The sequence below is a fragment of the Filicampus tigris genome, chromosome 18 (genome assembly GCF_054856515.1).
Source record: "Filicampus tigris isolate MCC_2025a chromosome 18, RoL_Ftig_1.0, whole genome shotgun sequence".
Classification (NCBI taxonomy): domain Eukaryota; kingdom Metazoa; phylum Chordata; class Actinopteri; order Syngnathiformes; family Syngnathidae; genus Filicampus; species Filicampus tigris.
Genome location: NC_141234.1, coordinates 8,642,424 through 8,886,216, shown reverse-complemented (window position 1 = coordinate 8,886,216; position 243,793 = coordinate 8,642,424). Strand labels below are relative to the sequence as shown.

General features: G+C 42.4%; 14 protein-coding genes and 1 long non-coding RNA gene across 66 annotated transcripts in view; 8 read left to right on the top strand and 7 right to left on the bottom strand.

Annotated features, from left to right (window-relative positions):
* Nucleotides 1-267: 267 nt before the first annotated feature.
* On the bottom strand, nucleotides 268-3,349 carry LOC147132339 (uncharacterized). Its single transcript, XR_015082044.1, has 3 exons — nucleotides 3,180-3,349; nucleotides 2,390-2,578; nucleotides 268-807 (listed from the first exon to the last, which is right to left on the bottom strand). It is a non-coding gene; the product is annotated as an uncharacterized LOC147132339 (long non-coding RNA).
* col1a2 (collagen, type I, alpha 2) lies at nucleotides 1,523-17,448 on the top strand. Its single transcript, XM_086014339.1, has 49 exons — nucleotides 1,523-1,724; nucleotides 4,215-4,276; nucleotides 4,627-4,710; nucleotides 5,135-5,182; nucleotides 5,354-5,398; nucleotides 5,496-5,549; nucleotides 5,629-5,682; nucleotides 5,777-5,830; nucleotides 5,923-5,976; nucleotides 6,435-6,488; nucleotides 6,616-6,660; nucleotides 6,844-6,942; nucleotides 7,056-7,109; nucleotides 7,335-7,433; nucleotides 7,574-7,618; nucleotides 7,719-7,817; nucleotides 7,913-7,966; nucleotides 8,072-8,179; nucleotides 8,261-8,314; nucleotides 8,395-8,493; nucleotides 8,629-8,682; nucleotides 8,770-8,868; nucleotides 8,974-9,027; nucleotides 9,136-9,189; nucleotides 9,300-9,353; nucleotides 9,722-9,775; nucleotides 9,864-9,908; nucleotides 10,028-10,126; nucleotides 10,315-10,422; nucleotides 10,507-10,560; nucleotides 10,669-10,722; nucleotides 11,002-11,055; nucleotides 11,170-11,223; nucleotides 11,334-11,441; nucleotides 11,622-11,675; nucleotides 12,717-12,770; nucleotides 12,853-13,014; nucleotides 13,103-13,210; nucleotides 13,472-13,579; nucleotides 13,689-13,742; nucleotides 13,831-13,938; nucleotides 14,040-14,093; nucleotides 14,263-14,370; nucleotides 14,513-14,566; nucleotides 14,795-14,902; nucleotides 14,998-15,241; nucleotides 15,323-15,507; nucleotides 15,597-15,839; nucleotides 16,412-17,448. The coding sequence occupies exons 1-49, from the start codon at nucleotides 1,655-1,657 to the stop codon at nucleotides 16,556-16,558; spliced, it is 4,071 nt and encodes a 1,356-aa protein (XP_085870465.1). The 5' UTR covers nucleotides 1,523-1,654; the 3' UTR covers nucleotides 16,559-17,448.
* Nucleotides 17,449-19,348: 1,900 nt separating this feature from the next.
* Nucleotides 19,349-25,516, top strand: LOC147132337 (uncharacterized). Of its 23 annotated transcripts, none has more exons than XR_015082233.1 (10): nucleotides 19,374-19,498; nucleotides 19,619-19,859; nucleotides 19,924-20,807; nucleotides 20,908-21,047; nucleotides 21,239-21,327; nucleotides 21,471-22,269; nucleotides 22,338-22,437; nucleotides 24,529-25,008; nucleotides 25,074-25,139; nucleotides 25,207-25,516. XR_015082233.1 is itself a non-coding variant. In XM_086015327.1 (9 exons), exons 1-3 carry the CDS (start codon nucleotides 22,830-22,832, stop codon nucleotides 23,522-23,524), a joined length of 540 nt encoding a protein of 179 aa, XP_085871453.1. In that variant the 5' UTR covers nucleotides 22,479-22,829; the 3' UTR covers nucleotides 23,525-24,030; nucleotides 24,100-24,194; nucleotides 24,529-24,592; nucleotides 24,700-24,757; nucleotides 24,872-25,008; nucleotides 25,074-25,139; nucleotides 25,207-25,516. The 23 variants fall into 23 exon arrangements, 16 of the variants coding, with proteins under 16 accessions (XP_085871453.1, XP_085871452.1, XP_085871450.1 ...); XR_015082234.1 differs by having other exon boundaries at nucleotides 21,239-22,111; nucleotides 22,182-22,269; XR_015082235.1 differs by having other exon boundaries at nucleotides 19,349-19,554; nucleotides 21,239-22,269.
* A 4,189-nt stretch (nucleotides 25,517-29,705) lies between these two features.
* On the bottom strand, nucleotides 29,706-34,802 carry LOC147132336 (uncharacterized). 7 transcript variants are annotated; one of them, XM_086015492.1, is made up of 13 exons: nucleotides 34,629-34,771; nucleotides 34,494-34,584; nucleotides 34,193-34,429; nucleotides 33,429-34,130; nucleotides 33,120-33,159; nucleotides 32,985-33,019; nucleotides 32,701-32,789; nucleotides 31,760-32,561; nucleotides 31,156-31,691; nucleotides 30,947-31,060; nucleotides 30,284-30,867; nucleotides 30,067-30,142; nucleotides 29,706-29,954 (listed from the first exon to the last, which is right to left on the bottom strand). In XM_086015492.1, exons 4-8 carry the CDS (start codon nucleotides 33,478-33,480, stop codon nucleotides 32,448-32,450), a joined length of 330 nt encoding a protein of 109 aa, XP_085871618.1. In that variant the 5' UTR covers nucleotides 33,481-34,130; nucleotides 34,193-34,429; nucleotides 34,494-34,584; nucleotides 34,629-34,771; the 3' UTR covers nucleotides 29,706-29,954; nucleotides 30,067-30,142; nucleotides 30,284-30,867; nucleotides 30,947-31,060; nucleotides 31,156-31,691; nucleotides 31,760-32,447. The 7 variants fall into 7 exon arrangements, 6 of the variants coding, with proteins under 6 accessions (XP_085871618.1, XP_085871617.1, XP_085871619.1 ...); XM_086015491.1 differs by having other exon boundaries at nucleotides 29,706-30,142; nucleotides 31,760-31,847; nucleotides 31,918-32,561; XM_086015493.1 differs by having other exon boundaries at nucleotides 29,706-30,142; nucleotides 34,188-34,429; nucleotides 34,629-34,787.
* A 2,784-nt stretch (nucleotides 34,803-37,586) lies between these two features.
* casd1 (CAS1 domain sialic acid O acetyltransferase 1) lies at nucleotides 37,587-48,400 on the top strand. Its single transcript, XM_086014431.1, has 18 exons — nucleotides 37,587-37,846; nucleotides 40,001-40,097; nucleotides 40,213-40,333; nucleotides 41,093-41,137; nucleotides 41,230-41,292; nucleotides 41,372-41,416; nucleotides 41,502-41,625; nucleotides 41,929-42,143; nucleotides 42,342-42,761; nucleotides 42,844-42,933; nucleotides 43,026-43,145; nucleotides 43,257-43,413; nucleotides 43,522-43,601; nucleotides 43,935-44,036; nucleotides 44,112-44,252; nucleotides 44,695-44,772; nucleotides 44,859-44,951; nucleotides 45,482-48,400. Exons 1-18 carry the CDS (start codon nucleotides 37,630-37,632, stop codon nucleotides 45,749-45,751), a joined length of 2,478 nt encoding a protein of 825 aa, XP_085870557.1. The 5' UTR covers nucleotides 37,587-37,629; the 3' UTR covers nucleotides 45,752-48,400.
* Nucleotides 46,018-59,297, bottom strand: sgce (sarcoglycan, epsilon). Its single transcript, XM_086014435.1, has 12 exons — nucleotides 58,858-59,297; nucleotides 53,693-53,815; nucleotides 53,296-53,453; nucleotides 52,223-52,295; nucleotides 51,240-51,438; nucleotides 50,417-50,579; nucleotides 49,605-49,819; nucleotides 48,938-48,964; nucleotides 48,152-48,340; nucleotides 47,932-47,975; nucleotides 47,575-47,612; nucleotides 46,018-47,437 (listed from the first exon to the last, which is right to left on the bottom strand). The coding sequence occupies exons 1-12, from the start codon at nucleotides 58,892-58,894 to the stop codon at nucleotides 47,387-47,389; spliced, it is 1,317 nt and encodes a 438-aa protein (XP_085870561.1). The 5' UTR covers nucleotides 58,895-59,297; the 3' UTR covers nucleotides 46,018-47,386.
* Nucleotides 56,758-93,466, top strand: ppp1r9a (protein phosphatase 1, regulatory subunit 9A). 7 transcript variants are annotated; one of them, XM_086014428.1, is made up of 20 exons: nucleotides 58,679-58,913; nucleotides 60,740-61,351; nucleotides 62,428-63,932; nucleotides 74,288-74,420; nucleotides 75,261-75,381; nucleotides 77,258-77,362; nucleotides 78,510-78,645; nucleotides 81,340-81,489; nucleotides 82,779-82,832; nucleotides 83,524-83,753; nucleotides 86,123-86,219; nucleotides 87,052-87,187; nucleotides 88,240-88,319; nucleotides 88,826-88,919; nucleotides 89,233-89,296; nucleotides 89,432-89,489; nucleotides 89,725-89,844; nucleotides 90,018-90,041; nucleotides 90,176-90,361; nucleotides 90,515-93,466. In XM_086014428.1, the coding sequence occupies exons 3-20, from the start codon at nucleotides 62,574-62,576 to the stop codon at nucleotides 90,677-90,679; spliced, it is 3,312 nt and encodes a 1,103-aa protein (XP_085870554.1). In that variant the 5' UTR covers nucleotides 58,679-58,913; nucleotides 60,740-61,351; nucleotides 62,428-62,573; the 3' UTR covers nucleotides 90,680-93,466. The 7 variants fall into 7 exon arrangements, with proteins under 7 accessions (XP_085870552.1, XP_085870554.1, XP_085870555.1 ...); XM_086014429.1 differs by having other exon boundaries at nucleotides 81,337-81,489; nucleotides 87,052-87,181; XM_086014427.1 differs by having other exon boundaries at nucleotides 58,680-58,913; nucleotides 81,337-81,489; nucleotides 90,179-90,361.
* Nucleotides 76,549-104,733, bottom strand: pdk4 (pyruvate dehydrogenase kinase, isozyme 4). Of its 2 annotated transcripts, XR_015082067.1 has the most exons (16): nucleotides 104,417-104,733; nucleotides 103,946-104,087; nucleotides 102,417-102,488; nucleotides 101,686-101,870; nucleotides 101,410-101,499; nucleotides 100,988-101,065; nucleotides 100,741-100,817; nucleotides 100,539-100,637; nucleotides 100,335-100,448; nucleotides 100,039-100,152; nucleotides 99,523-99,682; nucleotides 88,806-88,929; nucleotides 88,267-88,305; nucleotides 78,270-78,340; nucleotides 76,843-77,376; nucleotides 76,549-76,695 (listed from the first exon to the last, which is right to left on the bottom strand). XR_015082067.1 is itself a non-coding variant. In XM_086014436.1 (11 exons), exons 1-11 carry the CDS (start codon nucleotides 104,532-104,534, stop codon nucleotides 99,536-99,538), a joined length of 1,236 nt encoding a protein of 411 aa, XP_085870562.1. In that variant the 5' UTR covers nucleotides 104,535-104,733; the 3' UTR covers nucleotides 97,631-99,535. The 2 variants fall into 2 exon arrangements, 1 of the variants encoding a protein (XP_085870562.1); XM_086014436.1 differs by lacking the exons at nucleotides 76,549-76,695; nucleotides 76,843-77,376; nucleotides 78,270-78,340; nucleotides 88,267-88,305; nucleotides 88,806-88,929 and having other exon boundaries at nucleotides 97,631-99,682.
* asb4 (ankyrin repeat and SOCS box containing 4) lies at nucleotides 93,804-99,168 on the top strand. Of its 2 annotated transcripts, XM_086014434.1 has the most exons (8): nucleotides 93,808-93,863; nucleotides 94,259-94,294; nucleotides 94,397-94,603; nucleotides 94,895-95,194; nucleotides 95,329-95,568; nucleotides 95,659-95,906; nucleotides 96,035-96,148; nucleotides 96,229-99,168. In XM_086014434.1, the coding sequence occupies exons 3-8, from the start codon at nucleotides 94,426-94,428 to the stop codon at nucleotides 96,415-96,417; spliced, it is 1,269 nt and encodes a 422-aa protein (XP_085870560.1). In that variant the 5' UTR covers nucleotides 93,808-93,863; nucleotides 94,259-94,294; nucleotides 94,397-94,425; the 3' UTR covers nucleotides 96,418-99,168. The 2 variants fall into 2 exon arrangements, with proteins under 2 accessions (XP_085870559.1, XP_085870560.1); XM_086014433.1 differs by having other exon boundaries at nucleotides 93,804-94,603; nucleotides 96,229-99,167.
* A 610-nt stretch (nucleotides 104,734-105,343) lies between the features above and the next one.
* Nucleotides 105,344-140,216, top strand: dync1i1a (dynein cytoplasmic 1 intermediate chain 1a). 11 transcript variants are annotated; one of them, XM_086014699.1, is made up of 19 exons: nucleotides 105,344-105,499; nucleotides 105,574-105,658; nucleotides 106,055-106,177; nucleotides 106,262-106,376; nucleotides 106,776-106,863; nucleotides 107,575-107,616; nucleotides 108,609-108,668; nucleotides 108,855-108,970; nucleotides 121,313-121,405; nucleotides 123,690-123,864; nucleotides 123,941-124,040; nucleotides 124,123-124,248; nucleotides 131,137-131,283; nucleotides 132,021-132,134; nucleotides 132,237-132,370; nucleotides 132,609-132,753; nucleotides 136,005-136,145; nucleotides 137,763-137,888; nucleotides 139,544-140,216. In XM_086014699.1, the coding sequence occupies exons 3-19, from the start codon at nucleotides 106,070-106,072 to the stop codon at nucleotides 139,652-139,654; spliced, it is 1,941 nt and encodes a 646-aa protein (XP_085870825.1). In that variant the 5' UTR covers nucleotides 105,344-105,499; nucleotides 105,574-105,658; nucleotides 106,055-106,069; the 3' UTR covers nucleotides 139,655-140,216. The 11 variants fall into 11 exon arrangements, with proteins under 11 accessions (XP_085870825.1, XP_085870824.1, XP_085870822.1 ...); XM_086014698.1 differs by having other exon boundaries at nucleotides 105,346-105,499; nucleotides 106,055-106,189; nucleotides 121,316-121,405; nucleotides 123,693-123,864; XM_086014696.1 differs by having other exon boundaries at nucleotides 105,346-105,499; nucleotides 106,055-106,189; nucleotides 121,316-121,405.
* Nucleotides 108,280-187,658, bottom strand: LOC147132329 (uncharacterized). 5 transcript variants are annotated; one of them, XR_015082106.1, is made up of 7 exons: nucleotides 140,965-141,312; nucleotides 140,617-140,714; nucleotides 123,687-123,847; nucleotides 119,423-119,509; nucleotides 118,568-118,671; nucleotides 112,187-112,278; nucleotides 108,280-108,677 (listed from the first exon to the last, which is right to left on the bottom strand). XR_015082106.1 is itself a non-coding variant. In XM_086014703.1 (5 exons), the coding sequence occupies exons 2-5, from the start codon at nucleotides 182,826-182,828 to the stop codon at nucleotides 140,691-140,693; spliced, it is 327 nt and encodes a 108-aa protein (XP_085870829.1). In that variant the 5' UTR covers nucleotides 182,829-182,889; nucleotides 187,344-187,658; the 3' UTR covers nucleotides 140,517-140,690. The 5 variants fall into 5 exon arrangements, 1 of the variants encoding a protein (XP_085870829.1); XM_086014703.1 differs by lacking the exons at nucleotides 108,280-108,677; nucleotides 112,187-112,278; nucleotides 118,568-118,671; ... (1 more) ...; nucleotides 123,687-123,847; nucleotides 140,965-141,312 and adding exons at nucleotides 160,206-160,324; nucleotides 163,920-164,020; nucleotides 182,746-182,889; nucleotides 187,344-187,658 and having other exon boundaries at nucleotides 140,517-140,714; XR_015082104.1 differs by lacking the exons at nucleotides 108,280-108,677; nucleotides 112,187-112,278; nucleotides 118,568-118,671; ... (2 more) ...; nucleotides 140,617-140,714; nucleotides 140,965-141,312 and adding exons at nucleotides 158,615-158,762; nucleotides 160,206-160,324; nucleotides 163,920-164,020; nucleotides 182,746-182,889; nucleotides 187,344-187,658.
* A 704-nt stretch (nucleotides 187,659-188,362) lies between these two features.
* On the bottom strand, nucleotides 188,363-191,471 carry sem1 (SEM1 26S proteasome subunit). The gene is made up of 3 exons (XM_086015457.1): nucleotides 191,302-191,471; nucleotides 190,749-190,842; nucleotides 188,363-188,556 (listed from the first exon to the last, which is right to left on the bottom strand). Exons 1-3 carry the CDS (start codon nucleotides 191,375-191,377, stop codon nucleotides 188,514-188,516), a joined length of 213 nt encoding a protein of 70 aa, XP_085871583.1. The 5' UTR covers nucleotides 191,378-191,471; the 3' UTR covers nucleotides 188,363-188,513.
* Nucleotides 191,472-221,130: 29,659 nt separating this feature from the next.
* Nucleotides 221,131-223,936, top strand: dlx6a (distal-less homeobox 6a). Its single transcript, XM_086014444.1, has 3 exons — nucleotides 221,131-221,985; nucleotides 222,381-222,574; nucleotides 222,672-223,936. The coding sequence occupies exons 1-3, from the start codon at nucleotides 221,679-221,681 to the stop codon at nucleotides 222,909-222,911; spliced, it is 741 nt and encodes a 246-aa protein (XP_085870570.1). The 5' UTR covers nucleotides 221,131-221,678; the 3' UTR covers nucleotides 222,912-223,936.
* Nucleotides 223,937-226,142: 2,206 nt separating this feature from the next.
* On the bottom strand, nucleotides 226,143-228,457 carry dlx5a (distal-less homeobox 5a). Its single transcript, XM_086014473.1, has 3 exons — nucleotides 227,191-228,457; nucleotides 226,861-227,045; nucleotides 226,143-226,676 (listed from the first exon to the last, which is right to left on the bottom strand). Exons 1-3 carry the CDS (start codon nucleotides 227,540-227,542, stop codon nucleotides 226,359-226,361), a joined length of 855 nt encoding a protein of 284 aa, XP_085870599.1. The 5' UTR covers nucleotides 227,543-228,457; the 3' UTR covers nucleotides 226,143-226,358.
* Nucleotides 228,458-229,127: 670 nt separating this feature from the next.
* ago2 (argonaute RISC catalytic component 2) overlaps nucleotides 229,128-243,793 on the top strand; it is an 18,198-nt gene continuing 3,532 nt past the window's right edge. The window contains exons 1-20 of one of the 2 annotated variants that reach the window (XM_086014439.1): nucleotides 229,128-229,372; nucleotides 230,304-230,351; nucleotides 232,068-232,248; nucleotides 232,344-232,464; nucleotides 232,527-232,708; nucleotides 232,947-233,083; nucleotides 233,170-233,304; nucleotides 233,403-233,490; nucleotides 233,739-233,886; nucleotides 233,965-234,084; nucleotides 235,392-235,514; nucleotides 235,605-235,738; nucleotides 235,831-236,015; nucleotides 236,094-236,253; nucleotides 237,159-237,249; nucleotides 237,324-237,518; nucleotides 237,605-237,739; nucleotides 237,834-237,935; nucleotides 238,755-238,954; nucleotides 239,056-243,793. The exon at nucleotides 239,056-243,793 is cut by the window's right edge and continues 3,532 nt beyond it. In XM_086014439.1, the coding sequence (XP_085870565.1) occupies nucleotides 229,354-229,372; nucleotides 230,304-230,351; nucleotides 232,068-232,248; nucleotides 232,344-232,464; nucleotides 232,527-232,708; nucleotides 232,947-233,083; nucleotides 233,170-233,304; nucleotides 233,403-233,490; nucleotides 233,739-233,886; nucleotides 233,965-234,084; nucleotides 235,392-235,514; nucleotides 235,605-235,738; nucleotides 235,831-236,015; nucleotides 236,094-236,253; nucleotides 237,159-237,249; nucleotides 237,324-237,518; nucleotides 237,605-237,739; nucleotides 237,834-237,935; nucleotides 238,755-238,954; nucleotides 239,056-239,164 (2,613 nt within the window). In that variant the 5' untranslated portion in view covers nucleotides 229,128-229,353 and the 3' untranslated portion in view covers nucleotides 239,165-243,793. Of the gene's footprint in view, nucleotides 229,373-230,303; nucleotides 230,352-232,067; nucleotides 232,249-232,343; nucleotides 232,465-232,526; nucleotides 232,709-232,946; nucleotides 233,084-233,169; nucleotides 233,305-233,402; nucleotides 233,491-233,738; nucleotides 233,887-233,964; nucleotides 234,085-235,391; nucleotides 235,533-235,604; nucleotides 235,739-235,830; nucleotides 236,016-236,093; nucleotides 236,254-237,158; nucleotides 237,250-237,323; nucleotides 237,519-237,604; nucleotides 237,740-237,833; nucleotides 237,936-238,754; nucleotides 238,955-239,055 lie in introns of both variants that reach the window. The other variant, XM_086014438.1, reaches the window with a different exon arrangement.

The window sequence follows — 243,793 nt, the reverse complement described above, 5'->3', positions numbered from 1 at the left end:
AAGTGTGTTTCTTTGTTGTAGGAAGAATTTATGTCGTGTGTGTGTGTGAGAGTGTTTTTCCAGTTTATTCTTATTCTTATTATTATACACTTTTCAAGTGTTTCAAGTGCTTGTGTATGAGTGATATATTTTACTGCGTGTGACAGGATTTCACTCGTGTATGTAAGTGTTTCACATGTGTATGTGAGCAAAAAAACCTCACATTTGTATGAGAGCATTTCATTAGTGTTTGTGTGCGAGATAATCCAGAATTATGTCCCTGTCGGCTTCTCGTTCGTGTCGGTGTTTCATGAACGTGACACTTTCAAGGCTGATGATGTGGAGCTTCGCCGACATCTTTGCTCTCCTGCGTCTGGTTCTTTTTTTTCTCCCCCCCCCGAGCCGCTTCAAGCAAACATGAGAATGTAACTCTGCACTGAGTGGGAGCTCGGCCATCTTTAAAACACATTTCATCTCGCTCGCCCCTCCTACTGCCTCCTGCTTCTTTTCTCCACGCACATCTCCGTCCTTTGACTGAGCGAAATGAATTTTGAGGTGAATTTGGGAGTGTTCACTAGTTGGACAGAGGGGGGGGGGGGGGGGCGAATGAAAGTACACTTTTGTCCATGCAGTAGATCCATGATACAATCCCCGACAATATCTCTGAGTGATCATCTTCTCAAGAGAGTATGTTCATATTGAAGCAGTTAGCACTGTATTGAATGAAGTTGTGCTTTCTGTCTGTATGCATGCATTTGCCTTCCGTGTGATGAAAGACAGTATGGCTGTTCTGAGTTGATGGCATGTCTGGTCATGTGGACAGGTGAGCTGCAAAGAGAGAGAGAGAGAGAGAGCTGAGCGAGAGACTATAGTTTAAATGTGCTTTTATTTTATGTGCATTCCATGAATGGGCTTTTGCTTGTGACGTGGAATTGTTGGGAAGATGCATTAAAACACATGGTCCCCATATGGAAATGGAGAAAGAATTTTCACGAATGTGGCATAAACTGGAATACTGAGGAAAAACACGTTTAGGACCTTAAGTTAAATTCCGATTCAAAAGTGTTTCGTCCTTCCCGAAACACCGCACGGGACTTTTTCTCAATCCAAACGCGAGTTATTTCGCCTTTGCGCACGCTGGGTACTTTTTACGCACGAACGCGCAGTCAAAAGCGCGCCCTGTTGACCGTCGAACTTCGACGCGCCGCGCAAAGGAGAGAGAAACGTGGGCCTCCCTCTCCCCTTTTAAACGTCCACGCTGTCCACGTCCTCAAAAAGAATGGATCTAATTAAATCGATGCACTCGTCATCACGGGCTGGATTTTTTTTCTTCTTCTTTTCCTTTTTTTTTTTTTTTTTTTTTGCCAAACAGGCTCCGGTGGCGGCGGAGAGGAGGCTGGGAGATGCAGGACCACATGACTAGGCGAGGGAGAGAGGGATGGGAGTCAGGTTGGGTTTCTCGTCTCTCATTGGCCGGTGGGCTGACTTTTGACACGCAGACCCGGGACCCTCCTGCCGTATAAATAGGCCTGATAGAACTTTATTATTCTAGCATCACGGCTGCAGGCTTCTGCTCAGTTTGGAGTTACTCGCGTCACCTCAACTGTATGCCTGCTTGAAGGTGGTTTAAAAAGAGGGGCACAGCAGCACAAGGAGTCTGCATGTCTGTTTAGACATGCTCAGCTTTGTGGATACCCGGATTCTGTTGCTGCTTGCAGTAACTTCATACCTAGCAACATGTCAATGTAAGTTTTACAATATCTGCTCTTTTCTCTCCTGGATATTTCCACCCACGCTGCTTGAGGATCTTTTTTTTTTGGCTTTTGGTTTGGAACTTACTTCATCGTGAAGACAGACAGCTCATATCACTGCTGCTTTAAAAACTCAACGGAATGAGTTCGTGCAGAGGAATCTTCTTTTTTTTTGCCAAGGATACAATAATTATCATAGGAGTAGTTGCACTCCTGAGAGAGAGAGAGAGAGAGAGAGAGAGAGAAAAAGTTTGACTTTTGAACGAGACGTCGAAAGTAATATTATTTAAAACGTTTTTGTCCTAAAGTTAAGGGAAGAAAAGATTTGGGGCGTTGTACTTAATGTTCCATCCAGACATCCAAGGATGATTAATTGGAGGGGAAATACAAGAGTGTCTCCTGGTGGCCAAAGGTGCGAACTACACCTTGGACCCAATTTGATTGAGTTTAACTTTAGATCAGTTAATGAAAAGTCGAAATTACACAGAACAGTATCACGATACATTTTTTATTTATCACATCTATTCCATTTATCCTATATTTGACTATAACCCAATTGAAACTACAAATTGAGTCGTATATTATTTAACTGCAAATGCATTCCATTAATGATATGCATGACTTGTGCTTTTAAACAGAAACGTTCAACATTGAAATACCTTAAAATCTTGAGATGAACTTTCTCTCATCACTTAGTGTGCCCATCTGCGCCACCTTGTGGTCTAGTTTGGACACGTCGCTTTAGAGTTCAAGGGGAGGTCCTGCGGAGCCAAAAACCAAGCAGTACTAGCTGGTCCATTTTCACAGATGCTTCTGGTGTCCCATTTGTGCTAAAGCACATTGTAGCACTGTGAGATATAAACATTTGATAAGCAAAATGAGCATTTTAACAACTTGAAAGCAAAATCTTGCTATACACATTTGACTAACAAAGCAAATTATAAAGTACATTCAATGATACCATGAATTTATCAATTGAAGTTACATAATCCAAATGACAATTGCTGTTGTTTTTTGGGGGGTTTTTTATCTTGTTTGCGATGACTGGCTTTACTTGTTCTAAAGGCATAACGTGTCCAGGCCTGTTCGGCTTCATAGACTTAATACCAGCCTGGAATGCTTTGATTGACATTGCTGTTGAAAGACATTTAAAGTGGGCTGTGACCAATGTCAGCTTTAACTACAAGCACATGTCTAGCAAAGAAATAGCCACATTTTTTTCATAGAGAGAGAGAATTTAATATGATTTTAAGGTAGCAATGACAGTTTATTTTGCAGGTGTTTTGCTTCTGTTCTAACGGTGTATTCCCTTTTCTCTCCCCCACCCTCCTCCTCTCCCTCTGCCTCCTCTTCATCTGTCATCTGTGCAACGCTGCAGTCTTGGTTAGTACACACATGCATGCATACATGAACATATCAAAACAACATGACGTTAACAGTGTTTGTTACCTTGTCAGGTTTTGGGGTTTTTTTTTGCCTTCCAAAAAACACGTACATATCCCATCTCAAGATGCCTCTCGTAAGGTCCAGTGCGATTTGAGCAATCTCAACCGCAGTTTAGGATTTATCAAATTGTGCCCCCTCGACAGAGTTATTCTCCCTTCCTGTCCTCGGGTAGGCGAGGGTCCGACTGGCTGAAGACTGTGTCAAGGAAAGCTTAAACCGCCAGGCACCCTCAGGGGCCTGCATGGCACAAAGGATCCTTTCTAAGGGCTGCAGCAAGGGGCAGCGGCCTTCTTTTGCCTCCTCATCACTGCGGCCAATGATTACGTTTAAGGGGACATGTCTGATCTCAAATCTTGAACATTTCAAGCATTTTGAATTCAAATCTGCAGCCCATTCCTGGTGATTCTGCATTCAAACATGCCAACTCAGCAATGAGATTGCCCAAGACATAAGTTGGTAACACATTCAGCAGCATCATTTATATTTGACCGTCTGCTATATGTCTCATTATCATACGAAAGCACTTTTTTATATGGACATCATCCTCTTGGTGCTGAATTTGCTCAGTCTTGCTGTTGCTCAGCTACACCTGTGCATTGCTGTGCTTTACCTGAACGGGACCGATCGCGTCTATACACAAACGCCTCAACCTCAATGCTTTTGCAAGCAAAGCAGAGAGGATGACGCTTTATGACGATGTTCATCAGCTTAGTGGAAGATGAAACTTAGATGTATCTATCTTCTTTTCGCACATAATGTTTGTCTTATGCGTGGTTTAACACCTGACGGCATGGCACACCCGAGCAAGAGAGTTTTAGCGTAGAGGCGCTCAAAGGGCAACGTTTGTCCTGTCCCGTCTCAGAAAATGTCTCCTACCTTGCTTGTCCCGTGTCTGGAAGGTCAAGTTTGTTTACATGCACATTTGATTACCGTACTGCACCTGCTCTGCATCTAGTGCTTTATTTAGGGTAGCTTAGAGAGAAAAGGGCGGACGCTTTGAAGCAGTTGAGTCGCGAGACATCTGGTCTGTGTTTGAAGCTGACTGGCTTATTTTCCTGCCGCAGGGCCCCCGAGGAGACAAAGGACCTCGAGGTGACAGGGTAAGCTGAAATGGGAATTGCATCGTTTTGAACAATGTTTCACGTCTGATTGTTGTGGGTTTTTTTTAATTTTTTTTATAAGGAATGTTGGACGTAGACATTTGTTGACATGGTTTGACCTGCTAACCTTACTAGGCCACATCCCAGTTTGCATGACCCCATGTCAACATAGTAGCAATGCTATTGTTTTGTAATGTTTTTACTTCATTCAGCTAATAACCATGATATTTCTACCAATATTTTAGCAGTATTAGTTATGTTTAATGGAAACAATAAGAATGCATAGAAACAATAAGAATAATAAAGGAAGCTTGACAGCTGACCTCATGGCACATGTCTCTGTCGTGTAGGGTCCCCAGGGACCTGATGGAAAAGATGGAAAACCCGGACTTCCCGGCCCCGCTGGCCCCCCTGGACCCCCTGGACTTGGTGGAGTAAGTTCCCTTTTTTTTTTTTTTAAATTATTTGTGAAAAGTCAAACAACCTACAAAGAATTAAGTGATACTGTGTTGACTTTGGTGCACGTGTGTCTCTTCACACGTGTAACGATGCATGATTGAGCGATGCACCTAAATAGCATGTTGATGTGATCACATCGGTCGCACTCAGAGGTCAGCTGTGCGTCACACTGTCACTCTTATAATTGTGGCACTCAACTGATATGAGTTTGATAACATCACTTCCTCTTAAATTGGCACGAATCTGATTTGCAATGCTAATGTCGATGCTGTCAATCTTGTTTGCTGGCACAATGTTCTCCAAATCAATATTTTTGCGACATTAGCTTGTTTGCATGCACGGACTTCAACTATGTGATTTTTTTGGGTGAATAATGGTCTCTATTTTTGTCTTTTGCAGAACTTTGCTGCTCAGTATTCTAAGCCCCCAGATCCAGTTTCACCCATGGTGAGGGCCCGTGCCTTGTCACACACTCATGCACCAGTGCTGCATTTCAGCCACACGCCATTGAACTCAACGTGCAGGAGTTTTGTTTCAGTTCCAACACATTAGATGATTTTTTTTTTTTTCATTTATTGATTTTTGTTCATATCAAACCTGATTGTTTTTTCCCCTTAGGGTATGATGGGCAACAGAGGCCCTCCCGGACCCCCTGGACCCCCTGTAAGTTGAAATTTGGGCTCGGATCGCAATCTGGTGTTACATTTGTGCCGCTGGCATAGTTGTGACTGAAAGCTGCATTTATTATTTGCCCTAACAGGGACCTCAGGGACACACCGGACACCCTGGTGAGCCCGGCGAGCCTGGACAAACTGTAAGCTCATCCTTTAAAATGCTCTCATTCTAAATGTGAGGAGAACTCTTGTCATAAACACTCTTGTTTTACATCAAAGGGCGCCGTTGGTCCCCGTGGCCCCCCTGGACCTCCTGGCAAAGCTGGAGAGGACGTAAGTAAACAATGGCGTCAGCACAGATGCTAAGTGCTCTTTGTTGTTGTTGTTGTTTTCTTGGGATTAAATTGAGCCACTTTTCCACTTTCAGGGTAATAATGGCAGACCTGGCAAGCCCGGAGACAGAGGTGGCCCCGGCCCTCAGGTAAGCGTCTGGCCTGACTACTACTGACTTTCATTTTATGGAGCAATGCCAATTTGTCTGAATAACATTGCGTTGCTTGTTTTGAACTACAGGGTGCTCGTGGATTCCCCGGAACCCCTGGACTTCCCGGAATGAAGGGACACAGAGTAAGTATCACACTTGGCATGAGGCAGTCTGCACAAAAATGGCGGCACAAGAAACTAAAATTGCAGAAAAGTGGATTATTATTAATTTTTTTTTATATGGTTCAACCAAGAGATAACTACAGATGGCCTTTTATATTTATATTTTTATATATATATATATATATATATATATATATATATATATATATATATATACACACACCAAGCGATAACACATATAAAGTAAAATATTTGCTCTTGTATATCTGAAGCTGCATGATAATAGTTTTTTTTAACTGCATATATTCTTAACAAAAAATTTACATTTAAAACAACCACTCAATTTGAGGACATATAACAAACACAACACCATTCATTGCCATCTGTACATTTCCCTTTTGAATCCACCACATCTTCATGGCACCATTTTATTTATCCATTATACGATATCAACTGTAATGACCTTTTCTGTGTTTCAGGGTTACAATGGCTTGGATGGACGCAAAGGAGAGCCTGGTGCCGCTGGAATCAAGGTGAGAAAGTGGTCAACAGACTAGAACTAAGAAAATTCTCTTGCATATTACAGATGAATAAGCACATGTAGCAAAACAGTGAGACACCTTGCTCACGTTTATCCACCTTCTCCTCCTTTAAATGTAGGGTGAGGCTGGCGCACACGGAGCTGCCGGAAGACCAGGACTTGTTGTAAGTGCTGCTCGCCACTCAACTTTTTTTTTTTTTTTTTTTTTTTTTTTTTATGATATACTTTGATCAGTCAGCGAAAACTGGATCCTTGCCTTTTCATTCGTCGTGACTTTCTTACTACTTGTACTCCATTAGCGGATCTTTATTCAGTGAATGAACACGTCCGTGCTTTCCTCCATTCAGGGACCTCGCGGTCTGTCTGGCGAGAGAGGTCGTGCTGGCCCTGCCGGCCCTGTTGGTGCTCGTGGTGCTGATGGCAACACCGGACCTGCCGGTGCTGCTGTAAGTACCCGTCTCTGGGCTAAAGCTGTTTGCCACACACCCCAAAATAGCCCACGTCATACTTTATATGTGAGGCGATCTATTCTGACTGCGCCCGCTTTGGCTCTCCTCAGGGACCCGTTGGTGCTGCTGGTGCCCCAGGTTTCCCCGGTGGCCCTGGACCCAAGGTAGGCCTCATGTCACAGCCACCTCTGCACTCTACCTTTAGAATTTTTCATCCGTCTGATCAGCACTCTTGACTTCTCCATCTTCTGCTTCGTTCATGATTGTGCTCTCTGTGCAACTGTTCACGCAGCATATCCTCGAGTCTTACATTCCAAACTTGAAACCTTTCCAAAGCACAGATAAGCTAAGCTTTCGTGCGTTGATTGGATGTTTTCGGCCATTCACAGGGAGAGGTTGGAGCTGTTGGTGCTACTGGTCCCTCTGGACCTCAGGGTGCTAGAGGAGAGCCCGGTCCCAATGGTGCTGTTGGCCCCGTTGGTCCCGTTGTAAGTACACTACTGTTGCTCACTTTTTTTGGTCATTTTTTTTTGTTGTGGTTGATTCATCACTTGTGTTAGATATTTAGTGTGATTTTTTTTTTCCCCAGTCTTTCTGTTGTTTATGTATTGGTTATGTTCTCTCTTAGGGTAACCCTGGTGCTAATGGCCTGAACGGAGCCAAGGGAGTCACTGTAAGTGTTTGAATAATCGATATTATATTAATCATACATGGAATAATACCCAAAAGGTTGCTCGGTGGTACTGAAGTGTTACTAATGGCTGTGATTTTAGGGTGCTGCTGGCGTTGCTGGAGCTCCTGGATTCCCCGGACCCAGAGGAGGACCTGGACCTCAGGGACCTCAGGGTGCCGCTGGTCCCAGAGGCCTGGCTGTAAGCTCACATTCACATCATAAAACAAGAGCAAAAAAAAGTTGCACAGGTTCATGCGTATGAATGATGTTTTATTGTTGTTGCACATATTTTAGGGAGATCCCGGCGTTCAGGGTGTTAAGGGAGATGTCGGTGCCAAGGGTGAGCCTGTAAGTTTGAAAGACTTCCCACGCATTTTTTTTTTTACTCTTTTTTTTTTCTTTAATGCTGACGACTGGTTAATTACATTGTCCTCCATTTGCTGCCTTCTGCAGGGTAGCGCTGGACCTCAGGGAGCCCCCGGATCTCAGGGTGAGGAGGGCAAACGAGGACCTACTGGCGAGATTGGTGCCACCGGCCCCGTTGGTAGCCGCGGATCCAGAGTGAGTGAATACTGGCGGTCGTCGTCTCGGGCGCCATCTTGCTTTGGGGATCACCTGACAGCCCTTGTGTGTTTCCTCTAGGGCGCTCCCGGAAGCCGTGGAATGCCCGGTAGCGAGGGAAGAGTTGGCCCACTTGTAAGTCAAGCTTTACACATGAGGTTTGAGACTCCTCCGTGTTGCTGCTGCTTTTTCACCTCGTGGTCTCTGTCACGTAGGGTATGCCCGGTGCTCGTGGAGCCACCGGCTCTGCTGGAGCTCGTGGAGCCCCCGGAGATGCTGGTCGTGCTGGTGAGCCTGGTGCTGTTGGTCTCAGGGTGGGTATTGATTCCTCCATCAGTTTCCAAAACGAGCTGTAGCACAGACACGTGATATATGTCATTGGTATTATGTTAGCAACCCAATCCTGATGTAAAACAACAACACATTTAACCAGAACATGTTTTCAACAGGGTGTCCAGGGAAGCCCTGGAAGCTCTGGACCCCCAGGAAAGGAGGGACCTTCTGTGAGTAACCTTCTACACAAAATATAAGGCACAAAAAATAGCTTCCGTGCTCTGGTTGTGCTAATTGTCATGGTTTCCCTCCTGTAGGGTCCTGCTGGACAAGATGGCCGTACTGGTGCTCCCGGCCCAACTGGACCTAGAGGCCAGCCTGGAAACATTGGCTTCCCTGGACCCAAGGGACCCGCTGTAAGTAGAAACAAGATGGATGGCAATAGGACCAATATGAGGGAATCGATCAAGTATCTTAAATGCGCAACGCCATCCTAACTTGTTGAATCGAATGTTTTCTAGGGTGAGCCTGGCAAACCCGGAGAGAAGGGAGCTACCGGAACCACTGGACTGAGAGTAAGTCACATGACATACAACGCCTTAATGATGATAATAACGTACAATATCATTGAGCATTTTCTCAGTAGTCTGTTGTTCTAATCGTATAAACGTCTCTGTGTGTAGGGACCTGCTGGCCCTGATGGTAACAATGGCGCCACTGGCCCCATGGGAGTTTCTGTAAGTATCCGTGTGCCATTTAACAACTTAAAGACGTTATTTATTTATATATATATTTTTTTTTATCATAGCATGTTACTGTAACCTTGCTTTCCTCTTTCCTGTCATAGGGCGGTCCTGGTGAGAAGGGAGAGCAGGGACCTGCTGGATCTCCTGGTTTCCAGGTTTGAATCCATGATTTGCTACTAATAATGTAGGACGGTGATTCCCCCCCCAAAAAAATCCAATTATCCAGGTTAATTTCTGCCTTATTGAGGAAGCGCACTTAAATGATCCGCCTGCCACGATATGTCACTGGCATATAAAGATGAACAAAGATAACATCATTTGCAAACCAATTAAGTGCAATTGGATAACTTCCCATGCCACGCCCGATGATCTCTTACAGCACACTGGCTGGGGATCACTGGTTTAGGAGTATCATTCTACAAAATTCATTACTTTCTGCTTTGCAGTCAGACACGTATTAATTACAACCAACTCAGCCTACATACAGTATATTGTCATACTCTGTGTTTTTATACTTTTTCAGGGTCTGCCTGGACCCGCTGGTTCTGCTGGAGAGGCTGGCAAGCCCGGAGACAGAGTAAGTACACAGAAACACACACAGAATGATACTATTGCATGTGCATTTAACGCATACCAAGCTTAAACAACACCCGTGTCCCTAACAGGGTATCCCAGGAGACCAGGGCGTCGCTGGACCTGCTGGTGTCAAGGTATGAACTTTGTTTCCCCGGATTCCACGCAGCTGATAATAACCGTTGTTTGTTATTTGTGAAGTCTTATGCACATTACTACGAGACTTCCCACTGATAGCCTCCGTGTCCTACTACAGGGTGAGCGTGGAAACCCCGGTGCTGCTGGATCTGCTGGACCTCAGGGACCTATGGGACCCCGTGGAGCTTCTGGAGCTCCTGGCGTTGATGGTGCAAAGGTAAGATGTTTTGCTATGGAGGACCGGTCAGGCCAAGGGTGCGCGTGACCCTCAATGCGTTTGTACAGGAGTGCGCTCACAGAACTTTGTAAATAATACCAAAGAGGAATAACCGTAAAAATGAAAGGGTCCATCTCATTTGCGCTTCACAGCCAAAATGAAACCTAGCTTTTCCGATTGACTTCCAGGGAGAGCCTGGCATTGCTGGAGTTCTTGGTGCTCCTGGACATCAAGGAGCTAGCGGCATGCCCGGAGAGCGTGGAGCTGCTGGTCCCTCTGGAGTCAAGGGAGAGAAGGTCCGCAGCAAACGTCATGACAAGTCTATTCACGTGTATCAGTCGTAGGTCCGACTCAAACTCTCGCTCTTTTTTTTCCTACAGGGAGAGCTTGGACACAAAGGACCCGACGGCAACCCTGGAAGAGATGGTGCCCGTGTACGTGCCGATCTGATCCTCAATCTCTTCGCCCTCAAATCGTCGACATTGCTTACAATTTCCAAAGCAGAGACATGCTCTTCACCATCTTCTCTTATTGACTTGTAGGGTCTCCCCGGAGCTGGTGGACCCCCTGGACCCACAGGAGCCAATGGCGACAAGGCAAGTATTTGACAAAAGTAGCTAGAATGTCTTGGTCGTATCGCCACTTGACATTGTCTTTAATATTCAACCTCACTTGGTGGGGATTTTCAATTGCAACTACAAATAAGGTGTCATCATCAAACGTACAAGAATGACATGACATGGCTTCGATCAGAAGCCAAGAAGTAGCATTCATATCAACATACGTTCACGCCATCAGAAGATGATTCCACATGCATGTGCGGCCATATAAATACGGTGTGCTCTTCATACTTACACAGCAGCTGTCTTTTGTAGGGTGAGAGTGGATCTTTCGGACCCGCTGGACCTCCTGGAGTCCGTGGTGCCTCTGTAAGTTTTGAGAAATACCAATATCAGTATTTGTATTGATCCCAAATGTGGGCAATACGTTTGATTGAATAGGCATTATTTTGCTGAGTGCGGCTATCTTTATATTCAACATAGGGTGAGCGTGGAGAGGTTGGACCCGCTGGAGCCCCTGGATTCGCTGGACCCCCTGTAAGCTAACATCCTCACACCTACAACATATGATTTGTGATGAAACACTGAGGCCATGCAGAACAGAATTAGACACCATAGCCAAATTCTGTTGTTTCGTCACCCAACAGGGCGCTAACGGACAGGCCGGAGTAAGAGGAGAGCGTGGACCCGCTGGAGGAAAGGGAGATGCTGGCCCCTCTGGCCCTGCTGGACCCGCTGGACAAGCCGGACCTGCTGTGAGTATAACATTCATTCTGAACCAATGCATGTTGCTTTGTCATTTCAGGTCACAGCACTTGAAAGAGCTCATTTATCAGTCATTCACATGTTGATGCGTTCGAAATGACGGCTATGATTCGTAATCATCGGTCGACACTGGCGTGGAATTCAGTCTGACCATTTACCATGCATTTCAGGGTCCTTCCGGCCCTGCTGGACCTACTGGTGCCCGTGGAGACAATGGCCCTCAGGTGAATATTGAAAAAATGTCCATCATTTATTCCTCAGCACACTTATTACACTCACAAAAGTGTAACTAAATATTCACTTGGACTCACAAAGTGCTTCACATAAAATACATTGACAAATAACCCGGAATCACAACATTTTGCTGTTAATACACGAAAACCCCAAAAATCAAATCCGAATAAATGTACTCTTACCGTACAAGCTGCCTAAACAAATGTTTTAACTGCTTTTCGAAAACATCCACTCAAGAGGCAGCTAATTTTCATTGAGCCAGGGCACCCATTCAAAAAAATCTCACGGCATTCACACCACCAGACAAAAATGTCCCCAAAAGTATGATTACTGAATTACTGAAGATCTCATTTCACTTCGCTCACAATCTGGGCCAGATGAATTGAACGCAAAGTTGATGTACTCACAGGAAGCCGTGACTTATTCTGTGGATACACACTGTAGCTTAATTGTGTCTTGCGCCCCCTAGTGGAAGGGCATTTAATTTTTCTGCCTCTCACTATACTGTACATCGCTGGCATAGATGAATGAACACAAATATAGTTGTAATTGATAACTTTCATCAAATGAAGTGAAATTGGAGCATTCCTCGCAGCATGACCACGACTGCGCCGCAGCACCCAAGTAGGAATCAATGACCTAGGACCGCCAAATGTTTATATTTATCAATGTAAAAGACTCTTGTCCACGGGACCACATGTTGTTCGAATTGGATAATCCCTGGCTCTCCAAACGCAGCGGCCAAGGAGTAGTTATTTCTGAAAAAGTTTCTTTCAATGTGCAACAAAACTCCAATTTGTTGAACTGTCCCCGATGGATCATTTTTGTTAAAACCGTTCAACTGCCCCCCCCCCCCCCCCCCTTTCTTCACGCTATTATTTCCAACACATTTATTAGTGTCTAAAACTTGAGTGGTTAACATTTCATCTTCGGTGAGTCAGTGCAGTCAAATTTTCCATTTGAGATTCTTTATTGGATTTTTTTTTTTTTTTTTACTATGGCGCTATGATTGACCTATTTTTGTATGATAGGGTCTGACTGGTTTCCCTGGAGCTTCTGGCAGAATGGGCCCCGCCGGTCCTGCTGTAAGTACATTTTATCTTAGTTTGGGTCATTGAGAGCCCCCCAAAATATATACCCCAATTTCAAATATTCTCCTCCTCTCAGGGTATTGTCGGACCCGCTGGCCCTGCTGGTCCCGCTGGTAAAGATGGTCCCCGTGGTATGCGTGGAGACTCTGGTCCCGCTGGCCCCGCTGGAGAGCAGGGTATGGTTGGACCTCCTGGCCCCGTTGGAGAGAAGGGACCTTCCGGAGAGTCTGGACCTGCTGTAAGTTGAAAGTGCCCGAGCCAGATGCACATACATCCCCTCTAATAGTCATCATTCATTCATTTCATGATGTCGTGCTTTGGCTTAGGGTGCTCCTGGTGCTTCTGGAGTTTCTGGACCTCTTGGTCTTCAAGGATTTGTTGGTCTTCCCGGCGCTAGAGGCGATCGCGGTACTCCTGGTGGTCCCGGTGCTGTCGTGAGTATTGCATTTTTCCGACGAAAAGATTTCTTTGCAGCACATCTGATGACATCACTGAGTGTTTTTAGATTTCAAGAACATGCAGAGTACAAATAGTGAAGCCATGTACTTAACGTTATAATGTAATGCCACTTGACGCTTGCTCTTAACGCGCGACTCCAACCACAAGCTCATTGAATCGTTTAGTGTAACTGAAAGGGATTTGACAAATGTGCAATTTTGCCATGGTTAGTCATTGTTGACTTTGTCACATCCTAGGGAGAGCCTGGTAGACTTGGACCCGCTGGTCCCGCTGGTGCCCGTGGCCCCGCTGGCAACATTGGTATGCCTGGTATGACCGGACCTCAGGGAGAAGCTGGCCGTGAGGTACTATTATCGAGTATATAACACCATCTAATGCTTACATGTTCAAAAACAAATACGAGTGATGCGAAAGTACAAGGTCTTGGGTTTTAAACTTGAAATCACATTACAGGGTAACTCTGGTAACGATGGTCCTCCCGGCCGTCCTGGTGCTGCTGGAATCAAGGTACCCTACTCGTCCTATATCCATAAAGACGATGCGCAGACCAGAAGTATTCATATTTCCCGTTCTGATCATCACCTGCCGCGCTTAGGGAGACCGTGGTGACCCCGGTCCCGCTGGTGCTTTGGGACTTGCTGGCGCTCCCGGACCTGCTGGCCCCAGCGGCTCCGTTGGAAGACCTGGAAACCGTGGAGACTCTGTACGTTTCCACGGCCCGGCTTGCATATTACAAACGCCACCCAGCTTTTACCGACATTTCTTTGTGACAAACATTTATTGACCGTGATGTCAACACCACAGGGCTTTACCGGACCTTCTGGACCCGCTGGACCCGCTGGAGCTAGAGGTGCCGCTGTAAGTAGAGCCTCCATCTCGACAGAAGACTACCACGCAGATTCTTGGGAATAAAAATGCAACTGCTGTCATGATCTTATATGTTGTAGTAGCATAGCCATACTATAACGTTCAACACCTGTGATTAAATTCCTGTTCAAATGACACAGTGCGCTTGTATGTTTTCTAGGGACCCGCTGGAGTCCGTGGCGAGAAGGGAGTTGCTGGAGACAAAGGAGAGTTTGGAATGAAGGGTCTTCGTGGACATCCTGGTCTCCAGGGAATGCCAGGACCTTCTGTGAGTGAAGCATACCACCATGATACATTTAAAAAAACAAAAAAAAACATTATCCTTATAGCAGGATGATGGATCATTTATGACATCTTTGCATATAGATATATTGCAGACCAATGTCATTGAAAGGCATCTCTCCCTTCAGGGTGCCCCCGGTGACACCGGACCTGCTGGTGCTCATGGACCCGCTGGACCCAGAGTAAGCGAAACGATTTTTTTCCCCCCTCTTAGATCCGGGTCCATTGTAACCACTGCTTGGGCAGGTACGAGAGTGCAATATGATTGGATGCACTCAAGAAGGCTGTACTTTACTGTTCCCTTGCGTACCGGATTTTGTTTTCGTTACTCGAACATAGCACGAAGCAAAATGTAGTTACTGTAGATGTGATGAATCCAAATCTGACCAAGATGTTTCCCCCCTCTTCAGGGTCCCTCCGGACCCCACGGACCTCCTGGTAAGGATGGTAGAGCTGGTGCCCATGGCACTATTGGCACCGCCGGTGCTCGTGGAGCCCCTGGACACATCGGCCCTGTTGTAAGTACACGGCACAGTGAACTTTTCGAAAGACGGATGATGACCTCTGTTACATTGCGCGGATGCTCATCAAAGCTGGCTCTTATCTCTTTTAGGGTCCCCCTGGACCTCCCGGTCTGCCTGGACCTCCCGGCGCTGCTGGTGGCGGCTATGATCTGTCTGGATACGATGAGTACAGAGCTGACCAGCCCGCCATGAGAGCTAAGGATTACGAGGTTGACGCCACCATCAAGTCCCTCAACACTCAGATTGAGAACCTGCTCACCCCCGAGGGATCCAGGAAGAACCCCGCCCGCACATGCCGTGACATCAAGCTCGGACACCCCGAATGGACCAGCGGTAAGTGGGACATCTTGGAGGGATCGCGGCCGACATCAAAGCACGCGGCGAAACCAATCGCAAACCGTTCTGGTTCCGCAGGATTCTACTGGATCGACCCCAACCAGGGTTGCATCAATGACGCCATCAGGGTCTTCTGCGACTTCGCCACCCGCGAGACTTGCATCCATGCCCACCCCGAGAGCATTGCCAAGAAGAACTGGTTCAGAAGCACCGAGAACAAGAAGCACGTCTGGTTTGGAGAGACCATCAACGGCGGAACCGAGGTGAGCCGCTGCCGAGAGGCCGGACGACGGGAACGCGTTTGTCGTCGGAGCTCGAGAACAAACGCGGACTTGCGTTGCGTCTTTTGCAGTTCACCTACAACGACGAGACCATCAGCTCCCAGAGCATGGCCACCCAGCTGGCCTTCATGCGCCTGCTGTCCAACCAGGCTAGCCAGAACATCACCTACCACTGCAAGAACAGCGTTGCCTACATGGATGCTGAGAGCGGCAGCCTGAAGAAGGCTATGGTGCTCGGCGGCTCCAACGATGTGGAGCTGAGGGCTGAGGGCAACAGCCGTTTCACCTTCTCTGTGGTGGAGGACGGTTGCACTGTGAGTAGCTCTTTTTTTTTTTTTTTTCCCGTCACCATTATGCATAGCGACTGGGAGAGCCAGTGCAAGTTTTCGCTACAATATCAGCTCAGGGTTAGAATTGTTTGGGGCTTTTCGTTATATTGGTTTTTTTTTTTTTATTCAGTTAGCTTTCAGAGCGGGTTTGTTAGTTTTTATTCGTTTTTAGCACTAGCTTTTGTTTAGTGAGTGCAATTTTTTATTTTTTTTAACCACTGAGTACAATTCCCAAAACTACTGTGGGACCTTTTCTGTTCCGCAGTAAGACCGAAATAAATACAGTTAAATACATTTAAAATGTACTCCAAAAGCTCATGTATGGTATTAATTGACAACGATGAAAAGAGGATATTTTTGCTGTTATTACAGTTAGTTTTAGTTTCATTCATGTAAAATGTACTTTCAGTTAGCTACGGTTTCACTTTAGCACTCATGTCATTTTATTTCATTCATGAAAATATTTTTATTGTATTATTTCATTATGTCTGAGCCATGCGTCTTGGTTAGTAGCGCCGTTCTGATATTGTTTCTCTTTTGCCCGTCTACTTCCGCAGAGACACACTGGTGAGTGGAGCAAGACAGTGATTGAGTACAGAACAAATAAACCATCTCGCCTGCCCATCCTCGACATTGCACCTATGGACATTGGTGGAGCTGATCAGGAGTTTGGTTTGGACATTGGCCCAGTCTGTTTCAAATAAATAGACTCATGATAAATTAACACCCCAAAAGAGAGAAAGAACGAAAAAACAAAATCTCTGCCCTTCTTTCTGTGTTGTTTTTTTTTTTTAAAAAAATGCTGATTTCTCACTGCGCAACCACTTGCTTAAGATGGGCAACTATCGGAGAGGACTGAACGGACTGAACGGAGCGATTGTGCAATGCAAATTAATACAGCAACCCAAAGGAACGCGGGAAAACACCTTGTTGTGGGACATCATGTCATCCTTTTGTAAAAAATAAAAGAAGTGTAATAAAAACGCTGAAAGTAAGCATCACTTTGTGGTCTTTGTATATCTTCCAAAGAGGAGGTTTAAAACCACAATTTCCATGAAAATAAGGTTTAAACTACCTCATGCATGTACTTAAATAGGCAAAACCCGAGTCCACAACAGAGATGTTTGGGCTTCTAATGCTTCGAGCGTTGTCTCATATCAGAAGGTGCTCGGTAACTTGAAGCGGAGATCAATGGTGCTAATATGCAGCTGTGGACAAAACCACTTTTATCTGTATTATTTTGTATTGATCTTTCAGGAGTCTTGCATTAGTCCTCTGATACGCTCCCACTTTAAGCAGGTGGAATACCCCTAAACCTGATGTCTAGTATTTGTTTCATGTTTTTTTTTTTTGTTTGTCTTGAAATTTTTAGTTTGTTTTGGGTTTTTGCTCAGGCTTTTTACCCTTCAAATCACACATCCAGAGTTCATACTGACATCCCATTCTCAACCAATTCTGAATGGATTTTAGGCGGCCTATCTCTCTCCAGAATGACATCGCAAAGTCTATTGTACCTATTTTGTATATGTGAGATGTTTAAATAAATTGTGAAAAGTTCTGAAATAAAGCATGTCCAATGTTCCAAAACACACTACTCATTGACTTAAGTGCTTTCATGTTGACACAAAATTCAGTGTCACTTGTGTTGTCAGTAGTTTAGTTGATGACTTTGTCGTCGTTCACTTCAACTTTTCTATCACCGAAGCACAATCGGAGCGTGTTTTCTTTGCCCCGTTGTTTTTCCCCCATCAGCAACTTTCCATTTTCATTGACAGTCAAAACATGTTCACTCTGTTCTTGCCAATGTGTGATTACTAACATGTCTTTTCTTGTACATATGCATCCTTTTATGTTGCTTTCTCATGGCATAATACAAACTTGGCGTCCAAATAAATGACTACGATTTGGATCACCGTATAATCGCAGTGGTACGTGAATGTGCTCAACTTTGATGACATCTAGAATAACAACTTCAGACTTTTAGAAATGAGCAGAGCTAAAAATGACATCACACTATGGTGCAAGCAGCTACAGTGCCGCAGTAAAAATCTCAGCTGCAATACTTCTTGGACCTCGAGAGGGCAGGGTATACCCTTTTTCGGTTGTGTACTGCTCATGCCGACATGATTTGAATAACAATTCAAAGTTGCTGATCTGTAATTGATAGTGTGAGTTAGTCTCAGTTCATATGAACAAGATAACTACGAGACACAGACCGCAGGTCTCCAGCAAAGGTGTGCGGCATTTGCCAACCCGGATGTCAAAGTCGGTCATGTGAATCTAACCCACAAATGAGTATTTTGTGCACCCATTATATGTGACTATTTCATGGTCACACATTAGCATTTTATGTCCATGGTATTATAATGTTGTGGCCACATATAATGAAAAAAAACCCCATCTCATGTAATGTTTGGATCTCCATTGATGTTAGTGGATCTTGGAGCTCTTTTTATTTTATTTGAAATGAAATGAACAACTGAGGGAATCCTGATGTGACAAGGTGGTCCACCTCACATCCGCAGCGTAGCATTGCCAGCCAATCACAGGGCACACAGAGACAAACATTCACATTCAATCACACCTAGGGTAAATTTAGTGTGTCCAATTAACCTACCATGCATGTTTTTGGAATGTGGGAGGAAACGAAGTACCCGGAGAAAACCGACGATGGCACGCTGAGAACATGCAAACTCCACACAGGAAGGCCGTGGTCAGATTCAAACCCATGACCTCTGCACTGTGAGGATAACAAGTCGACCACCGCCCATTTATTTATTTATGTATGTAATGGAGCTTAAGTATCACCCAGGTGGGAATGTTGGTCTTTCTCCATGGTTGTAGTGGAGTATGTGTACCCCAAAATGTTGACCAACTGACTGCTTACAAGTTGGAAGAAATTTGTGATGCTAATTCGTCACATTGGTTGAACATGTCCCTATATGGGAAAATTATTTTCAATGTTTTCTTGGAGTACCACCATTTTTGTTTCATGAGTTTATGATTTTTAAATAAAGCTGCTCAACCGCAATTCAAAAGCTATTTCTGATTCTCATTACAATACAATACAAGTTAATTTTCATTAAAAACAATTCTGACTACTTTTCTTGTTTATTGTCTTTTTCATCCTCTTCAATTTTCTTCACGTTACAATACAGTTTGCAATATCGTCTTCAGGCGCTACGCCGTCGCCATCTCCTGGTCAAAATACGGCCTGGTATATTTGTTTTAGATTCCAAGCAGTTGTCACCAACATTTCTCAAACTGACCAGGAGATGGCGACAATGTAGCGCCCGTAGACGATGAGGTGTTAAATAGCCTGGTTGCAGTACTTTATGGCGTGTGATTCACTTTCATATTTGTGGCGTGGAATTGTGAGCATCATAGTCATCATGACTGGCCACTGGGTGGCGCTAGTGTGCAAAACGCCGTTGAAAAAAAAACAGGCTTGGATTGTCGGACGTGACGTCAGGCCTACCGGTGATTTGGCGGCAGGTGTGCACGAGTTGAATCATTGCATGCAGTTCACAGGTACGGCAAGATGGCGGCCGACCAGGTAAGTGAACACACGAGAAAATGTTTGTCGTCATTGCTTCAGCGTTTGAAGTTTGAACACTGCACGCCACTGCGCGGCCTCTTCTCGGGTAAGTGAACACACGAGTAAATGTTTGTCGCACGCCACTGCGCGGCCTCTTCTCGGGTAAGTGAACACACGAGTAAATGTTTGTCGTGGATTTCTCACGATGACATTTTGTTTGTTGCAGGATTTGCACACTTAAGGGATGCTACAGCGCTTGATGTTTGAAACTCAGCACGCCACAATTCACTTCTCTTTGCGTGATTTAGCAGCGCCATTGAACAAGCAAATTAAAAAAAATTTGGCTTGGACAGGCGCATGCGACGTCAGGCCTGCAATTCAATTGGCGACAGGCGTGCACGACTGGAATCATCACGTGCAGTGCACAGGTGCGGCAAGATGGCGACAGACCGCGTAGCATTTTGCAGGTAAGGTGAGCACACGAGCAAATGTTTGTCGGCATTTCTTTCGTTGGCATTTTGTTTGTTGCAGGATTTGCACACTTGAGGGAAGCCACAGCGTTTGAGCACAGCACAAAATTCACGTTACTTCGTTTGATTTAGCACATTGTGCTCTTTTTGTTTGTTTTTTTGCCACAATTTCAAATGTTTTTGGTTTGTTTGTTTTAAAGCTGGCCAGCTTTTCTTTTTTTTTTTTTTTTCTTTTTTTTTTTTTTTAATGGCACCTAATGGCTTTGTATTTGGCAATTGAACTGTCAGGTTTTTTGTTTGACTAACGTTGAGTGTTTATTAATGTGCTGGGTTATTCACCAATGTGCAATGTACTTTCTTTAGTGTTTGGTTGTAAACTTGTGAATGTGGTAATGTCTAACACTTCACGCAGATTGTCACAAATAAACGCTTTCCGCTCCAAATAGTCCAAAATTGCAACTATATTCTTCGACTGCCGGTTAAAATAAAAAAAGACCAACGCGCTCCGAGGAACCTTTTGCAAGCATTCATTTCATTTCTCTGGTTTCCGATTGGATTGGACACTTAATCCTATTTGGACGCTGCGCTGCCATTTTTGGACTGAAACTTGGATTACCTGCCCGCTTTACGGTAAATTGTGTTGAAATGAAAATATGAATGCTCTTATGTACCTGTATAACTAACATAAGGCAGAGTGCCAATAAGTATTTTTCAAGTAATTTCGCGGATTCTGTTTAATGCTAATTCAACCACAATGGTGTATTTCCAGCTGTGGCTTTCAATGCTCGCATGCTTTTTTTTTGTCAGAAACTGACTAGTTGTTACCAGTAATTATTACAAAAATAACATGTTGAGTTCTAAATGTAATTTCTGTCCATTGTTTGTCGAACTAAAAACCAATGCAGGATCCTTCAATACAAAGCAAGCAGGAGGACCTCAGACCAGGTGAAAAAAAGTGTACACTTTCAGTTCGTTTGTCATTTATGGATGGAACTGTGTAAACGTTGATTCTATCTTGTCTAAATTGATTTCTTTTTTGTCTTAGTTCCATTGAAGGGCCGGACTGTACAAATGTGCAACGTTTATCAGTGCCTCAACAAACTGTTTTGTGAATTCCACAAGTGAGCTGAAGTGACATGCTCACTGTCTACACCGAAAAGTCGCTCAAACTGAGTGGGAGGAAAGGTAAGGTTTTTTTTTAATGAAAGCGTAGTAATCAAGAAGCTCAGTCAGTGATCAACACAATGTTTTATTCTGAACGGTACGACCGTTTATACGTCTTGATACATCGGATGTTTTGTTGTTTTAGTGGGTGCTTTAACCTGTCACTGTTGTACTTGTTCTTTTCCCCTCCCCTCACTGTGTTGATGATGCAGGTTGTTGTCTGGCGCCAGTGGAGCGGGACGGTCCGAAGGCCACCAAGAACCGCTGGACGAGGGTTAGCGTTCCACATGCGCACAATGAAGTGAGCAAGCACACAATTGCACGTTTTGGAGGGTGGCCAGGGAGCCGGATGGGAGGAAAGGATGGATGGATGGACGGACGGGCGAGGAAAACCAGCCAAGTAGACTCTCCGGTCAAATTAGTGACACTCCATATTACTCTTAGATGTTTTTGCTGTGCGGATTCTGCACCGAGCGACCGGGATGAGATCTGGGGCGAACCGCTTCCCGGGGGCGTCGTCTTTGGGATTCTGCACCGATTGACAGAGGAAGAAGCGCTTCTCTGAAGGAGTCCACCTGCAGCCATTTGATTCATGAAATAAAGTCTCGTGTTGTTTTTCTTAACATTCTACAACACTGCGTTAATTGTTGCCCACTCAGCCTCCGTAGCAGCCTGGTCATCCTGGAAGCGGATTGGTCCCTCGATCTGCGGTCCTTTCTCCAGGTTTCTTCAGCGAAGCCCGCCCAAGAGGGGTTTGGAGTTTGTTTTGTTTTTTTTCCTCCCTTACCCGGCTTGGGCTTTACATTTGGTCGGCTGTTGACATGCTTTTGTAAATAGACGGCTATACAAATGCACTTGACTTACTGCAGGTCGGAGAAGCAGCTGGAGCCCAGGGTGTCAAACGACAGCAGCGCAACAATTACAAGCACACTTAAATTGTGCTTGTTTTGTAGGTGTGAAGGGAAAGGTGACAAAAAGTGTTTTGGTTGAACATTGTACTCTACTCGCACGAAAATCTTAAATCAGTCTAAGATGCAAATGTACTTGTACTTGGGGCGAGAGGCACCAAGATCCACCAGATGAGGGTAATGACGCCGACCGATCTGGAAATGGAAGAAATGCACAACTCCAGTTTGGTTTTTGTTTTTATTGCAGGGTGAAGAAGCCGCTTGAGACGGGTGACACCAAAGGCAACTAGAGCAAGATTAGAAAAGCACCAAAGCAGATTTGTGGGGTGGCAGAGGTAGCAAAGCACATGGCAATTTGATATGCAAGGGGCATATCATTATTTTATGTATTTTTTGGTTGCAGGTCTCAGATGGCGCTGGATGGACTGAGGAAAAGGAGCGGTTGAAAAATGAAGAATCAAGCGTCACACGAGTATAATCCGCCTGAGGGGCGTCTGTAAATGGTGAACAGGAGGGGGCAGAGTAGTGAGCTTTGTGGTATGCCTTGGTCGCGCGCAGGTTGTTGTCGTTGTAGAAAAGATCTGATAAGGGTAGGCTGGACAGTGTGTTTTTGTTTTGTTTTCCTCAAGCCATGGTTGGACACATTTGTCAGGTTGAGTGCTCTTTGGTTGTTGTAGTTGGTCAGCTGGTTGTTTGGCTTGCCTGGATCCAGACTCAGAGCAACTTTTTGTTGTTTGAGGATGTCAGTTTGAAAGCTGGTGTGTGGGTAACAGTTCAGGCAGGCCTTGTAGAATTCTGTCACATTTAGTGAACAACACTCAACGTTTTTCAGTGTATTTCACAGTTGTAGAGGCACCTGACCGGACAAGTGTTGGAGAGGAACTGCACCAGGGTAATGAGTACATGGACAAATATGACGTCCGACGGTTCAAAAGTCAGGTAAGGGAAGTGGACAAATGCCAATAAATGAGACTATCGGGCTCGGCAATGTGGCCCAAACATGGCGATTTGTTGTTTTTGCCTGAACAGCAGAGCTTCGACCTTGGCCGGAGTGATGGTGGCAAATGTTGAGCTCTTGGAACAGGCGGAGATAACCAGCATGCTGCGTCTGTCTCTTCATCAGATCTTCGGCCATGATGAGCCACGGCACGGCCTAGTCCTTTTTTGTTTGTGGTATGGTTAATGTTTTTCCCCCCCCGTTTTCTTCCTTCGTTGATGACTGGCGGGCTGTGTTACAGGGCGGCCGTGGAGCGGGACGGCCCAAGAGGCGGCAAGACCGGCCGGACGAGGGTCATCATGAGCACACGAAGTGGGCAGCACACAACTCGTTTTGCAGGCTCGACGGTGAGTCGGATGGGACAAAAGGACGGACAGGCGAGTGGAACCATGAAAGTAGACGCTCCAATCAAGTTGCTGAGTGGATTCAGCAGCCGCAGACCGGGACGACCTCTGAGGTGGACCACTTCCTCGAGAGGCGTCACTCTGGAGGATTCTGCATCAATCGATCGAGCGAGCCACGTCCTGTGGAAGAACCGCTTCCCTGAAGGCGTCTTGACTGTCATGTTGAACTCTAAAATGAAATACTGTTAGAGTTGACATTGCGCAGCAGCGCATTGCGTGAAATGTTGCGGGAAGGGGTTCCGTCCGCCGTCCGTGCTCACTTCGCAGGTGCTGATCGGGGTGTGGCTAAGCTTTGTCCACTGTGGGTTTGCTTGAAGGGCTCCATGAACGCACATGACTTGTCGTTGCAGGATGGCGAAGGAGCCGCTCGGGACTGAGCCGGTCGCGTCCAACCACAGCAGCGTGACAAAAGCAAATGTGTGGCAATATCATGGCAATGGCCAAAGGTGTCATGGTGTGCTGTGTTGATGCTTGTTTTGCAGGATGGAAGAGGAGCCGCATGAAAGGAAAGGCCCATGCCAGGTAACAACACACCTGGCAACTCAAACAGGTGGCACAACCGCAATTGTTGTTGTTGCAGAGCTCAGACGGAGCGATTCCACCCATCAAATGAAGGTGGCACAGCCAGTTCCCAGTGTATAATCTGTCTGCAAGAGCGTGTGAGGAGCTGGATGAATCGAAAGGCTGGGCAGAGGGTAACAAAACATGGCAAATGAAGATACAAGGGACACAAACTACAATTTGTATTTGTTTTTTGATTGCAGGGCTCGGATGGAGCTGGACGGGACGAGGAGCAGTTTCACAAAGGAAGAATCGAGCGGCAAACGAGTAGAATCCCTCTGAAGGGCGTCTGTAAATGGTGAACAGGAGGGGGCAGAGTAGTGAGCTTTGTGGTATGCCTTGGTTGCGCATAGGTTGTTGTCGTCGTAGAAAAGATTTGATAAGGGTAGGTGTGGACAGTGTTTTTTTTTTTGTTTTTTCAAGCCGATGGTTGGACACGTTTGTCAGGTTGAGTGCTCTTTGGTTTAGCTTGTCTGGATCCAGAGCAGCTTGATGCGGTTTTAGGATGTTGGTGTATGCTGTTGAGGAAGGCGTCAGTCATATTGATCAACACAAAGCATGTTTCAGAGTTTTGGAGGCTCCGGACCGGACGAGCAGTAGCAAGAGACAACTAGCGGTGTTTGTTTTTGCAGTTTCGCATGGCGGAGAAGGAGCCAGATGGGTCAAAAGTCAGCTGGATGTGACAGTCTCACATCGGTGAGCCTGCAGTCGACATGAACCTTCATACGATTTTAGGCCATGATTAGTTTTTTAGTATGATTCATATTTCCTCTTCTGCTTCACTGGCTATTACTCGGCAGCAGTGGAGTGGGATGGCGTAAAGAACCACCAGTTGGAAGTATCATTCAAGCAGCCCATCGGGTGACAAACGCCCACCTGGTTCTACCGAATATTTTGCAGGATGACCAATGAGCCGGGTGGGGCTAACCGGCAATGAAACGAGCTCGTGACATACAACTCTATCCTCTGTTGCAGCAGCAGCGTGGAGAAGCCGCAATGGTACGAGAGTCACCTGCGAGAACCAGAACAGGGCCAGAAGTGTAAATGCATGCGTCCAAATCCAAGTGACAGTCCCAAAAGTCGGCAGGGTGGAAGAGGTGCCGGATGCAAGGGTAACAAAACGCATGGCAAATATGGAAGCAAGCGACACACAATGAAAATGTTGTTCTTGTCGCAGAAGGCCATCGACGTGATGAAAAAGAGGAAGGACGGCTCCAAGATGAACAGCTTCTCGGCTCTCGAGGTGAGCGTCAAAGTCGTGCGCGTTGACATGGATGTCGAGGCCTGTTACGAGTCCTTCTTTTTCGTAGCGTTCCCCAACGAGAGGGGCGGGCGCTCGGACAGCAAAGCGCCAACTTGAAAGGGAGAGTATGTTTTTCTTGTTTCGTGTTTGTCTCCTCTCTGTCACTAACTCACCGGGTGTGCACTGACTAACACTGACAGCATGATGAGCATTTTGTGCCCAGCTGTGCGTCAAGGCAACAATGCTTTGTTGGAATAAGTTGTTCTCTGAAATGTTGGTTTGACATGTTTGTATTTTGTTTTGTCTGAAGGGATGTGAAGCTTCCTTTTGGATGTTCCAAACATGCCTGTGTACTTGAATTAAAATTGTCAAATGTTTTCAAGTGGTCTTTTTTTTTTTTTTTTTACTTTGGCCAGGGAGTACATGTAGCCGTGTTTTATAAAAAATTATGTGCAGAGTGGCATTTTCCGAAACATTCCATAAGGCATTTTTTAAAAATGGCCTAAGGCTTACAACATGACTAAAATATAGTCAAACAAGGAACTGTTCAATATTTACTATACACATGCCTTTACAATATACATGGTAGTTTTTTGGGGAAATATGACCATGTATTCTGTAAAAAAAAAAAAAAAAAATTGTATGTAGTAAGGTGTTTTGTGGGGAAAACTAGGAATCATAACTAGTATATATATACTGTACATGTGTGTATGCAGTGGGTGTTAAATTTGAAGTTTCATTAGAAATGTCACTGAAGTGCATTCAATTTGCTGATACCTGCGGAAACCCTGAAAAATTATTTTGTAGAGAAAATTTGTTATTCCTCATTACATTGCGCACACTTATGTGCATTGTAAAGTGCAATACACACTGGACAGTTACACAGTTGGGGTTAAAATAGGTGGAAGGTGTCCGATAATTGTTTTCCCAGTGAAGGGACAGTAATGGTGAAAAAGAAATGAACACATCCCGCATAGTCCAACCTTCAATTACTGCATCAAAATATACTTTATATATACATTACACACGTAGTAGAGGGATAGGCATACACATGGCACGTTACGGCGGGGCTCGAACCGTTGACCTCACGTGTTTACCGCCTCCCGTCCATTCATCGTTGACAGGCGAACGTCTCGAGCCGCGGGCGCGACATTCGGCTCGTCAAGTCAAAAGTGTGACGGGGGTAATGGTTTCCCGACACCGGCTGTGATCATGGATGAAAGATCAAATCCGCATACCTGCTGCGCAAAACAAGCGAACCTTTATAGCAATTTTAATTTTAAAAATGTAATTATTATTGTGTGATACTGGCATATGTTTTTGAGCTACAAAAAAACCCCGTACCCCGTGGACTTGCAAAAAGCTAACATTAAATCGCACAGGGCGGAGTTTCAGCGTGGGTCTTAGCACACATTTGTACGGGTGAACGGTTAGGATTCTTTGCACATATCGCACGGTTAGGGTTAGTTACATACATGGCACAGACATTTATACATTGCACGGTTAGTTACATACATGGCACAGACATTTATACATTGCACGGTTAGGGTTAGTTACATACATTACACAAACATTTGTGCATGACACGGTATGGGGGGGTTCGTACCCTGGACCTCAGGTGTACGAACCTTAGACGCAATCCTCTCGCCTAGCGAGGACCTGAGGATGAAGGTCGCACCTCGTTCATTCATCCTCAACAATTGAACGCGGGCGCCGCTCGGAGTTCGACAAAGGTAAAGTTTTCCAGCGACCTGACAACTGCCAGAGCCACCGTGGTCGAGTGGTTAACATAACACTGCGGCAGACCCTCGGACTCTGGTACGAACCTCACGTACAGACTGTGAGACAGTAAACATTGACAGGCATTCAAATGTGTCCATGTGTTTGAACACAAATTAAATGTTGCAGTTGTTCTTTTTTCATGTTGGTTAGAACGCTGTGGGCGGGACCAGGTGGGGCGTGGCCTCAACCAGCCCCGCCTACCTCGGGACCCCGCCCACGAGGGATAGACCAGCAGACACTGGAAATAGACTAGAAGGTATTTTTTTCTTAATGACACCAGAGGGACACCAACAGACACTAAATAAGAGACTATTAAGAAACACCAACAGACACTAAGTAAGAGACTATTAAGCCTTAAGAAGGACACTAGTAGGGTAGGGGCCGGCCGAAGGCCGGCCCCTACCCTACTAGGTAGGAGACCAGAATGACACTACCAAGGTAGGGGCCGGCCTTTGGCCGGCCCCTACCCCTCTAGTGTCTTTCTTAAGGATGATAGGGGGACACCAGTGGACACTAGAAGGACACTAGAAGGGTAGGGGCCGGCCGAAGGCCGGCCCCTACCCTTCTAGTGTCCTTCTTAATGATACTAGAAGGATGCCAGTACACAACAGAAAGACACTTGTAGTGTCTTTCTTGATGATGATAGTGGGATGCCAACAGACACTAGAGGGATGTTAGTAGGGTAGGGGCTTGCCTTCATCTACTAGCATCCTTCTAGTATTGTTAAGAAAGACAGTAGGCCGGCTCCTACCCTACTACTGTCCTTCTAGTCTCTTTTCGGTGTCTACTGGTATCATTGCCGGATGCTGGTGGGCGGGGTCCCGGGGTGGGCGCGGCTGGTTGAGGCCGCGTCCCACCGGGTCCCCCCCACAGCATTCTAATCAACATAATAAAAGAACAACTGTAAAATTTAAATAGTGGTTAAATACTTGCCGTGCAACCCATGCACGGATTCGAATGCCTGTTAATGTCTACTGCCTCACAGTCTGTTGTGGAGGTACGGGGATTCGTAATCGAGTCCGAGGCTTTGCCGCAGTGTTACGTTAACCACTCGACCACGGTGGCTGTGGCGGTTGACCGGTCGCTGCACACTTTTACCTTTGTCGAGCTCCAAGTGGCGCCCGCTTTCAATTGTTGAAGATGGATGTCCGAGGAGCGGCTGTCGTCTCCAGCTCCTCGCTAGCCGAGAGGAATGCGTCTGGGGTTCGTACACCTGAGGTCCAGGGTGCGAGCCCCGCCATACCACGTCATGTGTAAATGTCTGTGCAATATATGTAACTAACCCTAACCGTGCGAAGGTATAAATGTCTGTGCAATGTATATAACTAACCCTAACCGTGCGATATATGCAACTAACTCTAACCATTGACCTGTACAATGTATGCTACGAATCCTAATTCTAACACTAAAATTCTTTCCAATGCAATTAATAACTGCAAACTAACTTTCTCTACTTTGACTGTGTAATATTTAATGTTAGCCTTTTGCATGTACACAAGTACGTTTTTTTTGTATAATTACATTTCAAAATTAAAATCGCTATAAAGGCTTGCTTTCTTTGCGCAGCAGGTAGGCAGATTTGATCTCTCATCCAACATGATCGCAGCCGGTGTCACTAACCACCCGACCACGGCGGACACGGGATATTACCCCCGTCACACTTTTGACTTGAGCCGAATGTGGCGCCCGCGGCTCGAGACGTTCGCCTGTCGAAGATGAATGGACGGGAGGCGGTAATCACATCAGACCTGCGCTGGCCGAGAGGAGTCACCCGGGAATTGTTCCCGTGAGGTCAACGGTTCGAGCCCCGCCGTAACGTGCCATGTGTCTGTGCGATGCGTGCAACCGACCCTAAGCGCGTATCTCTCTCCAACGTGTGTACTTTGTCTATATAAAGTACCTTTTGACTGTGTGGGCATCACAATCCCTTAGCAATTAGCAGACAAAAGAAACCTTTCACCTATTTTAACTCCAACCGTATAACTCTCCAGTGTGTATTGCACTTTACAATGCACATAAGTGTGCGCAATGTAATGAGGAACTAATTCTCTCAACGAAATAATTTTTCAGGGTTTCCGCAGGTATCAGCAAATTGAACGCACTTCAGTGACATTTCTACTGCAACTTCAAATTTAACACCCACTGCATATACACACATGTACTGTATATATACTAATTTTGTCTAGCCCCCCCCCCCCACAAAAAAAACACCTAACAAAAACACCTTACGTATAAAACACATTTTTCCAATTACACGCAAACAGTTTTGAAAGACACATGCACCCTCTAAAAATCCTAACTGAGGTTACGGAAGCGACGTCTGTTGGGCACAATGAATTAAGGTGAGAAACTTAGTTATATAAAATGTGAATAACGTGTGTTAAGCCTAGTTTAGCAATATTCTGATGTATATCGCAACTTTTTGTAACATTGCCCGCAATCCGAGCAGGCCTACTAAATGAGCCGTCCGCCATTTTGTCTCCAGCGCCATAGTGTGTGAATATATATATACTTTTTTTTTTTTTAAAGCAGCATTTGAGCAATTCTGCTCCAACCAAGAGGAATGTGTATACGATGGAAATGAAGCCAGCGATCATCAACAGGTCGGAGAAAGGCAAGCTGCAGACGAATATTGGCCATTTAGACATTTAGATGGTGTTAAAGGGTTAATTCCGCCTTAAGTGGAAATTCGGGCCACGTCACCAGCGTAGGAACGGATCTGGTTCATAACCCGAGGACCTCTTGTTTTGTCACTTGTACTCTCAAACCAAAGGACCACTCCAAACCACTTTACAATTTTAATTCGAGTACAAAGACACATTTGGAACAAAATTAAATAGAAACATGTCAAAACACTTTTGCAGCATTGTTGCCTTAACGCACAGCTCAGTCCAAAATCCCCATGAAGCAGTCAGTGTTGGTTAGTGCACACCCAGTGAATTAGTGACAGAGGCGACGAACAAACCAAGTGGAAGAACAAAGACATATACTCTCCCTGTTACGTTGACCCTTCGCTCTCCAAGCGCCGCCACACTGCAACATCAAAAATTGAATTATTTTGTTCCAAGTCACTCATTTTCTTGCCGTTTCTACTTTACCCGTCTCATTGTTCATCGTGCAAAACATTCAGTTGTGCGTTTGTCACCCGATTGTGTGCTTGGGTGATTACTCATCTGGTGGTTCTTTGGCCATCCCACTCCACTGCCGTCCAGTAACACAGCCTGTAAGTCATCAACAAGGCAGGGAAGAACGGGAGGGAGAGAAGAAGAAGCAGGGGGGGGGGGAAATCGAAGCAAACAGGACATGACATGACTCATCACGGCCGAAGATCTCATGAAGGTTCAAGTAGAGCGCAGGCTCACTCATGGCCGATCAGGCGTGTGCGAGACGGGCACAGTCGGCCGCAGCGGTTCCGTGCTGGTGATTTAGTGGCCATGTGGTTCGGGACGTGGGTCGGGCTCCTTCTCCAGCCTGCAACAAGTCAAGTGCGTTCGTGGAGCCCTTCAAGCAAACCCACGGTGGACAAAGCTTAGCCACACCCCCTGATGAGCACCACGTGAAGTGAGCACGGACGGCGGACAGAACCCCTTCCCGCAACATTTCACGCAATGTCAACTCAAACAGCATTTCATTTTAGAGTTCAACATGACAGGCAGAAGCGGTTCTTCCACAGGACGTGGCTCGGTCTGTCTGTCGATGCAGAACCCTCCAGGACAACATCTCTCAGGGAAGTGGTCCGCCTCAGAGCTCGTCCCGGTCTGCTGAATCCACACAGCAACTTGATTGGAGTGTCTACTTTCACGGTTTCGCCCGTCCGTCCGTCCTTTTGTCCCATCCGACACACCGTCCAGCCTGCAAAGCGTGCAACCCGCTTCATCGTGCGCTCATGATGACCCTCGTCCGGCCGGTCTTGCCGCCTCTTGGGCCGTCCCGCTCCACGGCCGCCCTGTAACACAGCCCGCAAGTCATCAACGAGGAGGGAAAAACATGAACCATACCACAAGCAAAAAAGGACAAAGCCGTGCCGTGAGTCATCATGGCCGAAGATTTGACGAAGAGACGGACGCAGCATGCTGGTCATCTACGCCTGTCCCAAGAGCTCAACATTTGCCACCATCACTCCGGCCAAGGTCGATGCTCTGCTGGTCAGCCAAAAACATAAACCGCCATGTTTGGGCCACATTGCTGAGCCCGACAATCGTCTCATTTATTGGCATTTGTCCACTCTCCTTACCTGACTTTTGAACCGTCGGACGTCATATTTATCCATGTACTCATTACCCTGGTGCAGTTCCTCTCCAACACTTGTCCGGTCAGGTGCCTCTACAACTGTGAAATACACTGAAAAACGTTGAGTGTTGTTCACTAAATGTGACAGAATTCTACAAGGCCTGCCTGAACTGTTACCCACACACCAGCTTTCAAACTGACATCCTCAAACAACAAAAAGTTGCTCTGAGTCTGGATCCAGGCAAGCCAAACAACCAGCTGACCAACTACAACAACCAAAGAGCACTCAACCTGACAAATGTGTCCAACCATGGCTTGAGGAAAACAAAACAAAAACACACTGTCCAGCCTACCCTTATCAGATCTTTTCTACAACGACAACGACCTGCGCGCGACCAAGGCAAACCACAAAGCTCACTACTCTGCCCCCTCCTGTTCACCATTTACAGACGCCCCTCAGGCGGATTATACTCGTGTGACGCTTGATTCTTCATTTTTCAACCGCTCCTTTTCCTCAGTCCATCCAGCGCCATCTGAGACCTGCAACCAAAAAATACATAAAATAATGATATGCCCCTTGCATATCAAATTGCCATGTGCTTTGCTACCTCTGCCACCCCACAAATCTGCTTTGGTGCTTTTCTAATCTTGCTCTAGTTGCCTTTGGTGTCACCCGTCTCAAGCGGCTTCTTCACCCTGCAATAAAAACAAAAACCAAACTGGAGTTGTGCATTTCTTCCATTTCCAGATCGGTCGGCGTCATTACCCTCATCTGGTGGATCTTGGTGCCTCTCGCCCCAAGTACAAGTACATTTGCATCTTAGACTGATTTAAGATTTTCGTGCGAGTAGAGTACAATGTTCAACCAAAACACTTTTTGTCACCTTTCCTTTCACACCTACAAAACAAGCACAAATTAAGTTTGCTTGTAATTGTTGCGCTGCTGTCGTTTGACACGCTGGGCTCCAGCTGCTTCTCCGACCTGCAGTAAGTCAAGTGCATTTGTATAGCCCTTTATTTAGAAAAGCATCTCAACAGCCAAATGTAAAGCCCAATCCGGGCAAGGGGGGGAAAAAAACGAAAACCAAAACCCTCTTGGGCGGGCTTCGCAGAAGAAACCTGGAGAAAGGACCGCAGATCGAGGGACCAATCTGCTTCCAGGATGACCAGGCTGCTACGGAGGCTGAGTGGGCAACAATTAACGCAGTGTTGTAGAATGTTAACAAAAACAACATGAGACTCCATTTCATGAATCAAATGGCTGCAGGTGGACTCCTTCAGAGAAGCGCTTCTTCCTCACGACCTGCTCCTGTCAATCGGCGCAGAATCCCAAAGGCGACGCCCCCGGGAAGCGGTTCGCCCCAGACCTCGTCCCGGTAGCTCGGTGCAGAATCCGCACAGCAAAAACATCTAAGAGTAATATGGAGTGTCACTAATTTCACTGGAGCGTCTACTTGGCTGGTTTTCCTCGCCCGTCCGTCCATCCATCCTTTCCTCCCATCCGGCTCCTTGGCCACCCTCCAAAACGCGCAATTGTGTGCTTGCTCACTTCATTGTGCGCATGTGGAACGCTAACCCTCGTCCGGCGGTTCTTGGCGGCCTTCGGACCGTCCCGCTCCACTGGCACCAGACAACAACCTGCATCATCAACACAGTGAGGGGAGGGGAAAAGAACAAGTACAACAGTGACAGTTTAAAGCACCCACTAAAACAACAAAATATCCGATGTATCAAGACGTATGAACGGTCGCACCGTTCAGAATAAAACACATTTGTGTTGATCACTGACTGAGCTTCTTGATTACTACGCTTTCATCAAAAAAAAAACCTTACCTTTCCTCCCACTACAGTCCGGCCTTTCAATGGAACTAAGACAAAAAAGAAATCAATTTAGACAATATGGAATCAACGTTTACACAGTTCCATCCATAAATGACAAACGAACTGAAAGTGTACCCTTATTTTCACCTGGTCTGAGATCCTCCTGCTTGCTTTGTATTGAAGGATCCTGCATTGGTTTTTAGTTCGACAATCGACAGAAATTACATTTAGAACTCAACGTGTTATTTTTGTAATAATTACTGGTAACAACTAGTCAGTTTCCGACAAAAAAAAAGCATGCGAGCATTGAAAGCCACAGCTGGAAATACACCATTGTGGTTGAATTAGCATTAAACAGAATCCGCGAAATTACTTGAAATACTTATTGGCACTCCGCCTTATGTTAGTAATACAGGTACATAAGAGCATTCACATTTTCATTTCAGCACAATTTACCTTGAAGCGGACAGGTAATCCAAGTTTCAGTCCAAAAATGGCAGCGCAGCATCCAAATAGGATGAAGTGTCCAATCCGACCGGAAACGAAATGAATTCTTGCAAAAGGTTCCTCGGAGCGCGTTGGTCTTTTTTTTTTTTAACCGGCAGTAGAAGAATATAGTTGCAATTTTGGACTATTTGGAGCGGAAAGGGTTTAAATGCAAATCGTGACAATCGGCATAAAGTGTTGGACAAAACCACATTCACAAGTTCGCAAAACAACAAACAACCAAATAATATACATTGCACATTGAAGAATAACCCACCACAATACAAATACATATGAGGGGAGAGTTACACATAGGCAAGGTGACACACCCAAAAAAATAAAAATTAAATACATCTTTGACCCTGACAGTAAACTTCATAAAACCAGGAAATTAGGGGGAAAAAAAATCCAGAATAAAAATGGATGAATAACCCACCACATTAATACAAACACTCAAAGTTAGTCAACAAAACAACCTGACAATTCAATTGCCAAGTACAAAGTGATTAGGTGTCATTAAAAAAAATAAAAAGCTGGCCAGCTTTAAAAACAAACCAAAAACATTTGAATTTGTAACAAAATAATTCTAGGGCACAATGTGCTAAATCAAACAAAATAAAGTGAATTCTGTGCTATGATCAAACGCTGTAGCTTCCCTCAAGTATGCAAATGCTGGAACAAACAAAATGTCATTGTGAGAAACGCAACAAACGACAAACATTTGCTCACCTTACCTGCAAATGCTACGCGGTCGGTCGCCATCTTGCCGCACCTGTGCACTGCACGTGATGATTCCAGTCGTGCACACCTGACGCCAATTGACTTGCAGGCCTGACTCACGTGCGCCAGTCCAAGCTATTTTTTTTCTTTTGCTTGTTCAATGGCGCTGCTAAATCACGCAAAGAGAAGTGAATTGTGGCGTGCTGAGTTTAAAACATCAAGCGCTGTTGCATCCCTCAAGTGTGCAAATCCTGCAACAAACAAAATGTCATCGTGAGAAATTCACGACAAACATTTTCTCGTGTGTTCGCTTACCCGAGAAGAGGCCGCGCAGTGGCGTGCTGTGTTCAAACCTCAAACGCTGACGGGCCCCTCAAGTGTACAAATCCTGCAACAAACAAAATGCCTACGAAAGAAATGACGACAAACACTGCTCGTGTGTTCACTTACCTGGTCGGCCGCCATCTTACCGTACCTGTGAACTACATGTAATGATTCAACTTGTGCACACCTGCCGCCAAATCACCAATAGGCCTGACGTCACGTCCGCCAATCCAAGCCTGTTTTTTTTTTTTTGATTATTTAACGGCGTTTTGCACACTAGCGTCACCCAGTGGCCTGTCATGATAACTGCTTTGGCTTCCCGTGGAAATTGTTGCTTCAATTTCGCGCCACAAATATGAACGTGAATCACACGCCATCAAGTACGGTAACTCTGCTACCATTGCACAACACTACATTGTCTTCGGGCGCCACGTTGTCGCCATCTCCTGGTCAGTTTGAGAAATGCTGTCGGTGACAACTCCCTGGAATCTAAAACAGATATATCAGGCCATATTTCGACCAGGAGATGACGACAGCGTCGCGTCTGAAGACGATATCGTGAACTATATTGAAACATGGAGAAAATTGTTGGTATCCTCTGTTGAATAAATAATAATAATAATAATAATATTAATAATAATAATATAATAATTATTAATAATAATAATGATAATAATAATAATAATAATAATAATAATTATTATTATTATAATTATTAATAATAATTAATTATTATTATTATTATTATTAGCTGGATAATAATAATAATAATAAAATAAAATAATAATAATAAAATAAAATAAGAAAGTAGTTATATAAAAAAAAAAGAAAATTAACTAATGAAAATCAGAAATAGCTTTTGAATTGTGGTTGAACAGCTTCATTTTAAAATCATAAACTCGTGAAACAGACAAAAATGGTGGTACCCCGTGAAAAAAATGAAAATAATTTGACCATAGGGACATGTTCAACCAATGTGTTGACGAATTAACTCCTATTGGTTGATCGATGTGTTTGTGCAGTGAGCACCATCAACCTACCCAATAAGGGGAATAGTTCAACCCAAGCGATAGTCAGGACAGTCCCCTTATTTGAATTACATTTCCTTCTGCATTTCTTGCTGGCATGAAGAAATGTTATTCGGAAGTGGTCGAAACTGCCATCTGACGTTCATTCTGGGTGAACGCAGCGTTGTAGAGCCATGAAAGCTTGTAAAGCGTGTTCAGAGGCCCTGAAAATGAAGGCAGTTGATGTTGATCCTGAGTGTCTCGGCCACTGGGTTCAAAAATTGTGTTCGAAAGACGTCCTCCACTTCCAAAAATGAGTGGGATGTGTTGTACTACATTCCCCCAGCAGAGAGCGCACTCCCTGTATGGTTGAGGTTAATACAGTATTTGGGTTTAGTTTGTCATTTTCAATGTGAAATTACGTGTTACTTTTAACAAAAGTAACCTCATTAGATTGTGCATGATTAAAGCCGCCAAGAAAATAGTTTAATACAAAACCAAAAGTAAAAGAAGGCACTTATGTCAAGCGTAGTCAAACGTTTAGGTTGAGACACGCCTCGAACTACGCTCTGGAGCCAGCCCTAAAAAATACTTTGTGCTTCAAGTACCACCATGACTAACATTAAGATACAGTGGTGTAGTATGTTTAATCCATTGATATTATTGTTAGCCACTTTAACATTATGCAGTTTGAACAGTAGTACTGCACTAAAAATAACTAATATACTTCGATAATGAATAAAGACCCTGTAAAATGAATCCAGAGATTTGTTTCTACGTGCAAAGAATCAACTACAGTCCCCTCCAAAAGAATTACTTTGTTTTTGTTGTGTATTGAAGATATTTGGGTTTCAGATCATAAGAAAAGATTAATATGAGACAAAAGTTCAGAGTACCAGCTTTTATTTGATTGTACGGGGTGATTTTAGTCCGATAAATTGCCACAAGAGGGCAGGAGTGGCCAGATTTTCACAATGGCCAGGTCAAGTCAGGTCCGCCCATGAGAGAGCCCACTTCGTATATGCAGCGCTTGAGTGTATGTGTATGATCTAAGGTATCACATATGCAAAAACAAACAAAAAAAAACATCGAAGTGAAAATTCTGTTTGAAATACCTCGTATCACAAAAAGCTGCGGAAACGAGTATTTTCAAACTTACCAATGTTCAAATGCTGTTTACTAAAGAATGGTAAAGTGTAGAAACATACTTTTTTTCTGCTGAAAGAAACTTTCGTTTGGTAGGTTCCATGCTTATATAGCTATAGAACTCAATCCGTGGGCCTTCAAAAATGAGTCAAAATGGTAAAAAAATGACTGGCACCGGCAGGTCCATTTTTTTTTAACATAGTCTGGCATTTAATGAGTTAAAATCACACTAGAATGATTGTAAATGTACTATTACATGTTTTCACATGCTCCTAACAACATTCACAAATCGTTTTGAAAATGTTATATATTTCCCACCTGTAGTTATTTCACAGTACAGACTGATTATGTAATATTACATTTTATCAAGGCACGCAGTTGGGGAAAAACGTCTAAAAGTGCTAAAAGTTTTTGCTTTCTTGTCAGATCTGTGAAGCTATCAACATACTACTGTCTGTTAGTGACCACACAGCTATGAGAAGATCCCCAAGAAAGTAATCAATGGAGGAGCCATTCGGGCTTATCATCTTAAAAAAAAACGGGGAAAACAATAGATGCAGTCTATCAAGAAGAAGCACTGAGAAGCCACATTAAGAAAAAGATGTTGCCATCATATTTGATTGAACTTAGATGCAGAGAGGAGATTTGTGCTAAATATCCTTTTTCATTAAAGAATATACACATTGGTAAATATCTGTTGCTTTTTCAAACATCTTTTGTAAAAAATACACTTAAAATTTGTAGAAAATATTTGCTTGATTGTTAATAAATGAGGTTTTGAGCAAAAAGAAATTGCAACTTTTATCACAACCTTTATTCCAACTTTGAGAAAAAATTGCCCGCGAAATCAGGCATTTTCGACCGCAACAATCATAAAGAAGTGCCCACGGAGTGCAGGAGGGACTGCTTTCATTTAGCAGTAAGTGTCATCGTGCAGGGGTCACAGATTGTGTATTGACACCCAGTAGCAAAGTATGGAAATGGGAGGAGAAAACGACGAGGAGGAGGGTCGGAGACGCTCCTGTGGAGAGTTCACAGCTGCTTGTTGTCATGGAGGAGCGAAGATGGCGGTCCTGGGCCTGGGCAAGCGTGAAATAAACCAACATTTCACCATCAGGAACGCCAAGTTGATATCGCTCGTGCTGGTTGTTTCACTCGTCATATTCCACACGGCTTCACGCTATTTCGGAGGTAAGTGGCTCAGCAGTCGCTTCGGAATGGGAACATTTGACACATGCTAGTTGCTAACGCTAGCTGGCTTTTCGTCTCGTTACGCGCACTCTACTTCGAAGGTGTTTGCCCAAAACTAAGACGCATAACAGTTTGGCAACATAGCCGGTCTCGCGTAGCGGTAGTAAGGATTTTGGCTCGGCAAAGTCTGGCCAGCCGACGCCGCGTTGAGTTAGCGGTGTTTACATGCACTGGCACCATGCTTGAGTGAAAACCCTGAAATCCCTTTGAGCAGGATATCCAGTTTAAGGTCCATTTTCTACTGCACTCTTTGTCCTCATCAGTAGAACCAGTTTGTCATATTAGAAACGCTTTCTCTGCTACTGTATTAACATTTGTGACATTTATAGAGCGATAATAATAATAAACTACAACCAGTTATCCAAAACTGTGCACGACTAGTCATGCTAGTTAACACTAGACGTTATCTAGTTATCTAGAATTTTCTGTCACCATACTAGTGGCACACAGTTACACAGTAGCAACACGAAGTTGTCCGACTATATTGTAATATGCCAAAGTTGACCTCGTGTGTAGAAATGTCATGCATGTTACAGAAAACGTCCTACTAGTTGCATGTAATTACATACTAGTAAACACACCGGTAGCAGAGTGAAAGCCTTTGGACATTTATTCAATATCATTATGTAACGGCCAGGGAAACAAAAACTTGGAAGTACTTGTTCTACATCATAATTACACCACCTGACGTGTTCTTTTAACCAAAGGATTCTATTATTGTCCTTCATAAACCAAAGGATGGAACAAACATTTTTACGTGTTCGCCTACTTTAATAATTATTGTGGAACTGCCTCTTAAGTTGTGCTCCCCTTTTTCTGTCGATGTCCATGGGGAGGGGCACGTTGCATCGCCACATTTGATGGAACGCGGTTGCAATTTGTACATACTAGTACCCACTTAGAACAATATTACTATTTGCTTTGCACTGCTTTCCACTCGTTGTATGACTTTTTTTGTGCAATAGATAATTGATAGAATGTTTGCAGCTATCAGTACTAACCGTATTTCAAAATCGTTTTTTGTGTTTGTTTTGTATCTGGGATCTCGTTATCCATGCTTTTATCCCAGTTGCTCAAAGCAACGTTGGATATAGTCAGTTTGATCAGGGTCAAAACATTTTAAGATATTACCAAATCTGGATGATGGGTGCTCTAAATAAGAATTCATATCACACTGAAGGCTACTTTAGTGTATAAAAAAAAAAGGTCTGGCGGCTAGCCAACATGGGGTCACTCAAAGTGTCTTTTTCATTTGATGAGAAAAAGCATAGAAAATATAAATGCTGCCCCACAAATCCAATCACAAAAATCACATATGCGTTACATGTGCTTCAGATTCAAACTGAAAATTTCAAACTTGAAAGTAACAAAATTAAAAAAAAAAAAAGTAGTTCAGAGGCTTTGTGTGCCTCCACGACTTGCGAGTGCAACATAACACTTGTATTGTCGTGCACAAAGGGTGAGGTCAATGATGTACCTAATCCAGCTAAAAGGAAGACATACTGTACCTCCCGACTATCCCTCATGTTGAGAGTGCACTGGAACTGAAGTAACAATGATTTTTGAATGTGTCTGTAAATATTACGTTTCCAATTAGCAGCTTTACAGCTTTTGAGACGGGGGAAAAAAAAGTCCTACTGCGCATTAGTTGCCTCAACAGTTTGAGCAATTATTTATTACGATATGTTCCACAAGCAATTACATGATAAGTGATGCCAATAATATTTGTAAATGGTTTAAAAGTGGCTGGTGACTGACAATGTATCCTATGAATGGGAGTGTCGTTTACACACAGGCAGCAGCTGCAGTCGCTCACAATGACACGAAAAGGATATGTCTTTCCGCCAGCCGGTACAGTAAGTCACCGAAGTGAAAACAAGAAAATGTCCCAAGTGTCCATCATTATGAAAATAAGTCGAAAGTGTCATCGTTGTCCATCGTCACAAAAGCGAGACGAGCAGGTTGCGGTTCTTGACTAAGAGCAGCAAATGAGTGACTCTCTGATGGCCTCCTTTATTTTGCTCTGTAGATGGCGACTGTTTTGTGCTTGGTATTTATTTACCAGTAGCTTCTTTGTGCTTTGACCCCCCTTAGGCGGAGATTCATGTGAATGGCTGCTGTCCAGCGGACGTTACTTGGGGGAGAATGTTTGGCAGCCTTATGGCTGCATGATGCACAAGTACAAAAGCATGTGAGTCACACAGATTGTGTTGTGTTATGCGTGCGTGCGTGCAAAGCAAATAACCAAGAGTAGATCTACAGCCGCATGCTATGCATGGTTGACAATGGTTGTCTTTGTGTGACAGTGAAGCCAAAACCTGCCTTTCTCAAAAGCGAGTGGCCTTTGTCGGAGACTCACGGATCCGGCAGCTGTTTTACTCCTTCATCAAAATTATTGAGCCCGGCCGAAGAGAAGATGGGAAGAAGGTATGCTTGGGACGACGTCATCTCAACAAAAGTTGACAACAGTTTGAGAACGTTTGCTTAAAGCGGAAGTCAACGCAAACATATTTTTTTCAAGAATATGTTTTATGCAAGCCCACTAGTTGAAACGGGGCATTCTGAGAAATATTGCGTTTGTGGAATAAGTGTTAATCCACTCGTTTTTAGCCACCTTGTCTTCTGCGGACTGAAAATGACATCACGACTGCTCACAACGACCAATCACGGCTCAGATTCAGAGAACAGGTCAGCCGTGATTGGTCGTTGTAAGCAGTTGTGATGTCATTTTCAGTCGACAGAAGACAAAATGGCCACCCCCGGAGATGGCTAAAAACAAGTGCATTTTGCTACTTAATTTATATTCCACAAATACAAAATTAATCAGAATGCCGTGTTTCAACTAGTGGGCCTGCTGGGAACATATTCTTGAAAAAAATATGCTTGGGTTGACTTCTGCTTTGATATTATGTTAAGGCGGGGGGAAAATATCCTTGACATTAGAACAACTTGGAAGTCAGCTAGTGTCACAGGATGGCATGTGTTGCACTTTATAGATCTACCAAATTAAAATATATAGCACAAACAATGCATGTTTTAAATAGTTTATTTTTTTTTTCTGAGTGATAAAAGAAAAACGATTGGTTGTTTTTCTTATTTTCCCTTTCACATTCACAATTGCTCTTTAACCAAGCAAACATAACATTCCAGACAAGAATCTCTTTTGTGTTTCATGTCTAATGGAAGCATGCGGACATTGCCTTTCAAGAAAAGAGCTCCTCTCTTTATGTGGTGAGCTGCTTTTTTGTGGAGTGTATTTTTTAATCAGCTGTGCCATCATCTGACAGGAAGTGATAAACATCTGCCTTTCTTTGCGTGTGCAGGACTTCCTGTGGTATCCAGAGGCCAATAACTCAATGAAGGAGCGTTTGGCATCATGGACACGCGTAAGTGACGACGCTCTACCCTTGTGGAAAGTCCGTTAGCCACAGCATTTTGTAATGTATGCAATATAATGCATTGCAGGAAGGCTCAGCAAAACCCGATGTTGTCATCCTGGGTGCTGCAACGGTACGTTGGTCGAAAACAAAGGCGGCGCGGCGCGGCGCGCTCGCGCGTTGGGTCTTCATCCTCTCTGTGTCTCCATTCGCCACAGTGGTCCATTAAACTGCGCGGTGGCAGCAGTGAGACTTTAAGGCAGTACAAAGTCAATGTGACCGCCTTGGCCGTTTACCTGGAGAGGCTGGCCCAGCACGGAGAGGTCTACTGGGTCCTACAAGGTCAGCTTGGAACACAACGCAAGCCTTGAAATATGACCGCTGGCTTGTCGCTTCACCACAGTGATGAATTTGACATCTGTTGCTGAGTTAATAGTCACTGAGCACTTGAGGTTTTCATTTAATTACGATTGGGCTCAGAGTTTAGAATTGCCGATGTTATACGGGGCAGCCTTCTGTTTAATATGGCGACAAGTTGGGAACATAACCCGAATTTGTCGGAAAGTGCTGTAGTCTTACCGCAAGCCTACGCCAAAAGAGAATAGAGGGCAGGCTACATAGAGTTTGGTGTATTTTCCCCTCCAGAACCAGTCAACGAGGAGGTGTTGCGCAAGGACCGGAAGGTGATCACCAATCACCAGTTGGAGCTCTACAACAAAGCGGCGGTGGACGCACTCGATGCCGCCAAGCGTAACAACAGGTCGCTGGTGAAGCTGCTGGCCGCCTCGCGCGAGGCGGCACTGGAGACCATCGGCCAATCGGACGACGGACTGCACATACCCGAAGGCGCCAGAGATATTGTAAGTTATCACGGGCGTCTTCAAACGTGTCAGTCGGTCCTATTTAAAGGACGTGACAAGTTGTCACTTTGCTTTTTTTTTTGATGAGATGGTGGGTACCACACTATTAGTGGACCAGAGGAAGCGGAGAAGATTAGACAAGCCTTGCGACTCTCGCCCCAAAGTCAACTAAAATGGACTATTGCTGCATTGTTTTAGGGGGCCATGGTGCTGATGAACGCCGTGTGCAACAAGCTTCACAGACCCATCGACGGCTCCTGCTGCCAAACGGTGCCGTCGCCCAACCTCCTCCAGAAACTGGCCGCGTGCCTCTTGGTGGCCTCCGCCCTCATCCTCTCGGGCTTTTACCTCCTTGGCAACAACCGCCACCACCGGCCCGTGCCGCCGGACATGGAGAGCCTGGAAGAGAAGAAGCCGGCGAGCGCCGTGGCCCCGCCGGGAATCAAGGCGCCGTTGCAGGCCGTGTGCAGAATGGGCGTCATCATGACCTACTTTTACCTCTGCGATCGAGCCGACCTGTTCATGAAGGAGCAGAAGTTCTACACACACTTGACGTTTTTTATCCCACTCATCTACATATTTGTACTGGGAGTTTTCTACAGTGACAACAGCAAAGAGGTCAGTCTCTGTCCTTATGGTGAAATCCGTGGCCGACTTTTTGACTTTTATTTTTGACTGAGTTCAAGTTGTCCCCACACAGACCAGATTGCTGAATCGTGAGCAAACCGACGAGTGGAAGGGCTGGATGCAGCTCGTTATCCTCATCTATCACATATCTGGAGCCAGCGCTGTGAGTTCCTCACGTCTTTTTTTCTTTTTTTTTTCCAGCACACATCGCATGTCATTTCAAAGACCTCAATAAATTCGCCTTGTTCCTTTCAGTTCATTCCTGTGTACATGCACGTGCGGGTGCTGGTGGCCGCTTACCTTTTTCAGACTGGCTACGGGCACTTTTCCTTTTTTTGGCTCAAAGGAGACTTTGGACTGTATAGAGTGTGTCAGGTGAGACGACACAGGGTGCAAGTAGTCACAACACTAAATTCCCCGTTAAAAAAAACAAATGGAACGTCCATTTGTCATTGTTGTTTTCTTAATGAATCCTTCCCCCCGCAGGTGCTTTTTCGTCTGAACTTCCTGGTGTTGGTGTTGTGTGTGGTGATGGACAGGCCCTACCAGTTCTACTACTTCGTCCCACTGGTCACCTTTTGGTTCGTCGTCATCTATGGCATGATGGCCTTGTGGCCTCAAATCCTGCAGAAGCGGGCCAACGGTAAGCATCGAGACGTCCAGTTGAATTTGATGAACTGTTGAGGAAAATTTCGGATACTCCGAAATGTGTGGCAATTTGAAGCTTACGGTGGTCCGGTGTCTTGCGCAGCCAGCGGCCTGTGGCATCTTGGTGTCCTCGTCAAGTTCCTGGTCCTTCTGTTGTTCATCTGCGTCTTGGCTTACTCACAGGTGAGCCTCACGTTCCCGAATTCTAATTTCATTCCAAGCATCAATATAAACCTCATCAACATACTTAAGGTTGGCAGCTTAATGGCCATTTGAGCGAATTGACGTGGATGCGGTTCACTTCGAAAAACGTTTTGTCAGCCATGCATGCCATTTACTTGCTGATAGTGATTGGTATCGGCGGCCTTTGCTTTTTACTCCTCGATACTGGCCATCCCTAATTCACCGCCATTGTCATTAAGAGTGAAACGGCATTTGCAAATCCACCAGCGATCAAAGTGCTACACTGGCTCGGAAATATGTTGAAGCCATTCATTTTTGTCTTTGTGTTCACAGGATTTTTTTAACACCGTCTTCTCCTTTTGGCCCTTCTCCAAGCTCTTTCAAGTGAACGGAAGCGTCTACGAGTGGGGCTTCAGATGGAAACTGGACAGATTTGTACGCTTTCCGTCACGACTTACTTTAAGGTTTGCGAGCGTGATGTCATACTTACTTGGATGTGTCGCGTGGCAGGCGGTGATCTACGGCATGCTCTTCGCCTTCATCTACCTGGTGCTGCAGAAGCGGCAGGTGCTGTCCGAAGGCAAAGGAGAAGCGCTGTTGTCCGCCTGGATCTCCAACCCGCTCTTCTTCCTCTCCATCATCACCTTCGTCGTAAGGGCGCTCGCCGCTTTGTACATTTTCCTGCCGGCAGCATCCTGCAAACGTCAATGAGGGCCAATGCTAGAACTGTGTCAGGAATTCTGAGTTATCTGATTGTAGGTAACCATACTAGAAGAATATACAACATTGCAAACTGCAATCACGATAAACAATGAATACAGCTTTTGTAGTGTCAGTCAAAACATCAAATTATTAACATAAAAGTAATGTGAATGAGTTGTCTTAAATTTGGCTTCCTAAACGGGCCTCATAGCTTCATTTACTGCTCTGACGTAGAGAAAAAAAAAAGAAATGTTTTTTTTTCCCACAGAAGTCTTGTGTACACAGAAACTCTCAACAGAAACTATCCCCAGTAAATCTTTTCACCTGACTTGTAAAACAAATTGATGAAAACGTCAAGCACGTCAACACTTGTCTCCTCCCATCATTCCAGACATATTCCGTGTGGGCCAGCAGTTGCAAAAATAAATCCGAGTGCAACGAGATGCATCCGTACATTTCTGTAGCGCAGGTATTTAATTGTCTCTGCTTCTTTTTTGGTCATACAATGCGAACTTCAATGGAAGGCATTCAATCTTTACTCATACACACACACAGATCTTGGCCTTCATTCTAATCCGGAACATTCCTGGCTACGCCCGCTCCATCTATAGCTCCTTCTTTGCCTGGTTTGGAAAGATCTCCTTGGAGGTGAGACACTTACAGTGAGAGAAAAAAAAACCCCTGATAAAAACAGCACAAAACTGTCATAGCCAAATGCAAATATTTTGTGATAATAAAAAATTTGCCCGAGATAAATCATTTCAAAACTTTTTCAAATAAAGTTCATATGTTCCAGTAGGCCTTTCCTGAAGGGTTTGTGTTTGCACCAAACATACCGGTAACTTTATGGAATCGTGGCATAAAAGTTCAACCAAGTCAATGGTTGCAAACAGATGTGGGAATATGTCAAATTTATGTTGTAATAAGTTTTGAAATGATTTATCTTGGTCTGTTTTTTTTAATCACAAATATCTGGCATTTGAATCGGGGTGTGTGAACGTGTCTGTGTCTGTTAAAAGATTCCACATGTACATACCTCTGAATGTCTAATCAGATAATCTTTACATACTGTGTGAAAGAAGATCCTCCATTTTGATAGCGTGTACGAAACAGTACGACTGATTACCAAACCGTTCAGTCCCTCCCACTTACTTGCTGAATCCTTTTGCCTCCCCCAGCTGTTCATCTGCCAGTACCACATCTGGTTGGCCGCAGACACCAAGGGCATCTTGATCCTGATCCCGGGCAGCCCGTCACTCAACATCCTGGTCAGCACGTTCATCTTTGTGTGTGTCGCCCACGAGATCTCGCTCATCACCAACGACCTGGCCCAGGTGGTCATCCCCAAGGACACCGCGGCGCTCCTCAAGAGGCTGGGGGGGGTGCTGGGCGTGGCCGTGCTCACCCTTTTCTTTACTAGAGACCGCCAGAGCATGCCCGGGAACTGAGTCTTGCTCGAGACTGCCGACACAAGGCGTGTCGTTCATCGAACACTTTTTGACTGCTGATAGTCGCACACTGAAGAACAATGTCAATGTCCCGCTCATTTAAAAAAAAAAAAAAAAAAAAAGAAAAAGGCATTTTTTTCCTCCTCTCAAAGTGAGCAAAAGGAAAACTGTTTTACAATTTACATTGCAAAGAGGGAGGGGTGGTACATTCTTAATAATACTAACAACAAAAAAGGTCCTATTGTTTGAGAATTTGAGCACTGAAGCGGTCTCGCAACTCGCCGTCCACATCGACCGAACTAAAGAAAAAAAAAAAGCATTCTGCTTTCTATTTTGACAATGGTGTTGTACAGTATTTTAATTGAAATATGGACCAACAAGTAGCTCTTCAGATCAAAACTCTGACTACCCCTTTTGTTTTTTTGTTTTTTTGGTGAGTAATCCTGTGCTAAAAAGTACTGTACTGTGGTCACCTGCTGTAGCTCTGAAACTTTATGTGATATGTACAGTATTTAATTATTTAAAATTAAGCGTATATTTTCTACTCTTATTTTATACTTTTCTTGCGCACCCGCCAAGTGAAGAAAGTAGTTGATTTGATTGATGACACAGTTTTTTTTTTTTTTTTTTTTTTTTTAAATCTGCCTCTTTGATCTGTGGTAGAACATGCACTGGTTGGCCAGCACAACAACTAACATCTTGCTCCAAACGGACTCTATTCGACATGCAACTTTGAGCTTTCCCCCACTGACTCCATACACGCAAGTAGCCACCCAACATGCACTGACTGGGCTAAAAAGACGAATTGCTGATATTTTATATTTACGCGTTTATTTTTTGTCGCCCTCTGCTACGCAGGATTTAGCACTTTTATTTAATGACACTCATTGCTGACAATGAGGCCACGTGCAGCTAATTCTCTGCACTGAAGCAGGTTTCTATCGAGAAAAGCAAAATATTTTGTCACGGTATGAACGTGTGATGTACGAGCTTTACTGCAAATGATTTTGGAAGTTGCATTTTGTATTTGTAATGAGGAGGCGTGATTCCAGTATCAGTCATTGCATTCATCTCCAATAATTGTTGAACCTTGATCTCATTGTGGAGTCCACAATCAAGATTTTAACACGGCGTTTTCGTGACTGCGGTACTTTGGCACTCCGGCCTTAATTGTTCCATTTTGGTATAGTGTAACAGGAACAACTATTTATACTCTTTGAAATATGTTACACATAATTTTTGTCATGTCTTAAAATGTGAAATGTATCCATATTTATAAATGAGTTTATTCAGCTGTACATGAAAATGATAACTTCATAAAATGTGCAGTTTTGGCTTCCGTTGTCTGAAATGGGTGGTTTATATTTCCTATTTGACCAGAAAGAAGAAATCATTTCTTTGAATGAATTTATTGATGTGGCCCCTTACATTTAATGTAAAACTCCTTCAAGAGGGCCCATGTGCAACTAAAGTACAAATACATTTGACAATTACTCCAAAATATTGAAACGTGACATTTCCACAGTGATGTGAGAAAAGTGTTAAGAATCCTTGAAAATGTGTGGGACATGCAGATTGGCACAAATTTAAGTGGGCGGGGGGTGGTTGGGTTGGAGAAAGCTACCTCAAGTCAGATCACAAATTCAGTGCTTCAGCCACCTTCCGCTCCTCAGGAATACCATTTACCTACAAAGAGTGAGAGAAAAGATGGTTAAATTCAAGCTTTTTGTACTACTAGTCCATAGCTACAAGAGCACTCATCAATTATGAATCATTTTGACTCCCAAATCCAATAGTCCACTTAAGGCGATAACATTGCCTACCTCCAACCTTCGAAATGTAGACATGACATAACTATCTCCTTTGTTAGCAGTGAAAAAGAAAAGGAGATTAGTAGACCATGCACACTGCAGCGGGCGCTCTGATACTACCCTTATCTCTCAATGGTTTTCAATCTTTTTATGCTGAATCATTAGTTTTCTTCACAAACAAGATGGAGGCTTGATTCTTAAAAATACATATATAAATACCATTAGAGGGGGCCACCACACTTTGAGTATAATTGCCATACATTAATCAGACATGTATTTTATTCTTTAAGAAGCAAATGGTAGCTTTAGTTATGTAACACTGCTGCCTGCCAATGTATGCACTTGATGCTGGACAAAGGTAACACAAACCTGATGGTTGTTGTTGTGGTATGGTAATCTGGTTTTGCAGGTTCCTGAAAACAAAGACATTTGGTGAGTGGGATTCGCACGCACACACACACACGAGCCTTAAATTGCCTGAGCTCCAAACCCATTACGGACAAATCACTTGACAGCTCGAAGCCCTTAAGCCGCGCTTGTATGTTTAAACCGGAAAAAGAAAAATCAAGATGAAGTTTCCTGTACTCACGTCTGTGTCTGCATGAGGGGCATGCTGGTGGTCTCGTAGTTGTCCGGGTGGATGGGCGGCACCACCTCGCCGCTGACCGGATTGAAAACAGGCAGCGTGGAGAGCGGCCAAGAGATTTCCCGGTTCTTAGACATGCTGCGCATCTCTTTGGTGGACTTCTGGATGGAGCTGTGGTGGACCAATTGGATGCTGGAGAGGCCAAAATTCAACACACAACAGTCTGTTATTGTTGTCTACCTCTTTTTATAGGTCTGTATTTATCTAAAAAAAATAAAAAATAAGATGAAATAGTTCTCTTGTATAGGTCTGTATTTATCAAAAAAATAATAAATACGAAGAAATAGTTCTAATTATTAGTGTATTTAGTCAGATGTGCACTCAATCTATAATCTATATATTGCATCTTTGTACCAGGGAGCTTTGTGGAAGTGATTAAAGAAGCGCAATTTAAACAAAAGTAGCGCATTGACACCATCTTGTGGTAAACTGGTGTAGAGGAACTGTTGATGTGGGGTGAAAAGTAGAGCTTTATCGCCATCTTGTGGCATGTACAGGCAAATCTAGACAGGGCTCAGTCGCTATGCACCGTGAATAGCTGAGATATAATTTTTTTTTTTAAAAAAGCCTTTACACACTGAAGTCATCTAATATTCTGCCTACATTTTGGAGCAGCCCCCTTGAATGAAAGGATGCTGACACACTGATGAGTATATGAATGGTGATGAAAAAGGAACAAGGAGGACAGAGGAAGGGAGGGGAAAAACACAGGAGAGGTAAAACACTTACGGTGATGTGTGCATGTTTCTTTTTTTCCTAGAAACAAAACAAAGATGGAATGAATTACATGCTAATAGCAGTCCTACCAGACACAACTACACTCAAATGGACACATTGGTGAGGTGACAATGGGACGGAGGCTCCCAAGCCAGTAAAAGGTGACATGGCATACAGTAGATGAGCGGTCGTCGCCGTGGCAACAGATGGACGGTGATGAAAAGCTGCCGTTCCGATCCAGATTAGCGCTAGTGTGTATGTCTGCACTTACAGGTACAGTCAACCAACAAATACTCGCAGTTCAGACCTCAGGCCAAAGCGTAAAAGTATTACTTTGGTGCCACCTTGTGGCATCTTGATATCAAGGAACTATGTTGAAGTGAGTTGAGGCGTTTCACTTCAGGCTAAAATATTGTTTTGCCGCCATCACGTGGTGTCAAGGGACTATGCTGAAGTGAGTCGCGGGATATCATTCAGACAAAACAGTGCTTTGGCACCATCTTGTGCTATCAAGGAACTACATTGAAGTGTGAGTTGAGGAGTTTCATTTTGACAAAATAGTGCTATGCATCCATCAATATGCAACTATAATATTCCCTTTTAGAGGATCAATCCCTGAGAGATTTTCCATATTTTCAGCAGGGCTCAGTTCACTGTATTTGAAGACCAAGCCACTTACACCCCTTCCCTTCGGCAGCACATGGTATAGCCCAGCATGAAGAGGAGAGCAAGCGCCACCGCCGAAGGAACGGCCAGCGTCACGATGAAGTCCGTGAAGTAGTCCCGGCTCTTCAGAGACTCCGACGGGGGGTTGTACTCCCCGATTTCAGGCAGCACCCCTGGACCCGGCTGTGGGCGTGACACGTATACCGGGACTACTTTGTTGATGTCAACCTAAATCGAAAAAACAAAAAAAAACCAAGTGTGTAAGTGTTTTAAAATTCATTTGAAGACATATTTTTAGTCTTCGGCTTTTGACTCAACATGAAACTGACACTGTTCTAGTGTTTTCTGCTGTCTACGTGAGTTTCATTAATTTGTGTTTTAATTTACTGCTTTCACTGTCTCTGTTGTTGTATTATTGCTATTTTGTTATTTGTAAAGTGTTTCGTTACAGCGGCAGCTGATGTGAAATGTGCTATATCAATAAAGTCGTACTGTATTGTATAAGTACAAAGTATTTGTTTACAAAACTTTCTTGTAATACGGAACACGATGTGAAAATTATTCCAGTCGTGTTGTCTGCCTCTTAGACTTAAATCTGCCAGTCGCTTTTTAAATTCATTTTTATTTTTACAAAAGTTTTTTGTGAACCAGCCCCTCTGTTCACGGAAATGTTGTCAGTGAATGTAGTGAACAGCTAGCGATGATGGATAAATATTGACTCCCAATTCAAGTGATGTGGTTGCTTTTAATCAAACAGGTCACGAATAGTTAGATTAAATTAAGTTTCCCTGCAAAATGTCTGAGAATCAGAACGTGCCACCTTACCAGAGAGATTTTACACCAGTCGATGTGAAACTGCGCTCGGAACTTCTTGTCACAGCTGATGACGGGCTCCATCTCCTGACTGCAGCGCAGTTGGTTGTGGGGGCTCTCCACTTCACGCAGGCATGACGAGAAAGGGACGTCAGCGCCCACCATCACGTACACGCTACGGATAGCAACAAAAGACGACAAAAAAAAAAAAAAACATTCATTGTTTAAAAAATTGCAGCAATTAATCTTTGATGTGAGCTCACTGGACGTTTCTTTGGAACTAATTTGCAAGCAGCAATGAAAGGGCCCTTGCAACTTTTTTTCATGGCAAATCCTCAAAATGATCAAACTTTGACATCACACTGACCAATAGATAGTGTGGGCAAATTTATGCCGTCCATCTGTTGAGGAGAGTCACTCTCACCACTGTGACACGATTCATTCGTGGGCCATGACAGATCATCAGATGTGTCGAGAGAAAATCATCCAATTACATTTTAATTGACGTATTAACGTATCTTTGTTCATCTATTCCACCAAAGTATAGTGAGAACAATTAAAGGCTCTTCCACTAGATGGCAGGAGGTACAATACATTTTTTGCCATTCATAAAATGTGTGAATACTGTTACATACTCTAATTTACAGTGTGACAAAGTGTACTTTCTTCAGTGTTGTCCCATCAAAAGATGGTAAATTAATACTCTGCTGAGAGTGTTGATCTAAATAAATATTGAGCATATTTACTCCAGCAGAATATTTGTCATCTGTTTTATTGCATCGCATACTCTGCTGTGTAATATTTTTGTCAATGTTCTTTCTTCCTACATCCTCACCCTTCCTTCAGGTTATTAATAGGCAGTGGTACACGTCCTCCGCGGTCTAACGCTGAGGTGATGTTGATGGCGTTGAGGCGCTCGGGCTGCCACACGTTCTTCACAGCTCCCAGGAAGTCTCCCAGCACCTCGCTGGCCAGCATCTCCTCAACGTTCATGTTTTTGATGTAAAACTCGGCCTGGTAGGGCAACGGGAACTCTACGGCGGGATGAAGAGAGCAGTGAAGGGAATGAGGGCAGATGTTAATCCATAAAGCTGCGCTGGCTCGGCTATCATCATTAGTCCTGGCTAGGAGATCTCTTCGCATGCTGCTGTCTGATTCCCTTTGCTCCAGATGGTTGATGACATCACTATACAGGAAGAGTGATAATAATTCTTTTTTTTTTTTTAATAATATCTTTATTCAGTAAATGTCAAATATAACAACAAATTGGTACATGCACTGTGAGTGATCAATGACGCGCTTAACCGTGTGTGTAATCTGATTGGATGTTAGCAAAATACAGTATTTAGTTATACTGTATGTATTGCATGTTTTCAAAGCAACTTACTTTTGATTATGTTTGTCGTCAACATTGTTCTTTGGAGAACTTAAAAGCACTTTCTGAACACATTGTAACCATATTGCAACACAGTGAAATGTACGGTGAACAGACCAATCTGCAATATAGCGCAGGATTGCTTCATACCTGAAATGACGCAGTAAATTGTCTGCGTGAAAGTGGATCTTGCCGAGCTGAAGTGACTTCAATTATGATATAAAACATTTTGAATAACCTTATCCAAAAGCCTTCTTGAATGTAAATGTATAATATATTGATAGGGTGGGGTGTTTTTACTTCATGAATTATTGATTATGACATAACTTTTTTTTTCCCTTTAAGAGGTGCCCATTAGACCATTCCAGAAGTGATTTAGCCCTCAGGATTTAATCGGGGATCTGCTGTGCGTGTGCGCGCTAAGCTCTCACACTGGTGCTTACCCTCAGTGGCCATGATGTTTATGACCAAGTTGTTCCGTGCTGTCTCGAAAGTGCGTCGGTTATAGGCGGTAATCTGCAACACACAGGGGTGAGGCTTTAAACTCAGATCATCAGTGCAGCTTATACGGCAACTCTCTGACGCGGGCTGAGCTCCGGAGGCCGGCACACCGAGCCGGAACGCTGCGCGGAGGCACATGCTGGGAGCGCTAAGCCTTTTGGGAGAAGAATTTCGACAGTAGCTTACAAATAAAGCATAAATAACATAATGGAATTAGGCTTGGTGACTAAAACCATAACATTGTACCATGCTGCTAATTAAAGACAAAACTACTCAACTGCAGAGGTGTTTACTAGGGGGAGCTCATGAGTTTTTGAGTTTTGAGTTTACACTTGTATAATAAAAGTAGATAATATATGATTTGTTATAAAATGTCTTTATAACATTTATCACGGGCCAACCCACAATAGGTGAAAATCCGTGATACAAACACCTGAAAAAAAAAAATAAAAAAAAATACTCTTACACATGCTTTAAAGCGGAAGTCAACCCAAACATATTTTTTTCAAGAATATGTTCCCAGCAGGCCCACTAGTTGAGACACGGCATTCTGATTAATTTTGCGTTTGTGGAATATAAATTAAGCAGCAAAACGCACTCCTTTTTAGCCATCTTTGGGGGCGGCCATTTTGTCTTCTGTCAACTGAATGTCAACAAAATGACATCACAACTGCTCACAAGGACCAATCGCGGCTGACCTGTTTTCTGAATCAGAGCCGTGATTGGTCGTTGTGAGCAGTTGTGATGTCATTTTCAGTCGACAGAAGACAAAATGGCCGCCCCCAGAGATGGCTAAAAACGAGTGGATTAACACTTGTTCCACAAACGCAATATTTACCAGAATGCCTTTTTTTCCCAACTAGTGGGCCTGCTGGGAACATATTCTTGAAAAAAATATGTTTGGGTTGACTTCCGCTTTAAATACATTTTAAGTAAAGTCAAGGTAGCACTCTATAAAACATAAACACAACATTTATCATTCTTATAATTCTCCTATTGTGCCCATTTCGCACACCTCTATGATGGTGGCCTTGCCCACATGCTCAGCGGTGGGGGATCCGTAGAGCACTCCGTCACTATTGGGAGTTCTCTGGATGTAGCGCAGCCAGCCGGGCCGGTCTGGGTACCCCTGGAGGTTGGTGTTAAAAGTGATGGGGTCATTGGCGGCGTCACCTGCAGGCAAAGTCGCTTTCGTGAGATACACTCCAATGTTCTGACAGGGCTCAACACCACCTCAATAACGCTCGTTTAGATCTACAGCACTAAATGTGAAGTGTTGCCAGCAAAGCACTTTCCGCCGCTGGAATACGATGAATGCAAATTTTGCATTCGTAGCGCGTGACTTTTAACGACGTGCACAAACCCAGAAAATATCTCAGCGCACTAAATCACCATATTTGCCAGCGTTGTACCTGATTTTGGGTAGAGAGGAAACTCCCCTTTGAAGTACTCTCTCTCTAGGACGTGGACGAACAGCACGCCTGCAGATGGGTAGACGTTACGCTCCGCGTGCGACCTCGACAAGATGGTGATCACTGAAACAGAGTTTGCATGTGTTACAAAACATAACGTATTTAACTAGTGCCTTGAAAGGGTTTCAAAAACATCTTGTCAGTGTACTGGATGAACATGTCTCTGCCATTAAAATAACCACATCAGATTAACTATTAGTAGTTGACGATAATTGATGGATCAGACGTGCCCCCCTCTCATGTTGTTAGCATTAGCTCTATACTACCAGTACTTTTCAGAGCGTGTGTGGAACGCTAACCTCCATTTACGTTCATCGCCTTGACTTTTTTAGCTGCTGACCGTTCCTTTTCTTGTTGCTAGTATATGTCACCACTTTATAACTTTTGGTAGAACAAAAAAAAAAAAAAGATGATTTTGAAATAACACTCAAAGTGAAGTATTAAATAGTGTTAGAACATATTCATGTTTAATCCTTCTCACAAGTTCAAATGGGTAACATTTATTACACCCTCATCAATCGTCATACAATTATAGCATTTTTACTGTTGTAACATTCAATATTACAGTGGTAACTTATTTTTTGACAGGAATAATAAAACAATACTCAATACATTGCGTAATAATTCTGTTTGAACAACTAGAAGAAGGGCATGCGTTTTTTTTCATGCTCTTGTGTTTCACCCACTCAATTTTAAATGCAAACATAACATAACAAGTGTACACAATTCAATACTGGAGGATATTTGCAGCTTTTTTTTTTTTTCAAGCTGGCCCCTCTCTGCCCTCTCCAAGGCCCACCCCTTCCCCCTTCCCCCTTCCTGGTCTCTTGCCCACTTATCTTCCTCCGTTATTATTTTCCTCTTTTTCTGCCCTTTTCTCTCTCCCGCAGTGGGTGGGCACTCTTTCTTTAATCGCCATGGGAGATTGAGTGCACAAGGAAAGATGAAAAAAATAAACAGGAGTGGGAAGAGAAAACGTTTGCCTGTGGACACAGCGCAGCACACATACAGTAGAATATGTGTGTGTGGGTGTGTGTGTGTGTGTGTGTGCTTTCCCACTGGCACTGTTATTTTTTTAAATTATATCTTCATCCACTTCCATCAGTGTCAATCTGACATTGCTAACTTAAGTGCCACTATCACACATAAATTAATGAGAATCTAATGAAGAAAGTAATATTGGATTTATCTTTTAATCCACGGCCACGAAAGAGGAAATCTTCCATTCTTAAGAGAGGTTAAACCAAAAATAAAGATTAGGGCTCACTGTTATAATTTGGATGATTGAAGAGGGTCACGCTGACATGTGGCTCAAGTGTCTCACATATGAGGAGCTGTCAGAAATCCAAAGACTAAACGTGCATGTTAAATGGGGCAACATCTGACACAGACGTTGACCCGGCCATATGTCTGAAGTCCCTGAGGGCTCAGTCACAGCTGGCTACGATCAATGGCCTTTCAGTCGACACTTGACATGGTGTTGCTTATATATATATATATATATATATATATATATATATATATAAAATGCCTATTTTGACATACCACACTCTTTGAGGGTCAATACAAAACAGTTTATACAAAGACAATAATGCTCTGTTTTGGTTTACAGTTGACACCGAGATATTGTAAACGCTAAATATAATGAACAGCTCTGAGTCTAATGCAGTGCACTTTAACACCACTAAAAGTACCAGCACAATAATATTGTTAAATTAATACCGAAATGACAACCGACGACGTTAATATTATTACTACTGCACAGGTGTAACTAATGCCACGGCCGGTGATCGTATCACTCCAAGGACGGCTGGGGTGAACAGAGCGAGACAAATCCTCTTATGACGGCAACAAAGGCCCCCCTGACATTACAATCGGGACCAAGAATTAAAAACTCGCACAGTGGTTGGTGCCCTCGACAAAGCGCACACATTCTGTTCTATTATCGTCCCTTTTGGGCCTCAGCGCTTCTTTACCACACAAAAGGATGAAAGGCCTCCAGCTAGCACTCATGGTCAAGTGCTAGCTATTCTGCGTGGCCGAACCATTTAGTGGCACATCCATACAATACGTACAAGTGAGAACAAATGGTAGATAGTATTGTGTAAGATGAAAGATAGGGAAAGATATGGACTAGGTACCAAGCTTAGTCTTGTGCATTCAGGGCAGTATGTTGGACTATCACAGGCTAATTTACCTTGAGGCTCTGCTAATAGCATCAAATCTGCTTAGCTGTGGCATTCCGACTCTTGGCCTAGCCCTCTCGAGATGATGACCTACAGTTCCTACTGTACGTAATACATCACCCATTCTCGGTTAATGCATAACCGGCCAATGCAGACTGAGCTGTCTGCTTAAGAGCAAGGCTAATGCATCGAAAGGTACAAGTTTTGGGATGAGCACAAAATCTCAGTTCCACACCTCACGTACACACCGTTGCCCATTATTCTAATTAAATGTCCTAAATCAACCATTATTCACTGCCACTGACAAGGATACTAGTTGGCAATTACGTTTTTCCAACAGGGATGGGCTGGGGAGCATCTGATGCTACACCAATGGGAATTTTAAACTTGGAAACAACTTTACTGATGCACAACCACCAGTAGATGACATTGATGCCCCATTTTAGATATGACATCAGTACAGTTTGTGAGTCCATTGAGAGAAAGGGCTGCATTTTGTGCAACCTTCTTTTTTTTCTAATGCAGATTAAAAAAAAAACAAAAAAAACCATAAAAGTCAGAACCAAACTATTTTTCCCTTTCCTAGTTTGGTCTATATACAATCAGGCATCACAATATCCTTTGGGTCCTGAAAACGTTAAAATGCTCTAAAATGTCTGGCAGTGAATGAGTTAAAACTTATGTCCATAAATGACTAACAAGCCTCAGGGGGATTTTGGAAATAGGTAACTTGGTCTTACGCTTTCCTGGCCCAACATTGTTCAAGCTCAAGTCTCAGGCGTGAGGCCCCAGTCAAAAATCCCAGCGGTAACCCAAAGTAGCAGATGGGCCTCTAGCTAGCTGAAGTAGAGAAAAGAGAGGGATAGCCTTCAGCTTCATGTGTGCATGGCGCTCCAGTCAGGAGGAATGCATGTGCTTCTTTGGTGTGCAGCTGGGGAGCATAGGAAAACAACGATGGCTACTGTTCAGACGAACTCTTTGGCACTCTGCCTGTGCTGATTGCTTGCGAGCACACAACCTGGAAGTGAAAGTCGCTGGCGTCTCCGTGAGCAGACGTCGATGGCAGAAGACAAGAAGGACAACAGTTTAACCTACAAGAGCTTAGACTTTCCTTGGAAAAGGTAAGCTGAAACAATGTCGTGAATATTCCCCAACAGTGCGGAGTCGGAATAGTAGAAATGGTTTGCTGTGTCACTTCAACAGTAAAACGTATTTCTACAAGGGCAAGTTGAACTGAGTGAAGCACTGTTAGAGCAAGAACACCAACGCGTTGGGACGGCAAACAAGTGACAACATTCATGCCAGTATTAATGGGGGATCCAGTTGAGCATGACATTGTGTTATGACAGCGAGGAGGGGGAAGCGGGGGGGACAGCGGGTCAACACATGAAGTGCACCACTGCACACACCCACTCACCATCGCTGTACATGGCTGGTCTCTGCTTCCAGCCAATGGTTCTCTCCTTGTGGACATTTCCCTCATTCAAAGCCATGTGTCTGGCGTTGCTGCCATACACAATGTAAACTAGAGGATGAATGGATGAAAGCACCAGTGGATCAAGAGTGTCGTTCAGTGTCCATTTTTGGGAATCACACACACCATTATTATTGACACACCAATCTAGCGCAGCTAGTAACTGGCATATTTCTGTACAACCATTACATTTACATATGACCTATCAAAATAAAAACTGCATCCCAGCTACTATGTATTTCAAGCAAACAATGATTAGTTTAAGAGTTATTTTCTGTTTGTTTTGTGTGTTTCTATTAATATGTGGGTCATATTGGAAGAGCAGCAGTAAATGACATTCAACATTTCAAAGAATTATATCCTCTGAACTTTGATACTGTCTGGTTTACAACTTAAGTATGACAACAACACGTTTTGAAAGTGTTTACATTCACCTTATGGGCTAAATGTGCCTCAATTTAGGATGTGTAACTAGAAACTTTTACTGCTGAAGCTACAAAATGAGGTTAATGTATACCATTGATTCCCATTTGTGTCATGATTGATCAGGTGTGCCGCGGGAAATTTGCCAGTTCAAAAATGACTATTAACTCCAATTTTCCTTTATTCGTCGATCTATCTTTCTATGACAGCGAAGCAAAGTTGACAGGCATAACAATTAGATGCTCTTCAACTACCACTAAACCTCCGCACTTCAGTGAACCCTCACATGTTGGCAGTTCAGCTTTCAGATTATTTTTTTTAACTTTACCTTTATTTACTGACAAACTCCCCATTTGGCTGTTTTTGTAGTTGAGGCACCATCCATGCTACTATGTGAACATGAGTTGAGGAGGTTCATTTACTTTGTCACGATATAGTGGCATGTATAGGCAAAACCCTTTTGGATTGTTTTTAGCAGAAAGGCTTGGTCCCTATCCCATTGATTTACAGCACTGTACACGTTTATTGTGACATTTTAGTTTCGTAGTGTGACAAGATTTTTTTTTCTCATGTCAAATGTGTTGACAACTAGTGTACTGTACTTTAAGAATAATTGATAAGCTTGCTGACAGTATGTGTTGCACTGACATTATTTTATAAAAAGCCTATGGGTACTATAAATAAATTTTGTACGAAAAAAAAAAATCCAAACAAGAGCATGGCATCAATCAAAACAAAGCACGTCAGCATACATGAGCACTAATGGCAACTTAAGATGAATTAACGTGACGCAAACAGCAACGCTTAATACTCCATGTTGAAGACACACGTTAAACACTGCTTTGAAGGCTTAGGCGTTTAAGGCACTCCACCCGAAAAGCGCTATTATAAATAGCGGTTTTTTTTTCCATGACTCAATTCACTGCGGCTACACGCAAGGCTAACTAAGCAGCTAGCTCGCTAGCTAACTGTCATGGAGACGCATCAAACGTCAGATATTTGCAGGCTTCATCGTTACATACCCGTGGCGAGCCACACCGCGACCATCGCGGCGGACATGGTGCTTGTCGTCCTTCGTGTAAGTATCACATGAAGCTAGATGTTTGTGTCCGAGTCACCAGTAGGTTTGACAGCCATGATTCTAAAAAGCATCCTGCAGCATTCCTTCCTCCTCCGCCTCCTTCCTTGGCTGGAGCACACAGCAGGACTTCTCACTGGCTCAACATCTGCGTGGAAAAAGATGGTTGTCTCCTAAAAGGCAAATGAAATTCTATCCGCCACTCCTTCAACAAATGTGGGGAGACTCTTACAGTATTTAACTAAATCGCTGTCTTACTCCGTGTTTTAAAGGTATGTTATAATGGCCATTTATTATTAATTTAACCTAAAACAAAGTCAAAGCAATGTTATACACACGTGAGCTATTTATTTTTATTCCCACACTCCAAATAAGGAATGTGTTCTGGAAATTTGCATTTATTTCGCAAGATGAAAACAGACATCTAATCAATGATTATGATGTCATGGCATCACTGGAACATCACAAAGTAGTCCTTAAACCTCCAATTTGGTGTTCTTTCTGCCATGTCATGAAATGCTCACATCCTTCAGGCACAGGGTCTGCCCACAATTTTGTCTTCATGTTCAAAATTAGCCATACAATTATGAAAGCTGAATGCACGGGGCTATTATGCAAGATGGTGGGGTGATTTGAATTCCCATAGAGACTAGAGTACTTGTTAACACTTTTGTACTCCTAATATTTTTATGCCTCGGGCTCTTGCCGCAGACTTAGGGCCTGATTTACTGAGTATTAAAAAGTAATGAGTGATAGCCCAATTCACTGACTATACACGAGCATATCGGCAACAGAGACTCCACATTTTGCTTTCTCGCCACAGGTACATATGAAATTATAAATATAAAACACAATATACATATATAGGCTTGACTCTATATACTGTATTGGTACAGCTTGGCAGTCTTGCTTACACATTTCTTTTTGTTAAAGCTCATGTACATGGTGATGTGATTTATTATTTTTTTTTAACTTGGTAGTCATGTCCGTGTACCCTCAGTGGTTAGACCCCTTAAATGCAGCGGTATTGAGACCTGGTCAACAACAATCTGTTCAGACCCCCTGCAGTGAATGACCCAGCAGACAGATGGTCATGTTTTGGCCCCAAGGCTCCCTGTCGGAGCTTCAGGGGCCCTTCATTCAGCCCCCATGCAGTTAATTACCGCAACATGAACGATTTGATCCAGCTAACATATACATACGGCACACACTTCACACTTTCTCACCAGGCTGATTCACATCCACTGGCAGTGTGTTGCCGTTCTGTTCTCTCACTCTCAGGATTATTTTTAAGTTGCTAAGCAACATCTTCACACCAGCAACCATCATTTAGGCTGTACTGTATATGGATGTGCCACAACAGTCATTATATAGGTCAAAGCACCCACGAGGATGTGAAGAACTTGTAATAAGGGGCTTGATTAGGATTTTTTTTTTATAATGTTGCCCTACCCCCCCCCCCCCCCCCCCCCCCCCCCAGCCACATTAACAGTCTAGTGTTTTGCCTCACAGGCGAGAGGTCCTGGGTTGGAATCTCGGCTTGAGCCCTCTGTGTGGAATTTCCATGTTCTTCCTCTCACATCAACAAAACATGCATGCCAGGTTCAATGAAGACTCTCAAATTGTCAATAGTGAGTGTAGATGGTTGTGACATGTTTGTTAATATGTGCGCTGTGTAGCCCTCCTCTTGCCCAAAGTCAGCGTGGATAGGTTTTAGCTCATCAACCTTAATGAGGACCTAAATGAGCTAAATAAAAATGGATGCATGGTAAAAAATGTAACTTGATGGATCTTTGCCTTTGATTTGCATGGCCATCCTGCTTAAGTCACTGTTCTGGAGAACATTAGGGAAACCTTCAATTGTCCCTACTTAGCCCTGGTGGTCCTTGACCCGGTTTACCCCACCCACTCATGATGATATACAGCAGGCAGCGTGTGAAGTTGCAGAAGCTGCGTGCTGCTATTTGTGCCAGACTGCAGCCCACCACCACGCAGCAGCGTATCGGACCAAACCATTCCAGCTCTCCAGGTTCTAACACCTGCCACACCGGCCGTTTACATGACAAAAAAAGGCTTTTGTTGTAAGATAGGACGTGTGCTCACTTTGCTTTACTGCCGAAGGATTTGGGACGCTGCCACCCCGTGGACGCTGCAGCCGAGAGGCTCCGGTGAGATGCGCGCCCAAGCTGCGCCGGTGCTCCCGTCGTGAAAACGGCAGCATCCCCCGCCGCCTGCGATATAGCGCCGTAGCCGCTCGAGTCAGTGTGCATCCTCACACGGCTCCGCGGTGGCCATTCCGTCCGGGACTCTCCGAACAAGCGTGGGATCGAAATGCGCCCGTCGAAAGGGTCTGCAGCGAGAGCGTCGGTGTTTTGTTTTAGCTTACTCTGAGCGTGGGTTTCACTTCTTGTGCATCAAACGAAGACGAAGCCACGAATGTAAGTGAGACTCTCTTGTTTTTTTTGTTGTTTTTTTTTGCTCCGAAGCGTTGTTTATTCGTTCAACTTATTTTGATGTGCTCAGTGTTGTGGTTATCTCCCTCCGCTATAACAGACACAGAAAGGTAACCCGAGCTGGCTTATTGTAGCTATGCGGTGTGGCTGATGTGCACCACACCGCCTGTTTGTCTTATCGAAAATGATCGAATGTAGCAACTTCACTCAATGCCCTAGACCAGGTGTGTTATTTACATTTAAACAGGATCCACTTTTTGCACTCAGTATTGCATGTAGCAGAGTTCAGCATGGTAAATCCATCCAATGAATATTATATCAGCACATTTAGATTTCAGACCACGCCGCTGCACGCCTTAGCCCAGTCTATGCATTGTAGGCTGTGTATTATATGTTTACCCCCTGGAATGCAATGCAAAGCCGGATTGAACATTAATGGTTGGTGGTATGGAATATTTAACTACACTTCCCTTCCAACCGTGCTGTACAGAAAATATGTGGTGGTATTTTGTGTGCTTGGTAATATATATGTACACATTATGAATTTGCTTATGTGTAAATATTTAAGACAGTGGTAATATGAGATAAACAATGCTGTAATTGTAAATCGACAATAACATCCAAATGTTTTAACATTAAATAGATCTTCAATCTACTTCAAACACGGTAATATCTTCAAAAACTTCACAACATCTTATACGGGTTTTAACGTCCTCTAGGACAATACTAAATGTACGAAAAAGGATGATGTAATAATCGAACAACTATTAGTTGTTCTACTGTACATTATAATGATTTGTGGTTTAATGATGAGGCGTTTTATTAACGGTTCCTCTGAGGTTTTATCCGTTTTTAGGATTGCATGGTAGACTAGATCAATAATCTAGTAATGCCTCATGCTGTATGTTCCCCAACGCTGTTTTCCAGAAGGAAAACAGTCATTGTTACGAGCTTCACCTCACGGCAGTGTCACGTCAATTTTTTGTATCCAGTTTGCCACGATATGGCTGGAATGTCTTCCATAAAAGAGGTAGCCTTACGGAATTTCTCTGTCTCTGCAGGTATAAACAGGCCTGAAAGGATTCTAAAACGGCATCGATTGGACCAGATTTGGCAGCGCTGCAGTCGGTCAAACCGAATGCTCAGTCCCGAGTTCTAATGAGGCCAGGGCGATGCTGACACCCCCGCTGAATCCAAAGACATCACAATGCTGAAGACGGAGGCCACGGGGGAGAGGACCAGCCTCCGGAGTGCCTCCCCGCACCGCAATGCCTACCGGGCTGAGTTTCAGGCCCTCAAGAAGGCCTTCGACCAGCCTCAAACAGATGGAAGCTCCAAGCCCAAGGACCTTGAACGGGGGAAACAACCAAGAGGTCGTCAGTATGGCACACACGTCAGCCGCATTAAAGACATGTTCATGCAGATGGGCTCAGAAAGTGCATCTGTCAAGTCAAGGGGTCAAGATGATACCTCACCCCAAAAGCTGGTCAAGCCAACCAACTTCATTAACAAGGCCGACGGATCGGTGATCAAACTCCAGCATTCCTCGTCGACTGAAAGGGTAGGCGCTGCGGGAGCAAAGTTCTCGGAAACCAGGAAGCTGTTTGAACAGCATTCGCGTGACCAGTCGCAATCACCAGTTTACCCCTACGGACGTGATAAAAGGGGATCCCACGAGCACCTTGACGACTGGCGAGGCACCAGGTCCAACAGAGGCAGCACGGACTCGCTGGACTCTTTGTGCTCCAGAACGGAGGCGTCTTCGCCAACCGTTAGCCAACTGAGTGCTGTTTTTGAAAATGCCGACCAACACAACCAGGGTATGTCCTTCAGAGGAGTCAGCAGACGGGCTTTGTACTCACCGGATGGATTCCATCGCCAAGGAGGGGATCTCAGTGAGGACGATGCGCGACAATCTCCAATTCGTGGAACTTACCGCAACAGGATAGGGGGGAAGTTCCCTTCATCTTTGTCCGCTGATGACCTTCTGAGTCAGAGTCCCGGGCCCGAGATTGCGGAGCGCAAGCTAATCCTACGAGACAAGGAAGCCCAAGATAAAGCTGATAAGAGGCAACTATCGAACGCCACGACAAATGGAAGTCAGGTCAACGGCTCATGTGATGAGGATGAGAAAAACTCGGCAACGAGACAATATATCGAGGAAGATAATAATAGGTCAACAACAAATGATGATGCTATTACCAATAAAACTTTTGAGGATGCAACTCCTGAGCCACCGACGGCACAAACTGCTCCGGCTGAAGAAAGCCAGGAAGATCCAACCAGAGAAGACACGTCTCCAGACTCTCCGGACAAAGACCAGGTGGTCGAACCTGAAGAGGAATACAGCGGGAATGAGCGGGTGATTTTCAACGCAGATGGGGATGCGTGTTACCAGGGTTGGGGGGAAAGCTGCACTGACCCCGAGGATGAGCTGTATGGAGACGATGAAGATATCGTCTACGACCCCGGCTCCGATATGACCGAGATTCCCGGTCTGCCGGAGGAAAACAAAGAGGACATCCCTGCAGTGAGGAAGATTCGCTTCAGCACTGCTCCTATTACGGTAAGTTGGGCGCTGATCAAAAGCCTAAACTCCTTTTAGATCATTCCAAAAGCAGATTAGAAATCAAATATTGCAGTCAAAGCTGCCCGATTACGAGCTCATGTTGAGCTAGTACTGTTAGCCTTTTCCCTTACAGTGCATCTTTACGAACCTCGTCCTTGTTAGACCTCTATACACGGGTCCATTATAATACTCGATAAAGCAGCAAATGATCATGTATCTTCATTCAATCTGTTGCTCTTAGGCGGCGAGGGCTGTAGCTATTTTATGATGCAAAGCTTGAGGGTGAAAGCATCTGCCCCCCTGGGAAATTGTGCTCACGAGCAGAACATCTGCGCCGGGTGGTGCGCCTACACATTTTTCACACATTCTAGTGTTTGTATTCTCAAGGCACTTTTGTCGCGTCACTTCAAATCACATCTGGTTGTAATCAGGGTTTAACCAAGCATATCCAGGCATCTTGTGTCTGTCATTTAATTTCAATCAATTTTTCCTTTTCCACAGGATAATAATAGCAGTGGTGGTTATGCACTATTTGCAGTAGCTGTTATTTACATATATTGCGCGTCGTAGTAGAGGTTGCGTCATCTGACTTGAGTTTTGTGCGTATGCTGCACATGTTGAACACAATGAGGCGAGTGTAGTTTGTGGATTGTGGAAATGGATTTGGAAGATTACGGGAAATATTTGCTGCTCGTAATCCTCAAGCTCTTAGAATCAATAAGCTTAGCATGTGTGGTAGTAAACATCATATTTTAGGAAGCCTTCTGGACGGTATTCGTGTTTTGACTGTGAAATTGTGTTTTCGGTCATTTGGTCGGATTGGGTGTGGTGACTGGGGGATAGCAATTGACTGTATTGATACAGCTGTCCATATTCTGCTTCCTGTATTGATTGTCTGTATGGAAAAAGTAGGCCTGCACAGATTTCCAATGTCGGGACCATTGTTTTTTTTTATTTATCTGACCACAATGTAGAACAAAGCATGCTTGTAATACACTTAAACTAAATTCTTATTTAGTTATATTTCATGATCTAGTGCACTTGTGCAATACGAGAAGATATGCCATATCTTTACAGACATTACAATTATGAACTGCGTGCTTAGCTCTTCCACGATTTCTCATTATGAATTCATACATGCTCCAAGCATGTACAATCATGACAATTGTTTTAATTACATTTTTTCCTCAATTTCAAACAATTCCTAAGTGTCATAACATGCCTGTGAAATGCGGTCGTCAAAATACCTAAAGGATCAAGAATTTCAGATCACGTTACGCACCACATTAGGTCCTGTCTCATGCAGGTGAGATACTGTAAACCCTGCCCCCCTCTACTGCTGGGCCAGTGCTAAGTAAGGACTTTGTTACTATGACAACAAGGGGGGAGAGAGGGGCAGCTGCATGTTAAACCCCAAGTAAAAAAAAACAAAAAACAAATGCAAACTGTGAAGCACATGCAAGCTCTCACAAATACAGGACGGATTGGGTTTTCCCTCATGGAGTCAGCACTTCATCACCAAATTGCTGAATTTTAATAGTCAATTAATGTAGTGGATTCATGGTCGTGGCGCATGCAGCAGACACGTAACAAAACACAAATACCCTAATCGTGTCGACATCACCGAGCATGGCACCAAGTATTTGCCACTTATAAGAAGCTAATGCTAATCTGTGCGGCCAACAAAACTCAATGCAGCTCTGCTTACCTTTTGGCTTGGATACAGTGTTTCAGACAGGTTAGTCTGACCGTGTCTGGAACGTTGCGGCTTGTAGCAGCCAATTGCGTCGTCAGAAATTTGCACCTAAAAAAAAAAGATATGCCTGGTTGTTTAATTCTATACTTGATGCATGCGCAGGCACTCCAGAGCCTCAGCCACTTGTATGAGAGAATTAAAAAAAATAAATTTTCCATATTAAGTCCCTTTTTAAATAATGCGACTTAGTTATAAAAGAAAACGGCCCAAAACATTTTTTTTTGCCCAACAGGCCAAGACATATTGGTGTAATTCACAAGAGCTACAACTTAACACTTAATGTCAGTCGTAGTTTTGGGAGGTAACACAAACCTGTCACAGGTCGAGGATCAATCCTATTAACATGCGCTAAGGACAATTAGGCCTGCTCTTCTTACAGAGAAAAGGTTGTTTCGCTAATTGCCTCGTACTAGCTCTTCCAATCATGTAGCATTTGGCTCCTCCCCCTCAGGACTCACCACACACAGTGAAATATAGTCAGTCCAAAAATATATTTCATTCGATTTTGTTGTGGAATACCATGTAACACATCAAGGTCAAAACAATAGATTTAAAAAAGAAAAACACATTCCTATTGGTGTCTTTTTTTTTTTTTTAAATGGCTTGCGTTCTGTATGAAAGCCACTGACGCTCATTCATCATATGGAATATTTAAGACAAGCACTGCCCACCTTTTACACGCTGAGCCTCACAATCAGACAGTCGCCCCCCTCCCTCACCTCCATTATGCAACCCCCTCCCCTATGCACACAAATACGGTCGTGTCTTTTGTTCGTCCATATAGCGAGGGAGACAAAGACGTGTTCTCAAGCCCTGCACGAGGCCAGCCTGACCCCAGAGGGGAGGAGAACGCAGGGCCGATCTTGGCACAGGGAAAAGAAAAACCTCCCCATCTTTTAATCTTAACAGTTCTTGTAATATTTCTTAGTGCTGCTCCCTAAAGCGGATAAATCATTTTAACATCCGAGCTTTGCCGCCTTAATTGATTTAGAAATCAGGCAGGCCGCCGCTAAGACGAGAGAGTGCGCAACCAGCGTTTTGGCAACAGTTTTGTGAGCAGCGTGCTCACTTCTGGTTGAGAAGTCCCTTTTGGAAATATCCATTAAAATCTAACATATGAGTACTTATAAGGTGTCGAAATGCTAGTACAGCTTAGCATTATAGGTACACTTGTACAGTGACGTTTCAGTACAAGAACTGCATCAAAATAAAATACTGAAAAATAAAAACTATTCGGATTTGCTAAACAAGTATGCTTTTTATAAAAATATGAACCATCCATTTATGTTATGTGCGGTCCCACAGGGCGGCATCGTGCCACAAAATTACAGCAGGTGTTCCTAATGGAGTGTCCAGTGAGCCTATCTGCCGCCTGCATTCATTCAAGCCATGTTCCCTCAAACGTCCTTTCACTGGGCCGCAACATTCTGACCCAGTGAGGAAGTGACTTTAGTGGGCTATGCGAGGGAAAAGGCACCGCGCCTTCCCGACGGCACTGACCTACAGAAAAGAATCCCATCACATGCTCGTTCAAGCAACTGGTTTTTATCGCCGGCGTGCGTGTCTCTGGGTCGCCTGCTCACTTCTCGGACTGACGTGGCGCTGCCCAAGTCACGCTTTCGATGCCCTATTTCCACACCGCACTGCTTTTACGGCCATTAAGAAGCAGTGAGAATAGAGCGTATCACACTCATCTCCTTCCACTTTCTCCTGTGTGGTTGTCAGTGTGTGAAACATGTCCGCCCTGATCAAACATCCATCTCACATTGAGGCAGAGTTTTTTTTTTTTTTTTTTTTTTTCATTGTTTACTTCCTCTCTTTGATCGGATCACGCCACAGGAGTTTGACAGGGGAGGGCCTCTGTGTGCAGTGTCTGGCCTTCACTTTTGTTCTTACTCCTCCATTTGAACTCCATTCATGCAGGGCATTTCCTCTCTTGTGGTATTTTCATGAAAAAAGTGAAGCTTTGGTTAAATTGGAGCATTAAGGGCTCCTCTAGTTTGTGCGCTGTCTATCCCCGCTGCATTTGTGTATTATTAGACTGGGCTGCTGCTCCATTCGGGGACTGCTGAGTAGCCTCATCAATTTGATAGATGTGTGTCAGCCTTCTTCCCCGTGGCAATGCGTCTGGCAACACGAGTCTGGACTACATTATTTAACTGGCGTGGTTAGTCATAAAACCGCACCAGGTCATTCTTCTACTGAATAAACGTGCCATTTGTTGATGAATGTTTTACACTTGGATATTGAACTGGAAGGTGGCGCGATACTCACAGGGGGAATTTGAGGTCATCTTCCTCAGATTAGCACTGTATTGCACAACACAGGCTTTTAGATTCGAAACCGCTGCAGACATTCACTGGCAAATCAACCTTCTGAATCTCTGCAGTGCAACGTTTGACATCATGTACTTTAGTGGAGCATGAAGGAATACAAAGAGTTGCTCGAGTCTTGTTGCTGATGCTGAGAAACGGAGAAAATGGAGACTAACAACCTGCCTGTGGCATTTCCCGCTTGCTTTGGAAAGTTATGTCGTGACGATCTGCCCCCTTCATCCCGAACACGTCATTTAAAAGCCATGGTAACCATATCGACACATCCTTTTGCCTGATGCTTAATTTTATATACATTGACGTTATCTCTTTATCCGCACCATCTCATACTGCGTGTTTGTGAGTTCCCAACTGAAATGAGATGGGCTCCCAGCCAAGAACTTTGCTTTCAGACCGTGCTCTGATGGAGAGGATTACTCCACTTTAGCGGCGTCTCTCTTTTGGCCGACGATACGTTAACCACTGTATGATCAAAAAATAAATACAACAAAACTAAAATAAAGTACTCCGCCTTTAGTGAAATGTGATGGATAGAGGTTTGCTGAATGTGAATCAACCACATGCAATAAATTGTGTACTCACCATTAAAGCCACAGACTTTATGGTGTCCGTTCCGTTCTTATTTTACGATTGACTTGTTATTCACCCATTTTCTGCAGTGCTCATCCTGTTCAGGGTTATGTGGAGCTGGAACCTATCCCATCGGCTTTGGAGAAAAAGACACTTAAGACATTAATTTAGTTGAACAGGGACGTGTGTCACTTTTGTGGGCCGTTTGGTACTGGTATTGATGAGTTGTATTTGTTTTTATTTGTTTCTATGCCTGAATATTGCTTGATTTTAAACAGGTCGGCGGCACAAAAAAGGTTGGAGTATAGTTGTAAGAACGCAGCTGATTTATTAAATTAAGTCTCTTAATCATCCTTTCTGTCTTGTTTCTTTTCTATGACTTATTTTACCCATTTCCCCTTTAAGCTGTGTCAACTTGGCTATCCCGTCCTAATGATGGAATCTATAGCTTACTGTCATGGGAGAGAACTGTATCAAACAGCGACACGTATAACAGTTGACAGTTTGCTTATGAGATCAGAAAAGGGGCAGTTGGTATTAAACTGCATTTCGTCTAAGCTTCTTTTCAAGCGAACTAAATCAAAGTATTTCACTAACTCCTTCAAAAGGATCAAGCTGTGTACAACTTGTGCGCCTTTATACATGAGTTTGTCTTTAATGTGAACATGTGAGTCGGTTGGCCCAACTTTTCTTGTAGTAGTTCTTTTCATCATCCTTGACAGGTGTAACAATTCCAAGCCCTGGTTGGATATGCGCGTGTATGGTTACTGCATTATTCATGCCGGGACGTTTTTGTTTGCTTGTGTCTGTGCCACCTGATGATCCCACGGGGATGCAATTTTAATGATCAAGAGAAAGGCGAGACATGCCTTTTTTAATCCTGCATGGTCAGTTTCCACCTCATACTGTGTCATAGACCTATCATTTATCACCACACTTTTATTTCCGCCTGTACTTTGGTCCCCTCAGCATGAGATCATCATTATACTGCCAATGCTTTGTATCTTTATCTCTGCGACGCTATATTCTCCGTTTATAAGTAATGTCCAAGTCATTTTATCGGTGTGGAAATCTTTTTGGGGATTGATGAATTAGGTTTATCGAGGCTTTAGTCCAACCTCACTGGGGGGTTGTTTTGAAATGTGTAATCCTGAACACTTGGCAGGTTATGCCACTCGGCTCAGGGTGGTTGCTTTTCCACTTTAAAATAGTAGTGCAGAAACTGGAAAAAAAAAAAAAAAAACCGCCACCATCCTGAATCCATCAGTCAATGTTCTGTTCTGTTATTTTTTTTTATTTTTTATCATGTAGTTGTTGGCAACATTGTATTGGAGGGGACTGTGGAGTGTAAAATTTGAAGTGCCGGGCTGTGCATGGACTATCGCATAGCAATTATGGCAATCACCAATACTATACAGACAGCATGCAAGTGTGCCAAGTACCTCATCTGGAGCCGTTCAGAGTCAATATTTATCAAGTAACAAGATAGAAACACTTAAAAAAAAACAAAAAACTCCATCATATGGCGGCCTATTAAGTGGCCATGCGGTGTAACAGTGTTGTTGTGGTACTTGTGATCACCGCCATAATAAAGACAGGACATAGCAAGGCATTGTCCGCTCTCATTGAATTGTTCTTGTTTACTATTCTCTGCTCTGATTTAGTCCCCCAACCCCCCATGTCCTTTGTCCACTCACTGACCTAGTAGGAGCAGCGAATGGGACTGGCATCTACTTGTATCCAAATGTGTGTTGTTACACCATCTCAGCCATATCTTGTAAGATAAATGTGACTTCCTTTTGTATGCACAGTCTACATGTGGGCTTAAAAAAAAAAAAAAAAAAAGACGATGCTGACTAAGCCGTTGGCGTTCCCCGACATGTCAGATGTCAGTGTCACTTCCTCACATGCAGGATGATGCATGGTGAGATGACAGGAAGTTTGGCCTTGAACTGGACCGTTCACTCTCGTCGGTCACTTCTCTTTTACATAAGACTGTGCTGTGAGTGTTTCTCCTGGCTGGCTTCTTTTTCACACCTCCTTTATGCCTGTCAAGGTCAGTCGCAATCCCCGCGAGACATACATTCCTTCGCCTCCTCATCCCTACAGTGGATGAGGCTTAGTGGTGTGTGTGCGCAAGGATGGGTGGTCACAGGTAGAACTAATGGAATGCAAATGTGCTGAGCTGTCGTAGCACAGGGGACACATTCTAATGAGATTCAATGAACGACTTGCATAAAACAATCTGTCTCTGCAACAATAATAAAGCCCAGTTTTGATTGGCACTCTCATGAGAGGTATTCATTTTGCAGTATTTATGTGGCTGGGGAAAACAAAATATCGAACTAGAGTGATAGAATTTATTAGGATTTTCCATGAAAAGTATGACCTTCTGTAATTAGTAGTTACTCAAATGTGTACACATTTGTATTTTGTTTGATTATATATATATATATAAACGTGATATATAACACAACTATACGTAAATGCTTCATTATGAATATGAATAGAATTTCCTAAATTTACATTATAATACCGACGTATATTTTACAGTTACTCCCACACGAGCCATTTTTACATTTCTAAATGAGGCCAGCGCGTCTGATGCTTTACAATAATAAACATTATAAACATTAAATGAACGCATATGGCTTGCGCTTATTATACCGTGTAGGTGTATTAGAGCGAGTTTATGCATTCTGAGCGCATACATTGTGAGGCTTGTGCCCCTGTGACTCCTTCTCGTGGCGCAAGGCTCCACCCATCGTGATAAAGATCTCCGCGAGGGTGATGGAACACCTTGGCACAAGGCTTAATACCGCCACACCTGACTCCCAGTTTTTCCCCAGCCCCCAACTTTTCCGTCTTCATTTCCTTCTACTGACTGTCCACCTCCTCAATCGCATGGCTTTGTGACTCTACTCTCAGCCCCTGAATCATCCGAGTCACTTTGTTACTTTCTCTCGCTGGATATTACCTCCTCTCCCCCGTGAACTGGACTTTGTTTAGCACCGCTACCCCTTCATTTTCTCGTCATCCTTTTATACACTTGACACTTGGCTTTATTTGCACTTCAACCTCCTCCACATGGGCTCCGCCCTTTTTTTTTTCTCCTTCCCCGTGGGGCTCTGCTCTTTCCTCTCATTGGGAATGGGACTGACATTTTCATTTTCGTGCTAAGATGTGAGTCCTCAGCGCACAAGCGTGTACAGACACGCACCTGCAAGGAAGCCAGTTGCACACAGGCACACGCACGCTATACCCACATGCATACTTTCTTTCCCTACTGTTGCCACCAGAATGCCTGGCATGCATTCTCTGGACACACTCGCATCATCTCAAAGGTCCATATACAAACACAGGGAAGCACAAATAAATCAAATAAATCGGTGTCGTTTTAGAATCTACTATTAGGAAAGCATAATGTACCGGTAATATAATGTGCAATGTGTTTAATTTCTGTGTTTTTATTCCTGTACTTGCCATTGTGAGAGTGCTTAAGAGTGAGCTCTACATTTTGACTGATTTGATTTATCCTAAATCAGTCATTACAACTTACAAATTCAACAGGAATCAAATGATTATTTCTTCCCAGTCATACCCATTTAACATTGGCTTCCATTTGCTCCCTTTTCCCATAAGGTAACACGTCCTAAATGCTTTCTTCACGCGTCCTCTCAAAGATTGACCCTCATCTGTCCTCAATCCCGCTTGCTGAACCCCCCCCCCTCTCTCCTCCCGCGTTCCACATGCTAATGTGTTTGTCGTCCCGGCCTTCGGTGACTGAGAGGTGCCATTAGCGATAGCACTGGCTGCCAAAGGTAGCATCTGGTCCAGGGTATTTGTGCAGCTATGAGAAACCCCCAGAAGTAGTCAATCAGCCACTGGCATCTCAAACTGCCTGTAGAGGAACAGTCTCGGCGTTATGATTTGGATTGAGGCAAATTGTTATGTTTTGAGTTTTGTCAGTTCTGAATGCGTCATTAACACCGTCGACCACGATATTTTAATGGGTAGACTTAAGGCGCTGTTTGTTACACTGCAGTAGTATTTTTTTTTGTTATTGTTGCCGCTAGCTGATTATAAAATATTAATGAATACATTATTAAGTGCACGTTTGTATTGTTTCATAATGAAGCACGCCGAGTCCATTTTGAAAACTTCCTCGAGGGCTACAGCATATTTTAGTGTCATTTGCCTGTATGGTTTCTCCACAGGATCGCATTTTTAAGTTTGAAAACATTTAGAACTCTATGTAGTCTTAAATCTTACTTACTTACTGCTCTAATCCCCCCCCCCCCAAAAGACATATTTATAATTCTACTTTACCTCAAATGTTTTATATGACCACTCACATCATTTTTGTGGCTTCAACTCATCTATGATTAATGATTGTGTCCTGATTTAATAGTTCACCATAAAATCAATGTTGCTTTTGCAGAGCTGTGCAAAAAAAAAAGGAATACAGATATACTGTTTGCGTATCTGTGCGTGTTACAGTGTAAATAATGCAAAGTTGCTGATCACACTGAATGATTGATGACAGAAAGGTCACGGAGAGGAAAGAATAGGAAAACTGTGCAAGCTGTAAAGCGTGTGCATCGTGTCACGCATCCATTCCTGTTCTGCATCGTTCACTTGAAAACAAGAAGAGTCAGAACAAAAATGCATTGACTGACGTATCCATTCATTTTTTATGTCTTGACCTTGCGTTTTGTCACTGGTGAAATATTGATGAAGACGCATTGCGTTGCTCTTGGCCTATGGCACAACCTCACCTAGCTGCAAAATGGATTGTTTTTTGGGCCATATTGTCAAATTTGCACTTCATATTATTTTTATTTATTTATTTATTTATTTATTTATTTTATTTTTTTTACATGCCCGGATTTGCACACTTTTCATCGACACGTAATCTCCCGCCCAGACTTTGACACACCCACCAGTTGTTGCTGGCGTCGAAGATACTTCTGTGCTGGCATACTGGCGTGGCCTCGCCATCCCCTTTTTACTCAGCACCTGCAGCTGGCCTTTTGCACCGTACATGTGACGAGACAGCTCGCTTGCCGGCGACAGCTTGTGCGGCGCTCTCAGCTAGCTCTCTTCTCTCCGCTGCATGCAGGGAGCCGTGAGGGCATCCTGCTGCCTGGGATGAGATGTGAAGTGACAGCTGACTATTGCAGAGGAGGAGAAAGACCTCCTGTGTTGTTCGGAGGAAGAGGGGGGAAAAGAAAAAACATCTCTGTATGATTCTCTGATAAACAGATTGTTGTCAGTAAATATTTGTGTTGGTCGTTTTTAGGGGGAATTTATTTTTAGGTGGTCCAGATTGAAGTGTCAGGAATAATTTGCTTGGATGATGAAATTAATTTGGTGTCACATCCAGAAACTCACAGCCCAGCTACACGAATGAGACACTTTCTGCCTTGCAGAAGTAAATGTTCTCATAAGCCGGCTCGAGATAAAAAAAAAAAAAGTGAATCAAAATATGTATTTGTATCAGAACACACAATAATAAACATTTTTTAAATGAATACCTCATTGACTGTCAATCAGAATTGAGCATGAGCTGAATTTGGACGTTTTTATTCTGGATTGTATTCGCAGGTGAAAATTCCAGGAAATACATTATGTCCCCAATCGTTCTTTTTTTTTTTTTAGCTATATTCATAATATTTATGTTACCTCTCCAGGTATTCAACACTTACTCCAACGAGGACTATGACCGCCGTAACGAGGAAGTGGATCCGGTGGCCTCGTCCGCAGAATATGAGCTGGAGAAACGGGTGGAGAAGCTCGAGCTTTTTCCCGTGGAGCTGGAGAAAGGTGGGAAGGAAAATCTCATGACAAATTTGGCAGAATCGCCCACCCAATCGTGTGAGGTGTTATATTTCCCAAAGGTGTACAAACAAGTGCTTTCCTATGCATTTGATCTGTCTTAATAAACATAGTAATAATCTTCCACATGCTGCGACAATCCAGCCACAAGTATTATGCAAAGCAAATGTTCTCACAATTTGTCCCCAGCTTCCTACTTTTGCCCCCGATCTAAAATAGAGCGCTGTGTGTTGTTATCACCTTCCAGTCACTCTTATGTAACCCTAAGCTCTTATGAATAATGAATAGAGGATGGAAACGGGAGGAATAGAACACTGGAAAGGAACTTCCCATCCAGAACAATAATGCCGCACGAGCGAAGGTCAGCGTACGCTTTGGGGATGTCTCTTCTCTTGTTTTCATTAGTAAAGCACTATTTGTACACATTTATTTATAGTCCTCCATCTGCTTGCTTTTCTCTCTTGTCATTTTGGAATTGTTGACGTATTCGTTCGAAACACTGTAGCACAGTTATTTGCAGACATATTTATAATAGATTGGGACTTTTTCATTTTGGATGAAATTTTAGAGCAGGTTATTTGATTTAGTATTAGTTTTGGGCACTAAAAAAAGGGCACTAAGTATTGTATAATAGAGTAACTTAGTAAGCCAAATTCTCAAATGACTGTTTGGCCTTCCTTCATCGCTGAAATAAATACAAAAATTTGTTTTAAAGAATTTTTGTTTTTATTTTTATGCACACATTTAGTTTGAGTTATTTTGTGAGTTTTCATTTGCTATAATGACCTTGGCATGACGCGTAGAAAACTGTATTGTGCCTGTGTTCAGATGAGGACGGCTTGGGGATCAGCATCATCGGGATGGGTGTTGGCGCTGATGCGGGCCTGGAGAAACTGGGCATCTTCGTCAAGACCGTCATTGAAGGCGGAGCGGCCGAAAGGGACGGCAGGTGCGTTTTTTCCCATCCTGTTCACAATTAAGGGCAACAACACCACTGTGTAATCTGTAATATGTACAAAAAAAAAAAAAAAAAAATCATATTGTGAGCTTTCTGCACCACGCACACCAAACCCACACGCAGTTCCTGTCAGATTTAGCAGTAGGGGTTGAGATTAGATCCATAGAGGGAGGCGGACTCTGCTGTGTCTCACGCAGAGCTGCACATGTGATGGAATATGCAGCACAATGTTTCTTGGTTGTTAGCATGTTTTTTTGCCCTATCCTAATCGTGCCTTTGGATGTGAGCATCCTTTTATAAAGTGTGAACAGTGCACAACAAGGGCCATTGTTGTAGTGCAGGATAATTTTTCATGTACAGTAGCTGACGCAAGCAACTCAAAAGTGTAGCTCCAGCTCCCCCTGCAACACCGAACAGGATTAAGTGGTATGGAAAATGGATGCAACAGTGCAGAGTAAGGTTTCAGCTGAGGGAGGAGTGGAATTTTTTTTTTTTTTTTTTAGCAGTGGTTTTCTGAATATGAAAGGCCAGTTTCCACCAAATGGAGTTCTTCATGTTTCCATCATCCCAAATTGAACCAAAGTTACTATTACGCCACTTTTTGGCGCCCTTTATTTACCCGCTGATGCAGCTTTCGCCATCCAGCCCAATTCCTACACACCCAAATCTTGTACAAAGGTTGCAACTCTATATTTGCTTCTTTAGTTGCTTCCTGTATCAGTCTAAAGAGCAGGTGACTCAATACTTTTGTTTGTGGGTAAAAGTAATGCAAAAGCCATCTCCCTCTTTCCCTGAATGCACCGCCACCTCTTAACAAAAACAAATCCCCTTAAAAACTTTTTTTTTTTTTTTTTTTAATCTGTGCATCAAATTTGAGTCAGTTTGACCTTTGATTGTATTTGCTAGTGCCCTTCACACGGAGCATAGCAGGATATACGTAACTGCTGTAAAGCTTTTTTGTTGTTGCTGCAATGTTGTTATTCCACATGCGTGCTCGCACCTCATATCCTTCAGTTATTACCTCGGTGCGTGCGTGCGTGCGTCCGTGCGTGCGTGTCGGCCTTTTGCAGAGTCAGGTTTAATGGTCTGAGGCACACAATGGCAGGCAGACAGATCGATGGACTCGACTGATGCTCACCGTTATGTGCGGTTCTGATGACCTGCGGAGATATCGCGTTCCTCCGTCGCCACTTTATCTTTTCTTAATTCCCTCTCGGCTCGGGAATGTTCCTGTCAAGCCAAGATGGAGGCGCGGAGCCGGATTAAGATGTCAGATGATGTGGGTCACAGAAACTGAAGTCTGAGCTGGTGCCCGACACACAAGCAACAAGTTTAGACTGGAATTACATTTTGAAAACTATCCGCAAAACTGAGTAATTCCCTTTGTCTGTTTTTTAAGCAGATGATCAAAACAGATCTTCATAATTATCAATTAAAAGGGATTTTACTCACAGTCTGTGGGTGGTTGTCAGGAGTACAACAATTCGTCTGCTGTGTTTTATTGCTCCGGGCAAAAAGGCAAGCTGGCCTCTGTGTCCTTATTAGACCTCCATGTTTTTTTTGGGGGGGGGGCTCGTTTTGTCTCATGGTTAGTCTGCAGCCATGGGAGGGAAACGTTTGCCTCAGTGCAGTCTTCCAATCTTAAAAATGAAATGCATGATTGGCCAAGCTGATGTCTTTTGCTTCTCATGCATTAGCACCACCGTGTAATTTTGACATTTATTTTCCGCTGCAGTCATTTTCAAGAGGCACATGGCGAACTACGAGCTGCTTCAATTAGCGTTTAAGACATTGACATTCATTCCCTGACCCTCAAGTGTTAAATGATGTCCTCATTTTTTGCGGGCACGTGTCTTGTGTGTATTAGGATCAAAGTGAACGACCAGTTAGTGGAGGTGGACGGGACCAGCTTGGTTGGTGTCACGCAGAGTTTTGCAGCCTCTGTCCTCAGGAACACATCAGGAGTTGTACGGTAAGATGCACTCCCTGTAAAAAGGAATACAAAAAAAAAAAGGCAGTGGAGCAGATAAGATCATATCAGCAGGAAGTGTCACATTGACCCAACTCAGAGGCCTTTTAAGTCATCTTTGACTTAAATGGTGTTGAAATTTAAGATTATTCTTTTTTTTTTTCAATGTATTATTTGTATTGAGCAATTGGTAAAATAGTAACCTGAGTTTTCACTTTTCAATCTCATCATTCTTCCTCTCTCGCTTTTTCCATCCTCCTCCATCATGTCCCCACCCACTTAGTGCCCTCCTCCTCCTTGGTAAATCCTTCCCTCTCTGAGGTTTTAAGGCCAGCTGTCCTACATTAGACATTTTATCTATATTTAACCTTTTACATGCATGTTTTAAACTCAAGTCACAGCCACTTGCAATCACTGTGAAGGAGTTTCCATATCTGAAACTCCACAATGGGCTGGAAATAATAACAAGGGGACGTCCCATGAATGAGGAGAAGGTCAGCTATTCCTCAGTTCTCCATGCTGCCCAAACTTTTTTTTTTCTTTGTTTTTTTTCTTAAATATTACTTCTTTGTTCACCCCAGTTGTTCCTTCACTTATAGATCAAATAATAATAGGCGCTTCTCTGTTGGAGCGTAAGGCCCTGTCTGCATTGCCGTCACTCTAGAAAGCTTTTTTTTCTCCAGCTCAGTTGAACACAAATAGGGCACAGGAACACCACGCTCACACACACTCATAGCCCAGCTTTTGGTTATTTAAGAGAATACCTTGGAAATTATGAGATGAATTAGTTTTGAATCAGGACCATTTTTACACAGATTAAAAGAGGGAGGGACATTGTTACCTGGTAACGATCAGCCAATGGGCCTAATACACATAACAAACTTAAGAGATGAGTGAAGAAAATGCTTACATTTCCTTAACTGGATTCGTGTGTATTTCAAGCGGTTCTCGTCACACTTTGAGAACCATGGACACTGAAATCTGCACACAGAGCACATAAAGAAAACACTTCAGTAATGTACATATTCAAACAAAATAACTTCTCTATTTGAATAAAGCATCATCGTGGTGTAGCGGTTCATTGGCCTGACGTCCATGCAGGCAGCGTGGATTCATTTCCCAGACTGCGAATGACCATCTCTGTATGCAGGTTTGTCATTGGCCGAGAGCGACCGGGTCAGCAGAGCGAGGTGGCCACGCTCATCCAGCAGACCCTGGAGCAGGAGAAGAGACAGCGAGAGCTCCTGGAGCAGCAGTACGCTCAGTATGACGCTGATGATGATGAGGTAATGACCATCATTGGGATGATTCAGTGTCGGGCAGGAGGGTGGGCGTCACCCGTAAGAGGAGGCAGTGCTTGTAAATAGCCAGCCACTTCATTCAAATTCCACAATCGTATTAAAAAGATGCAGAATGTATTGCTCATCTGCAACCCCGCCTCTTGTGTGATAGAAGGGAGTGAGAAAATGCATCTTTAATACCCCCCCCTCACACACACACACACCCACCCCCCCCCACACACACACACACACACACCTCCACCCAACAGCATCACTCAGCATTTCCGCCTGTGATTTGTCAACACACTGAAGAATGCCTGTAAAAGCTGTTACAAGTGGAAAAAAAAATACTATTTGTATGCAGATTTTCTTTCTGCCAAAATAAAAAGAACAAATCCATTTAGTAAGAAATTTGATTTGCTTTTGTGGGTCACAAAATTACCCCCCCCCCAGGTTGCCACTCTGACACGTGATCCACATGAATCGATACATTGTGGCTGACCGCTAACAACACCGCAGGCTCACGCTCATCACGCATGCCTCGTCTCCCGTCGGCGCGGCGGACAGTTCGGCGGGAGTTGTCATGCATAAGAAACGGTTCTCCAGGCCATGGAGGCTTATCCCAAGCGCTGTCAGAATCCCGAGCGCACACGCGCACATACACACGCATGAAACACTGCCTGTTCTAATTAAAGTCCTGGAGAGAATTGGCACTGCAAGAGTGGGACGCCATGTACAGAACAGTCACTTTTAGACATGCAAGGAACCTGCCTCCCTTTATCCTCCCACTGCCTAACATCGCCACAAGGATAACAGCGCGACGAGACAGCACCACTTTTTGATCTGGGGAGGGGAAATACAATAGTTCCGTCTCGACTCAAACTGTAATAGAAAACCTAAAAGAAGTCTTCCACGGAGCATCCGCCGATAGTCCATATAAAGATTGCAAACTGCTTCCGAAAACACTTTGCGTTAATTCATAGCTTTGGAGGATTAAACCGTAACAAATCCATTATCAAGATCTAAGGGGCAATAAGCAGAACTCATCAATATTAATATGGCTATAAATTTTCCAGCGATTCCCTCCCCGGGTGGGCCGGGATGAAGGCGCAGTAGCCTGATGTGACTGACGGCTTGATCCCAAGGGAAACAGATAATAAATGACACGCGCACTCTTTTGCATGGAATTATTTGCATTCAAACATCCAAGCTTGCCCATCTGTCAATTAAATAGAGACATGCATACATGATACACACCCGTGCATTTTTTTTTTTTTAACACTCAAGGCAATGCCAAGCATCCCCTCCGGAATCTAAAATGGTCCAGCAGCCCCCATTAGGACTACTTGAGGTGTCTGCTTGGTTCATGAGAGCATTTTGGTAACATACAGTGTCGGGACCTGCAAGGATATTGCTTACGAGAAGCATTTACTTTGCTTATTCAAGCACTTTTGGCAACGCTCAGGAAACTCCACTTGAAAGTGTTGAGAAGTGCAGCCATCACTGTGACGCTCTAAACGACAACCAGTTGCATTTTTGTTGCCGTTCCGCCCATGGATTCCCCCGTCTATGCATGTGGCGTCGGGTGATTCATCACGCTGTAATATTTAACTGCCCGACTATGTATTGTGTTGCTCCCCCTTCACTGAATGGGACCTTAATATAGGAGGCTGCAACCATGGCAACAGACGGGCCTATTATAGCAAAGGGGACTCGAGCCTGTTATTTGAGTCGAGAGCTACACGAACTAGGATGTATAATTTGCACAAAAAAAACAACAACAACAACAAGCATATATATTATAATACATTGAGTGTTAGGATGGAAGCGATGACCTAATTTAGAGAGGTAAAAATGGTTCAAGTGTAGGAGTTACGATAAAATGTGTGGGTGCGAGGTAGAATCGGTTTCTTACATTGGTGTTCTACTCTCAGGACACTTCATTAGTTACACATGCACAATCTTATATAAGTTGTTTGACAGATTCTGCCTTTAGAAAGGTAATATCACGCCCTCAAGTTGCACAATAATATTCACTGGACGTATGAGGCACTGTTGGTCGCGGGCCAAATCAATTAATTGATTAATGCACTCAGATTCAAAGGCAAATGGATGGCGCCTCTCTTCATCCAGTTTGACGTAACACACTCAGGAATAAGCGCAACCTCGCGGACTTGTAACGAGTCACGACGTGTCGGAAATGCGTTCAGTCAGGAAAAAACATGTCCGAAAAATAACAAAATTCTCATAATGTATTTCTTATACAAATGACATTTACAGCTCAACAAGCCGTCCGAGCAATTCATATCTGACAAGATTTGTGGAACATTAGATGGGTTATCTAGATTTTGCATGATCGCATTAAAGTTGCATTACTTATGCAAAGTCGCAAATGAATAAGAGGATGTCTGAGGGAGATGAAAAGCAAATTTTGGAAGAGCTTTGCCACGCGGCTCTGACACATGTAGACGAACAAGAAAAGCTTTTGGACACACGGAGCGAAATATTTCGTTGCTTTTTTTTTTTTACATATTAATGATTGTAGTTTACAGCTACAAAAAAAAGCCCAAAGACATGAAATGAAAATATTTTAAGTTATTGAGACTGGCCTCTATAAGGTTGACATTTCTAGAAGACATTGCCAGCCGAAATTGAGACGCTTAACTCTTACTGACATTGCACTTTATGTTCTTCAAGCAGACAGGTGAGTACGCCACAGATGAGGAGGAGGCGGGGCCAGCCGCAGCAAGTGAGGGGAAGAACATCGAAGTGTTCGACCTGCCCGAGAACGAAGACGTCTTGTCGCCCTCGGATTTAGATGCCACTAAACTGTATCAGAAATTCAGAGAGGTAATTTTCACCTGCTATATTGCTACAGATTATGTAAAACAACAACAAAAACGGAGGACTCCGCTAATGATTTATCTACTCCACTGCATTATATAACACAACGGACTTTCTCTGCAAACAAAGATTTAATTACATTGCATGCGCCAGTGGAGAAGCAAACTGAAACAATGTAAGTTTTAAACGTCACTGTCTACGACGCTTATAAAATACAGCAGATGATATTAGTGTAATACGTATTTGATTATGCGGCATTTTCCTCCCGTTTGTGCAAATGCATTCACATTTATCAGTTTCATGCTTCGCTGACCCAGAAAGATGGCAATTGCTCCAACTTGCTGCTGAGTTTTACATTTTAATCAGGACAAGATGGGCTCAAAGAGCAAATATGTACTCCAGAGCTCTGAGGAGATGTGTCTGGAATAATCCCATTTTATGATATGTTTCCTCTGGATTACGTGGACGATTTTTTGGAAACATTTGCCCACTTGCGCAGCAACTTTTCTTTTGCGTATGTTTTACATAAATCAACACGCACAAGTTAATCTTGGCTGAACATACATAATCGTGTTTTGAACAAATAAAGTTGTGTGGAAGATTAAACCTTTTTTTTTTTTTTTTTTTTACTATTTAGCGGATCATTATACATATTTGCAACATTCAATTCAACGCACTCCAAACGGTGTTCTTTTACCTTGGTTGTTAAGTCATTTGTACAAAAATGAAGCCCATTACTGTATTATTTCTTAAGATGTTAAATGTACTTGCAGTACTGAGTAGAACAAATATTTTTCATGGTAGAATGTTTCATTTGTGACTGAGAAGACCAATGACCCGGCACAAACGTGCTCATAAACAGATTTAGTCCGTTTGAAATTCTGCATCCCTATCTACTGATAAAATGTCTGATGCTACATGGTCTCAGAGACAATTAGGTAGTGGTGGACTTATATTTTACAATTGTTTAGCAACATAGAATATATCAACTATAATGCAAAGATAATGCTCAGTTTTGATAAACTTTTTTTTCTATTTTTGTGGTTGTATTTTACAGTGGTGAAAACGAAAATCATGCTTATTTGGATTCGATCTTCTTCCTAGCTCAAAACCTCACGTCACATTATTATTTTTTTTTTGCTTCCGAGCGAGCACGTCATCACTGGTGCTGCAATCGGACCGGGTCGTCCGCCTCGGTCCGTCACACTGTATCGAGCCTGCGCAGCCACGCGTTTGATTATCTGACCGTCCTCTCACTCGCTCGCTTCTCTTCTGTCCTCTCTTTTCGCCAACAGCTCCAGATCAAACACACAGTGACTGAGGCCGAGATCCAGAAGCTTAAAAACAAGGTAAGTCAACAGGACTGTCAGTGGTACTTGAGGTGAATGTTGGCGGCAAGGACAAGTTTTTAAATGCATGGTAGGTCTGTGTTAGAGCAACAGGTTGTGCGGGCGCTGGAGGTTGTGGGTAAGATTAAAATAACATATGAGACATGTAATGCAGATACATTTCTAATTTTTTTTTTTTTTTTAAGTCTCAATGTATCTGCTGTTTGTCGCAATGTTTTGTCACCGGGATCAGATGATGGAATTACATATTGTATGTTGGTAAGCTTTTTTTAAGGTTGCACACCTACCCCAGCATTCGGTAAATCTAACGTAATGACATCCACAACAAAAATTCAAAAATTATGCCCTTACTAAAAGATGTCCAGTTTTGATTGACACCAACAGTGAGGTATGAATTCAACAATTATTATTACTGCTGTAGTTGGCAGTGTTGACAAACTAATATCTCTTATAAAATGCATAACCGAAATGGTGTTTTTAAATACAGTCCTCACTATGATGCAGGGAAAAAAAAAAAAAAACATTACCGGTCATTTTTGATACGGCTGTTGTGTAAGGTAGCTCTCCCGCAGTATTAATCAACTGAGCATTTGAATGTTTCATTGATGTACTGTCTTATTATTATTACAATCATGTCTGCTGTAATCCACGTTGTGTATTACCCTTGTATGGTCTTTTTATCTCCTTGCAGTTGGCCTCTGTGGAGAGGGAAAAGCAGCGCTGGGAGAAGGAAAAGAGCCAGCTGAAGGCCAGCATTGAGGAGAACAAGGAAAGGATGCTGAAGCTGGAGAGCTACTGGATCGAGGCGCAGACCCTGTGCCACACGGTCAACGAACACCTCAAAGAGGCCCAGGCGCAGTATCAGACTTTGGAGAAAAAGTACAACAAAGCCAAGAAACTCATTAAAGACTTCCAGCAAAAGTGAGTGGCACTCATGGTACCTAGACGATCGTGTTTTCAATGTAAATAATCAATCATTTAGGCTCCGTTTTGTGTGTACAGTATAGTGTAAAAATACCAACATTTGACACTTACTGTAGACTACTTTGACACAATCCTACACATCTCTTAATATTAAATATAGGGGATCCATGGAGATTGAGTTACATAAAATATATTTTTTAGAATGGCTTTTTTTTTTATTAATAATGAAAAGACATTGTCAGTATGATAGAATAAAATCCATCCATCCATTTTGTATAGCCCAATTTCACATTTTTGTTTTAACTAATGAATTTATTTTTTACAAATCTATACTAATGGTCAGGTCCCATGTGGGTTAAAAAAAATAGCAATACTGGATACTGTTCATTAATCCATTTTCAAACCATGAAATGTAGGGATGCACCAATATCCATACTGTAAATCTGTATTATGCTCTGATACTAGAATACCGATACTACTTTACCAGCCGGCCATACACCTTACGGCGTCCTTCAAATGGAAATAATGCTTTGCAAAATGGATGATGAATTTCAGAGGCTACCTTGTTGAGCCTGCCAGTAGTCTATATGCTTGTCTAAGAGATTAAGCCCCTGGCTTTAAAAAATAAAATAAAATAAAAAATAGTTCAGAGTAAACAGAGGTAAGCGATGGTATGGCGTATCGCTTGAATTGTCCAGACACACTTTTATTTCAGAGCTAAAATGCTTGTGTCACAGCCTACATTTAAGCGGAATGTGTGGCTGTTAGAAAAGGTGCAGTTGGAGGTTCAAATGTCACTAGACAAGTTGTTGCTTTCAAACAAAAATTGAGTGAAACATTTCAAGAAAACTTTGTTTTTGTACAATATTTCATTCAATAAATCACAATTGCAAGATAATAATTGGCTTTCTCAAGTACCGGTAACAGTACTTGGTGTCAACGAGTAATGTATTTATTTGACATTTTTATTATCAGAGCCTTTTTGTGTAGTGATAGTAAATAAGACATACAACAATGCTCTGTTTTGATGTATACGTCAACAAGAATAGTTGTTTTTGTGGTTGTACGGTAGTTTGTTGTCGTGTACTGAGAGTTTCCAATATTCTGCCCTCCACCCGTAACTGAATAAGATCGTGTTTCGAACCAGTGCTGCTCCCTTGCTAATAATTTGATATTTTTAGATCATGCAGGTGTTCCAAATGCAGTCAGTTTATCGCAGAGCAATATAATTGCTCCTACGCTTCTATTACACCTACACATGTATTATAACTCCCGCACATCATATTTCGAAATGAGGCCATTGCTTCCATCTTGACACTTAGTGTAGTCGGATGAATAATGTCTGATGAATTCATTTGACTGCAATCCTCGCTTGCATCATCTATCAGAGAATGTGAATATCTTCTGCACTCCCATCTGTCAGGGAAATTTGCTTTTTTTTTTTTTTTTTCTTCACACACAAGATCTTATCCCATTTCAGCACCAAGAGCAGGCTTCCCACTCCCATGCGGCACAACTTGTCTTTCTTTCATGCGAGGCCCTTCACCACCTCGACCGCCCGGCTTCAATCTGACTGCCTCTAATTGGCTCTGGCCCTGCAGGCCAAAGCGAGGCTGACGTTAGAAACGAGCAAACTGCTCGGCAGCAAAGATGTCTGCACGGGAGAGGCGTGCACGTTTACAAAGAGAGGAATGCCTGCCCTCAAAACTATATACAGTATATGTGTGTGTGTTTTACACTTAAGTGTGGTCAATTTTCCCCTCACTGTTGTCGGTGAAATACTCATTATTTTATTTTATTTCTTTTCAACAGATATGTGAGCAAAATGTGAAAATATGTCAAATATGTTCTATGCAGGGATTCCCTGATAAAAAAAAAAAATTCCGACCAAGTACTTACATTTCAGTACTCGTTGATACCCGAGTACGATACTTGATAATGCCATAATGTCTTAAAATGATTTTTTTTTAAAATTTCAATCCAATACCATTCAGACTTTTCTTGAATATGACATACGTTTCATTCAAATATAACACCTTATATAGTATTACTAACGTTTTCACATTCAACTGCATGTTCTTTAAATGTGTTTAAATTAATTTGAGTGACGTGTTGTATCTGGTGTTATCACCGCATTCCTCGTACCTCTACCTGACTCCATTAACAGAATGACTCCCATATTACAAAAACAAAATAAATATTAATTATAAGGATTAATGATTGTGTAAGATTCATACATATTGAGGAGGTGGGTATCTGTGAAGGCGTATACATTGGTGCCGATCCAAATTGTAGCCTTAGTGGAGGTCGTTTAGTCCAATTGGCTTGCTCCCCCGCTTCAACCCTTTTTCAATCTCCTCCTCCAGGGAGGTGGAGTTCATCCAGAAGGAGGATGCCGAAAGGAGACGACTGGAGGAGGCGGAGAAAGCTCACCTGGCTGAGATCCAGGGACTGCAAGTCAGGGTAAAGACCATATTCTGTGCTTATGTATGACTCTCCATGCAGTTGTTCTAAATACGTCTTGTCAAATTCAGCTAAGAAGTCTCCAAAGGACACAGTAAAATCTCTGAAGATGCCGAGATGAAAAACAGATTAAAACCCTCGTCCTTCTAAGAGTTCACGGTGCATTTTAGTTCAACAATCTGCATCCCTGCCAGAAAAGCTTTTTGCAAGACTGTCCCCCACAGTTCACGATGACAGTAGGGTGTCCCCGTGGCCTGTGGTCAGCTCTGTGGTCAAACGTCAAGTTGATTTATTTTATTCTATTTTGCTCTGCCCGCAACATAACGTGACAGAAGCGTTAGTGTCTGCTCAACTGGATCGCAAGTGCAGCCGAATGTGCGCTATTGTTATTCCGCACACGTCATCCGGCAACTGCACTGCATTAAAACGGGACAGGCAAGAGTGAGGGCAAAACTTTTAAACGATTAAACCGAATAGTCGGTACTGTACGTGCACTGTATATGTCAATAGCGCATATACCGTATCCTACCATTTCTATTTGCTTCCAACTATTTGGGGAAAATGCCATTTGTTTCCCAGTGCAGCAACATCCTTTAAGGCATGCTGGATGAATTTAAGAAGAAATTGAGAACCTTGACCTCAAACCCATGAAAGACCTCCGGGATGAATCAAAACGAAATATCTTCCCGAACGTTGGAAGCTTTTGTAGCTGCAACGAGAAATTGGGGCTGTTATTTTGTTTCCCCGGGTAGCCGTCATCCGGAACGCTTTTGTTCTGACAGCAGCGTACGCACAGCTGATTAACATTGATCCCCTTTCCTCCTCTCAACAGATTGCAACACTGGAGTCGGAGCTGATGCAGCTGATGAAGCAGAACAACATTCAGGTCAACAACAACAACAGTAACAGTGCCGAGAGGCTGCACGCTCTGCAGCACAGCCCCAACAGAGCTGCGGCACAAGGTAGAGGTCAGTGCATCCCTGGATTTTTACCTTAATGCAGTGGTTTTCAAACTTTTTACCCCCAGAAAAAAAAAAAAAAAAAACATACTTTAAATATTATTTAACTATTATATTGTGCTTGATAATTTTATGGTAGTTAAAAGTTAAATACAACTGAACTGTGCTTAACAGATGTACTGTCCTGGATTAAAAAGATGTTCAAGTCATTTTAACAGGCACAGTTTGAACATTTATTTGTGTGATTATGCACCACACTTTGAAGATAGCTGCTTGACTGGATCAAGTTGCAGATTATGTCCACTTACGGTCTGTCTGAACAACACATTTGAAGCCCTGATATCTGCTTTATGCTCTCCCCTTGAGCTAAGCCAGGCTTTAGTTCCCCCTCGACGGGATCAGAACGCGTGACAGTGCCGACGGGGTAACGGCGAGACTGGATGTGGACTGATCTGAATGACGCAGCCCATTACGCAACATTAAAAGTGAGGCGGCAGAGGAGACAGCTGGGACGTGCGAGAAACGGGAGCATGTGGGAGGAGAAGAGAGAAATCTGTGGATAGCATCGCTTACAAATTTGAATGGTTTAGTCTAATGTGACAGTCTGTCCTTGTAATCTTAGGAAATTGTGATTGCCTAATGATCGCATTGTTTAATCAGGACATTTTTATTGAGAACGTGTACTAAGAGGCTAAAATAACTGCGAAACTGTTTCCTACGTCTAAAGCAAAAGAGAATTTATGACACACAAATGATGCATAAATGAAAACGCTCACAGATTCTGCCTTTTTAAACCGCAATAAAAATGAAATATTTGAAATTGCAAAAATGCAATTCTACACCACGATAGACATCAGTCTTGCAATTTAACAGTACAAATACTTTCGGAATCTACTTACGTAGATTTTTCACATATACAGTACGTACTCAACATTATATCACATCTCCGATACATTTCCCCAAACGCAGCAACAAATGGAAGATACTTTTTTTTTTGTATACTATGTGCAACACATTAGATACCATTGATTTCATGCTGTTGTTTTTGTGTGCGTGTGCAGAACTGAAAAAGGGCTCACCCTACTCACCCAGCGAAGCAAAAGGCTCCCGAGCGGACAGCGTCAGCTCTACAGAGGGAGAGGTTTGTAATTTAACACACACACACACATTTTCAACAACGCTTAGTTACTCCAACATACAACATGTCTCGAAACGTGTCATTTGTCATGAAAGCAACCATTATCCCCAACCTTAATATACCACAAAGGTCAGCAAATTGTGTTTCATTAGACCGAGTGTCTGAGCTCCAGCCATTCCATTTTGTTAATGGATTAATTGCCGCATGTTGCTCGGCAGCACTAATTGAGTGTATGGCGCTGTCACAATTTGTTTTCGCTCTGTGTTGAAACACGGCTTGAGTTGAGAAGTTCACATTGGATAAACAACTTGAGAATCCCAATTGGCAGCGAGGCCGAAACAAGGCAATGTGCAAGTGTAAAAGAGTTGGAAATGGGAGAGGTTCGATGAGTTTGGCTCAGTCTCCCCTCAACATCACATCACGTTTTTCTCTCTTTTTATACATTTTCCGTCTGCTTTCTCTATCAATGAATCTGACTTTCCATCTCACCTCTTGCTGTCCATCCTCAGGTCCCAGAGGGGCGCAGCAGTCCAGGTCATAGTCGCTCTGGCTCCATTCGTAGTCTGGCCAGTGCAGAAGGATCCCCCGGACGAATAAACGAAGGTTCGAACGCCTATAACAGACAACATCCCACGGATTAGATCAATCCGAGTGCTACTTTAGCACTGCAAAGCATTTGGTACTAGTGCCGTTACCTGACTTAATCTGTGGGCCAGTTAGCAGGCCCTGTGAGACAAATTTCAAATCTGACTATGATTATAGGGATGCTACTCTGGTTAAAGAAAATTGAAATGACATTGTCCTGCATTACTGATTCTGAAGGCCCTGGGCAGATTAAGTTGACAAGGCCAGGATTTAGAGATGAAAATCTGACATTGACGCTTGTTAGAAATATAAATGTCGGTGTTTCTGGCAGGTTCTCACGCAACACCGAGCTCCTCTCAACGAGTGGAGGAGCATATACAAGCACCTGAGTCTGGGTAAGATGCTGACGAGGAATATTGTTGTGCAGGGGGGGATAACTTCTACAATGATGAACAAAGACCAAATGAAGTGCCATTTTTTTTAGGTTGTGGTACAATAGTCAAGTAACATCCCGATCAACTCTCTTTCAGTTGCGCTGAGACATCGGTAGAGGACAGCCATCGGAAAGTCAAGGCAAAATTTCAAGAGGTTTGCAGACAAATTAATGACTTGGATATATTGTAAACCGTCCATCCAATACATGTTTTTTTTTTAAAACAGCCCACAGCCTTGATTACATTTGCAAGCTTAACATACTAACCAATAACATTCCAAGAAAAGGTCAATATAACTGCGGTCTATCGTCCAATTAAGCGCATTCAGCCTCCCGCTGCTCACAGATCGGATCCCGTTGTGACTTGATAATTGTGTTTCTGGTTTCCAGGGACCCGCTTTGAGCGAGGACCTGAGTGCCAGCAGCAACAGCTCGGTTGAGATCAGCGGGCTGGCCGGCGAAGCCAAAACGTCGGCAGATGCCGACAACTTAGCGCTTTCTTCTGATGAGGTACATTAGCTTAGAAATTGCTGCACATGAGCCTTATTTCAATGGCGCGCCCTAAACTCACATGGACACAAATGATCCGGAACTGGAACTGAATTTAAGGTGCTGCCGTTCTCTTTTTTTGCATTGTTTACAACCCCCTCCGTTTGGTTTATTTCCTTTGCTGCCACATGCAGAGTCTGGATATGGTAGACGATGAGGTGAGACTGGCAATTGGAACCGTTTACCTTGTGTACGACTGAATTTAGTCTTCAAATCATGATCGAACGCAGAGAGGCAGCCCTGAAAATCTTTGTAATCACGTGACTTTGTTTCCTCTTGGACTTTTGGTCAGCAGATCCTAGAAGAAGGGTGGATTACCAAGCAGCAGCAGTGGCAGAACTGCAGCGTATCAGAGTGGACTTCTCAGCAAGTGGCCGGCTTGCTTATGGGCCTCAGTTTGGAACAATATATTCCAGAATTCACTGCCAAAAACATAAATGGAGAAAAACTGCTACAACTGGACAGCGCTGAGCTCAAGGTAAAGCTAATTGTAGAATGTCCAGATTTATAAGGAAGATAGGTGCTTGAATATATGGATGCTCATTCATATTCTCCGTATTGTTTGTAAAGTGCTTTGTTACAGCTGCTGCTGTCGTGAAATATAAATAAAATTGTGTTGTTGTTATTTCAGTCGCTTGGAGTAACTTCTTCCCAGGACCGATCCTTGATCAAGAAAAAGATTAAAGACCTTAAAGTTCGGATGGAGAAGGCCAAGAGGAACCATGAAAAAATGGAGAAACAACGTGAGAAGCTCAGAAAAAGAGAGATGGAACAACAGCAGAAAGAAGCGCGATAAAGCAGCCCAAGTGACCTGATCCTGTATGACTCTTTGGAATTTGGGTTCCTGCAAAGACGAATTGCAAAGGCTCCAAGATTGAACCCTGCAGGACGCCTTTCCTACAGGGTGGTTTGGGCTCCAGCGTTTTGGGGAACCTTTTCCACCACCAAGCAAGTTAAACCAAAACAAACAGTCGGATTACAGGATTCTGCCCTTTCATTTTGCCTCATTTTACACCAATCATGTGTTTTTGGGCTTTTAAGAAATTATTTTCTATTTATTTGGATGTTTTTTGCTGTAAATCGGTTTTATTTATTCATCTCCAGAGTAAATATGTGACATAGTCAATGCATATTTAACCTATATCCTCTCCAGAGCTAACTGTGCTACCCCTTTTTCGGTATGGAAACATGTTTTGAGCATTTATTCACTGCTATCCAGCCTAAGATTTATGTACCAGTCTCCTCTTTGCCCTCACTAGTCAGACAATTCCGCACAATAGTAGAATGACTAGGGTGCTCTAGTACAGTGACTGTGTCTTACCAGTATTTTTTTTTCCCCAGTCCTAGTATCACTTTTGGCTTAACAGTAGTATGCAAATGAACCTTACCAGAAAAACTGTTGTACTACACTAGTTACATTCCTAGGCCTAAATAGTAGGCACGTGGCACGCACGAGTAGCCTCCTTATCAAGGTCATCAAATAAATGCTTACTTAATTGATATCCGTGATATCCATCTTAATGGCTATGTACTAGTGTGCTTTTTGTTCATGACTAAGAATTCAGTGCACTCGTAGAACTACTAGAGCACACTAGGACAATGACCACGGAAGTGCTTTCCACCACTAGTGCCACTTTTGGCCCATTAGTGTACAATTAAACCTTAGTAATAAACGACTATGCTGTACTAGTAACTACTACTAGGAGGCGTGTCACACTATTAGCCTCCTAAATGCTCAAACCGCAGCATTAATTCAATATCCTTCATTTCCAGCTCTTATGTTAATGTACTGATTTGCTCTTTTTCATTTTAGTTGACTATATTGTTACTAGTGAGGCAATACTGTGCAATAGTCAGGAGACATCTGAGCATTACAACTACTACCAGTAGTAGTGAGGCACTGGGTGATAACTAGTAAAATTCTACAATATTACTAGTAGTACTAGTTGTGCACGGTTGTCAACTAGGGCACAATTTTGCCAAAGTTGTCTTACTAGTGAGGGCACAGAGCATACCAGTACATGGACCACATCAAGGATATAAAATAAAACAAAGCGGCTTTCCGTATTTCAGGACCTTTCACTATATCAACCTGTGCAGTGATTACTGATACAAATGCGTCTAATGTGCCATTTTAATAGACTCATATTTATGCTACTCTCTTTTAAGAACGATCACTGGACACGAATCATTTGATGGAAACTTGGCTATATGAGGCCATATTCATATAATGACCACTAGGTGTCACCAGGCCGCTTAGTTTTGCTGTTGAAGGAAAACACTGGAAATTTCTAATATGACTAAACTTACCAGAACACTGGAAGTGCAAACACTGTTAACCTTTGCACTGGCACGCGCAATGTTCCTCGCAGTGTGAATGCACTGGTGTACAATACTAGAAATGAAGCAGGTCTTAAAAGTGGATGTACTTTATGACTGCTTCTAATGGAGACAACTGGGGAAATGTAAATGACCAAACCTATTCCATTTAAAAATAATAATAATACATCGAACTTCTTGCTGATATATACAGTATACTGTTGCTTGTAACCTGCTTTGACCTCTTTTTGTATTCCTTTTAAATAACTGATAATACCCAACTGCTGCCTTTAGAAATTTTAGAGAATTTTCCTGAAATAACTCACGAAAAACACATTACATGTTTTTTTTTTCCCTGCCAAAAAAAACCAAAAAAAAAAACATGACAAGTGATACTGAGGAAGGCAGTTAGCCATATGATGACATAAAAGGTTCACGTCTGTGCTCAGACGTGGTTCAAATTCACAATTTATACTTTGATGTTACACCGGAAAGGACATGCAATTTATTTGAAAGATGTTCTGCGTTACTTCCTAATCAGTACTGTGAACAGTTCTATAGGCTTACAAATAATAGACTGTTGTCACCATGATAGAACTGGTGTTTATTTATTGTAAACGGGGGCAATACCTGAATATGGAACTTTGATTTGATTGCACTCGCAATACAGGTAGTTATAATATCCACGCTCTTGTTTATTTCTGTATATAAGAAGTCAACTGATCACATAAATTACAATGAACTAATAATGATTTATCCAGAATTGTAACCTTATATATTCTTTTCCGCATAAATTATTTGATTTACTGATTGAAAGTGAATTGCAATGTGCTAAAAGGCGATGGCTTTTAAGAACAAAGTGTCCCATTCTACTTGTTTTCCTCTCATCAATCCATATGCTGCCACAATAAAGTCCTCATAATGCATTCCTTTAATGTTTATATCCCAATACATTTTCCGTTTCATTCACTGTGAGAATGTGTGCAGTTTGCAGATTTAACTTATCTTACCTGGTGTGATGAATATGATGTATGGATGAGACACTGGTGCTCCCAGCAGGCCAAAACAATCAGTTTGAGTCGTGTCCACAAGGGCTCATTTGACATTTGTCTTTCAGATTATTGCCATAATGTGCTTTTGTTCCCCCTCTCAGCCGGCCACCCTCAGTCCTCGCCCTTATTTTGATCTATTTTTTTTGCATTATGAAAAGTTTGGAAGGGCAGCTATAATCCCTGTCACACTAAATAAAATCTGCTGTCACTGACGCGTGTTTGCTTTCATCATGTACAGCATTTTGCACTTTTGCATTTGCAATTTTGGTCATTAAGATCAAAACTTGTAAAGTGGTACCTTGAGATACGAGTTTAATTTGTTCTGTGACTCGTAACTAAAAAAAAAATGCATATCAAATCATCTTCGTCCATCAAAATGAATGAAAATGCCAATAATCTGGTCCTGCCTCTCATGTAATACTGTACTTCATAAAAATGTACTGTAATGATAATAGAATGTAAAGAATTAGTTTATGCCACATCATTGGCTTCAATTTACTGGGCATTTAATAGACATGCAGACCTAGTGTACATGGAGAGGGTCACAGCTTCTCAGGAAGCGGCTGTAATATTAAGACGTTCTGTGCGGACGATAAAGAATAAGCACTCGTGAGTATTGTTATATTATACTTGCTTAGGGGTATTACATCACATTACCAATACTATTCATTATATTGTTTTGTTAGCCTTAAGCTACTAGTAGACTATGCAAAGCTATGTGGTTGTTTTAAATACACCCCGTGGAAGTTTATTTGTTTTATATTTAGTTTGACAGAAAACGTCAACTGGTGGTGACAATGAATAACTAGAAATCTCTTTTTTGAAAAAAAAAAAAAAAAAAAAATGCGTTTGACCATGTGACAGACTCAGTAGCCCAAATTCAGAGACCGAGAGCTCAAGTTCTTCAGTCCCTCCCACTGCTCTATTTATAATTCACTCTCCTGCCATTTCCCCCTCCGTCACTTGTTGCTCCTGATCTTTTGTTGTTGTTTTTTGTCATGCAGCCCCCAAATAGGAACTTTGAAGGCCTTCCAATGTGGGTATGCATGAATCTTTCATGATCATTTACACATTCATTTACAATCTACGCCATGCTGTGCGGAGACTGTTTTTGCCCGAGCCAGCTGGTGTGGCTAATGTAGGGCGAGGGCCCTCTTGTCAAGAGGTGTTCATGGAGAACTTGAGCCCGACACAACTCGCCGTCAAGCAGCTGAAGCAACGGTACCTGCAGGCCTTGGAGACTAACAATGCCGAGGAGGTACTTTGGATCCTCCGCATTAAGAAACTCGACATTGACACTGTTCTGGAGGTGGATGACCCCAGCATGGTCCTGGCTTCTTATAAACAAGGTAAGGGATGAGAAATCCAGATGATGCAACCAAGTTAAAGTATATGAAATATGGAGAAAAAAAATCTGTGATAGTGTTGTACACGATCAATGAAAGGTGATATAGTGGGGGAACACTTCAAAGTGGGTTTAACACAAAAGCTTATTCACTATATGTCGATGAGGCTCCAGGAATAAGACTAACAGAAACATTGGATAAATTACAGCACATGCTTTTCTCAGATTGATCGCATTCCAGATATCATTCGGCCAAGAAAGAGGTTCATCGGTTCCTATGTCTGATTTGTGACAGGGTATTGGCTGCCAGGCTACAAACTGGAGAAGTCCTGGGCGATGGGCCTTCATGTTTGTGTGATGTACAACGCTGCGGAAACCGCATTGGTGCTCCTTCAGGAAGGCGCGGCCGTCAACCGCATGCCCAACGGGAAAACGCCGCTGCACGTGGCCTGCGAGGTGTCCAATGCCGATTGTGTGGGTCTGCTGCTAGCCCACGGTGCAAAAGTCAACAGCTTGTCCCTGAGTGGACACACGCCACTGCACTACTGCATCACCAAAGAGTCAGTGGACTGCGCCAAGTTGCTCGTCCTCAAAGGTAAGCATGTATTCTACAAGTTAGGATCGGTGGAGGTCGACTGATTGTGTATTTGGACCCTAAACGCTTCGAAGGGATAGGGATGAAGCAAGCCCTGCCTTGAATAGCGAAAATGTCTTATTTTTCTCCCGGAGGTGCGAATGTAAGCCTACCCAGTCACAATGAGGAGGACACACCATTACACACTGCAGCCAGATTTGGGGTTCCGGAACTGGCGGCACTCTATTTGGCTCATGGAGCACCTGTGGATTTAGTCAACTCTTTCCGAGAGACCCCGCTGATGACTGCCGCCTTTTGGGCTTTTGACACCAAAGAGCAAACCTACAGTCAAGAACACCATCTTGTCTGTCGCATACTGTTGGACCACAGAGCAGGTCTGAATTGAGTGTCCTTGTGTGTGTGTGTGTGTGTGTGTATATAATACAGTATGGGAGTTTGTATCACTGTGGCATTCTCTTTTAAAGATGTCAACCTTCAAGAGGAGGACAATAAAACGGCTCTTCACAAGGCTGCCTGGAACTGCGATCACATCCTGATGCAGATGTTGCTGGAAGCCGGAGCGGACACGCGAGCCATGGACATCAACGGCTGCTCTCCCATCCAGTATCTCCTCAAAGTTACCGACGTAAGGCACACGGCCTTACATGAAAACTGCTATCAGTTGCTGCTCAACTACAACGCGGCCAGGATCTACCCACCCCAGTTTCATAAGGTACGGAGACACAGTGAAGTGAAGCCGTAGCACGAATCAAGCGGTTCACCGTCCAAACCGCCATCCTGTGGACTGTTGCCAGCTAGAACTTAGAGCTTGGCTTGTGCCATATCTCCTGTCCTGTTCAGGTGTTGCAGTCCTGTCATGACTTCCCTAAAGTTGTTGAGATCATGGTCAACTCGTATGAACATTTAAAGCCTACAAGGAAGTGGAGAACTGCCATTCCAGATGACTGCTACAAGGTAGTGCCGAAACTCCCAAGTTAACGCTTGTTCAAGCCCTCCTGTCGTTGAAGTTTCTGTTTTGTCCCGTCTTATCTCAGCGACATGAGGAATTCTACGACTCCGTGTTCGCTGTTTGCGCTAACAGCCCTCGCAGCTTGCTGCACCTGACCAGATGTGCCATCAGAGGCAATATGAAAGGCCCCTGCCAAAGAGGAGTAGCGCCACTACCTTTACCATCAAGCATTAAGAACTACTTATTACTTACACCAGAGGGGATACTCTATTGATCTGTGTACATATCAGATGGTTTCAACAGAGAACATTCAATATCTGTTGAGAGGCTGTCAAGACCATCCATACCATGAACATTTTTAAATCACCCTGGCAACCAGTCTAAATACTGTCAAGAGGCTAATGTCTGACCGCGGAGGACGTTTGTAAAACAAACACTTGACAAGTCACTCCTCCACATGCTTTTTTTTTTTTTTTGGATGGACCCTCCAATGTATGTGTAAATCCTCATGTGTGATATTTTTAAACTGAACTGCTTTCCCTCCTGGATTCTACACCTGCAATCTATTTTCACAGCCACTGTAGATTGCTTTCAAAGGTTTCCAGAGATTTAAGAACTACTTGGTCGTTCATGCTAGTCACAACAGCACACATCTCAGTGGTGATTTACATAGGCAGATAAAAAAGACATCGAATAGCATTGTTTTTATCATTGTCATTAACTTATGTCAACCGATTTACAAGTTAACAAATTACGAATAAATACATTTAAAAAAAGAAATACAATGTTAATACCCTTACCACAAAATGCTAAAAATCATCCAAATAAGTGAATCAATAATAATAGTAATAAATGATATGATATTTGATATGTTGATGGCCCACCATTTGCAGAAGCTGGTGTGAAATATCTCAAAAATAGTTTTTTGGCATTGTCATGTGTGGTAATATTAATTCGGCATTGCTTTACATTTGAATCTATGTTAGCATTCCCATAATATAATCAGGTCTTGTTGACTTTGGGATCAAATTATGAAGCAATGCTTGTTGGAGACTGGTGGCCTGATACGTGAATTTATGGTGTATGTGTAGCAGCTGCAACGTAAAGATCCACAAACGCAGTTAAACAGTATCCCATCCCAAGTGCCTGCAGTAAACCGATTTGTGCAATTTTCACGACTGTACAGAATAATAATGTGTTTTTGGAGTGTTTGAGATGCACCTGATAAGTATGAGTCAAGACATGAGGTCATTCGAATGTAGGTTCAAACAGAGCTGCTGGCTCTCAAAACTCGACTGGCAGGTAGCCACAAACAGAAACTGGGTCAACTGCATGCTTCCTCAAACAACGCGGACGGTCGGGAGGACCCAAAGTGCTGACACTGTCATGGCACGTAGCGTTTCGTTCCATGTTTGTTTCCTATCTTGTTGAAACCGGTCTGCGGATGAATTTGTCAAAGGACAAACAAAGAATTACGCTTTGAACAATGACGTGACATTTTTGTATTGTCTTTTTCTTTCCTTCATTTTTTTTTTGTTTTTTTTTGTGGTTGACGGTGAACCACAACATTTGAAATGGAAATATACTAAATTTCAGACATTCGGTGAAGAGGAAATGTACAGTACATATACACACTTTTAAAATCACTTCATATTGCTACAAATAGACGAACAGTATGTTATGCAGAGGTGTGCCGTCACAAGAATTTAGTCGGAAAAAGTGTTTCGTTACAAGGCAGACAAATGCGGACACTAAATGTGCTAAAAACCTGGCCTTAGTTATTGAGGTAAGATGATTTTTTTTTTCATACATGAATTCATTATACAAATGAACTTCAGTACCACAACCCGAGAAAACGTGGCAGTTTTCTACAAATGACACATTTTGTGTGAAATCCTACCAAATCCTTGTGAAAAGTTGATGCACTCAATGTTTTAAAGATATTAAAGCAAAGCCTAAAATCACTACAGCCTGTGTCATATTGAACATGAAATATACATCAGCATGTTTGCCATTAGTTAGTATAAAGGCCATTTGTCATCAGAAAGCACTTGTTGCTAAAGTAGGAAAGTGTACATGCAAAGGCAATATAATCCTTCACTTTCATTTGCAACTGTGCTAACAAGTGACTTCACATACATTACAGTACTCATTTCAAAACAAGCGCATCTAGGTCTTCCTTATGGAAATGAACATTCGTCAGCATATTCATGCTTAATCCATTTTGTATTCAGCGGGAAAAACACCTCAGCTAGCTGGGTCCTTGTGTGCTGGTATTCTATTCCCAAAAATCACACTTTACTGCAGAGATTAAAATACTAAAATATGCCACAAGTTTACATTCAAAGATGTCTGAAATATTCCAGGAGTTTTATGTTCTTAAATGGGCTTGAAAGGAGCTACAATGCTTTTTGATAATGGAAATTTCTTGACTATCATACCGCGGACGGCCCCTTTCGGATTGTTGATTGGTTGGCCACCGTGTGAATTTGAAATGGCTCACAAACACATGACAACACGGCTCGCTGGTGAATAACTGAGCAGATCAACAGTCATTCACCAAAATTGTGTTTGAACAGTGCGTTTATCTGCACGGCTCAAACACACCAAGTGGACTGAACCACTGTAATATACTTTTGGGAGGAGGCTCTGTTTGGAATAGGCTTTTTGGTGTTTACATTCATATGACCTTTTCAGGAGGAGGTCTTTTTTTTTTTTCAGTGTTAAATATTTTGAAATTAAATTAAAAAGGTTTTACCATCTCACGCAAGAAATGTGGATGCTGCGTGCTAGCTAATAAGTGAGCCATGTTAGCTTACACACAATACAGTATGTTAAAGATGCTAAATGTAAAAAGCAAGGTAGTTGGTCCCGTCACGCGCTATATGCCTTAACACAGGTCTCGGTGCAAAACTGACAGAAAGCTGTCACTGTAAAACACACGTTAGCTATTATTATATGAACAATTATGATGTGCCGAACGAAAACAATTACTAAATGTAGAGAAAAGTCAATGGCTTTTACAAAGAGCACCTTTAACACATTGTTGTTTGTAAAACTCACTTCCACAGAATCACAGTTCCAAAAAAGTCACCCCAAATCTAAACACTTACCTAAGATCTTTACCACAGCCAACGTTCAGAAACATTGTTCTGTGGATTTTTGTGGAAATACAAGCTGGCATTTGTAAATGTAGCACAGCTTATTTATGGGGTAAATGTGTTATTTTAACAAAATAATTGAACGTAGCAAAACTGGGATTTAAATAATCTGCAGTGTCATGGTCTCAAGATAAATAATAAAATTCAGTCATAATCTGATCAGAACTGGCCAAATTGTTTTCTCTGCCACTCCTACAACTCCATTATTTCTCCACTACCTCCTCCGGTCCATCATGAGTGAGTCCTCTCGCTCCTGCCCAGTTTCTTCGGCTCCTTGCTGGGCATGCACCAGTCGTCGGCCTCGGTGCTGGACTGGTAGTGGCGCAGGGCTGACTTGTTGAACACGGGGAGCCTCTCCACCGACTCTGAGGACAGGGCCTGTGAAATGGTCCCAACATATGAGGACTCTTTATGCCAATACCATCAAACTTGTCATCTTTCATTTCATACTCATAATGTATTATGACTTTGTTGAAGCTGTGTTAAGACTGACGGAATGTATTCGTTCTACACTACATTGGCACTCATGCTGCTGCGTCATTAACGTAATATAATGCCTCACCCTTCGCACAATTTCCGACAAGCATCTTGTGAGAACACATAGCTTACAAAAGGGCACATCTGTGATCAGCTGAGAAGGGTCTTGTGTTACACTACTCTAACATCAGCCAAGGTTGTGTACGTGATCAGCGGATGGTTATTTTGGATAGGATGATCACTTGTGCTGTTGTCACCTTTAAGTATATGACAGCTGAAGTTCCGTAGCCCTCCATAGAGTAGAGCTGCAGGTCTCCCTGGAAATACTTGGCATAGAGACGGGAGATAGGAAGGCCATAGCCAAAACCAGCCTGGACGGGGATGGTTAAAGATATGAATAACATTATCACAGTAGCACATCAGTTCAAGCTGCTGCTGATGAGTTAAGTATTGCCCTAGAAAGGGGACTTGCAGTCGCAGTGGTTACATCTTGCCAAGTGCACGTGCATACTTTTAGAAGCTAATTTACAAGCAGCGCGCACTTTAGCCTCACCAGGGGAGCGTTACGAGAGTTGTCTATATGTACAGGACTGGGAGCTGTGGAGTACATATAGCTGAAGAGCCGCTCGATTTTCCTCAGCGGGACTCCACCTCCTCTGTCTGACATCTAAAAATAGGGCAAGGGAATAACGACGGTCCGTCAAGAAGCAAGGCGGGTTTGGCTCTGCGCCAGTAACTGCCGCGTGAACTCATTTACCTTGATCGTCAGGTCCTCAGTGCCCAGTGAGACGCGCACTTTGATGGCAGGCAACGACGGGCTCGTCTCGTGGGTTTCGACTGTCGCTCGCATTGCATTCTGACGGGGAATGTTGAAGACAGTTAGCAGTATGGCAAAAAAAGAAAAAAAAGAAAAAAAAAAAACAGTGTTAAGTTTGTTTTTGCTTGGCTGCTAACTGTACCTTGAAGAGCTCAAATAGCATATGGTAAAGATGCGATGGCACATAAACGATGTGGAGGGGCTGGTCTGGACTTTTGGCTGTGCAACGTTCATGATTTGAAAAGAAAAGAAAAAAAAAAAAAGAAGAAATGTTAAGTCAGATGTTTTAATGCGGCCTGAAACCTGTGGCAAACTGGAACGGATTACAAAATGCAGTAAAATATTTTCAATTCAATATTGCATGGAACAAATGGTTGTTTCAGACTTACAGTTTACTTGTGTGACTTCCATATCTGGTGAGGTCAGGTAATACTGCTCACACAGCATCTTTGATGTTTCATAGGCATCTTTATGTGGAAAACAGTACAAGCAACTTCATAACCATCATATCGCTGATATTTTAAAGAGAGAAAAGGGAAATTATAGCGGGACAACAGACAGAAAATGACAGGTGCATTCATAGTATAATATGCTTTCAGTTTTAAGTGAACCGGTTAACCCAACACACAGACCTCATCAATCTCAGCCATAAATCTAACGATAACATGTTTTGACACTCCACCCTTTATACAGACCATTAAAATGTGATGAAACTCAAACAATGATCTGTGCTAGCATCGCGCATTGGAAAACAGATGAAAAATGCAGTGCACGTGTGTGTAAAATAGACCCGAGGACCATCATTCATTACCTTTTACGACCTCCACGACGTCACAGGTTGGATCAATGCTGCCGATATGCTTGGGGTGTGCCGGGTTCACGCTGCCGTCGAAGATTAATGCTGCATAACACAATGCAGAAAACATTGACAAACAGTCATACGCATGCACTGTTCTTTACCTCATCTCTAATCATACACTGCAGAGCTTTCATGCTATGAAAATACAACCATCACTTGAATTTTGCACCTGAACATAAGCTAAGTGTGAGGATGAACTCGCTGATAATCACCAAGTGCTATACTGACTGTGCTGGTTCATGAGCATGCGTGTGGAGATGCGGCTCATGTAGAAGCGGTCCAGAAAGTACTGCACGTTCTGGTTGGTGACGGGATCCACGCCAAAGGCCTCCTTGAACTCCACCACACCCTGAGCCATTGTGGGCACCACGTTGTTGTGCCGATTGCGGATTTTAATCAGAGTTTGAGTGAAGCTGAGAACAAAAACATGATGGATGCAGGGTAATAGCATTGTGTGAGTATGTAAGCTACACTGAGAAAACAATTGCTAGCCATCTTAAATAAACATTCAGTGTAAACAGTGTGAAAACTGCAGACGTAGATTTTTTTTTCTTTAATCATTGTGAAGGCTGCTATATATGGTAATGCTATATTGTGTTTGGTGCCCATTTTTGTTTTTCTGTAAATACATTCAGGTTAGACTGTGGAACACTTGGTAACACTAAGAAAGCGTAAAGCATTGAAAATGATAATAAACAGGCCAATATAAGTGCATAGCCAAAGCGACTGAAAGTTGAAAAATGCAAAAATAAGGACATTTTCTGATGGGGCTGAAGTTATTTGGGTCGATAGAGTTAAAAAAAAAAAAAAAAAGAAAGGGCTGCATGTTCCTGCCACAATTATCACATTTTTACAGCGTAATATAAAAACAATTGCAGTATTTGTGATACCAGTTCAATGTGCAACAGCAACAAACTGGACTGTTTTGCGTGCGTGTTTGTTTCGTGTAAATGCCTTACTCTGTCAGGATGTCCTTATCATCTGGATCTTTCTCTAAAAACTCTACAAGCTCCAACAAACTCTGTGAATACCTAGGGAAAGCAAAAATAAACAACACTCAAGATGGATTCAGATTGTTACCACTTTTAAAGGTGCAAAAACACTGAAAATAAAGTTTGTGACATTGTAAGCATTTACAGTAAATGATAGGCCAGTCAATGAAGAAGACCACATATACGTAACGCAGCTTGCAGAGTCACACACTTGAGCGCTGAGAAAGTAGGTGAAAGGTGAACAATGCAATAATGTCTCTCTTTGGCTGCCCATCAAATGACCCTCACTTTATTTCCTGTCAGGGAAACATCTGCTGACCTAGAAACATTCTCATACAATGAACAAAACCACAAAACGCGCCTTGGTTGAACTCCTCATCTACAGTGCATCAACATGGGACAGTACGTACTGCACAAAAGAGAACGCCACAGTGAAAGCAGGCACGTGGGCCAAATATACGTACATACTAGACATGGCATGAAGCGGGGGTGGGGGAGGGGATGCGTGGGCTGACCTTTTCTTGTTGAAATGACTTCACATGCAGATCACGTGACTCATGCAGAACCGCGTAACAGATAGTGATGACAAAATAACAGTCAGACTAGAGCAAAGTCTCTTGTGGAGGATTTGCTCTCTAATGTGTCATTGTTATTTCCTGGCACATTATTAGGATATCGGACAAAAACGTAAGCACTAGTTTAGAAACATGACCATGCTCATGCTAAATTTACTTTTATTAGTAGTAGTTCTATTGGTACAAGGTACAGGTTAGTGGATAACGTTTTTATAAAATCTTATTTTATGTACCAAAAATACTGTACATTAATTTTCTATTTACTAGAAACATTCCCGCTAAAACTGTAAATGGGCTGGAGGCAGTGTATCAAATATAGCGCTGAATCTTATGATGCTAAATTAAGGACTATGATTGTTGTGAAGTCAATGCAATTAATGCACTCGGCCAGGATGAGAAAGGAGGAGAATACTCAATGAGTCACAAGCTAAAATTAGAAAATTAAATAAGACTGGCTGAACATTATGTTTGTGTACTCCCTAAATGTTCGTTACCAAGGCCGTACGCTTCAGTACACCTTGATACGGGCGCGACTTAAACAGACAGGTATAAACTTGCCTGTCTGAAGGTTATGGTCACTATCACCAAAACACCACATTTGAGGCACAAGTAAACATGAGGTGTACTGTATATAAGACAACACTGTCTCGTACCGTGCGTCAGTATTAAACGAACCGTGTGTCAGGATTATCTAATTTGACAAAGATCACGAGGCCTCTCTCATATGATTGTAATGGCATGGAACTAAAGTGCTCTTATAAAGCATCCTGACTGTCTTAAACTTCTTTCAGCAATGTAAACAGTACATCACAACCAGGTTGAACAGAGTGCTTTTGACCTTGGAGCTGGGAATTTGGGCTCCTTCTCAGACTCAGATTGATGCATTTGGCATAAAAGGAGAACATATGTAGTGTATCCTACCAACTGGTGAGGAGCTTTAGAGAAGGAGTGCCGAGGAGCTTGTCCGGGAGGAAATCAATTTCCTTCATGATGTTAGCCAGCCTGACAGGGAGCTCCTGCCTCAGGAACACAAAAGAGGTCTTCTCACACGCATTGGCAGAGCCTGCAGTCACATGGATGACACAAAACAACTTAGCAAACAAACTTTGACCCAATTCTGACAAATGACGATGGAGCTCCTGTTCCAGAAGACCATAGATTGAAGAATTGTGCAACTTCTACTGGTTGTCAAGCAACAAGACGAGCCAACTTCTTTTAAAGCTTTTTAACAAGTGTTAAACAATATAGTCTAAGTAATAATTTTCTTTCATGTATAATGCTCTGAATTAGAACTGAATTGACACAGACATTTTCATTGGTGCCAGAAAGCACAGCTGCCCTTGAGAGGTTGCAAGACCCTCTGCAAAATTCGACTGCCCTAGAAACGCTTACCGAAGTCAATGAATTGCTTCATCGACAAAGGCGACGGTGAGAACTTGGAAAACCTCTCCACTTGCTTCGGTATTCCGACCATTGAGCTGTTCTTCAACAAAAACTGAGTGAACTTCATTGTTGCTGTCCTTCAAGAGCCCAGTTGTCATGAACTCTCCTTCCCTTAACACACTCCAGTTTTGCCGCTTTTTGCCTAGCAAATGCACAGCGAAAGACGGCTCTTGGTTAACATTGCGTATTAGGTAGTTATGATAGTAAAATATTCATTTCTCCGCAGCAGGGCGTCCGCCTAGCATTTTTTGACTCTCCAAAAATGATGTTTGGACTGTACTGTTGTTGGGCGGAGTCGACGATAGATTGACATTGAATCGCACCAATGGCCGTCATGCTTGATGGGCTTGGGCGGGGCGGAGGGGAGTCGGGGGATAAACTACAGCCGAGAGCAAACCAGCAGACCACACCACAGCTTCCCCCACTGGTAGAATGCTTCAAGTGCAGACGATAGTTATCTTTTTTAAAAATGTATTATTTTCAGTAAAACACCAAGAGCGGAGCTCTAGTTAACGTTGGTGTTCATCGCCCAGAGACCGATTTACCTGCAGTCAGTGAAATAAATCAATGCGCGCCTCTAATTGATTCCGTTTTGTACTCTGCAGACTGTTGAAACAGAGAAACAGATGCATTCAGTACCGTGTCCAATAAGAGTGTAAAGAGGGCCGAACCTAAATGTAAACAACTACAGAAAGCCAATGCGCCGACAAATATTAAGCCAGAATGTTTTTCAAATATCCTAAGAAAATATGCCTTGAAAAATATTACTTCAATTGCGTTCTTCGGGTGTCCAGGAGATGGTAGTGTAGCAAACACTAATACAAAAAGCACAGTCATTAACTTCTTCAAGAGTCCAGAAGATGGCAGTGTAGCAAAAGTCATAACAATAGGACCGTTCTTGTCTGTGGAGGTGGGATTTCCTCGTCCTCTTTCTCAGCATCATCCTTTTCCTCCGCTTCTGGACCTGCACCTGCATCATGTCTTACTAGGGTCATTGCCATCTGAAATGCACTGTGTCAGCCGCTGCCATCTGTAAGCCTCGCCGAACGATTCACAAGACCAGTTTGGTGGCTTATTGAACCCCCCGCTGTTTAAATGTCATTTAGATCAAGGATGTGTTGAAACCATCGGGCGTAGCAGTGAGACAGCATCTTTTCCCGTGACACATCATTATCAACACGAGTGGACAAGGTATGAACGGCATGTTTTCACGGACGTGTTTGTAACTGCAATGCATGCAGATCATTAAAATTCTAACGTGACGTTTAAGTGATAAATGTTTGAGCTGCCTAACAGCTGCATTCTGCTGGCGTTGCGTGGTAAATTGCTATTGTATAATTATCCTATTCAGATCATGTATTTAGTACTGTATGCTGTCAGGTAGCATTTGATGCATGATCACTTGTTAACTGCAGAGTGAAATTATAAGCAGTTTCTTTATGCACGTGTAATCTAATATTATAAGCACCCCAATCTATCTATCTAGACGTAGTTGTTTCGGGGGGGGGGGGGGGGGGTGGGGGGGGGGGGAGTCTCATTCTGACCAACATTACGAATCAATAAATAACAGTGTTATATCTCCAAAAGCCCCAGTAGAAGATCATGTCGGACAAAAGTGACCTAAAAGCAGAGCTGGAGCGCAAGAAGCAGCGCCTCGCCCAGATCAGGGAGGAGAAAAAGAGAAAAGAAGAGGAGAGGAAGAAGAAAGAGGTAACCAAAAAAGTAAGTCGACAGCACTGCATTGAAGTCAACACACCTGGATATCTGAATCTATTTTGGGATCCTCCTGTGCAGGCAGAGACCCAACAGAAGACGGAGGCGACCTCGGAGGACTCAGACTTGGACCGCAAGCGCAGAGAGACCGAGGCCTTACTGCAGAGTATCGGCATTTCACCCGAACCTCCTTTAGGTCTATACCTCCTTAATAGACTTAATATTAAGAGGATGCTGTAAAGATGCAGTATTTTATCCGTACAGTATTACATCTGACTCACAAGTCTATACTTAGAAGTGTATCATCTTCCTGTGCTCATTTCCAATAGATTAGTTGGACTCCCTGGAGTGTCTTTCACTTCCAGTTGGCTTTCAGAAATGCTGTTCTCTTGTGGTCTTAAACTGTAACAACGCCTCGTAATTGGGAAGCCATCTTAGAAGCTGAGCTACAGTATTTTAACACCACTTTTAAAACAGCTGGGCATTAACAAGCCGGTTGATGCCCTAATGGTTTTGTATTGTTACTTTTTTTTTTTTTTTTTTTAATGTATCTTGTAATGCGAAACTTGCCTTTTCATTTTTTTTTTTTTTTTAGTGCCAAATACATTATCCCCATCCAAATCAATGAGCACACCGAGTGAAACAGAGAGCCAGGATTCAGCTGATAGCGGAGCAGCAGGAAGGTATGGCAAAAGATACATCGCCGATGTCACAAAGTTATTTAAGAATTAGGACCCATCTTTCTTAAGAACATATTTTCTTTCCGTTTAAAAGCATCCTGCGCCTCAAGACTGAGCTATCAAAGTGTTTTGGATTGGGAATAATTTTGCCACATATTCTCTCTGTGTTGTTTGTTAATTGCATCAAAGATTTCGGTAAGAGTGTGTGTAACGTGGTGAAGTTGTGGTGTTTTGCCTGTGATGACGTCATTGTGTCATTTGATGACCACTGAGCACATGTAATCACCTCAGCAGCTATTGATTTTGTCAAAATTCAGTTGTTCAGTTTTCTGTGCACCGCATTGTGCCTCAATTAAGTCCATGCTTTAATTTGAGTTATCTTTAAAAGTTAAAGAACATTTTTGAAAAGCGTCTAACTTCAGAATAGGGCTGGGAAAAAAAAAAGTTGACTGACCACACTGGCAGCTAACTGTTGAGGTCAATGTGTGAGTGATACTACTAATGACTCGGCACACTGGTGTTGCCAGGGGTGGAATTGGGGTCAAAAATCACGTTTCCGGCATGCATGAAAGAAATAGTTCAGCTTTTCACAAGTCAATTTGCCAAATTCAGTGAGCTACCTCCAGTCCCACAAACTCCCCCTGGACAATAGTGTGTCATTTTCGAGCATCTCCATTCGTGGCTGTGTGTGTTTGTGTGTGTTTCACTTCATAGGTCAGGTTTGTCAAAAAGCAAGTCGGAGATACAAAGCTCAAGGTAAGCAAATCTCCTGACAACCATAGGAACCGTGTTCTCCCCAGAGAGGCACCTATTGTGTCGCCATCCTGATTTATCGGATCAAAACACAGCGGTGACAGTTCCCCTTTCGTTCCTTTGCACTCTGCTGGTGATTTTTTCCTGAGCCTGGCCATCTCCCTCAATTTGTAAAGCTCGCCGTGGCCTGAGCAGAAATTGTCAATCTGTGTCTTTGCGGTTACTGTAAAAACAGTCATTCTGGCAGGTTAATCAAATAGCACAGGCTGAGGGTGTGATGGGTGCACTCAGGGGCCCTGAAAGGTATCATCAAAACGGGAAGTCTGATTGGAAGTGTTACATTTCTCAAATGGTAGACCTCGGCGCCTGCTTGCCATCACACACTTTTTTTTTTTCTACTATTTTTATTTCCCTCTGTATAAAAGACTCCTCGGCAGCTTTTTCTCCTGATCGCATGATCATCATACATGGCAGGTGCGTCACCATGTATGTCAAACATGTTCACGCTCATCCAAGATGTCCATTTTATGAGCTGGATTTGATGATGAAGATTAAAGCGTAGAAATAAACGTCAGAGCGGGTATAAAAGTCTTCACACCTCTTTTCAATTGCCAGGTTTTTGTCATATGAAAGATGATGCCGAGAAGATAAATCCTTTCTGCGGACCAGGCTTGTGCTATAAGATGTGACAACAGAAATGTCTGAAAAAAAGGCATCTAAATTCTATTTGGAGTTCATCAAATCCTCAAAATGCAGCCAGTCATAAAAGGGCGTACAACCACTTTATCTCGGTTGTTTATTTTCACTTCCACTCCCCCAAAGTTATAGGTCACAATGATGCTGGATTTTTTTTTTTTTAAAGATTTATCCAGGGCTTTTTATAAATATCACAAAAACCTGAATTTGGACAGTGATGTGTTGACTTTTTATATGCTCCATTCTATAGTTTGTTGATGACATGTATGGTCTTTTACCCCCTCTGTTGGTGATGTCAGGACCCTGCAGTGGGACACAGACCCCTCTGTGCTGCAGCTGCAAGCAGATTCTGAGCTTGGGTACGTCATCTAAAAACAAAACAAAACATGACACCACGGAAAAGCACATTTTTATCCATTTTTGATACGTTTGGAGAAAAACACAATGACGCGATTCAATTTGACAACCACTAATGAAATGAAAGTTGTTGTTTTTTTTCGAGTTTCTCATGAATTCTAAGAAGAGCACCTTTCTCTGTGAACCAGGCGGAGGATGCAGAAGCTGGGGGCCTCTAAGATCACGCAAGTTGACTTCCAACCAAAAGAGTTGGTCTTGTACAGCAAGGAGACACAAACGCCACTCACTGCCCATCTATCTGAAGGTGAACATTTGTGCGCGCAATGACGAACGTGAAACATTTTTCTGACGGACTCCCTCGAGTCTAAGGTTCAACCTAACTTTTTGGGGAGTTGCAATTTCGATATTCACAGGGTTTAGTGGCGCACCAAGAGTTAAAGGCGGAGGTTTCATGTTGCAGTAAAACTGTCGACTTTGGGTGGCTGAATTTGATACTCCTTTGGTTAGCCAAGTTCACAGCCCGTAAACCTGGAGCGACTTAAAGATCTCACAAAAACAAGAGAGGAGGGCACAGAGACAATGTCGGCCTGTCAATTGTTGTGTCTCCAAACATCGCACATAATGGTTCTGACTCCTGGTCATAAGTAGAACCAGAATGATGGATTGAAAACTGACACAAAAATGATTCCCCACGGTATCTTGGAGCTTTTCGGTGTATGTGTGTTGTAGGCAAACTGAGAATTATATTTCTGTTAACCGTGTTTACATTTTCATTGAGGCGTGTGAGGTTTTGTGTGTGCCTGCACGTCAAGACGCGTGCGCACTATTTTGCAATGTAGAGTCTAAACACATCCATATGGTCAACATAAAGGTTTGGTGTTGCAAAGGATTTTGCAAAGTGAGCACTGGAGCAGTGCATGGACTTATTTTACAACCCTATTTTAAAAAAATAAAAAAATAAAAAATGGATGATGGTAATGAAGTGACAGGTGAAGGACAAATATATGTTGATCGTCCTCATTACAACTCCAACATGTTCATGGTGCATGAAGATCAGTGGTTCTCTAAGTGTACTTCACCGGCGCCCTCAAGTGGTAGGCAAGAGAATCACTACCCAAGTACAGTTCAGTTGTGTTTAACTTTTAATCATCTAATCCATTAGAACTATTTGGGTTTTTTTAATTTAACTTTTAACAATACATTTTAATTCAGTACAGTTATTTTATTTTCCTATACCTATCCACGGTTGTTAATGTTCAAAGTGTGTATAATGTTAAAGTGGCTTATACTATTTAATATACCAGTGAGGAATATATCTGTCTCGTTTTGATGAACACTTAGACCTACTATGCTGCTATATTTTAATGTTGGTCATGATGGTGGTACTTAGAGAGCTAAGATTTTTTTTTTGGGGGGGGGGGGGGAATACTCTCCTAGACCTTGGCGCAGTACAAAAAAACGTTTAGGATTATCACAAAATTTTATAGTCCTATTTTACTAACCCAGCTCTGGTACAGGATCCTATTTATCATGATTGTGCAGATGTACCTAATATTGTGGCCAATGAAATTACACACAGTATATTGTCGGCCTTTGGACACATTGTATTCACATGTTATTAAGTGCCTCTGCATGTGGCGATGATCTATTCCTAGATCTGTCAAGGAAATAGGAGGGGCAAATGCGGGACGCTGATGAGGACAGGCGTGCGTGTGAGCATGTAAGTGTGTGTGCGTGCGTGCGTGCGTGCTTGCTGGTAGAGGGGGCACTGGAATCCACACCAGACCATCTATTATAATGACAGGAAGCAGGAAGTACAACCCCTACAGTCACATGGCTGCCAGCTGTCTTAGCAACTCGAGGGAGGAAGATAGAGATGATATGGAGTGACTGAGCGTGCGTGTGGGTGTGTGTGCGTGAATGTGTGTGTGTTTAAGAGAACATCTGGGAGCCAGAACTGGGCCGCACAGGTCTACGGTGTTTCGACCCTGGCCTTAGGAGACCTTTCTTTGCGGATGACTACAAAGCGAGTGTGTGTGGAGAAAAGATGAAAAAAAAAAAAACCTGACGCTGCCACCTGTCTGTGTTTCTGGCTGTCTGGCCGTGTGTTTGTTTTAGTCCAGATTTTGTCGATTGCAAAACTGACTCGTAACAAACAACGCTTTTAGCTTGTTGCGGCATTCTAGGGAACATGAATGGTAGATGTTACAATCAAATGTATAACTTTCAGACCTTCCATATATAGTATGTTATGAATCATTCAATAAAAAATAAAATAAAAAAATATATATATAAAGTGAGAGAGAGAGAGAGAGAGAGAGAGAGAGAGAGAGAGAGAGAGAGAGAGAGAGAGAGAGAGAGAGAGAGAGAGAGAGATATTTCCATACTTAAAATACCGTGTAGGCTTTAAAAAGAATTGTCTAAAAAACACATTTAAGAAAATTGTGGAAATAGTGGCACTGTATTGTATTTTGTATTTTTACAATAACGAGAGAAGGTGGTGTTTGGTAGGAGGGGCTGATCGGAAGAATGATCCAGTGTGGGAGAAAACCATCTGGTCTCCTGAAAGAGTAGTTTAATGATGGTGGTGCGACCAAGAGGGTGGTTCCCTTGGTTTGATAACTTGCTCTGTGTGTATGTCCACACTTAAGTGTAGCCATAGCATACTTGTGATGACTGGTGTCAACTTCTGACCTATGTCTATAATACTAGCTTGAGTGTGACCTCTACTAAATGTTATTTAGGCCCAAATTCCCCTGATCTTAATGGCATTAAAGTAAAACCTCAATATTGACACCGTGTGTAGCTCATCATAATAGACTTAAAGTGCTGATGGTTGACTCGCAGATTCTCATGGCTTCATCTCCCCATGAATTTTGACCTCTTGCACTTGTCGTTTGTCCGCGTTTGCAAATTTGTGTTTGGGCCTGAATGGTGAGTTTTGTAGACGTGTGTTCTTCCATGCATGGCTTTTAAGCGTGTACAATATGTGTCCTGAGTTTCACATTTGGGTTTGCGTGTGCATGAGACTTTCTCTGAAACCATTAAATGAGACTTTTCACTTCCGAGACCAATTGGATTCTTTATAATCATGATGAGTAGCTGTCTATGTGTGCTTCTTTTCCCAATCGCTGCTCAGCCATCGGTCTGTCCCGAGTGTCCATTGTGTTGGTCAATAGGATTAGTCCCAGTCACGGTTAGCTCCATTTATTTACTGTTTTCTTAATGGATTTGAATGGGCATGCTTGTCGTAAGGGAAGGGCGCTAGCCTTGGGACATAGCAGAAAAATAAAGTAGGGCCTAACATGGTGTGTGATAGTAACCTAATAAATGGAGGTCAAACACAGTGTGAGTGAATGGTGGTGTGTACTTACTGAACGTTTTTTTTTTGATCATTTGAAATGGTTTGTTTTCCATTAGAAGCTCACATTGCTTTTGTCACTGCCTTGTACATGACGTGATTCATCTATTTCTGTATTTTAATGCAAATACAGCTTCCCTAAAAATGGCAAGGTCATACCTTTCTACTCATCCTCAAGATCGATAGAGAAATTGGAATGGCGCACGGTGTTCAGACTGCTTCCAAAGTGGAAATAACCAGATTCTGGATACCTGAAAAAAAAAAAAAAAAAACATTTCAATAAGTCCTTTAACTGTGTGTTACGTGAATTAAACATCGAACAGTGGTCTACTCTACTCGAAGCCTAGTTGCCTTTGTGGCAGTAACAAAGTGATGCAATGTCATGTCAAGATAGTGTACAGACTATTAGTGATATTTGTTATTGAAAATACATTATTTAGGTTTTATGGAAAAATAACCATAAATGACACACAATGGTCCACTTATTGCTACAGATATTTGTGCTCGTCATTTTTTTTTAATTTTTTTTTTTATATAAAGGTTTTTGCCTGGCTGCTTCACAGGTTCCCAGAATACAAAGCCACTATTGTTATGTTGTTACAAGCAGGTACTTGGCACTTTCTCAATCTCTAACAAAGTGCATTAAATAAAGACCACCTCCTTAAAAAAAGTGCAGTCATAATGTCCAAGAGCCAATTGTGATTCCTGTGTTCACCTGCCACGTTTCAAGCCATACTTTAAGTCTGGTTACAATTAAATGGCCATTAGTTCAGAACAAAGCTTTGTATAATGCGCCATGAACAATCACAGCAATTCTGTATTTTTAGATGTATTTTTTTTTTCAGTAGCATATCTGTAATTTAAACAAAACGTTTGTAATGTTTAATGCATTTTGACACGTGCGCCGACCGAGAGTTGACGTAATTAAACCACAATGCGGCCAACATTTCAATATAACAAAGACTTGTTTCTCTCCTCAAACCTTCTTTGGACCAGCCAGTCCCCACTTGGCCCTGAGCACAGTTAACGCCACTACTTCAAATCAAGCGATCCCAGTCTGGAGATAACTATCTGTGTGGGTACTTATACTTGGGATGTTGGCAGTAGATGGAAAGGTCAAGGTAATTGAGGGCTCCTTGTGCATGCATGCAGTTGTGCACGTAGCCATGTGTGCAGGTCAGTGTGGGTGCGGTATGAACGTGGCCCTTGTAAATTGGTTCTGCTCAGTGGTGCCTTAAAAGACCCGTAATAGGCCACAATGGTGGCCACGAAAATAAGAAGAAAAGCAAAAGTAAGAGACTGAAAAAAAAAAAAAATGACTGCAGTGTACATTCTATTATTTTTCTGTTAACGTCCAACTTTAGAGTGTTGTCTCTTTATGAATGATGAATTTGTCCTGAAATGTCAGCGCACTATTGGTTGTGCTGTTTTGAATAAAACTGCAAAATAGACTTCCTGAAAAGCTCATATACACAGAGGCCAGGCTTGGAGTCACTTTCCCGCCTGAGGACCGCCGGACTTTCGGTACGCTGGCGGAAACCCCGAGTTATGATTCCATCAGTAATTGTTTGCAGTGAACCACAGGCAGGCCATCAGCAAAACAGCTCTCTGTGTGTTCTAATGTGATATTGCAAGTTTGGAAAAACCCCTCTTTGGGTTAAAAGTTCACAGGGTCTGCAGACATGTTTTTGTATCTGTCTGTATGACTCTCTCTCTCTCGCTCTTATCGGGTTTTCTGGACCATTAGTTTTCACCGTCTGTACAACTTCAGTATATAGTTGGTCAGTAATTCGCTTCTGAAGTATATTCACATCAAGAAGAGGCTTGACAGGCAGTGGACTGGTTATTGCCTCCTGCAAGAGGGGAACGAGTGTTTCTAATACCTAACCTGTGAGGACACTGTCAACACAATCACTGTTAAAAGAATTGAATTTCATCAATGGAAAGTTAAATATGTGGACAAGAGCACAAAACTGGCAAGTCATATACAAGCACACCAACACATGCTGACAAACCGACCACCCACATCCTGAGCTCCACTGTAATGGATCAGTCCAACAAGCAAAATGGCAAATGTCTGAAGTGATCCCAAACACTGGCAGCAGATTGGCCTGATTATGTTTTCCTTTCTTTTTTTTGTTGTTTTTTTTTTTACAGAGGGAACCCTTATGATGTGAAAGCCGGCCTATAACAATTTAAAGTGAAACCGCTATGTTACAATTGTAGTTTGGAACAGTGAAAAATTGGAAGTGAACTGATATTTGAAGAAAAATTTGAAAATAAGTTAACTACTGTTAACATTAAGACATAAAAGCAATAAAAGGATCACTGCCCAAGTACAGTTTTTAACATAAGTTAAATAAGTTCACATTATGTTTAAGGATTTTTTGTTTTTAAAAATGTATTAGGGTAACATTTTGTAATTAACTTTACATGCAATACATTTTAACGGAATCATTTTGGTACATTTCCCCTATCTTGAAGTGCGGTGTTATTGATTCTAATGTGCATAACGCTACCGTGGTATTATTTTATTCAATATACTTTTTTGGAATGAAACATCTGTCTTGTTTTTGATATTTCAATATTGGTCATGATGGTGGTACTTGGAGAGCTAAGCATTTGTTTCTTTAAGGCGGTGCCAGGTGTAAAAAGCTTGAGAACCACTGGTCTAAATAATGTACGTTGCACCCGTAGATGTATAAGTCAGTGCATGTTGCGTGTCAATCACAATTACTTTAACTTGGACAGATTTTGAGGGATTACAGTTGTCAAAACAAGATGAACCCGGGGTCATCTTCTCTGTCGGCACCCCGCTCGGCTCAATTTTACAACCAATTTTCGTCTTCTTTCCCGTTCAAAATATGTTTTGATTTGAAATTATATCCCGCAAAAGTTGCGCCGTTGGCAAAATAAACGTATCACTTTAGAGGGACTACATTCTATTGACAACAAGAGTTTATCCTGCTGTTTCATTACTGACGTTGACTGTTGGCAAAGTCGTCGTTCAAATGCACGTCCATGAAAACAATTGATTTCATCTGGTGCTTTTGTCCAAGGCATGATCAGGAGGGAAAGTCTGCCTTGTGCCAAACACTCACAAGGTTGCTGCGCTTAAAACTCACAGCGCCAATGTATCCACCGTGTCCAGTGCACTGACGATGCGTTCAAATCAAAGTGAATGTAACACACGCCCTGTCAATATGAAACAGACATGTGGGCTTTGTGGCCACTTTTCAAGGTTCTGCAAAGAGGAGTGCGGTTTCATGAGTTTTGTATGGTTAGGTAGTTACTGTATATGTTTCACTATCTGGGTGTATGCAGCCACATATGGAAGCAGTTCTCTCTTACATTGTTGTTGTTCCAGCCAGGCGGCTACAACAGGCCGCACGCATGTACGTGCGTGTGTGTACTTGTGTTTTCTGAAGGCAAAATTCACATGGAGGGTAACCACAGTGAGTGTACCCAGAGGAAACCGAACAAAATGTACTCTGTTGTTGCACTACAAATTCGCTGTACTGAAAGCACATGTAGAGGCTGTCGCTTAGCGTTTAAGGACTGTCTGACTTTTGGTAGACTGGGAGTGTATCCTCCTGCAGTGGTCGAAACAAGAAAGTTCAGACATGAGAGAAAAGTCATGTCTTTTTGTGAGTCACAGATGATTGCAATTTGTTCCCTTCCAGCACCATATAAGGTGCACGATCACCGTCTTCATCGTTGTCACTCTCCAGTTTGCTCTGGCAACATCATCCTTAATCATATTTGCCATCTGATGAGATGAAATTTGGAGGGATACGATTCTGCGCTCCCCCCCGTTTGCAGTTTACTCTCTTTTTTTAAAATTGGCTTGAATTTGACTTTTTCACATGTGTGCTATCCTTTCCTATTACCTGTTTGTGTGTAAAACAACAACAGCGGGCCCAGGACGTGTGCCTGGGTGGTCGCACTTGCACTACAAGTTCACTTCAACTCTCCAGAGGTTTTTATTTAAGAGGGTTGGAGGTTCACTACCCGCAGCCCATGGCCAGTTTGAATGTTTACTAAACCTTTGTTTGACCGGCTCGTGGCTTTATTTTTACACTTTTCGCTTGGGAAATGATGCCTAAGTCGGTGAATTAATGTTAAAAAAAATTAACAGCTTTAACCACCAACGCTGGCAACGAAAACAATCTGTCTGTGGTTTTTTTGGGAAAAACATTAGAAATGTAATATGCATTGAAATGAACTGTTCGAGCTGCATCGGATCCAGGGCTTAATTTCCAAATCATCATCATGGTTTATGGCCTGCCACTTGAGCGCAAAGAAATGTGATGACTGTGCTTCTTCATTAGGTGGATTGACTTGAACGTGACATTCCGAAACTCCCCAGTAGGGGGCACTCTTGCCATAAAAAGCACAGTTAATCGACTGAGACGGTTACAAACTCAAGTGTCAAATGTTTTTACAAATATGATTAAATTTAACCAGTCATTTTGCATTTAAAACGTGGTGTTGATAATCAAAACGTATGAATACAATTGTGCATCGATACAGAATGATAACTACTGTTTATGTGATGAATATTATCCTTGTTAGGCTCAAGCTTGCAAAGTTGTCGCTTGGCCTTTTGCCCTTTTAGTGCCCACACACCTATCATTGAAAATAGTATGAAATAATGGCCAATTATCATAAGACGCACTACGATGCAAATTCCCGTTTTTCCCGAGTGGCACAAAACGCCTGCCTGGCATTGAGTCGATGCCACGGTTGAGATTTTATGCGAGGCCTTTCTGTTTCTCCTTCTCTCTCGCCCTGTTTGACAGTTTGGAAAGTTTGAAGTCATGGGTTTTAATCAGGGCCTTGCGGCTGGGCTCAGAGCATGCCGTGGTGTGGTATGATGGCTCAGTTTAAAGATGTGGGTCTGGGCCCGGGCCAAGCCTGGGTGCCACTGCTTTCGAGAGAGCGGGAGGGAGGGAGAGAGAGAATAGTGGGGCAGAGAGAGAAAGAGGAAAAAGATAGGAGGAAGAATCACTTGGCCCCCGCAGCATACACAGCAGCGTCATCCACAGACCACCAAAGGGCTGAATAGCCCGCTTAAATGGAATCGGATTATGTGCGGGCATGCGCGTGTGCATGCAACGGAGGGACGCACAAACTTGCACACTGTACACACACGCGCTCGATTGTTCTGATCAATGTGAAGAAATGTGGCGGCGAGATTAACTAAATCATCGCGCGGGTTTTGCGGGTCTCAGCAGATTTGCATCAGGTCCCGCTGCTCGTGTGTATGTGCGAACAACTTTGGATGCTTCTCTGGCAATACTGACTTGATGTACCGCACTATTCTCTAATAAACATATGGAAGGCATTGAGAATCAACAACTATTTTAGTGATTAAGTGCTAGGATTAAAAAAAAAAAGTGACATTTTTAATGCATTTTCTAGCATGTTTTTCAGTTTAGCTGCATATTACATATACATATACAGTATATACACATTTATACACACACATACAGGTATACATATATATATACATATATATATATACATATACATATACATATATATATACATATACATATATACATATATACATATACATATATATATACATATACATATATACATATATACATATATACATATATACATATACATATATACATATATACATATATACATATACATATATATATACATATATATACATATATATATACATATATATACATATATATATACATATATATATACATATATATATACATATATATACATATATATATATACATATATATACATATATATATATATACATATATATATATATATATATATATATATATATATATATATATATATATACTGTAAATACATATAATATTTAAATGAGCATTTTCCTGCATTATTTGAGTGATAGCATAGTTAAATTCATGTGACATTTCGGGAATTGGTACTCGTATTTCAAGGATTAAATTGCATTCGATTGAATGAATAAAAGTAAAACAATCACCCGGTTGCACGAGGTTATAAGTAACATGTTTCGGTGCAGAGGATGGCGTGCATATGTCTCTTCAACAATAAGACTTGTTCTCATTGAGGTTATTGTGCGTGTATGTGTGCGTGTGTGCGTGTCGTGCCATGGCCACATTAGAGAACTCTTTCAAGTCGCCGTGGCTGCCTCCTACTCCTTCGCGTCGTGCTTGTGTTGTGGTCTGTTGAGCAGCCAACCTCCCAGGACCCCTGCGAACTGTTTATGTGTGCGTGCCTTCATGAATGCATCTCTCATCTTGTCCCCAAAAATCCCCCCCAAAATCAATCTGCCCTATTTCCGCCACCAACTTCCTTCACACGGCCATTTTTTATTGGGATTAAGGCATTTGAGATCTGTAGAGATTTTGAGGGCTGCAGAATCCTTAAATCCAATTGTCGCCTGAGTAGTGACACATTATTGCTTCTGTTATGTTAAGTCCACTAGCACCCTATGGAATCACTTCGAAACAAAAAAATCAACCTTACAACTATCCATCCATTCAATCATTTTCGATACTGGTTGCCCACCTGAGAGTTTTTCTCCGTGCTCTATAATTGACTGCCAGTTTGTCCCAGATGAACCACCGCCTCATCCAACATCATGTGGGTTTGCCTCGACCTCCTCCATGGCTCTGCACACAACAGGCAGTATGATGAAATCAAAGTACATGAGAGGATCGAATTCCACATGTGCGCGTTTTGAGTATGCACGTGTCATGTATGAGGAAATGTAACTGAAGTCAAAACCTGATCTGACATATTACAATACATGTCTACAGAATGTCATGGCATGAACGGACACACTAACAGCAAAAGCAGTATGGGCATTGGGAACAAAGAGGTTAACAAAACTGATGTGCAGGTGGTGGTATGCATGGTGAGCAGAGAGGCGGCATTTGAAGCTGATCTATAGACTGTAGTACATCTCGGCAATGTGTCAAAGTGGTTCGCTTTCCCCTTACTTTCATCATTTATCGCCAGTTTCTCAGTGTCACTGGTCCCAGTTCAGCACACATGAATGTATGTTTCCATCCAAAAGAAATAGCTCTGATATTTTCGGTGCGGGATTGTGACAGACGAACTTGATGTATGGCAAATGGCAGCAACATCAACAATTTCTTCATGGGAGAACTGGACTGTCAAGCCATTAGTGAGGTAACCCGTCGGCCATGAATCACGCCGCCTTGCACCAGAGGCCTGTGGTCCTGAGCTTTGACAGTTTGATCGCCCCTCAATGCGGTCGCTCTCTCTTCTCTTCTCGCTCCTCCCATCTTCCTCACCGACGCATTCCAAACCACTGGTCTGGACATGACAGGATCAAGAAAATAGGACAGACATAACACAAGAAGAAGGAAAGGATACCACTAAAAGGACTTTGCTTACATTACTTTCCACAGTCGGTGCGCCGTTTCCGTGAACTTGTGAAGTTTGCAGATTAGTCACTGACCAATGCAAACTGGGACGCTGGCACTGGAGAGCACATTTATAACATCTTAGTCATCCGCTAAGCGCACACTGAATGGAAATGACAAAGAACAGTGGAACCTCAAGTTATGAATGTCCCTTTTGAGAACAACCCGGGTTACGCACTAAATGTTCATAGATTCCTAATATAAGTCAGAAAACCATTTCATTTTTGTCAAAGAAATAAGAAATAAAATACCATTCACGGTGTGTACGTTGTTTATTGAAACGTAACGTCGCTTTCATTCAGACTACGAACGGTTCATGTTGGCGTAATCCCGTCGAAATAGCCGTCAGCGCCTGTTGTCAATCACTGATGCCAGAAGCAGCCGCGTTTTATGAACGAATGGGAAAGTAGGGCCCGTGTCGACATTTTGAACTTTTGCCAAACAAATATATAAAGTGCGAAACAGTCATCATGGCTCCTAAGAAAATGGATGATTATGAGAATGATCAAAATACATTTGTAGTGAATCACTGTAATCTTAAATGGCAACGTGACAACCCATTTACAGAAAAACTGGAACGTACAACTCACTGAGCCAATTAAATTCACAACTCGAGGTTCAGCTGTATAGCCGAGTATTTGCTCAGAGGTGAATTTCAACGCGAAATGTGAGACGACTCGTTCTTTTTTCATGCGCAATAACAATGAAGAATGAGATTTGTCGCCTTGAATAGCAGTGCCAGAGAGGTCATTATCAGCTTAAGCGTGTCCGAGTGCTAAACTGCAGCAGGGGCAAGCTTTAAGCGAGTGGTTTAACATCGCCCTAGGCCGTCCTCCAGCTGAGTAAAACACACCCTGACATTGTGTGCGTGTGTGTGTGTGCGTGTGTGTGTGTGTGTGTGTGCGTGTGCCCGCGTAGATGCAGGGAGGATCTCACGTCTGAGAGTGCGATGGAGTCACTTCCTTCCACTGGACTAAGCGCCTGTTGTCAGTTTGACCCGGCGCCAGTTAACCCCTCACCACCCCTGGCACTGTGGGCAAGGGGGGTGTGCGTGTGTGTGTGTGTGTTGGCAGACCACAGGTGTCTGGCCACAGTGTCAGAGCAATCTTCAGAGAACCCCCCCCCCCCCCCAACTCTCAGCATCTGTTTCAGAGGGAGGCCGCAAGAGAAAAGAGGAGGGGAAGTTGGCAAGGGTTACCAATACACTGCCAGAGGGGAGTCGTGGGGGGGGGGGTGTAGGTTTCGGGGGTCAGTAGCTGACAAGCAGGTGTCTGTGTTGACAGTAACCTTTCATGCTTGAACTCCCACCTCCTTCCAAACACACACGCCGCACACACTGAAAAAAAAATCCTGGATAGTCAAGTGTAATTGCCGAGCCTGATTGGAGGGAATGTAAAGGGAATCCCCTTTTACGCATACATACCAGTGCGAGGGGTCAAAGGTGACAGAAAGACGGGAAGAGGGAGTGAACACAACTATTGCTATTTCCTGCTGTGTGTGTGTGTGTGTGTGTGTGTGTGTGTGTTTTACATTCATATGTGAACATTTTCTAATCGCAAGGAAACAAACTGTTTTGTTTTACGCGTACTGCAAGCTATATATGCGTTCGTGTTTTCTTGAAAAAAAAAAACAGGCTCATTCACATCTGCTTGTTTGTAAATGACCCGTTTGGACTTAATTTTCCAAAAGTCAGGTGTACTTGTACGTGTCTGGCAATGATTATTTTGGTAAGAAGGGGTTGAGAAGGAGGTGCACAGTGGGAGGTCAGAGAAAATTGGAACAGCTGTTGATTAACACAAGTGCTCTCTCACTCTCTTGCTTTTGTTTGTTTTTTTTTTTGTTTTTTTTAACTGTCTTCCAGTAGAAGAGGAAGAGGAGGATGAAGAGCTGATGGAAACGAAGCCAGGCCCTGAGTTAGAGCCGCAGGATGAAGATGACAAGGAAAATAAAGAAGGTAAAAAAAAATGGCTGCATGCACAGACAGCAACAGTGTGTTTCAATTACATACATGCCCAACATTTAATTATTGTAATACTTAGAGGAAGTCAAACCAAACATTTTTTTTTTCAAGAATATGACCCCAGCGGGCCCACTAGTTGAGACACGGCATTCTGAATAATTTTGCATTTGTGCAATAAGTGTTAATCCACTTGTTTTAGCCATCTCAGGGGGCGGCCATTTTGTCTTCTGTCGACTGAAAATGACATCACAACTGCTCACAAGGACCAATCACGGCTCAGATTCAGAAAACAAGTCAGCCGTGATTGGCCGTTGTGAGCAGTTGTGATGTCATTTTCAGTCGACAGAAGACAAAATGGCCGCCCCCGGAGATGGCTAAAAACGAGTGCATGTTGCTGCTTAACTTATATTCCACAAACGCAACATTAATCACAATGCCGTGTTTCAACTAGTGGGCCTGCTGGGAACATATTCTTGAAAAAAATATGCTTGGGTTGACTTCCGCTTTAACTACTGTAATACTAATACTGCACTCTAAAGTCAAGTCATTTGTTGTCTAAAATGGTTGCTATCACAAAATATGTATTAACTGTACAGGTATTTTTGTTTTGTTTTGTTTACAGGGAGTCCTCATTTTACGAACGAGTTCCGTTCATGTTTTGCCAGGTTAGCATATAACATTGCGCGACTCGGTAGCTACAATCCCTTGTACGCTTCAGTCCCTTGACTTCTCACATGTAGTTGGCCAAGCTGTCACCAAACACGGCTCCCTTGTGCGCCGCCGTATCAGTGGGTGTATCGGATGGAAGACTGCGGCTAGGTTACGCACGGGGTTAAGACTCGTCCACCCTATCGGTTCGCCGGCATGTCGAGGTCAGCAATGATTAAAAACCCTTCCACGTGACCCCGCCGGGCCATACTTCAAAGCAAAGAGCAACAGAGTGTGTGCGGATGTTAGTAGGGTCCACGGCGATGGGAATAGACGGCGGCTGCACCCAAACGCAACACATAAAGGACTTGATGAGAGATGCCCGTATTCAAACGCAACACATGCATAATCATCAGCGTGCCGCGCGTGACTGGAACACGCACACGTGCAGTCATAAACCCACAGCCATCCGTCTCCTCTCCATCGCGGCCTGTTAGAAGGTCTGTCCTTTGATGTGTTCCACTCAATTCAGTCTTTTCTGACAAGTCGTGATGGAGGGGGATCAAAGTCAAAAGGCAGGGTAAAGGTCCGCATTTGTATGTGTGCGCACGCCATGCCGCAAAATGGCGTGTGTGAGCTCGGGGACAGTGACTTCAATAAGCGGACCCCATGCTGTGAGACCATTTTGTTCAAAGGGAGGCAGTATTGTTTGTGTCTTGTTTGTGAAGTTCTTCACTGTAGTATTTTATGAAACATTCATTAGGACCTGTTTGTAGTTTATTAGATCCTGCATGCTGCTCTGGTTCTGATCGAGATTGAGTGACTTAATCTGTCGCGAGAACAAAATGTAGTTGATGTTGACGTGTTCTTCACGTGTCATATTGTCGAATCGCAGCCAACCTTAATCGAGCCAAGGCGCATATTTTACATTAAAAAAAAGCGGGTGGTACGCCGCCAAACGATTGTTTACACACAAATCCGGGCCTGTTTTGTTGAACACAAAGCTAATACAGGTGCATTCACAGGTTAATCGAACCTCCTGCCATCAAGTAGAAGAGCATTCAATTGATCTGCCGGTCATTATAAGTCACTGGCATCGATAGATTAACATGATCCATTATTCGGAATAAATAAATATTTTTTGATAATGAAGTGATATTGGATAATTTACCTCGGAACACCTGATGATGTTGGGAATGACTGGCCTAATGTGACCATGCACAAACTGGATTTTAGCCGTTGTATTTACAAATTGCAGCCAAGAAAGGAATCCTATTACTAACTAGTACTGCAGCTATCTTTTGTCTATTTTATTACAGTGTAAAAATTTTAGATAGTCGATGAAACGTTGATTTCAGATACTTATCGGGTTCATTTCATGCCAACTACTCTACTAAGGACAAATTACACATGGATACCGCCAACAAACACTCTTGACTCGTGGCTTTAGTTGCATTTTATGTGATGAGTCAGAAGTCATAATTATTAAGAAAACACGAAAAATGTGTTCAGGGCTTGATATTGAGAATTTTTTTCATGCTGCCATAAAAAGTTGTGTTAGTTGACTAATTTGGTTAAAAATCGAGTTCATTAATATTCAATATAATGGAACTGAAATGATTCCTACCAGCAGGCCCTTTCCCTGTGCTGCGGGAGCTGACAGAAGAAGAGAGGCAGCAAATACTCCACTCGTCTGAGTTTCAGAATTTCTTCGACTGCAGTATCCGGGTGATGGAGAGAGCTCTGGCGGAAAGCGGCGACATCTTCTTCGACTACGGCGGTCGAACCCTGGAGGACAAGGAGGGGTGAGCTCGATTAGTTCGTATTTATGCATGACTGAGTTGTCCTCAAGGGACTTTATCTCATGTCGTATGCTCCCAGTGACCTGGCCGGAGGCTCCAGTTTGTCCTTCACTAGACTTTTCTATGATGATCATTGGTCAAAACATCGCGTTGTTACGTGCCTTGACTGGTCCCCTCAGGTGAGCGCTTCATCTTATGTTTTTTTAAAAAAATAAAATAAAAATAATGCCGGCTATTCATCTTTGGAGCTTTTCATCTTAGTATCCCGAGTTGCTCGTGGCCTCCTACAACAACAACGAAGACGCCCCCCATGAACCAGATGGTGTTGCCCTGGTATGGAACATCAAATTCAAAAAGGCAACGCCAGAGTACATCTTTCACTGTCAGGTAAGTCTCAGGTCTATTGTAGCCCATAATTGGGCAATGAATCATATTGGGCAATTACCTCATTATATTGCTAGCATAATTATATCATTTGTTCCGGCCAACCAACAAAGAAGCGATGATAGTGAAAACACAATGACAGGTACATCAACTATATGATTATCACATGTGGTCAACAAGTTACACATTTATGAAATTGTGTGTGTGTGTGTGTGTGTGGGGGTGTGTGGGGGTGTGTGTGTGTGTAACAATAATTTTATGGGGTTAAAATGTATAATAATTGAGGGCTCAGTTTGGAATATGTGTTTTCTACTACTTTTAACTAGTACTACCACCAGAGCTGTAGGTTATGAATATATTTATTAAAAAAAAAAAAAAAAAAGTAAGCACAGACAAACCCCAGTGGAAGGCAGTTTTAAAGAGGAAACTTTTCTTTCTGGTGGGAAAGTAAGTCATTGACAGGTATGATGCTAATAGCAAGTGACCGTGAGAAAACGGGAGACGCTTGGTTGATGAGTGGGTGTTGGGGGCTTCGCTTCTCCCTGGAGACAGGCGAAACCTTCCAGAAATTCTCGGTAGTAAAACGATGTGGCCTACCACTTCCTAATCCGACGCCACCACATATGTGTGAGTGTTGGCCCACCCACACTGATGCTGGGTCGATGTGAGCGTTGCTGTGTTTCCCAATTAAGACGCTTGCCTCAACTACAGCAGCGTCAATATGGAAATAATCTGTGAAAGCATCATTGTCACAGCCACTGATCTCATTGCTTCAAAAATATTACAAAATGCACGCACGTATTCACATTTTTCTTCATTTTTCCCCCCCCCCCACGGACTGCTTGTCCGCAAGTGTTTCACAATGAAGTTGCCCGGTCTACTCCCACCCGTCATTAAAGATTTCATTGTTTCACTGCTTGGTAATTTATAGTGCTGCTATAATCCATGTGGCTTTTTGGATGGACGACGGGCCTGCGTCTTGTTCCATTCGGATTTATATACAAATATGTTTTGTATTTTGAAAGTTGTCAACAGCGCACTTTGTGAGTCCATTTAGATTTGACAGACATTCTCAAACTATGTGTCCGGGCATCTGACCTGTGCATGATATAAGGCTCTTTATGTACAAGTAGATGAAACAAAAGTTGAGCTGCATGATAATGCTATCCGGACAACATTTTTTTGGTGTTATAAAAGTACGTTTAATTGCATTAGGTTCAAAGTAGGGCTGAATGATTTTGAAATATCACATTGCATTTTTTTAGGGTTATATTTACGAACAACCACAAGCAATAAATTAATCTGTGTTACAATGAACACTATAAGATTTATTATACATAAATGTTTGGGTCTCACATCACCTCATGAAGTGCCGGGTCTTATACTGCCCTATACGACAACAAGAGTAGGCCTAATTTTTTAGTGGGCGGATTTGGAATGATATGCAGGACAAACATCGCTCCTCAATAATAACATTTTGAGTGAGTTGATATTTTTTGTGGAAAAAAATGCACAAAATGAGTTATTACACTTAATGTTGGTTTGCTGTGCAGCATTTTTGTGCAGACTCTCCTTTACCCTAACATTTGAAAAATGTAAAAAATATTTTTTTTAAAATTCAACTGAATAAGTTTCAATATACCAAAAATATTTTTACATTAATTTAGCGTGACCCCTGGTGACTTCCTAAATAAATGAAATGGCAACTGGCAGGTAAACGGTTGCCCAGGCTTTCGCTAAAACTGTACATGAATTTTTTTTTTTTTTTAATGTGCGAGTATGTTCTGCCATTTAATCCCCCACCCAAAACCGCAGGGTGCTCCGAAGACTTCCCTCTCTCTACGTTCTCCTCTTCGTCTATTTGCACTCCACATCCCCTCTGTAACTAAAAGGAAGCGAGGAACACATCTCTCACAAGCATCCCTGATCAAACGAGCCGAATGTTTACTGTATGCATGCGCTCCGCGCAGACGCGTACGCATGGCTTCGTCTGGCAGGCCCTCTCTGTTGGCCTTGGCAAGCCCAGAGAGGACTTTTAGTAGTATTGCGGCCATTTTTGTTTACCCAGGCTTGCCTACAAAAGGATTTCTCATCTGGTGGAAGGATAGGTAGATGGTTGAAATCTAGAAATGTGCGTTCGTCGAGAGGTTGATACAACAGAAGGACAGTGCTGAGCCGCTTGGGTTTGTGGTTGAGGTCTGGTGCAGTTGGGGGCTTTATTGTTTTAGGCTTACAGATGGTTTAATGTTTCAGATGAGGTTTTGGTGAGGTCAGTCTTCTATATTTCCCGCGCAGGTAGTGAATGGGCACACACATGCGAAAGCAGTCCAGCCTGCTTCTGTTTTGTGCTAAAATCGTTGCTCGGTTTTGGTGCAATTTAGTGTACATCTCTTAGTGGTCTGATGTTGAAGTGCTGATCTCATTTAGTGCTGTATTTTAGGAACGTTAGACTAAGAGATTTCTAGAACTATTTTCTGAGACTTCTCATCCTCAAGTGGTTACTATCAAATGCATTGTTGAGGCTGCCACTTACTGGCTGTAGCATGCCGTCAAATCCATTCACGGTCCGATTTTAACACGACTACAATCTCACTTCAATCTTCGGTAAGTTGACACCAGTCCGTAAAGTGAGCAAAGTCACTCCACATTAAAGGCTCCGTTTGACTTAAAACCAGTTCTGAACTTGCACACCAAACCCACATCACTCCCTGTAACAACCCCCATAGCAACTGTCATAGCCTATCAAATTCAGTCATTTTTTTTTTTTATTAATGCCGACATGCCTCACATCTTTCCCAAGCGTCTTTTAGCATGTCCATAACATTTAAGTGGTGATGAGGAGAAAGCATGGAGGAAAAGAAATAGACCACACAGTAGGGTGCTACGGCACCCTGAATGTGAATCTTTGTTTTTTTTTAGGAATTAAACATGTCTATTCTAAAGACAATCAATTCAATTTCAACATCAATGTGAAACCTCCGACGTCACAATTAAGTCAGTTTCACATTTTTTCACTAATCCATATAATTGGGCAGTCCATACAAATTATTGACACATATAAAATGTTGAAAGTGCTCCGCTATAAATACACAATAAATGCACCCGACACCAACGATAAGCTTGCGGGTGACTAGCACATGTCATTTTTTAGCCTATGTACAGTTACGACTGAGCCCGATTAATTCTGCCGATAACAAGTGGCCGCACGAGCATACGATGTGACCAGGCAAAATAATCTGAAGTCTGTTCATCTACAGTTTATTGCTCGACAAAATAACCGCTTGTACCATTTGTGCGGATATTGCAGGAGAGGACGCGGACTTTCAAAAGCACATCAGATAGTAAAGTCTGTAACCTACCGCCCCCCCAATATAAAAATGCCATTGATCTGTATCTTTTAAATAGTAGTGTGTGGCAACAAACAAACAAAAAAAAAACGGAGGCAAAGGAACCCTTGGAGAGAAGCCTTTTTCAGCTTGTATTCTCCTCCTGGTGAAATAGAGACTGTGGTTGCTATTTTCTCTTTACTTGGCGAAAAACCGCAGAGTGACAAAATCTGTGGGGTGTCATAAACGAGTGAAGTCGGGGGTAGGGTGGGACGGGGGGGGATTCAGAAGAAGACGAATCCATCTGGTCCTGATAAGGCAGAGTGGAAACCAGATGAGTGTGGTAAGAAGGGAGGTGTGGATCTATCTACTGTCTGCACCCCCACCCGCCCACTTCCCTCCCCTCTATTCTCATCATGGCACTCCGGCTTCATCTCTGCCTCTGCAATGTGACTTCAGAGGCAGTTTGTTACCCGAGGATAGGAGGCAACAAAAGAAGGGGGGATCCATTCTCACCAGCTTCCTTTTCACTCCATCTTGGGTGCCATCTTTCATCATAGCCTGCCACTTCCCGTGAATATAATGCCAGAAGCACTTGTGAGCCCGAGTGGCAGGTAGCTGATACACTATTGGGTGTGTAAGACTTACACAAGTCTCCAAGAGAGTTTTTTTTTTTTTCCCCTTGCAGTCTTCCAGTAAAATATTTACAATTCCTCTCAAGTTTAATATATAGGACCATGACTTTTGCCGCTACCCCTGCAACCTGTCACCCTCCCCTCACCCTTCACATCCGGTCTGTCAAATGTTGATGTTGGATGGGTGGTGGGGGGGGGGGGGGGTAGCCGTGCTGCACGTGAGATGAGAATCACCCATGAGGGCCACATGGTGTTTGAGGGGGAAAAAAAAAATGTCAGGCTTGAATTTGGCCATGCAATCACATGTGAGAGTTGTTAAGGTGTTATTTAGACAGATGTGCTTCTGGGGTGTCCAGATGCATGAAAAGAAGTGTACGGAAGAGTTGAAGGTGAAGGATTTGCTTATTTTAAAACAACACACTGTAAAATACAGGGATGCTAATCCATGCAAAGTATGTATTCAAACCATTACTGGGGGGGGGAAAAAGGTCGTAAAATGAAAGGAAGTAGAAGGCGATATAAACATAAAGATCTAAACTTCAGTCATTCATCATTTCCTACATGGCAATGGTGGGATTGTGAACCCACTTTAAAGCGTCATCCGACATTTAAATCACAAACGGCTAAGCATGTGGGGACGAATGGATTTTTTTCACATGCAGGACATATTAAGAGGGTACAACTCCAAAATGAATGGGGTGATGTGAGATATGGTTTGAAGCTTAAAAGGGAGAATGTTTATTCGTGTCAACTTTTAGTTGTGATTCTTCTAAACTTTGGGAGAAACGACGAAACGCACAGATTTTTTTTTTCAGATTTTGGATAAAGTTAAATTAAATTAACATATGGAGCAAAAACAAAAAGGTAGAGTAATTTGTTTGAGCTTTTTTGTCGCTAGTCGTGTTCATCTTTCCCTCTAAAATCTCCATCTTCTAATTTGCGGCAGATTTTCTATGTCACATCTGTTTAGGAGTGAAATCTCAATAACTCTTTAATCATCCTACTGATAAAAAATGATAACTGATATATTAGTTAGTGGGCTACTGGCGCATGAGATGAATCAGTGGTCCCTTTTAGCCTTCGAAAAACGGGTCACAGTCTTTTAAACAAAGACAATGATTGTTGCGGTGGCGACTTTGTCTCCATGGGGAAGACTTGACTTGATGATGCAGTCACTGCAGACATCAAACAGCGACCAGTCGGACAACCGCAACTTATCTCAAATCGAGACGTTACGAAGCGTAAATGCTGAGGAAGGAATCGCCCGCGAACAGCATACACTGTATATCAGCAATTCTTGAAGTGGGGTTCTATTTTGCATCCGTGCGATGTTAACTGTTATTGCACTTGCTGTGTAAAGCCGCGACAGTAGCGGGAACATTTATAACATTCCCATTTCAATAATAGCTTGCGACTGGTTGTACTCTGGTTGTGCCGTCAATATAGCCATATCCCTCTTTATTGAACTGTATAAATAAACGTTTTCGGAGAGGGCCTCCTTGCCGGCTTATGAGCAACTTTATTTTCACCACAGAAGTTGAGTTTATTTTGAGTCTTGACATCTGAAGCGACTCCCGCGCCATTCCTCTGGAAGCCAGGACTCTTCAGAAGAAACCATAAAAAGAGAAAGAGTGTTTGCTTTCCTTCTGGTTTCTTTTCCAGTCTCCTTTACAAAATGTACTTGGGTTTGGAGTCGGCTGGTTTGCACATGGCTCAGTGGTCGGGACAGAGAGAGAGAGACAGTGGGAAAGGCCGGATGAATATAGCCGACATTTGATGCTGTTTTTTGGCTTTGAAACTGGAATTTAACTACAGAAAACCTGATCAACATAATGCCGATAGGAATATTTCCCTCTTGCATTTTTTATGTTCATTCCATTGAGGCAATATCATATTATACGACTAAAAGTCATTTAAGACTTTCAGTCATTAATGCGTGCATTGAAGATGAGTGTTCTTTGAGAGCGTTTTTGCATGGAATCCTTTAGATTTATTGGCAACTGCTTTGTTAGGAAATTCTGGTATTTCCAGTTTGCCGGCTCTTTATTATTCCTTGAATATGTTGGATTACGGGATGGAGGGATGAACGCGTAACCGTAAGATGCTGCGTTGTTTTTTTCCGAAGAGTCCTAAGAATAGATACTACAGTGGCTATGGGTCAGGGAGTGCTGGCTAGAAGCCTGAAGGGGAAAAGCAGTCAAGAGGAACCCGGACGCAATACACACAGCATTGGGAGGGCGTGTGTGTGTGTGTGCGTGTGTGTCTTTGAGGGGAGTGGGGGTTAAAGGGTGCGCTTGTCATGATGGAGGCTACAGTGAGCGCTCCAGTGGCTGCTGGGGTTTTGATGCTGTAATGTGAAACGGCTGAGGGGAAAGAGGACTACAATCCCCCCTTTGTCCGGTCGACGTCCCAGTGTCACCCCTTCCCTCCTCTCCTCGGCGTACACTCGCCCTGGCCAAACTCATCATCTCCCTCGCCGTCTTGTCCGGTCATGTCTGCCACCCAGCGCCAAGACTTTATCACTCGCGCTACAAGTTGCGCTACACTCCTGCGGTTCATATCTGTCCTCACTGGCAGGCTCTCCCTGGTGGTACTGAATTGAATATGAAATATTAGATAAAAAACACCTAAAACATGAAATGCAATTAACTCATTCACTACCAGACATTTTGAGACGCTCTTTTACCCTAATGTTTGAAAAAAATTGCAAAAAATCTAAATAAGTCCCTGTGATTTGAATGGCTGGACTGTGAAAAGACACATTTGTGACTGTCAGTGAATGAGTTCAACAAATTACAGTGAATGAAAATTTCATATCAACCAGCGGGAAGAAAATCAAGAGCACGATGCGTTCGACACAACACTAAATGTACTTTTTCGGAATAAAACACACTCGCATGCTGTTATCTCCCCCTCCTGTCTATCCACAGTCTCCAGTGGTGTCTGTGGGTTTCGCCAGGTTTCATCCCAACCTCGTGGTGGGGGGGACCTACTCGGGGCAGATCGTCCTGTGGGACAACCGCAGTCACAGACGGACCCCGGTCCAGAGGACTCCCCTGTCGGCCGCTGCGCACACCGTGAGCCTTATTATTATGTCATTAAATGAATAGTTGTTAAATTTAGCGTCACATTGGATGGTGTTTGGCACGACCCTAAGGAGGATAAGTTGTCGAGAAAATGAATGGATGGATCAGAGATTCTACCCCAAAACGTCCATTACATTCTCCGAGCCTCGCCGAAGGACTCGGCCATATGCCGTACAGTCCACTGGCTACATCGTAGGGACAAGAGTCATACATAACCACAGCTACACACGCGCACCGAGTGCCAACCACGCTGTTGGCTTAAAGTGGCTGCGAAATAATGAGGCCTTCGCTCATGTCCTCTACGTTCAGCGAGAGCCGGGCAGCTTAGCATGGTGCTGATTGCTGAAAGCATTCTTTGTGTGGCCCAGGACACAAATCAATTACTAGCCAGTAATGGCATTATGGTTTCACACACTCCTGTGGATTTGCACAGCAGAACATGTAACCAGATGCACAATCCATTTAAAGGGAACGCTGCACCAAAAAAAGACGTCATGACAATAAGGGTAGAAATGTAGGGTCAGGAAAGTATATCGTTTTAAGGTTATTTTATAAGGGCTGTTGAGCATGAACATGAAGATTATTAGTACAGTACGGAGAATTACGTCAATGCAACCCGATAATGTAAAAAGCAACCCGCGAACAATTTGTTTCGTGAAGAGATAAGGTATGACGGAGTGACGAATAAGGATAAGGAGAGTCATTTTGTGTCTGTTCCTTGCGCGTAGCACCCCGTGTACTGTGTCAACGTGGTTGGTACCCAGAATGCCAACAACCTGATCACCGTGTCTACGGACGGAAGGATGTGCTCCTGGAGCCTGGACATGCTGTCTCAGCCTCAGGTTCACAACACGGCATCCCGTATTGTCAAATATCCTCCCTGATCGGCTTTAATGTCTACAATATGTGTGTGTGTGCTTACATGTATGCATGTGTTTGTGTAGGAAAGCATGGAACTGGTGTACAATAAATCCAAACCGGTGGCAGTGACCGGCATGGCCTTCCCTACGGGAGATGTTAACAACTATGTAGTCGGTAGTGAGGAGGGCACTGTGTACACTGCTTCCAGACACGGCAGGTTGGTGGACACACTCCGGCACGGTCGCTTGGCAAATTTGGGATGTTTGAAAAAAGGAGAAGCGCTCACTAACACTGATTTAGACAGATCTGTTTAGAGAAACTGGCCTTTTATGTACATGGACAATGTATTATATCTTTATGGTCGGTTGATGGAAAAAAAAAAAAACCAATTCCTTTGCACATCAGCCCACTATACCCCAAAAGGTAGCGTAAGCGCTGTTCTGTTCTGATTTTAGCAAGGCAGGGATCTGTGAGATGTTCGAGGGCCACCAGGGCCCCGTGACAGGGATCAGCTGTCACAACGCCGTGGGCACTGTGGATTTTTCCCACCTCTTCATCACTTCCTCCTTCGACTGGACCGTCAAACTCTGGAGCACGAAGGTGAGCGTTTGTGTGTTGGAGCTGCCGAATCGCTGTCAAATTCTATCGAAGCACAACCAGTCTGATGGTTCGGCTCCAACTTCAATCTTAAAGTGAAACTTTCAGCGACGCAAGTCAAGAGCGGGCAATGAGGTTACCGGTACTTCCTGTGGAGCAAGACAAAAAGGAGCGCACGTAAATGGGGTGGGTCTCAGGTTTTGGGAATTCCATTTCCTTTGAGGGGCACCACAGGAATTCATTTTTGCCTCTTATCCCTATCCATATTTGTATGTGGGCACGCGGGATACCTAAGTGTAAGTACGTGTGTCTGTTTGTGTGCAAACAGATACTTTTACATACCTCAAGCAGGCTGCCTCTGCTTACCTAAGACCCCCCTCGGGGTTTACCTTCCACCCACCAATCATAGCCTTCACAAACTGGAGTATGACACGCGACCGCACATTCAGGTCCACCGTCTCGATCGCGCTCAAGTTCAAGAGGGCCTTCAAAAAGCAGCCGGGCTAATGTCTTTACATTGCGCAGTTCGAATACTGCGGTTCGTAAAAACATTTGGAGTTTGAAATAGTCGCGGCAGCTGACAGTGAGCGAGGGTTTACATGAACTCTTTTGGTCAACGTCTTCAGTCGGTAAAGGGATTGATGACAGGTTATTGTGCCACTTATGCGCTTCTCGAAACTTCCTATCGATGAGGTGATCTTGACTGAGGGGTTGATGGAAAAGACATCCAGTCTTAAAAAAGAGGATTTCTACTTCAAAGATTCAAAGTGATGCATATTTATGAAACTTTTAAAAGACGCATTAAATGATTAATACAGAAGAGGTGGTTGCTTCACAAGTGGCACCAGATGTCTTGGGCAGCATTTTAAGATTGCGGTAGTTGTTTTGATCTGTTAAATGAGGTTTGCAGTCTGACTCCAAATCATCTTTAACGCTTTATTTTAGGAGGAAAAACAAATGTTTTTTTTTCTTTTTCACTTTTCTTTTTTTAATAGTAAAGAGACATGTATCAACAAAATCCAGAAAACTGCTGACTGTTCTTGCAAGCTCACCTGAGATGGAATTTAGGGAATGTGCAAAGCTGTGCTGATGAGTTCATATTTCATGTCATTCTGTGGAAATTATGGATGCAATCTTTTAGGGGCTAAAGGGGAAAAGTGGGAGGGATATTAGTTGACCCAAAAATTATGACCAGTCTATTTTTTTTTATTAGAATAGCTGCTAAATTATGACGGTGCTATTATTAATTTTCGGCCTTAACAGAAGTTTGTATGGAATGCTCTTGCTACTATTATTTCATTTTCTGCTGTTTGGCTCTTAGATACCAAGCTACAGTACATTTCCCCCAAGTGGCATGCTTCATCTCGATTCGACACGGTACAGTTCAAGCCAATAAATTCTAATCAGGCTTGCACTTTCACTGCGGGATATCCATAACTGCATCTGCTGCAAATAGTGTCAAATCATAGCACCGAGAGACTAAAAGTAATTTGCTAATTCATTTAGCAAGGAAGATAAAGGTGTAAGACAGCACAGTGCCGCACGCTATCGTTATATGTAAACAAGTCAAACAAACAGCATGATATCCTCTTCCAGTAGTAATCCACAATTAGAAGTGACAATTCTCCCTCAACTAGTAAGCAGACAGCAACGTGTACTCTACTAATATAACTGGTATCCCTAAAAAAAACAAAAAAAAAAAACTGAATTGTGGGGATGGTACATTGGATATTTTGGGACTCTCAATAGAAGCTCTACATATACAAACTACGCCGAACCAAACAGCCACACCCACTTAGGTAACATAATGGCGTAAAATCAAAGGTGTTACATACAATACAGTAAACATGCCCGTGCCCTTGGATCATTAACATCGGATTTTCCAAAATGGTCTAAATGACACTTGAACATTACATCTGCCATTGAAAGGTCTTAAAAGTACTACAGATGCCATGAAAGAGATTGCTTTTTTTTTTTAAACATCTTTGTAAAGAAGAAAAATGGTCAATGTTTCATTTTGCAGAATGTACATAAATGTAGGTCATTGGTTCTCAAACGGGAGACTATGGGTGTCTATGAGCCATGACTCAGCATATTTTGCTAAAAATGATTATGTCGTATTATTTCATAAAAGAGGGACCGACCGGCACATCAATAAAACAAACATACAAAGCCAATTACTCTTCTGTACTTAAACTTTGGGTCGACCTGCACACAAGGTGACCTCGGCGAAATTTGTATGGCTTTGAAACACATACTCTGGGTCAAAAATCTAAAAGATGTGGGTAAATTGCTGATTTTTCCAAGTATAAAAAGATCTGTGACTGCCTTACACCAGGCTCCTTTCCTGTCATACGGAAAACAACGTAAAAATGAAGTGGTTTGTTTCTTAAAAGGGATTTAAGCCGCAAGTGGATTTTGGGGGAAAAATAGTCGCTCGAGGGGACGAATAATAGGTAAGTTGGCAACACTGACTCTGCTTTTATAAACTAGCTGCTCTCGGTTTGTAGCCATGCTGTTAGTGTAAGCAACGCACATTAGCTAGCGATGAAATAAAAATATTGAAATGAATTTAATTGAACTTGGTTAGGTTCCTTTCCATTGAACACGTCATGAATATTTAGGTTGAAAACTTGAAGAAAAAAAGTTGAAAAACCCCAGGTTTAATTCTGTCCTGCAAACGGTACCGTGGTCATGCTGTATTTAGCGAATAAAAGATCCTAAATTTGATTATTAAAACTTTCGTTTGCCTTCCTGCAGAGTGTGCCACGATCATCTTTGCACTTAGGAATACAATAGTAGGAATTTCAAATATGTTGCATTTATCTGCAGCCTCTTAACCGTTTGGGTCGAGTCTGTTTCACGGGATGCATATTTTTCCCTTCCCATCCGCCATCTCTTTCCATCGCTGTTGCAGACAGCTGTTGTGCTGAGGTTACAGTACACCTTGTGGAGGGGCCCTCCCTTTCATCTCTCCCAGCGGTTTTATGGTGCTGTGTGAATGTGCGAGGCTTTTTAATTAGGCTGTGCACCCAGACAGGCCCCAAGGCTGAGGCAGCGCCACTCTGTCTGAAGCTCGCTCACTCCCTCTCTGCGTTCTCTCTCGCGTTCTTTTTTTTTTTTTTTTTTTTTCGCCCCGTCTCTAGTCAGTCAAATGTTCTCATCCCGAATGTTCACTTTTTTTTAAAATTTTTTTTTTTTACCCTCTCTACAGCTGTTTCGCACCGTCATAAACATCTTCTGATCTCTTTCAGCAAAACAAGCCTCTGTACTCTTTTGAGGACAACGCTGACTATGTCTATGATGTCATGTGGTCGCCCGTGCACCCTGCAATCTTCGCCTCCGTGGACGGCATGGGCCGCCTCGACCTGTGGAACCTCAACAACGACACGGAGGTGTGTGTGTGTGTGTGTGTGTGTGTGTGTGTGTGCTTCCCGTGATGGATGGCTGACTGAAGGTCATCGCGGGTGTGTTTTCGCTCTGTTGACGTGTGTCCCGAGGGCCCGTTGCTACGCCTCGACCTGAACCACACAACCAAACACCCCAGCGTTCCCCACCCTCGTCGCCCCGTGGGCGTTTCCCACAGCCCTCGCTTTAAATCACGCCGGGTGACATCCACTCGTCCCGGCTCCCTCCCAACATTCCTACAAACCTCTGTACAATATTCCTCCAACTTCAACACCCTGCCACCCTCTTCCCATCCATCTTGCATCCTCAAACTATGAACCAAATGCAGTAATAGTTCGTTAACTGAAGTAGCAGCAGGTGACGTGTCACCATGTCCGGTCGTGTCTGATTTATGATTGAGTCGCAAAAAGAGAATAGCTGAAATGGATAGGCGAAGTGAATTACTGCTATTTTGCGGGACTTACTTTTGAGTCGTCAATATTTGGAAAGTGAAGTTGACGTTTGCACGTCAATTTATTTCCTGGCTATTTCATCCATGGTTGTTGCTTATGCTATGTTAATACTTTAATCTTTTTCCCGCCCCTATTTCATCTCGAAAGCAGAGATGAGGATGTGGTAAAACTTGTTGGTGAATAATCCAATAGGAACAAAATTGCCATCATTCTAATCTCCTAGCAAAAAAAAACATCCTTTGTCAGAGCAGTGTGGATTACTCCGCTAAAAGCAGAGATAAAAGAGTCTTCCTTTCTCTTGGTTGCCATAGAAACAACACCCACAGTGTCCTCAACAACTTTCTCTCTCGGAACATTTGGTTTTCCATGTAGCCCCTACATTCACTACTCCAAAATGGGGAAAAAAAAGGGTGTCTCATGTCCCGTCCCTTATCGATTCAAACTGGGCACGCGCGATGACGTGATCACGATCGCTGGGTGTTCGTCTGCAGAAGGCGCACAGATGACGGCGTTCCCATGGTTCCCTCAACGGGGGCCTTTCTTCGACAGAGGAAGAGTTCATTACAGGCGGCCTAACTGGTCTAACAATGTGCTTTATGAGGAACATTTGCTCACACACACACACACACACAAACGGATGTACAGGAGGTACACTCACACAAAAACACACATTCTAAGAGCAACAGACTTCCATTGTTAGCATCGCATTAAAACACACACAGTCATAACAACATTAAGAAAGAAGTGCGGAGCGCCTGGTTCTCATTTCCAGTATATATTCACACACTCTCACGCACGCACGCACATTTATATACAGTCAATTGAAAGTGCTCTGTTCCAATCCGGTTGGGCGGAGCTGTGGACTCGAGCGGGCTAATGGCAGCCGCTCTGTGGTTAGCGCCGCTTTTAAATACTCGGCAGCAGTGGCAGCTGAGTGTGTGTGAGGCGACTCGATGCCAAGGCCTCTGTCTCCACTGGTGACATGTCAGACTTGCCTGCCATACGTCAGGAACACTTTAGATGGAAAGCCATCAGATGTTTTCCTGGCATCTTAAAGATGCAATCCAAGTGCTCTTTCCAAAAAGGGACGCGCACGCGTAATCATCGCCAACATTACATTGTGGCCTACTATCATTTCATGTTGTCTGCTAGGTACCAACGGCCAGCGTGACGATCGAAGGTGCGTCGGCCCTCAACAGAGTTCGCTGGTCATCTGGAGGGAAGGAAGTGGCTGTTGGAGACTCGGAGGGACGAGTGTGGGTCTACGATACTGGGGAGGTATTCAACATCATGTCCTATATGGACAAAACTCTTTGTACACGCCTCCTTATTAATCTCTTCTGTTCCCTGGCAAGGTTATTTTAGTTGATAAAAAAATAAAAAAATAACGAAAGCCGAAACTGCCCAAAAAAAAAAGTGTTCGTTAATGAAATCAAATAAAAGCGAAAATGCTTTCAACGAAATCGAAACTACATTTTACGTTTGCAAAACGAACTAAACTATATATATGAGCCAAAACAGCTAATCAGACTGATTAAGTGTCAATCATTCTCATGAGCTTGCAAATACGGTATCTATAAATGAGCTCTGACCTCAAATGTTTTTCGACAACAATTCCAGAAAAAAAAAAAAAAAAAACTTGCATAATTCTTCCCAGAAGAGGGAAAGCTGTCCTCTCCCTGTAGCCAGATTTGATGTCCCAATTCTTTCGTGTATAGAAGTTCTAGTGGTAAAATGTAAATTGCTCTATGTTAAATGACACATCACGATGCCAACATATGGTGAGAGACAAAGTGGTAAATTGTATATAAGTGACTTCATGGCGCTTTTGCTGAGTGTTTGCTGTCCACACTGGACTTTTGCGATGTTTCATGTATGTTTGGTCTTCTGGTGAAAGACATGCGCAATGAACTAAAAATATAAAGTGCTTTATGCTACAGTAAAAACCTCCACAAACACCGCAAGGGATCATTTTCAGTCTGTTAGCCCTGCACGTTTACCCAAATGTCAGAACTGTTATGGATTTGTGCGTTTGATCCCGCTTCTCCTTCCTTTTCTTCGTGTCCTTGTAAAATAGCCTCAACATGACGTGGCCATTGCCGCAAAGCGCGCGAGCACCCCACCTGCAATGTTAGCAGGCGGGAATTTTAAGCTCAAGGCACGTGTTGGCACGTTAGCTCGACTAATTTTACAAGGGCTAATTTTAGCATCTATTTGTTGTGAGGTATGACAAGGTAAAAAATAATGGCATTTAGTTGTTGTCATTTGAAAATGAATGGATGAATGGGATAGACAGTCACATTAGGCCAAGTGGGCTAAGCTTGACCAATTTTTTTTATGCCACATTGGCCAAATTTAAGGCCTCCGCTTCATTAAATAGGACCATGACGTGTTCGTGGGATGGAGTTGGAATTTTCCACAATTGGAAGGAATTTTGTATTGTTATTATTTTAATTTTACTAGTGTAACCTCGACTTACAAATTTAATTCATTTCTTGACCAAGCTCAAATCAAAATCTAAAATTTCCACCGATTACGTCAACATAGCTCCTTGGCAAGATGGTGCCAAAGCAATATTTTTGTTACAATTGGACATAACTAGAATGAAAAATAAAATGTAAAGTACCCCCATTTCATTGCACGTTGTGCAGTGAAAATTAAGATCTGGCAATCTTACAGATGATTAAGGAAACCATGTGAAACTTTTTAAGGATCCACAGACACCCTGGAGAGCTGTATTGATTTCCAAATGCCTTTAAAAAAAATAATGCACATATAGACTGAAAATGACATTAAACATTTAATTTAGCTATATGATTGGAATATTTATTCTATAATTCTATAAATAAAGTTCTTGAATTGCATCCACATCAGTTGGAAACATTCGATTCGATTTCATGTAATGAATTCCATTTTACGACATTTCCACCCAGCTGTCGGTGGCCCACAGTGACGACTGGACGCGCTTCGCCCGCACGCTGATGGAGATCCGTGCCAACCGCGCGGACGGCGAGGAGGAAGGGCCTATGGAGCTGGCTTCATAGAGCGCCACATCAAACCAAATTGGAGCCTCGGTGTGCTTTTCTCAGTGTCAACCGTAGCATGTGCTTCTTACTCATGTTTGTGTTGGTTCGCCGCCATCGTGTACACTGGACTGTGCTATTATTGGTCTTGTATGTTCTGATTCTGCTCCCCCTGCACATGCAGGTGGATCGTCGGGTTATGCGTGGTTAACAATTTCCGATAGCGGCTCTCCTCTTAGCCTTATGATGTGTGTTCTACAAACGCTTTGCACTAGCGTTTAAAAAAAAAAAAAAAAACTCGAGCAGGGTCTCTAGACTCACTGTTTACAAATGTCATGTTCACTTCACATTGCGCTTCTTGCATGCGGCATTCCATGCGTATTCCGGAGATTATATGGTGTGGTTGTCACATATGGGCCTTTTTGGCTTGACGTTCTATCATGAACTACAACAGTTGAATATATGGCAGTTGAGAAAGCTTTTTGTGTTTTTGTTTCCTCATCAGGTTTTTTCTTAAATGTTGCTCACAAGAAACATTTGTACACTGAGACTTCTGAAATAAAATGCACAAGTAGACATTTCATTCAGAGGGAAAAAGACAATCTGTGTCTACTTTACATGCACATGTGCACTGCAGCTTTGAAGAAATGTTTTTTCTCACATTGTGTAATCCGGTCGATGACATTCTAGGTCACTTATTGGGTCATGTATTTTGCGAACAGTATCCCAACTGAGATTGTTATGAACAAGCAAAGTGATTCCAGAGATTGGGCCACTGGATTTGGTGAGACGACAAATGCAATCCATTAGGAGCTATCTGTCCTGATGAACTGATGATAACAGCTCATGTCCAAGTGGCATCTCAAGCTCTGCTCTGGGGGCGAAAAGGAGCTTCTACAAGTGTAGCTTGTAACTCCTCTGTATCAGTAAACAATCCAGTTTACCGTATGAAAGGTCTAAGGAGGCAGAATGCAAAAATGTACCTTTGCTTTCTGCCATGCAGTCTACTGGAGGCGTTCTGGCCTCCAGCCTGAGGTCTGGACTGCAGCAGCCAGGATCACCACAGCGCCTGCTGGCATCCCTGTGGAGACGCAATCAAGAGTGTACTCAATACACTCAGAAATGTTTCTAAAAGGATCACTTATTTCAAATCAGACTTGGCATCGGCGATCGAATAAAATCTCGAATGTAATCGTAACCGCATCGAGTGAAGGGTCGAATTATTCTTTTTCTCCCCGGTTTAAGAAACGGGTGGTCAAGGTGGTTAACCGTGAAGCGGGATCTCCGCCACACACAATGAACAGTACACAAGCGCGTCCGCATCACATTACCTAAAAAGCGAGGTCGTTATTTCATCACTAGCCTTTTGTCCTCCTCCTCCTCAGACAATGGATGGTAATGAGAGCAATGCACACTGTCAAAGTGACTGGTGGACTGAGGGCAGTGACGACATTGCGCCCCGACCAACCACTTGTCCATGAATGGCCTCAATCATCCGTGGCGCCGTCATTACCATCAACTGCACCTTTGGACGCTTTACTCCTTGCGACTTTTGGGGTTTTGTGCCAACCAAATGAGCTAGTCAGGAGGTCAGCGGCGGCCGCCGGGGGGAGCCTGACCACCTGGAGGAAAGCACGAAATTACAAGCTGTGTGGCCCTCACATAATACATGCAGAAAAATCACATTTATGGTTAATTATTTGACATTGGTTTTCTGTACTCTTGCTATTGTTGAGGTGATGTTCATGCAGAAAACTGTCTGTATGACTGTATGACCAGACGGTAGAATATTAATAAAATCTTACGCTTCTGATTTCATTTTTGATTATTATTTTGTAACATATTATGGCATGAATACAACTAACCAATCAAAGACTGATGCGCCAATCATTTAGCTCACGCAAATTGGCACACACAGAGGCTCTGCAAAGGTGACCATTATAGTTCTTGGGCGGTTAATTAAGTCCGGTGGTAAAAAAAGTTACAAAGACGTAATGGGAAAGCTCTGTTCGACATTACAAGGGACGTAATGTTGGTTTTTGGGGGTGTGGACGGCTACATACGGCTGAAAACCACTGGCACCGAAGTGACCATTTCTATTGAATCATCAGGTACGGTGATTATACAATCCCAAAAAATAAAACAAACCGGTAACATTTCGTTTTTGGCAATACTCCATCAGGAATAAGTCATGCTGGGAATTTAGCTGCATGAGTGCGCTGGGGGCATTTTGGGGGGCAGGGACGGGGCGGGAGAGAGGAGTGAAGTGGTACTAGATTCCAGGAAAATAATTGACCGAGTCACTCGGGCTGTTTTAGTTTGGTATGGACCATTTTCAAGGGTACAAAAACCAAGTGGATGTTAGAAAACCGGGTCAAAATTTCAACCCCCCCAAAAAATGTAAAAAAAAAAAACAATCATAATTTTTTTTTTAGGTTCATTCTGAAATGTCATCCCAGACATTTAGTGAGTAGCCTTACTAGCAATCTGCCCGCATGCATGCTTGGTTCGTTTACCTATATATGCCTTGTGATTGGCTGACTACCAGTCCAGGATGCACCTGGCATAGAAAATGAATGAATGGATGGATATTCCATGTAACTTATCGTGGCCAAAAAGTGAATTGAAATGTAACATGAAAGCTGCATTCAATTCAGTTTCAATGGCCAACGGCCAACGACGTTTTTCACAGACACAGCGACAAACCGAGCAAGTAATTCAATTTCCTGCGTTGACCGTGAAACACTAATTGGCAGAATGCTGAAACCGCTGATAAATAAATGAGAAAAACGGAGGATAAAAGTGTGGCAGTGACAAAAAGCAGACAGAAATCATGGCTCTCGTTTCAGCCCCGGAGTCTGTGGCTTCCAGTCTTGTGGTGGGAACGCGAAGAAAAATTATGATTATGAATTATGATTTTTTTCCAAGTTCTGCTGTGCCTTGACACTCAAAAGAGCGCTGCTGACATCAAGTTTAAAACAAATATGTCTCTTCACGCAAATGTTTTCTCAAAAACGCCTTTGATCATGTATGTGACTGTGCTGAGATGTAATTCATATTCAGACAATGACATGCGACATCAACATATACAGTATATATATGGATATGACATACTACAGACCAGATTCTCAATGAAATAAAAATACTGGGCCATGTTTTGGACTTGACAGTGGTGGCAAATCAAGTACAAATACGTTGAGAGTGCCTTGAGATGCAAGTTGAATTTGTTCTGTGACCGTGTTGGTAAAACACTTGTTTTCTCCAATCATTTTTTCCATATTGAAATAAATGGAACAAGACAATCTGTTCCAGCCTTCCAAAAAGAACAACTAAAATGTTTGTAATGTGTTTTTAATGGGGAAAAAAAATGGAACAGTCTATAATATTTTACTTAACTCATTCACTGCCAGACACTTTCAGTCCCAATTTTACCGTAAGGTTTGGAAAAAAACTGGAAAAAAATAAATAATACCAGTCTATTTTTACACAAGTACAACAGAGTACTTTTGCCACCCCTGCTTGCTTACTTTGTACAACATTACACATGCAGACAAGCCTGGCCGTTTGTGTGTGTGTGTGTGTGTGTGTTCACGAACAACGCATTAGGGTTGCAAGGCCACCCCGCCGGCATGGTTGGCAGGCATGCGAGTCGCTTCCCTGCCGCAGGGCTCCAAAAGCCGGTCCCCAATCAGCCAGCAGCGCTCTAATTAGCAGCGACCGGCGTGGAGCCTGCGGTCAGAGGCCGCCTGGCTCAAACATGGAGCTCTCAAAAACTCCGTGCGCCATGTGGAGGTCTGAGGGGGAACGCAGCGTGACTCACACGCCCTACTTTTTGCTCGACTCCTAAAACATGGGAGATTTGACTACTGTAAAAGGGAGACATCATATTGTTCAATGATAACATTTTCCAATTCTATTTTTGTTACTTTATTCTATAGTTATGATCATGTTTCACCAATAAATAAAAAGCGTCATAAACACACACATAGTTAGCTTAATTTATTTTCTAACTTACTGAAATTTTGTTTAGCTGCCAGAGCTCTGGCCGACAGCATGTGTAATCCAGTCCTACTCGGGATACCGGAAAGCAGACTTGGAAGCCACAGAGAGAAGGAAAAAATAATAATCAAATTGCTTTAGCTTGCTATATTTGATTCAGATTTGGATCTGCACTGAATCTATGGAGAACTATTGGGAGGAAAAAAAAATCTCGACCGGCAGCATTAAAAGGAGCAGGTGCACAAGTGACTTTTGATACCACTTTACAATAACGATGCCCACTATAAAGTGATGTTAATAATGATCTGATAAGCTATTCTGTTAACCTAATAGAAAAATTGACAAGATCGTTTAACTTACTCGCAAAGTATCCATACAATTCTCAATGTGCTTGCTAAAAATGTAGATTGTCTTTATATCTGTGTAGATTCTCAGTCATCCTGGTCATCCGCAAAATTTGCAAAGTTTGAAATGAGGCAACTGGCCTCGTATGTTGAATTTGATGTGTTTTTTCAAAAATGTTCAAAAATGACTCGAGCAATTACGCTACCAGGCTCAGAATTTGTAAGTCATCAATTAAAAAAAACTAGAAAATGGGTGGGGTGACTCCTTGGCAAACCACTGATGCACTTGAGAGTGTAGCATTGTTTTGAAAATCTGATTGTCATCTACTGTATTTTAAAGTTGCCCTTCCATACGGCACAAAATGTTACATTTTTTTTTAAAAGGACATTTAAAGGAGAATTTTCTACACTTTTAAAATGTGCTCGCGACAAATTTCCTGTGAAGAAGAATTACAGCTGAACTACCCTGTTTGAGAGGGCAACTTTGTCTCATGCAAGTAACAAAACAAAATACACCTTACGCACCACCAGACAGATTTTTAAATGCATTCATTAAATGTGTCTTTCCAGTTGAACTTGTAAGAAACTTTGCTCTGACCAACCAATCAGAGGACTGACAAATGCTGACAACACATGGCCAGCCGATGACAAACTTGAAATCTGACTGTTTCGTGAAACTGTCCCATTGCCAATACAGTTCAATTTATATCGGCCGGATTCTAAAAACCCTGAGCAGATTAGATGACATGTCAACACAGAAATCTGGACAAAATAATCAACATACACGTACTGGCAGCAGTGTAGCCAAGAGAAACACTGCAAAAAGAGAAGAACAGACTCTTGGGAGTAGATTAATGCAATGTCATTTTACTAATATGATTTAGGTTGGAAAAGTGGGAAGGGCCTCAGGTATGACACGACACACGCACACTTGCATCATGTTGCTAAACGCACAACGTTCCCCCAGCGGCGAATGGTGGCGCTAGAGCGTCGGCCAACACTGAAGCTCCAGTCAAGAGGAGACTGAGCGTCAGGATAATTATGCTGACAAAGGCCGCTCTGTGCCTGGGTGCAGCCCCAGCGGAGCCAGGCCGTCTGGGGCTAGCAGGCTGGAGCTCGTCTCGTCCCCACCTCCTCCGTGCCGCTTTCTCAATACACTTTGTCTCCCGGCGCACGCACGGTGTGCGCGCGCAAACATGTCAACACACACTCGTGCAGGTAACCTTCAGATCATGTTGAATGTAGACAACGGTTGTATTGACACACACGCACACACACCCGCACACATGCTGGAATTGTCATAAAATGCAGGCAGGTTGGGTAGACAAGAGGAGGCTCCACATACTTTTACGGCCTTGTTAAAAGAGCTAAAAGATTTACGGAGACACACACACACACACACACAACTATCTCTCCTATTCTTTACGCCCACTTGATGTGACTGCGATGGACATCAGGCTTGTTCCGACTCCTATCGGCCAGACAGCAAGGGAATTTCCCAATATGCGCAATGGGAAGCACTCCTAGACATCATGAAAAAGCCAAGTTTGCACACAAACAACCAAAGTCGTCCTGAATCCTCGTTTTGTTATGTGCCTATAGGCAGAGTGTATTGGGAATTTCCCATCAAATTCGCTCGTGCCATTGCCATCCCTTTACACTCGACAAACCGCTGGGTCAAAAGTCACACTAATTGAAATGGCTAAAAAGACAGAGCAAATGCTGGGTTACGCGTAGCAAGTGCAATGGGTTGAGGATGTGACCCAGTACGTTGGGTCAACACTTTGAGGGCCAAGCTGCCAGGCAAGCAAACCATTTGGTTTACATTTTCTAAGAAGAGGCAACTTTCCTCTGTCAGGGTCACCACAGTAATCCATTTGCATATTTGGCACAGTTTTGACAGCGGATGCCCTCCATGCACCCGTCCAGACTCCAAAGTCAGCCGTCCAGTCATCCACTGAGAGCATCGGATGTGTTTGTATCGAACTTTCGTGGATGATTTTGGAATTGGAACGTGATAAAAAAAAAAGTAGTTGGTTTAATATTCTGGACTTCAATGTCTCTCAATCGTTTGTCATCAAATACAAAATTACTTTTAACTCCCAAATTTTACACAGTGCCCCTCATGTTCAGAATGATAAATCATGAGTGGAATGCCTTGCGTTACAGGCAACACTTTGGTCAAATATGTAGCAAGACTATTACAAAAGCATGCAGTAGAATGTTAACATGTCAGTAATGATATGGTGTCACTCTAAAAAGTGTGAGATATGAGGGAACCTTATGCTATCTTCAAGGTGTGTTTTCGAAAAATATTTCATGAACATAAAACACATTCGGATCAAATTCAAGACGTAATGCCATTATCAAGTAATTGAAATCTGAGTACTGGTATCTAATCCTTTTTTTAAAAAAATGGCATGTATTACAATTTAGCACTATGACCTAAAACAAAATTATTATTTTTTTCTAATGTTTGATGGTACGTACTGATGTAAGGAGCGAAGTCACCCAGGGTGCATTTGTTCCCCCCCACGTGAACAAGGTCATAATATTTAGATGAAAATGATCATGGAATTATACACTACAACTGTACTATATTTGTGTATATCATAATTGTTCATCACCGTAATAACCGTTCTGGTCAAAAATACCAATTATTGCAATTAGGCTTAAAGACAGCTTTTAGCGTAAATTGTGTGTTGCAGGCTTCTTGAATGGATGACCATGTGGAAATGTTGGTATGAATGACAGCTAATAGTGTAATATGTATGCTTTCTTGACAATTTTCATCATGTGTTACATACCCTGGAAGAATTTGTGAAATACTGGCAATTTTGGGGGAAACAATGAACGACGACCGAAAGGGGAAAATCGTATTATTCGCTTTATTGCTATGTTTTACGTCCTGTGTAAGTTTTTACGGTGCAATTTGGAGAGCCAAAACTAGGCCAATTTTCATCCATTTTTTTAGATGAAATGTCCACATTAGGATTAGGAAGCCGATCGCAGTTGACTCGGGATGAGTTGAAACAAATGATAGGCTAAGTTGAAATTGCAGGTTTTTAAATGCAAATAGACTTTTCAAGTCATGTTGAAAAATTCATTTGTAAGGCGTGTCACTGAAGAGCAAACAATGATGTACTTTTACAATAGTGGCCTGTCAGCAGCTGATGGCTTGGACCGTGTCAGCTGTTTGTCTCATTGGCGAATCCGCCCCGACAGGGAGCGGGACTTGGCTTCATAATCTCGTTCGTTTCCCAAAAGCTCGATTTTACAAGGGAGGGCAGCGACGTGTTCAGACTGGCTTCTTTTTCGTTCGCCGACCACGCTTTGAGGGAAAAGAGCTAGCTGCTGTTGCGACGAGACGATAATGTTTAACTTGTCGGGAATCTTGACAGCGCGGTTTTCAATGCTTTGAGCATTTTGGGGACCCCCCCACCACCCTACCCCCGACTGTACGCGTTTGTTTATTCTCCTCCCTTGCTGTCTCCTCTCATCTTATTTTGTCCATTCCCTTCCAGTTGCTAATGGTTACAGTAGCTATGAGCAAAAAAGCGACAGGACACCAAACTGTAAACCTCACCTTGGTTGCACTGGCACCACTTCGTTGTCATTTTGTTATTCCCCTTCTTTCCGTCCTACCTTCATTTACTTTATTGTAAATGTTTTTTTTTTCTTGTTAGGTCTCAGCTTAAAGCATCAATAAGCAGGAAAGTGGTCATACAAGTAGCTCTCTTACTGCCATGACTCTATTAAATCTATGAAAACGGTTTGAAAACTATGAACAAAGTTAAGATTTTCCAAAGGTTAGTTTCAATGCAAGTCTGCCATTTTCTACTGTTTCAGACACCACAGTGTGAGCTGCGATATCTTAACCCATTATGGATCTTTCTTTTATTGCCTTGTATAGCTTCTAATCATCTCAGTTAAAACGTGTAAATCCGACTCACAAAATTGCTTGAAATTCAGTTAACCAGCAGTCATTTAAGGTGATGGTACAAAAGATTGCTTTAAAAAAAACAAAAACAAAAAAAACAAAAAACGATCCTGGCTACTTTTTAACAGCCACCGGCGTGCACGCCAGTAACTGGCGTTGAGCCGTGGCTCCAACACTGCTACTTTCACGGCTAACTCTTTATGACTTGTTTTATGGAAATAAGCTGGCTGATTACGTGCTGGCTAATAGCACGAGTATTAAGAGGCTACTGCTGCTGGTCTCCAGCAGTGTTGGCCACTTGCACTGGATACTAAATTGACTGGAGACCTTGTTGGGAATAAACAACAACATTGTTTTGGGAGATGAGCTGGCAATTAGGGATAACACGGAACGTAACAAGGAAAATAAATACGCTTTTACAAGTGGTTTCTGCGGAGCGTGACCAGAGAAATATAAGCAAACTGAGCATGAGACGAATAGAGGAAAGAGAGGTCTGTGCAGTGCAATCTGGAGCACCGAGATCATTACATCACTAAATTGCAGTAGCTAAAATGCAGAGCTGGGCAGTCCGTCCCTGGGCCGGACCGGTCGGACCCTCCGGCCCGGCCGGATGCCCATTTTTGGGGCGGGGGCTGGGGGATGACAAATTTTTTAAAAAGGGCCGGACTAAGCATGGAAGTGGATTTTAGTCCGGCCCACTAATCGGCCTTCATGCGTGTGACGTGCTCGCGAGGTGGCCAAATTTCATCTCAGCCTTCTCGGTGAAAGACTTCTTTTTAGACCGACAATGTTTATGAATATGGCCGGAGGGTCGCGGATGGAAGGGTAGCCAGGTCAAGGGTGGAGGGTCGCGGCCGGACCGGCAAAAAAGGGTCAACTGCCCAGCTCTGCGAAAAAGACTGTGGCTTGTTCAGGGAGTCATGTAAACATTCCTGATTAGAAGTTTGGATCCAAATGAATTACGATAAAGATCTCAATTGCTAGCCTTCCACTACAATCTGCCAAGTATTTTGTCTGTTGTGTGACAGCCACTATGATATCTTTTGTCGAAGAAAGTTTTTATGCACTCAACGGATGGTTGTATCTCAAATTCTCTTTCTCCGTTGTGATAATGATTCATTTGGCTTAGGAATGATCAAGGAAATGTAACCAACAGGTATAGCTGTTGAGTAAATAATAGGAAAATGAAAAAAAAAAAAAAAAAATCATTGTTTGTCCAAAGTCGGAGGAGTGAATGAAGCAGAAAGCCAATGAAATTGGGAAAGTGAGACAAAACAAGGCAGAGGGGAAGTCAAAGCAAGAGAAGTGAGGGAAGGTCGAGTCTGACGGAGATGAAGGTTGTGATTATGGAGTGACGGTGCTGGCGGCTCTCTGATGATTCTCAGGTAATTACAAGGCATGATGCTCCATGGAGACCTCGCGTGTTGGCGCTGAATGCACCCCCCACACTTGTGCGTGTGTATGTGTGTGCATATGTGATGTGGAATCTTTGATTATGTAAATTTCTTTGATATCAATTCATTTATCTAATTATTTTAACATAAGCCTGACCAATCTATAATAAATCTGATACTGGCTAATACATTTATTTATTGCTTGTCATTTTTTTGTTTTTTTAAGACATACATGGGAAGAGGACAAAAAAAAAAAAATGCATATTACATCGCAATCACAATCTGTATCGCAATTGGATTTTTTTTTTTAAAGCCGTTCAGTCCTACTTGAGAGTTGCTCTACATTTGAGGTTCCGCTGTATGTTCTGCGGGGATTTCCTCCCTCCAGTGTAGGTTGGCTCTTAGTCTGACACTGTGGTCCAACCCTTTTCACAGCTACCAAAGGACACAACCGGATTTCATGTATGGCGGCTTCACACTTGCATGTGTGTTTGGGCTGCGTGTGTCAGGTATAAAGTGGCAGGCAGAGAGCGGTGCCAGCACTAACACGGGGGCCTGAGCCAGGATGAAAGGAGCTGTCATGACATCTCGGGGGGGAATAGAGGAAAAATCCATCTATCGACACTCCTCTCCTCTCCATTTCCACTCTCCCTTCTGCTACTGTTCTGGGTTCTGACCCAAAATGGGATGTCTCATAATGACGTGTTTTTTCTCACACCGCATAAAGTGCTCTAATCTGTTTTAACACAAAGCAAATTGGTATTCAGGACAGTATTATGCATCTATTGATAAAATCTCATTAATAAAGTCGGACAAATGAACACAAATATGTAAAAAACGTTTGCTTTAGTGCGCCACATCAAAGGCGACTTGACTCAAAGACCTCCTTTCATCGAAGTAACCAGCCTTGGCCGACGCGTAGTGTGCATGTTTGTGTGTCTGTAATCCTCTTATTATGAGCGAATAAATCTGAACCTATGTGCAGAAAGCCAGCCCCTAAAACTTGAAATCTGACATCTTTGGTTCATAAGATGCTTTTAATGTTTTAAGTAAGGATAGGAATAAATTACGCGTGCAGGTCGGTGTGTGTATTTGTGTTGGGGGAGACTTTGACAGGTCAGTGATCAAAACCTATGATGGAAGGGAGAGCAGGTAGCAGACAGGGGTGAGGGGGCGGGAGTCTCAGGTAGCAAACCCTTGTCAATCAGTGCGTGTGTGTGTGTGAGAGAGAGTGTGCTTGTGAATCTATATGGCCCTCTGCATTTCACACACCAGCATCATCATGAAAACACGCACAGTTTGCAGCTCATTGGCTCTTTTTTATGTGCAATCTACATTCCGTCAATAAACACCGACAGAACCGCTCAGTCTGTGTGTGTCCGACTGTCAAAGAGGCGTCGCTTCGAAACATACACACCGTCTGTGTATTCTAGCCCAAAGCATGTCATCACTGCGAACTTTGAAGCGCCGACACCATGAAGACAGAGGACATAACTGACTAAAATGAATCAGGTTTCCTACACATGCGCAAGGCTGCAAAAACATTTCTGCGTCACGGCTACACGGAATTAAAGCAAAAACTCAACAATGAAGGCTGCGCTCCGCACAAAAGACAAATTGCACAACGCAGGTAAAAATGAGCGGTGATTTCTGTCCATTGGTCACACTAACAATATGTGCAGAAACGTGTGGAAGTGGAAGAAGTGACGTTTGTCCGCATGATAGCGCACGTTACATTACGTCCCTGCACTGACACGGTGCCTTACTGCCAGCTTTATGACCTGCTCGGGTGTCACACCCAGTAGCTGCGGCACCAGCCCTATCATTAAGAAAACGGCGACGAGATGATTAGAATCAAAGTCCCCCACACACATCCACGTACCATTTCTACAGGCTCCACATGAAACTGCGTGTGTGCGACCCGGCAAGGCGCTGATGAAGTCGACTGATGTGGAGCGAGGCGACATCAGAACGGAGACGAAAAGGTGTAAGGAAAGAGAGAGGAGGGGGGCTGATTCCCAGAATAGAAAAAAAAAAAAAAAGTACAGTAACCAAAAAAGTTTATGCAGACCTTAATTACAAGCAAGCCGAAGCCGGATGCAAATAAACAAAATAATTACAAGAGAACACAATGAATGTCGGGCCCCCCCACCAAGCCTCGAGGACAGCAACAGCAACACAGGAAATAAACACAGATGGAAGTCTTATCTTAGTCAAAACGTGACTGAAAGGTGGACGTACAGCAATCACTTTTAGAAGTTAAACAATGTTGTCTTCTAAGCAGAAGTCAACTGTTACCCGAGTCCCGAGCCACTGTGATGTCGTTTTTAGTCGACAGAAGTGACAAAATGGCCGCCCCCTGAGATGGCTAAAAACGGGAGGATTTTGATGCTTAACTCATATTCCGCAAATGTAATATTAATTAGAATGCCGTGATTAGACTAGTGAAGTCACATACAACATATTATTGCAAATATTTTGGGGGGGTTGACTTCCCCTTTGAATGTAAATTAATTGCTTTGATGACATTGTGAGCTTTGTAGGAACATGTTACTTTAATTTGCTATACCCTCTAACAAGATGACTTAAATATTGGCTTGTCAAAGAGAGACATTATTAGGTGGATTGGGAACTTGTAATTTTGTCCACCATTAAATACACAAATACAGTATGACACTGCATAGTGATGGTTGCAAAAATGTTGCCACACGTTTCTGGTGCTAAATAAAATCTACCGTAATAATAGTTATTTGCAGTGTGGTTTTAGGAATTATGTTGGCGTGAAATTGTTTTTATTGCTAGTGGAAAAAACTCAATTGTGTTTGTATTGGACAGCTAAAATGTTATTTTTTTTGTAGCGAGTTGTAGCTTATCCCAGCTGACTTTGATGTTATGGCGAAATTACCATCACCAGTCAATAAAGCTCAATTTCAGGTTCACGTACAACAGGAAATGTAAATGTTTAAAAGCTACCGTTGTTTTCATTGTGTACGTATACACCGCTATCGACAGTAGCGGTATTTGATTGACAGTTAACAGTTCAGAAGGGGCGTGGCTTCAGCGCATTCAATGATATAATTTTGAAGCCTAGTTTTATTTATATACTTTTAATATTACGAAGCATTCAAATTTGCCGGGGTTAACAACACCCTGTCGTGTGTCAAATTTACAAGACATTTATTTTAGCTTTACAGAGTCACAGTACAGACTGTGAGTACTTTGCCACCTCTGATAATAGACATGTTGATAATTGCTTGTTTAGACAACAGTTTTGACAGCACACAGAGAATACATCATATTATTATTTTCTTAATCAGGCTACATTGATATGAGCCCTTGAAAACTCACTGTGACTATTTAGTGATGGCACGTCCACATTCTTTCCTCTTTCTGACAGCGAAGGCGGTTCCGACTTATGTTACATAACTGCAGTTCGGCACTCAAGAGACCAGTATGGCCATCTCTGCGGAGCCAGACTTTCCCTCCTCTGTGTCACCGTGGCCTTTCTATTCTGCGTGCCCTTTGTGTTTCCGACAGAAACTCAAGCATTCAACCTTCCTCCCGGGAGCTCGGTGCTGTCAATCAAAACACAGAGATTTTTTTTTCTTTTCTTTCTTTTTTTTTTTAAAAGAGGCCCTCCATCGATTCACAAGAGCTGCTCTTTCAGTTCTCCAGAACAATAAAGACTCACACACACCAACCCCCATTCTAGAATACCGGGCAGGTAGTCATTAGGGATTTTGTGGTATGTGTCTACCTGCAAGTCCAAGTAGCCGCCTGCATACTTGTGTCTGCTCAGAGTCTATATATGTGTGTGTGTGCGTGAGTGTGTAAGCGCACACATCACCATATGGTGACACAGGCCGAAAAGCATGCGGCGTCGCATGTGATCTTTATTGTCCTGTGCTGAAAGTCCCCAAGCAGACAGGTAATCGCTTCAAAAGGAAGCAGGTCAGCACAGAGGTGAAGTCCCGCCTCCGCCCCCGCCTGACATTTTTCTTCACATCCCTCTTCCCTGCCTTCTCTTCTGCTGTCACCACAAATCCATTCTTCCTTGAGTCCTTCTCTTAAAAATTTGAGAACCTGGTTTTGGTTTGAGGTCTGAGTTTTGGCCAGGCGGAATTGTGAATTGTGAACTGTGTTGTATACCGTACTAGTCTCCAGCATGATCCCATCACCGTGGTAACATTGATGTGGGATATCAACAGGATCTCGTACCAGTGGGACTCGGGTTCAAGCTGAGGCTATATATACAGTATCTCAGCAGTGTTTAAGAGACACATATGTAGACGCTTTTCAACCCAAATAAGAGTTGTAATTATAAAATGCAATTAACCATGTTATCCATGAGATTTCAAATGGACTGTTTAACATGGTAAAACACTGAGAGCTCACTAAAAATTAAAGCACTTCATGATCTTGGATGATCTCTTCTGGTTTTTATGACAAGTGGTACAAATGGAAAGTGAGAAAAAAAAGTGAGTTTCAATTAAGCAAAAAAAGGGCAAAAACTGTTTTTTTCTTTAAGTTGGAAGAACTTTAAAACATAAATTACTGACATTTATGGCAACAATTTAGACAACGGTGAACTGATTCCTAATGAAATTCAAGTTTTCAATTCAATCAAGTGTTTGAAAAAGCAACATACGAAGGGTTGCAAAACATTTCTCCTTCTGTAAGGTTCTATGATTGTGCTCATCTCAGCAAAAGCCAACGGTCCAACATCTAATCTGTCATTTCATTCTCCGGCCCAAACGGTCTACAACTGTGGTCGCCACAGTTTATTTTCCAACTGCTCTGTAGGAGTAAAGTGACCCTTTCAGTTGATGTATATCTGTGAGGGATTTTGTTAACAAAGACGTCAAAGCGTTTTTAGCAGCGTGTCAAACGGACACAAACATGAAGCGACTCAAGGCGACGGACTTAATTAGAGAGAGAAGGAGGGATGGCAAAACCATACCTCCTTATTATACTGTCTCCATTGAGATGAAGGAAGGGTGGAAGAGGAGGAAAAACAGCGGGGTGTCTCGAGTCCAACAAAAGGTGGGGGGGGGGGGACCACCCTTTGCCCCCTGCACTTATTCTCCCTCTTCTGATCTCTCACACAGGTAGACAACAGTTTTCACGTGGCACCCAAAGAGCCAAGAAAGAGAGGAAAGAAGGAAAGATAGCGAGAACAAGAAAGAGATTGAGAGCTTCTCTCTAAACTGTTGCTCCTCCAGGCTAAGGGGAGGGCAATAGAGGGACCATTGTCTTCCGTCTCCCAATCTTTTCTCGTGACAGGCAGGTCGGCTGTCGGGATGAAGATATGCGGTGAACCCAACGGGCCGTGACCTTTACCTCCTCTCAATGAGACAATGGCGAGTGCCCGCTACGTAACGACCAAGCGGCCTATTGGACAACAGTTTGTGAAAAGTCAACACCAGATGACAAGAGGCACCTGCAAAATTTTATTTTCAATGGCGTGACACACAGTTTACTGCATTTCAATTCAGGTTAATTCAGTTATTTCAAAGCAGTGGACAGTCAAACATGAGACGAAGTGAAAACCGCAAGGAGTATGGAGGAGACTGACATTCGCCGGCCCGACTTAGGCTCCTGATGTCGTAAGAGTAGGCCACGCCCCTCAAAGGCACATCAAAAGGTTGAAGTGGGATGCTAATACGGACCCTCGCCAACGCCATGAGGATGGATGGAGAAAAATATTCAAATGTATTTCCAAAGTATCGCGTAGGATATAATCAATGAAGATGATTGAGTCCTGATGGATTTATGCACATTGTATACTCTAGAAGCTGTATTATCGGGAGAGATGTTTTGCATTTTGCCAAATAAGAGAAGATTTTGGGATTGTGATGATGTAACTTGTACCCAGAAATGTTGCAGAAAGAGGAAACTTTACTTCACTCCCACCCCTCCACCTGCAGTACCTGCCTGGTCCCCCTAGCGCTGACCTCTTCACCCTGGGGGAGCAACAGGGAGGGTTTGTGTGTGTGTGTGTGCGTGTGTGTAAGTGTGGTGGGGAGGGGGGAGGGCGGTCCAGAACAGGTCCATCTGTCAGGATTAACTCTGAGGTTTCTCCCCCCCCCCGCCCCGATACTTCCCTCTTTGAAATCACTCCCACTTCTACCATCCCGCTCCTCCATGACAGATGATTCGCGGCAAGGAGCATTAAGGGAGACCAAATGCAAAGTCCAAAATATTTTTCAAAAAGCAGAATGTTCGAGAAATAGGAGAGGGGAGTCAAGAGAACAGGCAGCAAGATGGAGGGAGCTGCAGCTAGCTGGCAGCCAGCCTCTGAGGCCTAACCACAAGGGCCTAAAGTGGCTCATTGTGGTGGGACTGGCGTCTGTGTAGACTTGGGTCCCTTTACTTTCTCCCCTTTGGCCCAAGACTGATCCACTATGTCCAGGCCAGGCCCTCGCTGGAGAGCTGGAACACACCAGGGAACAAAGCTCAGCCCGCTAAAGAAATCCTTCCTGCACTCTTCTGACTGCCCATATGTCTCTCTTCATCATCTTTGTATGTAAAGTGTTTAATTCCATGGATTGAAGTATTTTTTCTTCAAGACGGAACAAATGCCAAGGAGAGGATTTGCGGCCTCTCACTATAGGCTATGAGATGTAACTTGGCACACAACTTGGCCTCAACATTCGTATTTTTATTTATCTATTTTTAAATGGCGGGGGTGGGAGCAGCCAAACATTAGCCGACTTAACGAAATTCACTTAACGAAATATTAGAAAGGCCAACCAGTATAATGCAATGCCCTTTCACACCACTGCAAAGTGCACATACCTGGGCCCGACCGATATGGATTTTTTTTTAGGCTGATGCTGCTTCTGATATTTGGCAGAGTATAATTCCGATAAAAGATTAATTGGCCGATTAAATTGTTTGTAAATGAATAATGAATAAAATAACTTCTATTTTGGTTACTTACGGCCTACAACAATAAATGTATAAATTGCAGGCAGAAGTTTTGACCATGTTCACTTTAAAATGCTTCATTTGTATAAGAGTCAAATCTGCATATCAGCTGTTTTTTTTGCCGATTTTGGGGTAGGCAGGGGAATGTTTGAACGTCATTGTCTCATGTTGTAATAAGTAATGTGTGAGAAAAATAAAATAAAATCCAATCTCTGCCGATTTAAAAAGATAATATTGGCCGAATTAAACGGTTGGGCCCTACTAAATTCTAACACTAAAATATTACAATAATGACAGCACTTTGATAACATTGAAATTTCTGTCATTAATTGCAGTGTATTTACCCAAATCATGAACTTCTACTGTATAGACTTTTAAAAAAGATTTTCACCCAATTGACAAGAAGGAATCGTGTATGCTTCCAGTGACTGAGTACATAACTAAATTCAATATAGCCTATTTGTTTTTCTTTCTGTTTATAGTTCCCGAACCACACATTGAATTGCTGTTCTGTATTGATTTGTGTCAGGAAACGTGAACAGTAAGATTTTTAGTCATGAATGTTGAACTTGGCAAGAAACAAGGAATTAAATGGGGGGGAAAAGGAGTTTCAAGGATGGAAGATCAAGTCAAAGACATCCAAAAAAGTGTCTGTCAAGAACAGATTTTACCCAAAAATATCAACTAAATCAGAGAAAGTCAAAGATGTCAAGTATTGACCTCTGTAACATTTCTGTGGAGTAACCTTTCCAGGAAAAGCTTGTCATTCTGAGGTTTCTTCATGATTAAAGACACTTTGCCAATATGAAACTATTTTTACTTATGACTTAGAGTGCCAACTGATCTAAAGGAGCTGTTCGTTTATACTCTTCTCCAAGAAAAACAAAGATATCCAATACATGGAATGGGAACTGTATAGTGTTTCTGAATCTTTTCATCGTCTCTGTGACGGTCCTTGACTTCCCAAACTGAGGGAATGGGGAACAAAAACCCCTTGCCATTTTTGCTTCGCTGAATATTGAGGCGATTATCTCTCACATCGTCAATCGAGGGCAGCAGAGAAGGCTATTATAGTATCCCCTTGCCCAGGAATAACAATCTGAGGCTGGGGCTAGAAAGTTTGGAGCGCACTAGTCCTAAGTCATGAGGGATCGTGAGACGGCTTGAGTTCTATTTTAATAATCAATGCACCTAAATGCACATAAATGTTCCAGGACTACTTAGCGGAGCGTAAACCTTTCAACTTGGGATCATCGGAGTACTACTGTGTCAGGGAGGGAGAGCAATTTCAAACCTTTACATACTGAATGCAATACCGGTTAAGATGCAGGTAAGCATGAACCAACAGCAAAGACTTCAAATTCGTAGCGTGCGTCGACTACAAGTCACTTTGGGAGCAGACAGAGGGCGTGAAGTCGTACCGCATCGCGAGCACAACTGTACTAACAGACAAAAAAACAAGCACCGGAGTCAGTCAGCAAAGCAAAACAGAGAAAGTCCACTGATGTGCGACTTTGAAGGCACTTTTTGTGTGCAGACTGTAACATAAGTGCCAAGCTATTGTTAGAAGCAATAATGAGCAGGTTGACTTACAGTGGAGGAGTCAGGGTTGTTTGACCTGCACTCTTCAATAAGCGGCAGAATGATGTTGTGTCACTTGTCTGTGCTCACCTAATGGCTCAGTTTACCACTGAGGGTTCCCCTCTAAATCACGCACTGTACATACTGTATACCTGGGAAAATGCACACGATGTTTAGCCCAATTGGATGGATGGTTTGGTTATGTTTTGGGGCTGTTTTGCTTCATCTACTACAATGAAGACTCAAGACTATTAAGGCATTCTTCAACAAAGCGTTCTGCCCTAGTTTCACTGGTTATAATTCTTCAAACTGCATAAATTCCCAAAAAACACAGCTAAAAACATCCAAAAATGGCTTAGGAGAAAAAAACAACCACACAGGACTATTCTGAAGTGGCCTTCTATGGTCCTTGATGGAAATGATCCTCGACAGAAGGAATTGCAACATGCAGTCTGGAGAAGGAATTACCAGTCGACAGGTGCACGAGTCTCATTGAGAGCGACCGAAAATGTTATCTGATGGCAGCAACAAATCTGGCAAAAAGTTGAGAGCTCTCTATATATCCCCATGGACCCCGGTGTGCCCCTAGCCAGACCAGTCTGGGGAGTGTCGGGGCCTTGGTCTGGCTACTTTCCACACCCTCGATAAGGCCTCAGATAGCATCAGGAGGCCATGCTTGTCGCCCGGAGCTATGAGAAGAGAGGGCCAATTGGTTTATGAAAAATGTTTTGTTTTTTTCCCAGACATACTTCACCATCTCTTTATCGAGAAACAACATCGGTATGGATTGAGTGGGCTAATCGGATCAGTGCCAGGATGGTCCCATCGGAGAGCGGGGATGGAAGACGTGAGCTGGGTCAGGTCCGGCGTGGCCACTTAAATGCCCCACAGAAGCCAAAGAAAAACAAGTTGCCGCCCTTCTTTCAAGAAAAATGCATTATCTGCACAGAAAAGAATCAGGGCACACTCAGGAGTCCAAGTATGTGCATGCATGTTGAATTTGGAGCTTCTTGTTGATTTTTAATTTGATTGCATGCACAACATGCTAAAACAAGACACACAGCAACATACTTTGAAGGGACAACCAAATTGTTTTTTGCCTCAACTTTTTCCACCAACGCAAAATAACCCAGTACCCTAAATGAAGTGTCTTTATGAGGTGGAGGAAACTGTAAACACATTAAAAAAATAGAGGGGAAAAAAAAAAAAAAAAAGGTTGAAAATTCAAAATAGAACGTGAAGAGCATTCCAGACTAACCACAAATTGTTGAGTCTGAGAGTTGCATGTCACGTCTTATCAAATCAGGTTCTGAATTGTCTTACGCTGAAAGTATATAGAGAGCACATCCTCTGCATCTATTTTGGATCGATTTGAAAACTCGTGGCCATGGAGGCTTTTCCATCTCCAATCTGTTTGATGTGGATCAAGGAGCAAGAGGAGCCCTTTCACTAGATGGCACTCTTTGCTTTGCAGAGGAAAGGCTGCTCACAGTTGGTTTAAAAAGAAAAAAAAGGGGGGGGGGGTATGAGCGGCTGGGGGAGCCTAAAAACTCTTCCAAACAAGAGAAACACTATTTGTTTATGCTTTGTCTCCAAATGGAAAGACCTCCGAATACAATAAAACACCAAGTCTTTCACAGCAGGGGAACTAAAATATTTGAGTGTGACGCTTATCAATTATCATGTTTGGTGAAGGAATTAAAGGGTGTTGTTACACTGTTACGACCTTCTCTAACACTGCTTTGATGCACATTCTGTGTTTATGGGCTTTTTTAACTGTGTGTGTACGTGCAAGGAGTTCATGCGCACCAAGATGACTGGCCAGTGAGGTAAACACGGCAGAGAAAATGACAGAGTCAACAAGGTGTTTATGAAATGGGGGGGGGAAGACACCGACACGAGCACGAGGCAACACACGCGCAGCAACAATACGACCGCGCAAAATACACACAAGCACATAAAAAAAAAAAAAAAAAAAAAAGAACTAAGAGGATGGACTGCAAAGCGCCCCCCCCCCCCCCCCCCCCACACACACACACACCACCATCTATCTATCTCCGTCTCTATGGGCCCATTTAGCTGGTCTGCTTGGCTTTGACGCTGCCACAGAGGTTAGACTTAATGACACGTTGGGAAAGAGACCGGGACGTGAGGGGAGGGAGCGAGCCGCTGCAAGAGGGGCAGCTGAAAGGAAAGCGAGACGGGGAAAGAAAAGGGGATGGATGCGAGGTGCACGAGGAAAGAAGGGAATACATAACGGCTTGGCTGACACACGACCGTATGCGAAATTCAACTGATGCAAGAAAACAAAGCGCCGAAAATAAACGTGATCCTCACATTTAGATGAGCAACCGATTAAAAAGTAGAAAGGAGCAAAAACTCACCAGAGTGAAGCATTCCTCCACAGCCGATGATGACGATGAGCTCCGACCACATTGGCTTTGCTTTATTGGATATTTTGCTGCATGTTCAAGATGCAGAATGTGACTGTTGGATGATGTCCCTAAAAAGGCCAACGGGGATATTCGAAGCGCCGCTCAGTATGATGCGGCGCTGCCATTTTGGAAACAAGCTCAACAATAAACATATTGTCAGATAAATGCCTCCCCGACGGCGTCAACTCATCTGTAAATGTTTAGATCACACATCAGCATGTCATACTGGTAGTTTATGTGTACTGAAGCTGATGATGTGCTGCATTTTCTGGCTTGCATTATTCAAAGTTATGAATGGTGACATTTGCTGCAGTACAGAGGCCCTAAAGGGATATAAATGGGGGGGAAGTGGTATACAAGATAAAACATGTGCGTAGCAAGCTAAGTTGCTTCCTGTCCCTGTATGTAATTTTCACTGGTGCATATAGCGTTTCCTTCTGTTGGCTTATTAAGAGTTGTTAAAATGATTACTCTGACAACACATAACAGTAATAACTTAGCTTGTCATCCCTTAGTGTTGTCAAACTCATTTTTGACACGCACCACATCCACAACGCATATAAACGTCATCATATTATTTCCTCTGAATTATGCTGTTACAATGTATACATTTTTTTTTTTTAAGTACAAGAAATCAGAAGTAATAGAAAACAGTGGGGAGCAAATATTTATGTGGACAACTATTGTCCGATTTATATTTGGGATTTGGTGACAAGAAAGTCTTGTAAATACCCTGTGTGCGTTTTGAGGCTCTGTACACTATTGCTTTTTTACTGAACAATAGTGTACCAATTGATCGGCCCATTAACTGACTGAACCCTGTGATTTCAGAGACTCTCCACGCTTTGCTTTCCAGCCAACATAAAATTACAGACATAGTTGAGTATTATTGTAAAACACAATCAGTCATTTTGTGACTGTGAGCATTTGAGAGGAACAGGAAGTAAAACAATGCATCCAGAAAAATGTAGCTAGTTTTGCTTATAAAAACATAATCCAATAAAGTCATCAGGTACACAGGCATAATTCGTCTTAAACCAATTCTTGCAATGGATCTCATTAGATTGTGCAGGTGTACCTAATGATGTATACCCAGTGAGTGTCATACAATTAAACACACATTATTTCACTCTCATGTGCAACTTTAAATCCCAGAGCTGCCTCTCGGGATGCGGTGCTAAAGCAGATGTCAAAGTGGCGTGCCATCCCTGAGCGCCGGTCTGCCTTTGTGGGACGGCAATTTCGCACCCTCCTGAATTAAAGTCACTTGAGGAGGAACTAGAGGGAAATGTGCATGCACACGCACCAAAAGAAAGACAGACATGCACGTACAGGCAAGAAGGCAAATCACCTAACTGCTCGGTTTGTCATTTACACACCCAAGGTCAGCAGGGACATTTCTCATCAGGCCTTTGAAATTAGCAGCCATTATCAGTACCTGCAAGACTGCAAAGAGATGCTGTAAAAACCACTCACTTGAACTGAAATGCAAAGAATTTGCAAAATAGGATGAACTTTTTTTTTTTCTAGTCTCTGAAGTATAGTGGCAAAATGCTAAAGTTCCTAATATCCAAGCTACTATATTTAATTAAGCCCTAAGCTCACTGAATCATACACTCACCCGTGCCTTAAGAGCCTTTCTTCTGTATTAATTTCATTATAACAGTGAACGTGAACCCCTCACTCATTTCAATTAGCCGACTCACAGCAAATTAAAATTTTAAAAAGTTAAACAATAACCCTACTTTTGAAATGTTGCTCTTAGCTGATTGTTGGTCATCAGTGGTGGCTGGCATTCACGTCTATTTTAAACCTAATAATTAAATAATACTTAATCAAGGGAATAATCAGCTGCAAGAGGCTATAAAATGCAATAATTTAAAGGGGGTTAAATAAAAATGTATGTTAGTGAAAATGTTAGATTTTTCTTTTCTTTTCCCCCTAATCAAGTGAGTAATGAAGTCCCATAAATAAATGATCCTTCATTCCAAGAATATTGGCCTCTTCATTCAAATCAAATCACACTTTGGACCAAATGTTTCAGACGGTTATCATGCAAACTGTTCCTTCAATTGAAGCTAGTGTTTGACGTAGAACTCAACAAGTGGGTATTAACGCAATCTCTATTAGACGACTACTTACTGTCATGTCGGGGCAGTCTTACAATTAAGCAAATACAGGCATACAGTAGCACTGTTGTCATTGTCAGCCGAGGAGGATTCAGTGGAGATGAAGCACGAGTGAGGTGTTTCATCAAGAAAACCAGAGGGCAAACCTTATTAAATGCTGAACTCGTGTCTCTAAACATTTATTTACAGCACCGACTCATTTGCTGGTCATAGTTGGTTGCACATTTAGTATTCAAATCTCTCATTGCAAACCACTTGCGTGAGCTGAATGTGTTGTCCCTTCCATGTGACGCAAGGCCAACATACATAATATGACGCCGTTTGCATTAAGTCATCGCCCGGCAGACAGCATGCGAGCTGAGTTTTGGCCGGCGTCCATGTGCGCGACTGGAAAAATGCATGTAATTGGTGAGATTCTCTGGCTTCCATCGAGACAATAATTGGCCAGAGAGAGCCCTTGTGAGAACTATGCGGCGGGCGCAAACGTTTTCCCCGATAATCCCATCTTGTGAGCATCTGGCAACGTAGTGGTTAGTGTGCCACCAAAACTAAAGAAGCGCACATGCTCACATACTGTATACAGGATGCACGTCAGGAAGCGCGGGAAATAAAGTATGGTGACATCAGGTGATCACGATCATGCGTGCATAATGCTTGAGAGATATTTATATTTACTGCATATATATATATATATATATATATATATATATATATATATATATATATATATATATATATATATATATGAATAATGCATGCATTTTAAATACATTTTTTAAATGATTAGTTGCGCGTGTATATATGTGTGCATGTGCTCATATGGAACAACAAGTAAAGCGCTGACAGTGTGTGGCCGCCAGCCTGTTGCTATGTGGAGCTAGAAACCGCCAAGGAGGGAGAGGAGAAGTAAAGAGCACCATGTTCTTGCTGCGCCACACATTTTGCTTTCACAGACCACAGAGGCAAGCAAATGCACAATAGTGTCAGAGTATATAGTTGGAATGAATAAAAATGCATAATATACACACAGCACGCATGCGTGCATAGCAAAGCTCAGAAGCACATTGCATCCAATGCAGGCGTTGCTACCCACAGTGGGTTTCGCCATCTGGACTAGTTTATATGCAATATAAAAAGCTCATTCAGACATACTGTACAGTATAGTGAGTGTAGATGCAAACTTGGCTCGGGTTGGACTCTCGCTCCCACCAGTGCCACCACTCCTCCGAGTTTAAGTCTAGACGTTATATTGAAAAATGTCTCACAAAGTAAAAGCACTGTCGAGTAGAAATACTCCAGCAATAGTATACAGTATGTGCGTGAGTAGCACTTGGGACTTTTCTTGTGTCAGCATAATGGCGTAATGCCATTGACTGTATCAGATAATGGCGGAGAAAAAAAATGCCCCCCCCCCCCCCCACACACACACACACACAAATAGTCTTATACATGCTGTATGACATCAGGGTTTCATTAATGTATTTTGGGGCTGGATATTGATCGGACTGGTGGTGGTGGAAAAGGATGAACTCACCACAGCTCAGCTGCCTCTTTGTAACAATGTTCAGCAGGATGAACACACGCTCGCTATTAATGCTGGTTGATGTTGGTCTGGCACAAGTCACGCTTCGTATCCTATGTGGCGGAAACAAGGAGAGCCAAGTTGTATGAACAAATTACAAAAAAAAAAATCATCTGCCTAAAAAAAAGTGCAACAAGTCAAATGGCTGCAAGCAGGTCATTTTCAATATATTAGAACTGGTTGAAGAGTAGCCACATTGGTTTAAGCACATTACTTTGGGCACCAATATTGCTGGGCACACACACACTACAAGAAAAACAAGAGCATTCATTAGAACACAGACCTCTGCCAATGCATAGTACAGATTACATTAAACATTCTTACCTTTTAGATTATAATATGTGCGAGTGTACAAAAGTAAAACAAGGAAGAATGCAGAAGATGCGCTGGTTATTTATGAATTCCCCTGCAGTTATTCCCTTTTAAAAAGAAAATACATTGCATAAAGTGTAATTAGTTCCACCCCAGTCCTGTAGGTGGCAGTAATGCATAGCGTAATGTGGTTGACAACAACCACAGAGAGGTGTTTTTCTTCATTTTCAATTTGACTTTTTTTGGTAAGATCTCATAGAGAGTATAAGCAGAGAACAAGCATGCGTCCCACAATTGAAATTGTTTTCTCTAATTACATAACATGAACTCTGTTTTAGATTTACGTTGCGCCACAGCCGCCATTTGAAAACAATTGTCAAATATGTCTTTTGGCTCACTCCGATTTAACACCTCAAACACGTTGGCCACAAGCCTTGTGAGGGGAGTTGTAAGAAATAGCATGTGTGTTCCATTTTGTGGTTAACATAAGCAATTATTTGACTCTTTTTTATTTATTTTTTATTTATGGGGGAGGAATCGAGGATGGCACTTTTTTGATTGATTATGACAAAATGTCAATCTCCAGAGCACAATCAGAATTTGATTGAGACTGAAGTTCCCTTGAATGACACATGGCAGAACTTGCTCAAGCTGCGTTTGGCGTCTCTTCTCACTTAAGTCCCGCAGGCTGAAGCCTCGAAGCTTGCACAGCCACTGGAGTGCAGAGACACTGAACATGAGTCCTAAATTACAGCCTTACTAAAGAAACAAAAACAAACCAATAGAGCGACCTGTTTCTTATTACCAAACAAGCCAGGCTGAACGAGTGGAGGAAAGCTTTTTTTTTTTTTTTTTCTTTTCAAGGAAAATGATATTTACCTCAGTTATACCTTCAGAAGGAGACAGCCTTAGACCTTGTTTTTTTTTTTGTTGTTTTTTTTACACTTTAACGAAGCAATAAATATTCAGCTTTTAACTCTTTAAAGGAAAGGCTGCTCTCAAACCTGTCGTTTATATGATTGGCTTTTATAGACCTGTCACCACTCTGAATTGTTTTTGCTTTCTGGCTTGGGCTCAGCTACATTTCATCAAGCGCGTCATGTTGCAAATTTCATGAACGAAACACTTGAAGTGCTGAAAAAAAAAAAAAAAAAAATGAACAGTATAATGCTGACACGACATAAATGACTGGTTATTATCAAATAAAACCGTTTTACAGAGAAGTCAAAGAAAGGGAATCATGAGTACAGACGTTTATGGTGTAAGAAAACAAACGGGCCTTTAATGCAAAATAAGCTGCGGTCGTTAATGTGTTTAATAGGTAATAAAGAGTCTTTATATTTCCTTGGTGACTCTAATCAAATGAATGGCGAAAAGGGGGGGAGTGGGGGAGGGGGGACAGAATTCTGTAATGTGTCAGAATAAAACAACCTTGACAAGTCTGTAATCTCAGTCAGAGGTTATTTACTTTTGGAAAAATGGTAGTCCGCTAAGTGGAACACACTACATTCAGCGTTTGTGCACTGAGTTGATGCGGTTTTTTTTTTGGTTTTTTTCTCAATATATGTTTTTCATGCAATTTACCACTTGTATGCAAGCCGCATAGCTCACAGCCATCAGAGTATTCATTAACCTTTAAAACATCAGACCTTTTAATTTGCCGCCAAGACAACGTCACTCTAATTGATCCTTTTAAATATGAAAATTTACATATGTGCATAAATAACCGCCCGCAATGAACTCGCGTGCGCCGTCCACGGCAACAATTACAACGGCGTTCACTTACTCGTCCCTGTTTTGGCGAGCAGGATGTGCGCCCTCGCATTTCAAAATCACGCTTAATGTTCTCGTGGCGCGCGCGTACATGCGGGAGGCCGGCTGGCATTAGATTAGCTGAGATCAATTAGCTAAATATCAAATAAGCAGCAGTTACAAATGTCTTTTACTTTTCTGCGGCAAGCTTCTTGGCAATCATGAAAAATGGGTGCATGCACTCACGGTGATGCTGACAAATACCGTCTGTGAAATACCCATTTCAGAGACATGATAAAGGGCAAAAAAAAAAAAATGCACTTTTGCTTGTAGGTTTGACCCTACGATAATTTAACAAGATGATAGGGATGTCCCGGGCATATTTATTTTGCATCGGAGCCAGAGTCAAGTCACTCAGTATTGAGTATCGGCTGATACCAATGCTGATACCAATGCTTTTTTTTTTTTTTAACTCTGTTGATGCCGCTTTGGCCATGCTGATAACCTCCTGTGGTCTGTGCGGTTTTACAAACTATTTTGTCGTACCTTTCGGCACACCGTGACTGTCGGCTGTGTCAGCAAAACGTTTCCACATCTCACTCTGTGCCTCTTTTTCCTCAACGAGCTGCGGACGAGCGCTTGAGTTTGTGACCATTTCGATACAAGCCGCTGCGGGCGCAGAGAAGAGAGACAGATCGCTGCATCAAGCCAGCTTTGTTTAAAAAAAAAAAAAAACATCTTTCTCAGCCTACTGTTCATCTGAAAACTACCTAAGCCCTGAGTTCCGAGCCTGTGATCAGACTGCCAAGCTCGACAGGATGGTTACAGAATAATACCAGGGGTTTCCCCTTAGTAAATGTGGCATCAAAAAAAAAAAATCTTGACTACTAACTACTTGAATATAGACTTGCCCATATATAAAATCCCAGCTAACAAATCATTTCACCACCGCATTGAATTCCTACATGTCTGGCAAACCAGAACACTTGGACAAGCTATCAATCGAATGTCAAATTATGTGCGGCTGCTCTGAGTTGAGAACTGGCATGTGCAGTAATTGGCCAAATTTACACCTGCAGAAACAGGGATTCAATATCAAGGTTTATATTTTAGTGAGCCAGTTTAGTCAGAAGTCATGTTGGTAGCACATTGAGGCAGCTCAATTGACTGCAGACTTAATACATTTTGAGGTTTATGGTGAAATAAAGGGAAAATTGGGCATTTAAAAAATGAGCTGAGCTCATAGTCTTTCCTCAAGTTTGTCGGTGTTGTAATGCAATCCGCTTCATCTCCCGACTCTCCGTGGCAACAGAAATACCCACATTGCACCGGCGAAAAAATAAATAAACATAAACATCCCTGTTGAGTGAACCCAATGAGGGCCCCCTTGGGAGAGACCAGAACCACGCAGTCCAGTCCTTATTATTTGAGGCCTGCTCCATGGTTGCATAATGAATATCACAAATGGATCTTATAATTACAGGAGGGGTCAGTGCTAATAAGTGGGCCCTGAGCATCCATCTATCAAACCTATTTCAATTCCCAGGGAGAGGGTTTGAAATGATTGTATTTTTCCGTGCTGACAATTAATTCCGTTGCTGATTAAGTTGGCACAAAAATCAATTAAAAGAATTAAAGCATGAGCACAGACCTCTGTGGGAAATGAGATTACCCATCGGTTGAAAATGCTTTGCTCTAAAAGAAAAAATGACTCGCGTGATTTAAATTCCGCACTTGGCCATATTGCGACATTGATCATATTTAATTACCTTTTAATTGCGCTGCCTTACTCCAGTCAAGTCAAGAACAATTGTTATTAAGCAAGCAGGTAATTCTTTAAGAGCCGGGCTGGCCTGATGGCAAGTAGGTGGAAAGTGGAACAAAAGCACGCTGCTGCGATTGTGGCTTCACTATGAAAAACAAAGCCAATACTTTGAGTTGTAACGCTGTTGGAAAACAATCAAACTCGTGAGTAATGATCATTTCTCAGGGGCGCATGTACAGCACTCATAATTTATACTTTAGCAAGGTTAACAAAGACATTTAAGCAGCGGCGCACGCAGCATTAGCTTTCCCGGACTTGAATTGAAATTGAAAAGACTGACTTTTTTTTTTCTCTCTCTTTTCACTCGCATCAATTTACATGTGCCCTGTCTGTGTTTTGCCAGACGAACATAATCAGCATATTAGTGTAAGTGAGTAGGCTGCTGATCACGGTGGGACTGGAGAAAAAAAAAAAAAGTTTCTAGCGCCGAGTCCGGACAAGATCCAGGGGGCATCTCTGTGACAGGGCCGCTGCTAAGCTTTTCTACACACAGTCCTGCAACCAGGGAGGAAGATTATGATGGTTGATTAGCAGCGCCATGTCGGCGGCAAAATGATTACTTTGGGAGGGGGCAGGGAGAGAGGCCTTACTTGTGTCTATGGAGAGCAGACCCAAATCAAGCCACAGCCTCTCCCAACCATCAACTGCCATGGCAGCAGTCCAGCTCCTCCTGGTCCATGTGCACAGCCTGGGATGAACTTGCTGATGTAATACTAGATTCATGGCAACTCCTCAGGGAGATTGTTCTTGAAAGAATTTAGCGACCATTTGTGCAGAAAATAATTCCTAACATGCATGTCATACACTAGACTCTTGTAGGGAAAGGCAAAATCAGCAATTAAACGAATGTAAAAGTGGAAGTCAACCCAAAAATTGTCTTTACAATAATATGTTCTATGCGACTCCACTAATCCAAACACGGCATTCTGATTAGTATTGCATTTGTGGAATATGAGTTAAAGCGGAAGTCAACCCAAACACGTTTTTTTCAAGAATATGTTCCCCGCAGGCCTACTAATTGAAACACGGCATTCTGATTAATTTTGTTTTTAGCCATCTCTGGGGGCGGCCATTTTGCCTTCTGTCGACTGAAAATGACATCACAACGGCTCACAACGACCAATCACGGCTGACCTGTTTTCTGAATGTGAGCCGTGATTGGTCGTTGTGAGCAGTTGTGATGTCATTTTCAGTCGACAGAAGACAAAATGGCCGCCCCCAGAGATGGCTAAAAACGACTGGATTATAACACTTATTCCACAAACACAATATTTATCAGAATGCCCTGTTTCAACTAGTGGGTTTGCATAGAACATATTCTTGAAAATAAAATGTTTGCGTTGACTTCCCCCTTTAAGCAGCAAAATCCACCCGTTTTTAGCCATCTCTGGGGGCGGCCATTTTGTCACTTACTGTTGACTGAAAATGGCATCGCAGTAGCTCAGGGCTCAGGTAACGACCAATCACAGCTCAGCTGTTTTCTGAAGCCGAGCCATGATAGGTTCTTTCTTAAGCCCCGAGCAACTGTGATGTAATCTTCAGTTGACGGTAAGTGACAAAATGGCCCCCCCTGAGATGGACAAAAACAATTGGAATTTAGCCCTTAACTCATAGTCCACAAACACAATAGCAATCAGAATACTGACTAGTGGGGCTGCATACAACATTATTGTAAAGAAAATTTGGGGGTTGACCCTTTAAGAATTATCGTGATTGTATGCATGAAGTTGATTGTTGATAAATGAGTCTTAAAGTGACTGATACTGAACTAAAAATAGACAGTAAATGCAACACTTTTGCTGCCATTTTCATGAGCTGAAAAAACATATACAGGTATCTACACAAGAGACTTACCGTCTCTCAAATATTGTTCAATCTACATTAATGAGCACCTCTACTTTGCCGAGATCATGCAAATCCACCTTTCCAGTGTGGCATTTCATGACGCTGACATGTTTACAGCATGTGTACTCCGGGCTGCCAATGAAAAAATTAACCAATATAAGTTGACAAAACTGTTCATTTCACTCATCACTTACGCTTTTAAACAGGCAAGAGACATGATATAAGGCTTCCAATCTTCACAATGACAGCTGAGTGATAACATATTTTGGCCAGACAGTGATGGGTACACCCCAGAGAGAAGTACTGTATACAGTATTCCATTTTTTTTTTTTTTTTTTAACCGTACCTGATCCTCGTCACCTAGCTGTTTTCCCTTCTCAGCGGGCATATAACTACACTCCTCGGAACCCAAATTCAGGTTGGGAACATTGTTTACAAGTAACATAAATGCATGGTGTTGGATAGGCCCGGCTTGATAGAAAGACAGCTCTCCTCTGCTGATAGGAGTGGCAAAGAAGAGCAATAATCCCCTGGACCAGACATCTTGATATTATTACTGACAGTCTTCCACCCACCTAGAGTGCACTTGCACACGGACACACCCCTAAAGCAACACACACACTTACAGGTGAGCGCTGGCAGTTGGGTATCTGTTTGGCGTCTCGGAGAGGACACCCACCAGTCTGAGTGCAAAATGCCTTCAGCAGCTGGCAGAATGCTATTTTCCCAGCATGCTCCCTTAACAAAGTTTTTTTTTTTTTTAAGCCTACAGGAAATAGAAAGGCAGCAAGGTGAGTGAGCACAAAGGAATTAAAGACGGTGAGGAAGAGGAACACTTTTAAATCTACTTCAGAGATTTCGGAAAAAAAAAAAAAGGGAACGCTGCCGCTTCATCAAAATGTCTGACTGGGAGCACACGGATGAAGAAAAGTCATTTGCACATAAAAGATTGGTTCAACAGTCACCGCATCCCTAAATTTATACAGCTATCAAGTGTTGCCTCTGTCGCACTTGCAGGCATTGGAGTGAAATTCATTTCACACTGACTCTCCAAAAGAAAGGTAAGCGTGCAAACAACTTGCCATACGACCCCCTGCTAAATCCATCACCCCTGACTCATTTGCTTGAAATGGAGTTCCACCTGGAAAAACAGCAGCAGGCACGGGAACAAGCCACCATATACAAACCTAAAGTAGCAGATTTGCACAGAGATTGCGAAAGCTTAAAATGCAGAAAAAGACGTGGCTTACTTTTGATTTGCCGCAGAGATGCGGCTAACTGTTGGAAAAACGGTAAAAAAAAAAATGGCGAACAACAATATAATATTGTAGACAGTGTTCCCTCTGCTATATCACGGTTCTTCGTTTGTGCCACGGCTATATTGTGGATTTTTGGGCTTTTAAGGGTCCTTTTGAGGGAAAATGCTAAGCTAACATCCATGTTTTTCATTCCCTCTGACGGGAATATCGGCACTGCCAACATTGGCACCACATTGATGTGTTTCAGCCTGCTCTAGTCTGCTGCAAGTCTGTGGACTCTGTGTTTTGAGTGGACAGGACACTATTTTCGGTCTGTTAAATTGACGTTCCACTATCCATTATTTGGGAAATATATATATATTTTTTTATCTGTTTTCCGAATTAAATTTCATCCATCAATTTGTTTATAGCAGTTGTTCTGTCTGTGCTATGTATGTTACTGTTTATAGGCAAGAGGCGGGAGACTGATCATCTGTCAATCACACAACACGCATTGATAAACAATCATTCGCACTCACCTTCAAAACTGGATAATTTAGAGTCATCCATCTATTTGGAATGTGGGAGGAAGGCGGAGTGCGACCCATTTAATTTCATAACACAACAAATGATACAATATATTATAATGCATGTATTTAATTTCACTCTTCCCATACATAACGTGAAACATTTCCTTCATCTTTTGACCACAAACTATTTCAATTCTCCTGTACAAAAAAACACAAAATGAGATTCAGACAGAGAACCTAGGCCATAGGTTTCTAATAGATTTAGCCTGATGCTAAGACCGCCATTTATCCTGTTCCAAAGGCGTACAATGCAGCGGAGTGCTCCTGAATAGCACAGCCAATTACAGTGCATGTGTGTGTTTGTGTGTGCGCGCCTTGCTCTCACTCCTTTTTCCCAATTGCAACCCCCCAATACTCCATCTCTCTCACACACACACACACACACATACACAGACGCACACCTTAAAGCAGATGTAATAGCGAGGAACGACACAGCCACGTGCACTTTGCTCTTTGTAGAAGCCCAGGTGGTTACCATGGTGATTTTTGGGGGGACTTACCCTAACATTTTATTACCCATCATTATGTGTCATTAAATACATACATATTAATGCAAAAAAACAGTGTTGGTAGTGGTGGGGGGAGGCAAGTGTGAAATGGCTGGAGGACGGGGGTGCATCTATAAAGGTGGAAAAACCTGAAAGCGGCTTTTGGGTGAGTTAATGTCTCCTCACTATGTGATTAAAGTATGATCAACATTATTTGACCCCTAAAGCATTCAGTCATAGGTCGCTTTATAACGTAATTGCAAACAAAGGGATACATATACATATACATATATATATATACATACATATACATACATATATATACATACATATATACACATATACATATATACACATATACACATATATACATATATACACATACACATACATATATACACATATACACATACATATATACACATATACACATACATATATACACATATACACATACATATATGCACATACATATATACACATATGCACATACATATATACACATACATATATACACATATATATATACATATATACACATATATATACACATATACATATATACACATATATACACATATACATATATACACATATATATACACATATATACATATACACACATATATATATACACACACATATATATATATATACACACACACATATACATACACACAATACATACACATATATACACACACACACACACACATATACACACACATATACATATATACACACATACACATATATACACACATATATATACACACACATACATACACATATACACATACACACATACATAGACACATACACGCATACATAGACACATACACGCATACATATAATATACATAAATATATACATAAATATAAATATATAAATAAATATATATATATAAATAAATATATAAATATAAATATATAAATAAATATATATATATAAATAAATGATAAATGATAGGTTTGAAGACGTAAAAGTCGATATTGGTAGGATTTTGTGCAAAAAAGCATTTTGTTATGAATGTTATTACTAGACAGTAGGGCTGTCAATATCAAATATCTTTTTAATCGATTATTCTTTCGACTATTCCATCGGTAACTCAAAAATATTATGCATTAAAGTTTATCACAAAGCCATTGTTATCCCAATTACTGTTTATTAAACTATTGTTTTGTTTATTTGGTATTGTTTAATGATAAAAAAAATAACTAAACAACAAACAATATCACACACGAGGGATTGGTGACCTCACCAAGCTTTTTGAAACTGATTTTTGATAGTTGTTTTCCAAATTAAAAGCAGATGTTTGCAATGGTCTTATTTTGACTGAAACAAAAGATACTCTGCCTGCTTTCATAAAAGACTACAGAGAATTACTGTATTACTGCTCAGAGGTTGAAATCAGACAACTTGTACCATTTTAATTTCAACTATGGCTCTAAACGATTACTCGATCAATAAAATAGCTTCAATTAATTTGACAATTGATTACCGGTAGTTGTCGATTAATTTTAACATCTCTCCAATACTGTCCAACACACTGCTATGAAATTATGAAAAAGATCAAATTTTTGTGGCAAAATATAGCATTTTGAAGGTGTAGAATTACCATACCATAATATCAACGCTTATTTCACCTACCCCGTCTATGGTGTTTCATATTATGTTAGCATTAAGCTAACGGACTTAACATTCTGGTGTTTAAATATACAGTACAATGTTAAATCATGATTTTGTGTGTCAGTTTTACAGTTAACTTCAACTGGGATGAAAAGATGGACAACATCTGCCTGCTGAGGATTCCAAGATTCTGGAGCTTAGTATTGCGTAAGTATTGCAAGAAAACCAAACGTAAACTACGCCCCTCCTAGACAAAACGTATGTTCATAATTTAAACTAAATGTACCCAAATATGATCCCACATAAATAAAACTTAAAACTAAGTAGATTTTATTTTTTGTTAAAAAAAAAAAAATGCACCAGAATTGCGTGCGTGTACATGCAGCGAAGACTCTCCAAATTTCAACAAACAACTCAGGCTAAACTTAGCTCCTCCCCTACATACATGCCTGGTGTGTCTATATTTCCTTAACACTGATTTTCATTTCGCCAGACAGGGTCTTGGGTGAGTTTTTCCCAAAATTGCGGAGGATAGTTGTCACTGGAAAAAAATGGTGAGTTTGTGAATCATGAACCGCGACCATGCAGGGTATTGCTGTACTTTCACTTGTTACTTTGCGCTGTTTCCGATTGTATTCATTTCCGACAATAAATTTTGCAGTATTATGTAATATGTTGAACTTTTTTCCTTTTATTTAACAGGTGTTGCTCATATCCCGTTGCGCTCAATGGACCGAATTGTACCGTAATTTAAATTGGGCAGCACCGGTCGTGTAGGAATCTACTCCCAAGAGTTGTATCCCGAGTGAATCGCTCAAATCATCATCCGTCCTCAGTGTGTGCGAGCATGCGTGCAAGACAGCGACGTGTGAATGCCTTTAATCAGCTCTCAACGCCATCTCTGCGAGTATGATCATCAGCGCGGCATTAGATGATTATCTGATCAACTTCAAGCTAAACTGCAGCGATTTTGCTAATCAATTAGCCTTATTATTATTAGGCTACATTATCGCTAAAGCTGTTCAAGCACGCTTGACAGTAAAACAAGACCGCTTGACAAAAACTGAAGTGCGGGTCATTTTTTTTTTTTTTTTATGATGGCCTGGTTTAGTAGTTTGAATGGCTCCTCTGGCATGCTAGTAGGGCTTTTGGCGCGTGAATAATTTGTTTCACATTATGTGTTGGTTTATTATTTTAGAGGGATAGAGTTCATTTATTCTGCAAATCCCACCGTGGTTGAAATTGTTGGGAAACCTGAAACCTCATGTTAATTAACAGCCATTTTAAGATTGCTGCTTTGTGTTTTTGGGGCTCTCAGGGCAAAAGCATAAAATGTTCCTCTGGCTAACGGCACCGAACATTACTCTTAGGTTCTCTGCTGCACGCGAGAATACAAATCTCGAGTTCCTTCTTCATGATTGGAGTAAATGGTTCCTGTACTTAGTTACCGCATCTCCAGTCCATCTGCGCTTTTTGCTGGGAGGGGAAAAAGTGCAACGAAAATGTGATGACTACAAAAGCAAAGGTTAACATTACTCACAGCATAAAAACAATTTAAAAGGGAGCAAAGGGGCTCTAATGGCCCAACGGTCTTCAAAGAAAATGTATTTTGTGCTCAAAATAATTCATAGCTTTTTGCCGCAGTGGCTTTTCAGCTTCCCGGAGGCACAGCATGAGACGCTGTATTTTTCCCAGCAGGCTCTCTGCTCCTTTCAAAATGGCCTTGGCCAGGGTATACCTCATATCTCCCTCCAAATATTGACAGCAGCGAGTCCATGGCTTATTGGAAAAACAGCCGTAAGTAATGTTTTATCAGCCGATGCAATCTTCGCACCGCTATTTTCCCCTGTCGCATGACAATATTTTACACGATTAATGATTTGATCCGGTGACATTTCATTTCCCGTCGCTGTCAATCTGCAGCGAGTAACTCAGTTACTTGTGGCATTTAAGTGTTGCACAAAGGCATCGCGTCTCCTCGTTTTATTCATGAGATGTAAAAACTCAAAAAGTCACCGCATCTTGAAGCTTTGATTTAAATCTCTTAGCATTAAAACTGACTCACTCGTATGTCCCGACTCTACACTTCAATGCAATCAAACCTCCGTGTTTCTGCCATCGACTAAGTGGCTAATAATGATAAACCGCGCGACCTTTGAACTTCTCCGGCTCGAGGGGTCTCCTTGCCCGTGTCCCCAAGGGCCCACGCGTCGTGACAGCTTGAGCGATGAGCGGCGGACGGCTGTCTCGCTCGTCTATTTTTAACCCGACACTAAACACGGAGCCTCCAAAATAGAGCCAAAGTCCTAAACAAATGATTACGAGGCCACTTAAAGGTCTGCCCGTTGACCACCGCGTCCCTATTAACAGCCAGTAAAGGAGGCCCTCCGGGGTCGAAAGGTTTAAAGACCTTTTAATAAAAGTAAGGAAGACATGTTGGACGTGCTCTCGAAAGAGAGACGAAGTTGTGTCTTACTTTGAAATCGCTGACAAGTTAATAATCCCCCTCTGAAAAGGCCCCACCGCAGCAAAAATGGCCAGTGTGTCCTTACTTTTATTGCTATCATCTGTCAGTCACTCACATCCTTCTTCTATGAACTAAAACAGCTGGAGACTCATGTTCAGGATTTTTTTTTGGGGGGGCTCAAAGCGAATTCTTATTGTAGTGCTTAATGGAGGTTAAAAAAAATGTACTTATGACATTCGAATGTATAAGACATTTTTGGTCTGTAAAATCCATAAAAAGAGTCTGCTCGTGGTTATGGCTTTGTTCTTGAGTACCACAACTACTTAATAGTGGTTCCCCACTCGCTCGCTACTGTGGTGTCATTTTAAAATTTGTGGAAGGGAGAAGAAAAGTAGTCACCTGCCATCAAAACAAGGATTGCCAAACGATAAAATGAGTCACTTATTTAAAAGAGCATCTAAAAAGTAGACTGTTGTAACTAAAGGAATAGTATTTGTAACTTTGCTTCCATTTATAGCACACTCTTCTTTATTAGGGACTAGTGATGGGAATTTGGGCTCTTTTTCGAGAGCAGGTTCTTTAGGCTTGGCTCACTAAAAAGTCATTTATTTTGTTACTTCAAGGGGAAGTCAACCCAAAATTTGCTTTAGAGTATGTTCTATGCACCTCCGCTAGTCCAAACACGGCATTCTGATTTCTGACTCAAGCAGCGAAATCCACCCGTTTTTGTCACTTTCTGTTGACTGACAATGACATCACAGCTGCTCAGGGCTCAGGTAACAACCAATCACAGCTCAACTGTTTTCTGAAGCTGAGCCATGATTGGTTAACTGAGCCCTGAACAACTGTGATGTCACTTTCTGTTGACAACAAAATGGCCGCCCCGTGTGATGGGCAAAAACAGATTGATTTTGCTACTTAACTCATATCCCGCAAACACAATAATAATCAGAATGCCACACTTCGACAATGGGCCTGCATAAAACATTCTTGTAAAGAATGAGACAATGACAAAAAAAACAAAAACAAAAAAAAAAGCACTATAATCGATTACCTGTTATATTACTGATCAAGTAATAAACTCAAACTAATACTAACTAGCATTTATGGAGAAGCTCATTCAGTCAATTACATTCCCAAATCGATACTATTCATTAATGTGTGTTATACTGCACTTGTTTTTTTTTTTAAGATGACCGCTTGCATCATAAATGACACGCCTGGTGCTCATTAGCTAAATACTGCAACTGTCTACAACGCGTGCTTGTCGTCATTTCAGACGTCCTCCTTTATCTTCGAACAACCAAGTGGCTTCCTTGTAAACAGCATCTGTGTAATCGAGAATGACAGGCCGCCTTTGTTTAGGCCACAATAACAGAGTGTTTGAATAACTTCTCAATGACTTTAAGTAAGGCCGTCCGACTCGCTCTGCTTCCATTCAGCGGCGCGGCGCGATAACCCGGATTGACGTCCAGCTTGGATTGGATTGTGGATTATTCCAAACATTGGGTTGAGCGGACCACTCAGTGCTTTCACCTGTGCTCCGCACACATGGGAGGGCGCTTCCTGCGCGCGCTTCGCTTCCCCCGACAGCACGTCCGCTTGTCTCGCTATGCAAATTCAGACATTCACAAACGTGTCACATGTGGCCGATGTACGCATTGAAGTGCCGGCTTTGGCTTCCTGTCAGGAAAGACTCGAGGAGGACCATCTCTGATGGAGCTTCTGGCTGAAACCGTTTCGTATCTTTCAGCTGTGATGAGGCAAACGCTAAGCATGCCTTCGGGGCGTCTGGCCTAGGGGTGGTCGGGGGGTAAGGCTCTGAGATGGTCCAGACAGGCACTGGGGGCTGGCTCAAGCGCTTCCCTTTCACAAAAACAAGGACCCACAATGAAGCACGCTCAGACCCTGCAACCCGAGAGGGCACAGGGGTCCTCCGGCTGGCTCGGGCTGGGATAAGTGAACCCAGATGGGAGCAGGATGAGGGAATGAGCAAGTGGGGAGGGGGAGGGAGTGCCAGTTGGAAACAAACTTAAAAAAAAAAAAAGAGGTTTGCCACTTTCATCCCCCCCTCCCATATCCCTCCCTCCCACCCTCGCGTGGTTGTCTGTCAGATTCCTGCGCATTCTCATAAGCGCTGATCACAGACGCTTCCGTGTGCGACGTGCATTGTGGGAAACGATCACAGGGGCGTTTTGCCTTTGAAGGCGAATGAGTGCCGCAGCAGCAGCAAATGGTGGTCTTTTCCTGTTTCTCTTCCTCCCAAGCTGCACCTGGACTGAAAGAGGGAGCGAGGGCATGATTGAGAGCATGCTCGCGTTTGTCTTAATTGCTTAATTGAAGATCCCGGTGATGCAGGGAGTTTGAGACTGCAACATGAATAGTGTGACTAAATGTTTTTTTTTTTTTTTTTTTCACGGATGTGGGATAGCTATTCATCTTAACAGTAGATGATGCTAAGCTGGCACGGCACAAATGCTACAAAAGTCGTACCTGCTTCCTTGGAAGGGAACATTCATGTTTGAGCAGAGCTGATTCACTCTCTTGAAAAAGAGTGAAATTATTTTTTTTGGGGCTAACTTTCACTCTAGTCGCTCTATTGTTGTGATAATGGCATAAAATCATAGCATGCTGCACCTGTCAAAATCGCACATTGCAAGTCAAGTTGGGGGTTATGGTTTTATCCTGGCCACGCTTATGATAGAAAATTGAGGGAATCATGAGAAATAGCAATAATTTGAATATACAGAATTTGGATTCAGTCGCACTTCAAAGTAACCCCCCCCCCCCCCACGATGCATCGCAGCAACGTGTTTGTCACCAGGGACCTCGGCACTAACTTGTTTGTCACCTCCAATCTGCCAGTCTCCTCTGACGCCATCCAGATGCCGCCCGATTGAAACACACACCGGCCTCTTTGTCTGCTTCAGGTTTAGAAGACTCCCAGTTCAAAAGCAACAGATACGCTCTTTCAGAAAAGTGTATGAAAAAAAAAAAAATTCTATACATGCATGGCCACACGCTCACAAAGCTTGAATAAATGATGCATTTCCTCTTTTGCGTCATCATTCCTGTCTGCTTATGCTCGCCTGTAACCCGCTTTGCCATTCCGCGGATCATCACCAAAGTGACACCATGCCAACAATAAAACATGACGAGGGGACAGCTGTTTTTTTTTCTGAAGATGAAACTTGGGCCTTGGTCAAGGTGGCGGGAATAATGAAGTGTCTCAAATATCTCAAACAGTTGAAGCACAAAACCTTCAGGCGTCTGCTAGTAAACAAAATGTCAGGAAAAGCCTACTTGAACATCTGAACTGAATAGTTAATCAGAGGCACTTAAAAGGATGGCAGGCGTGGGCTGACTCCCATCCGGCATGGATTTGAATGTGATTGGTTAATTCTGAACACAACCACATGCTCATAAGAGGGTGTGCACAGTTGTGCAGCCACCTTTTCATTTTTTTTTTCTTAAATTGACTGTTATGTGCTCTGGCTGCAGAGACTTTTTATATCCACTATAACTGAGACGAAAACTCAATTTCCTTCCTTTTTGAGCATGTGTCCCAATACTTCTGCCCGAAATAGCTTCATTAATTCGGCTGACCAAACAAGAGAGCACCGGTTGCCTGACGGTGTGTTTTATGTGCATCCCGCCATCTTCACGCGCTCCCTAAACTGAAGGTCCATTTTTGTCCTTGCGCGTGTTAAGATGAGAGCATGCGTGCCTGCGTTGGCTGCTCGTCCTGCCTTGAGGGGAGATAAATAGCCGAGTGTTGTTGTTGTCCAGAGAGCAGACACTCAGGCAGCCGCGCACACATGATTAATTGTTTCCTCGTTGCGACTGGGACCGGTCGGACTGCGACTGGGCCAAGGCCTCCCGCCCTCGCTTTCAAGGCGTGCGTGTCTAAGTGAGAAAGTGATGAAAAACAGAGAAGAAGAAGAATGCAACGTCTGTCACCGCGCTCCAGTTGCGAAAAAGCGGCCGCACGCTAAAGCGGTGACGTTTTGATTGGGAGCGATGAAAATAGATCGACTATCAATTCCTCCGAGCAACTGTTTTATGTTGACTTGAATAGAATGACGCAATGTTTGTGTTTGACATCTCGCTCCCTCATGCGGCGATGATGCGACGACTGTGACACGCAATTAATCACGTGCTACTGACCCGGCCCGACAACTTGAAGTCGTGTGAATGGCGGCTGCACACTGATTCTTTTGGTCAACACGGCTAAAGCGGATCGCCTGTGATTTTTATGGCAGTGGGAAAGTTACCGCTGACTAGAGGTGGGCGATATATATCGTCATCGATATCATCGTCAATCTTGCTTTCACGATGTGCAGGTCACGAGGAAAACTTGGCGACCGCGCAAGTGCGCTAAACAAAAGCTTAAACACACTCGCACTCAGAAAACAGTCGCAGAGTTGAACCAACAAACATAAACGCACGCACGCACACACACACTCAGTACTTTAGCGAGCAAGTCAAACGTGACATCCTGGATGATCGGTTAACGTTCAGTTTACACGCTTGCAGCCCGCATCATTCATAACTAGCCTGTATTCCCGAAGAGCTTGTTGCGCGAAGTACGACGCGGCTTATTAGTGTACAGCCAAACAGGAATAAAGTCACAAGTCTCCATATCACAGCGACGAATGAGTGCTAAAATGCACTTTTAGGTAAACTGCAGTTTTGTTATTCAACTTTATTCCGAATACGGTGGCCAATATATGAGAACGGGTGTTGTCATGACGACGTCTTTTTTTTTCTCTCGCTGGGTGACACTTTGTCACACGTCACATATCAAATACATGTATGTCCCATTCTGATTGCTGTAGTTAACACCCTTTTCTCCTTCTGATTGCTCTAGTAGTTGGCAGTGGTACACCAGTACTTACTGCAGCTCAAAATGTCACATCATTATGGAATAACAGCAGAGACATTTCAATGACATAAATATTCCAGAAAATCAATGTAACTCTATACATCATTTTTTTGTTCTTTATTGTTAAATATTGTCGTAGAATATCATTATGTTTTGCAGAAGCTGTATTTAGCCATTTAAAAGAGACAAATGTTGTCTATCCACAATTGGTCTGTGAAGCAAGTGCAGATTTAAAATATTTTTTGTAGAATATTGTCAAATTATCGTTAGAGTTTTTGGAAAAAATAGAGATTTTTTTTGTTGCTTTTTTTTTGCCCATATCGCCCACCCCTACTGCTGACTGATTAATTACAACAATCAAAGGTCTGATAATTCCCCAGTGGTGATAATAACATTAAGTGTGCTTTATTACTTCGGGTGGAAAAAAAGCTTCTGTGTTGGCTAAATTGTTTCTTATTTAGCATGCATCACTGTCCTGTGATTTAATATGTATCCAGACAAGTGCATGCTAAACCAATAGCAGTTGGTGTACTGAATAGACACCACCCACGTAGTAGTCTCAGGTCAATTAGTGGAGCCCAGAGCTGCCAACGGAACTGAAGTAAGCCCTAAGTGAAAATGCTTTGAAATCCAGGTTAAAAACATTTTCCCCCCATTCCTATGATTAAAGTCTTTTTCTATCATCCATTTTCTCAAAATGATGTTCTTGTACTGAACCTTGTTTTAGTAATTTCTGTAAACTATTTTTTATTTCTCTACTCTGCTTTTAAATGTCTTAAATTCTCGTTTTTTTTTTTTTTTGTTTTTTTTTAATGTCTTCAATTCTTTGGCCTTTAAATGTTGTTTTGGAACTATGTTTAGCACATTAAAGCGGAAGTCAACTAGTTGAAACACGGCATTCTGATTAATTTTGCGTTTGTGGAATGTAAATTAAGCAGCAAAATGCACTCGTTTTTAGCCATCTCTGGGGGCGTCCATTTTGTCTTCTGTCGACTGAAAATGACATCACAACTGCTCACAACGACCAATCATGGCTGACCTGTTTTCTGAATGTGAGCCGTGATTGGTTGCTGTGAGCAGTTGTGATGTCATTTTCAGTCGACAGAAGACAAAATGGCCGTCCCCGGAGATGGCTAAGAAGGAGTGGATTAACACCTATTCCACAAACTCAATATTTATCAGAATACCTTGTTTCAATTAGTGGGCTATTCTTGAAAAAAATATGCTTGGGTTGACTTCCGCTTTAAGTTACCTTGTGTACAAAATATACTATATAAATAAAGCTGCCTCTTCTACTGTACTAGTATTGTTTCTTTTCAGTGTGGATTTAAAACACATTCATCGGATAAAGACCAATCTATGTTGTAAGATGCGATATACCAAGGATGAAAAAATAATTATTCGATCTAGTGCTACACAATATTACCAACAGTGTTGCTTATGTGACTATTTTTCGACCTATTTTACAATATGCTTTTCTCTAGGGCCCCACTCATATGGATTTTTTTTTTTAGGCCAATGCCGATTCGGATATTTGGCAGAATAAAATTAATTAATCAGCTAATTAAAAAATATAGACTGAATAAAAACACGTTCTGCACCCCACATGACATGAAACCATATCTATAAGCGGGATCATATTGCATGGTTAAAGCAGGGCCCTCTTAATGCGTCTTGACGTCTAACAAAAGTCTTGTGTTGGTTTAATATCTCAAGCACGGGGAGAGCGTTAAAAAGTGAAACATACCCATCTGTGTGCCAACATGTCGGATCGGGTACAATTCTGGACAGGCGTAAGTGACAGTGAGCCCATGGCGCCAACATCCACATCCTCGATGATCTGGTGTCGTGTTCACATGGATGGACTCGCTATGGCTGAGGTGAGATGGCTCTGAGGGGGGGGGAATAATCAGAGGAAAGTGTGAAATACAAGCCGGGTTTATATGTGCACCTTCGGTGGGGTATTTCCATCATATGTGCCATCTCCAGGGTCGAAGTCAAATATTTTGACGCTCACTCAAGGGTCATACTGAAGGCTAACGTTTCCACAAATCGAAGTAATGATGGTGCCATGTGATATTTTGGGGAATCATTTCTGGTTGGGATTGTTTATAGTTATATCTTTACAATTTAACAAAAAAAAAAAAAGGGAACAACTATAACAATTTTATGGAAACTGTTACAAAATGAAGACGTGATATTAAAGTTTAGTTGATTTGGTTTTTTTGCCTCAATGTTGAAGTACTTTCAGCCGTTTATTGAACAAGACAGTCAAACACACAAATACAAAATGAATACACTCGCAAGGAGCATGAGAACGCGTCAACCCTGAACTAACCGTGTAGTAAATGGCCAACTGGAGGTGGAGTCAGAGCTGATGACATCACTCACGAGGCCATGCCCCCTTAAAGGCACACCAACACATGAACGTACTGCAGGGTGGTTGGTACTGTTCAGCTAAATAACACTTTATAAAACCAGTTTTTCTTAACATTCTCCTTTATGTTTTATTACATTTTTATATCTTAGAATACAGTGCATTTTTCTTTAAAAACAAAACAAAGGCCACTGGATGGATGGTTTTGATGATTTAGAAAGTAGGTACCCTGTGGTCAGTTCAGACCGCTTAATTGAGGCATTTAGCGTCGAAGAGACTTAAAAGCGCCGGCCCCCGTCAACAGTCCAATAAGGGACCCTCAGTCGGACCTTCTGGTCTTTTGATAGGACACTCGGCAGCATCCTTTGGGCTAGTTGCACCCCCCCCCCCACAATAAACAGGCAGGCCTTTGTCACCAGGAGTAGGTGGGGTCTGAAGGGTTGCTCCTCATTATTATTTTCTAAAGTAATTACACCTTATTATCTGTGTTTATTTTAGCGGGGGTGCGAGTGTGCAGGTGTGGGCCATTCTGTAGCGGGATTGGCAGACTCACTGCTGCATGTACCCCTGAGAGTCTTTTTCTTTTTTTTTTTTATTAACTCTCTCCCCTCATCTTTACTTTTGGGGGGTGTTAGTCGTAGTATTGTATCCCTGTTGCTAATTTCAGCCCGACAAAAGAAACGTGCAATTAGGGCCATTACAGCAGCAGCTGTGAGCTTCCGAGCCACGCAAAGACCGCCGCTTTCTCCCCGGCTCGGAGATTGTGGCAAAAGAACGAGCCATCATGGCGCGCGGCAAGCGTGGAGCGGTCAAAGTGGCCTAGAGAGTGTGCAGGAAAGACAAGAAAGTAAAGCTTTTGATAGTGGCGCGTTTCTGCAGTGAGAACTGCGGGGAGTCTCGCCCACAGACTGGCAGGCCTCGAGAACAATGGATCTGCCATCTCCCAGCGTTAAGTGTTATGAAAAAGTGCTCGCCGCCGCAGCTTGGCTGCTCGCTCGCATGCGGTTCACCGCCGCGTGGGCGCAAGGACATCTGCAAGTAGGGAAATGCTCTTTTGAACTACTGTAGAATGGCACTCAGTGGAGCAAAGACCCCCACCGAGGATGAAGAACCCTCGTTTAGTGCACCTTTGTAGACAACTACAGGCGTGTGCATGAATTGTCATTAGCATTTACGCACTATTCAGTCAGGTGTTAGGTTGCGGGGACCCATTTTAAAGTTAAAAATAATACAAAAAAAACAAAAGTGGGGTGAAAAGTAGATTTTTGGTTTGAAACTTGTTGAATCAATATACACAAATTGGTTCATTTTATGGATTTTAAGTTTTACAATGCATTTTCTTAGGAAGAATGAGAAAATTATCCTCACTGGAGCATTAGCTGTCAGAGGTGATGCACTTAATATGGTTCGTAATGGAGTTAATGAGATTATAGACAGGGATTGGGATTTTTTGTTTGTTACTCAAACTATAATAACATTTAAATTTGCCCCTGGTCTAGTTGACCCCTGTTGTTCCTGTTCCTCACAAAACTAACAAAGCTGGCGTCGGGCTGAAACCCTGCTGTGTCACTATTTGGCAAATTTCTTTTCTTTTGGACAAATGGACACATTTTGTCAGTCCACGCTTGTTTTTAGAAATTGAACAATCTAAAGTAGTGAAAACGGATTGCTTTCTTTGATGCAATGTTAATGGTTTGAACAATTGCTAACTTCAGGGTCTCCTGAAAAGTGATGATTTTGAAGGTACGAGAATTCCGCCCGACGCCAGCAATAAGGTCAAAGCAAAGTGAATTTATTAATGATGAGTCTTTTGTTTAATTAAAACACATAATAATATATTAAATGGGCCATTTTATACATTTTTACTATTAAACTTGTCATCATTTGAGAACATTCTGAGGTAATGCACAAAATAATGATTGAAAAGGTTCATACGAATTAATGAGGGATAGACGATGTTTATTTTCATATGCAAACACGCCCCAGGTTAATCTGCACCAGGGACAGTATTGTGATGTAAAACGTAATGTAAAATATTTGTCAATTGTAAAATCCTAATGCAATTTGACCCACCCTTAAATAAAAAAAAAATAAAAATAAGTTCACAAACACGAGCACTCTACCCGCCTATTTTCCTGGTGAATACTTTGAGAATCATTACTTTCTGGCAATTTTAAATAAGCAAAGAAATGGATGCCATATTTGAAAATCATGCTCCCGTGATATCCATGTGTTCAACCCAGCTAATTATCCTCCTTTCATCAGTCAACATCAGCCTGCACTTTCATGTTGAATCACGAGGGTCACAAAGAAACAACAAAATGCCGGCGAGGAATTAAAGAGCTGTTTACGTTGGATCAAAGACGAAGCAGCGCAGCGACGCAGCGAGAGCCCGCAGATCGGCGCGGGCTTGAATACCGCCGTGGGCCCGCCGAGGCCCTCGCGGTGGCAAACACAAGGGAACAATCTTACGCTCTCAGCACAAACAAAATGGCCGAGGGTTCCTCCTCTGTTGCTCACACTTAACGATTCTCTCGCTCGACTGACTTCACGAACGTCACAATAATCACCAACAAGGGCCCTTAGTGGCACACACACAGCTATTATAGTTAATTGATAAACTAAATGTTTATTTTTTTTTTTTCATATATATAATTGACATCACTACTCTAGATATCACCTGTACAACCGAGTGCGATGTCACTGAGTGGGATATTTATTCAAATTAAGTATAGTACTGTACTGCATTGCATCCTCCTGAAAGGGAAAGCACACACTTGCATGTTCCTTTAAATGTAACCAGAAATCTTATTACGAGGACTATATTTCAGTCCTTTTAACGCAAGACAAATGTGAAGACGTTGAAATTCCTAAAATGACACTCTGAAACAAATGGGAGCATAAAACACTCTTGTACATATTGATAGTGTTATTTTCCATTTAAGGAAAGCACATGGCTGTCATTTTAAGCGGATTAAAGTTCCGGTCATAGTGGCACGCATTTCACCTCATTGAGCCCAGAAGCAAGACGGGACAAACCAGTGCTCGAAAGCATTTTGCTAAGGGAGCGTGGCGAGGATAAATTGGCCAGTGGTTCTGTACAAGAGTCCCCGCTGAGCAGAGCGGAAGAGCAGGGCCCTGCTGGCAGCGGAGGCAGGCCCAGGCAAGGCGGGCTCATGGCCCCATGCTGAGACCCCCTCCCTACCTCTGACAAACACGCCAGTGGATAATCTCTCCTTCAGGGTCTCGGCCCGGCGCTGCGGGCCTGAAAGGGGAAGGGGCAGCGTGCAGAACAAGTTTTGAGAGTGTGCGCATTTCACACTGCCTCACGCACACTTTATGACGCCGTCAGCACAAGCTGTAAATATCTGCTCAGAAAATTCAGGTCAATTTGTTTGCTACTAACAAACCACGATCTCACAAAATATAGTAGTTGTTGGTGTGATTTTGGTCGGGTTGCAGATTTAAAAACAATGACACTACCTTGATTTCTGCTTTTGACATTGCTTCAAAAAACATCACAGTGAATCAAAACAAGCAATTTTGGCATCATCCCACGTAAAATCAAACAAGATTTTTCACTTCACCTCTCAGATTTGCTTCAAATTTTGAGGTGCAGTAAGTGATTACCTTGATTTTACCTGCCTTGGACAATTATTGAGTACATTTGTCTTGTTCCTGCCTATTGGTGCCTTTTTCACCCCCCCCCCCCAAAAAAAAGCCTCAAATAAATAAAATGCCAATGAAAATATTTTACACAGATTCTGGTCTTCCTTCCATGAGGAACAAACATTTATTTTTTGGGGGTGTGGGGGGGACCACACCCTGTTGTTAAATGTTTTAACCTCCCCAAAGGTTATCACTGAAATGTTACCAAGAAGGTCAAATATTTCAGAATATTTCTAAAGTAGCTTCTCCAGACCTTTTAGTACCTACAACACTTTGTGAAAATGTAATACTTTACTTACCTTTGAAGTTGAAAGCTGTTGTTTTTTTCTGAAACTGTAATACCAAAATCCACTTCCTCGGGAGGTTCAGTTTCCAAGGTGGACATTTAGAAAGGCATTTTAACTTTGGCTGAATGTTTGTTAGACTATTTCTTTCCAAGTAAATGATTTAGAACAACGTTTTGTGTTTCCATTCCATTTTCAACCACACCACAAAGTTAGAAAACAATCTAAGAGATGAAGTTAAGAAATTCTTGACTCATTTTCCATTAAATGACCTACATCAGGTGTGTCCAGCTCCGGTTCTGGATCTCAAGGGCCGCTTTCCAGCTCTCCTTGCGGCAACACACCTGATTTGAATGATCAGCTCATCAGCAAGCTCTGAAGAAGCTTGGTAACGATCATGATCTTTTGAAACAGGTGCGTTGCAGCTGGGATAGATGGAAAACAGGCAGGACACCTGCCCTTGAGGACCGAGTTTGGACACACCTGACCTACATAAAGACAATTGTGACTGTAGATGTAATGGTATATATTTTTGAGGTTACACAAACAAATCAATAAAGCAGAAGTCAACCCAAACATATTACTTTCAAGAATATGGTCCCAGCAGGCCCACTAGTTGAAACACAGCATTCTGATTCATTTTGCGTTCGTGGAATATAAGTTGAGCAGCAAAATGCACTCATTTTTAGCCATCTCCGGGGGCGGCCATTTTGTTTTATGTTGACTGAAAATGACATCACAACTGCTCACACCTACCACTCATGGCTGACCTGTTTTCTGAATCTGTGCTGTGATTGGTCCTTGTGACCAGTTGTGATGTAATTTTCAGTCGACATAAGACAAAATGTCCGCCCGCAGAGATGGCTAAAAACGAGTGGATTAACACTTAAACTAGTGGGGTTGCAGAGAACATATTCTTGAAAAAAATATGTTTGCATTGACTTCCCCTTTAATTCAGGTTAGATGACAAGGTAACACACACCTTATTTACTTAAATTCACAATAGTAATACAGAGAGTAAATGCACTCGAGAGTTGTTTTCTCTAATCATTTTAATTCTGTCAACAATTCTTACAAAACAAAATAAATGAACATAAGAAACCTCTTCTTCCCTCCTCTTTTTGTGGTCGGCCTGTAATATTCACATAGAATTGTCCATTTTATCCACATGGATCTTGTCAGCCACTACGACGTTTCCATCTTGTAGCCATGCTTTTCCAGCTCCGCTCTACCGATCGAAAAAATAATGACGCATTATGAAAGAAAGCAGTGAGGGGACTTATGATTGTTAGTGTCGCTCAAATAATAAAAACAGTCTTTTTGCATTGCAAGTGTGGCAATGGCATTTGAGAACAGAAGTCAATGGAAAATTCATTTGATACATTTAGGCACAATTCCAGTAAGAAACAATGCAAAAGCTGCAACATGGAAAACAAAAACCAGACTGCATCACATTAACTGAATAGGTTATATTTTTGCCCCTCTCATGTTGTAAAATAATGCAAGAAGAATTTTAGCAGTGCAGTCCACAGAAAACAACTGTTCAATTAATCCCCACCCTGACAGTACCAATCTAAGCTAAGGACTTTTGGTATGTTTTTCTTTTTTTTTTTGTCTACAATTCAACAATTGAATGTATAACCCAAAACAATTTTGGGGTATAGCACATACATACTACACTACAGAAAGTTCAATTTCAAGTTATGTAAATGACCCGGTTGTTTTTTGTTTTTTTTATTAACCTCAAGTAGACAAATTACTATAATCAACTACAAAAAAAATTGTAGTTAATTTCACACAACCAAGTAAATCTTTAGTTATCTGCCCATTGCTCAAACTGCGCCTGTGAATGAACCTTTCTGGACTTCTGTTCCACTGTTTGGAAACATGGGAATCAACATAACTGTTCCCACCTCACACTTACTTACATTCGAAGGAAGCCAATGACATGATAGGCCTGGTTGCCCCAAGTTTGTGTTTTGTGATATGTCCACACACCTAACACATTCCAGGACTGAATTGCTGCCAAAATTTAGCGGCGTGACTTGCCGAGATTAAACAATGGATGTCTCAAATTTTTTGCTTTTTAACTCCGATAAAACCCGAGATGTTGATTATTGGCCCTGCTTGTCATCGGCACCTATTTAAGAACACCACTCTGAGGCTCGATAAATGTACTATTACCCAAAGTGATTCAACCAAAAATCTTGGGTGTTATATTCGACCCAACTCTGTCTTTTCAAATGCACATTAAGAATATTTCTAGAACCGCATTTTTCCATCTCCGTAATATTGCTAAAATTCGTCCAATTCTGTCGAATAGTGATGCAGAAATTTTAATCCACGCGTTTGTTTTGCTCGCTGGTCTTCCCATGTCTTGTATTAAAATCCTGCAGTTAGTCCAAAATGCCGCAGCAAGACTCTTGACAAGGACGAGAAAGTTCGATAATATTACTCCATTATTAGCCAATTAGCATTGGCTTCCAGTCCACTTGAGATGCGATTTCAAGGTTTTGTTACTTATCTACAAAATACTGCACGGCTTAGCACCTTCCTTACTCGTCGACTTAATGATACCGTATATTCCGATCCGAAACCTTCGGTCACAAAATGCCGGCCTTTTAGTGATCCCGAAAGCCAAAAAGAAGTTCGCAGGCTCTAGAGCATTTTCTATTCGAGCACCGATGCTTTGGAATGCCCTACCCACGGATATTAGAGGCATTAACTCAGTAGAAATGTTTAAAACACGACTTAATACTTACTTGTACGATTCAGCATTTAGTTGAACTGTTTGTTTTGGCCTCTTTACTGCCGCTTCTATTCTTTTTCTGCCCACTTTTCCCAGGCTTGGGAATCAGGTGATGACGACCGAATTGGAGGTTGCTGTTTCGATCTCACAGCAACTGACTGCTACAAGATTGGAAGCTGACCACATCCTCGGAGGCGTTGTTATGGAGATTTCTACATTGACGACCATTGGGCCCCTGCTCACTTCATCGATGTCATCTTCCTGCTGCACTTCATTTGATTAACTTTCGCATCACTTTAAGAAACACTGTATAGTACTATAATGTGTGTTCAATGTTGCCTACTCGGCATTCATTGCAGCTTGAGGGGGATTCCCCCATCTGTGGTCCCTTCTCAAAGTTTCTCACTTTTCCTTGCCCTCCTGGGGGGTGATATCAGGGGATGTCGTGTATATGATCTGGTGTATATGTGAAGCCCTTTGAGACTTTCCTGTGATTAAGGGCTACATAAATAAATTTGACTTGACTCTGCAAACTAAAACGGATTGTCTGAAAGCTAAGGCTTTTGTCTATCATTTAAATATTTGTTGTGAAACAGGTGAGACAGGATAACCTCTGGAAAATTATTTGGGTATAGGTACACTTCATATCGACAATAAGTAGTGTTTAACACCTTAACTGGTTGGAGAAATCATCCTCAACGTTGTCGTCGTCCCAGTTGTCTTCCCAAACATGAGCATCTTCATCCTCGTCCAGCCCCGTCCAGTCTGAATATATCCGCAACAGGCCGAAAACAATGCGTGGAAACAGACGGAAATGTTATAACGGAAACAAATGTATTTTCAAATGAACAAATATGTCCACCACCTCACAAAATGCCCCTTTGAGCAGGTCTTGTACAGTGGCATGTGTCCGTATTGTTTAGCTCACAGCCGGCTAATGCATTTACCCACATGACAACCTAAATTTTACATTCAAAAAGAAAGAAAAACGACAAATCACTTACGGGAAAGAACATTTGGCTGGTTATCCAAACATTACTTAAATTAATTTGTTATAGTGGCTTCTACGGCGAGCAGCTTCGCTAGTTTACTGCACCTGCTAATTGCTGCTAGGTTAGCCTTGCTAGGCGAGCTGAGTCACTGCTAACAGGCCGAGCTCACATACAAAGCTGACAATTAGTAATACACTAAGAGTAACAACGTCAACACACATCGTTTGCTAACCTTCAGCTGGGAATTCCTCAAACTCGTCGTCCTCCTCCAGTAGACCGAGGTCGACTGTCTGCTTTTTGTCCGACATGTTCACCGGTTGATGCTCCGACGCTGTTCGGATGTGAACGTTTGCTGGCGCGCAAAGGATTGTGGGACGGGTTTTGGCTCTTGAGGCGGGTAGCGGCTGCGCTGACTGCGCAATGAAGCGCAGCATAGAGCTTTATGCGCTAAAACTCAAATTTACGATGTTTTAGCGTTAGTAAATTGTTAAAAAATTAAATTAAATTAAAATTAGAAATTACATTTTATATAAAATGAAAAATCATATACAATTATTTTTTAATTATAAATTATTTACGTTGAAATAGTCATTTTTTTCTGCTCAAACGTTAAAACAATGCTGTCTTGATAAATGATGTGAACACAAACCGTAATGTTTTAATCTCTTTTAACTTGCATTTAAAATGGACTTGAATTTGAAGCTATTTACAAAGCGTTTATGTAAGAGACTAAACTTATGCCTTGCATAGACAGATAGATTCATTCATTCATTCATTCATTCATGCATACATACCTACATACACGCATCAATTCTTTGTTTCATTCTTCATCCACAAGAGACATTCAAAATTCTAGTTGTCTCCACAAGGAAAACAACACAAGCAAAATAATTATGCCAGGTGTGTGTAAGTATAGTTATGCGTATATTTCATTGTCACTGAATTAACTATTACTGTTTAAAACAAATATTGGAGATGCAACATTTTAAATCTTCAAAATATTATAAATATTCATACCCAATAATAAAGAATGTTTTTTCAAGATATTAATGGAAGTATGCAGTACAGTGAATAAGTGGTTAGCACATCTGTCTCATCGTTCTGAGGTTTGGAGTTTTAACCTCAGCTCCGGCCTTACTGTATGTTTGAATGTTCTCCCTGCGCTTGTATGGATTTTTTTTCCTGTGTTTTTCTTCCCAAAACATGAAGACTCCTAATTGTCCTTAAGGTTTGAATGTTTGTTTGTCTTTATGTGCCCTGTGATTGATGAGCAGGTGTAAGTGTTTTATTGTTTTGCAACACACATGGATAAAAACGGCTGTATTGTAAAACAGAAAATGCAGTCTGTCTGTCTCCTCCCTTGAAGCCTCTCCACCACCAATACTGAACACACATACTGCTTCTATTTGGCACAACTTTAAAAGGGTTTTGCTCCTTCCTGAAAACATATGCACACAAGTCAACAGTCACATCTTAGCAACCGTTTTTCATTTAGGAACAAACGCATACAGTATCCCATAGGCCTGCTCAAATAATGAAGCAACAGCCACAACCTAGACGTATTCTAGATGAATAAGACAGCTAATTTACTACAAAACCACTTGCCCCACAAAGAAAACGACTGACTGCTACTGTCATCTGATGACAGATGGAGCTGAGGTTTCAGCTTAAGACTACTTATTCTATTTCATTTTGTAATTATCCTAAGCCATTGCGCAAGACAATGCCGCTACATTAAGAGGCGAAGCAAACTAAATGCAGTGCGGGAAGAAAGTTTAAATAGCTTTGTTTGTAGGAAAAGCCTCGGGCCAGTTTGAGTCATGCTTCAATAGGGGGGTTTGTAACTTTTTTTTTAACAATCACAATGTAAAATTGTGCTTCAAATCAAACCAATGCAAGAGTAGGTGTAGCTTGCGTGAACAGGTTCTTTGCAGCCCATTACAATGTATTTGAGGAGAAAAGGTCTTCAGTGGAACCTCCCAAGACAAACACCCCCAAAGGTTGTACTATTTGGAGTTCAAATGAAATTTCCTGGAAAAATACGCCTCAAAGGTAGGGCTGGATGATTATGGAAAAAATACGATTACTTTTGATTGATATTGAAATCCCGATTATTAAAACTCAACTACTCACGCCCGTTGAACACTTTATTCTTGAGCACTCTCTTTTTTTGTCAAGTACAAAATGGCCTCATAAATATCATGTGAAATCCAAGCCTCTTGCATTTTCATTCTGCTACATCCACACGTCCAATGCTTTGCATCTTTGTATATATTGAAGCCTCGAATAATAATAATAACGCATTACCCTTATCTCTTCACAATATTTATTTTTGATCTCATGTTATTTTCACAAGTCTTGGGATTTACTGGGCTAACCTGGGATCTTGGGGGTTGTATTTTGTGCATGGAGAAATGTGTGTTGGTACAGCAAAAAAATAGTCCTTGGATCTTTGTATCTTTGAATTTTGAGGAAAGAAAAATTCCTTGAATCCCTGAAAACTCAACTTGCAATATAACTTTAAAGAACAATAAAAGAAGATAAATAAGAACATACTTAACTACCTGTTGTTCCTGCGCGTTTTGACCTCTTAAGGTGTAGTGTGGTGCCGGGCATGGTTGCAGTACACACTTAGAATGAGAAGAAGAAAATTGCGATTGAACTCTATTAACAAAGCTTGTTTTTCACAAATTGGGAAGAATTTGTGCTTTGAGTAGTATTATCTTACCTGTGTGTGTGTGTTTCCACAGCGTCTGTGTGTGAATATTCGTTGTTTGAAGGAATATGACTCCCGAAGTCGATGCTATTTTCCCGTTAATATTTGAACGGGATCCTCCATTCACGTTAGCATTAGCGCTTGCGATGCTTTGAAAACGAAGTATGCATTTGACCCAAGTTGAGTCAAGATTTTGATCAGACACCATCACGGAATGGATTGTGTTCCACTTGCTAGTGAGGCTTTTTAAGTCAATCTAGATCTGAACTGCCAGCATTCTCTAGATTGGAGCTGACTCTGGTGCCAGTGTCACTCAGTCTTTGCAGGTGAAGCCCTGGGAAATGGCCTCCTCGTCCGCCCAGCATACCTGAGACTGCAGTTACATCGCTGCTGGCGCCTGTAGTCTCTCGTCTCTAGAAAGAAAAGTGAAAAAAAAAAATGAGCGCGGTGGGGAGGGTCACAAAAGGGAGATACAAGGTGCCTGTCGTAGCACACACACACACACACACACACACACACACACACACACACTCCAGCCACCAGGGCTTGTGTCTTAGTAATAGCATCACATTTCTGTCCTGGGACAAAGCCCCCTGGGGAAGGACGGATCGGCGGCAGTTACAAGTACACTGAAAGAGACAGTCGGGCTCAGATCAAGATTCCAGCTTAAGACCACCAGACACTACTCTACTATGCATCTCTTGATATCACTGGCTGGGCTGGTGGCCTTGAGGCAGAGCACGCTGAGAGGGCAAGGGTGGAAGTTTGAGAGTGTACCACATCGAGAGATTATCTTCCAAAAATAAAGCCCTCTTTTTTCACATGGCAGAGAAAGTGACACAGGAGGACAGACGGTCGTCTGCAGTGTCTTCTGCCTCAACCGTCTGGACCAACCTCGGCCTTCTTGTTGACTAGAAACCACTAAATCCATGCTGTGACAACAACAAACTGAAAATCGTAGATAAGTAGAGCGACGTTTAGTTGAGCGGTTGTTTCGGATTGTATTGGTTTTGATGCGGCGTTTAGTCCTAGTTTGACAAAAGTCCTAGTTTGACAATAGTATATAAACCACAACGATAAACATGTTTTTGGTTTAGCCTCAATGTTTTAAAACAATTCTTTTATGCTAAATACATTTTATGAGGCATTTAGAGTGATACTTTTGACATGAAAGTTTGCACATGAGCACGATTAGATTTCTGACTAAACTCTTTTAACACTTACATAATGATTCAATTAGATTAGCTAATCAACGCTGTGAAGCCTCGCGAGGAGAGAGTTATGAGATCAATTATATTAATGATGCATTGAAGTGACTTAGCCGTCTTATTAATAAGGAAAATCCAAGAGAAACATGTCAACTCTGCTGAGAGGAAGTCTGCAGGGATCAAACTATGCTTCCAGGATATGTCTGTCAAGCTCCTGTATTAAATTTAATCCTAGCCAGTCAGTAAGTCTGCTCTATTGTCTGTTGTGTGGACTGTCTTTTCATAAGAAAAGAGTTTAGAGGATGTCAATGGCGCATGTATTTCTAAAATGCTATCAAATGGACTCCAAAAATAAAAGTGCAATGGTCTGTTTTATCTTGTGTTTGCTGTACAGAAGTCTCTATTCATCGAGATGTCTGTCAGGAAGAATTTAAGTTTCATATTTTGCCCCCACGTCCGTCTTGAAAAGCTCTGTCATCTCGAGCTTGAGGTACAGTTTGCCAACAGGCTAATGGTCCTTTATGACAGTACAATCTGATGCCTGTCCTGTCTGGCCTCCAGGTAATCCTGTCCAAATCGGCGGCTTAGCCCTGCTCGGGCTTAAGTTGCATATTTTGTTTTTATCTGGACACTGCTGAATAATGCTATCACCGGGGAAGAAATGAAATATGGGGGGTCTAACTGACAGAGAGTTTTCGGAACAATGACACCCCTATATTTATGCAAGACATTATCGAAAATGTTCTGCTCCAGGACTCTGGATGGATTTTGATGCGGGCTTGGAAAGGTCTATTTAAATATTAGTTAGGGTTGCAACTAGCGATTATTTTAATAATCGATTAATCTGTGGAATGTTTGTGCGATTAATCGAAGAATCAGATTTTTAAAGAAAGTCATGTTTTAAATTCCATTCCTTAATTCAAAAATAGGACATAATTTCAAATTGACAGTGCAAAAAATGTGCAAAGATAAATTAATTATGATTCGGTTACTGGTTTGGTCTGGAACATGTCAGAAAATAGGCAAAGAATTGTTTTCCAAAGTAAAAGTAAATGTTTTATTTTGGTTCAACACAAAGATAATCAGCCGTCTTTTTTTTGGAGGATTACAGAAACGGGATAATATTTCTTGTTAAGCATCTGAAATTCTGAGGATTTGGACCATTTCAAATTTTAAAAGTATTGAAATTAATTCATTACCAAAATAATCAACTATTAATTTGATAACCGATTTGTTGTCCATTCATCGATTTTTCGTTGCACCTCTAATATTAATTGTTCACCACTCATTCATATTGTATATATGTTTTTTTACCATTTATAATATTTTTTGATACTTAATTAATTGTTTGTGTTCTTTTTTTAATCCACCATCTATTTACTATACCGCTTGCAATCATTAGCTCAAGCCTACCCCAACTAACTTTGGGTGAGAGGCGGGGTACACCTTGGACTGGTTGCCAGCCAATCGCAGGACAAATCTTTGCATTAATTTTATGTATTCAATTATTCATTATGACATACAACCACAAAAATGATTTATTTACCATATTAGCTTTCATCCATTTACTCTGTTGTTCTTTTTACTCTATTTCTGAAGATTGATTTTGTTCTTATTTTACATTAGAAGATCCAAATCGTTTGCATTGTGCCTGGCTAAGCCATGCAGAAAAAATCAGGATAAAACCCCTAAAATGTACGCTAATCACTCCCCTTAAAAAGCTTTTATGTATTGAGATCCCCTTTTAATGAAATTAACAAATCGACATCTATTTCCAGCGATGTGTACTAACAGTTTAATAATGGCAGTGTGTCCGTGTTCCAGTGCCACGGTCCTGTACTGTATGTGAAAGCACTCACACGCTCTCACCATAGGTGGTAACCCTCTCTGACAAAAGCACTCTAATTGGAAGTACCCATTATCTGCAAAGTCTATCCTCATGCCTAAATCATTAGCTTAAGTTGTCCTTGTGTAAAAATAAGTTAAATTTTTTTTTTGTAATGGTACATGATGGATAGCCACACATTTTCATTGATTTCCCCGAATCGTTTCGAGGTGAATTAAAGAATACTATGAATTTGTTGCGCCGCTTTAAAAAATGCACTGTTTCTTTCCTTTTTTAATAAATGCCGCTGTAGAGTGGAGTTAGGGTCAAGCGCATGCAGTGATTCATGCTCACCTTTTTGCCTTAACAGCTTGAAGCTTGAAGTGCATCTTTTGTGCTGTGACGTGTCCACAGATCATCCCCACAAAGGGGCCTTTGTGGACAGTGACACACATCTGCGGAGAAACCCTGGCTATACCTGAATTTGAACACTTGCAGGTCAAGTTCGCTCACTGCCGAACAAATATAGCCTCCCTTCTTTATCTTTGTTGTCCGCGTACTATTTTAAGCAGCTAATTACATATCGTTGTTGCCTACATATCTATCATCGCTCTCCTTTGTCTCACTTTGCCGGAGAAACTCCTCCCTCACTCCCTTGTTATGTATGTCAAAGAGCGCATGTTTCTCAGTGGGGGGGGGTTCAGCGGATGAGTGACAAGACCTGCTCTGCTCTTCTTGGACGGCTGTCACACTCACATCTGTCATCCGGGTGCAGCCACCAGAGATGCAAATGAGCAGATGCCAGAGGTGCCGGTGACAGCTCACCTCTCTCTTTCTGTCGGCGTTCCAAATGATTGGCTGGGTTCAGCCGGGTAACGCTAATTACGTGCTAATTAAGTTTTGCGGGTGAACATCCATCTGCGGACTCAAATGTTGCCGTGTGAGGTTTGCAGGCTTGCAATGGGATTTCTGAGTCCAAAAAAGTCTGAGCCTAAAGTTGGATAGATGAGAGCAGTGGCTTATTGATTGAGCCCCAAATGTCAGGTAATCCTGTTCTTTTCATTGTTGATTTTCAAAAATGTCCGCCTGACTCTATGTGCCCAAATTGCTTGTATGGAATCCCGTGCGCCTAATCCCCCGCATGTGGCCATCCCAAGCCCCGGAAAAGTCTGTGATTGGTCTGATTGATAAATGAAGCCCTTCGTATGCTTTTGGGAAGGGGGCCTCAGCGGGGTCTGGACAATGTACAGGAAACCTGGGACAGCTACTTATTAAGTAGTTAGGGCTTCAAGACAAGGCTGCAGACAGCCAATGCTGGTGGTCACCTGGCCCTCCTTTTTTTTTTTTTGACTTTGGCATCCCTCAGCCATCCGTCAGATCTGGGACACGGTCCACTCTGCTGCACCGAGGTCAACAGTTGTGTGTTTGCTCAGCCTGGTCAGGCAAAGAGGTGTAATTATTAGCGCTTTATCAAAACACACCCCCTGTTGATTTTGTCACCAATGCAATTTTATGAGACCTATAGAGATCCTTTATCTTTATAAAACATGAGTTCAAAAGCAGTTTTTAGACATGTTTAGTAAATAATTGTTAAAAATTCGAAATGTTATTAATGCACTTAATGATAAAACATCAAGGAAGGGATAATCATTACTTTCTCTTGATGGTTCAGGGGGGCATTTTTCATTTATTAAAAAAAAAAATTACACATGCAGACCACATGCACTGGAACTGGAACCCATTTTTTAGATAGTTGTTCACTTCTGTTTCATGGATTTGGTGCTGTGTTTTTAAATCTACCATTTGTATTTTTGTACCCGTCCCTTTGACCAGTCGCAGTGTACTTAAAACAACGACAACATGAACTAGTAAACATGTAATTTTTAACTTAAAATGGTGTGGTCCAACTTATTTTTTCTGAGTTCTTTTAAAGAGGAAGTCAACCATCCCAAAATCTTAACAATCATATGGTACATGCGGCTTCACTAGTCTAACCAAAGAATTCTGATTAATAATATATTGTTTGTGGAATATGAGTTAAGCAGCAAAATCCACCTGTTTTTATCTGCTCAGGGCTCAGGTAAAAACCAATCATGGCTCAGCTTCAGGAAATAGGTGAGCCATGATTGGTAGCTACCTGAGCAGTGAGCAGCTGTGATGTGATTTTCAGTCGACAGCAAGTGACAAAATGGCCGCCCCCTGAGATGGATAAAAACAGGTGAATTTTGATGCTTAACTCATATTCCACAAACGCAATATGACTAATCCGAATATCAAGTTTAGACTAGTGGAGCTGCATGGAACATAATATTGTAAAGAATTCTTTTGGGCTGACTTCCTCTTTAACTTTTAAATTCCACAGAGAATTACTGTACCAGAGAATAACTGAGTCGCTGCAACAAAAAGCTTGTACCAAAAAGTACAAGTTGCATATCATCCTACCTTTTAAGTTGTGGAAAACATTGACTTTTAAGTTAATCAGCTAAAATTAAGCGAGGCAACTGATTACCTTCTGTAACAGTTGTATTTTTTCTTTATACCGGTTGCACTAACTTATTTTTGTTTACCGTGTTGTGTGCAAAAGTTCACTTAGTTCAGCTAAGCCCGATATAATTAGTTTTACTCTGCTTTCGATTCTCAAATGAAACAATATTATTTTGAAATACAAACACATCTGTCTGAAAGGCTCATCAATGACAAAATGTGTTCAAAAATGCTTTCACCCCCAAGACAAATTGCACACTCCATCCAGCAGCTCAACCAATGACATTCAAGGTGAAACCTGAGTTGAAAGGAAGTGGAACTTTGTCATTTGTACTCTATATATTAAGTAAGCAAAATTAAAGTAAAAAGTGTTTGATTACGCCGTTATAAATGATCCTTCTCCATCTTTACTTAATCAGACTGACAGAAGCCTAAATAGTTTCATGTGTTGAAATGAAGTCCAAGCTCAGCTGTCATGCATTTTTTTCCTCCCTTTTCCTCCAAATGAATCTGATGTGAATGTGGCTTCATTACCAGTGAAAAGTCAGTTGTTGTATGACTGCCAGGTGCAAGTTTCTTTTGGCCCGTGGAGTGTTTATAAACCTCATAAACAAAAAAATCAAACATGCCAATTCCTGAATGGGATGTTGGAAAATTATTTACGGGCAAATAAAGTTGCGTGCGACCGGCTTAAAGAGCGCCGGGTTTGGTGTACATGGTTCTGTTTAGCTCCCATCTTTCTCCCTCAACACTCTTGTTAATCTCTTACGCACTTCAAAAGTCTGAATTTAGCAAGCCTTTTGCGTAGCGGGAAATAAATGACTGTTTTATTTTAAGAAGTCAGTACCTTACCGCCTGTTGTACAGACACACATATGTGCATCATCACTGCTTGATTGTCGGTGACCTCGGCTGATTAAACTTGTAAAGGGCAGCCGCTCGTGCAGCTGGCGGTCTGGCCGTCGAGGGCCTCGGTGCAAAAAGGACTAGAAAGGCTAGCGTGACTGCGACGGACCAGAGCGCCCACATCGTGACCCCGGTAGACATCCTCCCAGTGCGAGCACTGTGCTGCACTTGTTCCCCCGGCGGAGACAAAAGAGCAAGGAAGTTCCCCGGACTTTCATTTGGGGTATTTGGACAACTTGCAGCCACTGGCGGAGCTAGGGTTTTTTTCCTTGGGGGGGTGGCAAGGGGGTTGGGAAGGATATCTCGAAAAGTCAATTACCTGGCCTGGCACTCGGGTGGGCCAAGAATATTTCAGGGGGAGCAGTGCCTGTGTGAACTCCCCCCGCCCCCAGCTCTGCCAGTGCCACATTCTGAGGCCTCGAAAAACAAGGCAACGCAATGAAGACTTAAAACGTGTCATCCCGCTTGCATGGTCATATGCAGGAACCTGGTCTCAAAATATTGTGAGAAAATCTTTTTTATTAGCTTGCGAAGCACACTCATTTTATTGGCCTGTGATTTTTACGAACATCGAATTGACAGGAAGCGTAAAATAAAATATGTGTGTTGTTTATGTGAATCATATTTCATGTTTTATACAAAGATGACTTATGGTTTCTCCATTGCATGCTTGTTGTTACTTTAGTGGACTGTCAAATAAAAAACAAAGGGGAACCATTTGTAATGGTTAATAGACTATTTTAGCAGAAGAAATTGCAAAGAGTGAACAAAACAAGCCGGTCCTCCGCTCTCACCGTGGTTGTATCAAAGTGTGCAATTACTCTCATATGGCAGGACAGAAAGAAAACAATAGCACGGCTTCGGGTTCAAAAGCTGCTGTGAAGTGCCATGGCTGGCTTTCAAGGAAAGGGCGAGTTAAAAAGTCATCAAAATAGGTTTTTAACAGGACGAGCGTTGGGTGTAGTTACATCAAGCCGACTTGGCCTTGTCCGGTGACAAATTGTCCTGCAGTGGGACAGGATGGTTCAGCCAGCTGGTTGGCCCCATCGCCGGCTTGATTGATGGTGTTGATGTTCTAAATCGGCCGCCAAACGCACCGAGTACACGACTCGTAATGGCGCGGCTGCAGATTGGCCCTGAAGATAGTAGGAAGTGGGAAGGAGGGGAACTCGAGGAGGGGTGCACTGCAGGGGAAAAGGACAAGTTCCCATGCTTGTATGGTGGATGGTGGCGTGAAAATGCAGCTGCTGGTTTAAAAGGACGCTGATAAGTTAGCTGCATATGATGTCTTCGCTGACACACATTTATGTAGAAAGCGTTTATTTCATTTGACGGCTCTCAAGCGAAAAGCACAAGATTGTATGATATACAAGTGAAGCTGATATCTGTATCATATCTCGAGAAAGTCCATCAAGGACCTTAATGATTAAGACTAAAAAGTCTGGGGTCGTTGCTCGATCATTGCTGTAAAGAACAAGTTGGGGCTCACACTAATTACGCCAGGAGCCCCTTTATCATACTTTCAGCCGCAACACTTTGATCAAGCGCGAGTCAGCCAATGATTGTGGACGAGGTTCTCCACACACGCAAAAGGGGAAAAACAGGGCAGCGTACGTTTGTACTGGATTCTTTCCATCTTCATCTCGGCTTTTTATAAGACTTCTTTTGTCTTATTACTACCACATTATAAGGGGTGTAATTGCATAGAAAATAAGCAACCGACTGAATGAACATTTGATCATTTGAGCTGAGACCGGGAATGCCGTGGATGTTTGCGTGCGCGGGATCACTCAAAAGCTATTTCGTTGTTTATTCTGTAAAATTCGAAAATCAGTTCATGATAACACACTTGCAGTTTATAATAATCTTTCAGGGCAAAAAAGTCTGAGTTCTTTGTCAAAAGATGGACGATGCGATAAAAAGTATTCAAATGTCCAAGAGCATGAATATATTTAAGTTAGATGCTGCAGGTAAATGCCAATCATGAACAAAATGTTCAAACATGTCAATTGTCTTTAGCAGCAAATTACAACCAATGACAATTCATTTGTGGTGAGGAAAACTCTTTATCTTGTTTTTCTTGCCGGTTGATTAGTCTCCTTTATAAGATTTTTTAATAAGGTCCATCAAAGAAACATAATGGCTTCTTTTCTTTTTTTTTCTTGGGTGTCTTTCAACAAGTCAAGCACTTGCTGGGCCAACGTCATTCTGGCTATTTGGAAGACATGCAGTGTAAGAGAAGGAGAGGCAGAGAAGGCCCCAACTAAACTCCAGCAATCGTAATTTTGCCCACACAGCACAGAAATATACTGTTTGCCTGTGAATATTGTCGCATTATTTGTATGCGTTGCTGTTTTTGAAAGCATTTGTTTGAGGGTTTATAATTAACTTTTCTTTCATGTTAATTTTCACTAGCCCATCCATGGAGTTTTGCATTATATATTAGCATCAAGATAGCTACATTTTGTTCAGTACATTTTTGTGTTTCGGTTTAATTGTCTTTTGTTTATATGTCAGTTTTACAAGTTAGGCTCAATGAAGATTCTTAATGTGCTAATGTAGGTGGCCAGTTTTTTTGGGGGGGCCAGTGAAATGCAAAGTACTTTAATTAACTAATCTTTTGTTAGTGAAAGGTTCATTTTGAATATAATTGGTGTCATTTGTCAAAGTACATGTAAAATGTTGACGTGTGTATCAGTAAAAATCAGATATGACTTTCTTTGGTATACAGTACACACACTGTTCTCACATTTGATATACCAAAACACACACGCAGTACTCACACGTCAGCGGAGTGAATCCTTGGATAACTTTGTTCACTTTTCACCCTTGGCAGGCAAGCGCACAAATGACAGAGGCAGAGCGGGCCTTGCAGCTGTGTTCCTCATCGCCCCCATCCGTCCCCCTCCCCCCACCCACGCCTGCACACACACACGCACACCCCCACAGCAGTACACAGTAGTCACAGAACATAATAGTGAGGTAACCACAGCCTTTTCTCAACCGTGTGTGCGTGTGAATCTCCTTTATCCCCCCCCCCCGCCTTATCTCTTGCTCCCTCGCATTGCTGCCTCTCCTCCCCTCAGATCGTTCATTCTCACCATGATTTCACAGACCTCCACTTACTCCATTGTGCTGAGAAACACAAAAATAAAAGACACACAACTCGCCTTGTCGTCTTTCTCGTCCTAATAAGCATCTCCGGCTTTGATAATTACACGTTCAGCCCGCCGCATGAGTCGCTTGGCGGCGAGGACGCCATCGACTCTGCTGTCGAGGTGAGGCAATGCAATGGGTGACTGACAATGTTCTTTCTTGTTGGGGGAGGCTGTGCAAAGCAAGAGAACACATGGGTCGAGCACAGACCTCCGCCGAAGCCAATGTTTGATGTCCTCACTTGTTGCTTAGGAATATTGTATTTCATTGAAATTCACTTTACACATTTACTTTTTTCTTTTTTATTATGTTGTACTGATTCAAATTTAACGCACACTGCTGTGTATTTGTGTGGCTCGAGCACTGGAGGCAAACCCGCTTTCTTATTGATGGACCTTTAAACATGAATTCGGTTAAAAGTTCAGTTGGTTTGAAGTCTAGCGCAAAGTGGAGTCTAACTATGCCCATGGGCGGAGTTTTCTCAGAATTTTCATCGATTGGCGTTTGCGCCGTTGTGGGAGTGAAGACATTCAACGTGCAGGAGCAAAATATTTGAATTATTTTGCTTGAACCATTTAGTGTAAATCCAGCCTAAGGAACTATTTCAACTACAACATCAATAATAAATATATTTTCAAAATGAATACCTTTCTGATATTGTCTATCAAACCCGAGAATTGTTATTTTTGTAAAGACAGATTTTTTTGGATGCAGTGTTCATGTCAGTCAAGCATGTCTCAGATATTATTTTATGTACCTAATGTTATGACCAGTTAGTATCGGCATTCCTGATGATGTTGTTTTCAAAATATGTATTAATCATACACTCAAAAGTCTCCAAAAAGCACCTTCTCTTTTTTGTTTGAACAAAATAAAATGCTTTTCTATCGCCCAATTCCAAGAACACCGACCACTCAACAAGAGCCGAAAGTGTTGAAGAGCTGACCCTCCTAATCCGAGAGTGACAATTGGTTGCCTTAAGCACTATAGAAAAGCTCAGTGTCCAGGAACAGCTGTTTCTTATTCATCTTATATTAAAAAAAAAAAAAAAAGAACATTTACACCTATGTGCTCCTAAATGTTCAGCGAAAAAAAGTGAGAGCCAGAACCTCTACACCCTCCACAACATAAACCCGCTTCATTCAGAGCCAACTTCTAATTGATATTTTTTCCACAAACATCATCCAGTTCTGCAATGGCCTTAAATCTTAATCATTGCCGTTGCTCTCGACTAGACATGACATCATGCATGGCAACAGGTAGCCTAGTTTCTTCCACGGGTATTTAATCATCAAGATTGCCATCATAATGGCTGAGCGGCCCGAGCTGCTGGTTGACTATAGAAGGCGTCTCTGTGTGAAGCGGTCCGATAAGCTATTTGAATAGTCCGCAAGGAAAAGATGGGATGCAATGGACTTTGAATAACATCAACAGGGATCACCGAGAACCAAAACAGCTTCAACATATGCACATCGCCCCTTCCCGAGTTGGATGTTGTGGTGTCAGCCAGTTATTCCGCTAATCCTAAACAGATTGGCCACAGAAGAAAACCCTGAGCCGGGCCGTCTCCTTGGCGCTTGCTCCGCAGAACACCCATTAATCGGCAGCACATGGCGATAAGTTATGGAAGGCATTACGGGCCTTGCGGTGCATGTGGTCCACGGGTTCCTGCAATGACTATACAGTACACGGCATTTAGGGACAAACTCACTGATGAAGAAAGCTATTTGTTACCAGGGCTGGCCAAGGTACTTCCAAAATGGAATACATCACATAATACTAACCAATACTGTCACTTGAAAGTAGTTAGTTATATTACAATGCTGGATTGTATTTTTGCATTACATTTGAGTTACGTTTACATCAAAACAACTTAATTACATTAATGCCTGTGAAAAATGCCACAAAAACGGACTACAAATTATGTTACTGCACTTTTAGAAAACCTCAGCCGCATATTACAAACTGAAAACTGGCAGTTGCTAAAACAAAAAACAAAAAAATCACTTGGAAAGTAGAAGTCCAAGAAATACCATTCACAATAAATAGACCATATTAAAAAACTTGTTTGCATAGTTTGACACTCTAAACACATTTAAGCTTTATAAAACACATTTTTTGACGGTACAGTATTCCTTTGCGTCTGCTCTCGCTCTCTTTCTCGCAGTTCTCAGAAAAAGACCCCTAGTGTGCTTGCTTGAAGCACTTGGGCGGCCATTTTGCCACTTGACTGAAAACAACATAACAACTACTCAGGGCTCTGGTAACCACCAGTCACGGCTGACCTGTTTTCAGAAGCTGAGCCGCGATCGCGGTTTTTGTGAGCAGTTGTGATGTCATTCTCGGTCGACAGAAGTGACAAAATGGCCGCCCCCTGAGATGGCTATAAAGGGCTGGAGTTTGCTGCTTAACTCATGTTCCACAAATGCAAAATTAATCAGAATGCCGTGTTTCAAGTAGTGGGCCTGCTGGGAACATATTCTGGGAAAAAAAATATAGTAGTCTATCTAATCGTCTATCGTCTATTTTTGTGGTGAGGCTTCCACAGGCATTTGAATTTGAGCATTTGTCACCCGTAGTGTAAATTCACATTCGCTACGAGAGTGAACTACCTACACTAAAATGTTTGTCCACATCTTTCCCCTCTTGCTTCATCCTTCACACAGGTGGTTGTAAACCAGTCACATTCAGATGGAAGCAGCGGCCTCTTCTCATGGCCCGGGGCTGCGGCCTCTGAAGCACTCCTTTGGGAGATCCACCTCACGGACCCTGGCCTGCTCTCTTTCATGCAAATGTGCAGCCGCCGCGCATGAATTTAACATCCTTTCCAAGGGGAACAGAGACACGCAGTGTAAAGACACTCACACGTGCAACAAAGCACTCACCTGCTCCTTCATTACGTGGCTCACTGTTATTACTGGCTCCAGCTAGGACATATGTCATTGAGCAGTGTAGGCCTGGTTAATTGGGGTTACCTCAAAGCGGGCATAAAAATGACGGTGATATTTATTAGGCAACATTTTCACTCAATGTCATGTCAGCACATTAGCATGTAAAATAGTTTCAATGCTTCGAGTCAGGAAATGTTACCACGCTGCTCTCCAAGATAATTTGCGTGCCACCTACATTCTCAGAGATGAGTCTTATTTGTTGAAAACAAGTGAGCAGAGTGATGAGCGCCCCTCATGACACCTCTGTATGAAAGCAGCATATTTTACAATTTCAGATGGTGGTGATATAAGGGCTGCTCTGAAAATTGTATTGAAAGCTAATGAGGCCCAATATTGCATGTGGAACTGATAAATTAGCCGCGCCCAGTGGGCGATCTAGGCTTTGACTATATATATTTTACTGCTAAAGCAATGACTTTTTTTAAAGGGCGAAGTCAACGCAATCATTTTTTCTACAAGAATATGTTCTATGCAAGCCCACTACTTGAAACAGGGCATTCAAATAAATATTGTGTTTGTGGAATAAGTGTTAATCCACTCAATTTTAGCCATCCCTGGGGGCGGCCATTTTGTCTTCTGTTGACTGAAAATGACATCACAACTGTTCACAACGACCAATTACGACCCGGATTCAGAAAACAGGTCAGCCGTGATTGGTCGTTGTGAGCAGTTGTGATGTCATTTTCAGTCGACAGAAGACAAAATGGCCGCCCCCAGAGATGGCTAAAAACGAGTGCATTTTGCTGCTTAACTTATATTCCCCAACGCAAAACTAATCAGAATGTCGTGTTTCAACTAGTGGGCCTGTTGGAAACATATTCTTGAGAAAAATATGTTTGGGTTGACTTCCGCTTTAAGAGCTTAGTTTTGCTCATTAAGTGTTGGTAGTGTCCGCTAGCATCAGCTCCACTTCATCTGTGACCCTGACGACAACAAGCAGTACAGAAAATGCATGGTATCTAATAATGGCGATAACTTTAAATAATATTCTTGAGGAACAGAAATGGACTGTAACTACGGTCCGATTTGTAACAGGATAAATCCTGTGTTAAATCAATGCAAATAGTCACTAAATATACTGCAAATAAACAGCAACAGGGTGGCCATTCTCGCCTTAGAATAGGCTTCTCCTCAACAGTCTTTCTGGCTTATTCACTCCCACTGCTTTGAACACATCTTTTAACGTCAGCATCCTGACAACTTTGTTGACCTTGGAATATTTGGATGTTTGGTATTCACCATCCAAACCCGCAATCTGAGTGACTGACGCTTTTGCAAAACCCTCTTTCAGCCCCAGACTAATGGTAGATGCCAGGTATTCTCACTATATATGAGCGAAGACAAAATACAGTGGAACCTCTGAAGTCCAGAGGTGGGTAGTAACGAGCTACATTTTCTCTATTACGTTTGCTTTAGTAACTACAGGTGACATATGTCTCCATTTCACCAAATATTATGTTCCATGCGGCTCCACTAATCTAAACACGGCATTCTGATTGATATTGTGTTTGTGGAATATGAGTTAAGTAGTAAAATTCATCTGTTTTTGTCCATCTCAGGGGGGCGGCCATTTTGTCGCTTGCTGTCAAGTGAAAATGACATCACAGTTGCTCTGAGCTCAGGTAACAACCAATCAGGGCTCAGCTGTCCTCTGAAGCTGAGCTGTAATTGGTTGTTACCTGAGCTCTGAGCAACTGTGATGTCATTTTCAGTCGATAGAAGTGACAAAATGGCCGCCCCCAGAGATGGCTAAAAATGGGGGTGGATTTTGCTGCTTAAGTCATATTCTACAAATGCAAAATTAATCAGAATGCCATGTTTAGACTAGTCGAGGCGCATAGAGCCTATTATTGCAAAGAACATTTTGGGGTTGACTTCCAATCTAAGTGAGATATATAATGAATTTCTGAGAATTGATGGGTTGAATAGATTGAACTTCTTTGTGGCTTTTCCCACTTTTTATGATCAACTGAAACTGTATTACATATTATTTGAATTTATTTCGGAGCTTTTAACTGCAACGTGTAAGTAAAACCTCTTTTTCACAAAGAGGTCATCCCGTACAGACAAAGTCTATTGTCTCTTTTTCGTATTTTTTTTGTCCACTTCACACCTGTCAGCCTGTTCTCTCCAGTATATTTTTTTTAAATAGGGTTAGCAGCACCCACATTCCCACAGAATAATTGATTATCCTCCCCGCCACACACAAAAAAAAACCCTCCAAAAGTACCAGGCAGATTTGAACTCAGTTTTTGCCATTGCATTGTCTTTCCCTTACATGTTTTTCTTGTGTGTGTATAAAAAGCTCCTGCTCAGTGCAAAGCCGTCAATTCAAGAGTTCTGCTTTCACAGTTGTTGGCCCGGAGGAAAATGCGTTGTGGTTGGAGCGGCGGTGCCAACACCTCCTAGCATGGGTCCATAGAGATTACATTTTAAGAGCTTTTTAATGCTCATTAATACTTCTGGCTCCTCTGGGTTTGAGTTCTGTCTACTTCTCTGTGCGGCTGACAAGAAGCTGTGCCAACAATACGAGAGACTACAAGACACTGTTTTGTTTTTTCGCCTTTTAATACAACCATAACAAATTAAAATGTGAAAGCAGACCAATCACTGTGAATAGAAAAGATGAGTCCACACGTGCTCAATTAGCACTATAATGCCTGTTTAATCCATTAGATTTGTAATACACATACAAATGCTTAAAAATACAATTGTGTGCACTTTTACATGTAATATTCTGGCTCGAGTTATTCTGGTTGGAAATATAACTCTGTCTATTCCTTTTATGAGCCTCCAGTTAATGTTTCTCCCCAGCTTTGGTATTTGCACTTTAATGCGACACACGTCAAACTCAGGAATATCTGCTGAAGTACTCAAAGGACCAAAGCTACATTGCATCTTCTTGGGCAAAGTGGTATGTGCTATGTGGAAGTTTTATGGACGATTTGTGATGTCTCTTCGCCAAGTACGGTTGATGAGAGCAGGATTTGGTTTCAATTCCAGCGGGTACGTCTTCGTAAAACCACAAACAAAACTGTTTTTTTATACTTGTGTTTATGTATGACCTAAATGTACAAGTATGCAGTGGACATGTTTTGGCAAGCCACTTCCACTCTTCTGGGAAGACTTTCTACAAGATTATTGCATTCAGAGGTTGCTGATGTTGGACGAGAGGCTCTGGCTCACCATCTCAGTTCATCCTGAAGGTGCTCTTCTACATCAATTGCAACCAAGCATTTATGGACCAAGATTAGCCCTTTTTATGCTAAATGTAATTTATTCATTTGAGTTAGTTCAAACTAATTAATTTAATATATTTATGTTGTCTCCTTGTGATTGTTTCCAGGTACTTTAACTTCTTTCTACATCCCAAAAAGATGCATGTTAGATTTATTGAAGACACTAAATTGACATAAACAAATTGTTCTAATAAGAATTAAATAATGTTTGTCCCACTGCATCAATTGAATGGCCATTGTGATGCTCTCTCCAGGGTAGTATAAGGCAGATAAAAATATATATTGTTGACTGAGACGTCCCAACTTCTCTCGGCTCATCAATGCTGCACTAATATCAATCGTTCTCTACAGATGATCAAGAATTTATGACCACAAGACTGTTATATTGTTTGCCTGCATTTGTTGCTGCACTATTTGTGTTCAATCCGTCACTTAAAGGTTGTTGCACTGCAACATAGATGCTATTTTAGCATTAGCACTAAGATACTAAATTAAAAGGCGAAGTGATATACTTGTTTTGAATACACAAGGTGTAACTCGGCACGGTAAACTTTTACCCCTAAATGGTTATTTTGACATCAGAAAATATCGTCTCTCAGTTGTAACACGTTGTCTGAACATTTCGGCGGAGTGAATCATTTGCAGTAACTTTTCAAAACTGTGATTGACTGAATTCTACAACACGACTTTGAGGCGAGCTAAGAAGACATTTAAAGCCATGAGTTCTGACACATAATTGAAAGGCTGAGAAACGGCAAAGGGAAACACTGATTTGTTTTGGCTGCGGAACGTTGCGCCATACTGCGTAACAGGCTTGCAGACTTTGATGATGTACTGCGCTGTGAGAAAGGGAAAAATGGTTTTGTATGATCCACAACCAGACATGCCCCCCTATCCCACCCCTCCTTAAATAAAATGTTGGCAAATGTTATGAAGGGAGGGGGAGGGGGGCAAGGGCGGGTAGAAGGAGACATTTTTGACTGCGACTCATAAACCATTTTTTATTTAAATTGGCGTGCTCCCATTATTTGTTCACAGGGGCTTTGAGTCAGTCAAGGGAAATGTGTTCCAGTGTATGTATGAGGGGAGTCAGACAGAGGGAGATGGGGAAAGGGAGGGAGGGAGAGAAAGAAGGTGGGATGAACTGTAGCCAGGTGTCAGCCGTTGCCATGGCATTCCATCAGGCGACTCCATTGCGGCTCATCAGTGCCGCTCGTGTGCCGGAGAAAATAAAAGTGCCTCTACAGCAGTGAGCTCCCACCCGGGAACACACACGAGAGTATATCAGATGATCTGCTCGGCTGGTGCGTGAATGACAGGGGGCCTTTGGAGTGATGCAACAGAGACTATGTCCACGCTTAGATGAGCACATGTAAAAAACAATTTCAGGAATAAATAGGTGACAGAAAAAAAAATCGCTCCCTCTATGAGGGAGCTGATTGGTCAAGAGAGAGCGATAAGGGACCGGGCTGAAATAAAAACCTAACGAGCAAGAGGAAACAGCCGAATGGTCAAAATGGACAAAATAAACGTAAACAAAACTCAATCAACAAAAAAGTCGAGGGTCTGGTTAGCGAGAGAGGATGATAGTTTATGCTTTTAACCAGCTCAGCATTTTTTTCGGGCTCCTCGGGGAGAATAAACTTTTGCATGTTCATGACTTGCTTAGACTTCCAAATGTCAGTGACATTTTGTCTCCGCCGTGCTCACGCTGCTCCGGCATGATTATGCTTGCCACTGCCCATGGTTCTCATGAATATCACCTGAGATTGCCACAAAAGCAGCACGGGTGATACACAAAGCATCCTGGTCTGTATTCGCTACTGTTCAGCATCAACTGGACGTATTCACCCGCTCAACAGCGCTCGCTCGCCGCAATTCTTAGCAACTGTTGCTATGTGTAACATCATTGAACTGCACCTCTCGCTTGCTCTTCAAACACAAATGACTAATCCATGGCTGAGCACACTGGAAGCTCTCGGCGCGGCCTCCGGAGCCGCTCGATGCCCCCCCCCCCCCCCCCCCCCGTGACCCTCTCCTGGCCGTCTCCTCATTACTTGATAATGTATTCACGCTTATGCCTCCACGGCGCTCGCCCTGGCCTCGTAATTGGAGGAAGCGGCGAGCTGTTCCAACGAGCCTGGCCCAATTTGCACTTCATTTTATTAACAAAAAAACAGTCAGCCCGGCTTCGCGGCGGGGCCTTGCCAAAGCCCACCAGGCTCCACGGCGCATCGTTGACAAATTTCCTGCAATGTGACGACAGGATAGAGATTCTCAGCATCAGTGGGGTACCTCCGCCGGCCCCCAGGAGATGCTGTCATTATGCATGTTTGCAATCATGGGAGTTGAATACCCTGGCTGGAAGTGAGGAAGAGGACTGGCGGCTCGGGAGGGAGAGGGGGAGAGAGAATGAATGTTTCTGCTCCTCTGCCGTGTTTGGAGCTTTCTGAAATGCATGCGCTATCATCGCAATGTTGTGTTTACCGCAGCGGGAGGCAAACACAGAGTCAGAGAGAAGAGGCGCGGAAACGCCAGACACAGTAAAATGAGCAAAATACATATATTAGGACTCTCTGTATTCAGCACACATAAGCTATGCAGAAAAGCAAAAGTCATTTGAATATAAATGGAAGACAAGCAGGGAGTGTGTGTCTTTATATCAGGGCTCATCCCTCTCTTTTTGCCCTTTTTTTCCCCCACCCCGTGCATGAAAATATCCAGCCGAAGGCCCGAGACGAGTTTAGCTGGGAAGTCAGGATGTCAGTGTTAATTTTCTTCCTGTTGCTAAGGAGACTCTCTCTCACACAGAGGCCTTGATTCCCTCCCCCATGGTCACTGCGCTTTCAGTCAAAGAGGCTTTTCTCTTCCCCGAGTCTCCTCCGTTGTGCAATCAGATATTGAGGAGCATCTCGGCTCCGGGCTGCTGCGTGCGCCCGGAGACCCCAACATCTGGGAGCTGTGTTGTGTTGATTTCCATTGGGAGGGAGGGAGCGAGGATGGGATGTCTCCCCAGTGAGCGATTCAGAACAGCTACTTTAACACACAGCCAATCTTCTGCTGTGATTATCACGCTTGTGTTTTGCGGGGTGTATTATACAGGAGTAACACACCCTCGCCAGAAGTGTCTGCAGATTTTGCTGGTAGACACATGAGGGGCAAACTGCAGTGAACCCCTGCTATATCAGAGTTCATCCTTCATGCCACTACTACATTTCTGAGTGTTTTTTTTTTTTTTTTATCGTGTTTACATTATTCAGGCAGGTCTCAACATACATTTGTGCGCATTCAGTTTCGGACTATTGTGCCACAACACACCGGGCAGCACTGTGGTCGACTGGAAGATACGCAACATAAAGTTATCGTATTGTTAGATATATGTCCCTTTATCACGGCTTTAAACATCACCTGAGCAATATTTGATTACTTTAGAGAAACTATCAGCACACTTTGCTTGCATATATTATAACACCACCACAGGGGCAATTCTTTCCACATGACATATGGAAATTCCCCATATGGCAGAGTGAGGGGCAAATAAGCACAAACATTTATGAACAACTCAAAGCAATGCTAAAGCACTGCTTAAGCAACATTTGCATTGCACTTCCTGTCAAACGGTAGACCTTCAAAATAAAAGCAGACAATAGAAGATTTTCACCACATTTTCTTGGCCCACACGATGGTTTATTTAAAGAGGAAGTCAACTCAAATATATATGTTCTATGCAGCCCGACTAGTCCAAACACGGTATTCAATCTCAGGAGGCAGCCATTTTGTCCCTTGCTGTCCACTGAAAATGACATCACAGTTACACAGGGCTCAGGTAACGACCAATCATGACTCACCTTCAGAAAACAGGTGAGCTGTGATTGGTTGTTACCTGAGCCCTGTGCAACTCTGATGTCATTTTCAGTGGACAGCAAATGACAAAATGCCCGCCCCCTGGTTTGGCTAAAAACAGGTGGATTTTCCCGCTTAACTCATATTCCACAAATGTAATATTATTCAGAATGCCATGTTTAGACTAGTGAAGGCGCACAGAAAAATATTACTGCAAAAATGTTGGGGGGTTGACTTCCCCTTTAACAAATAAAGTATGGGTAAAATGTTATAATTCTTAAGTGCTTCTGCTTTGAAGGCCTGACTGCTGACAGGATTTTGCCCCAACTTGTCCGAGTGTTGCCGAGCATACTGGGAGGCTTGTTATTGCCTTGCATTAATAAATGCTTGCAGTGTTGTATGCCTCTTGTCTGTTGAAGTCTTCAAACACAATAGTTCTGAGTGCCCGCCATTTGATAAAAAAGGTGAGAAACAAATGATTTTTCCAATTTATTAGTCATTTGTATTTATTTCACAATGTTTTTGTATGTATTAAATGTATTTTTATTTAAAAAACATTGGATACATTGTTCTTTTTTTAGCTGTATGTGTGTATGCAAACAAATTGGAAAGTAATTGCTGTAATCATGTGTCACAATTACTGTGTTTCAGCTGTGCATATGACAATAAAGCTATGACAAATATTCTCTCGAATGTGTATGTGAGCATTGATTCAATCGTTGAATTCATGTGTACACAGTACGTTGTCTTTTTTGTTTTGGCCTTGTCTAGTCTGCAATTCAAAACAGCCTGGTGGGCATGGCAGGCAATGCTAATTTCTCATTGGCCAATTAATTGAGCCATATGAATTCTGCCTAGCAACGACAAGCCATCTTGTAACGTGATCATGAAAAACAATTTGCAGTTTAGAACATTACTCTCAGAAGACAATCGGGAATTAAAAAGCATATTTGACAGTGTGAGTGAGTATTCTAGTCCTAATATGTATCTTACCCAACCTCATTTGATGAGAAAATGCGCTTTCAAAAAATAAACAAACATGTTTTGTTGTAAAGAACTTTATCTTTGAAACAGTGATTTGAATTTTCTTTTCTCAAACCAGAGAAATGTTTCTCAGCTAATTTCATATTAGAAAGGCATTCAAAACAATCATATTGACAGTCCGTTCAACCGTAGCGTCCATTTTCTCAGAAATACATTCAAATTACACAAAGCAGCAAAAACAAGAGAATATTTGAATATTCCTGACAGTTTTTCATCTCGATGATACACTCCACATACAAAATGTCATCTGCACATTTACACAATCATGCACTTGGCCATAACCTGAAAAGTGTTCACACCGAGACAAGGAACTAATGTCTTTTAAGTGAATATGCAGGGCTGTTCCTTGAGGGCCAGGCACAAAATGACAGGGATTTCACTGCTGAATCCTTTTAGCAGGACATTGACACATGAACCAAGGCAAAAAAAAAAAAAACCTGAGAAAAAACAAGAGCAGGAATGAGGCAGCGAGGGGTGGGAGGGGAAAAAAGAGTAGACAACCAATTTGGGAGTAATGCAACTAAAAACTGACAAGTGTAATTTCATCCATCTGGGCCGATGTGTAAAAAGCGCTGGCCTGAACATTCCCCATTCCCCTCTGATTGATCTTCCCCGAGTCTGAAACACCTATTATTAGCCACCAGTCTAATAGCACCAGGATGGCTCGGCGCTCTCCCAGGGGCCAAATCTCCGGTCATCTGCCCCCTCACTCACCACAGCTGTGGAAGCCAACCAGGGGGAGGTGGCGGGGGAGAGGGGAGGCTTGGAGCTGCCAAGAGGGGATGGAGGCGTACCTGGTGGAGGGGTAGGGGGGCACGGGGGAAGGATGGGGGGGCAAGGAAGAGAATGGGTGGCAGAGGTGGGGTGAGAGAGAAAGTTGTTGAACATTGGCAATGTGGTTGGGCAGAAAGACAAATAAAACATGTACACGGTAAGTTATACTTGTATCACTTTACATTACAAACGTTTCATGGCAGTATTAAAAAAAGTCAATGTAAATGCAAATATGTATATTTACTGAAATAATGATGATCTCACAAGTTGACTTACTCTTGTTATTTTTTAATGGCAACAAGTGGATGGATGGTAATTGTACCTTCTGCCATCTCGTGCAACAATATTCAATTAGTCTGTCTGCCGCTATACGTCGCTGGCATAGATAGATGAACAAATGTACATTATTTGTCAAAAATTTATGTTATTTGGACCAGTTAAAGGGTTTTTATTTTTTTTTAAATCACCTGTCATTTGTTAAAATTGTCACTATGACTTAACAGCAGTACTAAAAACCACTCCAAGAAACCTTTCCAAGAAACCACCACACCTGAGGAAAAACAATCAATCAGAAACAGAGACATCCCATCGCCCCTACGTTAGCCACGGTTGCTACATTGGTAGCATCATTTCTTCGTAATGGAGTGTGACGTATCTGGCTTGGTAAAACAGACGAGTGCTGGCTGGAGGCTCTGCGAAAAGGAGGACTGCACTGTTGTGGGAGTGGTCACAGACGACTTCAATCATGGCCAATCAAAGCGGCTCCTTTCATTTCCTTTAAATGTCTCAATATGGTGGAAGCACATCTGCGCCACAGGGTGGGCACTCGGAGACTGCCCCAGACCCCCGATTGTCCATGTGGTCCGACAGCTGTGCTTCCCTGGGTTAAAAAATATAATGTTATGATTAAGAAGTTTTGATGCCCACTGTCCGCATACGTGGTCTGACAAGGTAGGGTTTGGATCACCATTCTCCAAGCAAATTGTCACTCTGCCAAATTGGCAAACACGCAGCCAGCCTTGCACTCATACGACCATCTGCACCCACCAACATTTGCGCCATTGGGCAGATGCGCTGTCTATGAAAAAAAAGGCCGAAATGTTATAGCTTGGAAGCTGTATTTTTGAGGAAAGTACAATGCCACAGCCATGGCTAACATCGGGGCTGTGGTGGTGTGCCCGCTATTTGTGTGGCGAACGCTTCTGTCTCTGATTGGCTGTTTTTTCTTGGGTGCTGTGGTTTGTTTCTAATCAAGTTAAAGGCACAAGATGAGGCTAGAGAGGGCTGGGTTTTTGTTCAGATTTTCTTTTTTTATCATACTACTACTACTACTACTACTACTACTAAATATGACCAAATGTGATTTATTGTGTGTGTGTGTGTGTGTGTGTGTGTGTGTGTGTGTGTGTGTGTGTGTTTTTGTTGTGTTTTGGGGGGGGCAAAGTAAGTCAAAATATGGAATATTTTCCCAAAGCGCACTAGACTGGGATCAGTATTTTACACTACAAATTGAATAATTTTATTATTGGAATGAAAAAACACAATTAAATATTTTGTTTGAAGAAAATAATTTGAGGCTCGGATTCATCTTATTATCATTAAACGCCTTAAAGAGCCTGCTAGATTTTAAATAAAACAGACTCAAGCCAAAATAAATCATTTTTTTTCAGAGTTCCAAATTATTAGCTATATATTGTGGCATTTTTCATCTACAACTTGATTCCCTTGGAGCAGGCTCTTCCAAAAATAATCCACCCTTTAATTAAATCATAAAATTAACACCGTTTTGAATAACAACTCCATGCTTGAATAAAGTATGATTATTAACACACACAAAAAAAATCATAAAAGCCAAGGTCCCAACACTCAATTAAAGTGAGCAACATGAAGCAAAAAAGCTGATCACGCCTCGCCCTTTTTGGGGTGATTTGGGGGGCTGCATAAAAGGTCGCAAGTCGACTGTTAATCGGCTCTTCACTCACTCTGATTGATTGGGCCCTCGGGTGAGGCCTAATGCATTTTCAAGGGCAATGATGACAATAATTGGCTACCTTCACTTCACCAAAATGGACAAAGTCCTAAAAATCCATCCACTCAACACTGACAGATCAGAGAAAACCGGAATAAAAGCTTCTATCAGTGTTTTCCAGGCCATGGAATAATAATTATGATATTATGAGGTTACAGCTGATATGGAAATGATAAAGGCTGACGGTGTTTTCACAGCTTGTCCTGTACATAAAATTGATGGAATTTGTTGGTTATTCTATTGTATTACCGGTATTCTTTCAAATTTTGCTGAAATGTAAAGAGTGGCTGTGTAGAAATTAAAAATAATAACTTGGGAGCAAGTATTTGAAAGCTGATACAAGTGCAGTTTCACGTAGGAGGAGATTGTTGGCTCTTAAACAATGGTGCAGCTATCCCCTGACAAAGTTGTGCCATGAGAAACAGAGCAGTGCGTTTCAGCAGGTGTGTCTTCCTTTCTTTTCCTTTCTTTTCCACCTCACTTCACATTCTTCAGCTGCTTTGCAGTGCAGTACTGAGCATTGCACTTCCTTCTGCGGGGCTACTTATTCATTGATATAGAGCACTGTTTATATGACCACCAACAGTTTTTCCAGTTCATTTCATACTTTTTCCAATAAAAAAAAAAAAAACATTAGAAAGGAGTACTATGATGATTTGTGAGCTCCTGAGACTTATTCTACTGAGTTCAAATATGATGTTTGCATTTGCAAGTATTTTGAGCATTACAGTATAATATGCTATCATAAAATCCCTCATTAGCTGTCATTAACTTAAGTATTCCTAATATAAACTTGCCATTGGATCAGAAGCTCTCATGGTTTCTTTGCCGAATTTCAACACTGTTTTATAGCCTCTCTTCAGGGGTTCCCTATTATCTTGAACCGGTCCAATTCCTGAGTCCATCTGCCGTGGACCTCCAGTCAAAATATCATCATGTGCTCTTGATAATAATTTCGCCTCTATTCATACAATTCCCTGCATATCCTAGAAAATAATCAGATGTTATTGATGTCCTCAACCGGCAACCAGGAAATAATAATAATAATAATAATAATAATAATAATAATAATAATGATGATAATAATAATAATAATAATAATAATAACTGCCTGTTTATTTGTTTTCCCTTTTATTCCAATGAGTACAACATCGCCATTAATGCATGCCCTATTTCTCTATGTTGTCAGGTATTCTTGATCAATTCCGTCTTTTTCCCTCCACTGTCTACTCGATGAAAAGCTGCTCTAATTATTCAGGGGCTAATGAGTGCATGTGAAGTAGGCCTGGGCCTTGGACAACATTAGAGGCCAAGCATGTCATTTGCAACCTCTGGTGTAATAAAAAAAATGATGCATGAGTGAGGGGGTAGAGAAAATGAAGAGCATTTTTAGCAAAAAGAAAAAGGTATCTTTGTTTGCTCGCCTTTGTTTACTCGGGGACTCTTTTTTTTTTTCTTTTTTAATTTCAGACAAATTCATCGCAACGGCTTTCAAACAGGAAAATGGAAATGTTGCTTCTGCCCTCTATTTCAGCGTCCTGGCAACAGAGCAATTTTCTATCATCAGGGATAAACGGCTTCGAACAGTACATTCTGGAGAAAAAAAAAAAGAAAATAAAAAAAGAAGCCCGTGATTGCTGCCCTTCCTGTCTGTTATCTAGCGACCAAATCCTCTCCTTCTTAGCGACCACTGTGCTGCCGTACATAATAATGTCGTGGATTACATCGAGAGTGGGAAAGGGGTCCCATGCCGTGCAGCACGCATGCATAAGGACATATTCCATTACTGCTCCATATTTCAAAGATTTTCCTTCCTCTTTTTTTCGCGCGTTGGCTGTGTGCCTTAACAGAAATTGAAATCAAATCCATTAGGAGCAGCGTGCGGGCCTTTGTTTGCTGTGGTCACCACGTGAACGTGCACACCTGCGTCATGGAGATGATATGCCAATGAGCCCATCCTCGAGGCATCATACATATGATTTTCGCACACAATTTATGTTCCGTACACGACACATCAAACGTTTGCATCGGTGCGTAATTTCTGTGCGTAAAAGCGGTGCGCCACCGTTTGGCAAACGGCTGCGTTAAGGGCCGCACGTGGTCATTTGTGACTGATGCAGTGGCGTGTGCGTCTTCGACGCCTTCCTGGCTGTCTGTGACACGCCAGTGGGAGACATCAAGTCTCATAAATGCCTCCCGGTCTCTCTTTTTAGTGGCAACCGCCGGTCCCCCTCTGCAGCCAAGGGGGTGGCTTTTCCACGCGAGCCAGTCAAAGCCACAGTCACACTATTCTCGTGGAGCTGCAGCTTAACGCACACATATGATTTACACGTGGGGCCACGCGGGGAAAGAAGACTCGCAGTGCGGAACTGGAAACAAGTGTAAGCGCTAAAAAACAATTTAACTTTCAAAATACGGACAGCAGCTAATGTTTTTTTTTTTTCAAAGCAGGTTGGGGTGTCAGGGGAATCCCACGGCTTGATAAGTGATTTTAAAGAGTCATTCATCAGTGTTCATAAGACAGACCACTTATATTAAACAACCATTGATTGAGCTGTGGGTCAATCATCTACTTACAGAAACTAAGTGATTTTTTTTTTACATGTGAAGTTGATCATTTTGGGCATTTTGGCGAGCTGGGATTTGACAATATAATGAGCGCAAGAACTCCCATGCATTGCTTCATTTTCATTATTCCTAAAATATCAATAACGGACTATGACAAATAAGGGGGTCGTGTTCTCACACTGAAACACACCCGTTCAATATTTTACCACGACCTTTAAAACTGAAATAAAGATGGTTATTAAAAATGTATATTAAAGCTGTGAAACCAAAGACGAGAAATAGTGCGCAATAAAAGTAGCAACACCACAAATGATTATGGAATCTTACCTTCAGCCTTCCTCATACGCCTATTTATTCCTATCAGTAAAATAAAACTATGATCGAAATAAATCCACGTGGACGTGTTGCATCATTGCCTGCCTGTGTGCTTCTCTCCTCTGCTGCTGGTGTAAAAATGATGATCCGGCAGCCGGGTTCTTTCACTTTTAAATCGCACAAAGTAAATAACAACCGTAGTTGACGATAATAGCAAGGTACCAAGTTCTTGTTAGGCTGAAAAGTGAAACTAAACGCCGCGTTGAGACGAACGTTCTTGATAAGAGGATAATTGAGGCGACACTGGCGTGTAATTAGGGTATAATTTATGCTATATACACTTTTATTCCAGCCTCCCAAAATAAAGCCAGTCCACCATCATTACGGCGAATTGTTCTAAATTTTATGGCAGCAATTTGAGGAAAGTGTGCCCGCTAATCAAATAGGTCTTCACACTACCTTGACTGAACGTAATTACAGTATTTTCATGGCCTTTTATGCGATGCTTTAATGCTACACTGCGCGAGAGAAAAATGTGTAGAAAATTGTGCTTTTTGATGCAAAATTAAATATGATTTTGGAGAGAAGATCTCAGGCCTCACAGCGGGGAGAAAAGACACTGACACATTATTTTTGAATCTCCATGCATTTTTGGGGGATATTATTATTATTGTTGTTCATATAATTATTGGCTGCACATGCCATGTGCCTGTTTCTTTTCAATCGTCAGAACAATCTGATGGCATAAATTGTTATAGTAAACAGAGGCGGACTGCAAAAAAAGAGGGAGGGGCGAATCTAGTTTATGATAATTGTTAGGGGCAGTCCAGACAGTTATTAGTTAGAATAAATGGATTAAAAATCGTCTGCTTGGACCTATAAGGGAATATGTGTATTTTTCCACATAATGCATTTTAATGCTTTCCTATTTGGTTTAAAAGGAGTCAAGTAAGAGTGATACGACGGGGGAGGGGGGGGGGGGTAAGCAAATATGTGCTGCTGGTTTGTTATGCTAGTGCACAATAATGCGCATTCTATAATGCGTAATTTGGGTGTTTGGGTTGGGCAGAAAAAGAAAGTGAAAAGCGATAGGGCAATTCCAAGCAGCTCAGCTTGTCTGTGGGAATTAGGCGTCTTTCCCATCCCGTATTATTCCCCCGCCTCGTAGTTGTAGTCGGAGCTGGTAAGGTGGGTTAACTCCAGCTCAAGTCTCCGCGAAGCGCACAGCCCTGCATGATGACGTCGCGCTCGGTTGACCAATAGGAAGGCGCTGCCCTTTGGAGACAAACCATTTTACTTGTAGTGTCTGCACCAAGTCTGCAAGCAAGAGCGCAATTTTAACAGTAAAAATCTTCCACCTCTTCTAGCCTACTTTGAGTGAGAATTATCACGGGACGGAGCGATTAAAGTCGCTCGTGGTGCTGATGGTGGTGGGGGAACCGGGGGACCTTGTCGGAAAAGAACAACGCGCGGTAAAGAGAGAGAGAGAGAGGGGAAGCCGATTCGGTCTTGAGAGAGAGGGGGGTGAGTGCTCTCAAGGCAGGAAAATTCGATGATGACCATGACTACGATGGCTGACGGTCTGGAGGCGCAGGACTCGTCCAAGTCTGCTTTCATGGAGTTTGGCCAGCAGTCCCACTCGCAGCAGAGCTCGCCGTCCATGGCGGGCGCCCACTACCCGCTTCACTGTCTCCACTCGGGAACGCACCACCACCAGCACGACAACACCGCCGCCTATCCGGCCGGCAACACCTACAACAGGTCCCTAGCGTACCCTTACGTGAGCCATCCGCACCACAGCCCCTACCTGTCCACCTACCACAACAACACGGGAGGACAGACGAGGTTAGACGGCGCAGGTAAGACCAAAACCGCCTCTGATTTTTTTTTTTCCATTGCACCTCCTCCACGCGTGCGTAAAAGCAGCCAAATAATTCGATTATGTTCCCAAGCCATCCTTTTATGTCGGACGTTTATGTCCTCCTCACCCCCCCTCCAAAAAGAAACAACAACAGGGTGTGATCATCCGCACCGTGCAATCCACACAACCACGCGAATAGAAATCAAGCAGCCTTGAATGTTGTAATTAGCATTTAATTGACACGTCATTACCGGCGATATCTGAAAAATGACAGCTCCCAAAAAAAAAAAAAAAAAAAAAAAAAAAAGCGGGCCCTCGCTGACACATGATGTCGCCGATTTGGGCATTTCAAACGTGGCTTTGAATGATAATTGCTTCCTTTTTTTGTTGCAGAGCAGCAGAAAACGACAGTGATTGAAAACGGCGAGATTCGATTTAACGGCAAAGGGAAAAAGATCCGCAAGCCCAGGACCATTTATTCCAGTTTGCAGCTCCAGGCGCTCAATCACCGTTTCCAGCAAACTCAGTACCTCGCATTACCTGAGCGGGCCGAGCTGGCCGCCTCGTTAGGACTGACACAAACGCAGGTAGGACGGAGGTAGACGAATTCTGCATGCATTGAAACACTCGGGGGGGGGGTTGTATTCACTTGTAATTGCATTACAACCCCCTCTTGGTTTGCAGGTAAAGATCTGGTTCCAGAACAAGCGGTCCAAGTTCAAGAAGCTGCTCAAGCAAGGCGGCAACCCGCACGAAAGTGACCCAATGCCGGGTTCCATGACCCTCTCCCCGCGCTCCCCGTCCATCCCGCCCATATGGGACGTCTCGGCTTCATCCAAAGGAGTAAACATGGCAGCCAACAGCTACATGCCGGGCTACTCTCACTGGTATTCATCTCCGCACCAGGACTCCATGCAGAGATAGACGATGGAGGCCTCCGCGTGCGGCCTCGAATTTGGGACTGGCGTTTTTTTTTAAAAAAAAGCATATATGACTGTACTGCTGTCATCCGTCACCAAATAATGTCAGTGACATTTGAGCCGATTTGGACCAAGACTGACCCACATGTGGACTTGTACACTGCTTTATTTTTTGTGGAATCGTGTGTCTTGTAAATAGAATCAACCCCTTCGCTTGTACAAACACTTTTTATGTTCTGTCAGATTGAGTAAACCGTGACTCAAAACATGCTCTGTGTGCTTTAAAAATATAATCTCAACAATTCTCACTGATATTGGGCCAACATTGCATGCGAGGAACGCGCCGCGTAGATCTAAAAAGCAGCATGAATGCTCGAGCGAGGAAATGAACTTACCCTGCCACCGCCGCTGCCTACATTCACCTCCAAAGACTCTCGCCGCATGCAGGTCATTCCACCCTCAATTATTGGAAGTATTGACAAAATGTTTTCTGCCGTCTCTCCGTCCTAATGCAGGCCGTTAAATGCCAAGCTCCGCGGGATCGATGCCGAACAAAGCAGCCAGCTGCAGTGGCGTTCAATATGAAGGAGATATTTGGGACAATTTGCGGGGTTTTTATCCAAGTGAGGCTTTTTTCCCCCTCTTTCTCATAAATGCAGGCATAATTAGGGTAATTTTTGATGTAGCCCGCTGATTACAGCGTTTTTACCGTCAAAGATAATTACCTGTAATTTTCTACCACTTTAATACTAAAAGGCATCTTTATTTTGGTTTGGAGGTAGCGCGGATGGAACAAAGCGGGGAAATTATTCGGTTATTCACATACAAATTGTCGAGAAGAGAGAGCGTTGGGGATATTATCTGAAATGGTGAAAAGGCTCCATGCAGCTGTCAAAGTCGCGGATGCCCCACTGGCGCACATTCAGGCTACCTGGGGGCCACCACCCCCACCACCACCACACGCACACACGAACACACACACACACACATGCATATACACACACACACACACACACACACACACTACAGGCCGTCTGCACATCCGAGACGTGTGACTTGCTAGCATGCAGCAACGCTGGTAAACATCAAAAACACATCAACAAGATCCTGCACAAATATCACAAATAACACTTTGCATCGTCACACACATACACACACACACACAATATATATATATATATATATATATATATATATATATATATATATATATATATATATATATATATATATATATATATATATATATATATATATATATATATATAGTCTAATTTAGATCAACATTTCAAATTATTCCCATTCTCAACAGCTCAAGCATTGGCTCTGGATTATGCAGGTGCACCTCCCTAATGTACGGCCTAACACCTATACATTGACTATACCTATAGCCTAACACCTGCCAATCGCAATGCAAATCGGATCGACTTTAGCACTCAGCATGCTAAGAAAAAACTCCACTCACAACCTTACCTTCCTCGTGCCTCTCTTTGGCCGATGTGCACAGTCGGTGCAGGCTCCGTAAGCAAATCCAGGTGGGAAAGTGTTTGCACACCGTGGTAAGCTCTTATATATTGCCTGCAAAATTAGCTGTTATTACTGTCACTGTTTAGTGATGGCGAGCATGGGAGAGAGGAAAGGAGGGGGAAAAAAGGGCCCTCTGCAATCAAGAACCGTGCGCATCTTTGCAAATTATAGGTAATTGTCAATGTCCAGATTATGATAATGGAGGCCCTAATCCTGCATGGAGAATAATTATTGTGGAGTGTTACAGGTGGAGTTGTCCAGTAAAACTAACTGTCATTATTTTTTCTCGATTTGCTGCAAAATAAAAAATAAAATAAAAAATAAAATAAAGCGTGGTGGGGTTGGGAGTAGCTGAGTGGAAAATATTCAGTTGGGACTAAACGTGGGCTCTACATTTAATGGCATGTGCTGCGTGGAAATAATCGTGGGATTGATGATTATAGGACGATAGTTTATAACGGTGATTCCAAACCAGCTGTGCCGTGGGGAATTGTCCAATTTCATTTAATTGGTCCAAAAAATATTTGCTACAAATAATTAAGCGCTTTGTTCAACTTGCCAGCCACGTGTATAGTGACAGACATGTAGAGCAATTACTAAATTGCTGAATATAGGTCATTTGAAATTTTTTTTGGTGTGCTTTTATATTTTTGGAATATAAAATGCTAAATAAAAGCTGTCCTAAGTTTTTTTGGTCGATTTGAACACATATTACGCACTAAAATAAATTATACATTGGCGTAGAAAATCTAATGATGAATTTTTGAGGACCAAAACACAGGATTGTGTGTCAGGTGGAACTCGCGTGGCTCAGTGAGTGAGTCAAATAACAGCGTGTGGCGTCCAAATGAATGTGGGAGAGAAAAAAGAGAAGGATGCATTTAGTGTGGATTAAAAAAAAAAAAAAAAAAGGATTCAAGAGCTTTGTGCGCATGCCCGGGAAAAATCAATTAGCTCCATTTCAAATGCTTAAATATGTCTTGTAAATGGCAAGGTTTGTTTAGTGGTTTCACGGTGGCTCTGGCTGCTAATGACATGGTGACGCTGCGGAGGATTTTGCCTTTCTTTTGGATTTTACCCGGAAGGTGGGCTGCGGCCGGGAGTGGCAGAGCACTGGAGCCGGCCTACCCCCACAGGAATGCGGATTGTCTCAGAACTCCGTGGCGTCCCCCCTCACCCCCACCACTACACCACTACCCACCACCTCCCTCCCCGTCGCCCCCTCGCTGCCATTCAAAGCGTCTAATTGTAGAGGACACAAAGCGAGGGAGGCTGCAGACTGTCTGCAAGCACCAAAAAAAAAAAAAGAAATTCATTGCTGTCGTGTGGAAAGCAACAAAATCAATAATAATGACAAGTGCAGTGAAGAGAAATGCAACTAGTATGTTGTAGAATTGTAGAAACAAGAATGTGCAATAAAAGCCTCGGTTTCCTTTTAAAATATCATTTCAGTGACAGATTTGTGTTAATGTGTTTTTTAAGATGTTGCAAATCCATAAAAATGGAAATAAACGGCAGGGCGTGCCAAGTGAAACATAATCTGAATAATTCATCTCGCTACTGCAGCTGTGATTTACAAGCATGTCTTTTATAAAAAATGTCACCCGAGGCTTACAATCATTTTCTGTGCCAAAGATATTGTGCCGAGTTTTCCAGTGTAAATCTGCAGGATAGATAAGACGGAAAAATAGAATCGGAGCTTGCAGAGTTCCATTGTCCATTTAAACGTTTAATAGTCTTCCAAAAATGCAATAAATTACATGCACACATTTACACATTTTACACGTTTCTTCTATGACTGTCAACATACATTGCATATTCCCCTGAAATGTATAGTCCCATAGAAGTTTTTTTTTTTTTTTAGAAAAAAAAATTAAATGAACAACATTTTTCTTTTGTTTTTTTTTTAATGTTGTTGTTGTTTTTAATATAACGTCCCCGCTCCGAGAGCCAACGAGTGCTGTATCGAGTTGGGGGTCTGCAGGTGGGCGGCCACCGAGCTTCCGATCGAGGATGTGTACCACGACCCCGAGCTTTCCAAAAAGTTAGAGGCTGACGTGTTGAGGCTTTGCGGCTGCAGACTGTGCGGCCTGGAGGGCCCGTGTGTGTCCCACACGGCGGGGGACTGTGGGGAGTTGCACGCCATGGGGTCGCTGGAACTGGGACTGTGTTCCGGGGGGAGCTCGCCGTTTTTCATGATCTTCTTCATTTTGGATCTCCTGTTCTGGAACCAAATTTTCACCTGGAGTAGAAAAAAAAAAAACAACAACGATGTAAGTATTTAAAGCAAAACTATAACGTAGATGTATCATGCAAACGCGCAATGGAATAACGCAGGCAAATTACGCAGGAAATTACGCATGACATTTTTTGCGAAATGAAAAACTGCGAAATGAAAGATAACTGAATACGTTATTTAATCTCACCTGTGTTTGCGTGAGACCCAGCGAGGCAGCCAGTTCGGCTCTTTCGGGCAAGGCCAGGTACTGCGTGTTCTGGAAGCGCCTCTGCAGGGCGGCCAGCTGGAAACTCGAGTAGATAGTCCGAGGTTTGCGCACTTTCTTCGGCTTTCCGTTCACCATTCTCACCTCAGGCTCGGCAATCTCCTTTTCTGTACAAAAGAAATATCTTGTATTTCTTATTCCATCAACGGCAAATTCAACAATTTTTTTCTTCAATTGTGGTGCAAAAATAACCCAGCGTTTTGATTCATAATAATAATAATAATAATAATAATAATAATATTAAGCTCTTACCTTGTGGACTCGGTTGAGCTCTGCTGTAGGCACCAGCATACTGGTGGTAGGCTGGAGTTGTGTACGAGCTGTAGTCTGTGTAAGATTTGGTCGGAAAATTCCCAGCAGATGCGTTCACAGCCGGGTACTGGTACTGGTAGGCATTGAGCGGCTTTCCGTACGAGGCTGAAGTGGGCGAACAGTAGCCGTGAGAGACTCCAGCGGCCGGACTGTAGTAGCCAGAATCCGTAGCGGTGGACTCGGGTAAAGTAGGAGATTCCTGGGAGGGATGGTGCATGGCGGAGAGCTGGAAAGAAGTCTGGAAATCTGCTGGTTTGACACTCGGGATTCTCCGGTCAAATACTCCAGTCATACTTCGGAAGTGAACGCTTGGAATAGTTCAAAAACACAAAAATAAAAACAGAAAAATAGAAGAAAAAAACGAGGTGTAGAGGCTCCAAAGTGGCGTGGAAACTACACTGGCATTGTGGGAATAGTCTCAGGTCGTCGGGCTCTGGTGAAGACTGCAGCCAGGCGCGCAGCAAAGACTTGGTTAAATCCTGAACGCGCTCTTACGCACTGCAGGGAGGATCTGGTTCCATTGGCCAGGACGCTCATACACACACGCGCGCACACAGGCACGCAGCACACACACACACGCACACGCACGCACACACGCACACGCAAACACACGTGGGCACGCACACAACTACACTCAAGTCACACTGGCAGCTTCCTTATTGGAGGGGAACCACCCGGACGTGCAGGCTGCACTCTCGTGTGGAAGCAATTCAACTATTGGGCATGATGCTTGTATATAAAAATATATAGTTCTACATGATTTATACATAAACTATTTAATGTTTTTTGAAGAACAATTTGTGCAGGTTAATGAGTAATTTCAAATATAATGGCCTAAGTCTCCCACGTAATCATTCTAAGCATATACACAAAATCAAAGTATCGTTACCCGTCAATTACATTTTTAAATCGCTCTCACGGGAAGAAATGTGTTTTAAAGACTCAACAAAAGGTGCAACTAAAATAATAAGGCTGTCATATAGTGGTGGAAAGCGACGACTAGTGTGAAAATTGTGTAACTGCATATTGTCTCATAAATCGCAAACCGGAAATACATTAAAGTTGACAATAGTACCCGGATGTAATGCATATATGATAAATGCGTTTATATATTTAAAAAAATGTATTTGATAGCCCAGGGGAAAGTGATATTTAATTGTGGGGATCACGCTTTTGTTCTTATATATAGTAGTAATTACTAGTTGGTTTGTGACTCATAAGAAGCTACACTTTGTACGTTTCAAATATGCCGACTTTTCGTGAGATAATTTTAGAGCCACTTTTATGAATCAACATCCCACATACAGTTCCAATGCTATCTTTGTATTGGCTTTCAAAAGAAAAGTTAACATTTAACGTGATTTCGTGTACGTCCGATTACAACTAGACTCCATGACCCGGAAATGCTTTTTTTTCTTAGTGAAAGCGCGCCATTCTTGTTGCGGTGAACCGTAGGCAGTAGAATGAGTTTAACAATAAAACTACATTTATAAACTAATGTTATGGTTAGTAATTGGAACACTGTTGCATACGATGTTCAATTGTGATATTTATGGTTGTAAACATCACGACATTTGTTTTTGCTTCTTAATCCATGTCAAGTGCGTGGTTTACGTTGGACGTAATCAGTTCAATCACCAAAATAGTTCCCTTCCTACGGAGGAAACAAAATTAAACCCTCATATTTCAAATATAAACGTCAAAGAATAAATAGATTGAATATAGATTGAATATAGCACAATGTGACACAGAACATATATGTAAAGATGGAAGAAAACTCAGTTCCGCGTAAGAAAAACGCAACAGGTTGCGCCAAAGAAGGCGGAACCGAAACCGGAAGTCAGCACAAGGGTATGATCTGTGGCCACTGAGCTCTTTTCTATGCTAGCCTTCGCACTCGGCTACGGTTTTGTGAGTTGGGGGGGATGGGGCCGTGCCGAGGATGATCGACTCCAAATATTTAGCAAATAGAACAATTTCCCTACTTGTATTCCCTTATTTTGTACCGAACTACTTTTCCACCACGCATGACTTTCGCTCGGAATTCGCCGACGTAAAGTGGAGTATTTTTACGCCCACGACAGAGGTTTAAAAGTCGACAAAATGTATCCCACTGCTGGAGGTAAGTGGTACGAGCTAACACGAGCGTCGGCTAAGTCACAGCTAACAAAAATGAACACAAGCGTCAAGATTTTCGGCTTCTTATTTCTACTTAGCAACGAGTGAACTTATTAGTTGTTTGTTTGTTCGAGCTAGTTCACGCAAATCATTGAAGCTCGGCTCAGTGTTACGTGCAGCAGTAATTGGGGAGCAAGCTTAGCGTGCAACAACAAGCTGCTGTTAGCCAAGTTAGCTTCGAGCCTACCTCGTTCTCCGAAACTTGGAATCTTCCAAATGCTAGTTTGGTTCTCGATGTGCAATAAAGTATCGTGATTATCCGTAGGTGAAATATTAGTTAGCGTTCACCACATCAATTATGATGATTGTGTATCGCAAATAAACTTGGTTTGGAGGAATATTTAGCGCCCGATCGTGCCATCTAATCTCATCAACAATTTTAGCTGAGGTAAAGATGTAAATACGCTTATGTTGCGTACACTTTACTAAAACCACGTGTCCAGTTAGTGAGTGCATTCGTGATAAATAAAGGTTTAGACTAATTGGGTGGCGGAAAAACATCGCAGTTATGCAGTTAGTTATAGTTGACCTAATTAGTTCAGAAGGGTTCTGCATTATGTTATGCTTTTCCACTTGAATGATTATCCAGCATATGTATTGTTTTCAATTGTTTCAGAATGTTTCCTTAATAGAGGCATAGTTAGTCAGTCATTACGTTTACATTTAAGTCCATGCACTTCTACATTTAGGTTATCTGGAGGGGAATGGGTGTCTCCCTCTTCTTCAGATTAACATCTTGTTTTTGCCCTTCTGGCCTCGCATTGATAACAGATACGCTCATTAATGTATTTGTACACCTTGTATATGTATTATATAAACACAAAAAAATCTATTTAATCAAATTATTAACGTTTTTTTTTTTTTTTCTTGTTTAGCTACAGAGATGTTTGAGGGCCCACGTTCTTCTGGGTCGGCTAGCTCTGGTAAGTTCCTTTCAGTTCATGCCTTGTCCGGCTACGATTTTTGTAAATAGACCTCGCAATGTAGTAGAATGCAATTTTCAAATTTTGAAATCGCAAAGGTTGCAATTTTGGAGCGGGAAGAACTGCTTCTTGTAGGTCAGATGTTATGTTTGCTTTCTTTTTTATTTTATTAAGTATGTTTTATTTACCGACATTTAGGTAGTGTCTAGATAAGTCCAGTGCTTAAGAAGTGTAGTTCACATCTTGACATATTCTTGTATCTTATAAAATGAAAAATTGAATTGGTAAATCCACATATATGTTTGCATTATTGTAGTAATCACATTTATGATTTACTGACTTGTTTACACCACACTTGTTTGGTAGAATTTTCTGAAGTTGTTGTATTGAACGCTTAAAATACTGCAAGTCAAAAGTGTTTAAAGTGGAAATCTACCCAAACATATTTTTTTCAATAATATGTTCCCAGCAGGAGGCCCACTAGTTGAAACACCGCATTTTGATTAATATTATATTTGTGGAATATGAGTTAAGCAACAAAATCCACCCCGTTTAGCCTTCTCTGGGGGCGGCTATTTTGTCATTTCTGCTGACTGAAAATGACATCACAACTGCTCAGGGGCACAGGTAACGACCAATCACGGCTCACCTGTTTTCTGAAGCTGAGCCGTGATTGGTCGTTACCTGAGCCCTGAGCAATTGTGATGTCATTTTCAGTTGATAGCAAGCGACAAAATGGCTACCCCCAGAGATGGCAAAAAATGGGTGGATTAACTCTTACTCCACAAACACAATATTTATCAGAATGCCCTGTTTTAACTAGTGGGCTTGCATACAACATAATCTTGAAAACTATGTTAGGGTTGACTTTCACTTTAAATTACAACTCTAATTGAATTAAATAAACTGTCTTTCATATCAATTGCTGATTCATTTGCCATTATTTTAGCGTAAATTTAATCCAATAGAGATCTATTTAAGTAAAAAAAAACTACATAGGATGAGGACCTGGAAAAAATAATCACATTACATCGCAATCACAATATTGAGGAAAAGTCATTGCAATTAGATTATCTTTCAAAATCGTTCAGCCCTAGTATGTAGAACTGCAACTATGAGAGATGGGTTGGTTTCAGGTTTTGCTGGGCCAATCTTTTGTGCTAGCAAAAACCTAAAGGCGAATTTCATGCAAACCAGTCAGACCGCTATTTGACAGAATAATTATTTTGTGCCATTTAAAATTGATATCTCCAAAGTTCATCACATTCCATTCTGTTGCGCTGGTGGGCTTCAAAGTTGTAATTTCGACACATTTTTCCCTAGGGAAGAATATAAAGTGAAATAATTTCTTCCTACCCCAGTCTGTCGCAATCATAATTTTAGTTCTATCTCTTTTTTGTTTTGTGTTGTTTTTACATTGCTCTCTTCAATTTATCTGGGCGTGTCACATTTGCAAAAAGGATGCCTTCATTTTCATGCCAACCTGCTTGACAGTGTGTGTAACTCATGACACACTTGCCTGTTGAGGTTTAAAAGCGGCGGTCTTATCATGACTGTCAAAAGAATAGCAGGCATTTAAGTTAGCTCAAGTCTTGTGAACTGATTAGAAGAATTCAGCGCCCCAAAACAAAGTTAAGTCAAGCCACTACTGACCAGTGTAAAAGCAGCATTGGATAACGCTCTGTTATTTTAACTTTGTGTTGCTTTCTGTTATAGAGCCACCCTCATCCCCAGTGCCAGAATATGTGTTCAAGCCACCCTCAAGGCCAGACTTTGGCACCATGGGCAGGACAATCAAGCTTCAGGCCAATTTCTTTGAGATGGAAATCCCCAAACTGGAAGTGTACCATTATGACATTGACATCAAGCCAGAGAAATGTCCCAGGAGGGTCAACCGGTGCGTACGAGTTTGTGCTGGCTAGTTTTCAATGATGTTGTCAAAATCCGAGGGGGATAATTTGTTTGATTTCCCCCTCCCCTCACCCCTTTCAGTGAAATTGTGGAGCACATGGTCCAGCACTTTAAAACCCAGATCTTTGGGGATCGGAAGCCGGTGTATGATGGCAGGAAGAACCTGTACACAGCCATGCCCTTGCCCATAGGCAGAGACAAGGTTTGTCAGTTTTGTACGACGTCAAGGATGTGCTAGAATTTATGACTTCATATCATCCGCAGGTGGAGCTCGAGGTGACCATTCCAGGGGAGGGCAAGGACCGCAGCTTCAAAGTCTCCATCAAGTGGGTGTCGTGTGTTAGCCTACAAGCTCTCCACGAGGCGCTGTCAGGACGGCTACCCAGTGTCCCCTTTGAGACCATTCAAGCCCTGGATGTGGTCATGAGACATTTGCCCTCTATGAGGTACCGTACATCCCAAAATGTTATTTCTGATTCTTAGTGCTCGGAATGCAAATCACAATTTTATTTTCGTCATGGTGAAATTTATTTAGTTTGAGATCAAAGCATGGGCAGAATCGTCAAAAACAATTATTGACCACAGCACCTTCATAGTCTAATTTGTCTGAGTTGCCAAAAGCTGTGCCTTTAACACTCAGTTTTGATTGGAGCCATCCATTTTTTTTTACTTTTCTTTTGCTAGGTATACTCCAGTGGGTCGTTCGTTCTTCACTCCATCAGAGGGCTGTTCCAACCCGCTGGGTGGTGGCAGAGAGGTGTGGTTTGGCTTCCACCAATCTGTCAGACCTTCCCTTTGGAAAATGATGCTCAATATTGATGGTAAATTTCCAATGTCATTGTCCTCAAGTCCTTTTTTTGATGTAACTTGTGAATCAAATTCCCTTAAACATTTTTTTTTTTTGTAGTTTCGGCCACTGCGTTCTATAAAGCTCAGCCTGTAATTGAGTTCATGTGCGAGGTCTTGGATTTCAAAAGCATTGAAGAACAACAGAAGCCCTTAACAGACTCTCAAAGAGTTAAATTTACCAAAGAAATTAAAGGTAGTGTGTCTTTTTTTTTTTTTGTAAACAACTTTTTCATATTTCTCAGCGTTTACATGGCTTTGAATCACAAATCTTGACACGATTCCTCCTTGCAGGCCTGAAAGTGGAGATCACTCATTGCGGACAGATGAAAAGGAAATACAGAGTGTGCAATGTGACCAGAAGACCAGCCAGCCATCAAACGTAAAAATAATCTTGGATTTCTTTTGTAATCCCCCTCTACTGTGTGTATACTTGCTTAAGTATTTGTGTGCCAGAAACCCAAATATAATCCTTGCCATAGCAACAGAAATGCAGTGAACCCTTGCAGATCCTTTTTTTGGGGGTTGAATGTATCCTCAGCTTCTGATATGTATACGTATGGATCATAGAAAAAGTCAATTGTGTGTCATGGAAGTCTTGTTGTGCTTTCTCCCCCCCTCCCCCGTCAGGTTCCCGCTGCAGCAGGAGAACGGCCAAACTATTGAATGCACCGTGGCGCATTACTTCAAAGATAAGTACAAACTGATGCTGCGATACCCCCACCTGCCGTGTCTCCAGGTGGGGCAGGAGCAAAAGCACACCTACCTGCCTCTAGAAGTAAGCAACCACCAACGTCGCAGAGCAGAAGTTCATCCACCTGCTATTTTTTTCTCAAGCCTGTTGGTGTGTTTCCAGGTATGTAACATAGTTGCAGGACAGCGCTGCATCAAAAAACTGACAGACAATCAGACCTCCACAATGATCCGTGCCACTGCTAGATCAGCACCTGACCGTCAGGATGAAATTAGTAAACTGGTGAGTGCTTGTGAAGTAAGTGATGCATTTCGTTAAAGCATGGGAGCTTCTAGGATTTAACTTAAAGCGACAATGTGTAGAATGATCATTCATTTTAAAGACTCACTATTCATTTCAATGATATACAAAAAAAAAAAAGCTCTATCACATCAACATAATTATTTTTATATAATCAATCGTAGGTGAAGTAATCTCTAATTATATTACATAGGGCGAGCCTCCCCTAATGGAGGCTGCCATGTTTCGCTGCCATCTTTGTGCTACAGCTACTCGAAGTAGACAAACTTGGCGAACGTAGTTCCTTAGCATCATGACTACTGCCCGTGTAACAAATGCTGATGGCTAGGTTTTGCTGCTTAACTCACATTCCACAAACACAATAATCAGAATGCTTTGTTTCAACTAGTGGGCCTCCATAGAACATATTCTTGAAAAAATATGTTCGGGTTGACTTCCCGTTTAACAATGTTTAAAATATTAATTTCTTATCAAGCATAGCCTAATATTCTGAATTAATAACATTTTTTAAAAAATTTGGTGTTCTTTTGTCATTTATAAATTTGCTGCTTTTGCTGATTTTAGATTTTTGTCAAGGTACCGTTTCGGTATCGAGATACATTATGCAGGTATAGTATCGAAGTCAAAATATTATCGTGACAACACTAGTGCAGAGTTGAGTAAACGTGCCGCTTCTTTGGTGTCCAATCTCGAATTAACTTATTTTTTTCTCCTCATTGAGCAGAGAGGGGTGGGTTGAGTTGCGCCCGGTGGAGGATGGAGGGAATAAGACAAAACCTGTACAAATACGATTCCTTTTTGCTTTGTTAATGTGCATTGTCCTAAAAAAAAAACGATACAAGCGAGTACTAGAAAGCCCCAAGGACAACATGAGTAGTTCATGGGTCTTTTCTAAAAATAGCGCACACAATGGTGGGACACTGAGACTTACTTAGAAAAATTAAAACAGAAGAAGAATGTTTATTCAAACTTAACAGGGCACACGTTTATTCTGTACCAATCTATGTTTAAAAATAACATAGATTGTGTTCAATGGGAAAAAATGCTATTTTATTTTCTCCAAATAAAAAAAAGGGTAATTTTTGAGCTGTAATTTTAATACCGTGGTATATTTGTCATGGCCCAGATCGGCACATACCTAGTTAAAACAATGAAATAACTCAAATGATGCAAAATCTCCGCCTCGAAGCTTCACGGTGATCATTTTCAGTGACGACAATTCAAGATAAATTTGGGATTGAGAACTCCATTGTGAACCCCTTCGAAAACACATCCCTGCTTGTGTCCAGATGAGAAGCGCCAACTTCAACACCGACCCATACGTTCGCGAATTCGGAGTGATGGTGAGGGACGAGATGACGGAAGTGAACGGCCGTGTCCTCCAAGCACCCTCCATTTTGTATGGAGGCAGGGTATGTCCATCAGCAGTTGTAAGTACAGTGATTGTTTAAGATGGCTTCACGGGAATATTGTGACATCGCCGATTTTATTATCATTTCCAGAACAAGGCAATCGCCACACCAATCCAGGGTGTATGGGACATGAGGAACAAGCAGTTCCACACCGGCATCGAAATCAAAGTGTGGGCCATCGCATGCTTTGCACCACAGAGACAGTGCACTGAACTCTTACTTAAGTGAGTCACAACAATGGAGCTTTTGTATTATTATATACAGAGGCATCTTTTTCTGAACTAGTTAAAAAAAAAAAAAAAAATCCTCTGTTTAGAGCGTTCACAGATCAGCTCAGGAAGATCTCCCGGGATGCAGGCATGCCCATTCAGGGTCAGCCTTGCTTCTGTAAGTACGCCCAAGGCGCCGACAGCGTGGAGCCCATGTTCAGACACCTCAAGTACACATACCAGGGACTCCAGCTCGTTGTGGTCATCCTACCAGGAAAGACGCCCGTCTACGGTGAGGGATCCAGCAGCCACTCCTTTCTACTCCTCGCTTCAGTGTTGTGTGGTCACATTCAATTCATTTCTATTGTAGCTGAGGTAAAGCGCGTTGGAGACACAGTCCTCGGCATGGCCACCCAGTGCGTGCAGGTGAAGAACGTCCAGAAGACGACACCGCAGACTCTCTCCAACCTCTGTCTGAAGATCAATGTCAAGCTGGGTGGCGTCAACAACATCCTGCTGCCTCAGGGAAGGTCAGTGGAGATGCATCTTGCTACAGTGGTACCATGGTTTAGTACACCAACTAGCGTTTTTTTTTTCCAGTTGCATGCCACTGGGGCTGATTAATTAAATTCAAATCAACTTCAGAATGTAGAATGAATACAGTTTTCAAATCACATAGGCTTTAGTTTGAACCCCCCAACTCTGCTTCATTTCGGTTGGTCAGAAGGCTTTATTTAACTCATGCTATCCCAATCACATATTTATGTCATTTCACAATGGGTCTGAAAAAGTCTGGTACAGAATGAGTTAATTAGGTATACATGTTAATTGGGTATATTTTATTTATTTATTCTTTAAGTGCCTAGATGAGTTCATTGCTTAAGGAGTGCTGTACACTTTTATTCCACAGTCCACACATTTATTTGCTTTATTGTCGTCAGCTTTTTGACTTACTGACTTATGTTTGCACTACACTTTGGTTTGGTAGAATTTTTTGAAGTTGTCGTAGTGAACGCTAAAAAAAGTGATAGTCAAACTGTTTAGTAATGTACCAACTCTAGTTGAAACAGATAAAGAAAAGTTCATATTAATTAATGGTTCATTTGTTCTTGTTTTAGAGTAAGCCTAATTTATAAGATTAAAAACATGTACAATACATTGGATGCTCTTTATTGTAATACATATTAATTTATTGTTATAAAATAAATATAAAGGTAAATATATGCGATGGGATATTTGCGACTTTGGAAAAAATAATCGCATATTAAATCGCAATTACAATATTGAGGGAAAAAATGCTGATTAGATTGTTTTTCAAAATTGTTCAGCACTTAGAGGCCTCTGTATTCCTGTGAAATATGGTTGAAATGAAATGCCTAAGTACACTAATATTTCTGTGCTTTAGCTTATGTGTCTGCTTGAATATTTTTTTTAGGCCGTTGGTGTTTCAGCAGCCTGTCATCTTTCTCGGTGCTGATGTAACTCATCCTCCTGCAGGAGATGGAAAGAAGCCCTCTATTGCAGCAGTAAGAAACGTCTCAAAGTTTGCACTATATTCATGACTGACTAGCTCACTGGACCACAAAATTGTTCTCCGCAGGTTGTAGGTAGCATGGATGCCCACCCCAGCCGATACTGCGCCACCGTTCGGGTGCAGCAGCACCGACAGGACATCATCCAAGACCTTGCCACCATGGTGAGAGAGCTGCTCATCCAGTTCTACAAGTCCACCCGCTTCAAGCCCACCAGAATCATCTACTACCGTGATGGCATCTCTGAGGGCCAGTTCAACCAGGTGATGCACGGCCCAGGCGTAATACACAAAAATGAGTGGAAAACATTTCAATTTTGGATTTTTGGTCGAATTTTGTGCACCTGCAGGTTCTTCAGCATGAACTGCTTGCAATCCGAGAGGCCTGCATCAAGCTGGAGAAGGACTACCAGCCTGGTATCACCTTTGTAGTAGTCCAAAAGAGACACCACACCAGGCTGTTCTGCACAGACAGGAACGAGAGGGTCAGTATTGTCTTTCCGCATGCTAACCTTGAGGTATTTTATATCTTTCAGCATAAACTGAATGAATGAAAAATGTCTTGTTGCTTTTGCGCAGGTTGGGAAGAGTGGCAACATTCCTGCAGGCACCACAGTGGACACCAAAATCACTCACCCATCTGAATTCGACTTCTATCTTTGCAGTCACGCTGGCATACAGGTAAAATATGATTTAACTCAAGATGGACTGACCACCACATTTATTAACCCGTTTTTACAAGCAAACGTATACACAACGTTATATACACTTTAAGTACCAGTGAATTCAAAACGTTCCAATCATTGTACAATACAGTGTTGCAAAAATTAGTTAACTGGTGCTGTAGAGGCCTGCTGTTTTTCAAATACAAAAGCATGTGCAGTATTTGAGGAAGACATGATGATAAAGTGGGAATTTTGGGAAGCTATTATTAAAGCTATGTAGTGTTGATATGACAAGGCAAATATCAGAGTACAATAAACCCCCTTCCATCGCGGGCTCATGGTTTGCAACTGTAGCTATTTTTGATTAAAAACATTTTTTGCTCTGCCCCACACTTATTTTGGATCTAAATCCACTGTCGGCCACTAGATGGCGGCACACGATTATGTTTGACAACGTGAAATTTGGGGGGTGAAACCGTGACATCAGGAAGTATTTCAAGCCCAGCCTAATTTGAAAGATTATTGTATGCAAAATACTCTATGTTCCTGCGTTTTACACCTACAGAAAGCTACGGCGGCTGTAGTTTCATTTTATGATGTATTTGGGAATGATTATTGATGTGAATTGTAAAATTATTTTGTTATTTAGTTAGTTTGGAGGAAAAAAAGGATTTGTTTTGGACCAATGCTCTCTGGCTGCTTTGCAAAAATACATGGTGTAAAAAAAAAAAAAAAGAAAGAAATTGACTGCATCCGTGTGCGTGTTTTGGCATTTCTGTTTTTAACGTCCCACTGCGAGGACAGAAACTGCATCATCACTGTCCCGACTGTGCAGGGTACCAGCAGGCCGTCTCACTACCACGTGCTCTGGGACGACAATCACTTCTCTTCCGACGAGCTGCAGGTGCTCACCTACCAGCTGTGCCACACATACGTGCGCTGCACCCGCTCCGTTTCCATCCCGGCGCCCGCTTATTACGCCCATTTGGTGGCTTTTCGCGCCCGCTACCACTTGGTGGACAAAGAGCACGACAGGTGAGGATGACGACGGGCCGTTCGCCATCGCGTCCACGGCCCATCTTTGCGTCTCACGACCACTCCATATGATATTCACTCCCGGATTTCTCACTTGTCAGTGCCGAGGGCAGCCACACATCAGGTCAGAGCAACGGGCGTGATCAACAAGCCTTGGCCAAAGCCGTTCAGATCCACCAGGACACCCTGCGCACAATGTACTTCGCCTGAGACTGCAGGCCGCCGGGATGGCGTGGGCGAGAGACCCCCACTGAGGGAACACACTACCCCCTTTGCTGTCCGGCTGTCAGCTGTGTGCTTTTACCATGTGAGATCCCTATCTAAAACACCTGGCAGGTACCCAAGCCTAACCCACTCTCTGTAAGTTGCAAAACAAGTCCTCTTCATGGGGTTTGAGTTATATATATATATTTGTATATCTTGTGAAAAATATGTCGCAGAGTATGAAAGGAGTATTGTTATTCTACGTGGTGCTTTATGAATTAGGAGAAGCACCTCACCTCCCTCTCTTATTTTTTGAAATCCTGTTTGAGGGGGCACTTTCATTTGTTCCTCGGACACACATTATTGAACAGCCAATCACAGCCAAGTGCACTCTCAAGAAATGGGTACTTTAATCCAGATGAAAGTACTTGCGACTCTCACATCGGGCACTATGGAAATGATGAAAGTGCCATTTAGAGACCACATTTGATCATGTTTGTTTTATTTGATCCACACCTTTTTTTTCCAGTATTTGTCCCCGATGACCATTCTATGCCAAATCTGGGACAATTAACCAACTTGAATCTTGATATCAACTCTTGAACCAACACTTAGAATATTCCAGGGCTCTTAACATTTTCATAGATTTAACGTTAGTTGTCTGGTTTGATTATTTTTTTTCTCGCAACCCAACGGCCGTGCTGAAATCATGTATTGGGACCGGTTCCCAGAAAACATCCCCTTTTTTTTTTTTAAATGTACTCTGAGCCGTGTTTATAAGACGCACGATGTACAAATCAATATAGGGAGCAGAAACACTTTTTTTTGCTCCCTTGTCTTTTTATAGAATGTTTTTAATTTCAAACTTTCTAATGAATATGCATGTAGCCAACTCCTGTTTTAGAAACTTAGACACGTGTTTTTTTTTTTCCTTCCTTGATACACTTTAACCAGTACTCTATTTTGGTTGTATAAATATACAGTCTATATATACAGTGTATATGAGTGGAAGCTGCAGTGTCTTTGTCAGAGGAGGACCTTGGTGTGGCGTTTCCATAGCGATGCGTTCGGTAGAGTGGTCTGAAAGCTGCAACATTTTCGAGATCAAATTCCTTCAAAAACAACTGAAAGCATTTCCTCCTGGAACCGAAAGGAGTTGTCGCACACAAGCATTGTTTTTATGCAAATGACTTTCTCTGAGTCTTTTTATGATGTTGAAAATGAGCTATATTTTGTATAAATCTTCAGTGGAGACTGCCGAAACAGATTTTTGAATTAAAAAAAAAAATAAAATGAACTGGCCCACACATAATCTAAAGTAACACTATTTGTGTATAGAGTCCAATGCAAATATTCTCTTGCCTTTCATGACTGTTAACAGTCTCAAGTCATTCTAGACATTTTCTATTGTCCACTTTGATCAAGTTTAAGATAACGAATGTCGTCTCGAATGGAGTGGATGTAGTCCCAACTTCGAACTATGCATTGTTTTTAACCACGAGATTTAGCAGAGAGGCTTCTCGCCTCAATCTGGAGTTTTTATAGATGTAGATTATCGCTTTTAGTAGTTTGTAATCATGTCGCTTTTAGTCGCGTCGCTCTTTTGTGTGGTCCGTTGTAACTTTGCCGATTTTTTTTATATAGCGTGACAATTGGGCCTGCTCTCAGCCAAATAAGATTACAGATCCTCTCAAGATAAACATTCAAAAGACACGGAAGCACAAAAAGAATCCTGTGCGAGATGTTTTCACTGTAAACCACCTCACTGGACCCGCCCACGCGTTTTGGTTGTTTGTTTTAACACGGGACGTGTGGTTGGAATACTAAAGAAAAAACAATTGAGACTTATTCTTCCCATCTTACTACCAGAAATCCGACTGACTGTGTTTGCGGGGCATTCAGAACACCACGTACTTGATATTTCCTGTTGATGTCAATATTGTACTTCTTGGTGCTCGTCTCAAAGCGTGTACACGTGGATGCACTTTTGATAGCATAGCATTGATGTGAGCTCCAGTAGGTGTTTGTGTGTGTGTGTGTGTGTGAGTGAGAGAGAAATGGGAGTCTTGGCCATATTATGACACTGGTGTAATTGTATGGAAATGGCCTTGTGTTCTACCTCTTGTTACCTGTTCAAGTGTTATGGTAACATCACACTGGTGGCCATTTCTGCATAATTGCCCCTGCTATTAATCTAAATGGCATTGATTTAATGTTTTTCTGGAGTCCTGGTTTTGTATACATGGTGGGTAACACGCTTTGTGTTTTCATAGTTCATAACGCGGAGCGGGGTTGTGTTTTTATTTCTTGAAGGGGGCTTTAGCATCGAGCTGCACGACCAAATTCTTGAAGTGCGTCGCTACTCGCACGCAGCTTTTTCTTTTATCGATTATCTCTATGCACCAGTGATGTAAAAGTCGTTTTTTTTTTTTTTTTCTTTTGACGCCTCGATCTATTTGTACTCGATTTACGACAATACCAGGTAAAATCGAGATCATCAGCAGACAGTGAAAGTCAATGAAATGGATGTTTTTGAGGTTAGGTTCAGAGCTGTTTGCTTGTCTGGTTCCCACATACAATCATGCCTTGTGAGTCATTTTGAAATTAAATCTCTGGATCAGTGTGTTCGGATTGTTTTTTGGGGCTAAAACGGATAGCCGTGTTGGTTCAGGCTTTTGGACTTGACTCATAGTCCGGTCACAAGTAGCTGCTGTCTTTCTGGGTTCCACTTCAGGAGTAGTGATAGTGTTGTGTGTCAGTTTCCTGTTGTTGGGCTGTCTCATTTACACGTGTCCCAAGTCTTCTAAAGCCACCTGTTTTACATCAGTAGCCCCTTCCGCACTGCGTTTGCGCAAAATTGGCGCATCACAGGACAATACAACTGGAATTTACCTGTGCCTTTCAGACAGAACCCACCAAGGCGCCAGGACAACGCAGTGTATGTTCACAGTTGTTTCGATGCAAAATAAACGCTAGAGCAAAGTATGTGTCAGATGGTAAACAATACATCCAGACAGTTCTTTTTGCCTCTTTTATACCTCTGAGACTAGGTTGGAAAACACAAATTTGCAAGTTGACTTCAACCCCCCCCCCCCCCATTCCTTATCGTTACCTTTTACGCAGAACAATGACCAGGAAGAGTTTTGATGGGCAGTGTGAAATGTCTCTTTCCCAAAAGGGTTTGTACTTGTTTGTCTGTCTTGGTGTTTGACTTGACCTACTACTATACCAGCACCTTAAAATGCCAGAACGTAATCGCGTTTTCCTTTAAATATTTCAAGTCCAACCTTTGACAATGTTTGTTTTGCACTAAAACAAGAATGGATTTTGTAGCTTTTTTGCAGCATTTAGGATCTTCATCGGGTGGTGGACGAGCTTGTTCGTATTCAGAAAGAAAGCAGTAAGTTGGCTTCCGTCGCCGAGCAGGCCCAAGCCGAAAAATAGCCTTAGTCCGATAGCTACACACAAACATCCTGCATTTTTCACAAATATCCTGATGCCTTTTGAAATGTTAAGTGTGTGGTTGCATTGCCATTATGGCGGCAGAGTTGGAGAAGTTGAATTGGCACTGATGAGCTCGATATCTGTAAGGTCCAAACCGCATAGAGACCAGAAAACGTATAGTCACTTGAGCCACATTTTCACCTATAGTTCAGTTCACCGCGGTGTGGCTCCCGACAACTTTTCAGAAATGCCATTGCATTGTTAGCGCCAACCAATCCCGGACAGCATAGTCTCTCGATCCATCTCACACAAACTAACCGGATTGTCCGACAGCCACAATACTTGACCTGAAAATTGATATGATAGTGGTCGCCGATGAAACCATCATACCAACGAAATTCCATGTAATTCACTAATTTTAACACGGAAGGTTTATACAACTCACCTTCCACAAACATACCACTGTGTCAGGCGAGATGGGGCGGATAAGATATTTTGGCCGTAGCGGAATGAATACAGACTTGAACTGAACCGTACTCTGTGGAAACTGAGCTTTACTACCATAACATGTTCGCTAGGGATGGGCATTTTACTACATTTCCTTGACCGATTGTGGGTGAAATTCTTCATTGTCTATAACTTTAAAGGGATGGGAGAATTTGTCCATATGTCCTGAACTCCTGTTTTGATGCCAGTATTGGACTTGAGTAGAGTAGTGCCGACCGGAGCGGAGATATGCGTAGATCAGGCTCCATTTCCCATAGCTGACCTAATGTTGGTCTTTAGATGAGTGATCTCTAAAGATGCATTAATATGCTACGGCACACTGGTTGGGAATCACTGATCCAGACCACAATTTAGTTGATGAGATGAACAATATATAATGTATTATTTCTGCCCATCCCTAAAATTAATATACCCTCTATAGAACCTCCAAATATTCGCTCTTAAGCGTTTCCAAAGTCACTTTGCCACTATCCCTTAACAGTATTGCTTTGGCGTCGTGTTGAAGTGAGTTGAGGAGGTGCTTCATTTAGTGCTTTGTCGCTCGCCCTCTGGTGGCATCCATAAGCAAGCACAGTACATCCCTTTTTTTTCACTGTACTAAGCTACAAGCTTTCAACCTAAAATGAACATGATAATGAGAAACCATGCGTGAATCAAACAAAATGGCAGTCGCCTGATTAAATG

What these genes read in the sequence shown, in the direction of transcription:
- col1a2 (XM_086014339.1), top strand. Translation starts at nt 1,655, where the DNA reads ATGCTCAGCTTTGTGGATACCCGGATTCTGTTGCTGCTTGCAGTAACT. An exon ending in CTGGTGCCGCTGGAATCAAG is followed by an intron (nt 6,489 to 6,615) that starts GTGAGAAAGTGG and finishes CTTTAAATGTAG; the next exon opens with GGTGAGGCTGGCGCACACGG. An exon ending in CCGGTGGCCCTGGACCCAAG is followed by an intron (nt 7,110 to 7,334) that starts GTAGGCCTCATG and finishes GGCCATTCACAG; the next exon opens with GGAGAGGTTGGAGCTGTTGG.
- LOC147132337 (XM_086015315.1), top strand. Translation starts at nt 22,830, where the DNA reads ATGAGTACATGGACAAATATGACGTCCGACGGTTCAAAAGTCAG. An exon ending in TCCGACGGTTCAAAAGTCAG is followed by an intron (nt 22,874 to 22,963) that starts GTAAGGGAAGTG and finishes TTGCCTGAACAG; the next exon opens with CAGAGCTTCGACCTTGGCCG. An exon ending in CTAGTCCTTTTTTGTTTGTG is followed by an intron (nt 23,108 to 23,172) that starts GTATGGTTAATG and finishes GCTGTGTTACAG; the next exon opens with GGCGGCCGTGGAGCGGGACG.
- LOC147132336 (XM_086015493.1), bottom strand. Translation starts at nt 33,480, where the DNA reads ATGCTGCGCTGCCATTTTTGGACTGAAACTTGGATTACCTGTCCGCTT. An exon ending in GCAGGAGGATCTCAGACCAG is followed by an intron (nt 33,020 to 33,119) that starts GTGAAAATAAGG and finishes TTTTTGTCTTAG; the next exon opens with TTCCATTGAAAGGCCGGACT. An exon ending in TTCCACATGCGCACAATGAA is followed by an intron (nt 32,562 to 32,700) that starts GTGAGCAAGCAC and finishes TATTACTCTTAG; the next exon opens with ATGTTTTTGCTGTGCGGATT.
- casd1 (XM_086014431.1), top strand. Translation starts at nt 37,630, where the DNA reads ATGGAAATGGGAGGAGAAAACGACGAGGAGGAGGGTCGGAGACGCTCC. An exon ending in ATGCACAAGTACAAAAGCAT is followed by an intron (nt 40,098 to 40,212) that starts GTGAGTCACACA and finishes TTTGTGTGACAG; the next exon opens with TGAAGCCAAAACCTGCCTTT. An exon ending in CCGAAGGCGCCAGAGATATT is followed by an intron (nt 42,144 to 42,341) that starts GTAAGTTATCAC and finishes GCATTGTTTTAG; the next exon opens with GGGGCCATGGTGCTGATGAA.
- sgce (XM_086014435.1), bottom strand. Translation starts at nt 58,894, where the DNA reads ATGTCCGCCGCGATGGTCGCGGTGTGGCTCGCCACGG. An exon ending in TCCTCTCTACCCAAAATCAG is followed by an intron (nt 53,454 to 53,692) that starts GTACAACGCTGG and finishes CTTTGCCTGCAG; the next exon opens with GTGACGCCGCCAATGACCCC. An exon ending in ACCACAACAACAACCATCAG is followed by an intron (nt 47,613 to 47,931) that starts GTTTGTGTTACC and finishes CTGCTAACAAAG; the next exon opens with GAGATAGTTATGTCATGTCT.
- ppp1r9a (XM_086014426.1), top strand. Translation starts at nt 62,574, where the DNA reads ATGCTGAAGACGGAGGCCACGGGGGAGAGGACCAGCCTCCGGAGTGCC. An exon ending in TCCAGGGACTGCAAGTCAGG is followed by an intron (nt 86,220 to 87,051) that starts GTAAAGACCATA and finishes TCCTCTCAACAG; the next exon opens with ATTGCAACACTGGAGTCGGA. An exon ending in TCAGCTCTACAGAGGGAGAG is followed by an intron (nt 88,320 to 88,825) that starts GTTTGTAATTTA and finishes GTCCATCCTCAG; the next exon opens with GTCCCAGAGGGGCGCAGCAG.
- asb4 (XM_086014433.1), top strand. Translation starts at nt 94,297, where the DNA reads ATGCATGAATCTTTCATGATCATTTACACATTCATTTACAATCTACGC. An exon ending in CAAGTTGCTCGTCCTCAAAG is followed by an intron (nt 95,195 to 95,328) that starts GTAAGCATGTAT and finishes TTTCTCCCGGAG; the next exon opens with GTGCGAATGTAAGCCTACCC. An exon ending in ACCCACCCCAGTTTCATAAG is followed by an intron (nt 95,907 to 96,034) that starts GTACGGAGACAC and finishes TGTCCTGTTCAG; the next exon opens with GTGTTGCAGTCCTGTCATGA.
- pdk4 (XM_086014436.1), bottom strand. Translation starts at nt 104,534, where the DNA reads ATGAAGTTCACTCAGTTTTTGTTGAAGAACAGCTCAATGGTCGGAATA. An exon ending in TGCTATTTGAGCTCTTCAAG is followed by an intron (nt 100,638 to 100,740) that starts GTACAGTTAGCA and finishes ATTCCCCGTCAG; the next exon opens with AATGCAATGCGAGCGACAGT. An exon ending in CAGCTGTCATATACTTAAAG is followed by an intron (nt 99,683 to 100,038) that starts GTGACAACAGCA and finishes ACCATTTCACAG; the next exon opens with GCCCTGTCCTCAGAGTCGGT.
- dync1i1a (XM_086014692.1), top strand. Translation starts at nt 106,070, where the DNA reads ATGTCGGACAAAAGTGACCTAAAAGCAGAGCTGGAGCGCAAGAAGCAG. An exon ending in ACCTCAACAACGACACGGAG is followed by an intron (nt 136,146 to 137,762) that starts GTGTGTGTGTGT and finishes GTTGTCTGCTAG; the next exon opens with GTACCAACGGCCAGCGTGAC. An exon ending in GGGTCTACGATACTGGGGAG is followed by an intron (nt 137,889 to 139,543) that starts GTATTCAACATC and finishes ATTTCCACCCAG; the next exon opens with CTGTCGGTGGCCCACAGTGA.
- LOC147132329 (XM_086014703.1), bottom strand. Translation starts at nt 182,828, where the DNA reads ATGTGGATGTTGGCGCCATGGGCTCACTGTCACTTACGCCTGTCCAGA. An exon ending in ACATGTTGGCACACAGATGG is followed by an intron (nt 164,021 to 182,745) that starts GTATGTTTCACT and finishes TCCGCCACATAG; the next exon opens with GATACGAAGCGTGACTTGTG. An exon ending in AAAGAGGCAGCTGAGCTGTG is followed by an intron (nt 160,325 to 163,919) that starts GTGAGTTCATCC and finishes TGGCCTTTTTAG; the next exon opens with GGACATCATCCAACAGTCAC.
- sem1 (XM_086015457.1), bottom strand. Translation starts at nt 191,377, where the DNA reads ATGTCGGACAAAAAGCAGACAGTCGACCTCGGTCTACTGGAGGAGGAC. An exon ending in TGAGGAATTCCCAGCTGAAG is followed by an intron (nt 190,843 to 191,301) that starts GTTAGCAAACGA and finishes GGATATATTCAG; the next exon opens with ACTGGACGGGGCTGGACGAG. An exon ending in GATTTCTCCAACCAGTTAAG is followed by an intron (nt 188,557 to 190,748) that starts GTGTTAAACACT and finishes TTCGATCGGTAG; the next exon opens with AGCGGAGCTGGAAAAGCATG.
- dlx6a (XM_086014444.1), top strand. Translation starts at nt 221,679, where the DNA reads ATGATGACCATGACTACGATGGCTGACGGTCTGGAGGCGCAGGACTCG. An exon ending in GACGAGGTTAGACGGCGCAG is followed by an intron (nt 221,986 to 222,380) that starts GTAAGACCAAAA and finishes TTTTTGTTGCAG; the next exon opens with AGCAGCAGAAAACGACAGTG. An exon ending in TAGGACTGACACAAACGCAG is followed by an intron (nt 222,575 to 222,671) that starts GTAGGACGGAGG and finishes CTTGGTTTGCAG; the next exon opens with GTAAAGATCTGGTTCCAGAA.
- dlx5a (XM_086014473.1), bottom strand. Translation starts at nt 227,542, where the DNA reads ATGACTGGAGTATTTGACCGGAGAATCCCGAGTGTCAAACCAGCAGAT. An exon ending in AGCTCAACCGAGTCCACAAG is followed by an intron (nt 227,046 to 227,190) that starts GTAAGAGCTTAA and finishes TCTTTTGTACAG; the next exon opens with AAAAGGAGATTGCCGAGCCT. An exon ending in TGGGTCTCACGCAAACACAG is followed by an intron (nt 226,677 to 226,860) that starts GTGAGATTAAAT and finishes TTTCTACTCCAG; the next exon opens with GTGAAAATTTGGTTCCAGAA.